Source organism: Lasioglossum baleicum, chromosome 16 (assembly GCF_051020765.1).
Source record: "Lasioglossum baleicum chromosome 16, iyLasBale1, whole genome shotgun sequence".
Taxonomy (NCBI): Eukaryota; Metazoa; Arthropoda; class Insecta; order Hymenoptera; family Halictidae; genus Lasioglossum; species Lasioglossum baleicum.
Genome location: NC_134944.1, coordinates 7,370,910 through 7,622,409, shown reverse-complemented (window position 1 = coordinate 7,622,409; position 251,500 = coordinate 7,370,910). Strand labels below are relative to the sequence as shown.

Here is a 251,500-nt window from a genome sequence, read left to right as displayed (position 1 = left end):
CGACTATCGAAGAGTGTACTCAAATTTTTTTGAGCTGAAAAAACCATTTTTCTGGATGCTGGGAACAATAATTAAATTCAGTCGGCGCGATTTAATGAAATCGTAGAAGATTTGTCAAACATTTGATTATGTTTTTAGGAAGATCCTCGATATTTCGGAGCGACTACCCCGGATCAGCGTGTAACAAATGCTCAGAGGTCTTGATTGCTCTAGGAACGGGTAAAATGGCGTACAGGGGTTAATGGGACGCTGAAGACGTCCATTATCACGGCAATAAGTCGCTGTTTATCGGTGTAACGGTGTTTTACGGGCGAAGAAGCGGCCTAACCGCGGTAACAAAGGCATCCGCGACCTAAATTGATAAGCGAGATGCCGAGGGAACTGGTCGCCTCTCTCCGGCCCGAGGAACTCCGCGGACGTGTGCTTGCGGAACGGCCGGGAACAGTAAACAATTGGCGAAAATAGAATAATTATTTATGTAAGGAGAACTAGGCCTCACGGTTTAGATCCGGACGATTCTCCTTAGGACCGAGCGGAAGTGGCGATTGTGACCGAGGAGGATTCTGCGTTTCATTCTCCAGCGAGGAAAGTTCACAGATCTCCTCCGGAGGACAGAGATTGTCGTGATCGAAGGTGATCAACGACATAACTGCAGATTTTTATACAAAATACAAATTGTCCAATTGTGAGAAGCAAAACTTAAAAATGCATTTCCTTTTTTAAAAATTTTCATACGTTGAGAATAATACGCGAACGTCGTGTGTCTCCACAGTTATGCATTTGATCAATCCATTTATGTTAGGAAGAGAACAGGATCGAATAATATTTAGTTAGTTTGTTAAAGAGCCAAGGCTTTAGACCATGTTAGGTCCATGAGCTAAGACATCATCCCTCTCCGGAGTTTTGCATTTGATCAATCCATTTATGTTAGGAAGAGAGCAGGATCGAATAATATTTAGTTAGTTAGTTTATTAAAGAACCAAGACTTTAGACCATGTTAGGCCCATGAGCTAAGACATCATCCCTCTCTGGAGTTTTACATTTGACTAATTCATTTATGTTAGGAAGAGAGCAGGATCGAATAATATTTAGTTACCTGGTTTATTCAAGAATGAAGGCTTTAGACCATGTTAGGTCCATAAGCTGACATCATCCCTCTCCAGAGTTTTGCATTTGATCAATCCATTTATGTTAGGAGGAGAGCAGGATCGAATAATATTTAGTTAGTTTATTCAAGAACCAAGACTTTAGACCATGTTAGGTCCATGAACTAAGACATCATCCCTCTCCGGAGTTTTGCATTTGATCAATTAATTTATGTTAGGAGGAAAGCAGGATCGAATAATATTTAGTTAGTTGGTTTATCCAAGAACCAAGGCTTTAGACAATGTTAGGTCCGTAAACTGATAATACATCTTTGTTAACACATTACCGACCGGTGATTATTGCATAATTTTGAGAAGTCCATGGTTCATGGCTGAACACTTTTTAATGGAACCTTCAACACTGACAGCAATTTTCATTGTAAACGCGCGCGACTAGGTCACCCTGAATAACGTCATCTAATACTTTCATTTAAAATTATAATGTAGAAGAAAATTTCTATGCTTTCTTTTTGGTACAGCACAATTATTGAAAATCCCATTAATAGGTTTCCGGTAGGTAAAGTGTTAACACGTATTATGATACAAAGAATAATGTTTGTGGCTCTCGAATATCGCGAGCGATGTACTCGATTATTTCAGTATCGCTTGGAACAGGCTCGCATAATGGTAGAAAAGGAATGAAAAGAGATGATCGGCGCGTATCTAACTGCGATTACAATGGCAGCTCGTTAGCCCGATCTATTGGCCGGGGGCAAGGCGATTAGATCACCGGCTCGTATGCATCGATCGCAAGTAAATCAGAAGTGGAAGCTGATAAATCAAACCGGCACGGCGCGGCGACCCGTGATTGTTGTTAGAATAGAATAAATGGTTGATTATTTGCTTTGCTCGCGTAACACGCGAATCGTCGAGTCGTCGTTGTCGTGACGCGGATTAACGGTTCCGCGCTTCTTCTCGAACGTGCGTGAACGTCATCGGTTGACGTCGACCGATGACACTGCAATTATCCACGCTGAATTACGTAGCCGACTAATCCCGGCTTATCTAATTACGCTCGTTAGGTCGATCCACGCCGCGTTCATAAACGAGCCGGATTAATCGCAATTCTCGACGGCGCTGCACGCCCTGGAACCTTCATCGCGTTACACCCGAATTTCTATCCTAAGTACATAAATCACCGGACACTTACTTATCTCCAACGAAATGGTAATTAAAGAGTACAAACTTCCAACTTGATTTCATTGTTTTATTCTGATTAGATGTAGCTATTATACGATTATGTTATAATGCAAAATTGAATGTGTGTGTACGTTGCACATGTACTATTTTAATAAATGTTGGAAACAAAGATGGAAACATTGTGGGGCGATTATGGAGAGTCCTAAAAGCGAAATTGAAAAACTAATAATTGGAATAATATAATAATAATTAAAACTTTGAAAATGTAGGATATTTTGGTCAGTATTGACTTACACGTTCTCTACCTTAGGGGTTTTACAGACTCGGACAGAATTCTTCCTCCATTTGTTTTGCGTTTGTATTGTGCAGCAGTGGATCGGTCACTGATCGAGGCACTGCGGTCACGGGATGATCACTGACCGAAGACATTCCTCGAAAATTAGTGAACTATGATCACTGACCGAGGAATGACCGTCTTTCAAAGAACATCGAAGTCTATCGAATCGTAACAAAGATGCACGGAGCAAATAGAAACAATAGAATACAGTCAAAATGGAAATGAGAAGGCAGCCGATCGTCCTCGAAAATTAGTGAACCGCGATCACTGACCGAGGCATGACCGTCTTTCAAAGAACATCGAGTAGAACCCCACCGAATCGTAACAAAGATGCACGGAGCAAATAGAAACATAGAATACAGTCAAAATGGAAATGAGAAGGCAGCCGATCGTCCTCGAAAATTAGTGAACCGCGATCACTGACCGAGGCATGACCGTCTTTCAAAGAACATCGAGTAGAACCCCACCGAATCGTAACAAAGATACACGGAGCAAATAAAAACATAGAATACAGTCAAAATGGAAATGAGAAGGCAACCGATCGTCCTCGAAAATTAGTAAACCGCGATCACTGACCGAGGCATGACCGTCTTTCAAAGAACATCGAGTAGAACCCCACCGAATCGTAACAAAGATGCACGGAGCAAATAGAAACATAGAATACAGTCAAAATGGAAATGAGAAGGCAGCCGATCGTCCTCGAAAATTAGTGAACTATGATCACTGACCGAGGCATGACCGTCTTTCAAAGAACATCGAGTAGAACCCCACCGAATCGTAACAAAGATGCACGGAGCAAATAGAAACAATAGAATACAGTCAAAATGGAAATGAGAAGGCAGCCGATCGTCCTCGAAAATTAGTGAACCGCGATCACTGACCGAGGCATGACCGTCTTTCAAAGAACATCGAGCAGAACCCCACCGAATCGTAACAAAGATGTACGGAGCAAATAGAAACATAGAATACAGTCAAAATGGAAATGAGAAGGCAGCCGATCGTCCTCGAAAATTAGTGAACCGCGATCACTGACCGAGGCATGACCGTCTTTCAAAGAACATCGAGCAGAACCCCACCGAATCCTAACAAAGATGCACGGAGCAAATAGAAACAATAGAATACAGTCAAAATGGAAATGATCGTCCTCGACCGATCAAGTCTCCGAAATCGCGAGTCGTAAAGCTAATGCACTTCTCCTCGGCGAGATTGTCGGGGGCGGGGGGCCTGGCAATCTATCGATCCACCTTAACAGACGTTACCTCGACTGTACAATGGAACACTTGGCCAACGTGGCGTGGCCAACGACAATTCTGTTCCACCTTGGGGAAGAGAAACGAGGTCCTTGCTAACGAGAATCCTCGGCGAGGTTATGATCGCGAGACAAGAAAAATGGGCAGACGTATATGTACGTGTGTACACGCGTGAGAAGAATTCGCGTAATCAAGGAATAGCTGGATGGAGGTTCCGAGTGATGCACGAGTATAATAAAACAATAATGGTGGTACTCGTTTCATCCACTTTTATTTTCATCAGAGAAACTTCTCGAGGCAACGAAGAGCTTGAAAAATTATTTTTTAATGGTTGTACATGCGTAAATGAAAAAGATCGATGTACTCGACATTTAGGAGACATTACTGAACGCTCATCTGTTATGAGAAAGCAGGTATGCTTGAAGGAAAATGCGAACGCACCGGTTTCGCAAAATCCTACGCAGGCGGTGGTCGCGTTTTATCGCCCACGATTCTCCACCCCCGACCCTGATACACTACCGTTCCACCGGATGTGCGATGGCTGTCGGTTCGAGCTTGAAAGCTTCTAAAGTTCAGGAGTCAAAGCCGACTGCGGCGGTATGGCTTCAAAGAGCTTTTCTACGCTCGTCGTCGTCGGCGCTGGCTCTCGGCGTGTCGCGAAACATAGCTTCCTGCTTTTAGCACGTTCCCTGCCGATAGTTACCCGCCCGTTTACTCTGCTACCCGCCCCTGAATCGCCGGAGAGCTCTCCCGAGGGATCTTACCCTCAACGACTGCGATTCAGAGAAATCCGCGGAGAGACCAGTCCCGTCTTGCTAGCCGAGAGATTACTACACACCTCTAGATCTCCTCGGAAGAAACGGTCAGAGTCGGTCAGTGACCGTGGTCTGAAAAGTCTTAACACTAACGCCTTGGTCAGTGACCGTGGACAACTAATTCCTAACAGAAGCACCGCGGTCGGTCACCATGATTCGCAAACTCCCAGCAGTCGTACGAAGTGGAACAAAGATGGTGGATTACGTGAAACGGGCGATTCGGAGGAGCGATTTACGTTTCGCCGTTTGTTAATTTGTAAGACGGTAAATGTGTCGGCCCGAAAGAGAAACGATCATCTGTAGCACGTCATTGTGCGCGCAACAACAGACAGACGCGTTTGAGTTACGAGCAAGGATTTGCTTGCCTGTCCCGTCACGGCTCGTATTTCGTAGCCGATTGTTGCACGATCGCCGGTTATTTACCGGCAGTTTCGACGAGCCGCGGAGGTCGGCACGGGGATTCGAATCGGACATAAATTACCCCGGAGTCGTCACGGCGGTCGTTGTTGCCAGGCCAAGTTTACGCACCGGTTCGTGGATTCGCGGATTCCGCAGGTGCGGATCGGGCCTCGCCGACAGTAAACTCGCGGGATTACGAGCGGAGAGCGACGTTCACGAGCCGCGAACTCGACAAGCACGGAGCTAGCGGGGCTTTCAAACCGTTTCCCGTTTCCCGTAATTAAACGGTCGCGCGCCGGAGCCTTCTCGAAACCAAAAAAGGACGACGGAATTGGCTCCTCCCTTCGCTCCACCCGGCATCCGGTGACGCGCGGTGCGGTCGCAACAACAATCGTCGGCTCGACGAGCCCCTGTTTGAAATATTCGAAAGAGGCGTGCTCGAAACGATACGGCCGAGAAACTGGTTAACGCGCCAGACGTTAAACGACTCCGGGCGCGCAGCTTCGCCGTTCTACAGTCGGAATTATTTCAAACGGATTAGAAAAAAACCGCCTGGCTGAAAGCTCGGGGATCGTTCAGGGCGCCGTTTATACCGCGGATTCGTCTGTATGGAATTGAAAGACTGCTTTCAGAACAGCGCCCCGGCAACTGGAAAACCCTTTTGATCCTTTAACCATAGTACTCTCCGGTGCGGTGGCTCGAAATCCCCGGGAAATCTCGGGGAAACGCGGTAAACGTTTAAACGTTCCCCGTGTCGCCGCTAAATACAACCCTGGCCCGTGTATCCGGGGAGGTGAATTTCCAGGAATTTTTTTTCGGACGGTCAAAATGAGAAATACGTAGTGTATATAGTATGTATTTTCACCAGTCCCCGACCGTTCGTCTAAATTATCGTTGCACGCCGATTCTTTGTGCCTCTGTGCTCTTTGTCCTCGGTCCCCGACGGATTCCGTTGCCGAGCGAGGAAACCGATTTGGCACACCCGGTACGTGGAGCGTGCTGGAGCGTGCCTCGAATATCGCGGACGGATATTGCATTCTACTTCCGCGTGCGGTCGCGGCGAACGCGATAAACCCGGATACAATTCTAAATAATGGAACGCGGTGCGGACGCGTTGCCGGAACACGTAGGACGCCTTTTTCAAACTCGGCGCTACAATTGCCCGGGCCTGGAGCGGCTCAATTTAGCGCCAGCCACGGTTGCGCGACGCTTGTCGCATCTTAGTCGAGCATTGGCTCGTTAATTAGCTCCGGATTCGCTGTTTCGTTGATCAACAGACATTTTCATCTGTTCTAAGTAGTTGTTACGACTTCCCAAAACATGACCGTGGTCACTGACCAACAAGATACAGCTGCAATATTAGTAGACAGTGGTCACTGACCAAGACGTTACACGAATTAGCAACAATCGCGGTCACTGACCACTCCCTAGCGGAAGCAACGAGAAAACTTGGAACAAATATGGATCCTGGGATTATTCGCAACTGTATGCCGTCGTTTCCTTCGATGTGTACGCTCCTTTCAGGATTTATTACGGCGGGATATATTTACGGGGAACAGCATCAACAGCCGTCCGCGGTAATTGTACGAGAGGCGGTGGTGTACCCGACCGCGTTTACCCGTTCGAATTTCCGTCGTTCCGGCATATAAAGCCGCGTGCACACGGTGATCGCGTCACACGCTCAACCGATCCACGGGATATCCCATTACACGCCGATTTGGAGTCGCAAAGGGGTTTTACTACTATTTGCACCCGATTATAGAGCACAAAGCCGCGAGCGACGGTCAAATTGAAACGCGCACAAAGCCGCACGACCGGATTCCCTCGACTTTTGCGCTTCCCTCTGCGAATCCGAGCTCGAGCGAAACCGAAATCGGCTCTGCGCGAACCTGCACAACAGCTACCTATCATCCGATGTTTCGATGATTTTCCTTAGTGCGTATGCAAACATCAGCGAAATCGTACGTTTCATTAAAAAGAAAGTCATTGTTCGGAGAATCGTTCAGAGGCCAACAGTCGGAGACGGAGATGCAACACGCGGACGAGACGATCGTCGCGAGTATCAGCGTCCCGGTCCATTCATAACCGGCCACGCTAAATTTAGAGGCTGGGGAGAGCTTGTTTGGGAATGTTGCTGTCCCCCGCACCTCCCGCCGCCACCTTCTTCACACCTCTTCAAGGCGGAACCTGCGTGAAAGGGCACTGCTCCGTTGCGTGTCGATCTTGTGACGTCCACGCGCGCGGATCTATCTTCGTCGCCTCTGATGAAAGAACGAGAGACCGACCGGTCAATTGCGACTCGCGTAACGCGTCGCGCACTCGCTCGATCGGACCCGCTAATTAACCTTTTAACTGCGGAATTCAGTTTTAAAAATCCCCCCACAGAGTGCGGAATTAAAATCGAGCAACGACGAGTATACACGTCCAACGCAGGGCAAATGGTCCTATTATAAATTTCACGCGAAAACGAGGAAGGATTACATTTTCATTTGATAAAAAATTCATTCTTGAGAAGGTTATTGTTATTAAAAACCGAAAAATTGTCAAGAAATAATGAAATTTATGAACAAGAAAAATTAAAGGAAAGAATAATTGATCATAAATTAGTCGTGAAGCATAAGGTTGCATTTAATGAAACATGTTAATAACGAAGGTGAGCAACAAGAGACGCTCGCAGCAAATTATAATTACACGTTGTCAACAGATGCGGCGCGGGTCTCCGTTGAAAAACACGATTTTTCCGTAAGATACAGGAACCAGACGAGCCGCATTGAAACCAATCGCTCTTCACTACTTCCGCGACTGCGGTCACAAAAACTCTGGACGCTTAGCGGAGACTATTAAACGCTCTCATGCAAAATTCATCGCGAATTCCGGTCTGCAGACGCCGTAAACAGTCTACGCAGTGCAGTGCGATGCGGAATAAAATCCGCGGAAGAATGCATTTTAAAGGGTTTCGGATAGGTTTATTAGTAGCCTGCGAGTCTTTATGGAAAATAAAGATTGTCTGCGTCGACTGCAAGACATAGAAACTAAATTGAATGTTATTTCTTCCCGTAATTGATGTTAATAGAGGAGAAATTTTCCAACAATTTTGAATTTCATGTATTCAATTTTACTATAAATGCATAAAGATCCGCGGTCTATTTATTATATTATGCAAAAAAGAAGTGCACCGATTTCAAAGCACCAAATAAAAATTGCTTTTATAATTTTCAGTTTTAATAAGTTTGTGGTATTATCGAATACTTTTTACTGTTTCGTTTCACTGAAATTTTTCAGAAATGCGTAAAATTTATTGTATGTAATGGAATTAACCACCATGACAAATTGACGACCACGATCTCGAACTTGAAGATAGTCAAATGAATTTTGTGCAGTGTTTCTAATTGACTGTTTAAATAATTCATAAAGGAGGTACACGGCCTCTAATAAAACGGTGCAACAAACAAGATAAACAACGCAACGAACACCGGTAGCGAACGTGTTAACATGGGAAATTTTGCAACAATTAATTACAAAAATCTTGTTTTTCACGCCCAGATTTCGGAAGATAAACGATCTCGTTCGGAATCATGATTGATTTCATCCCTAATCTGTCGAGTGTAGATTCTGCAGCAGCGAGTTTTGTCCAAGACCCGACCCCGAAACGTTACGAAAGATTTTCTCACCGCGGAACGACTTTTGGTCTCGCGCCAAACACACCTCGAATTTCCGCAGCTGTGTCCTCCCCTCTTAACGGAAAATATGCATAATTCCCGCGGCTCGTTATCTACGTAATTAGAGCGGGACCTGAACCGGCTGTAATCAACCGTCGATCACGTGACCAACGGGAGAAAGAGAGAGAGAGAGCCGGTTCGGTTAATTTTCTTTCTGTTTCGACACCTGTTACAACACGCGACAATTTTTCATGGGCGAATAACAACGGTCTGCAAAAGACCGAATGGAGGTGTTTCGAGCTTCCAAATAAGCCTGAGCTTATCATTATACGAGTTTTCCTCCGAAAATTTTTATATGAAGAAATTACTGACAGTGAGTGAAAGTAGAGGCTTCGAGCTTTGAAATAAGCCTAAGTTTATGTTCGTGAGATTTTTTTTCACGAAACTATAACGGTTCGAAGAGTGTCGATATTTTTCTAATAATTGCGAGATTACTGTACTCATTTCCCCCTGCCTGTTACAAAGTGGACAAATTTTTTATGGATAAATTACTGATAGTGAGTACAAGTACAGGCTTCGAGCTTTGGAATAAGCCTAAGTTTATGTTCGTGAGATTTTTTTTCACGAAACTGACGGTTCGAGCAGCGTCAATATTTTTCTAAAAATTGGGAATATAGAGTGCCCGCATTTTCCCACCTGTTACAAAGTGGAAACATTTTTCAGGAATAAATTAGTCATAGTGAGTGAAACTAGAAGCTTCAAACTTTAAAATAAACGCAAGTTTATGGCCCTACGATTTTTTTTCTACGAAATCACAACAGTTGTAATATCGCCAAACATTTTCCTAAAAATTGGAGATTTAGTACCTGCATTTCCCCACCTGTTATAACGTGGAAGAATTTTTTATGAAAAAATTAGTAATAGTGGGTAAAAGTAGAGGCTTCGAGCTTGAATATAAGCCCGAGTTTATGTTCACACGATTTTTTTTCACAAAATTACAACTGTTCAAACATCGTCGAACGTAAAAATTCCCGAGTCTGGGAATGTGCTTTTTCTTTCCGAATTTCTCCGGAGCGAGTCGGTTGCGGAGTTCGACGCACGAAAATTTCGCTGAATCTGTTATCGAGACACGAGACCAGCGGTGCTGGATAGCGGAATCGATTATCAGTTTCCTTCGAGCGTCGAAGTTCCGTATCTCGGGAGCTGTTCGATAACGATACTCTCTCGCGAGTGCGCGGATCTCATTATATTCCACGGGCGAGTAGAATCGTTACACCGTCCCGTGGAGCATGATCGCAATAATAATTCTTATCGGCCTAATTACCGCGCTATTATTCGAATATCGATAATATGGTGATTCGAGTGTCGGGCGCGATATTAATTGCGCCGTTACCAGCTCGATTTTCATTATCCCGTAACGCGGGGGCGACGATTGTTCGAGAACACGGCCCGATTCGAAACGGGAATTTCTCGGTCCGTGAATTGCCGTTAAATCGACGAGATCGTCCGTCGTTGGCTAATTGGAAAACGCTCACCGATCTCCTCACGCCGTCCGCAAGACCCAAGACTTCAACATATACACTTACCTAAAACAGAAAGAAAACAAAGTTAGTTAACACGCGGAATGGTTGAATAATGCGGGGAACGTTGTGTCAGTTAGCTCGCGACGCTTCCTTATCGCCTCTTGGCGGTTACGTCGCCGGTTTCCGGCAGATAAGCAACGTTGCGACCGCTTTTTCCGACCACTGATACCGAATTTCTGAGCTGCTCGACGATTTCGCACGGAACGATGATAATGGAACGTGCTCGGGGCTCCGGAGGGGTCTTGGATGTGCTTTGAAACCGTTGGGAGTTGGTAAACCACACCTACTTGGCTCAGGCCACGCCTAGTTAGATCATTCTTCGAAAAACGTGACTCTTCAGAGCTAGACTATTTGGGTACACAATGTGATCTTGTTACAAGTAGATAGTAGCTCCTGGGGCAGAATCCCGGGACCATTCCGAGCTAGAAAACCACGCCTACTTGATTCGGGCCACGCCTAGTTAGGGAATTCATTGAGAAAGAGAGACCTTAAGAGTTAGATTTTTAAAGACACACACTTTAGAATTGGTGCAAGTAAAGATTAACTCGTGGAGCATTATCCAATCTCTGTTGAAATCTAGGAAACCACGCCTACTTGACGTAGACCACGCCTATTCAGACTATTATATAAAAACTAGAACTTTTCGAAGCCAGATATCTTCGTGAGATGCAAATTCAGGATTGGCACGAGGTCAAATCGTCTCACAACCAGGCCACGCCTATTATGCGCAGACCACGCCTATTCTATGCGGATGGGTAATATGAAAATCTAGATTTCTGGGATACGGAACCCAGACAACCCGTTAATAGAAACCGTGTTCCACGAATCCATTCCAGCTCCGTAAAAATCGAGAGCAACAAGGCCACGCCTACCAAGAGCGTTTTCCGGATAATTAAAAATCAATTTACACTCTAGCGATAAAAATTCACGCTGGAACCTCGAAGTCCAAGGACTGCGACGTCGCCGAACAAGAATGTTGTTCATCGATGTAAGAGTTGACACGATCGGAGGATTGATTTTTCGTAATTGAAATTGCAATGTGCGGCCTGGAAGCAAATCCGGCTCGCCGTTTTCATCGCGGTGCTTCGTCGGGCGGCGAGCATGCATTCCAGGAAGATCGATCGCCGGTTCGCTACGGATCCCCGGGCTGATTGCGATTGCGTGAGACGGGCAAGCAAATCAGCCTGCCGCGGCCGAAGCAGCCCGCCAAAATTGCGCAATAAATTCGCGTTATAAAGCTGTTCGCGGTGAGTCGCTCCCTCCTTCTCCTCCTCCTCCTCCCTCTCTCTTTCGTTCTCTTTTTCTCCAGTCGGCTCTGTTTCGCGCGTTTTTGCTGCCGACAAACGAACCCTGCGAGCCTGCAGCCCGCGGACTCGACGGCTGACGAAACCGATACGACTCGCGACGGTTCAATACGCGATTCCACCTCGGCGAAATTATTTTTATCTCCGCCAGCTTTGTTCTGCGCCCGTTCTCTCATCGGATGCAAGTCGGTTATTCCGTGCTTGGTCTCGCAATTTACTTTAAACATCGCTCATCGGCATATTTTCTCGAAATTTCCACCCTCCTTTTGCAATATTTGTCTCCGTACATCAACACGGTGTTCTATAAGGCAATTTGAGCCGATTTTCATGGTCACGCCCACTGGGGGCGTTCTACACGACATCCGAGATCTTCGATGCTGGAAGGTTTCGAGCTAGTTTGAGTTCAAATTTCTCTGTGAGACACAGCTAGAGTCCAGTAGAAAGTGGGGGAAGCGGAACCACGCCTACTCAAGATATTGTATGGAAAGATATAGAGGTGGATTGTTGGAGGATACAGAAAGAATAAGCTTTCTAAGGGTCCAGATTGCTTTGTAACCAGTGTACAGACACATTACAAAGCGACAGCTGCGAAGCCACGCCTACTTTCCGCGTTCCACGTAAAGCCAAGGATATTCACAGTGGGACTTGTGGGGAATATAAAAAGTCTAAGCTCCATATTTTCAAAAAGTCAAGCTCTGATTTTCGAGATTGAATATTTCGAAACTGTTCACAGATTTGTTCGCGATATTTAATTCGCCTTTGGTATTCTTTGATTCTCGCTCGGCCGGAGCAGCATTGTGAGCGCGGCGTCGTCCAATAACGACGGGATCCTTTTCCCGAAATACGATTCGCCGACAGAGAGCCGGGCAAAGGACGAGTTCTCATTCGTACCTGCACCCAGGTGCACGCAAATGTCAAAAGCGCGGAATGCTCGACAAAGGCGACACGACGGTCACGGATGCACGCTCGATCGTGCATGTCCGGTGCATCGGGCGCAAGCGGAACGAAATAACGTGGAAAAAGGGCGGCCGGGAAAACGGTGGAAACTGCAAGGCACACGTTCATGATCGGACCGCAAAACCGACACCAGTGAAAAACGATGTTACCCGATATCGTCTATAGAAATTTCACGTTAACGTATAGAATACCACATACATTCTACAATTCGAGTGATCGCTTACGGGCACTGCCCGGGTCCGTTTGGGCGCACAAGCCACGCCCACTGGGGAATTGTGCTCGCAGAGCTGGGATCTTTAAAGATAATGTCTACGCTGGGCCCTTGGGAGCTAGGTTTTTAGAGGACAGGAGGTGCAGATTCAGCAAAAATTTCTCCAAGGCCACTAGCTCAGTCCGTCCAAGGCCACGAAGCCACGCCTACAAAGAGAACTGCCCACGGACAGCTGGGATCCTGGAAATGCAGTTTTCACAGAGTATAAAGTCCAGGCTAAGAGGTTAAGGGATACAAAGTCTAGACATGTCGGAGACTGTTCCGTGGGTGCCGAGAGCACCGAAGCCACGCCTACCGGAGCTTCCCAGCGCTAGGCGGAGCCGGCCAGTCATTTTCCATGATCGATATCGAACTCACCCATGATAAATCTACTTTGTCAACGTTCGGGTACGATCCGAGCCACTCCCAGATTAAAAATCGTGCGATTCACGTCGGTTGTAGGCCCGGAGAGTATCGGATACGTTCGAGACAATGCGGGAATCATGTTGTACGAGCTCCTTGGAAAAAGACATTGATCGGATTCGGAGGAATTCACGGGCAAGCCTTGGATCGATCGTCGTCACTGCATCTCCCGGTGCGAGCGCAACGTTCTACGCGACCGGTGACCGTGTGACACGAGCTTAACGCAGGCGACGACGAAGGGTGGAAAAAGCTGAAGAACAGGGAGAGGGAGGCGATACAGAGAGGGAGAGGGAGAAGCAGGGAAATGGGAGAGAAAGAGGGCGACGCGTGGCGTTTCAGTACGCTGGCGCGGACCTATCGATCTTCCTCGGCGAAGAGGAAGACACCGTTGCGGGATGAAGAACCGCTGTATCCGCGGCTTAGTCGACCATCGTGGTCCCGCCAGGACCGTATTACCAGACCGCTCTCTCTCTCCCGCCACTGATCTATGATGATCGAGCGCCCGCAGACGATCCAGGCCTGTCGAACACCGTGAGGCGGAGGGCTAGCAAGAGAGAGGGTAGGGAGAGAGCCCTTTCAGCTCACTCCCCACGGGCAACACCAATCCCTGTCCACCGGAAAATCGCCCCCGACAGGCAGCCATGGCAGCCAAGGCATCTTCGACGCCTCTGTTGTTCCATCTCCCATGTCAAAACTCGATGCGAAATACGACTGTCCCACAGTTGCCTTCCCAGCCCTGCGTTTTAGGGGATGATAGAGTCGGATGATAGTGCGAGCTGAATGTAGCTGTCTTTCTTCATGCTATCTTGCTCTTATTTCGCACAACAATTTTTTCAGGGGATGGCAGAGTCGGTTGGAGTTGAACCATCTCGGAGCGGGATTGGGACATTGTGGTAGCTGAATCTAGCTGTCTTCTTCACGTTAGTTTGCGAAGTAAGAACTTCGCGCAACAACTTTTTTACGGGGTGATAGAGACGGTTGGACTTGAACCATCTCGGAGCGGGATTGGGACATTGTGGTAGCTAAATCTAAGCTGTCTTCTTCGTGTTAGTTTGCTCTTACTTCGCACAACAATTTCTTAGGGGGTGATAGAGTCGGCTGGACATGAACTGTCTAAGAGCGTGTTTGGGACAGTGTGGTAGCTAAGTTTAGCTGTCTTCTTCATACTATTTTTGTTTTTATTTCGCAGAATTTCTTTTTCAGTGGGAGCTGAATTGTGGGAGCTGAAGCTAGCTGTCTTCTTCATGCTGTCTTGCTCTTATTTGTCTGAGAGCAGTTTAGGACATTGGAGTATCTAAACCTAGGTGTCTTCTTCATGCTATTTTGCTCTGTTATCTCGCAAAACAATTTCTTTTTAGGGGATGATAGAGTCGGCTGGGCTTGAACCATCTAAAAACGTGTTTGGAACAGTGTGGGAGCTAAATCTAGCTGTCTTCTTCATGTAAGTTTGCGCTTATCCCTCACAACAACTTTTTTTAGGGGATCATAAAGTCGGCTGTGCTTGAACTGTCTGAGAGCGGGTTTGCAACAGTGTGGGAGCTGAAGCTAAATTCTTCATGTTAGTTTGCTCTTATTTCGCACGACAATTTTTCCGAATCAATACGTAGCATGTGCCCATCTCCGCTCGATTGAAATCGATCGAATCGATTCGTCCCGATATCGAGAGTGTCCGAGTGGCTCTCGTGACCGGCTAAATAGGTCGAGAGCTTGGCACACGGAGCAAAGAGATCGCTGTTGCCAAATTCTGCGAACACCGTGCGCCGGCACGGGAACCCGAGAGACTCAGCCGTTCGGGCGACTTTTAAATAAACAGAGAGATCCATCATTCTCGAACTAATGAGTCCTATCGTCTTCCGAGAGATCGCATTATCGCCTCTCGAAAGCTGACTCATCCGTTTATTTATTCGTTCGATCAACTCGTCGCCTTGTGGAACAGAGTTGGCCTAGCGGCGGTAATTTCAAACGTATTTTCGACACAATATTTAGTAATTGATGGACAAATAAAATAAATTTTAAACATTAACGATACCTACGGATTTCATAAAGCAATTTCTAAAGGAATTAATAATTTCTCTAAGTATTATTGTTTTAAAAAAACGATTTCTGCGTTTCCGGTGCTAAGAGAAGCCCGAACTGTATTTTTCACTGTAATTTTCACGAAAGCTGAGGCTCCCTGCGATCGTTCCCGATTTTTCGCGGACCTGCCAGCAATTTCGCAGGCCCGTTCATCCAATAATCCAAGAAGCGAGCTTCCCCGTCCGGGGCGCAAACAATACCGATATCAAATTGCAATTTGATAGGATGCACGGGGGCGGCGTCCATCGATCGTCCTAATTAATTGATTGTGTCCCGACCTTCGGAATCCGATGGAAAAAGGGTTGGAACCGCTCCGGCGGAACAAAAAACCGGGGAACTGGGCCAAATTGTTCCCGCATATTTTTCGCGAAGATATACAATAGTTCGCGAACTACTCGGTCCTGCAAGTTTTGCCCCCGCGTTGTCTCGAGAACTTCGCCGAGAAACGTCATGAAAATTGAATCGCCGTCCCCGAAGACGTGACCGACGTACCGCCATTTCCGTCGTTTTCCCCGCGTCCAAGCGAATTAATGCCGCGGAAAACAAGATTCCCCGTCTCGAGGTCCCATCGGCGACGGGACGCAGTTCCGGAGGCGCGATAGGCGATTTCCGCTCCTCGATGGTTCCTTCCCCTTGAACACTGTGCGTTTCCTACCCCCTCTCCGCTCGTACCACCCACGAAACGTGACTCGATTATGAAAATTGCATGTACTTCTCACGTAAAAATATCCAAGAAAATGTCAGTTTTTAAATGTATTTTTTAAACAAATCGCATCAAAAAATACACAACTTCTTCCTCTGCGCCACCCCTCTAGCTTTAATGGTTCCCGAGATATTCGAAAAAAGGTACTTCCCACCCCAAAATTCGAATAGTTTTCATCCCTGAGAATAGCCGGTGAAAAAATAAGTGTCCAGTATTTTTGCAAGAACTACGTCCTCCCAAAGTTTCGTTAAGATCTATAGAGATCAATAAGATCATTAAGATATACATATGTACACTTCTTTCAAAATGCAAAATTCACATTTGCAAAAATGTCTTTCGAGGAAGAGTAATTTTTTTATGTATTCTTTAAAGAAATTAGAAAACTTCGTTCTTCGCGCCACCCCTCTAGCTCAAATAGTTCCCGAGATATTCGACCAAAGGTACTTCCCACCCCTAAATTCGAGGGTTGTTTTCGTCCCCTGATGATGGTCGGTGAAGAAAATAAGTGTCCAATATTTTAGCAAGAACTACATCCTCCCAAAAAGTTTCATTAAGATATAGACGTCACTTGGGGATCGCCTCCGTCAGAAAACCACCCCCACCAGGGGAGAAATTCTCCACTTTCGACGGACGACTCTCCTGTCTCGCTGCAAGTGTCCGATGCAACGTGGATGGAAGACAAGGGTCGCAGACGAAACAGCAACTCGCCGGAGAAAGTATGTTCGGGGGATTTCACGTGCTACGTGCATAACTAGTGGGTTGAAGTTCGTGCAATTTCGGGGGACCGTGCTCAACCCTGTCGGAGAGAGGCTGCGGGAGTGTCCGAACAGAGAGAGATAGAGAGAAAAATAAAGGGAGTGAGAGAGTAGAGTTGAAGAGGGTCGTCGGCGTCGCGAGGGCAGTGACACGTAACCGAGATGCAAAGACCCGGCTCCGAACGAAGAAAAATAGCTTCCAGGCGAATCCGTGGGACGGAGAGAAGCTCTCGAGGTTGTTTCTGTAGCGAGGTCTACCCTCCTAGGGTCGATCGTTCGAAAAAGAGAACCTGGATCTCTGATCCTCGGGCGAAGTCCCATACGAGACGATGCCCTCGTGACTCGTTCCATGGAAAATGGAAAACATCCTGCACCATGCTTTCAGCAATTTTATGTGATCATTTGTTACCGTTCGGGTTCTAGAGGTTACTGCAAAATTATCGATTTTGCTGTAAAAAGGGTATCAACCGCTCGAGCAAGGTGTATCCCCTAAAAATCGCGTCTTGGTATACTTCCCGTCATGTAGAACGCTCTAAGTAGGCGTGACTGGGACCAGTGGGCGTGGTTTTGTAGCTCCTACTCTGCGAGAGGTCTACACGGTGTACCACAACGCAATTTGAGCTGATTTTCGTGGTCACGCCCACTTGGGGCGTTGTACACGAAAGCTGAGATCTTCAAAGCTGAAACTGTGGGGGATACGAACGTTCCAAGCTAGTTATGAATTCAAATTTCCCTGTAAAACACAGCTGGGGTCCATTAGAAAGTGAGGGAAGCGAAACCACGCCCACAGGAACCTGTTACGCCTACTCAACATATTCTATGTAAAGACATCGACAGATAGAGGTGGATTGTTGGAGAATACAGAAAGTTCAAGCTTGCTAAGGGTCCAGATTTGCTTTATGAGCACTGTAAACCCATTACGAAGCGAGAGCTGCGAAACCACGCCTACTTACAGCATTCCCTGTAAAGGCAAACACATTCACAGTTGGATCTTTTGGGCGATACCGAAAGTCTAAGCTTGCTAAGGGTTCAGATTACTTTGTAACCACTGTGCAGACCCATTACAAGGCGAGAGCTGCGAAGCCACGCCCACTGGGCCCCAGCCACACCTACTTACAGCATCCCTCGTAAAGCTAAGGATATTCACAATTGGGTTTTGGGCAACAGAGAAAGTCTAAGCTCGCTAAAGGTCCAGATTGCTATAAAGCAATGATGAAGACGAGTTTCCGATTCTCCACGATGAAAACTCTGGGGTCGTACGAGGGTTGATTTTTCGGGGGGGCGATCCCGCAGGATTCTCCGGACCAGCGAGGCGACGCCGAGTTGCCGGGCGTCGGGGTGCTCTGTTATTATCGTCATCATCGCCATCTTTATCGATCCCGTGGCGGCTTGGCTTGGCTCGGCGTGGTGCGGCGGTGGCTCGGCGTGGTGCGGCGGTGGCTCGTTATCATCGGGACGAATCTTCGCGTGGCGCCTCGGCCCTTCCGGCGCGGATCGAATGAAAAATTTATGGCAGTCGCCACCACCCTGTTTCGCTCGAATTTCCCCGGATCGCCGACGATCCCCGAGACGTCTGATAAACGAAACATGGCGAGAGCACCCACGGGGAGTCTACGTGGTCTGTCCGGAAAGTATCCGATCTAGTGCTGTACCGGGTGGAAGCATCATTCCTGGTTGATATCGATGATATCCCCTTCAAAGTATTGTCCACTAGAAGCCACAACTTTCTTCCAGCGATCCTGCCACTGTCTTATTGCTTCTACGTCCGCAAATCTTTGTCCTTTGAGAGGTTCTTTCATTCCGGGGAACAACCAGAAGTCACAAGGAGCGAGACCAGCACTGTACGGAGGATCACACCAAAGGTTTCCGAACAAGAATGCGAAATTGCCATTTTCTGGCAAAATTTAGTGCATATCCGTTGTTCTACACGTTCGGTCATTGTAATACGCGACGCTCACTTGACGGCATACAGAGATTTGTTGCATGGGCAGGCCACTTATTACAAGGTCGCCTCTAATATAAACACGCGCTATGCGACTTAGCTCACTTAGGAACGCAGATATGTATAAGCAAAGGTCGGATACCGTGATCCAGGGGCCCGATCCCAGCCATAGGTCACTCAGCTTCTAGGTCCCCAGGACACGTCGTCTCCGACGCAAGCAACCCGTCCGATCGATACCTACGTCGCAGGAGACGACGCCGGTGTGTATTGCGTTTTATTACGCACGCCTGCAGCTCGTCGCATCGGTGTGCACTTTGCGACAAGGCCTCCCGATCCCCGAGATAAATATAACAAGCTCCTAACGATCAGAGAATGCTTGTCCTTCCCCGCTGTCGATTCCCCGACGCTCCGCGGCGTTTCCTTCAGTGGGTATATTCTGCTTCTGAACTTTTAAGAAATCGATCGTCTCCTCCGCACTCTCTTAAAGCAGACCGCTCTTGAACGCCTCTGCGAACGGGTCTGCGTGCATTTGTTAAATTAATTTAACTCCTCGCACTTATCACGCATGTTTCGTAGGCGAATCGGGTCGTTTGTGTCCAGCATTCTTTTTCTTGATTTTCGAACAATTTCGGTGCGAAGTGGGGATGAGTCAGAGTGGGGATGAGTCGGAGTGGGAACACGTAGTGGAGTGGGGAGCGCTGGCGCGCGGAGTGGGGATGTCTGAACGCGATGACGTACTACCGAGCGTCGCGCGGCGAGGTGTGACGGTTAATATAAAAATTCTTTTCTCCTAGACGCACAGTTTTTCTTTTAAATTTGTTTTTAACTATCGCATTGTCATCCAGTTCTGAGCTATTTTTAAAGTTTCGAGTCTCTAGCTCGTCGGGAAGTGGTTTAAAATTCGATTACAAGATTTGATGCATACAACAACAACTCGGCAAGCTAATATAAGCGTGGTAAAAACAACAGTCAATTAGTTTCTATTTCTTGCAATCGGTGCAGACAATTTTTATTTTGCATAAAGATCCGCAGTCTACTAATAACCTAGCTGTTGACGGGACCTTAATAAATAAATAAATAGAAGGAAGTCTCTACTTTAATACAGATGTCGATAAAAGGTACAAATTTGACGGATCAACCTCGGAAAAATTAGGCTCACCCGTTCCTTCCTCCTTTGAAGGGGTACAAAGTGAAATTTTCCTGTGCGTTGAAATGATTTCCATCGAAGAATGATTACCGCGTCTCTGTTTCAGCCGGCCATTCATTTAGAAATACGCGAGACGTGGTTGAAACGCGTAAATTTCGCTCGCCCGGCGAGATAAATACCGTGCAAATAAATTTCGCAATTAGGAGGCCGTCTCGATTACGAGTGTGTCACTGGCGAAACGGTCCCACGATGACAGCGTGTCCGCCGTGCCCGAAGAAAAATGCTCGGGCAATAAAACTGCTAATTCAGAGTCTCGCATCTGGAACGCGTCCTCGCAAGTTTGTCGCGCGGGCCGAGCCGGGCCGAAACGAGTGGCTGGCCGGCTCGTGTGCAACACGTGTTTCGCCGTGTCGTGTATAGTGTATCGCGTAATCCAGCCAATTTCGTAACTGCGGCCGAGACGGTCTCGATTTTGCGAAACGACGACCCGCATTCCGCGATTCGATCGGAGAACCGACGATAATACACGTCGCGGCGAACAAAAAACTATAAACGAACAGAATAGGTTGATGTAGAGCAACATTTTTTTACACGAAACTTCGTTTCTAAATAATTCGTGCCTGAATTACCAGGAACATTTCGAACTGGATTTTTTCGGAAACGGAGCCTCGCAGAAGGGAAATGTTTCACACATTTTCGATTGTTCTTTTCGCGCGGAAGCAGCCTGTCCACCATTTTAGATCGAATTCCAAGACATTTCAGAGTAATCGAGATGACAAGTCGGCTCCCGTCGCGAGAAAGCCGGTTGTTGCTCGAGATTTATTCGGCGGAACAATGTCCGGATAATTGGACGACGATTGTCCGCAACAATTCGGGATAATCATTATTGTTACGCGTCTGCGTTCGTCGATTCGCGATTGTGCGTTAAAAGTGGGTGCCGCGCACGAAATCCGTCGGATTCGCCGCCCCCTCGGATCCGGGTCGAGGTAATTGGATCCCCGGCGAGGCTTGGATTTTCATTAATGCTCGCGCCCTCGTGATCCTTCATTAACTCCTAAGTAGTATTTCGGTCGGTGTAGTTAGATAGTAATTAACGCGAGTTCTTCGTTATCTTTCACGCGAATCTTTCACCCGACCTGTTTCGAGTCCCTCGGAAATCGAGTTCGACGCCTTCGAGGATCGATAGCGGTCTGGTCTTTCCCTGAAAATCGGTCACCGAGGCTCGAATCTCGGTTTTCAAATCCACAATCGTATCATATTATAGTCGCTGACTCGAATTTCCTCGTGAAACAAGCTGATAGGGGTTCTTAGAAAATGGGAGCAACGAAACCACGCCCACACGAAGGGGTCCGGCCCATTCAGAGCTATGTACACAAACATACAAATGTGTGTAGTTGAGTTTCTGGGAGATGTAGAGAAAGATTAGGCTAGCTATCAGGCCAAACTGCTCTGTATAACACTGTGTAACTCCTGCAATGTGAGAGTTACGAAGCCACGCCCATTGGAGTCAGCCACGCCTACTCAAGGCGTTCTAGAGGAGTTCTTAGAGAGCAGCAGCAACAAAATCACGCCCACCGAAACCGGTCCCGCCCATCCAGAGCAATGTACATACAGTTACATGTGTGTAGTTGCTGAACCAACTGTGTCAACCTTTTAGAATATATGGGAGCTGCGAATCCACGCCTACTCCGACTGGGCCACGCCTATTTGGAGCGCTCCACAAATGTGGCGAAAGTGTGAATAATTTCAATAAGTCGGAACCGCGTCGGACGTTCTGACACCCTTTGAGTCTACAAATTTTCGCGATAAAATTCGCAGTCTGATCATTATTGTTGTTAATTGTTCGCTCGAAAGCCCGACGAGATTCCGCTGGAGTGGCCCGCTGAAAGGTCTAATTACCGCTGCCGAACGGGCCAAAAATTTCACGGGGGGGCGGTTCCGCGGCTTTAACGACGTATCCGCTTTCAAAGAGCCGTCGAAGCTGGTGCTTTGTTCTCCGAGTTCATTATTTTTCGACGCAGGCGTCGCGGCCGTCAACGGCGCCCTGGAGAAGCTGCCTTTTCGGCAGACATTTTGTCGGGAGCCCGACGAAAAACCGTTCCGGCTCTTCCGTCTCTTTTTCTATCCCGCCGGAAAGCCTATTAACAGGTTCATTAACGCCGCGTCCGAGAGAGGCTCAGCAATTTTCGTCGGAACGATGATCTCGAAAGACGTTCAGCGAAGTTTCGCGGCCCCTGGTTTCGAATTTTTCTATGAATTATTCTTGATTAATCGATTTTCGCAGCGGATGTCGCCATAAATCGTTTAACGATCGACGAGCTTCCCAGTCTCGACGAGGAAGAAGCGGCGGTTAATTAATTAATTTATTCGCTCGAGCCGACGCGTAATGAGTCGCCGTTCAGAGTAAAGGGTTTTTAACGGCGCCGCGAATTTATGCGAACGATATTTCTCCGCGTCTCGAGCCTGCCTATAGGAGCACCGCCGCGAAAAAACGGGTCGCCGAAGGATGAGGGCGTCGTTTAACAAAGAATGGTTATGACGGGCATAAAAGTAGAATCGAGGACATACAGGACGATGACGGTAATAACGATGATATCGCCCGATGGCATCGCTGTCGTTTCCCTATGTACTTCCGGTTGTGAAAATTCCTATCCCCGCTGTTTCCATAAACCACCGGCAGTTTAGCGTTGGATGAACGTTGTTTAGCCGCGGGATTGCCCCGTAGGACTGTTAAAAAGCTGGAGGAATTCGACACCGCCCATTGGAACCGGGCACGCCCATCGGGGGGCGTTCTGTGCGAAGACTATCAGAGACGTTCAGAGAGTTCAAGCTAGTTATGCGCTTAAATTTAGCATTGGATAGTGGGGACAACGAAATCACGCCCATTTGAACCGGCCACGCCTACTTGGGGCTTTCTGTATGAAGGCAAAGATCTCTAAAACGCTGGAATTGTGGGGGATGTGGACAGTTCAAGCTAGTTGTAAACTCAAAAGTCCTCGTAGGCCACGCCTACTAGCATATTCTACGTAAAGATGGATTTATTCAGCTGGATTTTTCGGAGTTCAAAAAGAAACCATCAAGAATCCAACTCGAATAGGCGTGACTAACTCCAATGGGCGTGGTTTCGGAGCCCCCACGCTTTCGTAGCTGCGGGATCCTTGGTATTTGAGATTACCGCGTTGATCGGACCGTTGATTGACAGCAAACTCTCGAGTTGGGTCCAGGAAAATTCGCGTTTCGACAACCCCGTGCAGCTCGGTCTCTAGTGGAGGGTCGGCGTGCGGTATAGTGGGTCCTCGAGTGGACACGGGGCTTTAAATGTCGAACAGAGGGTCGAACAAGCGTAAGAACCATCTGGTAATCCCCGGAGGGTCCGGGGGATGAATCTCTCTTTCAACCCCTGGTCTTTTTCAAGCCCGGGCGTAAATACAGGTTGACCGCAACGTCGGGCTCTAGAGGGTCTAGAGTTAGGGGGTGGCGGTGCGGTGACAGTGGCGGCGGCCAGGGGTTGAAAGAAAACACCGGACGGCTCGGTATGTTATGAATAAGGTATTCTATGCGTTACTACGGGGTTGGTCGTGTGTATTGATCTGGCCACGGTGTGCCCCGCCTCTCTCCTTCTCTCGCCCTCTCTGTCTCTCTTTCTCGGTCTATCCTACCCCCGTGCTACCCTTCCCGTCTTCCTCTCTCTCGACTCTATTTCTCCCGGCTACGTCCGTTCTCTGTCTCCCTCTCTCTCTCTTTCTCTTTCTCGCACTCCCTTCCTTAAACGGTTTTAATATTGAGTTACATGCGAAAAGTTTTTAACTACTTCTTTTCATTAACCTCCCCCGCTAGAATTTATTCGCTGGCAATAATGTCCGCGCGTAAAATGGAGTTTTTCTTCGTCTCGGAGGGCGAACGGCTGTGATACAGGAAATTAGGGGTTTCGTTGCTCGAACGACCGGTGGCTTGTTAACCCTTAACACTCGAATGGTGACTCTGAGGCGCCTCAGAAAATGTTGTTTACATTATTAACCCTTTCCATTCCTTTTTGAGTGTGACTCGACATCAGCGAAAGAAAGATGTAAATAAAACGGGTTTTTATATGTATTTGGTTCTTCCTTTAAGTATAAATTCCACAAATATAAATTACAACAAATTTTGAGAGCTATATTTATAATATAGTTAGTAAACAAAATTGTTTAGAATAAGTAGCAGTCAAGGAACTGTCTTTTGACATAAATTTCGAATAAAACACAACAGCAGGGAGTTGTTGGCAACAAAATTGAAAAATAATTCATGGTGAAAATCAATTATTAAACATTTAGAATTAAATTTAAAAAATCTACGGAATGGAAATATTCTAGGTCGGAAGAGATGTTTAACTAGGAAATTTTGCGTAACGTGGATGTATGTACAACGCAAACAATTTTTATTTTTCAGTCGCAGTCTAATGATGACTGGTAGACGATAGGATTGAAGATTGTCGATTGTTTTAGAAATTGTTCCTTCATTTCTCCCGACTTTCTGCTGACAAAGGAAGGCGCTTTGTGCGTCACTCATGAATTTTCTGTTATTACAGGAATGATTACTGTCAGAGAGAACTAACTTTTCAGAGGCAATCGAACGGCCAGCACCCGTTCATCCTCGACGAAGGAAGAAACGAGAGAGAAAGGTTCCAAAAGAGAAAGCTAGCTCTTCGGAGAGGAGGAAGGGACAGAAGCCGCTGAACCCCGCGGACGATCGTTCACCTGTTGATGCTTGAGCACGAAGGGCCGGTGTCCTCGAATCCTGTCCTGACCTCGAATCCTTCCAAACCCCGTGTCCTGCGAACCATCCTTTTTCAGAGTCTTTTCCGAGTAACCGAAATAAGATTCCACCATTGAATACATCAATTTTCTCTTACTGTGGCGTATAGTTGAGCGATTATGACTGATAGTCTTCCAAAAGCTCACACTTCATCTACCGAGAGCCTATTAATCGGGATTTTAACGACTGAACTGAAGTTCTATAATTTTCATGTAAATAAACATTTCAGGAAAAATTATTACACTACATAAACTCCAAATTCTTTTTTTAATTATCGATGAAATTGCTTTCGAACAATTTATTGACACGTACGCAACTGCAAAATTACTGCTGATACAACATTGATTAAAGTTTAATTTTTAGAAATGTTTTTATACATAATAATTTCAAAAGAAAATAGTTTGATGACGCTACTGATGGTGGATCGAAAGGTCTATTTAAAACATCCTCACCCATGGACCACGGACTTTAAAAAATGATAAAACCGTAAGATAAAGCATTAATTGAAATTTAATTCTTAACAATCTTTTTATATACTATAATAATTTCAAAAGAAAATAGTTTGATGACGTTACTGATGGTGGATCGAAATATTTCTATTAAAACATCTTCACCCATGGACCAGGACTTTAAAAAATTATAAAACCGGAAGTTGATGTGTTGACAGAGGATGGTAGACGATTAGGCGTTTTCAGTGCTGCGTCGCGGATCCGTTCGCCGCTGAAAATGTTAACAAACATTCGCAAAGCTGCGGCGACACACACGGCCGATTGTTCGCTCGTGTCTCAAGATAATATTCCGTTCGATTGTTTTCGTTGGTCTGGGTTCGATAATTGGCGGGCGACTGTGCGGACTGATTTGTTTGCGTTGTAATTACCAAGTACGTGGTTGTACAACGCAACCGTTGAAACACGACGATAATGTTGCTGTTGTCACGGTATGCAAACACCGTCCGTGGGAGAGAGCGCGCGTGATTATGCAACTCCGAGAAAGAATTCATCTTCTCCGAGAAAACATTATAATTCACACGCGTTCCGGCTCCTCGCGTTCTCGCTCGATCCTCCTCGATGAAATTGAACTTCGACGTTTCAATGGTTTAACGTTGGAAAAACACATGTGTTACGAGAGAATGGTAATCGCCTAGTTTTTGCACGATCGGCTGATGTCTAAATCCGTACGCGATCCCCGGTTGTAAATTATTTCATCGCCGGTGCAAAGTTCGATTAATGGATTCTCGCGTTTCGAAATGTTGCGAAGCCGAGTCGCGAATAAAACAAAACATTCGAATATGAAATTTCCTGCTTGCGAGAAATGTTGGGCGATGTTTTCGAACAGTTATAATTCGGTGAAAAAATATCGGATCATGATAAACTCAGGCTTATTTTCAAGCTCGAAGCCTCTACTTTTACAGACCATCACTAATTTGCCCATGAAAAATTTTTCCACTTTGTGACAGGTGGGGAAATGGGGACACTAAATTCGCAATTTTTATAAAATTGTTGCCGACGTTTGAACTATTGTAATTTTATAAAAAAAGTCGTATGGGCATGAACATGGGCGTATTCTCGAGCTTGAAGCTTCTACTATCAAGCATCATCACAAATTTATGCATAAAAAATGTTTCCACTTTGTTACAGGTGGGAAAATGATGACACTCTCTAAATTCCCACCTTTAGAAAAATGTCCACCCGATTTAAATCGTTACAATTTCGTTAATAAAAATAGTACGACAATTTTCAAGGTCTCGTTGCAAACAGGAGGCTTAAATCTTCGAATCTATGGTATCTTGATTCAAGGAAAAAATTTTTTAATGTTTTCACAGAGGTTTGAAATTGTAATATTTTCTTGCAAAAATAGGTCCCCGGTTCCTCTCGCCAGTTAAAACATGCAAAAATTTTTTATAGACAAATTAAATAATGTTGAGTGAAAGTAGAATCTTCAAGCTTCAAAATGAGCCTAAGTTCGTTGTTGTACGATTGTTTTTTACGAAATGACAATGGGTTGAATATCGTGAATATCTCGAGAATCAGAAGTTTTATGTTCGAATACTTCTGCGGAGGTTTTTCATGGCGACGAAGTTTCGCGCGAGGATCGATGGATCGATCGTCGATCGACGAGGCCGGATTTGACTCGATGGGAAAAATAGCAAGACGATTCGGCTCGGCGACGGTCGTTAAAACGGGGCATAAAATCGAGTTAGCACAGCGGTTCCTGATCGATCCCCGGGGGTTGTTCGAGGTTTGTCGAGCCACTCGAAACGGGATCGATACGGCGAGCGGGGTCGCGAGGACGAAATTTCGCGTAAAAGGGTGTGGAGTTGTTCGATTCCTCGGCTTCTCGGGACTTCTCCCCTGGTTTTATGGGTTAACGGGCCACGGAGCCGAAGTGCGTCGAACCAGTCAATTTGTATTCACAGTGGCCGCCGTAAACTCCACGCAGCTCCCGATACAGGAACAAAAGGATTTTTATAGTTACGCCTCGCTATTCACCGACGAACAGAATCTGCGAACGCGGCCCGTAAACTCGATTGTACCGTCGAGAACGGCAAAATTGAACGGGACCATTCTTTCGGAACATCTTCACGTTTTGGGAAAAATCAACTTTCATATTTTGAACAATTCAATTAAAGAAATTAATAAAAACGATTAAACAAATGTGAAATGTATTAAGTTACAAATCATTGAGAAGGAATTATTTTTCACCACGTTTTTATTAGCTCGCTTTCTTGTCTGTCTGTTCGGTAGAAATTTTGCAATTGATTTTTAAACTAACTTCCCGATGAGCTAGAGACTTGAAATTTTAAACATATCTCAGAACTGGACGACATTGCAATATTTAAATAAGAATTTTTTAAAAAATCCTATGCGCTTAGGAGATATAAACTATTAAATTTAACTGTTACACCTTCCCGCGCGACGCTAACGTGATCGCGTTCAGCGATCCCCACTCCGTGCGACAGCGCTCCCTACTCCACTTCGCGTTCCCACTCTGACTCATCCCCACTTAGCCGGGCTAATGGAACTTCGAAAAACCTACAGCTCAAATCGCATGGTATATCAACAAGATATGAATCTTTAATTGTTTATATCTCTAAAACTATTGAGTAACTACGCCTAATATTTTGCATACATAATTAGGGATCCATATACATACCATCATCTCACAAAAAATTATCAAAATCGAAGTCGGACACTTGGGGTTCTTCCCTTGTTAGGGTTAAGATTAAATTAACCCCGTCGTAGAAGACAAAAGAAAATGTATATATTTTTGTACGGCTACATTTATTTTAATGCTTAAATATTGATTACGAACGACCAAATTTCATTTCATTTCAAAAGAAAGGCTTAATATCCATATTTGCCAGACTTCGTTTAAAATCTTCACGACAAGTGCGACGCGTTAAAATACGTCAAGGGGTTAAGAGACGAAATCAATTTTGATTTTGCATAAAGCTCTGCATCACAGATGGAAAATACGAATGAATTTAATGAAATGAAAATTACCCTGGGAATGCAAGCCCTTTCAAGGTCGTCTCCGACATCGAGCAGGAAGCTGGCCCTGGATAAAAGCGAGTCGAACAGAGATTGAACGGGGTGCAGAGATTAAATTCGAGAAAGCTGGAGGGCGGCTCGAGTTCGGGCTGAGCTCGGGCTCGGTTCGATCAGATATATTCCGTGGGGTTCGAAAAGCGGGCCACGTAATGAATTCGTGCGCCCTTCGTCGATGACCTGGTTCCGTTGCGAGCGAAGCTATGCTAAATGAAGGTACGACCTTCCAGCACGAGGGTCGCAAGAGGTCGCTGGGAAATTAGTCGCGCCGCGCCCTCGCGAAACAGGAAAAAAACTTCGAACCGGTTCCGTGAAACCTAGCTGAACATCTTCGCCGAACTGCGTCCTTGACCGCAACAAAATATTACGCGTCCAGTGTCGTCGTGTGAGGGGAGGGAGGAGCACGAATTGAGGGGAGAAGTTACCCCCTCTTTGCCAGTGTACCGGATCAGTCACGTGACATTGTGATACACGCATGACAGAGACGGAACGGGTCACGTGACCGAGCCGCGGCGGGAGCGTGGGAAGTCGTGATTTCAAAACAACATTAAAATTAAAATATTAATAGGTCAATACCTTTTTTGTAGAGAATATGAATGTCATTTAAAATGAATATGAACCTCACTTAAAATGAATATGAACCTCACTTAAAATGAATATGAACTTCATTTAAAATGAATATGAATCCCATTTTAAAAAATACTGATGACCTTTGTATCACCTCTACGCGTCCACCTACAAAAGAAACAACACCAAAGTGTGCATCTCTCGAAATCATTCAATCTTATACACCACTGTGCAAAAGAAAGAAGCACCCAGTATATTATAAGATACATACATATGTATACAGTATTGTCACCATAAACGCATAAGCCTCGGGGGGATCTGTATGCGTTTATCTGAGACGGGTAGCTGTATTTTTTTGAGCTTCAAAGGCCGAGCCGAACGTAGAGAAGGACAGCGCTTGTAAAGAGAAGACCACGCGCGGGCCTTTCATCTGTGCCGGCGACTGCGACTCTCCGCGACTCTTTCTTTCCCATACGCTGTCCTTCATTGCGCCCGAAACGTTCATCGTCAATTAAACCACTAAATACAGTTGAAATTATATCGTATTTGGTCTTTTTTTAATCGGAAAAATGCCACGAATATATTGATGAAAGTTTCATAAAAAAATAAGTACTAATAAAAAAGATTAAATATTTGTGTTAACATTTGAACTGTGCCGACGACTGCGAATCTCCGCGTCGCATTAGTAGTGGTTCACGCCGATATACCCGAGATCAGATTACTAAAGTGGAGGGGATATTTTTGTGTAATGACAAACAATATCTTTATGTAGAAATGGTATTGTGCAATACAATGATTGATCTATTCTCTCAGAACTATCCAATTAAACAACGAAATCCTTCTTCAAAACATACTGTGTTTCTATCTGATTTTTTATGTCTTTTCTATAAAATATGGCCGGGTGCTTCTTTCTGTTGCACAGCAGCGTATAAACATTCTTCGCTACGAATAATAATAATGACGAAAATGGACGTGATCCATCCTGTATACATATGTATTTTCCCTACTTGGTGAATTCTCTGTTCGGAGCTGCTCGAAATCGTTTGAGCGAACGCGACACGACCGAGACAGGGTGGTGGAACGTCTCCCAAATAATATTTGAGGTCTCCCAGCTTCGGATAGGAGTGCGGTAGTTTTGGAGGACACCGTGCGCACGGCGAATGCTAATTAGATCGGGCCGCGTGTTTGCCATATTCACATAATCTGATAAGATCAGATAGAGCCGGGGGAACAGCAGCGATCGTGATAATAATATCCGAACGCGTTCCCCCGTAGCATCTGCGACCCAATTCCATCCGAATAAATGGCGACTCTGTTTTTCTAGCGATCCCCGGTGAACTTGAGAGAACGGGACACGCTGGCCACGTGCGCGAGAACCTTCTTCTCGGCGAATACTAATCGCGATAAACCTAATTCTTAGCACAGTAGTGCCTCGATGGATGCACTTAGTCCTCATGTTCGCCAAATAGTTTGTTCAGCGTACGTGGGTTCAGAGGGTTATTCCTTTTAGGACATTTTTTTAAGCGGTAATTTGCTTGTTCGATCGATCAAGTAGCACCTCTATTATCCGAACACGTATTCATTTTAGTGTCGCACGATATTCGTGCAAGAATGAAGGGTTGCTGAAAGGTTCATATGAAAATCATCAAAACCGATAGAATTCTGTGAATGAAATGTCAATTAAGCGTTACAATATTGTTTACATTATTAAATATGTTGGTATCCAATCGATTACTACACGCGTTTAACACTAACCGTACCACGACGATTATTTTCTAATTATTGAAATTATAAAGATGCTTCTATATCAGAAATTATTCAACAAATTTCTTTATTCGAGCAGGTATTGCAAGTCAGTCTTGTCATTTTTATAAAACAATATATAAGTTAAGTATGGTGGTAAGTATTGTACGAGGTATTATATCAATTTCATATCCACAAAATGAAAAGGATCATATACAATGGAATTATTCTAGGTCGGGAGAAATGTTTAATTTTCAAGTTAGAATAGCTCCGACAGCGAAGGGCGAACAATATACAAAGAAATTGACTATAGATTTTGCAAGATGTATTACCCCATGGGGAAAGATTGTCCAATTCCGACAATGGCGAACCGAGGGATCCGAAATCGGTGAATTGACTGATATAAGAATTTCGGGGATGGAAGAGGGTGTTGGCCCGTAGCTGAGGGATGGATTTGTATGTTGATCGGGCGCTGGTTGGGATTGAGAAAAATTTCGCCGGTCCGGCACACGAGCAGCGAGCGAACGAGCGAACAGTGGACGACGGTCGAGCCAAATGTAGTTGGCCAACCAGCCAAATGAGTTTGCATCTATTATTACACTCCACCCAGCCGTGAGCCGCGAGCCATGAGCCACGGGGCCCGGTCATGCTGTCTATACTTGCTATATTAGCCGCCGTGCCGCCATTGTACTCAGCCCACCCCCGAAGATGCACCATCCCGCAACGTTTCTCCCGATCATTCCCCAAAAAAAAGGTGTCGTACAAGACAGAATCATTCGGCACGAAAAATCAATGCAAAGAAAATGATTGTGATCGATAATGAATGGGAGTATGGTTCCTTTTTGATCATTCCCGTCGAATCCCTCGAACCGAACTCTTTCGCGCGACGAGATAGCCCTTGAGAGGCCACCGTCGACGGATCGTTTGTCCACGAAAATAGAAGCCTGACCGACGACGACACCGTCGCGTCGGGACGCCCCAACGCGCGTCGAGAGACTTTTATCGTGCGCGGCCAGGAACCGGAGACGAGATCCATAATGCCGAATGAAAATAGAATTAATTCGCTGGAATTGAACCCCCATTGTCCGGTGCGGCGTCGTTCGAACAAACACTACACCCCCTGTACCCATACTATAACCCTCTATGTGTCTCTATTATCTTGAATCCTCCGCGAATTACTCGAAACAATTCAAAATATCCACACCGGTGCAGTCCAACAGAAAAACAAGATTGCTCGACGATGAAGCTCGTCAAGCAATGCAAAATTGCTGTGTGCAACTTTGCTCTAACTGCAATGGAGACAAAGTTATGCTTCATCCAAGTTGCTAGACTTGCTCTAAGTGAAGACAATCTTCACAGCCACCGTTTAAGAGCTGCTTGCTGGAATTGAACCCCCATTGTCCGGTGCGGCGTCGTTCGAGCAAACACTATACCCCCTGAACCCATACTATAACCCTCTATGTGTCCCTATTATCTTGAATCCTCCGCGAATTACTCGAAACAATTAAAAATACCGACGATGCAGATCGTCAAGCAATGCAAAATTGCTGTGTGCAACTTTGCTCGAACTGCAACGGAGACAAAGTTATGCTCCATCCAAGTTGCTAGGCTTGCTTTAATCGAAGATAGTCTTCACGGTCAGCGTTTAAGAACAGCGTGCCGCAATTGAAGACAAGGTTCAAACTGTGCAAACGCTAGGTCTCTCCCAGATCAAGGATCTTGGTTGTTCGTTTCCTCTCATAGATCTCTAGATCGCAGCAGCAACGTGTCATTCGAACCAGACAAAAGGCGTTGTTTCGCTTGCACGAATAAATCGGGCGCAAGCAGGAAATTAAAAGGCTCGATTATCGCAACCTTGTAACCTTGTCAGCGGGTTCCTCCTCCCTTGAGAATCGATACCAGCCGTATAGAACTCGAGTCGACAGGGCTCGCGAGCAGCCAAGCCTTGCCAGATCTCGTTAGCCGCGCCGGAGAATCGACTTTCCGATTTAATCGCGTTGCGTCGGTATCTTCCATTTCACCGGGACAATTATTTCGCCATCCCACCCCTCCCCCTCGATACTACCCCCCTGTCACCGGTTTCGGGACTCCGAATTGCGAACTACCCTTCGAATCGTCTAATCACGCTTCTGCGATCGACGTCACTGGGTTAGAGATATGTGTAGATCCTTCAAGAAGCTACTTGAGGATTTTTTTACGGGAGAACTGTTAAACTTCTTGCATTAAGATTTTGCACGCGTATTTACGTACAATTCAACTACATACATGAATTTTTTTCACCAAACATAATAAAAATCACGTGAGTTATGTATTTTTTTATAGAGCATCTTTTAAGAGGGTTGGATCACGATATTGTCTGCGAGAGGCTACTTTAGAATTTTTTACGGGAGAACTATTAAACTTCTTGCATTAAGATTTTGCACGCGTATTTACGTACATTTCAACTACATACGTGAATTTTTTTAACCAAAAGTAATAAAAATCACACGAGTTATGTATTTTTTATAGAGCATCTTCTAAGAGGGTTGGATCACGATATTGTCTACAAGAGGTTACTTCGGGATTTTTTACGGGAGAACTATTAAACTTCTTGCATTAAGATTTTGCACGCGTATTTACGTACATTTCAACTACATACATGAATTTTTTCAACCAAAAATAATGTAAATTATATGAGTTATATATATTTATCTAGAGTATGTTTTAAAAGGGTTGGATACAGGAAGGCCACTCTGGCTGCAGGAATTTTTACGCGGCTAACCATTAACCTTTCAGCGTTAAGATTCTGCACACATACTTACGTACATTCGAAGTAACCAAATTAGTTTTGTCAACTAAAAATAATAAAAATTACCTCAGTTATATACATATTTTTTATAGAGCATGTTAAAGGGCTCGACTGTTGTCAAGGTAGACCTTCAGCGTCCGAAGCGCAATAACTTCGAAACCTTCATTTCCAAAATGGCAGCGTTAATTCCAGGATTGAGGAATCGAGAGTCCGGCTCAATCGAATAATCTCTGGTACGCACGTCTGCAAGTCGTACGTTCCAAGATGCTAATGGGTTAAATTGCGCGTAGCATTTTAACAATGGCCCTTGGTGGACAATGCGTGCCACAATGGCGGCAATCACGATGCCGATAATAAAAGTTTCGCGAATGGAGAAACGGTGTCTGCGTTCCTCTTCGTTGCTTCTCGACGACAAGAGCGCCGCTTTTCGCGCACAAAGGCCGGTTTTCCGGTCTCCACGGAATGCGGAGCATGTTTTCCAACTGTCCAGGAGTGCTCGGAAATTTTGCGATAGTCAATAACGTGCGCGTTTCCTAGCCAGCTATCTCGAAGCCGGTTTTTTTCCCGAGAGTGCGAGGCGCCGCTTTTCGCAGACGAAATCCCATTCTCCGGTTTCTGCGGAATGTGAAACACATTTTTGCTGCATTTTCATACATTACGGTGCTGTGAATAATTATAAACTCACACTTATCTCCTGTATATTTACGTTATTATTGCCAAGAATCCACTAAGTAAGTTCTGCTACATTTATGATGAGGTAGTACGACCTTTTCTATGTTAACAGTTTCTTGCTATCTCTTCTTCGTGCTATGTATGTAGTAGCTGAATATTTCAAAACAAGGTGATTTGACCTGTGAATATTTATAAACTGAGTCGCTGTTCATACCTCATTCAGAACGTTTCTGAAGTTTCGTCAGATCTTCTTAGGGATAGTATTGGGTTGGCAAACAAGTCCGTTCGGTTTTTGTGATTTATTCCAGCCTAAAACCCGAACGAACCTATTTGCCAACCTAATAATATTACAGCAAGTCTCTAAAAGTATTTTTTTAAGGATCTTTCAAACAATTCTACATATACCATACTCTATGCCGCGTGGCACGCAATTGAGTGACGTAGGAAAACAACGAATAATCGATTTGAAGAGCTGTGGCTCTTCGGAGAAATGGCGAGTATAATTAATAGATCCCACAGTGTAGTTAAACATTTCTTGAAACTTGCTATTTAAAATTGCGGAATATCAAGCGATTAGGACAACCTACACGATTTTCGTCAGCTGTGAAACGTGCAGTTTTAAGGGAGATATCAAAACCTGGAACTTCTTCGTCTAAAATTGTGAGTCGATTTAACTTGAACTGTGATTCCAGTCCTGTAAGAAAGTGGGTTGCACATTCCGGAAGGTTTAAATATCAGAAATGTTTGTGCGAAAACCGCCATTACAGAAGCGTCATATTTGCCGAAATATTCATTCGAAAAAAAAGTTTAATCTTGATGGGCCTGATGGGTTCAATTATTATTAACACGATTTGAGGGAGGAAGGAAAGAAAGATCATGTCGCGAAGAGCTCGGGAAGATGGATCAGTCATGGTTTGGGCTGCCTTTAAAAACAATTTTAAAAGTGAAATAGCTTTTGTAAACGGTAGAATGAATTCTGCTAGTTATCAACAGATGTTACACGACTATTTGTTGCCTTTTATAACATTAACAGAAGACGATAAAACGATTTTCCAGCAAGATAATTCTCCCATTCACACAGCATCCTCTACAAAAAAGTGGTTTCAAGAGTTCGGGATCGGGAAAACCTATGGGTTATCCTTGCGAGGAAAGTTTATGATCAGGGGAAGCCACCAAAAGAAAGTATTGTCGATCTTCAAAAAAGAATAAAATCCGCTTGGGCAGATATTCCAAATGACGTCTTAGAAGCTACTGAGTACAGGCTCTTACACATGTAATAAACAATAAAGGAAAATGTACTAAATACTAAATGAAGGATATTAAAATGAATAATGAGTCTATACTTGTTCACAGCTTAAACCACAATTTTAAGAACAAATGCATTTTTTCCCAGATTTCTGGGGAACAAAACAATTGTTTTTTGTTTTGTATTAGAATAGAAAAATGCATCAACGGTTTCGACAATTTCTGTTTCAGTACTACGAAAAACACATAAAAATATGGTTGAGTTTATAATTATTAACAGCAGTGTACATTGCACCTAGAAGAGGTCTCAAACAGGACTCAAAATGAATAAAGAGAAAAATGCTATCGATACCAACGGGACCAGTTGCTTCCTTTGAAGTAAATGTGACGAAAAATTAATTTTTCGAAAATCCAACAGCAGAATATTGATGGAGTTGTGATCTAGATCCTTTTCGAACAAGCTATTTTTCGCATTCTGGCGAAATCCGTTCCGTCGGAGTCCCAAGACTCGAGGACTCGAGAAGATCACGAGTCGAAGACAGGTTGAGGAGGGCCTCGACGAAGTTGATCATGCGGCCAACAGAAGAGATTACGATCCCCCACGTGTCACGGGATCGTGGATTATTCAGGTTTGCCGCGTGAACGTCGGGAAAAGCGATCGGCGAGTCGCTCGAGCAACGAAAATAGCCTCGGAAGCCAGGCATTATGAAGCTATGAAAATATTTATAGACCCCGCCACCGTTTGGCAAATAATGACACACACGTACACGTACGCAGACACACCAAACAAAACGAGAGAGAGAAGCAGCATAGTTCTTGGACGGTTAGATAAATAATAAGAGAGCTCTCGTTTTCTTCGTGCACCATCCTCGATCAACCCCTTGCCCTATAATGACGCCTGAGGAAGAACGTCATCGGACCTCCACGTGCCAAATTGTCACGTCCGAAAGCCAGCACTAGACCGCGGATCTTTAAGATTGTCTGCATAAATTAATTATTAATTTTATTTAGTAAATTTTAAATTATCAATCTTTTTCGAGTTAAAATAGCTCCGAGTGCAAAGGGCTAACAATTAATTTTATTTATATTAGTTGAGACTAACACATTGGTATATTTCTTTGAATTCTTAAAATTCTTTCCCTGCATAATGATGCAATTCAATTAATTACGAGTGATTACCAAAATCCACATCATAATTACGGAGCAATCAAGATCGAAGCATTCAGAGAAATCGGTGTTGAATCGTAGGGGAACGTTATACGGTGTTGTTTCACGGTTCGATGTGTTCCATTTCCAATCCCCATGGATCTTGCACATCATCCCCTCCGTTCCGAGATCGCGGGATTAGGGGCAGTTGCCACGATCAATGTCGATTGATCACTTTTTCACGGAACAAGCAATGGAATCGGTCGACCCGAAGGACAACCCCCTAACAGAGGGTGAGTATGCCAATTTCTTGGCACACTACCCTCACTGACCCAGTGCCCCACTGCTGCCACACCGCATGAAACGCGTTTCGACAATAAACGCGTATGATCGAGTAATTAGTAAACTGCGAATGTTCGTGGAAGATTTTACAAACAGGAAAACTAGTTCTAGCAGTATAAATTATTTACGTAATGTATATAAATTATTTGATACAGAAATATGTGGAATAAACCAGCTCTAAATCTTTCCGAATACCATACGACTCGCGATATTATGTTGTCAACTATTTTAAATAAATTTCGCGTTTATTTTACATATCTTCCGCATTAATTTCGAGTACATTCCGCATATTTTAGCATACGAGATTCGCATAAACGACCACAGGTTTAGCAAATGGCTGATCGTGCTAAAAATCAAGTTTCCTTATGTACTCGCATCGTCGAAATGATTTTGTTGGAACTGGAAAGTTTCGTCATTTCAATGGCGCAGAGTCGTTTCGAAAAAATGAGTATGGTCCTCCAACTTTCCCGAGCAACGTAGGGTTGCGTCGAAAGGGAAAGGATTGGCCTGAAGTTTTACTGACCTAACCCAGATATCCAGCTAGCAAAGTGGAGCGCGCACACAATGTCGATTGCCGGCCAGTTCGCGACAGAAGAATTAACACACGCTGGATCCTGGAACCCGACTAATTTCGTTCGATTCAATCTCACTTTTCCAATTTCGGATTGACCCCGGCTCCCTACGAACGCTTCGGATGCAAATGTCGCCGTATTTATGGCAATTATGATTCACCTAATCCCCAAAGGCGCGAAGAAGCCGTTTCATTTACTCAAATAAGATTACAAAGTAGCAAAATTTTTCTCGTGAACGAATCTTCCGTAGATTTCAAGATTGAAGTCTCCCCTTCATAACCACGCATAAAAAATTGATGCACGATTTTTTTTTAGTCGTTTTATTAACGTTTAAACAAAAAGTGTACAGACAACCTTGAAGTAACACAAGGTATTTCACGCCACCGAACTGGGTCCTCATTTTTCTTGTATAAAACAGTGAAAAAACATCGTACATCAATTTTTAAGGTCTCATTGTAAAGCGGAGGCATCAATCTTCAAATCCGTGGAAGAATCGTTCACGAAGTAAATTTTTTAACTTTTTTGCAGACGTTTCAATTTGTAGTATTTTTGAGTAAAAATGGGTCCCCGGTTTCTCATCTACTGAATCATGTAAAAATTGTTTACGGACAAATTAGTAATAGTGAGTGAAAGTAGAATCTTCAAGCTTTAAAATGAGCCCAAGTTTATTGCTGTACGATAGTTCCTTACGAAATTACGAAGGGGTTAAATATTGTGAAACTTGATTCCGGAAATTATTCGAATACTAAATCTCCGAAATGTATGATTATGTTTAAACTGGTGTAATCTCGTACAAAAAAATCGTGTGAACATAAATTATTTGAAAGCCTGAAGCCTCTACTATCACGCATCATGACTGATTTATCCATAAAAAATTTGTCCACTTTGTCAGAGGAGGGAAAATGAGAACACTAAATTCCCAATTTTTAGAAAAACGTTTGAACTGTTGTAACTTCGTTAAAAAAAATCGTATTAACACAAACTTAATCTTATTTTGAACCCTGAAGCCCCTTGCTTTCGAACACTAATTCGTCGATAAGGTAAGACTCCGTAAAGTGGTTAACTTAGCGAGAACGTGGTCGCCAAATAAATCAAGGGACGTTCCCCGCAGATCGACTCGACGGCCATCAAGAAAAATGAGCTTAAATAAAACGATGGCAGTCAATTTCCATAAAGAGCAATTTGTGCTCCAGCGTCTCTCAATTTATTTATAGAGCTCGGTGAAGGAGTCCGCGGGACAAGCCGAGGGGAAAAAGCGGTCGAAGATAAAAAGGGGGTGAAGAAGACGCGGTTTGAATGCGAGCCTCGAGGAACGCAATTCCTCTCGTATAGAAACGCGAACTCCGTGCGCTTCGTTATTCGATTTTCGGCAGCCGAACAATCCTCGTTCCTCCGTGGAGAAAATATTATGAACTTCGAGCCTTTATACAAGTATTTAATATAATACTTTTTTATGCAGAAGTTTCTGCTATGTCCGAGGACGAGACAAAATATTGGAGGTAACCAACTCACTTACAAAATTAAATTTCAATAAAATTTAGTGTCAATGGAACATTGTATAATATTTACCCCAATTAAAATTATTATATTGACCCACATATCCCGATAAAGAAAACAGATTACAAAACTATATGTCTCCCTTGAACCATGCAAATTTCAATAAAATTGTATAATATTTACCCCAATTAAAATTATTAAATTGACCCACATATCCTGATAAAGAAAAAATAGATTACAGAACTGTACAATGTCCCTTTGAACCACGCAAAATCCATTACGAATATCAAATTGTACAAATATTGATTTACCCCCATTAAAATTGTTAAATTAACCCACATATATCCTGATAAAAAAGAAAGAAACTGATTACAGAACTGTATGTCCCCTTTGAACCATGCAACATTTCAATAAAATTGTATAATATTTACCCCAATTAAAATTATTAAATTAACCTACATATCCTGATAAAGAAAAAATAGATTACAGAACTGTACAATGTCCCCTTTGAACCATGTAAAATTTCAATAAAATCCATTACGAATATCAAATTGTACAATATTTACCCCTATTAAAATTGTTAAATTAACCCACACATATCCTGATAAAAAAAGAAACTGATTACAGAACTGTATGTCCCCTTTGAACCATGCAACATTTCAATAAAATTGTGTAATATTTTCCCCAATTAAAATAACTAAATTGACCCACATACCCTGATAAAGGGAAGAGATTACAAAAATGTATGTCCCCCTTGAACCACGCAACATTTAAAAAGCTTTTTCACAGAACAAATAATTTAGGAGTTATTTGAAGTCGCGAGACCTGTATCACGCAGTACAAGGCGTTTCGCAATCGTACGTTTTGCGTGCGGCAGATTTCGCGTGAAAGCAGCTGTCGAAATTCGGTTTCGGCGATGAAATTGGATTCGGATTTCGAGGGAAACGATCGATGATGCTTCATTCCTCGGCAATACGTAACCCGCGAAGCATCTATAAGCTGTTTAACCGACGCGCGAACGAACCGATTATCCCGCGCTGCAATCGCGCGCTCTCATAATGTCGTTAGGCGAAAGCCTCGGCGCACTGTAAGCTCTTTGATTTCATTACAAACTGCTGGATACGCTCGCGAAACGGTCCGCAGCACACAATGCGCCCCGAAGGCACGGGCCTCCGATACTTGAAAGGCTTGAAACGCCGTCGGCCCTGTTCAAATGAAATATAATTAAGAGCGCGCGGAGTGTCCCCTCGTAAAAATGAAAAACAGAGAAAAAGACCAGCTGATCTCTCGATTCGACGACACTTTGTCTTTCTCCAGCGGTTACCGACCGGCTAAAAATAGAGATTACACAATGCCCGAGTTCGCGACACCAAGACAAAAGACATTCGGCTGAACCTGTTCTGAAGGACGCTCAAACCTTTCAGAAATCGGCGATGTTCCAGAATTTTTCTACCGAGTACGACGCATCCTACCGTAAAAATTCTTCTCCGGCCTTTTACGTCGCTCTTCCAGATACTGGAAATATTTTTCTCTTAGAATTTTTATTGGCAATGCGCCTTGCATCGGCGACTTTCAGACGCGATGGACAAGAGAGCTAGAAGAAGGTGCGCAAAAGCGATTATCAAATGATCAAATTAATTAGAAAAACATTTTTGAAGAATTTTTTTAGACAACGATGTGCATAAAACTCCGAGTAGAAGGAAATGAAACGCGGGGGCCCGAAGTTACGCCCACCGGGGCGGGCCACGCCCACCGAACAGCAGATTTCGAAGCACTACAGAATTTTTCGGACACCGAACGACGTGCTAGCATTTCAAGGAACCGGAAAACGGGGCTGTCGAACTGGTTTCCGAGAGAAACACGCCCTCCGCTAATGGCTGTCGCGACCCGTAATTGGCGGGTTAATTCAGTCATCGGACAATTATCGGGACAATCGTGGGCCGTGTGATAAATTTCTTTGCAACCGTGAACGGGGGGAAAGGCGTGCGCGGTGGTCGCGCGACCGACTGGAGACGCAATTAGACTGGAAAAATATTAGCTCGGTAATACGAGCGCCGGTGTGTAACGCGATGCCTTTTAAATTCGGTAATTGTCCAGGCGCGCGCGGTGGGGAGGGGAGAAAGTGGCGTAATCGAGCACGTCGTCAGCTTCGAAAATAATCGCTTTATGGCGACGCGGCTCGCGTTGCAATTCTCCCTGAATGAGAAACCCGCAACGGGGAAATAGAGAATCCTCGATCCGAATCCTCTGCTGCAGATGTGCACCGTGGATCCAAAATTTTACCGCCGAATGTTATTCACTTTAGGCAACACGCTGGGGAAATTCGTATTGTATCAAATGATCGCATAAGTTCGTGCTCGATTTGAAAATAAAATTCAATGGTTAAGTTTGAAAGAATACAGCTTTATTAATCAATTACATAGTCACCATTCTTTTCTACAATTAGAAGATCGAGCACGAACTTATGCAATCGTCTAATATAATTGCTCGTATCAATTTTTATTACCCACCCGCTACGGTGGGCGTGGCCCGCTCCGGTGGGCGTGACTACGTTGCCCCCGCGTGCCCCAAAAATCTAGCCGATCTCCTACAAGGCTCCGAATGATTGCAGGGCGTTCTTTCAAAGGATTAAACCCGAGAATAATAACTGCGATCCGAGAATAGCGATTTTCGCGGCACGAATGCGACGGAACAGGTTCGACTCCGACTTCCAAGATTAACGCGAGGCCAGCGGCGGTATCGAAACTCCAATTTGAGCTGACGACGTGGTTGCTTCGTTAGACACCGCGAAACGATAGTAACAACGAGCGGCATAAGCTTGTCGACAGATAAACGCGGCTGCCCGGTTGACAATCAGTAACGGGAGGAAGAAAAATGGTTAATCGCCGAGTACCGAGCTTGGAAATACTCCAAATTACCGATATTCCCGTCACGACAATGAGTTATATATTCGGCGGTATAGTTCGCGGCCGTGCATGCGTGTCCCCGCCTATTTTTATTACACTTTCGCCTACGATTCGATCGAATTCACCAGACACCCTATGCATAAAATCTGCGAGACGACGACGTGTCCGCGTGAAGCTAAATCCACACCGAATTTATAAAAATTTTTACGTCTTCTTCTTTGATAAAAAAGAAAGAAGTGGAAGTTGTTCGATGTTGCTCCAGTGTGGACGTAGCTTAACACAGTCGAGAAATTTCGAAGATCGAACACGGTGACGCGAGCCCCGCCTGTAATTCACGGACACCCGGTGTATCGCGGTGCCATGCCTCTATGATTTATTAACACAGGCGCGTCGTGCGTTAACGAAGAAATTCGTAGGCGAGCCGAGACACACAGAACTTTGTGCGGGAACACGATAAGAGAAACTTGCGTTTTAAGTATTCAACGGTAGCCCAGTTGTTTGGTTTGAAAACTGCTCGGTGTGCGTTGTCGCTGTTTTATTATTCAAGGGCTGCGAAGGGTATGTATCTCGAACGTGTCGTGGAACTTCGACGGTTGTTGATGTGTGTTCTGATTGCTTTTTTTCCTTGAAATCGCCGGCATACGTGGCCGCAATTAACTGCCCGAGTCTGACCGGAGTGTAGGCATTAATTAAAGAAAATTAAGTCACCGTTGATGACGAACTACCCCTGAACTGGGCTACTTATGTACGGGTTCGACCCTTAACGAGCCCGAACTTTTTCTTTCGCAATTCGCGAAGTTATAGAAGAACAAAAGTTATAGAAAAATTTGTAAATTTATGTAAAATCTGGAGAAGAAAGAAAAGACTGACCCAGTCTTTTCCTCGAGAAGAAGAAGTCGTGAGAAAATCGTTGAAGCCACGGAGCGACAAAGAGGATCGATCTTTTGGGGTTTCGATAGCGCCGTACCCCCTTTAAAGCTTCGGAGTGGGGGTTAGGGCTGCGAGGAGGGGGATAAAAACACGGCGGAGGGCGCCACGCAATAAGGGTCGACGACCCGAAGTGGCTGCCACCTGTACGTCCTGAACCAGTTCCCCTTTTCGGCAGCGATGTGGGTCAGCACGCCTCCTCGGCTAAAAAGGGCATGTGCCCGCTGCTCTCGTATCGGCGAACGCCAGACAATGCCTTGGACGCGTGCGCTCTCACAATATGGAAATCAAAATACACCGGTGGGGCCATTGTGCGCACGGCACGTGCACACGCTCCAAGGGAAACCGATTCCGGATCGGTCCGCACAAACACCCCTTCTATCTCGTCGTCGAAACCGCTATAATATCGATCTCGGTTCTTCCACCCTCTATTCTTGCGTCGATCCCCATATAGGGATCGTATGGTTACCATAATCGTGGCTTTCTCACCCTGCCTCGAAAAGGAGAGGGCGACTCGACTAGTATAACGCTTTTTGGGTGATCAATCATCTTATAGAGAATGCTTCCCATTAGTTTATTGTTCAATATTGCTGATCTAATCGATATCAACGATGAAAACAGTGAAAAAATTCAGTGAATTATAAATATTTTTGCATAGTTTAAGAAAAGTTTAAGAAAATTAAGAGAGATAAACGTGGATTCTAAAAATTGTAATTTTTATTCTATATAAAAATCGATACGACAGACATGGCCAGGTGAATTTCGTTCCGCACAGAGTCACCTGTGCGCAACTATGCGCCGGGATCAACGACCGGAAACGGCGCCGATGGTAAAAAAGGAGAGCTCGAGAAACTGCTGAATATCAAGTTCACCCGGTATGTGGGTCGCCAAGGTGGTTTCATTAGCGAGGAGCATCAACGAGATTCGATTTTGCTGTTTCTGACCGCATTCCTTGCGTGCCCCTGTACACACGTATACCGTGGCGCTTAATTATCAACCCCTACGATGCCCGAAATTGTACTCCGGGTTCGTCAAGTTTCGTGTTTGCTGCCCAAGTTTGTACGAGCTCTGGGGAAACGACGTCGGGTTAATTCGAAATTGTGGAAAAAATTGTAATGGGACAACCTTTCCACTCTACAGCAAGGTATAATAATGTAATTTATGACAGCATTGACTAGGTGTAATTTAAAACACTAAAAATATTCGAAGAATTAAAAAAAAAATTGTTACATTATTTTCAACGTCTATGAAACACATTAAGAAAAAAAAGGTACTTTGGGATTATCCCGTCGACCATTTTCGCCAAACACGAAATTATTATTATATTATTTATTTTGGAACTTGCTTTTCATTATGATGGCGCGAGTGGTCGACGGGATAATCCCAAGGTACCAAAAAAAATTAATATTGCTCTCAAGTTTGTTGCTATTTTCTAAATATGGATACAAGGATGTGGATATCTATAGACGACGGATTATATGCATTTACGGCAAAAAAAAATGCTTTGGCGTAATTTGAAACGGTAACAATATCAGAAGAATTTAAAAATGGTGTTACATTTCTTTCAACCTATGAAACACATTAAGAAAAAGATAAATATTTCACTAGAGTTTGTTGCAGTTCAAGCATGAAATGTTTTGCGTTGTTGTGTTTTGTCAATGTGCTATTTTCTAAATATAGATACATATAATTAGACGTCGGATTATACGCATTTATGACAAAAATGCGTAGGAGTAACTTGAAAAGGTACAAACATCAGAAGAACTTAAAAATACTGTTACATTATTTTCAACCTATTAAACACATCAAGAAAAAAAAATAAATTTCCATTCGACTGCAATTTGTTGCAATTCAGGAAGAAAATTTCGATTTTGAATAAAGAGAGATCCGCTGAATTTATAATTTATTTTCAGGAAGACTATTTGGTAGGGGTTGGAGTAAGGCAGGTTCACCCTATTACGTAGTCAACCCTTTTAATTATAGGTAGAAAATAAAAATTAAATTTCCAAGGAGAATCTGTTCCGCATGCTGAGCATTGCTCCGGATCCCGTTATAGCAGGCCCGATTTCCATTGATCGATGGCGACGTAAAGTCATTGGCAATAACGAACCACGAGGATTAACGGGCGTGAATGAATAATCAAATAAACGGCAAATAAATTCAATCCTGACTATCGATTTCCGTCCGACAATTTCGGAAAATCGAGGTAGATAGAACGAAAAAGGTGGGTGGTCGACGCCAATGGCCGGTGGCCCGGGCGTATTTACATCGGGCACGCATTAGCGCACGTATTCTGTGGGACGGGAGGGCCGGTCAGCTGTTCGAACGCCGTCGTCGTCGAGACGCGAAATCCTCATCGAGCAGCGGCGTGCCGCGTCCTCGAGACGATTCCGTTCCTCGACCTCGTGGAAACGGGGCTAACCGCGCGAGACCGTGCGGTTCCGCGGACGAGAACATGGCGGGGGAGGCGGGGTTGATTGGGCAGAACGGGAATTAGGTTAGGTTGCACTCTCTCGTTGAGCGGTGGTTGCGCGCGGGGTAGGTTGCCACGGGTAGAAACAAAATTCAAATATCAGAGAATCGAACGATTCTAATCGATTCTGTTGGGAAAACGTCGAGGTGGTCGAAAGAGTGCCAGGGAAAACCGTGACTCGGGGGATTAGGGTGGAAAAGCGTGGTTCGGAGGGTCAGTGAGAACGCTGGCAGGTCGATAGCAATGGCGCCGCGAAGCTACGGAGAAAATCAATCCCCCGGTACGACACGCGACGTGTTTTCACGTCGGCCGCCTATCTATACGTGCCGTCTAATCCGCGTTCCTATCGGGCCGTCGTTCGTTCGTTTTCTGGTTCGTGGAATATAGAATAGGAATCGCTGCGAGAGAGAATCTATCCTGTGGCCGGAGGAATAGAGACGAGATAACGGTCGTTTGTTTCACGGGGAGGAATGGAAATGCGAATTACGACGGCGGGGTGAGAGCACACTGACGTTACCGACCGAGGTGGCCGGAAAAGACGAGGCCGCAGGGCCACACGGCACATATACGCGCGAGACACGGGCGCGCGCGCGCGCGCACCAACACACATATATCGCACAACACACCGTGGAGCCCGGTTACACGCACCGGGGATCACGGGTGTATTTCGTTCTCCGCGTGAAATATATCGTAGAGAATATGTACGTGTGTATATATTCGTCGATAGTTGACGGGATTATATTTTTTCGGCTTACTTTTCACCACTCGTTCCGTCGTGGAGAGCTTCTGCGAGTTGTTTGAGGTCATGCTGTATCAGGATGGTTGACGGTTGGGCGCCGGCCTCTCGCTCTCTTTCTCTACTCTATGTCACTTGTTCCTCTTGCCCACAGGATCCTCTCTCTTTCTCGTCGTCGCACACTCTCACTCCCGCGATCCTGATCCCCGTTCTCTCTTTCCCACGCACACTCTTTCTCTCGCTCGCTCGTTCTCTTGCTCACAATCGCGTTTCACACACTATCGCTCGTTCTCTGTCTCGCGCGCGCCTCTCGGTCGGTCGGTCTGTCGGTCGGTCGGTCGGTTTGTCGGCGCGGCGTGTGTCGCGTTGCGTATATTTTTCTTTTTTTTTTCCCTCGTTTCCCCCGGTTTTCCTTCCTTTTTCCTTCTCCTTCCTCTTGTTCCACTGGGGGGGCCGTCGTAGTCACTCGCGCGAGGTAGCACCTTCCTCCTCTCGAACGGGGGGTTGGGTGGAAGGAGAGGGCGGTATTTTCACCTCGAGAGCCCGGCGCGGCACACACACATAGAGGCACACACAAAGAAAACGGGCGGGCGCGCTCGCGCTCGCCTCTCGGTGACGAGTGGAGGGGAGGGAGGAGAGAGACGACGGGGAGGGTCGGAGAGGTGACGGAAGTTATCGCACGGTGCGGCACATCGGTGGCTCCGGAGCGTTGTTCATTGGGCGTTTGCGGACCGAGAATATTATTCTGCCGTGTCCCTCTCGCTCTCCCCGGTGCTATTCGCAAAAGAGACACGCGAGCGAGCGAGCACGCATGCACACGCACGCACGTCACGCACACTGATCAACGTGCTGCTCTCTTTTCTCTCTTTCTATCTTGATATATATGTTCTACTCTCTCTCTCTCTCTCTCTCTTCTCTATCTCTCTCGGTGTGTCACTCTATGTCTCTTTCTATCTTTCGACGGTCTTGCTCGTCTTCTAGTTCCCTCGCTCCCTCTGCCCTCCCGAGCCGAAAGGTAACCACCAACGCCTTTTGCGGGGCTAGTAACTGGATCGCTGGACCACGCGAGCTGCACGGCCAGCACGACGGAGCCTCGCGCGGCACCGCCAACACCTGACAGCCGGGACACCTATGCGAGAAGACAGCCGCCGTTACCGCGGATTTATCACCGATGATCTTCCCGATGATGATAAGAATCGGTCGGAGCGCGACGACTACGCGAGAGCTGCGCGAATACCACTCGATCACTGGTAAAACAACGACGACGACGACGGCGACGATGGTCGCGACGACGACCACGGTCACGGTGGCGACGATCGCGACGGCGACGATGATTATCACGACGACCGCGACCACACCGTAATTAGCAGCACCGCGACCACGATACCGTGACACCGACACCCACGGTCGAAAACACCACCGCCGCTAAATTCTACTACAAGATGTCTGTCTGTCTGACTCTCTCTCTCCGCGGCGCGCACACTGACGGCTCACTCCGCGGCTACCAGACGGTCGCGCGCAGCCCACCATGCGCACCGATCATTCGAGACCGCTCATTGGACAAACCGCCGCCAGCTGACGCCACCCTCTCCGCAGCACACAGCGCGCGAAACCAAACGATTTTCGAACGACCGAAACTAGCCGCGCGAACCGTCCCGTTTCTCACAAGTACTCGACCGATTTCCGTTCGATTCTTATCGTTTGTACCGCTGTGTTTGACTGTTTTGTGGGTAACTTGTTTATCTGGATACTTTTAATTTCTTTTTATAAGTTCTTTTATATTCTTGTTGAGGAACTGCAGATTTTTGTGTTCCTGGTTGACCACAGATTAATGTGTATTTGAGGCATAACTATGCAACTATATACAGTGAGCCACGAAAATATTCGAACGGGGCCTTTTAAAACGGAATAACTTTTCTGTAATTGTACCAAACTACCTGATTTTTTATAATCAGGTTAGAATCATTGGTTTATGAAGTGTTTAAAAGATTCCGTCACTCGTGACTGTTGATAGTTTTTGTTACATGACCCTGCGTCTTTGTCTAACAATAAGTGTCGTCTCAGCTCCTGACTGACGAAATTGAATTGTAACGAATATATGCCGAATCGCTGCCGTTTCGCGTGCCGGTTTCAAGAGACCAGTGAGAGTCGAATCGCCGCACAGTGGGACCTTTTGTCCAAATCGGAGACAACATCAAAGAACTTTCGATAGAAATGAGGTAGAGCGATGAAATTTTTTTTTAAATTAAAGCTGAAACATTGCAGAATGCGAGAAAAATATGGAGATTATGGTACGAACGTTTTTTAACCTTGAGAATATTCGTTAAACATGTAGAATTTCAAGAAATCGATTTTACAATATCCTGAGGTCGTAGAAAAATTTTGAGACCAGATTTGAAATCAGCGTGAAAAAATCTACGGGAAATGAAGTACAGCATGTTCAAAAAAAAATTTTTCCGCGCGTAACCACAATTTTCTTGAAATTGTGCAAGTTTAACCAATTTTCTCAACGTTAAAAAACGTTCTTACCATAATCTCCCTATTTTTCCCATATTCTGCAAAGTTTCAGCTTTAATTTCAAAAAAATTCATCGCTCTACCTCATTTCTATCGAAAGTTCTTTGATTTTGTCTCCGATTTGGACGAAAGGTCGCACTGTGCGCCGTATTGAAAACTACTGTAAGAGAACTCGTCAGGCTCTTATAATAAACTCGAGGAACATCCGCACACTCGACCAGTTATTCACAAAGTTACCAAACCACAGTCCTGCGAGCCAGTCCTGATATCCTGTTGTTAACAGAAGTGATATACAAAAAAGATTCTCCAGAAATTATAATATACAAGGTTACATGCAAAAATAAATAAGGCATTTTTTAAAACTTTTTTACTTCGGCCCTTAATGGCAATTTAAGTTTTATGTTTTGTAGATCTATGTTAGTTATACACATGCATATCGTGGCTCACTGTAAGTGTAGGTGTAACATCATTGAATATCTTACAAAATTTTGGTTATTATCACAAGGGAGTGTATTAGATGGAAGATTGTACATTGATTGCGGGAAAGCAGGAGTTGATTGAAAATTAATTTCATCCTCTAATAAATATCACACATTGAAAAGTATTTTTGAATTTCTCTAATATTTTATTGTCAATTATTACATAAATGCATACAAATATAATACTAATACTAATTACAACAAAAGCGAAGTACAAAATTAAAGTAAGATACGATAAGTTCGTATCAGTGTCACTGACGAGATACTATGAAGTCTGCCAGCTCCTGTGCTATTCAGCGACATAGGTAAAGTGGGCACAGGTGGACACGGGGATAACGTGGAACTTACAGTGATCTGAAATACCACATCGCTATAAGTTCCACTACCGACGAGATGCTCTTCGGTGGTTCCATGCTTTCTACCTAAATCACCGACGAGATTCGTTGGTGATGAAAGGTATGTGTCCGAGGAAGCCGGATTTTAAAGCACTCGTCAAAGGCACGGACAATTATACCTCACAGAGGCACTTTGTCTTGGAAAGAAATATTAGATCGAGTTGAAAAATCGAAAAGCGCAATCTGCAACTTAAGGGGGCCGTCTCCTAGCAGATGACGGTCGCGCGTGAACACTCACACACCGCTAGAGTACACTCACACACCGCTAGACCACGTATACGTACGCGAGAATTGCTAGGATCAGGGAAATGCGTTCTGATTTCTCGATAATGCAAAGACGGGGGTTTTTATTAGTCAAAATCGCTAGATAAAAGATCAATCTAGTGCGCTGTTTGCTTCAAAAGTCGTTCTTTTACGTTTCCGAGCAATGATTTTGCAATATTCGGCTGCATGTTGCCCGTCGGAGAGGCTAGTACGCCGGCGTGACTGCAGCGCCATCTAACGGACAACATGCGACGGGCAACATGCAGCCGAATATTGCAAAATCATTGCTCGGAAACGTAAAAGAACGACTTTTGAAGCAAACAGCGCACTAGATTGATCTTTTATCTAGCGATTTTGACTAATAAAAACCCCCGTCTTTGCATTATCGAGAAATCAGAACGCATTTCCCTGATCCTAGCAATTCTCGCGTACGTATACGTGGTCTAGCGGTGTGTGAGTGTACTCTAGCGGTGTGTGAGTGTTCACGCGCGACCGTCATCTGCTAGGAGACGGCCCCCTTAATGCTCGTTGACCTAACCCTACTGACCGCCTACTTGTGGGCCCACCCCATGCGTAGGGGTGAATGGGCAGCGTGTATTGCTTGTATACCTGCTACCTGACCCTTCGGCACTGGGACTTTATGATGCGGTCTCTTGAACCCGGGAGGTTAAATTGAATGATTAAGTCATAAAACCTACTAAAGAAAAATGGCTAAAGTGTACCAAAGAAATGGCGACGGCCCGGTAATAAATTAATAATGGTACAATAAAAAAAAATTACTGAAAAGCTACCAGATGGTCGACCGTACCATAAAGTCATTCCTAGGGTCTTTGTCTTAACAGACAAAATTCGCGAGAATTTAAGAGGAATCTCTGGATCTTATTGTAAGATTGTTTCAACGTTTGACGACTCGAATTAAAGGTGGTACTTTATCGTAGGGGAACTTTGATTCAAAAGGAACACAAGAGCACATGGAATAAACAATAGAATCCCATTGTCAGCTCGAACAATATTGACTCGATAAAATTTTTTAACTACGAAGTAGAATCATAAGGTGTAAAAGAAAAACTTTGAAATAATGTCGACAATTGTTCTATTTTCGCAGCATTAGCTCGATGTGATTGTCGATTTTTAATATTTTATAGAGCAATTGGTGACATTTCTACGAAACAAAATATTATAAATCGAGAATCACACCGATTGCCCGGGTCTCACCACGTGGAGGTTGCTGCGAGCGAGACCCGACCACCCACTTAACACTAAACCTACCAATTCTTAAAATTTATTTCGATTTTAGATATTAGTGTCGTAAAATAAAAAATAAAAAATTCTGGAACCGGTCATTTTGACCGGTGATGGTAGGTTTAGTGTTAGTATTTCTTTAGGCCGCGCTCACAGTAGCTCCGATGTCGCACGATTCGGCCGACGTCCGACGTGTGTCTCTTTTTCGCGCGCTCGAAAAAAGAGACAGATGCGTCGGACGTCTACCAAATCGGCCGATATCGGAGCCACTGTGAGCGCGGTTTTATCGGCCCACCCGACGGAAAATTAAAAGTTTCCAAAATTACAAAATATAAAAAAAATCCCTTTTTGTGTATAGATATATACCCTTCCTAATACACATTTGACAGGGTTCTATTTTTGACCACTGTACAAACGAATATGTAGCAAGAAGGGCCTGATTACGAGCCTACCCGTCCGACCCCCTAAATCGTCTTTATTTGAATTTATTTTCTTTTTATCTAATTATTTTATTGAATTTATTTATTTTCTGATTTTCTTATTTAAGCTTTTTGCATATTTTTTATTCATTTTTTCACTTTTATTGATTTTGTCGTATATACAGGGTGGGGCAATAATTATTAGCACCTCCGATATCTTCGAAACTGTAAGTTTCACAGAAATATTTGCTGAAGTGAAATTGCACAGTACGCAGGGGGCCATCCGGTGGCGATAATAGTTTTTTTGCAGATGGAGGTACTTCGGACATTTGAAGGTCACCTTCATTTTTTTAAATGGAATGAGGTATTTTTTAATACATCAATCGATGCAGCTGAACATTCGTTATAAAAAAGTACTAACCTATGTATGTCGAAAAGTTAGTAGTTCAGGAGATATTTCAATTTAAAAAACCCTAAAATACCATTACTGTCGTACTAAGTCGTTACACAAGTAAGTAAACACTAACGTCTTAGTACGACAGTAATGTTATTTTAGGGTTTTTTAAATTGAAATATCTCCTGAACTACTAACTTTTCGACATACATAGGTTAGTACTTTTTTATAACGAATGTCCAGCTGCATCGATTGATGTATTAAAAAATACCTCATTCCATTTAAAAAAATGAAGGTGACCTTCAAATGTCCGAAGTACCTCCATCTGCAAAAAAACTATTATCGCCACCGGATGGCCTCCTGCGTACTGTGCAATTTCATTTCAGCAAATATTTCTGTGAAACTTATAGTTTTGGAAATATCTGAGGTGCTAATAGTTGTTGCCCCACCCTGTATACGTAAAAATTGTTCATTTTGTTTAATCCTTTGTTGAGTAGAAAATGCATAGGAATTTTACATAAAAAATCACAAAGTTTTTCATATTTACTTTCATTTTGGCTAACACTTTGTGATTTTTTATCAAATCCCCATGTATTTTGTAACTCAACAATATTTTATATTTTGTGTGTATGTATGTGTGTGTGTGTATAGGTGTCTACAGGGTAGCTAACCCAATTTTGCTGAAATGAAAACAGTTGATTAAATGGAATATGCAACAAAAACGACAAATGAAACCACATGCAACCCATACACAGATAATAATCTACAGAAACAATACAACATGTACGACAATCACAAACTATTACGTTGAAGACGTCTGAATCGTTGAAGTTTCCAGTGTTTCCTCTTCGCTATTTTAGTAGCAAACAAGTGACCTGGAACAAACTTAATTTTGAATTAGCACACAAAAAAAATTAAAAAAAAAAGAAACACCTTTGCCATACAATTGTCCACTCGATATATTTCAAACAACGCGCGAATGGACCATTTTTGCGCAACGCTACTCTACAAAGTGTGCAATGAACATCTGAAAACAACGCGAGCAGTGCATTCTCTACCGCGACGCTAATTTATTTGATCAAAAACGAAAAACTCCCGTGCACTTTCGTTTCTTTTTACGCAACCCTAAATGGAAACGCGAGTAGCCATTTAAATTTATAGGGAGGAGTCAAGCCGAATCATTCTTTCGCAACGCTAATCTACAAATAATAAAAAATAAATATCTTATTGAAAACGCGAACAGTGCATCATTTGTCGCAACACTATTTTATTAAATTCGGTATAAAAAATCTCCCGTGCACTTTAATTTCTTTCTACGCAAATCTAAGGGAAAAGCAATGGCTACGAGTATGTAGGGGCAGCCACACCGGCTGGGAGTAATCTGAAACAGTCATATGAGGGTGCAGTGTGGCATTTTATTTATCGCAACTCTAAAAGGCGGGATTTTCTAGTATTTGCATATTGGAAAAGTTTCACACTAAACGATTCGATCCAGTTCTGTGAACTCTGACCGTACACGCGAGACTATACTTCGCGACTTCGAGTATTATAATAGATTCGGACATTGCAGAAACCAGTTTTGCAGGGCGCGATGAAAACTAAATTCCGTCGACAAAGCTACTGCACTAAACGTAAAGATACCCCGTCTTTTACCTTGCGGGCCGACGAGGCGTTCGATACGCTTTACATACACATCGTGTATGTCTACTAACGCGATCGAACCACTACGTTGTGGGGGGTTAGTCCAAAAAATAAACATGCTGGTGAAACGCAGTGGTACGTTCCCTGCATTTAACGCTCACACACCGGCAAATGGCTAAAGGCACACGTCGCTACGTTCAGGTAAACTACAGCGTTTTCCGTCATCGTAAGTCACGACCAACACCATGGCTTGCACCGCATTAGATGCTAATACGATGCTCACCATGGCATTGTCGTGCATACCGCCACAGGTGACGTAACTTAATACGTCTTCTTTTTGCGTACGGTATTGTCGAACGACAGCGGAAACACTACAGTAAATTCTCTATAAACGCGAAAATCTTTCAACGATAAACGCGAAAAAAATATCCCCTCCAAACTAATACACTGACTCGGCTCGGTATATCGGTGTGAACCACTACAAACGCGACGCGGAGAGTCGCAGTCGTCGGCACAGTTCAAACGCGCCCGTGAGTCATCATAACGTTACACCACAGTCAAACTTCTTCATTTTCCATGATTCTGTTATGGGATTTTCACTACCTTATTTCTGGCATTTTTCTGATTAGAATGATACCAAACACGATATAATTTAAGCAGAATTTAGTGGTTTAATTGACGATGACAGTGTCGAGCGCAAGGAAGGACAGCGTATGTGAAAGAAAGAGACGCAGAGTCGCAGCGCGCCGGCACAGTTCAAACGCCCGTGAGTCATCATAACGTTACACCAACAGTCAAACTTCTTCATTTTCCATGATTCTGTTATGGGACTTTCACTACCTTATTTCTGGCATTTTTCTGATTAAAATGATACCAAACACTATATAATTTGAACAGAATTTAGTGGTTTAATTGACGGTATGTACATATGAAGTGACTTTAGAACATAAGAGTATATATAGCGAGTGAAAAAGAAAGAGAAATCGCGATCTCGACGCTAGGCAAAGATTAAAAAACGAGAAAAATTACTTTATAAAATATGCTGAACTGTTTTATATTTTTATTATTTAACGTTCGGTTTCGCAAATATAAAGACGCGATGAACTATGACCGATCATGTCGCAAAACCGAACACCGTGTCAAGTCACGCGCGTCGCTCGCTCCATTACAATTTTTTGATAAGAAACAAAATTAAATAAATCTTAAATAAATCTTACGTACATTACTTAAAACAGTTGAAAAACTACAAAAAGTGTGCCTTTTCCTGACGGATGCAAACGCTCCAATTCGATAGTTTTCCTTCGATGGTATTTAAACTGTAGAGGTTTAAGTGACGATGGACGTTTCGGGCGCAAGGAAGGATAGCGCGTGTAGAAAAGAAAGAGACGCAGAGAGTCGCAGTCGCCGGCACAGTTCAAAGGCCCGCGCGTGGTCTCGCTTTACACGCGCTGTCCTTCTCTACGTTCGGCTCGGCCTTTGAAGCTCGAAAAAAGTAGGACCACGATCGAAAAACGCGAAGAAATCCCCCCGATGCGTTCGCGTTTATAGAGAATTTACTGTAGTTCCATTGCTGGAACGGCAAACGAGACGTGTGTTATGGCACACCGCGGGGAGTTGAACGTGGCAACGTGCACCGTGATTTTGCGCTAACTGCTTACGGCAATTTGGCCTCGGAACGTACCAATACGTTTCTACTCTACGTAGTGGTCCGGTGGGCGTATGCTCCACATTTTTACGGTATCAAAAAAACTAAAGTAATATCCAAATATACATTTGGATATCCATAAAATGTCTCTGAAAAATGTTCCATGCTCCGAGCGCGACTGGGCCTGCAATGTCAGTCCTCTACTCATTACTCTAATACGAGATCGCGACTCTTGTAATTAAATCTGATTTTCTAGAGAGGTGCGTTTTCTAATATGCGTTTATTTTAATCCCGCCTTAAAACAACGCGTTGGTACTTTTCGCGACACTAAAGCAATCGCGACAACAAATTCTCGCAACGCTAATTCGCTAATTCGTCCTATTAATTCATTCGCGGCATGCATTATAAATGGCAAAGTCTACTAGTGGAGAGGACCGGTTCCTCCACTATTCCTCTTTGCCATTGTCAAAAACGGTAATTAAGCAAATCCTAGTCTAATCGAAATGAAGTAGAGGCGAGGCAAGATAGTTAGCGACTGGGTTTCCAAGCCCATAGGATCAACCCCGGATCCAAACGCAATGACACCATCCACCCGCCTGGACGTCGTAACGCCAGGACAGATGCGCCCCTTCGCTCAAAACGTTATTCCAACTGGTGAGTATACACTCCACGAGCTGGCCGCTTTGAGTATAGACCGAAGTCTAGTAACGCTGACTTTATCAGCCAGAGATGGTGCCACGCGGTCACGTGCTGCGAGGTCACCCCTACTTGAAGAGTAGGTGCGGACATCCACTAATCTCGTCCCAGACATTCTCTACTTCAATTTCGATTTCCACAAATACTACGCTAATTCAACCCGTTATTATTCTCTCGCAACTCTAATCGAAATCGCGGATGCCTACACCACACCCGGCAGCCGTTTCGACTGCGACCACTTCTTCAGTGGTCCGTTGCAGCTGGAGCATGGGCGCCTGAAATGCCGAAAGACTCAAATACAAACTCGACCCTTTTGCTGCGCAACGCTAATTCAACGAACAGAGAGAATTAAACTTTTATAAAATTGTTATATTATATCTTAAATATTTCTTCAAGCAAAAATAAAAGTGAAATGTAATTAGAATCGCGACTATTTCATTCGCAACGCTAAAATTAAAGAATCTATATTGAAATGTATGAAAATCGCGAATATTTCCGCGACACTAACTTCGATCTCTGTTCACAATAGACTAATGCAATACCCGTGTTTTTTCTCGCAACGCTATTTCAATCGCGGACGTGCCCATCTCCGCTGATCGTTGGGGCGGCGAGGCCTGCCCATGTGTACAACTAACTACTTCTACTACTACTACTACTTCTACAGACGAGTACAGTGATAAGGTAGAAATAAATGAAATGACTTCGCATCCGAAGATGCGAGGCCATTGTAGTTGCCCTCTTGAGCGACAGTTTGTCGGGGCCACTTCGGCATATAGCCTCTTCTTTTTCTTCGGCGGTCCGCCAGACAACTGAAACCCTAAACGTGCTCGCAGTGAAACGATCGACGACTTCCGAAACGGATCACAAGTTTCGAGAGAAGCCGATCGTTCCGCTGGTGCGATCGAGCAGGTGCGCAACGTTTCGAGACCCTAATCCGCGCGCGTTCGCGTCCGCGTTCGCGAAAGCTACACGAGCAAGAAGAATCGAGCACGAAGCATCAATTCGAACGTCATGCCTCGTTCGATTTAGCTTCGAGACGAAACTTCCAGCTCTTCCGGTGACTGACTACCGTGCGAATCGCGGCCTACCCGAAAGAGAAAACGGTAGCCAGCCCCGGCCCCTACCTACTTAAAACGAACAGTCACACCAAGAAGTTAAGTTACCTACCTACCTAGCCCTATATTTAAAAAATGGCAAAAGACACAAGCTCTCCAACACATTCACAACACGATCTCCACACAGACGCCAGGGTGCAACAGCCTAACACCTAGAGAGAACGTCCCGGGACGCCTCCGACACCCTAACGTTCGAATCACAAGCACACTCTAATGTACGTACCAGTTTTCCTGAAATCGACTGACAATGGCAGTAGTCATTGCGAAATAAATCAATAAATCAAAATAACAACTGAATTGACACAGAATTAAATTACGTGTAATTTTGAATGTTACACGTTGTTTTTAATGAATTGAGAAAACTACTACATATATTCCACAAAGATCCATGTTGCATGTCACAGATCAACAGGAATATGTGCTACTGAATCTAGTTTAAAAAAGCGACGCAATTCCACTGCCTATCAACACACACACACACAAGTAGAAAATGCGTCGTGCACGATACACTAACCATTGTCAGTCGCCACACATGTGATTAGAACAATATTCCATGTGCCCGTTGCTCTCACCCTCCCGAGTAGCGCCTGGGCACGCGAGAGGATTCGAGCAACGAACAGGGAATCTTAATATCCTGAAAATCCTAACTAAAAGAATTCGTTAGATTTTGTACGAGCTAATATTCTTGTATAATGGTTCTATTTTGAATTCAACATTTAATATGAAGTTACAAAACACATATTTAATTATGGAATGAATTCTTTAAATTCTTTAATAAAATTAATTCTTTAAATTCTTTAAATTCTTTAGTAAAATGAACTCTTTAAATTGTTTAATGAATTTTAATCTTTATAAAAATATTTAAAAACCCTCGGACGACCCTTTAGACGAAGCAAAATTTCGAAATAGTGGAAAAAATAGTTTACTAAATGTAAAGTACTAGTGGAAGTAATATGTATAGGTTAATTTGCTTCGTCTAAAGAATCTATCCGTCGCGATTCGTCTTTTTGTACGTGATATTAACTGTTTTCGAGCAATTTAAAGTAATTTTAAAATACAAACAATTATCTTGACGATTAAAAGTGATTAGTGAGTGTGTTCCAAATTACGGAAGATTTTCATCTTTCCGCAAATTGGAGATTCAATATATTATTGAAATTATTTATATTTATAGAAAAAAAACGCGACGTACAAAAAGACCCTACCTAGCTAAGAAACAGATCATGTACTACCCGTGGAAAACGCCTGGCGTTTTCCACGGTCACTGACTCGTCAAAATATACTACGCAAGAAAAATAGAATAATAAAAAAACTATTGTTTATTGACTCACTACTTGTTGGAGGGATGAGAAGCTGCGTTAGAGTCTTGAAATCAAAAAATAAAACCAAAGATATTAAAATCGATTCGTAAAATTCCATTGGGATATGAAAAGATTTTAATTTAAATACTATTTAAATGATTTTCGAAATAAAAAGTGTAGGTGGTACAATTTGTTATTAATGCTTTGAAAAGAAAATGTTGAATAATAAAGATTAATTATTAAGATATCTCTCAATACTTACATCTCTCCCCCTTGAAGAAAGCACGACACGTTGCCCTCGATCTCAGCTATCGATGTCGTCTTTGGTAATAATCAAGGTGCGTCGCCTCAGGCATCCAGGTTGGCAGCTTGGAAGTTTTCTGTACCCTTAGGGTTCTATAACAGAAAGAACAAATTCATTTAATTTCAATCGACCGAAAGTGAATTAATAATTCGTGATTATTAATTTTTTATTATTAATTTAAAAAGATAATGTTCAATAACAAAGTTTAATTGGTTTATAATGGTACTCACCGTCCTCTCCTGCTTGAAGAAAGAACAATTCGTTGCGTCTCGATCTCGACTATCGATACAGTCGTTGGATCGATGCATTCTTTCCCCTCACTCTCTGTGTGTAACAGAAAAAATAAATTCTATTTATTTAATAGGAATATATTAGGAAATAATATTACGAAATAAATAATTCAAGTTGAACATAGAATCCAAATTAATTTGAATGAAAATTAAATAAACGATTTCTATCGCACGAAACGAATTTAAATACAATTAATCGTCACAACGCGAAAGTAAATTATCGCGAGAAGGCAGCACGACTCGACAATAAATTTAAATTAATGAAAAATAAATAATTCGCTTGAACACGGAATTGATTTTAAGACCAATTGAGGTAAATAATCTTGATTTCTATGGAATGATGCAACACGGAAACGATACGCACCACATGTAACGGCCCCTGCTTTGCGTCGTATATTTTGTGCTTCTCATAACCACCGACGCGAAGGGCAAGGTCAGAGGGAAGCTCTGAGATAACCAAACGTACGTGCGTTCACTTTGACTTTCACGTGCATTATGAATTCGCGGACGGACCCCTGCGACCGATTGTCACCGAAAATTTACGATTTCCCCCGAATTGGGATCGGCACGGCCGAAGACGCATTACATACCGTCAATTAAACCATGAAATATAAACTCTATACCTATGTGCAATAAAAAAAAAAGGTTCAGGTACCTGAATGCTATCGAGTTTAATGAAGGGGGATCATAATAACAAACAATCAATGGACTGCAGATGTTCATGCATTTTCCTATTTTTGTCGACGCGAATTGTGAGAAAGTGGAAATTTTTATTTATTTTCTTTTTCTGGAAATGTTTATCTATTTTTTAAAAATCTCATCTATACGTTTTTAATGGGAACAGCCTTTGTAGATCCAAAACAAATGAATATTGTATAAAATTCTAACTAATTTTATATTCTAGCCTTTTTTGAATATTTTCATACGCATAAATACATAAAGATACGCAGTCTAATAATCAATACTATTTTCCATTTAAGAAAAATGTTGGGTCTCCCTTGGCCCCCCAAAAGGTTACCGCAAAAAAAATTTAATACGTACTAAAGTATTGATCTGAGAATCGTTTTTATTACGCAGAGGGGACACAACGATATCCTACTATTTTAATTTGTGGCAAAATAATTTTTAATTTTCAACGAATCCACGGGAAATGAATAATTTGAAAAGAATGTTCAATAATAAAAATTATCAATAATAAAGTTTTATTGGAAGATATGTTGGTACTTACATCCCCTCCGCATTGAAGCACGATACGTTGTCTCTCCATCTAGGCTATCGATATGATCAATGGATGGATGCTTTTCCCTTAGACTCTGTAACAGAAAAAAAATTCATTTAATTTAATTCGATCAACCGTCAAACAATAAATACGAGTTAATAGAAAATAAATCGTTCAAGTCGAATGTAAAATCAAAATTAATTTGAACTGAAATGGAATAAGCTCGACTCCTATTGCACAATAAAATTCAAATGGCAAATTCGATTTAATTCAATCGATCAATCGTCGAACAATAAATCCGAATCAATAGAAAATGGAAAATAAATCGTTCAAGTAGAATGTAAAATCAAAATTAAACAAACTTGATTTCTATTAAAGGATAAGACACAAATGACAAATTCGATTGAATTCAATCGATCAACCGTCAAACGATAAATTCGAATTAATAGAAAATAAGGTTATCGTGTACCTCCAGAAACCAGTAATTGTTATCTCTTTCTTATGTAATTCTGTAGATTTTTGCGAGAAAATGTCAAAAGTCCAAATTTCAATCCTACGAGATCAATGGTTCCAAAATGTATGCTTGTTTAAACAGTTTAAACTTGAGCGATTCGAACCGTCGTTGACAGTTGACAGGTGAATGCACCGCCATGTTGGCATGAACTCAGTTTCGCGGGTCGTCTAAAAAGCGAAGCCGGTTACACAAGCAAACTTTGAAACTTGAATTTTTAGCATTTTCGCGCCAAAATTTACAGAATCAAATAAGAGAAATTGTTCCATGTCTGGTTGCCGAACGTACAGTGCAGCCAATAAATCATTCAAGTTGAATGTAAAATCAAATTTAAATAAACTAGATTTCTATTGCACGATAAAACACAAATAATAAATTCGTTTACATTTAACCGATCATCGTGACGCAAGAGAAAATTACCGTGGGAAGGCATCGACACGATTCGAGACAAAATTTAGATCGGTAAAAAATAAATAATTCACTTAAACACAGAATTAATTATAAAAATAATTAATCATGATTCCTATCGAGAGGAGGAAACAAGAAAAAGGTACGTACCACGTAATAATCACATTATTGCGTCGAACTCTTGTACATACACCTTCTGCGTCTTGATAACAAATGACGAGGGGGACACGAACACAGAGTTACACGGTCACACTTGCAAATAATGAAATTCGCGTCTATTCACTTTCACTCTCAATAAACTAATGATATCGAACACTCGACTCCGCGAGGGTCGTAAATAAGCCGTAGTGGTGGGGGCTACCCTCGCGAATTTTTCATTGGAGGAGAGGGGCGAGAGACACGAACAGAGTCCCGAGGATCGGCGATTGTTCCCGAATTGGGACGAGCGCTGAGATATTGTGCAAGATTTCTCGCGCATGCTCGGCGATTTTAACCTTAGTAAAGTAGAATTCTCGATAAAATGGTGTACCTTGAACACCCCGTAAAATATTGGTACTTTCCCGCTAATATAAATACAACTGCCTAAGGACTCCGCTACCTCGTCATCATAATATAGATACGTTACTGTCTTGGACGTGCATGCGCGAGAAACCTTGTACAATATCTCAGCACTGATTGGGACCCGAGTGTAGGGGAGAGGAGACGATTGGCCCATTGCGTCGTCGATTCAGTGTGGTGGGGGCCCGCGCGATCGAGAACACGGGTTGTTGACAACTGCATTGCACGAAAAATGCCTTTCGGAACAACACATGACGTCACACGTTCCGAGAACACTGTCCCCACTAACCTACCAATAAACAAGGTGACTACGTGATTATTTATATGTATAGTGACGTTATGATTCGTAGTGTGAACCGCTTCTGTGTACGATTGAGAAGTGAAAGAAAACGCCAGCTTCTAGAAAATTGTGCACGATTTGAAGAGAAAGTTTCGAGCTAATTTTAGTGTGTGTTCTTATTGGAATTTTCGAACGTTTGAGGGTTCAAATTGAAGATGGAGGATCGCACTTTGTGATAGGAGCACCTGTGTTTAAAAGAAGTGTCAAGACGTCAGCTTGAACAAAAGTGACTCGAGGTAAGTGCTACTTGCTTGTCGATTTTTACACTAACCATACCGGCTACAAAATGTATCGGATATAGAGTGTTTTATAAAAATTACAAGACTGAATTGTATACAGTGGCTCACGGAAGTATTCGAACGCCCTTTAAAACAGAATAACTTTTTTATAATTGTAACAAACGACCTGATTTTTTAGAATCAATTAGAAGCACTGGTTTATGCAATGATATGCAAAAAAGATTTTCCAAAAAATTATAATTTACAAAGTTACATGCAAAAATAAAAAAGGCATTTTTTAAAACTTTTTTATTGGGACCCTTAAAGAAAATTTAAAGTATATGTTTTGTAGATCTATGTTAGTTATACACATGCTGAAAATTTCGTCAAAATCGATTGACATACACACGAGCTACAAGCGATTAAAAATGTGGAAAATCGTAGTTTTACACGATTTTTGATCAGTTTCTGCTTAAAATCCACAAAATCGTACATCTTTCGATGCGTGTCGTTTTTTCCTGCGTCAACCGATTTCGATGAAATTTTCAGCATGTGTGTAACTAACATAGATCTACAAAACATATATTTTAAATTTTCATTAAGGGCCCTAATAAAAAAGTTTAAAAAATGACTTTTTTATTTTTGCATGTAACTTTGTAAATCATAATTTTTTGGAAAATCTTTTTTGCATATCATTTCATAAACCAGTGCTTCTATTTGATTATAAAAAATCAGGTCGTTTGTTACGATTATAAGAAAGTTATTCTGTTTTAAAGGGCGTTCGAATACTTTCGTGAGCCACTGTAGATCTTTCACAATTTTTATAACAATACGTGATCGAATAAAGAAATTTATTGAAGAATTTCTGGTGTGTGTGGAAGCATCTTTATAAATTCTATAATTCAATCGGTCATTCACACTTTATTTGGGCAGACTGTAAACTCTATTACAAGAGATCTCGCGCGAAATGGCTTGGTAATCTTTTAAATGTTCTATGTCGCGATGACAGTTGCGTGATATTATACCTATATGTATACATATGTATAATGTATACCCGCTGGCGGAGTAGCGGGGAGAGGAGGGACTTTGGCCGCGCTGCGCTGTGCTGATTGTTTTGGTTAGCAGCGGACTGCAGCGGACTCGGTGACGAGAGAAGGACGAAGGACGCTGTTTTTCACCTCGTTGTTTAGCTGCTACAAATGTGACACGGAATGGGAAGGGGGCTTTAGGCTAGAGCCCCCCGAACGAGAAACAGAAAAATACATTGGGTGATTGGTTTACTGTTTACACTTGTACTTATTTATCTCGTCTGTGGTAACATCATCGAGTGTCGTAGAAAATTTTGGTTATTGTCATAAGAGAGTGTATTAGAGGATGGAAGATTGCGCATTGATTGTGGGTAAGGAGGAGTTAATTGAAAATTAATTTCCTGTAATAAAAATCCTGTAATGAATATGGTACATTGAAAACAGTGTTCTCGAATTTTTCTAATATTTTACTGTTTCATATATCCAGTCAATTATTTCATGAATGCATACAAATCCGCAGTCTAATTATTTCAAAAGTGAAGTACATTGAAAACACAGTATTCTTGGATTTTTCGTACATCATCCAGTCAGTTTCTTTATAAATACATGCAAATCCGCAGTGTAATTATAATAGAAGCGAAGTACAAAATTAAAGTAAGATAAGATAAGTTCGTATATCAGTGTTCATCAAATCTTTCTTCATAAATGCATACAAATCTGCAGATTAACTATAACAAAAGCGGTTTACAAAATTAAAGTAAGATAAGATAAGTTCATATCAGTGTTCATCAAATATGTACTTCTCTTTTCGAACGATCAACTGTTATTTCAAAATAGCATTTGTGTTCTAATTCCATGTTCGATTTTCATCGATAACGTAGGTCCCGAAGTGGTCGACGGTCGATAAAAGAAAGGATCTTAAAAAAACCGCGAAATTCCAGCGCTTTTCGTCTCGGTGTTTGTTTTATTAAAATCTTATACAAGACAAATAGAACGAATTATTATAAGAATGAACTAAAACAATAGCTTCGGTCTCTTCTCCACCCACGTTTTGATGCTTGGAATCGACAGAACCTTCTCTTTGAGCGCCTTCAAGTTAGGATGATCCACTGTGATGTCGGATTCGTACACTGTCGTCAACGAGTCCGAAATGGCGACGAAAAATAGATCCGCGTAGCTCAACTGTAATCAAATATTAACAATCACTAATTACTAGACTGTGCATTTCATTCTAACAGAATTCGGTAGGTCAACATTTTCAAAATTCAAATTTATATTCTCTATAAAGATCCACAATTTAATAATAACACTTATTAGCTTTCAGCGAGTATTGCGACAAGTACTTTCGACGATCAACGTGACAAAAAATAAGTAAATCTTGGCCAGAAGAAGTCGTTGAACTTTTGACCCGATCTTCCAATGACTCCAGAAGTACTCACCTGTCCTCCATGCAGGTAACCGCCGTTTTTCTGGACCAGAGCCTCCAGAGTATTCAGGTAGAAAGGTATCACCCTCGAGAACACGTCCGACTTCTTTTTAGCTTTCAAGGCCTGATCGGTTTCCCTGTAGTAGTTCGACACCACGACTGCGAAGAGGAACAACATGTCGGAGAGAGAAAGCAAGAGAAATCCAGGTGCTATTTACGCGACAAGCATCGCCGGAAAGAAATCCATTTGACCGGCGAACGAATCAATATTTACGTCTCCTGAAGTCGTGGAGGCCGTTCGCGATTCCGTCGATTGCCAGGTCGTCGAGAGCGGTCGTCCCACGCAGACCAAACTGTTTGGCGAGATATTGGCAGATAGGCAACGTCTGCGAGTAAACTTTCCCGTCGATTTCCAACGTGGGCACCTGGCCGAACGGGGTCGCTGGAAAATCAGCCAAAATCTTGCTGTATCCGAACGCTCTAATTGGTGCTCGGCGTTCGTTTAACCGTTTGCACTCCTTCGTCGAGTGTATCTCGACATCAGAGAAAGAAAAATGGAAATAGAACGGGTTTTTATATGTATGTACATATATGGTTCTTCCTTTATTTCATTAATTACTCATTTTTTAGTTAAAAACAGATATAAGATCCACAAATATAAATTACAACAAAGTTTGATATTTAATATAATTAGTAAAGAAAATTGTTTCAAATAAATAGCAGTGAAGGAACTATCCGTTGAAGTAAATTTCAAATGAAACACTTAAAATAGTAGGGGGTTGTTGGCAAGAAAATTGAAAACTAATTCGGAGTGCAAAGGGTTAAATCTTCGCCTTGGAAGATCTACCGACACCGGTCGAAATGACCGGTTCCAGATCTTTGATTTTGCAATTATCGAAGTTACGAAGATGCTTTCATAGGAAATAATTAGATAATTTTGAATAAGTAAATTAGAGGGGTTAAATCGTAATCACTAGACTGCGGATGTTTATGCAATTTGCAGTTTTCTGTGGTAATAGTCTTTTCAGCTCAGATGTAAATTAAAATCCTACTAAATTCCGTCGAATTTTATACCCTACCATTTTTAGAAATTTTTAGAAGCGTAGTGGTCACTATACTGCGGATCTTTGTGCATTTATGGCTCCTGAAAATGTTCAAAAACTGCCGGAGTATAAAATTCGACAGAATTTATTTATTCCAGACCTGCGAAGGCTGCTACCACTAAAACTAAGATTTTATTTGATTCCAGTTTCTCTGGAAATTCGTCTGCAAAAATGGCAAATTGCATAAATAATCGCAATCTAGTGATCACACTATGATTACTCTGCTTTATAGCGTTCCATTCAGCGGACGAGTGTTCCAATCGAACGTCCTCGAAGTCAACGCCGCCGTAGCTCAACAGGAATCTTATGGGCTCTCCTAAACCCATAACGTTGAAGTACGTCAACTTGTACTTTGCCATTTTTGCTAATCTGAAAACAACGCCGGTTCAGCCACGAAAGTCCATGCAAGGCAGAGGGTTTTTCACGGAATAAATGAATGAAAATGAACACTGCACGTGAACTCACCGTAGGACCGAGCGAAATAGTGACGAACCGCAGACTAACCGCCTCCCAAGGTTAGCCTGGAATTATATAATTCCCCTACTTTCGCCTCGCGAATTATCTTCGTCCATGTCTTATCTAACAGACCCTCTTTGTCCACAGGGGCCTCCGATTGGTGCTCCGCTTCAAACCAAGCCGCTGCTATACTTTCACCTCCGCATGGCATTCTCCGTTGAGAACCGTTGAGCGCCTGTAAACTGTAAACTTCTCCGAATATGATCGATAAATACCACTCGAGGCTTATCAAGGTCTAGATATTTCATAGAAAATATCGTACAAAATTCGAAGGGGACGACGTCGAGAAAAAACTAGGGTGGTTGCGTGGTAAAATAGAAAAAGTTGATTTACGGGCATTGCCACTGTTCATTTATATGCAAACAATAATGCAAACTTGTTAAATACCCAGATACGCATACTGCAATTAATTCGGATTTTTATGTTGAAAATCCTGGTCATTGGAAATAAAAAATCTCAAAACAAGTGGAAAAATGCAGATTTCGCGTTGGAGTTTAATATTTCGGTGGAGACCCTTGCGGTAAAAAAGATAAAAAATTATCCGTCTCGACGTCTTTCGAAATATTCTCCATCAATTGTATTCTCCTAAATAATTTTTAATTTTCAATTTAGCGCTGATGCAGTTAATTTCTTCGATTTTCGGGGATCGACTACCAATCCAGCTGAAGTGAGCCGATTCTTCCGGAGTGGCTCTCTTCGAGAGCAGATCGGCTAACCAATCTGGCCATCGCTGCCTGGTTTAATTATAAACTCTTAATCAGCTAGTAAGGCTCCGTTGAATAAAGAGTTCTTTTCTAGCCGAGCGTTGATAAGGGGCTCGTCCGAACAGGCCAGTCATTGTTTCGAAAAAGAGGATGATCGGCCGGCTGTTTATCTTAATTGCGATGATCTCGCGGCTGGTGGATCTTCAGGAGACCGGGAGTACCGGAAGACATCGCATCGAACCTGTGGACGTCGACAAACGTCTGCCAGAGGATGTCGTACCCAGCAATTACGTTATCGCGATCGCTCCAGACTTCCGGAAGGACGACTTTCACGGCTCCGTCCGCATCGACATCGAGATACTAAACGTTAGACTTCAACACCTAATCGCAAGTCCCAAATTTCCTCATTAATCTATAATTAATCGTTACAGGCTCGAAGCTACATCGTCCTGCACTCGAGCAACTTGACAGTGCTCTCGACCAAGCTGTACTCTCAACGATCCCAAGCGGAGATCACTATAAAGTCAGTGACACCCATCTATAAACGCGAGATGATAGTCATCAAAACGCTCAGTATCATTCCCTCTGGACAGTATTCCCTGAGGATGAATTTCAGTGGGAGTTTGAAAGGGAAGGTGTCCGGATTCTACTTGAGCAAGTATACTGATCCCAGTGGGTCGATCAGGTAATTCGAATTTCCAGTGGACAGAGGATCCACGATTAATACTAAACCTACAAATAAAATATCTAAAATGGGTCATTTGACCCCTCGTGGTAGGTTTAGTGTTACACTACTGTAATTTTTCGCAGAAAGTTAGCGACAACTCAGTTCGAGCCGTTCTTCGCGAGAACCGCTTTCCCGTGTTTCGACGAGCCACGATTCAAGTCCACGTTCCTGATCCGCATTCTTCACACAGAGAAGCCTCTGTATCGTGCGATGTCGAACATGCCAGTGACGGTGAGTTGCAACGTCATCTGTGCATGCGTAAAAATTAGGAAAGCACTTGTTCCAGAGAACAGAGACGATGAAAGACGACAGCTCCACAACAGTGACGTACTTCGAGCTCTCGCCGCCGATGTCCACGTACTTGGTAGCGTTCCTCGTCAGCGACTTCGAGTGTCTGGAGTCGTCGTTGACGGTGCTGAATGGCAGCAGCATACCTGTGAACGTCTGCGTGAGACCGATGTACAAGAACAAGACCAGGTTCGCGTTGGACGTGGCCGTGAAAACTATGGAATACTATCTGACCGTCTTCAACATCGACTACCCTCTACCCAAGCTAGGTAACCATTGCTGATAGTTCAACCGTAGATACTTATGCTAAATAAAAATAACAAACTTCAGACCTGGTAGGGATTCCCGACTTCAACGCAGGCGCCATGGAGAATTGGGGCCTGGTCACCTTCAGGGAGACGGAATTATTGCACACGGAGAACGACAGCTCCACCGTGAACACGAGGAGTGTTTGTCACACGGTGGCCCATGAATTGGCGCACATGTGGTTCGGGGATCTGGTCACCCTGAGCTGGTGGAACGATCTGTGGCTGAACGAAGGGTTTGCGACCTACATGGAGCACATGGCGTTGGACTTCGTGTTCCCGCAGTGGAACCAGGTCGATCAGTACTATCCCCTCATTATTATAGACTAGCATCATTTATTTTTAGCACTTAATCCTGTAGAATACCTTTTTGGCTAGCGGCTGTCTGTGTGCCAAATTTCAACTATCTATGTCTTCTGTATTTCGAGATTTTTTACCGTTACAGAGGACAGAGAAATAACTAATTTAATTTTAGCAATTAATCCTGAGGCATTTCCGGGATCATAATATGTATATTCGCGCACCTCTTTGGGCTAACGACTATCTGTGTATAAAATTTCAGCTTTCTATGTCTTCTGTGTTTCGAGATTTTTTACCGTTACAGAGGACATAGGAATTGTCATATATAAATTGATTGTACATATTCATAGATCCGATCTTTCCATTAGATAGACTCTTTTCCGTTGCATACGAAGTACATTGCCATGAGACACGACCGCAAGATCAGGGCCAGGCCGATCGTGAAACGCGTCGAGGATCCTCAGGATATACAGGAGATGTTCGATCGGATCTCCTATCAAAAAGTACGGCCAGAGATCTAACGCTTTTTGTTGAATGTATTTCGAAGAAGTGGAGTTAAAAAACTTTTTACCGAGATCCGTCCAGGTCAGAAATTGTCGAAAATTAGGAAACCTGGACAGTGGCGTCATCCCACGACGCCAAGCGTAACTCCCGCGATCCAGGAAACGTTGAAATCGTCTTGCCAGCATTTTCTCTTCTCAGAGATGATCTATGAATCGCAGGCTGCAGCAGTGATCCGGATGCTCGAGGATGCGATAGGCAACTCGAGGTTCATCTACGGGATCAGGGACTATTTGCTGACACATCGTTTTCGCAACGCAGCCTCGCGCGACCTGTTCGAGATTCTGCAGAACAGCAGCCGCACCAGTATCGATATCGTTGATTTCATGAATCGGTGGACCAGCTTCCCGGGATTTCCGGTGATCAATCTGATCTATGATCAGAAGATCTTCAGACTCTCGCAGCGGCGGTTCGTTGCGAGCAAGAAATTTCACGAGACTCTCGAGTACGTACAATCGTGTCATTCTCCCTTTAAATATTATTCAAACAATTGTAAATGGTCGTAATGTTGTAAAAAATATACTGCTACATTCGGGAGAGTGTGCAGAATATTTCCATGTAAAAATCGTTCACGTAGCTGTTGTGGTTGGGGCAGGAAAAATTCTCAAAGTTGAAAACTCGGCTGAAAATTTAATGTTTATAGAGGTGATGGGGAAGAATGATGATGATAAGATAACAATGGTGGCAAATTTCTCGTTACAGCGATGGAAGCTGGACGATCCCCGTGAAGTACATAACCAGCCGGATGGACGGCGTGAAGTTCGACTGGTTCCTGGCGAACTTCTCCTGCGGTAATGATCGCGATCGAATTGATTTAGAAAGGATCTTGGCCGCGCGCTGTCCGCCGTTTCCGCCGTGGTGCGAAATGGGTAATTGACCTGATTGCAGTGGAACTGACTCTGGAGAACAGGGTGGATTGGATTAAACTGAATCACAGATCCGTCGGGTACTACGTCGTCAATTACACGGAGGAGAGCTGGAACATCTTCGGCGACTTGCTGCGCGGAAATCATCAAGTGATCAAGCCAATTTCCACTCAAGACAGTTCCTAACTCGCGTGCCATTACTCATTTTCCATTATAAATTAAGACCTCTGTAAAAACATTAGAGTTGAAAACATTAGAATTTCTTCTATAAACTATTTCGGAAAAATGCGAGATTGGAAAACCTGATGTTTGAACAACCGCTGGAAGAGATAACTAACTGAAAACAAAATTCAATGGTTAAATTTTAATGAATTTAGCTTTCTTAATCAATTATATAGTCGCCATTCTTGTTAGAAAAAAATAAAGCTGTATTCTTTAAAGTTTAACATTGAATTTTATTTTCAAATCGGGCACGAACTTGTACAATCATCTGATATTTCAGGCGTTGAGTCCCACGGACAGAGCCGATCTGCTGCACGACGCCTTCCTGTTGGCGGACGCGTCGAGCTTGAATTATGCTACCGCGATGAACCTAACAGTCTACCTCTCGAACGAGACATCGTATCAACCCTGGGCCGTGGTTGCTGATTGGTTCAGCGAGGTGAACAGATTGCTGGGCAGAACAAAGTTGCACAACCGTTTCCAGGTAGCCTAGTCTCCATACGATTTTTTCGAAACAGTAATTCACTATGAATTTTTACAGATATACGCTAGGAGACTGGTCGACGACATCTATCATCGAGTCGGATGGCGCGTCGCCGTGGAAAGAAAGCTGCCGAATCGGTTAGTTCAATTTCATATCAGCTTCGTCGATAGATATTTTCGAGCCCGTTTAAATGGACCTTCAGGCTTATTACGCATTCGGGATTATTATACAACGACGTATAAATGCGAGTCCACCTGCATGTTGTATTGATCAATTAGCGGGGAAGGGATCAACGCGTTGACCGTGATGGCTCCTGCGATAATCAGCTTCCTACAAATTAATTAACATGAAAACAGCGCCATTAGTCGGCGCTCGTTGTATAATATAACGCGTATACACATGCACGACGAAAATGTTGCTGGGACGACTGTTGCGTCGTTATCTTCGAGATAAAAGTATTCGGCGATTGGCAAAGTTCGAGTCTTAATCGGTAGATCTGAATAATGTACGAAATGTTCTACATTCATTGTAGGAATAATATAAAAATTGATTTCATCCCTTAATGACTTGGTTACATTAAAAACAACATTGCAATATTCTTAGATTTTTCTGGTGTTTTACTAGTTTATATTTCACCCAAACCAGTAAAATGAAGGTAAAATGTACGAGAAAACAGGTGCAATTTGATGTGCACAATGTAAAACAGATTGCATAGATTAAAAGTGATATGGGTTGAAAGAAATATCTTGATTTTTTAATTAAAATTGCTTCGAGTCCAAAAAGTTAAAGGTGCTACTTCACGGAAATCGATTAAATTAATACTAGGGGTAACTAAAGGTACACTGTAACTATACCAATCGTGAATGCCGGATAATTAAGAAAGGCCGTTGGCATTTGTTTCAAGAGAACTGGGCTTGCTGATACTGCACGCAGCTTGCAGCATGGGTCACGAGCATTGTCTGAAGATAGCCGGGAAGAAGCTGAGAAGCTTCCTGGACGGTGAACCTCTGCGAGCGGACATCCGGTCGGTGGTTTACCCGTTCGGTGAGGGAGAAAATATAAATATAAATGGCCCGTCCTTATTATTTATGGCATGATGCTTATGACAGGTCTTGCCGAGAAATCCGTCGACGTGGAATCGATATTCGAGAAGATGTCGGAACTGCTCGCGGCGGAAACCGACGCGCAAGAAAGGGATCGCCTAATCGCCGGGCTGGCCGGTCTGCAAGATAAAAGTCTCCTAACACGGTCCGTCGACTTTTCCCATTCAATTACTAGCTAATTACCGGCACCTTATCTCGCTCGGGGCCTGCTTATCAATATATCCACATTGTATCGTTTATTTATGGAGCATTCGGCCGATTAAATCCTGGAAATAAATTCCAGTAAACAGAACCGGCTGAATGTTCCATGGAAAATATGTGTTTGTTCAACGATATTTTTCTATTGTTATCGACGTTATCAGCGAAACTGCTATCGGTGCATGCGGCAAATCGAATCGATAGACGATAGAGTTCGGCGAACGAAATCTGCAATGGGAACAGACAGCAATGGAAAATTGAACGGATATTTTAGAATATTAATTTTAATCGTACGCGATACTCACGGTAATGCTTGAATTTAGTCCTTTTTTCCCAAGAAAGCATCTCGACAATTTCGATAACTTCATAATATATTTTTCCATCGGACTGTGCGCGTTGTAAATATTCTGTATATTTACAACGGAAGATACGGAAGTTAAAGATAGACGTAGGGCAGCGAGGAAAGTTTCGACCTTCGATGGCGTTTATTATAACTTCTCAAAGTAACATCGTACTTCGTCCTGCGAGCCAATGAACCATGGAATGTTACGTTAAATATATAATAAGTATATTTAACGACACTGCTCTGCCGTGTAACTAACAACTGTCTTCTGGTTCAGGTATCTCGAACGAGCGACCGACGACAGCCTCGTCCGCAAACAGGACTTCGCGCAGGTGTTGATCAAGATGGCGGCCGGCCCTGTGGGGGTCAAGGTGGTCTGGGACTTCGTAAGGTACGAGCTCCTGCGGCTGAGTCACCTGAGATCATTTATAAAATCGTTCAATAACTTTTAATTACTCGCATATAGTACTTGCAATCTCCAAACTTTAGTTTTAAAGTTTCAAGCGTAGACAAAGGTGCCGACTGCACTAGAAAATATTTATTTTGCATTAGAGTAGTTAACTATTTATATTGGAATCTTATAAAGTTCCATATAACCACTTATGTAGACACTTTCTGATCAAATTAATTTCCTCGTAATAAACAAACTTTTCGTCCACCAATTATTGAAACACAAAGGACAATTTCTAGATCTCACTGGGACAGTCTCCGCGAAAAGTATGTGGCCGAGGGTTACAATCTGGGAAAAGCTGTTCTGGTGATCGTTTCGTTGTTCAAGGATCGACAAATGTTACACGAGGTTCGTTCAATTAATATCAACTTGCCAATTTTTCTAAAATCCATAGTTCAAATCCCATTATTTTTTCAGGCGAAAGAATTCTTTCGGCAACATAGCGATCTCGGCGTGACGAAAGTCGCGAAAGCGAACGCCATCGAGGAGATCGAGAACAGCATCGATTGGCTGGCCACGAACAAGGACACTATCGATCAATGGCTGGCGACCAATGGCATCTATTGAATCCCCACGTTGTCCAATCAGAAATCGGCCGACAGGAGCACGCCGGTTTTCGAGATCTGGTTTCTGATCAATAGACTGCGGATCTTTATGCAAAATCAAAATTGTCCGCGTTGATTGCAAGAAACAGAAGACATACTAAAATTTCTCTTTTTCTTGAATGTTGAAACGTTCTTAACTTCTTTTACTTCGTCCACTCATTTATGTAATATTTTAAATGCATCAAATCCGCAGTCTACTGATCAACTACTGTGTTCAACACTTCGTAGAAGCAATAAATAGTTAATTAGCTATCATATCACACGAGTTAACAATAAGAAGTGTAGCAATACATCGATTGTTTCACCGCAAAATCTTCGATCAGCCACTGTGTTCAACAGTTTCTTTAGCATTAATCAGACCACTGCGCCTCGTACTGATCGAACCACGGATTCGTTACCGGTTAATTATCTAATCTCGGTCAGCGGTGCGTCGGTATTTTGAAAAAATCCGCGGAATCAGACAATGGCGAGGCGTCGCGGCGGAGGAACGTCTCCTCGGCGTGCAACGCGGGCTTTATCGGTTTTATCGAAAACTTGTTTCATTACTCATTGCCGATACAGCCGGTTAACTCTTGTAAACAGGCCCTCGCTCGCCTCTCGACCCGATTCAGACGCGAAAGTTATGATTCCTCCGCGTTCGTCGTCGCGAGCAGCTCCTCCAGCGACGATCCAGGGTGTGGATCACATCCAGTCGATACGTTATTACGGTTTTGTGTGAATCAAGTGGACCGTCAACGATGAGCAGAACGGTGCATTACGCGTTGGTCGCGTCCTGGGAGAAGACCGGCTGCAAAATCATCGCGGATCATCCTGCGAAACAGGATCCTGCGTACAGGGCGATCGTCCTCGGCACGGTGGACGGCCTGAAATCGGTGGAGAACGACAGGATCAGTCTCGATCGGGGCAAGTAAGAGAATCCTCGAGAGAGAATTCCTTAAATTACGCGCTCAATGACGAACATCGACCAAAGGTCTTATACATTAAACGAAATGAACGCTATGAGCTACTAACCCTCCATCAGCAACTCAGGTCGTTCCATGATCGAAGCGAAATTTCACTCTCGAATTTCTTCCAATTTTTTTCATGAAATTGTTAGAACCTCTGTAAACTGTAAAAAACAACTTTAACGACGATTATGAAGGACGACCATTACTTTTTATGCAGCTTGTACATTGTGTAAGACCTTGAATTTCATTGTCCACAGGTACACGGTGCACGTGCTGATCGGCGAGCTGCACTACGCTTGCTTGACGTCGAAACTGGAGTGTCCATCATCCGCAGCGTCATTAGAGTCCCGGAGTCAACTGTTCCTGGAGAAGTTGAGGAGCGTTTACAGGGAATTGCCGATTCTGGCAGACCTGTCCAAGGACTTAACCAAATTGGCTCTCACCGACCTGTCGCAACCCTTGAAGAAGATACTGGCGAGTCTAACGATACTACGATTTAATATTTAAAAAATAGTAGGTGAAAGTGGAGAATGGCATGAAGATTAAACACGTGGAATTTCAGGAAGAGTACAATCGACAGGAGGTGGAAGCTGTTCCTCGGTTGGAGTGCGAGCTGGTGGCAATTAGGAAAACGTTGATGGATGGCGTTCAGAAATTGATCGACAGGGGCCAGAGGTTGGAAGAACTGGTACAGAAGACCCAGAGCCTGCAGATTATGGTATAATCGATTGATAGTGCCCCTACGAGCGTTTCACCAGACCGATGTCTTTCGATTTCCGAGTGAAAAGAGGATTTTTGGGGGTTTATTTCGAGCCTGTTGCACTTTTCGAAATTGTAGGGGTGTTTCAGGCCTGTCCAACTTCTTCTTCGTAGCGGGCCACACATACAGTCCGTCCACCACTACGGTGTGACCGTGTCAAATATTGGGGGAACTTCACCTCCCACATTAGAGTTGGACAGGCCTAGAACGTGTGCTATATTTTCATCAACATACTGCGGATTTTATGCACTTAAATATTAGGTTGGAGGGAAAGTTCTGTCGTATTTTAAATGAGCAGGTAATTCTGCTTGTTAATCAAAAAGACGTGTTGCTAGTGGGTGATTGGGAAACAGGAATTGACAGGTTACTTGAAAGAACAACAAACATGTTGTTACAAATAATGGAAATTACATCATTGAATAATAGTAAACAAATATTTTTCTAAATTGATTCAAATGTTGCCTTTAAAATACGACAGAACTTTCACTAAAGAGATTAGTAGCTTTTCGGAATATTACTTCCGAAAATTATTCTGCATAAGTATCCACAGTCTACAGTAATATACAGTTACATTATTTGCAACTTATCGAGACTATTAAGAGAAGAAATCAATTTTTATTTCACTTTTCTAGTTATCGACGCGGACAAATTTTCTTCTGCATAAAGATCCACAGTTCAGTAATCAGATGATGGTTCGGTTGTTAAAGTAACCGATCGGGAGAAGAAGTTTTCATTGAACAACAACTCGCCGGGCTAAATATTGCAGCTACGACCCCAGTCTCGTAAACGTCCGCGTTGTTTATTTGCCCGGGGTTGGTCGCGCGTTGGTGATTACGCTATTTTATTTAGAAACGCCGCGAAGATAGCGGGCTCGTTAATTACGAGAGTATCGGAGAACGATTAACAGCCTCGCGGACGTATTTTCGCAGAGAGTTATTCCTCTTTGTCGTGCAAACAGCGAGTTATAAACATTTCATTACACGTACCTACCTGTATTGTTAATTATCTCTTGATTCTCGCTTTGCAGTCTCGGAAGGACTTTCACATGATGAAGATAACGCAGAAGAGGAGCAACGTCGGCGCGATCGTAATCACAGCTGTCCTGATCATCATCTTCGTCTCTCTCGTCGTCCTTCTGCTCCGCGCATGTACGAAATAAATTATTTATTGTTTTCCTCGAGTTACCTCTTCCTGAAGTAATTTTTAAATACACTCAATCTATTCAATTAATAATTAACTCTTTGTACAGCGTGCATTTATATATTTCGAGTTTAATCTAATCAATATGGAATTCAATTTCGACAATTTCCTGAGACACAGTGCTTCGAATACTCGCAGATCTTCCGTCGATTATGTTAAAATCGAGAATCGATATCGGAAGTGTCCAACTTTTCTCAGCTGGCAGATTTGTTTCGATCGACGATGGTCTCGGTGCTGCGACTCACTGTCGATCCCATCGATTTCCAGGAAGAGATCAAGCGCAGAGACGATTATGCTGAATCGATCAGACGCGAGCATTTTATTGCGGCTCGAAAAATACAGGTTAACCTGAGAGCACAATGAAAACACGAACGATAACCTCTCTCACTCGAGAAAGTTATCGTTCGCTCGTTAATAACGAAGTGCCGGCCACCGTAATCGCCGTCCGAGATATCAATGTTTAAGGTCAAGACCGCGACACTCGATGATGCCGTTTCTCCGACAGCTGGCCAAATGTTTATCCGAAAAATATACTTTCGCACTTCTCGCGTGATATCGCTGCTGTAGACATAATTTCGGATTTTTGCGAAGATCATCCTTGGGGAAGACGAATTGAAAAACATCTTCCCCAACGCGAGTTTGAATTTCCCGCGCGACTCTCCTGCCCGCGCGTCGAAGTCTCCGCGAGGACGATTTTTCGGCGTGGGTCCCGCCGAAGAGAAACACTGTTTTCACGAGAAATTGTTGTCGAAATCGTTCATAAATTAGCCGAAAATTACCGCAACAATCTCCGTGGGGAAGAATCTGAGCAATAATTCGTTAAAACTGGTACCGAGTCTCTTTTCTTCACGCGCGCGATTATGGAAAATGTAAAAATCACCTCTCGAGAATTGTTACATAAATTAACTTATGCGGGCTGTATTCTCATGAGAGTTTCAGGAGATGTTGCTAAATATTTATTAACACTGAACCTACCGCGCTTTAAAAACTGCTGACATGTGTTGCCTTGTAAAAATGACATCATAGAATTTATACAGATTTTCTGTGATTTTTATTATAATATGTGCTCGGATATAAAGCATCATTGTGAAATAAAAATCCAGAAACCGGTCATTTGACCGGCGGTGGTAGGTTCAGTGTTAAGTATTCAACGGTTTGAGCAAAATATAAATTGTCCAAATATTAGTATATCTTAATTGTTCGATTTGAATTTCATTCAACCAATTGCTGCGATTTTATAGAATTTTTGGGGCCGCTGAATGGGCACCGAATGCGTTAATAAATGCCCTCGAGTCATTTTTAGAGAGTGGTAATTTAGGGCGGACGGATTGGATCGAGTTTTCCGTGTGAAACGATTCAGGGGTCACGTTTTAGGCGTGGATCCGTGGTATACTGACCCGTGAGCATTTCCGGCTGCTGCATCGGAGCGCGATCACTATTCAGCGGCACTGGCGCGGTTATTATGTCCGCATCTTCACGGATCGATACCTGGTCGAGCGTGTTCATCGGATGTGGCAGAATTATTACAATCGAATGGCGACGAAGATCCAAGCGGCGTGGCGAGGTTACTGGGTCAGGAAGACGGTCCTCAATATCTCGGCGATGCGACGATGGCTGGAAACCGTTTACAAGAAGAACGGCGAGACTGTGAAGAACATGAACAGGTGTGATCGAACTACTCCCTCGTTCTATTATCGATAGACTGGAAAATAAAAATTGTCTAATTGAATTATTAATCGCGGCAGGTTCAAGTACAACGAGATCAGAAACCGCGAGCGTTCGCTGGAGCTCGAATCGATGCAGTGGGTCCTCTTCATTCTCTTCAAGGTAGTCGGACACGACCGATTTCTGCGCATTAACTTGTCCAAAAAGTGCTTTGCCAAAGCAGCAGTCCAGAAAATCAATGTTCGACGCGTTCCAACAGCTTCATCATCTGCTGCGAACGAAGCAACGACCGGGCGTGGTCACCAGGATCGACAAGAGCAGCTTCACGTTCATCGAGGAGATGCTGAAGTGCTTCGAGTACAGGAAGTACACCGGTAAACAAATCGTCTGTTACCGTGATTGCGATATAGATCCGAAGAAATCGTCGATCTTCCGGGGCACGCACTACGAGAGGTGCGAGAAAGCGATCCGCGAGATCGAGAGGGATCTAAAGATCGGAGTGGTGTCGGTGTTCAGAAGCAAGTCTGACAAATTTTCCATTTACAACTGATAAACCAATCGACTAATTCAACGTGTCTCTTCAGGTTTCCCGTACGAGAAGCAGGAGAAGATGCAGCGCAGGAAGAACAGAGAACTCAAGGAGGCGGCGTTGCACCAGCAGTGCGAGGTCGTTTCGAGACCAACGACGCGATCAGGGAAAAGAGGAAAACTGGAAAATCGACCAAAAGAGAATGTCGAACTCGAAGACCCCTGTAGGATGAAGGAGCTGTACGACAAGATCAAGAACATGGACTGCCAACTGGACCGATTCCAGCTGAGGTGTCCTGTGCACGCTACCGTACTCGCGAGTCAGACGACTGGATGAGAGAAGCAAGAAAATTTATGTGAAAACTATACATTTTATTAATACAAAAGAAACTATACATCGAAGACGATGTTAACTACTAGGTTAGCGTAATCGCTGGGGGTTCCGTGTTCAAGCCTTGCATGCCAGGGGTACGCGGATCGGCTGCGACATGTCGATGCGTTTCTGGCTGAGATCAGGGTTGGCGCCCTTCTCGATCCTCCTCTTCAAGCTCAGCGACGCCTCGTTGATGTCCATGCAGTGGTACTGGTAGTTCTTCATCTTGGTCTCGACAGGCGAGCAGCCAGGTGCGCAGTCGACGACAGGTCGGATGGTGAAGCAGAGCTTGCCATCCATCTCCTTGACCTGGGTCCTGTGGGTGTTGCAATGTTTCCCGGTTAGCTGTTCTCCGCTTTGCTGGTAGCCGAACTTCTCGTTGTTGTGTCTTCCGGCGTCAATGTCGCTGATCACGTTGCTCTGACGGAAGAACCCGATCGGTGTGCATTGTTCGCGAGCCAGTTTCGCGTTCTGCAACGCCGGGCCCTCGCATTGGTCCTTGGTGAGCGCGTACGACGCGATGAACACCTCCGGTGTCCTCATCACGCAGTTCTCGGGGCCCCAGAAGTCGTTGTTCGCCTCGCCGTCGAAGTTACCGCAGAGACCGCGCACGGAGTTGCGGTAGTCCTCGGAAGCCTGTTGGGAAACGAGTGGCCCGTGTTAGAAAGGGAATTTGCCATCCAAAGATGGGATTAGCTTATCAGTAGAGCGCGGGTTTTATGCATTTATGATAAACATGACTACGAAGTATTCAAAGCAGTGGTCCACAACGTGACAACAACGAAAATTATCAGACAACAGAAACAGCTTCGTCCTCACCTTGATCAGAATGCGCTTTCCGTCGTAGATCACTTTCACGTCCTGCTCGTCGGCCGTCACGGCGATCGAGTTGTCGCCCAGTCTGTTGATCTCCAGCTTCACCTCACTCTCCTTCCTCTTCTGGAAGCCCTTCTCCTGCGTGATCTTCAGTGGTTGCGAGTTCAGTTGTACCTGCGGCTCGGAATCTCCAGGTATCAGCAAGATCTCCTGCTCGCCGAGCAAGATCTTCACCTCCTTGTGGCCGTCCTCGATCTCTCTGGCCAACACGCTCACGCTCATATCCTCGGGGATGTGCAGCTTCTCACCTTGCTTCTCCGGGTTCAGTTTAGAGTATGTGGTCATGATCGCGTGCCAACACTTGCCCAGACGCAGCGGGTAGCTGTTGTCGTCGAAGGTCTCGACTCTGGTTTGGTCGATCATGCAGGAATCTGGGGGAAACGAGAGCTTGGGGTTAGATCTAGATTCTAGTAACAACAACAACGATTACAACATCCATCACTTACTGTCCAAGAGGTCGTACATAGTGTCGCCCACGTTCTCGTCCTGGACCATCAAGTCCTCGAGCTCGAGGTTCAACAGGCTCACGGGTACGTTGTTCATGTACATATCCATCTCGCTGGTGAACACAGCTAAGTTAGCCGTATTGAAATCCTTCGACAACTTGAACTCGAGGTCGATGGTTTTCTTGCCGTCGTTCTTAGGGTTGCTGCTGTCGACCTGTGTGTCCACGTATTCAGTGTTGCTGATCGTCTCGAGCAACATGTCAGCCATCAGTCTGAGTGGTTCGGACTCGATGTTCAAGCTGAACTTGTACTCGTCCAGTATCTTGGCGAACGCTGCGGAGTTCTGGCAGTCCCGGAGGATCTTGTTGCCCTGCTTCATCTGTTCCTCGCACGTCTCAATCACCGGGGACTCCTTCAGAAGTTCCTTCAACTGTTCGCTTTGCAACGCCTCTCCTTTCACGTTCAACTGATCGCCTTGCTGGCAGGTAGGTCCGAAGCGGATGTCCATGTCGAATTCCTCCTTCTGGTTGGTGCGTTGCGCCATCTCGTAGCTGGGGATCGTGTTCATCGGGCTGCCTTGGTTAGCAGCGACGCAGATTTGGTACTTGGTATTATCGTCCTCCGGCATGTTCATCTTCCAGAACATCAGCGCCTTGCGTTTGTTCTCGGCGTTGCTCTCGGAATAGGCGATCGTGAGGGAGCTGTGTGTTCTAAGCTCACCGGGGATTTGCACTTCCATGTCGAGGACCGAGGACCTGGCAGCCTTGATGCCTTTGCCGACCTCCTGCAGCAGTTCGTTCCTGCGAATCAATTCGTTACCAGGATTGGACGGCGCGAACGACTTGGCCAGCTTGGACCATTGCTCGGCCTCTTCGCCAGGTTGTATGTTCAGAGAGTCCCAGGCTGCGGAAATGATGAAAGGCTCCTGATTGCCGGGCTCCGCGTTTAAGAACAGGTTCATCTTGCGGAACTCGTTGCTCTTCTGAGTCCATGGGGACCACATGTAATCCGTGATGTCGTTGTTACTCGACTTCCAGAACTGATCGTTGTTCCTGTCGCTCTCTCTTTCCAGCGTGAAGAAGTTCGCCACCTTCGTCATCGGCACAAGATCCTCCTTCCTGAGGATGTCCTCGCCTTGAATCTTGCGCGTGTTCTTGTCGGTGAGCACCGGTTGGAGATTCAGAATATCGTGTTTGGAGGTGTACGGCACAACGCTGTAGTGTAACAGTTTCGCTGTCTCCTCTCCCTTCAGCGGCAGCATCTTCAGCTTCATGGTTCCCTTGGAGGGGCTCACGTCCAGGTTCAGTCTAGCTGGCAGGTACGCTTGGAAGTTCATGTCGACGCCAGCGATGAAGTGCTGGTGCTCGAACGGTGCCAGGAAACCGATTCTACCTTGGACCTTCATCGAGTAGGTCGGACGAGCTTCGATCTTGATGTTCATGCTCTTGTCGCTCTCGAATCGCATCTGACCCTTGCCGCTGAACTTCTGCAGCACCGGTACCTTCAGCGTGTAGAGGAACGGCAGACCAGTCTCCGTCGGGAAGCTCAGGGTCACCTCGTAAGCGGACAGCTTGTTCAGGTTCACGTCGACGCCGTTCTTCAGGTCCATTCCATGAAGGGACATCACTGAAACCGCGCAACAGAATCGTTAATACAATGTCCAGAATCGTGTTGGACCTGCCGAACAAATGTACTCACGCTTGGGGATCTTGCGCAGGGTGTTCGCGTCGAAGGGCAGCTGCCTGGAGGAGAACTTGTTGTCCCACTTGATGATGCCCTCAACGTCGATAGGGTCTGACGGTGTGATCTTCAGCTCGTCGGCGAGTTTCTCGGTCGGCAATTTTCCGGTCTGTTCCTTGTTCTCCTCGAACAAGATGTTGAGGATCCTCTGCGCGTTGGAGACTATCGCGATCCATTCGGTAGGCGGGGTCTGGAAGCCGCCGTAGTTGCTGAACGTGCCCATGTACAGGGCGCTGGGCATACCGTCCTCGCTGGTGATGTAGTTGAAGATGTTCTCCTCAACGATGTCCTGTGACTTCTTGATGGTCTCGTAGATGAACCCGTGGGAGTACCGGTAGCTGTAATCGTCACTGTTCAGAAGGCTGGCAGCGGCGCGAGCCTTGCTAGCGATGTCCCCCCACTTCGTCAATTTCGTCAGACCCAGGATGCTGGATTTCACGGCGGAGTTGACGTTCTTGTTGGTGTCGTAGTTGGTGAACTCGGCCATCTTCTGCAGCATGCTTAACGGCGGGTTGGTCTTCATCAGCACGAAAACTGCCGCGCAACGAACCTCGTGGGCTTCCATCCTGTTCAGATAGATCTTGTACAGCACGGACTGCGCCAATTTCGGATTGAGATCGGCAAGTCTGCTGATGGCGACGACGATCAGGGTCCTTTGGAAGACGGTGGTCTTCTCCTTGCCCTCCAGGAACGGCTCGAACACCGCGAGGATCTTCGGGTGAGCGGTAACGCCCAACGCCACGATGTAGGTCTGTATCATGGGGCTGTTGCCTTCCTTGACCGCGTTCTTCAGCTCCTTCTCCAGGTACGGGATATACTCGTTGACCAGCGTCTGGTCGTGCTTCGAGGCCATGCGACCGAACGTGTGCACCGGGTAAACGTTGTGGATTGAGTGCTTGTCTACCATGGACTTCCGGACCAACTCGCTGAACGAGACGATCGATGCGACCCGCAGAACCTTGTCGTTCAGCGCCTCCGTGCTGGTGGCTAGCTCCTGGAACGGGAAAGTTGCGATTACGATCGGGGGAAGGTTGCTGGATCGGATCCAGGGCGTGCCTTGTAAGCGTAGGTTTTATGGGGATATCATGAGGTGGGTTGAAGGCCAGTAACGTTCGAGATCCTGGCCCCCTCCCCATTTAGTCTAGGGATGGTCACCGTGGGTTTTTTCAGCGGGTATAGCAGGCTAGACATGAAGGCTACTCACGAAGAAAGCCCTGATGTATTCGGCGGTTGGGGTGCGTGCGTTCTTCGGGATCCTGGAGACGATGTCCGCGGCATCCATGCAGTTGATGTCCTTGTTCTTGATCCATTGCTTGATGATGAGCAGAGCGGGTCCGGTGCCAGCCTGGGCCACCGCGTCTCTGAATACAGCCCACGCGTTCTGTTTCACCGCCTGCGACTTGTCGGCGCTCTTCAGCTCGCTGGCAGTGATGTGCAACGCGGTTCCAACCTCGGCCAGCTTCTTCTTGTTCATGGTGCGGAGCAGGCTGGTCAGCACGGTGAATTTCTCGAGGGTCTCTTGCTCAGGGATTTCGCTGGGCTTCTCCAGCTCGTTCGCGATCTGGAAGACGATGTCCTTGGCGGCCTGGACCGTGTCGATGTTCGCGGAATGGTGGCCGATGTGCTTGCCATTGTTGCCGACGAAGTGTGGCAGCAGAGGATTCTGGGGTGCGTCCTCCAAAGTTGGTTTCGGCTGCCAGAAATGGTTCTCCTCGCTGCTGGAGATCGAGCTGCTGGATCCACTGCTAGAGTCGGTGCCTTTAGGGTTCAGCTGGTTTGCCAGAACTTCCTCGCTGGAGCTGACCGAGCGGATGCTGTCCGACGTGCGCCAGTTGTTCTGTTTGCTCGCCAAGCTGTTTCTGCGCTGCTCGGTGTCCGAGAACGGGTTGTCGTAGACGAAGACCAGGTTGCCGGTCGATTCTGGATCAGCCGGGGACGGCAGGTGCTCGTTGATCGTCTTCATGTTAGCCAGCGACACGTTCATCCTGCTGACTACAATGCCGGCCTGGTCGTCGTAGAATCGTGGGCTCACCGACATCTTGCTCGTCGTCACGGAGGATTGGATCACGAAGCGCTTCAGGCTGCCGGAGATGACCACTCGGCTCGTGGAGAATTTCTGTAAGCGGATTTGATTTAAGGTGGCTCGTTTTTAATGCAAACCGAATAATGCAAAACCTTTGTAGCACTTACCGTGAGGAATTGACCGTTGCTGTTGGAGCCAGGTTCCCATCTGTTGCTGCCGGTGATGCCGAAGTGGTAGCCCATCCTCTGTTCGCATCTGTCGAAGTTCTTCGTCTTGCTGATGTCGATGTGTTGTCCGTCGCCCTTCAGCTTCGGCATCGGGACCAGGTCAGGCTTCATGCGGATCACGTACTCGGGCAGAGGCGTGATGTCGTAAAGAACCTCGCATTTTCCACCGACAGAATCCTCCATCACCGGGAACGAGGCGTACGGCTCGTCGTCCGTCGGCACCTGGATGTTCTTCTTGTGCGCGATCGCGTTCGCACCCAAGGTATCGACCTGCAGCTGGCTCACGACGCTCTTCACCAAGTTCACCTCCCAGGTGGGCATCTTCTTGTCCACGATCAGGTCTTCGATCACGCCACGCTTGATCTTGATCTCGAACGGCTTGCCGGTGATCGGCAGGTCGTGGAGTTCGAGACTCTGATCGGAGATCGGCGTGTCCCAACCGTACGGAAGATCCTTGTGGACGTTCGCGTACTGACCGCGCGATAGTTTCGCTCCCAAGGTGTTGGCATCCTTGACTTGGACCGTCAGCAACGCCTTCACCACGACACCCGTGTACCGGTCCGAGAGCTTGTCCAAACTGGTCAGCGTGCGACTCCGCACGATGTAGCTGTATTCGTTGCCGACCTTCCAGCCATGTTGGTAGTCGGCCTGTACTACTCCCGCTGCAAGAATCCCGTACAGTTTAATATTGGGGTTTTTATTCAAGCAATGAACTTCAATCGCCATTTATCATGGCACTTGGATCAGTTTTTTGCCGATAAGGGCCACAAAAGCTACCAGAAAGATGGCAAAAGATCATCTTAAAATACTGAAATTACTTTCCTGCCAATAGAACCGCGGAGGAACGAGGATTGCAACGCAAAAAGAACCAAGTTTCTACGTCGAGCCGTTTTCTAGAAAAACCGGTTCGAAGTTCCGGCCAATCACCACGCGCTGGGACGCTGCTGCGAGCCACGCCCCTCTCCCAGCGATTGGTCGGACTTTGAACCGCTTTTTTCTAGAGAACTGTTCGCTCTAGAGACACGGTTCTTTTTGGAATTTGATCCTGTTTTCGTGTAGATTATTCTGAGATTAAAATTTGTTTAATTCAACCAGGTAAAAATATCTTGTTCAGAAAATGTTGGTGTAGCCCGGCGAGGATCGTAGAGAATACGGTGTGCACTTACCAAGTACCAAAAGAGTCAAAGGTAGCCACATGTTGCAGGCCATCGGAAGACAGGCACTGATGGTTGAACTAGTCGGATCCCCGACATTTATAGGTAGCTAGCTTGTGCCGAATCAGCGTTAAAAATGATTATCGATCCGTCATTAACTGCATTACGATAACATTATCGATGAGCGCAGCTAAACAGCTGCAACATGATCAACAGCGACCAGAGGTCATCAATTCGTGAACTGGAGCGGCTTGGTGATTCATGCTTCAAGGTTAATTAGGTAACAGACAAATTGATGATGATAGTTTATTCCTGATCGGCAGGATCTTGTCTTGGAAAATGGAAGTATCATGGCTACACTTGTTCGCGATTCAATTGCTATGTTTTCTGGTGGACTTTGCAAAAGCTTGATCAATTGAGAGATTCTCTCGCTGTTGAATGTTACAATTGGTAAGTGGTTTGTGTAGATTTGTTATATAATTTTACAGAATTATTAAAAAGCTGGACTGATCTAGAAATTTCCTCTGGCTATGAACTAGATCTAATTTTAACAATTCTGTAAACAGTTCCTCGCGAGCAGGATCTTGTCTTGAAAAATGGAAGTATCATGTTCCTGATTTAATTGCTATGTTTCCAGGTGGACTTTGCAAAAGCTTGATCAATTGAGAGATTTTCTCGCTGTTGAATGTTACAATTGGTAAGTGGTTTGTGTAGATTTGTTATATAATTTTACAGAATTATTAAAAAGCTGGATTGATCTAGAAATTTCCTCTGGCTATAAAGTAGATCTAATTTTAACAGTTCTGTAAACAGTTCCTCGCGAGCAGGATCTTGTCTTGAAAAATGGAAGTATCATGTTCCTGATTTAATTGCTATGTTTTCAGGTGGACTTTGCAAAAGCTTGATCAATTGAGAGATTCTCTTGCTGTTGAATGTTACAATTGGTAAGTGGTTTGTGTCGATTTGTTATATAATTTTACTGCATTATTATAAAGCTGAATTGATCTAGAAATTTCCTCTGGCTATTATGAACCAGATCTAATTTTAACAGTTCTGTAAACAGTTGCGCCATTATCAGGTGTTTATTGCTATTCTGTTATTCTTCCTTATCTAGTAACTTTTTCCACACTATAAATATGCATACTTTCATTATGTAAAAATTGCCCTTTGCCTGTCGATAGCCATTTATTAAAATTTATCATGTTGACGATGATCTATTAGTTATAAAATGATCGATTAGCTAGTAAATGGTCCGTGTTTTTCCACATTGTTGTTAATTTTCCTAGCAGTAGACTGTTAAAAATCTCGATCGATATGGAAATCTTGTTTTCTCATGAAATATACTAGATCTACGAAACGTGTGTTCTAAATTTTCCATATAAGCCCACATAAAAAACTTGAAAAATACAACTTTTAGTATTTTCTCTGCAATGCCGACAACTCGCGGTTTTTTTCAAAAATTTTCTAACAGCTCAAAAAATTTCAAGTCGTATATTCCAATGTTAAAAAAGTTATGGTGTTTTTAAGAGTGCCCGAATATTAATGGGGGTCACTATACACTCTCTGTGCATATGTCATAGGGTCGTCCACGTGCGTAGGTAGCGCGTGGGGTCATGGATCGCGACGATAATAATTAAATTGTATAAACTTCCGCTAAAATCGAGAAACAATTTCCTGTTATCGTCGCGCTCCTATCTTTTTCCTGTTGAATACGCGACAACAAATTGGAAAAAATATGTAGCACGTGGGAACATGTTGTCTATATATTTTCTGCTTATATTAATTTTCTCAAATGATGCCTACAAAGCTTTTCCAACAGGAAGCTAATCTACTTTCTATTCGGATCTTGTCTCGATCATTCGAGATCGAGATCCGGGCGCAGGAGTCGCAAAGATTGCGAAATAACAGAGATCTCGTGTATAATGAAAAATAACATGTATTAAACTATATTTTACATTAGCTCGTATGCTCATGGTTTCACGAACAGTTAGTCTTAATTAATAATTACATGTCTCTTTTGTCGACCCGCTCTGTTTCTCTCTCTCTCTCTCTCTCTCTCTCTCTCTCTCTCTCGCTCGCTCTCTCGCACTCTCTGTACACACGATGTTCTTCGTTCTGATACAACATAATAATAAACACGCATACAACGGTGTCGTATAACAATGATCCTTCGCAAACAATAATACTATAAATTACGTACCACCGCGGGTTATATATAAATATGCTACATGTATGTATACGTATACATATACATATATTTTTTGTTGTTAATTTGCACGGACAAGAAGAGGTTTGCCGGCAGTGTGGTTCCCGCTGTCCGCGTCCACATCCATTTGCGAGATCGTTGCTTTTATGATCGTCACCGGCTCGTATTTCTGCAACAAGAAAACATTCGGGGTTTAATTAATTACCGCCGTTCCGATTCCAATCCATTAACGGCCTCGATATTAGTACCGCATAAAATATTCGAACTCGCAGTGCGGTGCAAAATGCAGTAAAAAGTGCCATTTTCCCCCGACTTGTGGCAAGCTTCGAATTAAATTGGCTCGGCAGATTCGCTCCAGAAAATATTCTAGACATTTTTGCAAGTCCAACAAGCTGTTCAATCTGCACAAAATGCTAAACATTACAAGATGGTGCAAAATACAGCGAAAAGTGCCATTTTTCCTCAGAAAACCTTCAAATTAAATTGTCTCGGTAGATTCGGGGTAGGACCCCTGTAAATATTCTAGACCTTGTTCCAAGTCAAACTTCTCAGGCCTGTTGTGATCATTCTAGACATATTGTTCCAAGTCGAGAAACTGCAGAAAGTATTCAAAATTGCTACCCATAGCAAAAGACATTTATAAAAAAGTGCCATTTTTCCCTGCCCGAAGGGATCTTCAAATTGCCGGGTCCATTTCAAGTCAGTTCTGAGTATTCGCAGCATTGTTGCGGACCGGAAGGGATTATTAAAATTGTATTTGCACGCAGCACGTGTCCGGGACAGATTGAATGTCGCGTGCTTATCTGTAGAACGCGTTGCTATCGTGAATCAGTTGCACCGTCAGTCAGTTTCATTCAGAAAAACAGTAACAGTACTCGATGGACTTTCACGCATCCGCCCGGCAACAATCCGTTACACAAGAATGTGAACTCACTTCCTGTCGGTGGCGCAACTTTGTTTACTCACTCGCTGAAGACGCAGTTCTACTTCGGTGTTAGTGAGATCGTTTAATCCTACTGTGATCATCGATGGAACCAGAGAGTGCAAAAATTTTCTTCCAACTTGGCAAAGTACCATTTTCTTTCCGAGTGGATTCGATCGAGCACAGAGGAAGTTTAACCGAGAAGTAAATTAATTGCGGAGAGATGTTGAGAGGGGAAGTTACCTGTTGGAATTCGATGTCGACTTCCTGGAGGACTACGTCGAGGAAGTACATCAGGTGGTTCACGTTCTCGATCGAGAAGACCATCGGCGGCTTCAGCTTGAGAATGTTGTCGTCAGGACCGTCGCTGCTGATCAGGACCTTCTTGTCTCGCATGCTGGCGACGACGTACCTAGCCTCTTCCGTAGCCGGTGTCCTCGTGATCCTGTCTCGGACCAATTCGATCCCGACGAACAATCCTGCGCCCCGCACGTCACCGATGATCGGCCATCGCTCCGCCAGCTTCCTCACCTCGGATATCAGGTAATTGCCAACTAGCAAAGCGTTCTCCTGGAGGTTCTCGCGCTCCAGCACGTTCATCACTTCGATCGCGATCGCGCAGGACACCGGGTTTCCGCCATACTAAAAAATAACAAATTAGGCTAGAAGTTGGACCGTCACTTTTTTTTAAAAAATTGCATTGTTCTTTTTTCTGAAGTGGTTGACAGATTTTCATCGAAATCTACTGTGATGCACTGCACGCGAAATTATTTTATGCATCTATAACAAAAATGAGTAGGTGTAATTTAACCCTTTTGTACTCCAAGCTATTTTAACTCGAAAATTAAACATTTCTTTCGATTTAGAATGTTTCCATTCCCTATGATTTTTGAAATCTTGTGTATTATATATGAAATTGGTACAAATACCTCGTACAATACCTAAATGTTTACTAATTGATTAGATACCGATATATTTAATAATCTGAACAATATTTTGAATAATGCTACAGCAATTTTTAGTGACGCCTCAGAGTCGCCATTGGAGTGCTAAGGGCAGTAGCGCGTTATATCTAGTTGGGACCTTACATGTCACTAGTTGGGGTCTTGGGAAAAGTAGAATTTCGGGGCCCCCAATCCCAACTAAATAACTTGACTTTAAAACGTAGAATTTGGATCTTGGATCTTGGTTTGTGTTCGGGGCCCCCTTTTGCTTGGGGCCCCGGGCTTTTGCCCAAGTTGCCTATAGGGAAATGCGCCACTGGCTAAGGGTTAAAACATTGAAAACATTAGACGAATTTAAAAATACTGTCATATTATTTTCAACCCGTTGAACATATTAAGAGAGAAAATAAATTTCTGTCGCTCCAGTTGTGGTTACAGATCAGGTAGAAAATGTTTATTTTGCATAAATATTCGCTGTCTACTGTCTAGTCATCAATTTCATGGTGTTAAATTTGTTCAGAAGATACGAGCCTCTATTCTCACACTGACGATGTGACCTTGAAAATTTCCATGACATTCGTCTGTAATTTTACAGCGCAATAAAATTTTTTCCATCGTTTCATGCTTGGCTCAGAGTTGGGCGTTAATCGATAAAAATTTTAATCAAGATTGATTGATTAATGTGTACGATTGAAAAAGGTAATCGTTGAAAAATCGACGATTGATTCAATCGATTGATGAAGATAATCGTCAATCGTTGATATCGAATTTGACATCAGCAAAACGATTACTTAAGGGGCCTATTCACGATCAATCATGTTGCGCAACACTTCCTATTGCGCAATATGATTGACCGTGAATGATAGTGATTGACTAATTAATACAATGTGGATTTACGTAACATCATGCTGCACAATAATTGTTGCGCAACATGCTTGATCGTGAATAGGCCATTTTAAATCCCCCCCCCCCCTCATATAGCATGCACTACATCACAGTTGATTTTGAGAAAAATTGCTATACCACTTCGTCTAGAAAATGATAGATCTCGCGTCGAATGACCTGGTAGGAAGATTGAAGTATTGAATTTTGAAACACTTACCGTGTTGAAGTACTCGATTCCGGTGTTCTTGAAGCTGGCAGCGATTGCGGGGGTGGTGATGACGGCTGCCACGGGGTGGCCGTTGCCCATGGGTTTTCCTACGGTGACGATATCCGGTACGACATCTTCCCCATACATCTGGAACGCCCACATGTGGCTACCGACTCTGCCAAAACCGACTTGAACCTCGTCTGCAATACAGACACCACCGTGTTCTCGAACGTGCCTGTAAAATATCATTGTTTGTTCATTATTTATTTATTATGAATACTTATTACACCAAGTGGCGGCTCAAGTCAAGTGGACGCCCCGAGCGGTAAAAATTTTGGGCCCTCAAACTCAAGTTAAAAATAGTAGTTGCAAGAAAACTCTGATAAAATTATCAACAAAAAAGAAAAGTGTATAATGATAAATTTCATACCGTTACACATTAAATAAATTTATTTGAAACTCGGGGTCTTATTCGCTTATTATCCGCCATTGTTTATTATGAAACTGATGAGAGACTGCGGATTTATATTTCTATGCGAAATAAAAATCGAAAGAGACTGAAGTTAAATGAAATTATATTTTCTTTTTTAGTGATCTTGAAAGCACGAAAATAATATCGGTAAATCTTTCTGGCGTCTTTTCAATTTCGTATTCAACGTATTCATTTTTAAATAAGCTTTGTACTGATTAGCAGTCTGGGTTTCTCAACAGCTTAAAATTGACTTTTCAATTTCGTATTGATGTTTAAATAAACAGTGTACTAATGAGCAGTCTAGGTTTCTCAACATCTTAAAATTAACTTTTCAATTTCGTATTCATTTTTAAATCCATAATCTACTGATGAGCAGTCTGGGTTTTTCAACAGCTTAAAATTGACTTTTCAATTTCGTATTAAGTTCCAAATCCATAATCTACTGATTAGCAGTCTAGGTTTCTCAACAACTTAAAGTTAACTTTTCAATTTCGTATTAATTTTTAAATAAACAGTGTACTAATGAGCAGTGTAGGTTTCTCAACATCTTAAAGTTAACTTTTCAATTTCGTATTAATTTTCAAATCCGCAGTGTCTATTTATGAGCAGTCTAGGTTAAGTCTATCATTCTAAAATTAATTAACAGTTCATTGATACCTGTAGACGTTCCTGAAGTAGTTCTGTGGGGGCAGGATCTGTCCTCCAACGGACATCAAGCTCTCAGCGATGTACGCGCAGACGCCCTTCCCTTGTGTCTTCAGGTTCTGACAGATGTCTCGGACGTCGTTCGCATACTTCACTCCGAGATCCTCTCCGGGATAGTCGGTCTCGTGATACTTTCCTCTGTAAACGTCCGGGCACGGTGCCTGCAACAGATTTATAGGTGAGTTCAGGAAAATTGTTTTAGCTTGCAAAAATAACGAGGCTCTATTTATTTAGATTTCGCGGAATTTTGATTACAATGTGTGCTTGGATAAAGGAATTTATCGAATCATTTTCCATGCAAAGTAACTTCATCATTTCAATAATTGTAAGATGAAAAATATAAAACCGGTCACATTTGACGGACAGTGGTAGGTTTAGCGTTAAGCGTCCCCCTCCAGTAGGCGCGGTTGCCATGGAGAAGAGAGGATGGTGGGGGAAGCAAGCTTCCAACCGAGTCCAGCACTGTTTTAGAGTACACGTGCACAGGTTGAGATCAGTGCTGAGATATTTGCCAAGTTTTCTCGCGGATGCGCGATGATTCCAGCATCAGTAAAGTAAAATTCTTGATAAAATAGGGTACCTTGGTCACCCTGTATAATTTTTAAAAATTTTTGTGATTTGATTGTGCAAAATGAACGTACATATAACATGTGAATTTTCGAATATTCTGTAATTCGTAGAATTTTTGTCCGGCACAGATTGTTTCCTTATTCAAGCGAAGAACTTTAATCGATAAAATATTTTCTTATGTTTATCTTTTTGGCAAAAGATCGTCGAACAAACGGGAGAATATCTTATTCATTAAAATTCGTTGCTCGAATAAAAAGATTCGGATCTATTTCACCTCAAAATGCCGAAACGACTTTTTTGCCAACCAAATAGTTACGTTACTGTTTTGTACGCGCATGCGCGAGAAATCTTGGCCAATACATCACCACAGGTTGAGACGAAAAGGCTGAAGGTCTTACCACGTGAACCCAGTCTTTCTTCCCGGGCCCGTTCGGTTTGTTGAACTTGTACGGCGAGATATCGATCATCGAGGTCAAATGGCCGTGATAAGCACTAGAACCAGAAAGAACAAGGTTGAAGCGGGCCACGCCCCTATCCCTAATCACAAACAAACGCGCGGTGCTCGCGCTTCCGTCCGTTCCCCTGAAAATCGTTATTCCTCCTCGTCGCGAGGCCATCGTTGTATTCTCGGACAGAAATCTGGACCAACAAAAACGAACTAAAGCTATCCCCCGTCTTCTGTCCCGCGAGACAACCCCCGGGCGCCGAAAATTCACGATCTCGCTCGATTAGTCCGATTAAAAAAACGGTTCGCAACACCCTCTTCGCCCGACAATCGATAACAACAATGTATCTTTGTCGCTGCCATCTTGTCGTTCGTGTTCGCACCTAAAACGACAATAGCTTTATGTTGTCTCTGTGGTTGTTCGTCGACTTTTCCCAATGGTTCCCTTGGTTCTCTCGGTTCAGCGGCTGCAAACAGGCAAAAAGAAAACCCACACGATTAGTCGGAGGCGTGTGTACTGGACGTTGCGACCAACCCTCGCCACTCTGCGCAGCAAAAATCAGTTTGACAGTGAGCGAGGGGTAGAAAGACAGAGACAGAGAGTGAGAGAGAGAGAGATCTAGAGGACTACAGCCAGCTGGCCTCGGTCCGACTGCGATTGGCAGTGTCGAGGTAACAACAGAGTTCTCTGAATTTCGCCGTGAGCCTCGTGTTCATCGGAAACTGTTGTTACTGCATTAATTGTCAACGAAACATCGTTCCGCCGCCGTTCGGGAACGCTCAGGACAAATACCCTGGCCCCCAAACAAAAGGGGGCCCCGAACACAAACCAAGTTCCAAATTCTACGTTTTTCTCATAAAGTTATGTAATCGAGGTTAGGGGCCTCGAAATTCTATCTTGCCCAAGGCCCCAACTAGTTGTAACACGCTACTGGTGATTATACAGAGAGCTTTATTGCATGTAATTTAACACTAAACCTACCACGAGAGGTTAAAGGACCCATTTTAGATTTTTTATTTGACAATTATTGGAATTGTCGAGGTGTTTTCGTGGGAGTTTATTGAATATGTTTTTTGACTCCAATATACAGGGAGTCTCAAAATTCCTTCAACGTCCGGAAATGGGAGGTTGCCGAGATCATTTGCAGCAATATTTTCCTTTGCAAAAATTGCGTGCGCGGCTTTGTTAAGGAGTTATTAACGAAAAACCGCGGACCAATCAGAGCGCGACCTAGACGCGTGTTGGCACAGTCGGCCAATCGACTGCTGGCGTCTAAGTCGCGCTCTGATTGGTCCGCGGGTTTTCGTTAATAACTCCTTACCAAAGCCGCTGACGCCATTTTTGCAAAGGAAAATGTTGCTTCGGATGATGTCAGCAACTTCCAATTTCAGGATGTTTTGAGGAATTTTGAAAGACCCTGTATACAGTAGAACTTCGATTATCCGTGCTAATTAGTGGAACATGATTGTTCGGACAACAATTACATAGTTTCAGTGCTGAACTTAATCCTTATTGAAGTGTGCAAGTAATTCTTCGTGGAAAGGATTCAGACGATACAGAATTCGAACGTCAGAGGCCCGGATAATCGAGGTTCTACTGTATCATAGTAAAAATCGCACAAAATATAAATAAATAAATTTAATCTTGTTATTTTTATAACACTAAACACATCCGTCACTTTTGATGGTCGGTAGGTTTAGTGTTAATGTGTTTGATTTATTCTGTACCTGTCTCGATGCTCGTCGCTCTCTGTACAATCAAGGCCTGATCGGAAAGTAGAAAATCGTCGGAAGAGCCAGGTAGGCGTGTCCCGCGCCGAGAGGGCGTGGCCTACTGGCCCCGACCGAGCGTTCCCCAGCGGAGGCGCGTAAATCATCGAGTTTTCTTTGGACTTACTGATCGAGACAGATGATGTCCTTGTTCCCCGTGTGCGTCTGAGCTAATCGGAGGGCCAGGTCGTTCGCCTCGCTCCCAGAGTTCACCAGGAAACAGACGGACAGCGGCTCCGGCAGCAATGAGGTCAGCTGATGAGCGCAGATCACCAAGTCGTCGTGCAGGAAACGATTGTTCGTGCTCACCAGCGCCATTTGCTCCTGTCCGGCGCGCACCACCGACGGGTGACAATGGCCGACTGTAAGTTATAATTAGTTTCAATGATTTTGCTGATGAGTAACAATTTTTCTGGTACGTTAAATTCTGGAAACATTGATTTTTGAGAGTTCTAGAGAAGATTGGAGGTCGGGGTGCCCCGTGGGGCAGTGCTCGAGCTCTCGAGGGGCCATTTCGACGCACGGAGCCCTGCGATCCACGTTTGATTAATTTTTCCAGGTTTTGCAAGCACGTGGAGCCTGGAGCATTCGTGTCAGATTTTCCACAGAATTTTAAATGTTATTTTAGTGATGAAAATTGTTTTTATTCCACGCCTTAGGAACTAAATAACAATTTAACTTGAATCTTGCATTCGGAGCTGTTCTAACTGGAAAATTAGACATTTCTTCCGACCTACATTATTTCCATTCTCTATTCTTTGTATAATACCTCTTACAATATCTAATAATGTAAACAATATTTTGAATAGTGCTACAGCAATTTTTACTGGCGCCTCGCTCTCTCAGAGTCATCGTTCGAGTGCTAAAGTTAAATTTTGATAATTTCCATACATTCATAAAATTTAGGAATTATAGCATTCGAAGAATGTTTGTGGACACTCACCGTGTGCAACATTGTTGATGCAGTCCAGATAGCGGTTCCCCCTCTCGTCGAACATGTACTGGCCCTCGGCTCGGACGATTTTCAGTGGATTCGATTTATAAAACAATTTGCACGCTTGCCTGTGAAACCATTACACCATCATTCTCACTCGCCGTCGCAGGAAACGCTACTGCGAGCGATAACGCGGCCAGTAGGAGAAGCGATTAGGTGAATATTTACCCAATGTACCGCTCCCGAAGCCTAATCGTCTCCGACTTCGGCATTTGTTCCAACGACTCTGCCATGGCCGATGATCGCGGTCTCTGAAATGTGGAGAACAACAAATGAGCAACATTTCTCTCCGTTCATCAATTTAGTAACAATCGTGGAGGTGTAAACAACTGTATTTTATGAAGTGAGTTCTCAAGAAACCTTTAATTTTCAGAGAAACATTCCTGAACAGTAAAATCCTCTGCTCCATTTTGTTTGGTAGACCAGTATTATTAATTTAGTAACAATGTTGTAGGTTTAAACGACTATATATAATTTTATGAAGCGAGTTCTCAAAAAACCTTTAATTTTCAGAGAAACATTTCTAAACAGTAAAATCCTCTGCTCCATTTTGTTTGGTAGACCAGTATTATTAATTTAGTAACAATGTTGTAGGTTTAAACGACTATATATAATTTTATGAAATTGTTTAAAGCAAGAAAAGTTTCTTGCGAGTTCGTAGAAAAATTTTAATTTGTGTAGGGAGACATTTCTAAACAGTAAAATTCTTCTCTCCATTTTGTTCTATCTATATTTTTGATACTATCTCTGGTATACCAATATTATTAATTTAGCAACAATTTTGAAGGTATAAACGACTATATATAATTTTATGAAATTGTTTAAAGCAAGAAAAGTTTCTTGTGAGTTCTTAGTTCTTCTTTACTCCATTTTGTTCTATATTTTTCAAACTATATTTTGTAGACCACTATTATTAATTCAGTAACAATCTTGAAAATACAGACGACTATATATAATTTTATAAAATTGTGTTCGTATCAAGAAAAATTTCTTGTTCACAGAGAACCTTTAATTTTCAGAGCAAGTAGGAGAATGGTTAACTATAAAATCGTTTAAAATTGTTTAAACGTTGATAAAGCTATTAAAAAATATATGGTTGTATGCGGGAGAGTGCACGGAATCGTTCTGCGTAAAAATCGTTAACGTAGCTGTAACGATCGAAACCGGAAAAATTGCCAAACTTAAAAATCTGGCATTTTCATTGAAAGTCGTGAAATAAAAATCGGTGAAAATCGTCGGTCGGTTATGGAAACGGGGAAAAATTGTTTCGGTTGGACAGTGTAATCTGTTTGGGGGGGGGGGGAAGCACGGGGTATCAGCTCCGTTGCCCATGGGACAAGTAAAATTTTCCGAGGCCCGATAAGTGCACGTGATTCGTCCGTAGTCCCCATGCCTCGAGATAAATCGCGTTTATAGGAAAGTATCGTATCTCTTCCCGGCCAGATACCGTGTGTCTCATTAGGAGCTAACTTTCGATATCTCGACCGTTCGATAGATTCGACCTTTCTACCTTCTTCCTTTTTGTCGTATCACAGAAAATATTTAACACTAAACCTGCCGCGAGGGGTCAAATAACCCATTTTACATTTTTTATTTGACAATTATTGAAATTGTGAAGGTATTTTCATGGGAATTTATTGAATATAGTTTTAGATTTCAGTATAAAGTTAGCAGCATAGCTGTTTCCACACACTTTAAATCAGAATAATTTTTTACAGTGGCGACTCAAATCAAGTGGAGGACCCGAGCGGTAAAAATTTTGGGGCCCTCAAACTCAAGTCAGAAATAGATGTTGCGAGAAAACTCTCTCAATCTTATTAACAAAAAAGAAAAGTAATGGAAATTTTCATAGCGTTACACGTTAAATAAATTTATTTAAAAATTCATAAACTTATTTAAAATTCTGGGCCCTAAGGTATCCAGGGGCCCCACGCGGCCGCTTAGTCCGCTTACCGTTAGATCCGCCACTGACTTTTTATGAATGGACCAAACGACTTCAATTTCTCTGTAAGGCTAGAACAATTAGTTTAGCAAATGACGTCTAAAAAATATGTTGAAAAAATGCATTTGGTCGGAACTGTGAAAAACAATCGTAAAAATCAATTTTTACAACTTTTTTAGTTGGGCCAATAACGAAAATTTGAAAAATATGTTTGGTCAACTCGTATAAATTATATACGTTTGGAAAATTACATTAAAATTGGTTTACGAGTTAGAAACGATCAGAAGTGGTAAAAAGAGCCTAAAATCTTGAAAAATTGCAATTTTTACCACATTCACTAAACTAATTCTTCTAGCCTTACATAGAAATTGAAGTCGTTCCATTAAAAAAAAGTTATTCCGATTAAAAAGTGTGTGTGATCGGTAGACAGCGGATTTTGTAGATTTATAACAAAAATGAGTAGGTGCAATTTAAAATAGCAAAAACATTAGACGAATTTAAAACTACTGTTATATTATTTTCAGCTTGTTAATCATATTAAAAAAGAAAATAAATGTCTATTTCACTCCAGATTATTGCAATTCAGGCAGAAAATGTTTATTTTGCATAAAGATCCGCAGTCTAGTCATCAGTTATGCTCCTAACTGTATTACAGTAAAAATCGCACAAAATATAAATAAATTTAATCTCGTTATTTTTATAATTCTATACACATCAGTCACTTTTAATGGTCGGTAGGCTAAGTGCTAGTCGCGCATAGATTCCGGCTAGAAGACCGCCGAGAGATAACGTCATCGATAAAACGATTTTGCAACGGTTGTTGTTGCTAATAGCTGGCCCCCAATCATATCTGTTTATGAAAACGATAACGACGGTTTAATTATAACCCGACCCGACTCCGAGCTTTCGACAGTATTCATCTAGCGACCGTCTCGTTACGAAATCGCGCAGCACGTGTTGCAAAACGATGACGAGAATCCGGTCGACGTTAATTTAGAAGTAAAATTATATACACACTTCCCTGGCCGGTGGGATTAGGACGTTTCAACGAAGACTACGACCAGCCATTTTGTACGCGGGACGTTTCGCAAGGAATTTAACGGCAGGAGAAATTGCAAATTTGATTTGCTCCTCGTCGAATTGAAAGATAAAATGGTAAGAAAAACAATCCATCCACACAGTTTGTCTGACAAACATCAAATAAATAAAATGAATCCCTTAAAATCCCTCCAACAAATAACACGAAATGTAATCTCGAATTGATACGCGCTCCTCGTCGAATGGAAAGAGAAGATGACAAGAAAACCAATGTATCCACACAGTTTGTCTAACAAACATTAAATAAATAAAATGAATCCCTCAAAATTCCTCCAACAAATACCACGAAATGTAATCTCGAATTGATACGCGCTCCTCGTCGAATGGAAAGAGAAGATGACAAGAAAACCAATGTATCCACACAGTTTGTCTAACAAACATTAAATAAATAAAATGAATCCCTCAAAATTCCTCCAACAAATACCACGAAATGTAATCTCGAATTGATACGCGCACCTCGTCGAATGGAAAGAGAAGATGACAAGAAAACCAATGTATCCACACAGTTTGTCTAACAAACATCAAATAAATAAAATGAATCCCTTAAAATCCCTCCAACGAATAACACGAAACGAAATCTCGAATTTATACGCGATCGAAGAAAAAGATTTTAACCATTACAATTCGAATCTATTATGTCACTAATATACATGTAAGTATTATAAGATTGAAGAAGAACATTATGCAATATATTGTGCGTTGAATAATAAATAAATAATGTTTTACCAGCTATATTGGAGACTCCTCTGGCGGTTTCGATTACGAAATAGAACGTTAAGCGAACAGTTTGGAAACACTCGACACATTCGCGAAGAAACGAAGATTCTAGTCGACTCGCGATCGGTTTAAAAATGAACAGTTTCGGACGTGTAAATATGAGAATCGAGAGAAAGATCGATTACGCAATCGCGAAGTGAGCGAGATCGACGGGATGCGTCGTCCGCGAGTCGTAAACCGGAAGTCGAAAGTCGGAAGCCGGAATCCGGAAGGAAGAGTAGAGTCAGCTCGATCGTACCTGAACTCGTGTGTAATCGTAAGTCACGGTTCCTCGACTTCTGAATGCAGCCGTCAGCTGAGTGCCACGACCTACTCCGACGTGACGTCATATATAGAGCTTGCCGATTGTCGGGAAGAAAAGCGGGGGACACTGCGCGCGCACTGTCCTCTTCGCCCTAATGAGATATTAGAATGATTTTTGTCCCACTCCAGACTGATAACAGAGCTCCATCGTACCCCCGCCCCCGACAACGTAATCGCGGCCGCGATCGATTGTTGACCGATCGAACGATTTTTCGACTCCGCCGCCGCTCGAGATCATAATTTTTTACGATTTACTGGCCGATCCACTTCGAAAATCCTAGGTAGCTCCTGCTCCTGAATTTGTAGAACCTCCGTGGATGAGTGAATGTTAATTTTCAATTTTGTTTATTGAACTACCCCCGTGATTGTTGCTATGAAAACCCCCATTTTGAAGTGTTTGAACGATTGACTTTGAAAATCTCCTTAGAACGCTCCTGCTATTTCGATAATTTCCAGGATTGCAGTGGCAAAATGAATTTTCATTTGCAATTTTATTAATCCAACCTCCCCTTCATTGTTATTATGAAATCCCCCTTTTGGAGTTTCTGTCCGAACCACTTTAAAAATCGTCCTAGGACGCTTCAGCTACTTTGAGATTGTAATTTGACAATTTTTAGGACCTCCGTGGACGTTAATTTATAATTTTGTTAATTGATTCACCCCCCCCCCCCCGATTGATGCTGTGAATGCCCCTATTTTGAATTGTTTGAAAGATTCATTTTAAAAATCTTCTTAGAACGCTCTTGCTATTTTGACCATTTCCAGGATTGCTGTGGTAAAGTGAATGCTGATTTGCAATTTTATTAATTCAACCTCCCCCCTCATTGTTGCTATGAACATTTTTTGGATTTTTTGACCGACCCACTTTAAAAATCGTCCTAGGTTGAGGTTCTCCTCCTTCTCCTACTTTGAGATTGTAATTTGACAATTTTTAGGACCTCCGTGTACGTTAATTTATAATTTTGTTAATTGAACCACCCTTTGATTGCTGCTGTGAAACCACCCTTCCACAATTTTCTGGCCGATCCCCTTTAAAAGTTCTGTTAGAATGCTCCTGCCACCTTAAACATTTTGACAATTCCCAGGATCGCTGTGACAAAGTGAATGCAAAATTACAATTTTGTTAATCGACCTACCCTCCTCATTGTTGCTTCGAACTCCCTTTTTCGATTTTTTGATCGGTCCACTTTAAAAATCGTCTAATTCTCATCTACCTTAGTTGATCACCCCTAATCACTGTCCTGGATCATATATTATTTCTCCAAAATTATTACGCTCAACAAAATCTAAAATTATTTTTTCTATAAATCTATAAATTATATTTTCCTATAAATCTGTAAATAATTTTCCACACAGAGACAACGTCGTTCCCCGATCGATTGAGAGCCGCTGTCTTAAACAATCGTTCGCGGTGCGAATACAAAAAAAATCGCAGTCCATTGATTGCTCGTTAAGCAATACCCGACGCTCGTCTCTCCGCTTGGATCAAGTGTCGGCGCGCTACCATGATCGCAAATAATGCATCGTGTGTCGCAACCGTAGTTTCGCGCGTCGTACAGAGGAAGCGGATGCAAAACAGCTGGTAAGGAAAATATTTCGCTTATCAAGATACATCAACGTTTTGTACAACGGTGGAAAACCAAAAACAAAAAGCATGTAGAGTCCGAATGATTTACAATTCACAGCGAACCAGGAACTATTTAGAAATACATAGAACGGCCCCGGTGACCGTGAACACTATGATCACTGCGTAGATGACTGCGGTGTGACGTTGAATGACTATTTTGCGCGGTGCTCGCCAAGCGACACCTCTTTCGTTCGCTTGTTTCATCCGTAATGTTGTTAACAATTGCCAATTTACTCGAAGCTTTCATCTTATTGTACAATTTCAGTGAGGTTAAAATTTAGAGGCATTCATTTTTAATTGAACAGTTTTAATTCATAAAATTATATTTGCAAAATAAACATTTTCTGCGCCATAACTGGGGTTAAAAACAGACTCGCTAGCTGAACGAAAAATTGGCAATGTAGAAAAATTAATTTTCAATTGAACAGTTTCAATTCGCAAAATTATATTTGCAAATATAAACATTTTCTGCACCGCCACAGGAATTAAAAAACAGACTCCCTACCTGAACGAAAGATTGGTGGTGCAGAAAAATTCATTTTTAATTGAACAGTTTCAATTCGCTAAATTATATTTGCAAAATAAACAGTTTCTGCGCGATCACAATGGTTAAAAAGCAGATCCCAAGCTGAACGAAAAATTGGTAATGCAGAAAAATTCATTTTGAATCGAACAGTTTCAATTAAACTTTAAAAAGCATTAGCTAAACCAAAAATTGGTAATGCAGAAAAATTAATTTTTCATTGAAAATTTTCGATTCTTGAAATCGAAATTTCTTCACCGTCGTAGTGGTCAAAAAGCAGACTCCCTAGCTGAAGAAAAATCGCTGTCGAAAAATTAATTCTTAATTCAACACCTTTGATTCGCAAAATTTCAAAATTATTTTAGATGTTTAAATTATCGCTGCAGTCGCAAATAACAAATTTGTCGAAAGTAATTTTTACTATTTCGGACTAGGTGCAATTTTCCCAAAATTTTCATTGCATTTCTGGCAACACTAGATCTACATATCTAGCTCATTAAAAAAATAGAATTACATTGATAAAAGAAGGTATTTTAATTTCAACTGCGCGCCATCTATTATGAAACTGACTGTGCATATTTTTATTGAACATTTCCCGAGCAGTTTTATTCAGTTCCCTAAACAAATTGAGAATAGTTCAGTTTAGCTAGCTATTTTTTACCTCAGCGCGCCGATCGCGAGGATCGAGACGACGCGACGAAGCGATCTCTGCGGATCGAGAAAGATTCGCCAGCAAAACAAGGATTTTTATCTTCACCGCGCGATACGATTATTTTTCGAGTGATTTACGTGGGCGTGCTGATTTCAGTGACGATCATAAATCCGATTAGCCTCGCTGGATTGACAAACAGCCGCCGCCGGCGCAATCACGCCAGCCAGCCGCATAGTTCGTACTTTTCTGGATCTTTTTCGGAAACTCGCGATAGCGGTATCGCGCGCGACCCAGAATCGCTCGACGGGAACCGGTTCTAGTTCTCTTCGATCTGCATTTTTCCTTGGATAATCTCCTTTGTGCGTCAGCGTGAAGAGATTACGCGAATTCGAGGCTTCCGGCCGTTCACACTTCGAGGGAAGTTTGAACCGTCTAGTGTCGCCAGATGAGGGAAGGAATCGAGGGAAAAAAGATACCCCTTCTCTGCCGGTACCGCACGCATGCGCGACAGAGATGGAACGCGTCACGTGACCCTACTGCGGCGGAAGTAGGGGAAATGGCGTCGTGGAGGGGGAAATCAGAGTGGGGGAATTTAATCTAGCGACTCTCTACTTTCGTCTCGAGACGAGCGTGAGCGGAACGTGACCGAGACAAACGATTATGCACGTACGCATGCACATTGCACACGCTATCATTGACAAATACTCGAGGCGTGATTGATTTCTGTGCACGCACACGCCGGCCATGATTTTATATCGTTCTGAAAAACATCCTTGAGATGATTTCAAGGAAATTGTTGAATTGATCGACGAGAGAGGATTGCTGATTCTAGCCAGTCATTGTGACGGTCGTGTGACGTTTATTTATGCCAATCGCGTCCACTAGGTTTAACAACAAGCAGATAGCACGAAATTTGCAATGCATCAATTTTTTATAAACCCTCGCCACCCGGCTAAGTCTATTCAAGTTTGATGTAGTCATTTGTTTCACTCGTTTCTTAACATGTCTCAATTTTCTCGTTGGAAATTATAATATAATTAGACAGTGGATCTTTTTATGCAAAATAAAAATAGTCTGCATCGATTGCAAGAAATAGAAACTAAATTGAATGTTACTTCTTCCCTTAATGATTTTAATAAAGGAGAAATCATATATTGATATGTACAATTTTAAAAATTTTTCAACAATTTTCAATTTCATCTTCTCAATTTTACTACAAATGCATAAAATACCCTTTTTGATTGTAATTCAAATGCAACTTTTTATAACTTTCGATTCAAATGGACGATTCAAGGATCAATAGTCAGCTGTGGTCCGAAAAACATTTGTACAATTTTTGAACCTCCTCACCATGAACAATCTCTGCGTGGAACACTCGCGAAGAAGAGAATTTTTATATTATGCAAAATAACAATTTTCCGAGTTCATTGCAGAAAGCAGAAGTTAAATGAAAATGTATATCCTCTTTCAATAACGTTAGGGAAAAATGCAGCTGCTGTGAAAGCACTCTTCTCCATGATTGTTACTGTAAAAACCCCCATTTCGGTTTTTTTTATCGATCCACTTTAAAAATTGTGTTAGAACGCTCCTGCCACCTTAAGATTGCATTTTGACAATACCGAGGATCGCTGCGATAAAGTGAATGTTAATTTAGAATCTTTTAAATTGAGCTACCCCCCTAATTGTCACCGTAAAACCCCCATTTTTGGATTTCTTGGCCGATCCATTCTACAAATTTTGATAAAAATTTTTAGATTGCATTTTGACAATTCCGAGGATCCCTGCGGCAAAATGGATGGTGAATTACAATTTTATTGAGACCGTGGGATCTACGATGTCGGCTAATTTCACAAAGAAAAAATAGAACCACAGGATCTAAGAAACAGCGCGGACCCGACGACTTTTCTTAGATCAAGTACTGCACTCGTTCCTCGCAGCTGCGAAAATATTGTTCTGGCATAAAAATCGGCAATAATTATAATCCCCATGGAACATTATCTCGCTGATATCAGATACGTTCGCGCGATTTTTGAACGTTTCGACGCGAACAATCTCTCGGCGGTCGACTGTTGTGTTGTAGGAAGCATTGTATACCTTGGGAGCCAGTGGTGGGAGCGATGGATCGTTCGTCAGCGGAAGAGGAGGATCGGAAAACGCAAATTGATCACGTTCCACCGATGATCTACGATCTACGAGAGCGAACCAATGGACAGAACAGGTTCCGCGGGTTGCTTCCGAGCTGCACTGTGTCGCTGTGAGCGTGAGAGTCACTGAAACTCGCACGTCTATTCATAGTTTCATGCAAAGGAGGGCGACCTCGTGTATAATAATCGCCTGACATTGGCATAGTGACTGACAAGCGAGTCCACCCCGACGTGAACGACGCTTTTTCCGACGTCGATACACGGCTACGCGTCTCTCTGTCATCCTCAAAATCTATTCTTCGCAAACATCGTACATTTATCACTGGACTCTGTAGATCTCCAATATCAAAAGACTAACATTTAAAAAAAAAATTTTTCTCAGTCATTTTAATGTCTTTGAACATCTTTGAACATCTTGAATATTCCAACTTCGTTTCAAGCTTCGTCTATTCAATTTATCTATTCTATGATGATGCTCCTATTCGAAGCAATCAGTGATGATTTATGACTAGACTGCGGAGCTTTATGTAGTTACGACGAAATTGGTTGAGTAAAATATAACACAGTAGTCGATGAACAAATTCAAGAATGTTGTATTGTTGCTTTTGACACCGACCGGTGATTATTGCTTAATTTTGAAAAGTCCATGGCTAAACACTTTTTAATGGAACCTTCAATAGCAACAGCAATTTTCATTGTGAACTAACAAGTCACCCTCGGTAATATCGTCTAATAGTTTCATTTAAGATTGCAATGTAAAAGAAAATTTCTATCCTTTCTTTTGGTACAGCACAATTATTGAAAATCCTATTAATAGGATTCCGGTAGGTAAAGTGTTAATATAACAAAATCGTTAAGGGATGAAATCGGTTTTTATGTTATTCCTGCTTCCCACGATCCGCAATCTATTTGCGACACTGATTCATATGATTATTTCGAACTGTTATTAGTGGACTGCGGATTTTTATGCATTTATAGGAGAATTGAGTAGATGAAATTCATGATTGTTCCAAAATTTTTAAAAATAAAGATGCCAATATACGATTCCTCCTCTATTAAAATCGTTAAGGGAGGAAATAACATTCAATTTAGTTTCTATTTCAGTCGTTACAGACAATCTTTATTTTGCATAAAGATCCGCAGTTATTATCGTTAAAATTATTCATGCTTTTACCTTATAGAGGCATTCTGAAACAAATATATAAATGCATCGGACGCCATTTTGGAGCCAGGTGAAAAGGTGTGCCTGCACGCCGGACCAAATATCAAGCATTGATAATATAATCTATAGACTGAGGATCTTTATGCATTTATAGGAGAATTGAGTAGATGAAATTCATGATTGTTCCAAAATTTTTAAAAATAAAGATGCCAATATACGATTCCTCCTCTATTAAAATCGTTAAGGGAGGAAATAACATTCAATTTAGTTACTATTTCTTGCAGTCGTTGCAGACAATTTTTATTTTGCATAGGGAAATTATTCGTGATTTTACCTTATAGAGGCATTCAAGAAACAAATATATAAATGCATCGGACGCCATTTTGGAGCCAGGTGAAGTAAGCTGTGCCTGCACGCGGAACCAAATATCAAGCATTGATAATATAATCTATAGACTGAGGATCTTTATGCATTTATAGGAAAATTGAGTAGGTAAATTTCAAAATTATTGTAAAATTAAATAAATTGAAGATGCCAATATACATATGATTTCTCTATTAAAATCATTAACCCCTCGCCGTATTTTACCGTATTTAACAAATATGAATGCTACACGTTTCTTTTTAGATAAAATAAAATTTGACTCGTCTACAATCAATATTTAAGCATTAAACTAAATGTAGCCTTACAAAAAATATAAATTTTCTCTTCTCTTCTACGACATTTTTCGGGAAAAGACGTTCTAAATCACTGTCACTGTAAAAGAAAAGGTACGGCAACAGGTTAAGGGAGGAAATTCAATTTAGTTTCTATTTCCCGCAGTCGATGCAGACAATTTTTATTTTCCATAAAGATCCGCAGTCTAATAATCTAAATTCAATAAATCGACTGACTTAAAATTAGAACACCAGAGCAGAGTCGTCAGACGAGGGGTGGGAGCATGAATCGAGGGGAAAAAGTTACAAGATACCAATTAATTAACGAGACTTAATGGATCTTGATAAATCATTTTTTCCGAAAGCGTGTTTATTCGTTCGGCGATTATAAACTGTTCAACGTTCAACGGGCACCGTCGAAAGCTGAACAACGATAAATAAACAAGGAAAATTGGAGTGTAACGTGTCGATCGCAGGATTTGCTAGCAACAAACTCCCGCGAAAATGGCGAACTCATTTCCGGCGAGGATCTCTCGTGGAAAGTTTCCTGACCTCGTTCCCGGTTATCGTCGTCATTGATAAATTATCGCGCCGTATTAGCGTAAATAATTCGAATGAATGATCGCCACGCTACTTTCTTTCCACGCTGTTCCCGAGCCAAGATGGCGTCCTCGGCAGGACGCGCACACGTGCTCGGAAAATTGAAACCTTACGTTGTGGAAAATTTACAGTTTTGTTCTTTGAAAATTGGTGCTCGGTAATCTAGTCAATTAGAACCGTTTCTATTTTGCACACGGGCCGCTCGGTAGTTTTCCATTAGTATTATTATCTGAGTTGGTTTTTGTTTAGCGGCGTTATCGCGGCGAAACGTCGTCGCCGAGCGAGCATAGTTGAAATCCGAACGAGTCTGCAACGGGAACTGCAAGAAAGTTAGAAAGTTGACTTTGCAACTCTAATTCGAAATTCTCTAATTCTAAACGAGCCACAGTAATATTCGGATAGTTTGAAAAGGGCGATCACTTTTTTAATATCGGATCATACGACTTGGATGGTTTTTTAGAAGTTGGAACAATTAGTTTGCTACATGACGTGAAAAGGAAATTTTGAGAAGATTGCAATTGGTCGGAATTAAACAGAAAATAATAAAAGTTGTTTACAACCTTTTTATGTGGGCCAATTTGGAAAATTTAAAAAATACGTTTCGTAGATCTGTGTCAATTATGCATATTCCGAAAATTTCATAAAAATTGGTAGAAGCGGAAAAAACTACAGGAATATTTCAGTTGTAGGCTGAAAATAGTGAAAAACTTCCATTTATACCATTTTTAATCGACAACGATCTACACAAAATGTATTTTTTAAATTTTCAATATAGACCCCGGTCAAAAAGTTTCTCTATAATTCCGACGAATCGTAATTCTTTCAAAATTTCATTTTCACGTCGTGTAGTAAATTAATTGTTCTAACGTCTAAAAAAAATTCAAGTCGTATGATCTGTTACTAAAAAAGTTATCGTTCTTTTAAGAGTGTCCGAGTATTACCGTGGTCCACCGTATAATGAAATCGGTACTTAAAGTAAAATTAGAATATCGCCGTATTGAATAACATGCTTTAGATTAGTTTTACGTAAAAAGGAGATAACGGGCGAACGACAGAAATAATGAACAATGTTGAAGAGGCGGAGATAACGCGATACGGTACGCCGCTAATTGTTATTGTCGGAGATATCGTTCGGTGTCGCGCGTCGCTATTTCCCCGCCACACACACAGATATAATTTTATTTTGATTTATACAATATATTTATTTATTTGTTAGATTTGTACATTCTGATACTGAGCGTTGAAAGATTTCGTTTTCTTTTTTTAGGTTATTTCTATTCGGCAAACGTTGTTGACTCGATTTTGTTTCGGCATTTTCGTTGGATAATATTCTTGAAAATTCTTATTATCCGGTCAGTCGCTATTTCCACCAGATTTAATTTGATTTTTATTGTTTTTTTGTTATTTTCAATACAGTATACTTGTACGTTCTGATACTGACAATGAGCGTTGAAAGATTTCGTTTTCTTTTTTTAGGTTATTTCTATTCGGCAAACGTTGTTGACTCGATTTTGTTTCGGCATTCGCTGAATAATATTATTGAAATTTCTTACTTCCCTGCCAGTCGATATTTCCACCAGATTTAATTTGCTTTTTACTATTTTTAATATTTTCATTACGGCAGATTTGTACGTTAGTATCGAGAGATTTCGTTTTCTTTTTTTTAGGTTATATTTCTATTCGGCAAACGTTGTTGACTCGATCTTGTTTCGGCATTTTCGTTGGATAATATTCTTGAAAATTCTTATTTTCCTGTCAGTCGCTATTTACACCAGATTTAATTTGATTTTTATTGTTTTTTTGTTATTTTCAATACAGTATACTTGTAAATACGTTCTGATACTGCGCGTCGAGAGATTTCGTTTTCTTTTTTTAGGTTAGTTCTATTCGGCAAACGTTGTTGACTCGATTTTGTTTCGGCATTCGCTGGATAATATTATTGAAATTTCTTACTTCCCCGCCAGTCGATATTTCCATCAGATTTAATTTGATGTTCATTGTTTTTGTTATTTTCAATACAGTATACTTGTACGTCCTGATACTGAGCGTCGAGAGATTTCGTTTTCTTGTTTTAGGAGGTAATTTCTATTGAGCAAACGTTGTTGACACGGATTTCTTTCGGCATTCGCTGGATAATATTGTTGAAAATTCCTGTTGAACGAGACGCGGTATATGCCGGCAAACATGTTGATCGACACGTGCCGCACGTGGACGATAGTGATACACACGTGATAGCGGCTATCGTATTGCTCGTAATCTCGATGATACGCTTCGCGACCGGCCTCCCTCGTCCATTGTGTACGCAAGATCAATTGTTTAGTTGACCGAAGGTACGACGACTTTTAACTTCTATAAACATTAGACGAGATATGTAGCTCGTTGAACAGTATTGATCTTGTAGAACAAAATTGATTTATCGTTGATCAAATATCAATTGCATGCTTCGATGCAATCGCGATTGATCCGTGCCAATTTTTCCATAAGACTCCTTGCACATTCTGGCAAGAATCATTTGCTCCGTTCAAGTGTCCGTACACCGCTATTTCATGTAGCGGTGAAACGCTCAAACTGCTGGCTGGTAACACGTAAACCTGGTAAGGTAGAAAGTAACACCACCGACGAGAAAGAAATTTAAGAAATTTTCTCGTCGGCAAAGATCCCTGTGGGAAATCTATTCTATTTGACCGACATACGGATGTTTAACCCAGATAACTTATCGACAGAGATATTGCGATGGTAACGTCACTTTCCTTTCGGTATTTCGTCGGTGTCGTCGGTGAGGAAGCAAACCGTCACAAAACCATATTTATTATGATGAATTGTTACATTCTGCACCAAATCACAGACGAATTACATCTCGTCGGTGCCAGAAAGAATATGATATTTAGAACAATAGAGAAAAATTAATCAAGTGGCTATTACCACTGTCTATTGATATTATTCAAATAATTTTTATTTTGCAGATAGATCCGCATGATTGTTCGTACCTCCCCTACCTGTACTGCAGTATTACACTAGAAGTCTGCCGGTGTGCCGAGTCTCTCCGAGCTAGTCAACATTCGTGTTGTAAATGTTTAGAATGTAATATTCATAAGTTACGTACACGTACGATATGCAAAACACTTTTTATGTATGAATTTACAATTAATACATATAGCCTTTATTTATTCAAACGAATATCTGCGTATTATATTTATTGAATCACCAATTTTTCCCGAACGTCCCACATGTAGTAGAGTTACACTACTGATTTCCGCAAAAGTGTACTAATTATCGAGTTAGTGTACTGATTTGGAATAGCAAAAATCAGCAGTCAGCGTCTGGCTTGTCGTTGAGTTGTACTACTGAATTTCGTGCCACCTCCTTCGATATCATGTGCTCCTGATACTTTCTAAATTTTCGAGGAAATTTTTCGAAAATCTCGAAAATTGAACTTTGTATTAGGAGAACATGACGTCACAGGAGGTGGCACGAAATTCAGTAGTATAAGTCAACGACAAGTCAGACGGCCGAAAATTTTTAAAAATCTCGAAAATTGGAAAAGTATCAGGAGCACATGACGTCACAGGAGGTGGCACTAAATTCAGTAGTATAAGTCAACGACAAGTCAGACGGCCGAAAATTTTTAAAAATCTCGAAAATTGGAAAAGTATCAGGAGCACATGACGTCACAGGAGGTGGCACGAAATTCAGTAGTATAAGTCAACGACAAGTCAGACGGCCGAAAATTTTTAAAAATCTCGAAAATTGGAAAAGTATCAGGAGCACATGACGTCACAGGAGGTGGCACGAAATTCAGTAGTATAAGTCAACGACAAGTCAGACGGCCGAAAATTTTTAAAAATCTCGAAAATTGGAATAGTATCAGGAGCACATGACGTCACAGGAGGTGGCACGAAATTCAGTAGTATAAGTCAACGACAAGTCAGACGGCCGAAAATTTTTAAAAATCTCGAAAATTGGAAAAGTATCAGGAGCACATTACGTCACAGGAGGTGGCACTAAATTCAGTAGTACAAGTCGACGACAAGTCAGACAGGCTTACTTTTTCGGAATTTTCACTATTCCAAATCAATAGTACAATTCGGAATAAGGAAGCGAATATAATTTTTTTTTATCGATCCCAGAGACGACTCGATGAAAAGTCAAACGAAAGAAGAGCACTCAAAGGAAACGCCCATGGAAGAGGAAGTGTTTCGGGATATTTGATTGACTTGTAGGAACGAAATAAATACAAATGAATTTCTTACACACATTTTTGTTTATTTATTTTTACTTTTATGTGTTACATGATAAACATTATATCATATAAACAATCCTATGTAAGGTAATGTATAAATAGGTTCTCGCTGTACAATATACACGAAGAATTTACCAAACGCGAACGCTTTCCGGTCTCTAAATGCTTCTCGGTTCGTTTACGCGGAACCGGAAGTGTCCGTGGAAGACTTGACCGCTTCCGTCGGGCGTGGAAACCACCAGGAATCCTCGTTCTCGGCTTTCCCGATGGAACATCTTCTCGATCGATATACTCTCCTCGACGGCAGGGGAAGAAATGACTCTGCGTTGGATATTGGCGCCGGCTGATATCGTTGAACAGTCTCGAAGGTGCACAAAGGTTGTTCGTTGCGTGGCAGTTTGCCAGGTGACCTATAATCCCTTCTGCCACCGAACACCGGCATCCACTGGTCAGGAGAACAGTATCCTCCGGCAGAGATCGCGGGCTGCAAGCAAATCCGTCGTGGTTAACGTCTACGTTACTCGATTCCGTGATCAATACTTAAACGTGTGTGAAAATTTAAATAGAAAAAGTTCTTCTAATTTACAAACGAACCAAGTACTCGAAGACTTCCTCGTGAAGAAGAAAATCATAGTGCCAGGGGTTAACATTAAATCTACCGGGCATTAAAACTGGCTACTAACCGTCGCCATATGTACAAATGACGGAATCGAATTTATTTGGATTTTTTGCGATCTTCATTATAATGTGTGCTTAAATATATGTGCGGATCTTTACGCAAAATAAAAATCTTCTATCTAAATCGCAACCAAACTAGACTGACAATGAGATAGAAATTTATGTTCTTTCTTAATATGTTTTTTTTCAGTGGGTTGGAGATAATACAACAATATTCTTAAATTCTTCCAATGCGTATTGGGTTGGCAAATAAGTTCGTTCGGTTTTTTAGAGTGGAATAAATCACAAAAACCGAACGAACTTATTTGCCAACCCAATACATATACTATTTGAAATCACACCTACTGATTTTTGTCATAAACGCACAAAATCCGCTGTCTAATAATCATTTTCAATGGAAGCATCTTTACGCATTCAGCGATTGTAGAATACAAAATGTGGAAACGGTGATTTGACCGGTAACGGTAGATTTAGCGTTAAAGAAGAAGAATGTTTATGCAAAATAAAAATCGTCTGCGTCGATTGCAAGAAATAGAAACCAAACAGAATGCAATTTCCACCCTTAACACATTACCGACCGGTGATTATTGCATAATTTAACAAAATCTATGGTACATGGCTAAACACATTTTAATGGAACCTTCAATAGCAACAGCAATTTTCATTGTTAACTAACAAGTCACCCTCAGTAATATCGTCTAATAGTTTCATTGAAGTTTGCAATGTAAAAGAAACTTTCTATGCTTTCTTTTGGTGCAGCAAAATTATTGAAAATCCTATTGACAGGCTTCCGGTAGGTAAAGTGTTAATAACTTGAATAGATAAGAAATCATATATTGACATCATCAATTTTCCTTCAATTTTCAATTTCATCTACTAAATTTTCGTATAAACGCATAAAGATCCGCAGTCTAGTTATCGTGAATTGAACTTTGACATTAACACGAGCCGGAACGCGTTAACAACACGTGTAGCCGGCTCACCGTGAAATGCGACCGAGGACATCGACGTTATCCCACGACCAGTGGAGCCGAGATTGTGGGCAGTGGATGGGGACTGTCTCGATCAACGCCACGCCATAGATCTCCCGATCGATCCCCGTCGCCGTAGAGACAGCCCGAGGCCGCGGCGTCAACGTAAACACTGTCGCGTCGATTCGCATCGACGACGATACTCGTCTAGAAATCGACCTTCGACGCTCTGCTTCTTCAGCCAGAAGAAAGGGAAAACCTCTGCGGACAAGCTCGGGAGCTCTCGGACCGGCTGCATCACCTCGCAAAGGTAAGACTGGCTTCTGAATCCGATAACCTGCGAAAAACAAACAGAAATTAGAAGCTTTCCTGGCTTAGTCATACTCGTATTCGCTGTCGGAAGTTTTCTCCTTCATGAAGTAGTCGAACAATTTAGCAGAATTGTGTCACGGATTCTCTGGATACTACGCTGTGTGCCGTATAGACTGCGGATTTTATGCATTTATGACAAAAATGGACATGTGCAGTTTAAAACATTTAAGGACATCAGTTTATTCATTTTGAGCTTAATAAGACAATTAAAAGAAGAAAGAAATTTTTGTTTGGCTCCCCTGTGTCTTGCAAACAATGGAAACATTTTTTTATATTGCATGAAGATCCGCAGTCTATAGTTTGGCTATGTTTAAGTAAAATGCGAGATGGGATTTCTGGCTTGGTATTATACATTTTCGTTGCTCGTATTCATTGTTGGAATTTTTCTCTGTATTCAAACAATTTAGCAGGATCGAGTCAGGGATTCTCTGGATACTACGCTGTGTGATATGACTGTAAACAATAAAGTGTACGAAATTAGTTTGAATATGTTTAAGCGAACTGTGCGATGGCAGACGTCACAAGTGCCGGTGGAGCTTTCCTGGCTTGGAATTATACTGTTTCGTTGCTCGCATTCAGTGTTGGAATATTTCTCCTTCACGAAGTAGTCGAACAATTTAGCATAATTGAGTCGGGGATTCTCTGGTTACTACGCTGTGTGCCATGACCGTAAACAACAAAGTGTACGAAATTAGTTTGGTTATGTTTAAGTGAACTGCCAGGTGGCAGACGTTAAAAATGACAGTGGAGCTTTCCTGGCTTGGTGATTATACATCTTCGTTGCTCATATTCATTGTTGGAATTTTTCTCAGTGTTCAAACAATTTAGCAGAATTGATTCAGGGATTTTCTGGATACTACGCTGTGTGATATGACCATAAACAACAAAGTGGATGTAATTAGCGAGATGGCAGACGTGACATGTGACGGTGGAGCTTTCCTGGCTTGGAATAATACATTTTCGTTGCTTATATTCATTGTTGGAATTTGTCTCAGTATTCAAACAATTTAGCAGAATTTAGTCAGGGATTCTCTGGATACTACGATGTGTGCCATGACCGTAAACAACAAAATGTACGAAATTAGTTTGAATATGTGCGATGGCAGACGTTACATGTGACAGTGGTAGCAAACGTGACAAGAAGTGTTGTTTGAGAATTATTTTTGCTGTGTTTCGCAAGTAGGCTACCAGTGAAGTAGGGTTGCCAGATCTTCTATATTTTATATGAGTCTTCTATATTTAAACTTGATCTCCTATATCATATTTGAATTTTTAAAAATCTTTGTTTGAATAAAAAAGTTTAAAATGTGTTAAAAAAATGTGTAAAATGTGTAAAAAGTTTTAAATATATACACAATTGCAGTTTTCACTACATCTTCTAAATATATTTGGATAGAACATTTCTGGCAACCCTACAGTGAAGCTGTCATGTTGGGCCCACCATGGAAGCTATCATGATGTGGCTAACAGTGAAGCTATCGCTTGTGAAACGAGGATTCCAAAATGGACACTCTATGTATAGTGGGGAACAAATAATTCGTTGTTCGGAAGACTAAGTATATTCCTGAGATCATTTGTAATAACTTTTTACTTTACGAAAATGTTCTTTGCGAATTCGTTCAGGGGTTACTAACGAAAAACGAAGACCAATTGGAGTGCGGCTACTGCGAACAGATTCTGGCTCGGCCAATGCCCACTCTCAGCGGGACTTGTCACCTGCTGCTGTAGCCACGCTCTGATTGGTCCGCGCGTTTCGTGAATAACTCGTTAACGAAGCCATGGAGAAAATTTTCGTAAAGGGAAAAGTTGTTTCAAATGACCTTGGGAATCTCACCAAATTAAGAAGTGCAATTGCACGTAGCAGGTGCATCGGTGGTGCCAGTTTTCCTCTATCATTTTGTTCTAAAGTTCTTTGTTAAAAAAGAACAGTAACTTGTCCCAGTCCCTGTATAATTCATACTTACACTGTACTTTGTGATTTAATTGAATAAGAGACCAGAATTACAATGTAATTTATAATTTAACTAAATGAGAGACCAGAATTGCAATGCAATTTGTAATTTAATTGAATACGAGACCAGAATTACAATGTAACTTGTAATTTAATTGAATACGAGACTAGAATCACAAATTGCATCGTAATCTAATCGAACAAGATCACAGAATTACAAATTACACCGTAATTTAATTGAACAAGAGACCTCAATTACAAATACCTCGTGATTTAATTGAATAAGAGACCTCAATTACAAATACCTCGTGATTTAATTGAATAAGAGACCAGAATTACAATGTAATTTGTAATTTAATTGAACAAGAGGCCAGAATTACAATGTAATTCGTCATTCAATTGACTAAGAGACCAGAATTACAATGTAATTCGTCATTTAATTGACTAAGAGACCAGAATTACAATGTAATTCGTCATTTAATTGAATACGAGACCAGAATTACAATGTAACTTGTAATTTAATTGAATACGAGACCAGAATCACAAATTGCATCGTAATCTAATCGAACAAGAGACCTCAATTACAAATACATTGTAATTTAATTGAATAACAGACCAGAGAATGACAAATAACATCGTTATCTAAACTGAACAAGACACCAGAATTACAACTTACATTGCAATTCAATTGAACGAAGCGACTGAACTTCGAATCACGAAATAATCGAATACAATATAACTGAATTACTTTGTAACGATAATTCGTGAAGTAATTCAACTATAATTCACCACAACTCTGCCGGAGGAGTATTTTAGACGTTCATTTCGCACGGTGGTTTCGGAAAAGAGTAATGGTTTTTTGGTTTTGGTTGTAGGCGACGCAGCGTGCGGCGGCCGTGTATCGACCGTGAATGGAGGCGAGGGTGGCGGACGAGGACGAGGGCGAGGGCGACGGTGAGGGCAAGGTGGAGGATGAGGTTGAAGTGGAAGAGGATGAGGGCGGGGGCGCAGCCGCTGTTCCGCCGCGGCAAACCAGGCCAACGCTGCGCGACATTGCCCGGCTCTGTGTCAACACGCTCAGAGCGTTCTATGTCGGGGACCTAGTCGTTGCAGTTGCGCCATCCGAGCCGAAGTTCACCGTCCGTCGAGGGACAGAGGTCCCGGTTGCTCGAAACATGGGCAACCTGCAGAGCGAGGCCAAAAAGAAGACCAAGAAAGGTAAGATCGCGGAAGGGACGACTAGCGTCCATGGCTCTGTCGACGGACTTGGTGACACCACCGACACGGGGGACGATGGCGAGACTGGGGACACGGAAGACACGCCAGCCAGGAAACCAACACCCACTGCCAGATACGAAGAGAGGATAGACAGGCTAGAGAAGTTCGACAAGCCTAGGCCAACCTACCATGGCAAGCGACAGGCTCCCAAGCCTCCCGGATCCGCCGTGAGAAAGGTCAGGGCTGCTGCCAAGGAGTTACCCTTAACTCATCGACGATTATTTCAACGACAATCGTTTCATCGACATTTAAATTCATTGACAATATTAACCCTTAGCACTCCAATGGCGATTCTGAGAGGCGCCACTAAAAATTGCTGTAGCATTATTCAAAATATTGTTCAGATTATTAAATATTAGGTTGGGGAAAAAGAAATCCATCATTTCTTCGCTTGAGATAACGTAAAAATAATGGATTTCTTTTTCCCCAACCTAATATATCGGTATCTAGTCCATTACTAAACATTTAGGTATTGTACGAGATATTTATACCAATTTCATAAAAAAAAGCATAGGGAATGGAAATATTCTAAATCGAATGAAATGTTTAATTTTCGAATTAAAATAGCTTGGACTGCAAAGGGTTAACTCACCGACATTTTGAGATCATTTCATCAACAAACGTTTCAACAACAATTTATAATTGTTAATGTAGATTGTTATTTTCATTCAGCTGGTGATAATGTGTTTACATGCGTGTAGTTATCGGTACACAACAATGTATCACGACATGTATATTTATTTCCCTGCACAGAAAAATAGCAATGCTACTGACATAGTTGTTGTTAAGTATTATCTATTCTTATTGATGTTAATAAAGCGAAAGTGTTAATAGTTAACAACAACTACTGATGTATCAGTAGCATTGCCATTTTTTCTGTGCAAGAAAATAAATATAGATACATTGTTGTGCGTCGATAACTACACGCATGCAAACACATTATCACTAGCTGAATGAAAAACAATTATAAATTGTTGTTGAAACTATCGTCAATGAAAACGTCCGTCGAGGAAATGACTGTCGATGATCTCAAAAAAAAAAAAAATGTCAGTGAGTTAATATTGTCAACGAAGTTCGATATCGATGAAGTCGTGAAAGTAATTGTCGGTGAGTTAAGGGAAATGGTAATCCCTGCGGAAGGGATGGCGCGATTCGCTTCTTGATTCTTCAGATCTCCGTCCAAGTTCGAGTCTACGCCCCTTTTCCATTCTCCCTTCGTGTGATCTCTATCGGACATCGCTGCGGTTTCTTTGAAAACTGTCTCGCCAGAAATCCACTTTCTGTATCGAAAAGAAATGGTCACGAGTGAGACGCAATTGGCGGAATCGAATTGTAGAACGAGAATATAGACGGGAGCAACGGGAGGACATTTCGTGGCACTACTTCCGAGGGGCGTATGGGGGTTAATAGGTCGCCGGAGGGGGTTGAAGATTAAAGGCGACGATCGAGAGTAATTGGGACGAAGCAATAATTTATATACTTCCGATTGCTTTTAGAACCGAGTGACGCTATCGTCGAACAATTATCAGCGATGTCTACAACGAACATGCTACGTACGAAATTGAAATTAGAATTCAAATTGGAATTCAAATTGAAACTGGAATTGAAATGGGAATTGGACTTGAAATTGGAATTGAAATGGGAATTGGAATTGAAATTGGTGTTCAAATTAGAATTCAAATTGAAACTGGAATTGAAATTGGAATTGAAATATTGGAATTGGAATTGAAATGGGAATAGGAATTGAAACTGGAAGTGAAATGGGAATTGGAATTGAAATTGAGTGTTCAAATTAGAATTCAAAGTGAAACTGGAATTGAAATTAGAATTAAAATATTGGAATTGGAATTGAAACTGGAATTGAAATGGGAATTGGAATTGAAGTTGGAATTCAAATTGATATATAAAAACCACACTGTTTATGGTGTTAAAAACGTCTCTTTAGGACGTAAGACTTTCAGACCTAAACTACACGTAAAATTTCATCTAAAATGAAACGCGTAACATTCATATTTGTTAGACTTTGTTGAAGACCTCCATCACGAGTCTGGCTCGTCAAAATACGGCAAGGGCGTTAAACCCAACAAAGATATTCAGGTGTTCTGTTTCTTGCGATTCACGCTGTATACTATCGCGTTGCCTTACAGAAATAATTCCCATCCAGAATTTCCCGGTCGCCTTACGCACGCCCAAAAACGTGTCGTATCTCTTCTCGATCACGTGCGTGTCGTATCTCCTCTACGCGAACAATAATGTGAACCAACGACACGCGCAAAATTTAATATGTTTTACCGAACTATGAAATATTACTCGAACAGATTCCGGATTCCGAGGCACAGGAGAAACCGATTGAGATTCGAAGGGAGCAGACCGACGGGGAAGATGGACACCGACGATCGTTGGACAAGATGGAAACGACGGAATTCGATTCATCGAACACTTTGCTGGTACCGGTGACTTGTCCTAGTCAGAGGCCGGGGCCGATAGTTCTGGTGACCGATTCCTGGCGGTTGGCAAACAAGGGCGTGATCGTGTCGGAGATCTCGGCTCCACCGAGCCAGGAGTCATCCAGCGACAGTGTGTTCACCGATCCTGACGAGCAGGAAGTCAAGAGGGAACTGAACGATGTAGCTAGGTCGCCCACGATCGAGGAAGAGTCTTTCACGATCGAGGAAGAGGCGTTCCCGATCCTGAGGAACCAAAAAAGTGAACCGAGCCCGAAGAAACAGAGGATCGAACCGAGCCCGCTGCCCCCGGGAGCCGGTGAGTCCTTCAGCTATCTTCCAATTATTATTAGACTGCGGATTTTATGCATTTATGACAAAAATCGGTACGTACAATTTAAAAGAGTGGAGGTATTAAAAAGATTTAAGGCCACCACTGTATTAGTTTCACCTTAACATGATAATCAAAAGCAGAATGAAATTTTTATTTGGCTCCTGTGTCTTGCAATCAATGGAAACATTTTTTTATTTTGCATAAAGAACCGCAGTCTAATTGTCATCATGTATTGCTTGTCTACCCCACTTTAAATGCTTCATAATTAGACAGCGGATTTGATGCGTTTATAACAAAAATGAGCAAGTGTAATTCGACACAGTGGAAACATTCGAACGATTTAAAGCCACTGTAATATTATCTTCGACCTATTAACCCTTAGCACCACTAAAAATTGCTGTACCATTATTCAAAATATTGTTTACATTATTAAAAATGCTGGTGTCTAATATATTACTAAACAGTTACGTATTGCATGAGGTATTCAATTTCATATTCATCAGAAAAAAACATCAAATACAATAATTTTGTTCTAGGTTGGAAGATATGTTTAATTTTCGAGTTGAAATAGCTGCGAGTGCAAAAGGTTAACACTAAACCAACCATCATTCCAGATTTTTTTATTTTACGGTTATTGATATAATAAAAATGATTTCATAAGAAATGATTGTATAGATATCTTTTGTGGAGCATATATTACAATAGGAGCTGCACAAAGTCTAAATAAAATCATTCTTGTCATTTTTCTAAGGGAACATGTACCAGTTACTTTTCAGGCTCGGTGGGTTTAGTGTTAAACGTATTAAGGGGGTAAACTCATTTCCAGGATTGCAAGGGTGCGGGATGCGTCTTCTCATTTCTCGATAATGCAAAGATGGGGTTTTTTCCAGTGATCGCCGCTAGATAAAAGATCAATCGATTTCTAAAGAATCTTATTTTTACGTACAGTGAGGAGTATAACTGATTCCACACACTTTAAATCAGAACAACTTTTTTATGAATAGACCAAGCGACTTCAATTTCTCTGTAAGGCTAGAAGAATTAGTTTAGTAAATGATAAACGACCAAATGCATTTTTTCAATTTGTTTATTAGACGTCATTTACTAAACTAATTCTTCTAGCCTTACAGAGAAATTGAAGTTGTTTGGTCCATTCACATGAAAGTTATTTTGATTTAAAGTGTGTGGAATCAGTTATACTTCTTACTGTAATTTGCTCGTGGAAAATTTATTATTGTGGAAACTTGTGATGACAATACTTCCAATTACACCAAAACTCTTTAATTGAATGGATAAAGGAAATTTAAATATTCCTCGAGATTCGCCATTTAGTATATTTTAAAAATTTTAACGTAAATAAGAAGAAATAAGAAGGCAGATCCCGCACCCTTGCGATCCTTGAAACGACACAACCCCTCAAGAAAGAAAAACAATATCTATTTCACCTCAATTGGTTGCAAATCAGGTATAAAATGTTTACTTTGCATAAAGATCCGCTGTCTATTGATAACACAAGGGGAGCTTCTATGAATTAGCATCCTTTCCATTAAACCAATTATTCGGAAGCTACCCTTGTTAGCAGGAGTGGAGTAGACGTCCATTGTGATCTTCGACGCGCCTCGAGAGGAATGGAAAACAATAGAACTTTACGACAAATGAGCCAACGTCGATTCCTCGAATGATAGTACATAATTGCTGTTCGAAAGAAGGCGTTGCTCGATGCGCCTCGGGAATCTACCGTCGCGGTGTGAAAGTAAACTAGCGGTGATAAACGCACGATTAATGGGTCGTCGATAAGAGGAGCGATAAGAGGAGGCGTGACCCACCACGTGTCGCATTCGTGAATCTTCCGTCGCGATCGCGATCCTCCGTTTCGAGAAAGCTGCATGCAAACTGGACCACTCGCTCGGATCCGACGTGACGTCGGAGACAATCGGGTTATCGATCTTCGACGAGGCGATGATCCATCGTCCGAGCGCGACAGTGTCACCGGTCGACGATTCGCAATTATTTTTGCGTCGTCGGAGGTTAGCGCGTCGATGTGCGCGTCGATATGCTCACCGATTCCGAGACCGGCGAATTCGTGTAGTAATTGCGTTCCATTGTGATCGTCGAGATGCAACGCTCGCGACGGACGTCGAGGAATATTTTTAATAATGATTCTCCGGTCGAAATGAGTGCAAGAGATCGTCAGCCAAGTTCCATGGGGCCTCCTGGTCGAGGGACACGGAGCCTGGATGATTTTGTAGCAGGTAGGCCGACAGAGGTGCGGAGGACCCGACAGTTATCCGGAGCTCAACTGTTCGTGTTTGCTGAAAACTTTCATTGGAAGATCAACAGTGTGTAGATTACTGTAGACAGCAGTTTTATTGAGCGGAACACTTTATCTACCGGAAGCCTATTAATTGGATTTTCGATATCGTGCTGCACCGGAAGGAAGCTTGTCATTATCGAAAGTAAAACTATTCATTTATGTCACCGGGGGTGTGTTGTAGCTCAGTGGCGCATCCAGGAGGGGGGAAAAAATGTTTAGCTTCCAAAATTAAAATCGTGGAATAGGTCTGGGTACCGTAGACAGATGTTTTGGCTAAAAAAAAAAGGTCATCAAGCAAAACCTAGGGCTGGGTTCAACTCGGTCCACCCCCAAGATTAAATCCTGGTGCGCCATTGTTGTAGCTTGAATCACGATTGAAATTTCTATAAAAAAATCCTTATCCAAAATTAGAAAATAACCGCCGGTAGATAATGCGTTAAAAGCCTGAACGGTGCAGCTCCGGACGACTATGCGCTGCTGTTGGGAAAGAATGCGTCGGTCGTTGAATATTACATAGGTTCGCCGGTGCCGTCGATGTTCAAAGCGAGTGGTCGCGGTATAGAGAAAGGGGTGGACGGTGTGAAAGAGGGTTCCATCTTTCAGAGAGGCGGATAGTGGAGTCGCTGATCTCCGTGTTGCCGGAGCAGCTCAAGTCTAGACTGACGGATGAGGAGATCGAGCAGTTCGCGACCAGGCTGTGCTCTAGACTGCACGCGGACGGGCTCCTCGGATCGATTACCTTCGAGAAGGAAGCACCCAGCAAGGAAACCACCACAGTGAGTTCTGAAAAATCCTTGACCAGTCTCTCTTAACGATGGACCACGATGCGAAGCGAAGAATATCTACCGGGGATGATTTTCAGGAGGACATCGAATCGAGCGACCGCAGCGACTCGGAGAAGGAGAACTTGAGACGCGAGATCGAGCGGCTCCGGGAGCTAACTAGAAACGCCGGCGGGACAACGGTGCAGGGCCAGTCGACGCAGACGTCTCCTCTGACCGTGCTGCCGGAGCAAAGGGGCGGAGACAGGCCGAGAATCACCGAGGACGTTGCATCGGACAGGTCCAGCGTTCAGGAGTCGATCCCCGAAGAATTCGCGATTGGTAATGGCTTGGACAACTGCGCGAAAGGTGCGAAGAACGAAGCGACGACGAGGACCACTCGTGCGTCGCCGATGTCGGCTTCGCCACTGCCACCTTCTCCTCCCGCCCATTCGAGCGTAGCTCCACCTCCTCCTCCCCCACCACCACCGCCTCCGTCGCCCTTTTTGGATCGTCCAGTCAGCATGCCTGCGCCGCATCCCGCTGTCCCAACGTTTTCCATACCGCCCCCACCACCGTTGCCACCGTGTCCTTTGGCGGCACAGTCGATTCCGTCGCAAAGTCTAACCTCGTTAACCGGGATTCCTCCGCCTCCTCCTCCACCCCCTCCTTTACCGCCGCCCTTGCAGCCTTTGAGCAGGGAAACACAAGTTTCGCCACCTATTCCACCGCCTCCGCCCCCACCACCGTCCCCCGCTCCCACAAGCAGTCTTATTTCTTCCGGTCCGCCTCCTCCACCGCCCCCTCCAACCCCGATGAACAGCTCCATACCTCCTCCGCCTCCTCCTCCTTTGCCATCCCTTGCCGCGTCTCTTGTAGGTGGATTTAGCGATTCCTCGATTCCTCCACCACCGCCTCCCCCGCCGCCACCTCCAGCCCCGTCGTTGTCCGGCATGGAAGCAGGGATACCGCCTCCTCCACCACCCCCTTGCACCCCACTGATCGGAGGAATACCTCCACCACCACCCATGGGAGGCATTCTCGGCGGACCTTCACCGCCACCACCTCCACCACCACCCGGCAGTGGAATGCTCGGAGGACCACCGCCTCCTCCACCTCCTCCAGGTATGGGACCACCGGGAGGACCTCCCAGACCGCCTCCTCCTCCGGGAGCTTTCTCATCGGCCCAAGGACCCTGCCCTCTACCCGCCCCTCCGGTAGGCGGGTGGAACCCGGCGGCAAGAGCGTGTGAGTATCAGGACGCAGGGTGTCTCGTGACGCGTGAAAGGGAGATATCGCGATGATCAGTGCGCTCCTACTCGTTTAGGCATGAGAAAAGAACCCATGTGTCCAGAAGTGCCCATGAAGCCGCTCTACTGGACGAGGATTCTGGTCCCGGTTGCTCCGACCGAACGTGGTTCCGTCGAAGTTTCGGATGCCCCCGCTCAAGTAAGTCCCAATTATAAATTCGGAAAGAATGCGGCAGCAAGCCCGTCCGATTAGGTTCCCGTTAGGATCCAATTCAGAGATCGGAATTATTTACTCGCGATGGCTGATTGTCGACGGCCACGCCCCCTAGATCCGGTCGCGCGTCTCACTTCCCGTGGCGGTTTTAGTCCTCCTAAGCGCCACGAATAGCGCCCATGGTACGCACCTGCACTGTCTGGAGAACTAGGACCGCCACGGGAAGCGAGACGTCTCCCGGGCCGAAGGGGCGTAGCCTTCGAAAACCGACCGTCTCGAGTAAATATATAATTCCGAGCCCTGGATTAGGTTATTGGCTGAAGTATGTGACGTCAAGTCCCTGTGCCGTCTCAAGAAACGACTTGGGAGGCACAGAGAGAGTAGACTATGTTCCGAAAGTAAGGGCGTGGCTAATGTCTCCGAGGGCGGAGCCGATCACGCCCAGAGTCGAGCGTATGGGCGTGGTCTGAACGATGGGAGGAGCCTGCAGGACGAGAGCAAGGATTAATACTGTTTCCTCCGTAGATACCGTTGTGGGTGGAGCTAGAGGAAGAGAAAAACCTGGACATGAAAGAGTTCGCCGGTCTGTTTTCGCGTCAGGTGACCGAGCGAAAGCCTGTGAAAAAGGTGGACGATTCCACGAAGCCTTCTAAGGTGCAGCCAGCGAAGATCCTCGACTCGAAGCGCTCGAAAACCGTGGGTATCCTCGAGAAGAGCTTGCACGTGGACTTTTACGAGGTGGAGAACGCGGTCTACAACTTGGATACGAGCGTGGTTAGCCTAGAGGCGCTGCAACAGATATACGAGATCGTGAGTACCGTTTGACACCCGCGATTCTTTCAGAGTACGAAGAATTTAACGGGGTTTCTGCTTCAGAGACCGACCGCGAAGGAATTGGAGGACATAAAAGCGTTCGAGGAGACGAATCCTGACGTACCACTGGACCAGCCAGAGGTGTTCCTGAAGAAACTGTCCAGTATAAACTGCTTCACGGAGAGGATAGCCTGCCTGATGTTCCAGACCGAGTTCCAAGACGCGATCTCCTCGGTGTCCAACAAACTGACCAACTTGAGGACCACCTGCGACTTTCTTTGCAACTCTGTCTCTCTGAAAAAGGTGATCGCGTTGATCCTCACGCTGGGGAACTACATGAACGGCGGGAACAGGACTCGGGGGCAGGCAGATGGATTCGGCCTCGAGATCCTGAGCAAGCTGAAGGACGTCAAGTCGAACGTGCCCGGTATTACTTTGCTTCATTACGTGGTGAGAGCGAGGCTGGCTCAGGAGAAGGACTACGACTTCGAGTCGCCTTTTCCGCTGCCTGTACCCGAGCCCGCGGACATCGAGGCTGCCTCCAACATCAACTTCGACTACATAACGAACGAGCTGGAGAGGTTGCGCAAGGAATTGCAAGGTAAGAGACCTCTATGTGCTCGTCTTAGAAGATTTCGAGAGGTACGCCCCCTTTTCCGGCTGTGCGTCTCGCTCTCCGTGACGGCCCTAGTTCTCAAGCCACTTCAGGCCCGCGCCGTATGAACTGTGCATTAGGGCGACACTTGGAGCACTAAGGTCGCCACGGAGAGCGAGAGGCGGGGCCAGATCAAGAGGGCGTAGCCCAAGAAAATCGACCACCGAGAGCTATTAATTCCGTGGCCTGCTCTACTGCGAATCTGGATCGTTCCCTCGTGCGCAGCTTGTATCAAGAAGTGCGGCATTGTGGTGGAGTCCGACCCCGAAGCCTCGGGCCCGTTCAAGTCGAAGATGGACAGTTTCGTGCACGAGGCTACCACGGAGCTGGCGAACGAGGAGGAGGCGTTTCAGGAGGCGAGGAGCAAGTTCAAGGCAGTGATGCGGTTCTACCAGTACACGCCGAAGGGTTCGAATCTGGACCAGGCCGACCCCAGCGCGTTCTTCGTCCTCTGGCTGGGATTCTGTCAGGACTTCAAGGTACTAGCGTGCGAGGTTCGCGCGCGGTTTCACGGTGAAGTAAGTGTTAGTGTTCTCTGAGATCTTCTACTGGTAATTCGGTGATCGCGCGCAGGACATCTGGAAGAAGGAGCAACAACGAATCATGAAGGAGCGAATGGAGGAGATGCGGAAGAAGTACGAGAGCAAGAACAAAGTGGCTAAAACCAAGAAGAGCGCGACGGGCCTGAAGGCGCGACTTCTCAGGCTGCAGCACAAGTAACGGCTCGCGAGTCGGTACATCTTTTTCATGGTGCAGGCCCAGAGGTGGGGCCTCTCAAACTCCTGGTACCCCCACCAATCTCCTTTCTTGTTTGCGACAAACTATGGGGACGGTCTTGCCTCGATCGAGAGAAAAATGCCCACCCCTGGAGCAGGCCATCCATCCGACGAAGAATCGCCTAATCGTCTTCGAGCGAGGACAGTCTGGCTGTCCCGACGCGACAGCACGCGCGGATCCATCGATCGTGTGAAATGGATCCACGCAACACGGCACTAACTTCCGACGCACACCACGACATTCTATCGCGTAGGATACTGTTCGTACGAATCTGTTATTGTAAATAGACTCGTTAAGTTTGCACAGGATTATTTGTAAATACGATGTTTTTCGCGATATAACGAGTTTTCAATTATTCAAGAAAATAAACGATACGTTTTTTACATTATCACCGCTCTTTGATTGGTCGCCCTACTCCCATCCACTTCCGGGGACAAAGGAAAGGAGGGTCTCAAGACTTCGTCGTAGACCGTTCGGTTTGGTGTCAAATGCGTGTGCGTTTTGCGTATATTTTTTGTTTCTTTCCACTGCAATTAGTAGCGACGATACAAAACCTTCAAGTAAAAGCGAAAACAGAGATTAACATTTAAGGGGATAGATTAATAGATTAATCACCGTATCATCATTATTCATCTCATCACCATCATAAACCATCATCATTAATCATCATCGGTACGAGTCCGTGCTGTTCGCGTGAACGCGACTCTTAGAGTACAAAAGAAAACGAAGAAAAAGATAGAAAGACGAACGGAACAGAAGAAAATCGAGAACGGAAGATTAACAAAACGCCGTTTTCTTTTCTCGCGAACCAGACAGATCTCGTTCCACCGTCGCGTGGGCCCTTATATCGCGTTTCCCGAACCGTCAGCGTCATTACATCTAACAACAATTCGTCTACTATGTTGCTATATCAATAATATACATATATAGTATGCGTGTACGTAAAACGATACGTACGAATTACCGGGAAGTATAAAGTTCTTTTTTGCTTTTTGACACATTTTTCTACTTAAATGTAATCAACGAACACTGAGGACAGAAGACCGCGTTACTTTCCATTGTGTACCCATTTATTGAGTCCCACGATTTAGCCAGGATGCGTCGCTACGGTTTACTACTTCCGGTGGTCGGCTCGCCTCGGCAGGCAGGTACGATTCGCGCAGAAAGCGGCACGGCGATAGACTTTTAAGGCAATCCGGTCGCGGGTAGCGTTGACTCGTGTCTTTTCTAGGAAACTGTCTTATTCGCGGAGTGGTTCCCGGTCGCGACACCGAGCCGGAGAGCAATCGAGCAATGCATATGTACAACGTGTGTGTGTGGTCTACCCTCTCGTCGAACGTGAACACTCATTTCTTTTCCCTCATTCTCCACGTCGGTTCTCAAACTTTTCGATTTTTCTCCGACGTTTGCTCCCGCCGCGACGATCCCGGGCTTCGACGGAACGAGCGTCTCGCGAGACGAAACACGATCGTACGGCACAAACGTGAAACGATACCGAGTCAGCGGAGAACACGCAAAATCTCTTTCTTTTTCTCTCTCTCTCTCTCTCTCTCTCTATCTTTCTCTCTCCCTCTCATTCATTGTTACGGCTGAACACCTAGTAGTTCTATTGGATAGCGCAGCGTTACAATTACATTAATAATAAATCGTTATTCGGCTATGTGTTTCTCTGTGTCACGGGTAAAGAAACTTTACGAAAAAATCTGTTAAACCGACACGCGCATCGTGTCCCTGGTACGATAGCGTCGCGACGACACATTCTTCCACGCACAATGTGTGAAACGTGTCCTGTTTCCTCTCGCGACGATTGATTCTCCTTTCTTTGGATCGCGATCGCGCATAATTCGCTCGCGTCCACTGCTACAATCTCTTCTTCTCCCGTTGTTCATCTCGCGCGATTTTACGCGTTTTTACAAAATAGTTCGGTAATAATGTTAAGCTCTTTCACACTCGGTCAGTGGGGGACGCGCCCGGCGAGAGCGCAGTGTCGATGCGCGGATTAGGTAGCGAAAACGGTAGCTAATTGTTTTTAATTTTTTGTCGATTAGGCTGCTCCCGGGTCGCGTCCGCGCGCGCGCTGCTTCGAATCGTTATTACATATATTTATATTTTTATATATATACATAGATATTGATTTATGTATATATATATTTATAGATTTTGTATATATTAGATTAGATTATCCTAAGCGTTGCGTCGACGGTGATCCCCGTTACGCGGGTCGCTGATCCCCCCGCCGACGTTTGGCCTTTTCGTTCGCGTGACTATACGAATATGTCCCGGCGACTATAATCGGAATGGTGCTCGTTGGTCGATCGGCGTTGGTTTTCCCTTCCGTTGGGTGGTCGGCGTCGAGACGGACGTGTCCGAGGCGCCCGACGGCTTCCTCGTCAGCTTCAGAGACGGTGGTAGCGGTGTGCTCGATCCGCTGGACGGTGTTCTCGTTCTGCGAACCCATCAAAACATGTTTCAGGTTATGTTCGACACGGAACAGGTCCAACCCGAACACCGCAATCTCTGTACGATTAATTAAATGCTGCACGGACACTGTGACTGTTACAGCAGCCCTTGTAGTAGCACAGCAATCATTTCTCAATCGAATATCTTCAGAACGAACAATCAGAATCGTTCTAACCCTTGTGCAGTCAAGTGGGTACCCAGGTACTCATTTACTGTATTTCTTCCAACAAGTTGTCAATGTTCCTCTAAAAGATATTACAAAATTTCTCTGAACGTGCATTCTTTACTCGCTAATGTATTAATTGTATTAATCTGTGTTTTATTTAAACTTAAAGTTGTTATGTCCTTATTGAAAAACCTTTTAGTTTCATTTAAGATTGCAGTGTAAAAGAAAATGTCTATGCTTTCTTTTGGTGCAGCAAAATTATTGAAAATCCTATTAATAGGTTTCCGGTAGGTAAAGTGTCAATAATCTGTACATTTTGGTTGACTACACAAGGGCTAATACAGTAATTGGTGTTAGGGTTGGATACAATGTCCCTGACTTCGATCTGGAACGATGATCGACGACGACACGCAGCCTGGTCGGTACGGCGCGTGTCTAATGTTCGCGGTTCGCGCGAACCACCCCTCCCGGAACAAGCAAAAGACAACCCCCAGTACAAAAACAAAACCACAACATCAGAAACCGAGAGACGATGGATTACCTATCTGGCTTGACGGCCGACGAGGTGTTAGTCGCTGAATTCGTACACATCGAGCTGCTCCTGATGTTAGAGAACAGACACGACATAGGATTAGTCAAGCGTCCCAAGCGGTGCTCGGTTTGTTAGTGGTCGTGTAGAGACAGATATGAGAAAGGAACAGTGAGAAGGGAACGCTTCGACGAATATTTCAATAATATTGTAAGAATGTCTAAAAAGTTATGCGATTTTTAAGGGTGTCCACTTATTATTGCCGCTGACTGTAAATGACTTTTTTGATTTTATACATATGGAAATTGACCTTATTCACTCATTTAACACTCGACTTAAGCAATGTATTGATTAGAAACAAATGTAGCGAAGTAAATTGGCTTGATAATATTTATTGAGGCCTCAAAGTCGCCATTCGAGTGTTAATTTTGACACTACTGTAGAATTCGCCAAAGTTATAACAGATAAAAGTGTACCACGATAAATTTTCAATTCTATATCAACATCTATATAAATTTTTGGCCAATGTATACAAGTATTTTTATTGCTGACAATAAATGGAACATCGTGGAGTACGTATTCCGGTTCGTCGAAGCGTCTCGTGTCAAAGAAGCAAACGAAAACAGCAAACCGGACGGGAGAACGTTTGCAGCAACGTTTCACGGGAAAAAAATGTGGTTAGACGTGCGAGATGCGTGTGCACACAGTGCGTGAAAGAGAGAAAGACAGAAGAGAAAGCTAGCCTGTGTTAAGAGCAGAGGAAACAGTTCGGCCATACCCGGTAGAATCGGTAGAAACCGTCGAGTCGTTGCTTCGCATGGAATGGGTGGATATATTGCTGGTCGTCGATTGCGGGGATTTTATATCCGTGCCCACGTACACGGGGATCCTCGAGTGGCTAAACCATCACCAATCATCAATACAAATAGTCGTTACATCAACGACGCACGAGCGGGGGGACCGCGGAACCAAAAAGCACCAACATAAACGGAACCAAAGCCAGAACGAAAAAGCCATAAACGCAACGTTAACGGATGGAAATGAGAATGAGACAACGAAAAAGAAAAGAACGAACCACCTCCACCAGTTCTCGCGAGCTACGAACGTAGGCGGCTGCGCAAAAATCCTGCATCGTGAATTCTGTTCAACTTCAACGAATTAAAATTGTCTACATAAATTGCACAATCAAGTACAAATTTCTTTCCCTCTTTAGTAACTTCAAGAAGTAGAAAATAATTTATACTCTGTTCTTTTAACCATTGTTTTCTTTCCAAATTTCCAAATAAAGATCTTCAGTTTAGCTACGTGTTACTAAAAACTGGTCTTGCTATTCTCTTTTCATTTTATGCAGTAGAAACCACGATACTTTTCGATGATCTGTGACCGATTCACAGATCAAAGGGCTCGGGAATTTCTGTGGAAGCCACGATACAAGATTGTCTGCGGCCATTCTAGTTTGAGGATCAATTTGGAGACTAGCTTCGAGACACCGTGTGGTTAGAACCCGCTGCCACAGTAGTACAAAGATACGTGTCAAAAGCGCAAGCGAGTATACCCGATCCTCGACTCCGATAATCGTTAATTTAGGTTTACCTGATCGGTGTGCCGACACCAGTCAGGGTTGGAATGCTCGAAGCTCTATGGATCGTGCCGTACCTAAAAACATGTTATTAACCAGACTTATGTTAATCGTCGTTAAACCGACACGCTTGGACCTAGTGCGTTAATATGCGTTGGAGAACCGGGCTCTAAAAACAATCTATATAGCGATCTATACGTTATACCGTGTCGTCTCTAAGAACAGCTCTTGAACGCGCCTGTTCTGCTTTCACGCGCGAGTGGAATTCGTGATTCTCGAATAATTAGAAACGAAAGGTAATACGAAATCAAAAAAAAAGAAAAGAAAAGAAACCAAGTAAAGGTGGGGTATAAAATGCCGGGGGACTGAAAATACATATAAATCATCGTGCACGATCCGGACTGGATGCGAATACGTCACGATGCACCTAAACGTAGAGATTAGGGTACGATTTGATGGTGAACTCTGCGAGACTATTGCATTGTAGTTTGTCCAACGAGACGAGGCTTGTTAATAATCTGAGAAGAGCCTCGTCTCGTTGGGCAGACTATAGTCCTTGGTATTGGGTTGAAACGATAGTCCCTAGCGTTTGTAAACTAAAATTGAAAGCTAAAATTCAGATATTTATTCATAGATTTATTCAATAACATATTTCCCATTCTGTTCTATTACTTTTTGCCATTTTCGTGAAAACTTCTCGTGTTATTGAATAAACACCTTAATTTTATCTTCGATTCTAAATTTGAAAACGCTACGAACGTTCTTTCCAACCCAATAGATCAGTTTAATCGAGCTTTCAATTGCCCCACGGGGTTCGCCATCGAAAGGTACCGTTAATCTTCCAACATATTATCCTCGTTAATCTCTACCACGTAGTAGGATGCGAGAAACTCATCAATATCTATCTTCAAGATGCAAGTTAGTCCTCAAGTATTGGTCATTTCGATAGTTCTCTTTTCTGTGGGAAGTCTGTGGACTACGAACCTCGCTGACACGCCACTGGCTGGACTAACTAGCCCGGTGGGCGTCCTCGGTCGTGAACTGGAGCCGTTCACAGGCGTTCCAAGCCTTTTTCCTGACACGCTGTTGTGTCTGCTCGAGGTTGGCGTGTTCCCCGTTGTAGTGCCGACCGGTGTTCTCCGCGGTATGCGACTTAGGTTCGTCGAATCGTCTGGGAATAATTAGCATGTTATCAGTAGACGTTCTGGGACAGTCTAGTGGATGATGAAGTGATAGGGTACCTGTGCTGTCGAGAGACTGCGTGGAGCCGTATCTGCTTGGTGGTTTGCTACCCTGTCTCGAGGCAGGTCTGCTGCCTGGTCTGCTGGTAGGCCTGGACGCTGGCCTGGATGCTGGTCTTGACGCTGGCCTGCTCGATGGGCGACTACCTCCTGAAATGGGACGTGTATCAGACTCGGAAATTATGCACTTATAACTTATTCGAAAAATGATAGTCGAGATAATATGTTGTTTTGATTGCTACGTGTTGTTTAGACACAAATAATTTTGATTATATTTTTTATGAAGGTGCAACTGCACTTTATTCTTTAATGCAATCCAATTTTTTTGTTCAACCAATCGATCACTTTTGTTATCCTAAGTACAGGGTGGTTCATTAATCTTGAGACAGTCAATTATTACGGAAACCAGCAGGAATATGAAAAAATGTTTTACATAAAATATTCTTCATATGAAGGGGCACATTTAATGGCGCTATGCACATTTTTCCATAATGGCCTTTTAAGGGTCAGATGAAGGGCAACTTCATTTAATCTTTTTTATTATTACTTATTTTTTTATGAAACTTTCGCCAATATAATTGTGACATTTTTCTGATTAAAATAAGACCAAACACGATATAATTTCAACTGTATTTAGTGGTTTAATTGACGACGAACGTTTCGGGCGCAGGGAAGGACAGCGTATGGGAAAGAAAGAGACGCGAAGAGTCGCGGTCTCCCTTTACACGCGCTGTCCTTCTCTACGTTCGGCTCGGTCTTTGAAGCTCAAAAAAATAGTGTCCCGTCCACGACAAATGCAAACGAATCTCCCCGAGGCTTTTGCGTTCATAGACGATTTACTGTACACCGAATTCGGTGGTTTATTTTCAGGGGCGAGTGGGGATGGAAGAGTGCTTACCAGGGGTGATGGTGCTCCTGTAAGGCGTGCTGGTCTTCCTGGCGGAGCCAATTCTGAAGGAGCTCTCGTTGTCGCTGAGGCTGTCCGGGGTCCCGGCGCTCAAAGACGAGCGGGACGCCCTGGACTGTCCCATAGGAACGCTTCGAGCGCTTCGTTCCCTCACCTACGCGACAGAAACGTTAGTTGAAGCCGCGGGCACAACAATGATCCATAGAAATGCGTAGAGTAGAGACAGACAGAGAGAGAGAGAGAGAGAGAGAGAGAGAGAGAAGTAGGCAGAGAAACAGGCAAACAGCGAGAGTCGTTTATCGGCTGTTGGGTGCGCCGCGTCGACTAGCGAGGCAAGATCTTCCCCGAAAGAAATTCAATCGAGATCCTAAAATTTATTTTCCCCGAGAGAAGATCTGCCTCGCGTCGACAACGTCGCCGAAGAGTCTTATGGTATACTGCTCGGTCGTTTGCAACCTTGAAACGCCAGCCGCTGCGCGAGCCAGAGACCGATCGAGGGGATCGATCGATCGCGGCGCGGCTCGACACGAACAGTGATGACCGTGTACAGGTCGAAGAGAGCGTGTTTTACTTTTTATTAGAACCAGTGTGAGAGAAAACAAAATCAAATGAAGAAACAAAGAAGAAGATCCATGCAAACTTACCAGAGGAAGTTGGGAGAGATAGAGTAGCTTATGGTGATTCGAAGTATCTCCGATCAACGCCACTATGCACGCACCAATACAGCAATACAGGAGATCGTTATGCACATATCGATACAGCAGTACACCGTATCCGCGGACCGTGTCTACTCGCGAGAACCGTTCGGAAACGCGAATCTTTCTTCAGATAAGGAACGATCGACATCCTCGTGTCTAATGCTCGAACCATCTCTTCGGCGCGAGCCGATCTTTCCTACGGTTCTCTCCACTGCGGAGGATGACGATCGTCCTTTCGATCGGGCTACAAAGAATCCCGGTTCGTTCTACGGGGAATGGGGGATCGTTCAGAGGCATCCAATCATCAATGGCAACCAAAGTATAACCCGTCTACTGTCGCGCGCCGGAAATCATCGGAAAAATCGGAACACGAGATATCGAACAGGGGCAGGGGGCCACTATAGCGAAACTTCATGCGGTGTTCAGCGTCGTGTGTTTCTCGTCCGCGAGAAGATGGCACAGAAAAGATATTGCATATCTTATAATAGATATCTTATTAGATATTATATTATGATATTGTATAAGAAGAAGATGGATTGCAGTTCGAACATCTGATGTAACTTGATTTATATTGTGAGAAATAATTTTTCTCATTAAAATTACGTTTGCACAATATTTCCGAGTTTGAGGTCATTGCAAGGTCATAGTGTAATACACTGTTAAATTCGTCTCGACGTCGGAAACAATCCCATGATGTCCAAAGCATGTGGTGCCATTTTAAAAAGTCAAGGTGACCTTTACTTTTTTACCTAAAATGCAGGTTTTGAATTTTTTCAAATTTAAGAATATGCGAGCATGTAGCTCACCAAGTACCGAGAAACTTTTGTCTAAAACATTTTTTAATTACACTACCGCAAACGCCTAAAAAATGGTGACATAACTTAACGGACACACCCTGTATATTATTAAATATACAGGGTGTCTCAGCTGAAGGTGGCCACCTAAATATCTCCTTTATTTTTAATGACACATAGAATATTTATGGCATAATTTAAATGGTATCGAGGAAGGAATAAGAAAGATTATCAAAATCGAAGTCGAACACTTGGGGTCCTTCCCTTGTCAGTGTCAGTGATGCCAGAAATGCGCAACATTTCACGCGCATGCGCGGCGATTAGCCTCAGTATAGTAAGATTCTCGATGAAATGGGGTACCTTGAGCACCCCGCAGAATTTTAAAAAATTTATATGATTTGATTCTGAAAAATGAATGTATAACAAGTGTATTTGTGTATATTTTGTAACTCGTACGACACGTCCTGGAGTCTTTTTGTCCGGTACAGATTTGTTTCGGTACATTCCAGTCAATATAACTGCCTCAGGGCTCTGCTACCTCATCACAGATACGTTACTGTTTTCGCGCATTTTTGGCATCACTGGTCAGTGTCGCCAGATCGAGAAAATCGAGGGGAATACAATTTACCCCCTCTCTGATGACCAGAATAATATGTGACACGTTGCGCGTGCGCGAAGGGCATTGAGTGGGGCGAATGGGAGACACGTTGCGCGTGCGGCACGTCACGTGACCAGTCTGCGGTCTTAGTGGGGGGCGTTGGAGTGTGCTGATGGTGGAATGGGGATGGAATAGTGGAAGGGGAAAAGGAGGAGAGGTAAAACCGACCAGTTTTGGTCGTTTCCGGCGACACTGGGCCCCACTGTCCCTACCGCGCTATTTAAAAGTGGTACCTCGTTAAATTTATGCCATCTTCTCGCGGAGAATAGATGCATCTGATTTCTTTCGATCGTTCCTTGGTGAATGCACTGTGCGACAACGAGAAGCCAGGTTCTCGCGTGTGCTGAGCGAAACAGTCCTATTCTCGCGCGTTCGTCATAAAAAATCTCTCGAGCACGAGTCTAACGAAATCGTTCTTTCGGTTGAATTTTTGCCGATCTCCAAAGAGATTTTTCCAGAGACATTCTGGTCTGGTTAACGAGGTGCTGCTGCGAGTGCATCCAGTGCATTCCACAGGTGGGGGTGTCAACATCCACGGGTGCAATGCTCCCGGCGTCGACGGCCGTGGACGCACTTCCGCGTCGACGCGATGATTCGAATGAGGTTATGTACGATCGGATTCGAGAGAATGCACCTAAGCGAGACTGATAAACACGAGTTTGATCGTGCAGCAGGTACGCACGGCTGATCTAATCTACCAGTTCTACCGCATGCACGATCCTCGATCCAAGCTACGGAATCGTGTCGAGATCCGACTGTCCGGTATACCCGGGAAATCAAAGAGAGAATCGGATCGGAGTATGATCGATCTCGTGACTGATAAAAGAAAGAAACGAGGCAACAACGCGCGTTCCATCGGTCGTCGCACGATAACGCGGAACGAAAAGCGCACTCGAGACAATAAAACGGAACAGAAAACTGTCGGAGGTGAGAGAGAGAAAATAAAACAACAAATAAATTAGAGAAACTCAAGACCAAACAACTCGGAGAAACAGTGAGTTTTGCGTAAACAGAGAGCGAGAGACACAGAGAGAGAGAAAAACGAAAAAAAAAAAATAATAAAAAACGATGACAAGAACGCAGCAGAAGATACACAGAAAAAGTAGACGTAACAAATAAATATATATATATATATATGTTTGTATGTACGTATATGTATATCAAAGTATTAAATGATTAATTATTATAGATATATACTGGGGTATACACCGTGTGTCACACCAACGACAGCAGAATTCAGAGAATAGAGTTTTCTTATTTACCCAATGATAAGAGGGGGCGTGCATGTGGAGGGGATACGAGCACGGGAGGTCCTCCTTTTGCCTCAAACTCTCAAATATCGGCGTCAGCTGGCTCATAAACTCCTCCGCTACACCACAAACGAAAAGTTTAAGGAACAATGCGCCAACGATCCCGCGCGCGCCGAACCGTTTCGCACTCGGTCCTTGGACGGTACACAACGGGCAAAGAACCTTCCGAGCAATCCTGATCGCGATCCGCCGATCCGATCGATTGATCGCGAAGATCCTGCTCGAAAGATCCTCTCTCGCCGAGGACGCGGCGATCCTCGAGATCCTCGGGATCTCTCCACGGACGTCCGTGATCATCACGGAATCGGAAAGAGACCAGAGCCGGGCAAATCACCGCACTGCAAAAAATCCCGCGAACCTCGACACGTTCTCGTGGATCGATCTCGAAATTGCAAAATTAATTGGCTCGAGGGCGAGTCATTCTGTAATCGACTGTAACGGATAGAGAATGACTGGCAACCTCCGCGAATTTAAAATGTGTATCACAGAGGATTGAACTCCACTTTATGGGACCAAAAATTTTCGACTTTTTTATATATATATGATCTTGTAGTTGATGAGACAATGTCAAAAATCCAAGTTTCAATGTTAGGAATTCACTGGTTCCGAAGTTATGGCTGTTTAAAGTTGGAGAGGTAAAGGCGCCAGCATTGTACAACTTTAAACGGCCATAACTTCCGAACCAGTGAATCCCTAACGTTGAAACTCGGATTTCTAACATCTTCTCGTCGAGATCTGCAAGATTATATTAGGTTGGGGAAAAAGAAATCCATTATTTTTACGTTATCTCAAACGGAGAAATGTGACGGATTTCTTTTTCCCCAACCTAATATTTAAAAAAGATCAAAAATTTGTGGTTAAGTTCAACCACGGATAAGAACATTTTGGTCATTTCATTTCCGAGTCTAAAATAAATCCAGTCTCCCACGAGCTGAATTGAGGGAAAGGTGTTCAGCGAAAATTTGGTCGATTTTACTTGACATTCATTTTTGCATCGCTATGGTTTAAATTTTTAAAACATTGGCGTTTCGTGATCGTCCAGAGGAAGGTGGGTCCGCGTGAGATTTCGCGGTAGAATGGCGACGTTCGATCGACTTTGCCCGACCCTGGGAGACAGTAGATACACAGAGAGACAGTCTCGTGAAATCGCATCTCCTGAGGTGACTATAGGCCCCCAAGATGGCGGCGGGGGCCGACTCACGGCACGAAAATCTAACATCCCGATCCGAAGACGCAAATCTGCGTGGCTGTGGGGTGTGTGCGGGGGGCTGAAAACTGATAGGGATATCGTGGGGTGTGGAGGGTGGAGAACAGGGGTGAAACGAGGTGAGAAATGGGGTGAGACGGAGAACCGGGGAGCACGAGGGGTTTTTTCGGTGACTTTGAAGCGACTACCTAGAGGTGCTGAGAGGGTAGCTCTAGGTGCGACGATATTGCTACCGGTCTTCTAAGCTGACATGCTCGCATGCGAATTTGAAAAATCGAGGCCTTCCGCGGTTTTGTACTTACCCCCATCGTGGCCGCGAGAGAGATCTTCGACTAGGCAAGACCATGGAGAGACAGTGAGAGAGAGAGAGAGAGAGAGAGAGAGAGAGAGAGAGGGAAAGATAGATAGAAAGAGAGAAAGAGGTCGAGAAGAATCGAGATCATTTATATTCGACTTTGCTCTCTTCTGGCTGGTGAGATCGTCTGTAACCTTGCGAGATGTTATAGAGGATGCATCAATTTCGAAAAATTCGTTGAACTCCGAGAATGATTTTTTCAGAGACAGAGATGATTTCAATAATCAACACTTGTCTTGTTTTAGTACTTCGCGAATCGGATTGATCTGGAATGAATAAAAAGAAATCTTCCCCTGGCGAACCCTAACCCTTCCGGTCCTCTCGATCCAGACTCGACATTTTTGCTTATTTCATTTATATTAGATTCGTCACTAATACCAGGATTTTATGGTATACAGGGTGAACCACGAATCATGATCAGTAGTACTCTGTTATTAGCAGTCCGATCGAAAATTTTTTTATACATATGTAGATTATAGCAAACCTCCAATTTTAGTCACCTTCAATTTTTTGCGAATACACCTATAAATTTTTTACGCCTATCTGTCAGAGGATTCCAAGATGCATTCAGGAAGTATCATAACATAAAAAAGATTGCCAAAAATTTAAAAAACTGCTTGTTTTTATTTTTTTTTTTTACAAAAAGTTTGCTGTAATCGCGTGAAAGCTCTTTTTAAACCATGCTATATGTGACAGAAACATTTTCGATCGGACTGCGAATAACTAGACTGCGGATTTTATGCATTTGTTCTGCGATTTTGTTGTAAATGAAATATATCGTAGTCCATGTGTGTGAAATTAAGGGGGGTTTAAGTCATAATTTTGCCGGTCCCAAATTTTTTTAGAAATGGCAGGCTCCCGAAAATTTCAATTTTTGCGAAACCGGGCCTCGGGGAAACTTCAAGGAATATAACCATATTTTTTTCTAAATTTAAATCACTAAGCCCCCCATCGAAAAAAACGTAGAAAGAGAATTTGTTTAAATTTTTCGACATTATAAAGTTAATTGTCGAGGTTGAAGAAATTAAATTCTTAAAATTAAAACTCTTTACTTTACCGGACCCAAAATTTGTGCCTTTCTCCTATAAATTATGATGTATTTGGTATGCAATCCAGTAGATTTGTACCCGGTGCGACTGCAGATCGAAGTTTCGATCCTGTAGGATCAATGGTTCAGGAGTTATGCTTGCTTAAAGTTGTGCATTTTTCAGTATTTTTGACAGATAAGGGCGCCGCCATATTGACGCTAGGTGGTAGTTGATTGGTGATTAGGTCGGGGGATGGGCAAGGTAAGCGGCTCGCGGTCGTCACTACAAACCAATATGGCGGCGCCCTTACCTGTCAAAAACACTGAGAAATGTACAACTTTAAGCAAGCATAACTCCTGAACTATTGATCCTACAGGATCGAAACTTTGATCTGCAGCCGCCCCGGGTATAAATCTACTAGATTACATACAAAATACATCATAATTTATAGGAGAAAGGCACAAATTTCGAGTCCTGTGAAGTAAAGTTAACCCAAAAAAAATGTAGCACAATCGGACAAACAGTTCCAGAGATAAAAATTCGTAAATGAGGCCCGTTTCCGCCAAAATGGGCAAAAATTGAAATTTTCGAGAGCCTGCCATTCCTAAAAAAATTCGAAACCGGCAAAATGATGATGTAAACCCCCCCTAATTTGACATGGACTACAACATACCTCATCTAGATCAAAAATCGACGATGGTGCCTGCAAAAACTGATCGATTTGGCATGGAATGACCCTTTTTATGACAAAAATGGGTACGTACAATTTAAAAAACAGTGGAGGTATTAAAAATATTTAATACCACCAGTGTATTAGAAAGAAGAATGAAATTTTCATTTGGCTCCTGTGTCATCAATGCAAACATTTGTTATTTTGCATAAAGATCCGCAGTCTACTGACAACAGAGTAATCTCTACCGGTCGCAATTCATGATTCTCACCTTGTACAACAACAATTGTAATTTGCTCCCGCAGCTTCGTACGGGAGCATAATTAAATTCCATGAGCGAGATCTGAGAGACCCTTCGGACCACAAAGGGTTAAGAAATGATTCTTCGAAATGTTTTCCCTAGAGAGATCGTACCGAATGGATCAACGAACGATCAGAGGCCTCTTCGATCAGAGTAGCCGATCGCGAGGATTGAAAGAGATAGATATAGAAAGAGAGTGAGAGAGTGAGAGATAACGAGACAGTCCCTCGGATAGATCGTGATCGGTGGCGTGGATGTGGTCCGAGGATAATCTACGCCCTCGATCAGGATCCATAAGAGGGAGCTGAGTGATTGGTGGCGTTACCTTGGTGATTGGTCCGGCATTTGCGGATGACATTTGCGTGCGCTGCAACGTGGAGGTCGGGCTCGGCTTCGACTTGAACGCAGTCATTGTCTGGCTGACCCCGTCCGCCAGTATGAATTGCTCTCGCAGCTCGATATTCGTTCTTCCCTTGGCTACAGTGGTGTGTTGCGTGCACGCAAGTTAGAAGGAAGCCGTTACAGGACATGTATGCGCGGGATTTTTGTTTTTAGAAACGGGGCGGGGGGCGGGCGATAGGGGGGCGAAGTGACAGAGAATAATGTATTTTTTTTTATAATACACAGAGACAGAGAAAGACAGATAGAGAGATAGAGAAGAAGAAGAAGATAGAGCATACAGCGACAGGGGAGAAGACAGATACACCATGTACAGAGAACAGATAATTAACGGGCAACCGAGAGATTTTGTTTTTATAGCAAGAGTTAGTTGGCGTAAAAATACAAATCAGAGCGATCAAAGGGTTGTTAGTGAAGCGGGAAATAATTTACAGATTGACAGAGAGAGCGTTCATGCGCGGTTATCGACCAAAGAAAGAAAGAGCGTCGATACGAGATTTTTTTTTTCAGCACGGAGATAAAAGTTGGAGATAGTTGTATAGAGATACGGGGGGGGGGGATGGTAGCGCAGATAAAAATAGCGGCGATAGTACAGCGAGTAGAGTTTGTTAGAGCGTTGCCAGCGGCGTACACGGTATGTTTGTGTGCGAGTGTACGGTGGTAGACAAAAAAAGAGACAAAAAAATACAGTGTATTATAGAACGATTGTATCGGTCGAAAGAGTTCGGCTGGGTGGGGGGGTGTAAAACAACGGGTGTCGGAGTCGTAAATAATAAATCATACGTGGGAGTCGTGTGTCCATGTGAAAACCGCTTTGATTTGCATTGGTCGATTTCTCGATGATACATGACTACGATGAGAAGAGATAATGATCTTTGTCGGTGCTGATTTCCCGTTAATTATTACGCAACGCGACCAATCAGTCGAGCGACTGGGGAGGGTGGCATGCGAATGCGACGCTGACGTTCCGAGCCTTTTTGTCAATCATTTCTCGTTGACTACCAGTACTTTAAATTCATAGATTTATAAATTATCATCAGTGTACAGCGATCTCAAAATAATGAGATCAAATATTTGTGAGATCTCAAGGTTACTCACAGAATGCTCAAGGTACTTCCAGAATACTGAGCTCTCAAGATAAGGTCTCGAAATGAGCTTTCAAGTCACTGCACTCTCGAAATACTGAGGTCTCAATAATACTGAACTGTCACAGTATTGCACTCTCAAAATGCAAAGATCTCAAAATACTACACTCTCGAAGACTGAGCTATTAAAATACTGAGTTGTGTCAAGGTACTGCACTCTCAAAATACAAAGATCTGCAAATACTACGCTCTCAGAAGACTGAGATCTCAATACACTGACCTCTAAACGTACCTAGTTCCCAAACTACTGAATTCTCAGTCTACTGAGCAGAATAGTGATTTCTAAACATCGGATCTTTATTCATTTTCCCATTCTCATAGATCGTTTACTAAAAATCGAAACGCGCGAAAACTATCCCTCGTTAGAAGCCTCTTTACAGGAAGATTCAAGTAAAAATGCTGCTCTTTACTCTACTAGACTCAAAATTAGTGCATTTCTCGTACGAATTATGATGTATTTGGTATGTACTCCAGTAGATATGTACCCAGCGCGGATGCAGACGAAGTTTCGATCCTCTAGGATCAATAGTTGAGGAGCTATAGTCGCTTAAAGTTAAGCATATTTCAATTTTCTGACAGGTAAGGGCGCCGCCATGTTAATTTGTACGCCATGTTGTGTGACGGTCGAGGGGGGCGGCAACACTACAAACCAATATGGCGGCGCCCTTGCCTGTCAGAAAACTGAAAATATGCCCAACTTTAAGCGACTATAGCTCCTCAACTGTTGATCCTAGAGAATCGAAACTTCCTCTGCATCCGCCCCGGGTACAAATCTACTGGATTACATACCAAATACACCATAATTCGCACGAGAGAGGCACTAATTTTGAGTCTGTTAAAGAGTAAAGTTTACCCAGTAAAAATGTTATTGCTTCAAACTATAAATTGAATATAAACTTGTACACGTTACAAATGCATAAAGATCCGCAGTCTCTAGCGAGAATACAAAAAGAGCACTTCACATTCGGAGCACAAACGTTTGAGATTTGTCAGCTTGGAACGTCAGCGTCGGCGGGGCGAAATCCGATCAAAGGTATCAAACAGGTTTCTACCGACAATACAAGGAAACGAACGTAATCGAACCGACAAGTGATGAAGTGGACAGTGATCAAGGAAAATAATGACGTGTGAGAGATAGAGAGAGAGAGATAGTGAACAACGCGACCGCGATTCCAACATCGTCAAAGGGTTTCGCGCGCGAAGTTAGAACAACAACGTAATCATGCTATTGAACGCGGACGCGAGCGAGCACACGCACAAACACACGCAACACAAGCGCACGCTTACACGCACAAAATTTCTGCACACACTCGAGACGAACTACGATCACACGCACGCGTACAGCGACACGAATTCGTTGCGAGGAAGCAAACGTATGAACACGAACACATGCAGGATATACGAAAACGACGATTTCGTGGCCAGTACGGTAATCATGATTCGTCTACCATTCAGGTAGACCGATCAAGGACTGAACTGTTATGAGAGTGGTAGGTTAGGTTTATTGTTTGTAAACGCACGGGCCACGAAGAGGACAATTATTCCCATATAAAAAGATTCTCACCGAGCGGACACCAACCCTCATGTTGTTCCGGTTTGTTAGGGTCCGGTATCGGCATTAGAAAAACTTAACGGGTTAATCACGATTTGAGGAGTTTAGCGATTGGTCCGTTCAATTATTCGTTTCTTTTTCTTTTTTTAATGATATGTTTTCTTTATTAAGTTCGAACGAAGGCATGCAATAAAGTCAATGAATGAAAAAACTCGAATGCGTATCCAAGTACACGTGAGACAGAGAGATATATATCGGAGTATTAAGGGGGGGGGTTGAACGTCGGCGGAGTGGTGCGTGAATGACAAACGAGATGTATCGATTTCTGGGACGGGAGGAACGGAGAACAATGGTGACCTTGCGGGAGGATCGTGGAACAGAGGATCAACCAGTCAACGTTATTAGTAGGCTAAATGACAAGCGATACGAGTCTCCTAATATACCAAAATACCTCTAATGGCTCAACGGTCGAGCGGACCGCCCCCCAAACGAGCTTCCATCGTAAAACCATAAAACCATAGATCTTAAGAAATCCTACCGAGCCCTCAGGCACCTTCATTGAACTACCTGGACGCTCGATGAAAACGTACGGTACTATACAACGATAGAAAAAAATCAATTACAGTAACTTGTTTATAAAATTAAGAACTCGACAATTCAGGAATGCTGTGACCAGAGTTGGGCAAAAATTTTATTTTATTTTGTAGTTTAAAACCCACTTGGAAAAAGCCCACTTTATTTTTATTCAAATAAAATTTTTAACCGACTCTAACTGCAATTAAAAGATATAGAGTTTTATTTAAAAATTAAAATGAGATCTTTATATGACGCACATCCTATTATAGCGAATGTTTATGCATTTTTCAATTTTTGTAGACAGGTTCTTAGAAAGTGGAATGAAATAAAATCGTATTTTTAATGGGAACAGCATTTGTCGATCCAAAACAAATAAAAACTGTACAAAATTATAGTGGACTTTTTTTTAAATTTTCATAAGCCATAAATGCATAAAGATCCGTGGTCTATTCATCACGATTGTTCCCCGCGATACTATACACCTTCCTATTGAAACGTTTTCTTTATATCTGCGATACTAATACAAATGCTCACGTGTAGGACATTTAAAACGGACAAACTGTATAAATTTTTCAATGTAAAAATGCCGACCCTCCGGAGATTAAACAGAACACAGAGAAGCTCGTGGAGAGCGGCGGCCCGCTCGCGAATTAGTATGTAAGAAAGCCCAAAACACGGAACCTAGCGATTACAGGTGAGATCCACGCCTCGGCGAAGGTCCGCCTACGCGCGCGCGCGTGTGTTAGCAACGGTCCAGGGGTCGGTTAATGAGGATTAATCTTGATTAGTCACGCTCACAAAATCGTACCTCAGGAGCTGAGATCGTACACGCACGTGAGAGAATGCACCAACGGGAGAGAATGTGAATGAAGAGAGAGATGAATGGTCGCGCGCGTGCGTTTCGACGCGGATGAACACGAGTAGTATCGCGCGGATGAATAGGTGTTACCGAGGCAGCGGTCGATGCGATGGAATGAACGCGAATCTGGGTGAAGGGTACGTAGACGGGAACAGAAAAAGAACACTCGAGAGAGGGTGAACCTGAGGAGAAGCTGCTTACTCTCTGATCATGAAAATCACCGATACAGTTTCGACAGACAATAACTTTGGTCGACAACGACTTTAACCGTCGACGTATTTAACCGACAACGATTTTAATCGATTACAGTATTATCCGATAGTAACTTCGTTTCTAAAGATGGTGCTGACATTTCTTTCTTTAACTATTCTGCACTGACACTCTTACTTTTGTATAAAAATATGAATATAACACTATAAGAAGAATTAATATCGAATAATACTGTCGTCAACTAAAGTCGTTGTCGGCCACAGTTATTGTCGGTGATTTTCATGGGACCAATTTCTTGAAAACTTTGAACCAACACACCTGTTCCCTTGTTATCTAGGTTGTGGACGCGAGGGAACGATTCTAAAGTGTTTGAACGATCGTCGAAGAAGCAGCTTCCCCGCAAGTTGATCCTCGGAAGCGACAAACCACGCGACGCAACGGAGAAACAAAGCAAAACGGGTCGAAAAGAAATCCCACACGCGTCGCTAATCGGCGAAACAAACATGTAAACGCGTTTAGCTGCCTCTTTCAAAGGGGAAGAAATGGGAACGGGATGGTGAGACACCGTTGCGAGTCGAGTTAGACGGTCGATCTAGGGACTCGTCGGAGGGAGATCTGTGGGCCGCGGGTGTCGGGGACCGATCCCGGGGACTGGTTTTTCATTTTGCTCGGTGTAGCACGTTCGGACACGGATTCATATCGCGTTTCATAGTCAGCGATTCGAGTATTCGACGGTAACGGAGTAGAGAAGAGACAGAGTGACCAGACGGGTGAAATACTCACCGCGGCAAGGATCATTCTTTAATAAAAATTCGTCCAGTGCTACCCAGCCTCCGCCAACTCGCACCATCACGGTGGATCGCAGGATTCGGACCAGACGCAGCTTCTGACTGTCACCGAACTGCGAATAAAACATTGTCATAATGATGCTCGACACTATGACGTCTTATCTCAACGGCTTTACCCCCGGCTGCAAGTTTGCTAGGCGGTCAATAGGCTTGTCAGTTGATAACGTTAACCCTTTGCACTCGGAGGTATTTTAACTCGAAAATTAAACATTTCTTTCAACCTAGAATAATTCCATGCTACAATACATTAATTGTTTTCATTGTACGAACATGAACATGAAATGGCTCTTTGAGTCACCACTCGAGTGCTAAGGGTTAATACTGCTTCGATTTGTCTAGTTTCATTTGAACAGGGGATAAAGCGTTGATTAGAGGCTCGTTTTAGAGATTCTCCAGTACCCTGTATTTCCCTTCGCCAACTTGGAACACGCGGAACTTCTGGCGACATGTGCACAGCATCACCAGCCGTTTCACCTCGTCGTGGATCTTGTCCGTGTCGTTGTACGTCCTGCGTTCTTCCCAGTCCGGTCTCAGGGCAGCGATGAACTCCTTCCAGTCGATCAATCCCTCGCCGTGACGGTCGAACAAGTCCGCAACTGCTCCCATCTCTAATCTAGACGTTTCGAACTCTGCAAGAAAGCGTCTCGTCAGAACGGGTATTATAGGGAAGACAATCATTTCAATAATTGGTAGAGAACGGGGAGAAAAACAGAGCACTGACTGGTGTTCATGATTCCTTGGATGAAGTCCTCGCGAGGAATCAGACCGTCGTTGTTCTTGTCCATCTTCCTGAATAGGTCCGTCAGCCTGGACTTCTTGTGGTTCATGAACTTCAGGAACTGCAAGGGATAATGGTTGATAACAAGATCCAGGACACTTAATAGAGATTGCTGTGTGAAATGTTAGGTTGTGGGAAAGTTCTGTCGCATTTTATAAATTGATTCAAATGTTTTCTTTAAAATACGACAGAACTTCCCCTCGAACCCAACAGATGCTGGATGCACTCACCCTCTTCCTCCAATCCTCCCAGCTGAAGTTCGCGACACGGTCCAATTCCTGGATGTAATTGTACTTATCTTGGAGCCGGCGTTGACGCTCCCACGCCAGCATCCAGACGTGCCTCCACCTGTCCCAGAGCAGCTTGACCCTCGGGCTGCGGAACTCCGGTTCGGCGCCTTTGCTGTAGAGACCACGACGAGCCACGTTAACACTGTTATAATATCAAGTACATCGACGGACTTGGTTAAAAACGAAGCACGATAAGCAAAGAAAGCGGATGAACGTTGGACTCTATACCGGCGGACTTTGAAAACGAACATCAACATCTCGAAGGAAAGAAAGACACTGTACGGTTAGAAAACTAGAGTAACCAAAGAGTAACACAACGAAGGAGAAAAGTAGAAGAATGATACGTGTGAGTCAACGCAAACCCGATAGAACTGCAAAAGAAAGACGAGAGAACAAGTACAAGAACGTGTCGGTGTGTTAGAAAAAGCGAGTAGCAATAATGGACTATAAGAGTTCGAATTTGTTAAAGGCTGGGTTTGACGAACCTTCCTTTGGGTGGGAAGCGTGGGCCGATGTGTGGCAACGAATCCGGCGTTCTCTCACGGCCCGGGCTGGCTCGGCTAAACAGGAACATGCGTCACATCACTCGACACTTCTACCAGACACCGATCACCGTGTCCCAAGTCGGCAATCGAGCCTTGGCTGTCTTACGGGACGAGCGAACGGGGGAGAACGTACAGAGAACAGGCTTTCGAACGTGTAACATCGTCGCGATGGATCGACAGAGTTACACGGCAGCTTTGTACAGCAGTCATGTGTAGACAGCGGATTTTATGCATTTGTGACAAAGCTGAGTAGGTGTAATTTAAAACAGCAAAAACATTAGACGAATTTTAAAAGGCTATTATATTATTTTCAATCTATTGAACATAATAAGAAAGAAAATCAATTTCTATTTCACCCCAGTTTGTTGCAATTCAGGTAGCAAATTTTTATTTTGCATACAGATCCGCTGTCTAGTGACCTGTCTATGAGCAGACCTGTTTTCTGTATTTGTTGCAGGATGCTTCACCGCGGGGCTGTTGCTTTTCCGAAGCTTCGACTCATCGAAGATTCGGAAAGCTATTCAAGTATGAAGTTATACTGACATAAACATTATCATAAAATATTGGGGTACTCGTTTAGAATGCCCAACTTCAATCTTTCAGCTGTGGTGGCGTACTTTTCTCGAAATGTGGGAGTGTCCAATCGCTTTTTACACTTCTGTAATTGTATCAAATATAACTTAGCAGCGAAATTTCCAAGTTTAAAGCTCCCAAATCCTCGTTTAATCTTCTAATAATTGAATACGGAGGCTCGAAATTCGAAGGAAAGTAGCAGCCCCATTTTAAACGTAGTTGTCACTATAATCCAAAAATAGATCAGCATAGACAGTCCAATCTCCTGGCAACGAGAGCCAGGTGAAGCATCCTGCTCGGTACACGCCTCGGACGCGCTCCAAGTGTCCTTTATCCACCTCGTATCCAAAAAGAGTAACTCTCTACCATGCTGCCTACGGTGCACAATCGTTCGCCGACGGATACTCTACTCGAGAGATGAAACAGATATCAACAACTCTCGTTTTAACGAAGCTGAAAAATTTCGAACTGAGACAGACCAGGCGAGGAGAGACAGAGAGTTGTCTCGCGCGGCAACACGCACCTTTCTCTGTCGTTCCAGTTGTGTCCCCCCCATGGACGTCCAGAAAGATCTCGAGCATTAATATTTCTTTTACGAAGGAGATCGACGTGTATCTCTCTCTCACGCAGCAAAGTAAAGAGAAATGGAAACAAGGTACAAAGAAACTCAAACGCAACATGCACACACGCCAAGGGTTCCAAGAACTCCAAAGCTGAAAACGGCAATCGTACGGAGAACCAAAATGGAACGAATAAAACGACTCGAGCGACTGAAATCGTAGAACACACGCTCGAGAAGCAAGATACAATGTAACATAAGGTGTCTGTTGCTCGCTCTAGCGATTATCCGTCTACCTCGGAGGAACGATGAGAGACTCTTGCGACGAGCGCGATCCTCGGCTCGACAAATCTTTGCTAAAAGAAACGGGACCGGGTGTGTAACGAAGGGGCGAGGAGTGTGAACGTACGTCGGTGCTGGTGACTTAGCCTTCGTTATCTTCTTCGTGTCTTTCACAGACTTGATCTGCCGGGCCTTGCAGACGCGGTCGACCTCGGTCTGTCTGCGGCTGGTGTTCTCCATGAATTCTCTGTGATCGGCGATCAACATCTCCAACGTTGCCTTGTCGTCCGGCAGCGGTTCTGCTTCGAGAGCGTTCAGCGTGTTCTCCAGGCCTTCCAACCACGAGAGCAACTCTTCCAGGAGGTTGTCGAGGTCCTACAAGATTCAGCGAGCGTTATTTAACATATGCATGTACGAATTACAGTGAATGACGCTTCCGACGAGCCAAGGTGCCTACCTGAAGACCTTTCATATGGTTCTCCAGCCTCTGGTTCCTCTGCAGGGCCCAGGTGGCTACCTCGTCCCACCTGGATTGTATGATGGTGATCCAATGCTTGATAACCAGCACGCCATCGGGATGGGCTTTGCCTAGAATGGCTCGAGCGAGTTCCAAGGTCTGGTCCTTCTCGAGCTCCTTGGTGCGCAGCTCCCTCAAGAACTTCTCGTGCTCCATCAGTTGGTTCCTGCTCTCTTGTTCGTCCTCTGGAAGTTGACCGGCGAACCTGAGCTTCATCTCGGCGTCGCTGAGCCATTCTAGAAGCACGTGGACCGCCTTGTGCAGCCGCTCGGCCTCCTTCAGAGCCTCTTCGAGGCGATCGGTCTTCTCCGATGACAGTTTGGTCACGGTGCTCCATAGATCGTTCAATTCGGCCAACTGGGAATCGATGGCGGCCGCATCCTCCGCCGCCGCCTTGCCGAGGAGCTCGCGGCCAGTTCTCATCACCGAGTCCATCTGGGAAACTCGAGACTCCAGATCGTTCTCGAAGGTCTTGTGCTGCTCCACCAGGTTCATCACGGTGTCCAAATCACCGTGAAGAGGTCCGGTGTTGGCCAGCTGCTTCTCGGACTTGATCAGCCACTCGAACAGAGCCTGGATCGCGTCCTTGTACTGTCCAGAGAACAGCAGAGCCTCCTCGAACTTCCTCTGCCTGTCGACGCACTTGCCGCAGACGGTGGTCCACTTGTTCTTCAGCTCGTTCAGCAGCTCCTTCAACGCGAACTCGTCGGTCTTCGGCGCCTTGTCCTTCAGCGTCTTGCCGTTCTTCATGGTGGTATCGTAGGTGCCCTGTTTCGCGCTGAGTGCCTTCTGCAGTTCACGGTGTTTGTTCAGTCGAGCCTTTATCCTCTCGGGATCGTTGCCGCCGAGGCCACCGTCGGCAGCGACCTCGTCCAACGTCCTCTCGGTCTCGTCGAGCCAGTTCATCAGGTTCGACCAGGCATCGTGGAACTCTCTAGCCTCCTTGTATCCGTGGTCCAAAGCTCTGGTCCTCTCGGCAGACTTCGACACCACTCTTTCCCATCTGTGCTGCACGCTGATCAGCAGGTTCTTGATCAGGATCACGTCCTGCTTCTGCGAGAAGTACTTCAGATGCGTGCCCTTCTTGTCCAGGTTCAACATGGTCTCGCGATGAACGCCGACGTCCTTCTGGAAGGTCTTGTGCTCCTCTATCTGGCCGAGAATCGTCTCCATTACCCTGGAGACGGGTTTCAGGTTGGTCAGGATCTTCTCGGCGTTGGTGAGCCAGTCGACGAATGCCTGAAGAGCGTCGTGGAACTCTGTGGCCTCTTTCAAGGCAATCTCCAGCTTGATCTTCTTGTCGCTGGCTCGAGCGGTCACGTTGTCCCAGCGTTGCTTCAGAGTCTTCAGATTATGGTTGAGTCCACCGGCGCTGGACGAGTCTGCGCGCTTCAGGTACTCCTGTCCCTGTTGCAGAACCGTCTCCACCTTGGGTCTGGTCTGTTCAAGCTCGTTGTAGACCTCCATGAAGCGCTCGAGCTGCTCGGAAGCCGTCTCCGGAAGCCCGCCGACGGGTTTCGAGGCTACGATGGTGTTGTCCACGTCGCCGAGCCAGGACAACAGGTCCTGGATCTCCGCTGTGAATGACTGTGCCTCTCTGAGAGCGTCTTCGAGCTCTCGTTGCCGGTCTGCAGCTCGTTGTAGCAGGTCTCGCCAGCGTCTATTCAACGTGCCTAATTTCTCGGCTGTGGTCGATGCCTCGGCTGTTCCCTTGCCGTCTTCGATCAGCTGTCTTCCAGCATCGTTCAGAGTATCGACGCTGGTCTGGTGAGCCTGAATGTCGTTCACCAAGACCTTCAGCTTGGCCAGCTCCACCTCTATCACCTGTGGATCCCCGGCCACCGCTTTCAAGTTGTCCAAGGTGTCGTCCGTCTTCTCGATCCAGACCAGAAGCTCGTCGAGGGCGTGCTGGAACTGTCCTAATCGCAGCAGAGCGTTCTCCAGGAGCCGCTGTCGCTCGACCACGCCTCTCAGCAAGCCGTCCCATCTCTTGTTCACTGCTCCCAAAGGCTCCTTGATCGCAGCCGCCTGCTCCGATGATGTTCTCTCCGTCAGCTCGGCAGCTTGCCTGCAAAATATGTCACGTGAGATGTCAACGTTTATCGACCGATGTTCCTTCGAGGGGAACCTATAGCTGAAATTAGCTGGACAAGACCTTCTTTATGACTACTAATACAAAGTGTGCAGATATTGGAAATATTAACCCGTACAGACTTTTCTGCTTCTTCACATGACGTATCTATACACGATTTCTCCAAAACATATTTCTACAATACACTAAGACGATTGTCTTTCCGAAAATTCCTCCAAACTTCCAAACATTCAGATCGTGAAGTAGCGATCACTGCTACTAAATATATAAATATTGTTCTCCGATAGATTTCCGCATTTTCAAATTTTTACATGAAAAGAAAGTCTCGAGTCTGCTCTAATGCTGCCAACAAAAATTTTTCCGTTTATCAATTGAATATGAGAGCTTTTATGGACATCCTTAGGAAATGCTTACACAGTTCTGTCGACAAAAAAGACGTTTTACTATCAGTCTAGAAATGACTTCATATGACTAGCATCTGCTTTTTACGAGTTTTGTCCAGCTAATTAGCATTGATCGCAACACTGTGCGATGTGAGAAAGCGTACACCCCGAGGAATGCTTGTGAATCAATGATACAGTCTCGTCCAGCCAGTCTCGAATACGATTAACAACACGTTTGTTTAGTCGGAACGAACACAGACAGGGTCGACGACTCTACGGGAGAGGAGAGACACAGAACAACCCCATAAGACGGCAGAAAATCCTGGCTGATCTCGCTGTTGATCCTTCTGTGATTTTGTTCCAAAGTAAATGGGTATCGAGCCGATAGAGGATCACGGGGCTACCGACCATTATTTTCTGCCTCGAATTATACAATCCCATTGTGAGAGGGATCCATTCTCGAGAGTCAAACCACGATTGGAAACCTACGATGTGGTAGTGTCAGTGGAACAGGCACGCCACGAGCCAGGCAGACAGGCAGGCAAATACAACGACAACTTCGACGACAAGGCAACAATGTTTTAGAACTCCAACCAACAGGGAGCGGTTAGGGGTTCCGATTATTCCATCGCAACTCAGGTGTTACGACTGTTACGGACGTCGACGCCAAGCCTACGGGAAGATTTTAAATCTTTCCAAGATTTCCAATCACTCGCACTCTACTTTCTACATAACTCTAATATAAATCAATTCTTATTAATGCAAAATAAATATTTGCTAGTGACACCTTTGTTTATACTTGCAACATTAAATTTAAGGTTTTAAGATTGTAAATACTATATGCGAGTAATTAAAAGTTAACTGGTGCACAGCGGTTCGGATGCCACACAATTATCTGGACGAAATTGATTTTCAAATTAAGAAAAATTGACAATTCATCAACTCATTTCTACAAACAATTGCTTCCTAAATGTCTAATTAATAAATATTATAGTTGTAATAAACCTTGAAGGTTGGACATTCTAAGAAGAACATTTTTCACAACAGAAATTGCTTCGCTATTTAATATTTTCTCTTGCATTTTTTATAAATTGAAAAGCAGACTTTTGTGATAAAAAATCATATCTTTTATCATCAATTAATGTAAATACTGTATTTAAAAATTGCAACAAACTGGACTGAAGTAGAAATGTATTTTCTTTGTTAATATGTTTAGCGGGTCGAAGATAATATAAAAGTATTCTCAAATTCTTCTAATGTGTCTGCTATTTTAAATTACACCTCCTCATTTTTGCCACAAATGCATAAAATCCGCTGTCTAGTCCTAACAAAATGTACGGACCGCTGTGCGGCGGCTTCGTAGGCAAGGCGTGAACGAGATTAAAACACGGATCACAGTTGGGGGTTGGGGAGGATGGTATTACGTACTCCGGACGATCGAAGAATAAATGTAAGCCATGCTCTAACTACAGCAACAACAGAGAGAGAGGGTTGACTTGCCTGGTCAGACTCCTATGCGTTCAGCAACCGGCGCGGAAACAACAAAAGTTCGGATTAGAATCTCGCTGGTGTCTTGGGCATTGTTATCGGTACAAACGAAGATCGCGCAAACGAAGATCGCATTTGTAGGGAAACAGAGATGCCAAGGGATTTCCGTGGAGGTCCGGCTGTACGGACAAGTTTCGCATAGAGGAATAGATGTTCCCCTTGAAGAACATCTACGATCATCCTCCGAGACGTCAACCTTGTCCTTACAGCCGGCGTTTCCGGTCCACGGGCACGGCATCGCTGGCGGAAGACAAGTACAAGAATAGGGCACGCGAGTGAAACACGTTTTCAGTTAGCGCAACGATTCAGTCAGGGCGGATCGAACAGACGCAACAAGACTCGGATTTCTACAGCTGTGGAACCGTGGTTGGTTACCTGTTCAGCGCTTCGACCTTGACCATGTGCGGGTCTACTTCAGCCTTGAAATTGGCCAACTGTTTGATCTGTTTCTTAACTTCGTCGATGTCGCTGCCCAACGGTCCCATACTGGCGAACTTCTCCTCAGCCTCCTCGAGGAATTCGAGGAGATTCTGCAGAGTTTCGTGGAACTCCATCGCCTTCTCCATAGCGTCAATTAGGTTCTCCTCTCGCCTGGCGTACAGAGCAGTGACGTTGTCCCAGGCCTGGTCCAGGTCCTCGATGTGTTTCCTGACTTCCGGTTTGTCCGGTTCGCCGCAGAGACCCATCAACTCGTGTCCCGAAGCGCGGACCTGCTCCACGTCTGGTTTCGTCTGATCAATCTCGTGTCTGATCTCCTGCAGAGCAACCTGTTGCTGTTGGATCGCTCCTGGCTGAGCTGCAGGCGGTGCCTGGCCGGAGAGAGCATCTTGCAGCTCCCTCAGGGTAGACATCACGCCGTTCAACTCTGCCCAGAACTTCTCCGCGATCGCCAGAGCATCGTCCAAGGTAAGACCTCGATCGGTGGTTGCTCTCTGCACGTCGCTCCATAGTTTGTTAAGCTTCTCCAGCTTCCTCTTGATGTCCTTCACGGCTGGATCGGCTCTGTTGCCCGCCTTGCTGATCACATCATCGGCGGCTCTTCTGACAGCAGCGTAGGCTTCCGATCTCTGAGCGAGCTCGTCGACCAGGGCAGTGTTCTCCTCCATCTGATCGCGTAGGCGACCAGGATGGGCGCTGATCGGTTCAGCTCCGTTGACCTGATCAGCTGTAGACGACAATGCTCGTAACATTCCTTCAAGTTTGTCTGAGAACTGAGAGGACTCCTGCAACGCCTGCTCCAGGGTCTGTTGTCTGCTGCGAAGCTCGGCTCTCAGGGCCGCGTACCTCGCAGTATCCGCCTCCAAGATGTCCTGTATCTTAATACCCTCCTCCTCGTTGCAGAGCTTGATCAGAGCCTCGCCGGTCTTGATTAGCTTCTCGACGAGCGGTTTGTGCTCGTTGATGCTCTGCATCAACATCTCGTTCTTGTCCTGCTGCGCTGCTATTAGGTCGGGCCTCAACGCTGGCATAGGCAGCATGGTTACCTGATGTTCTGCCTCCTCCAGCCAGCTGACCAGACCGATGTGGGTGTCGCGTAGATGTTCTGCTAACGGCAAAGCTTGCTCGAGAGCTCCTAGTCTGTCCGCGGACAGACCCGACACGATCTCCATGGTCTCTCTGAGGTCCTCCATCTTCTCCCTGATGATCGAAGTGTCCTCGTGCTGGCCGTTCTCACGGATCACCTTCTTCGCCGTGGAGATCACGTCTCTGACGCGGCCCTTCTGGCTGGAGATGTCATCGTTCAGGGCTTTGTGTTCCTTCAGCTGTACTCGGATGATCTCGGGCTCGCTGCTTGGCGGCTCAGCCTCCCTCAGCTGGTTGTCCACCTCGCGGAACCATTCCAAGAGATCGTCGATGTCTCCGATCACTTCCAACGACCTCTGCTTGCTCAGCTGGATCCTCTCCGCCTTTCGTTGGATCTGTTCCGCGATAGCGTCGAACCTCCTGTTGTCTCTCGTGACCAGACCTTCTATGGTGGCTGCTCCCTCACCAGGCGACAGCTGCGACAATTGCGGTCCGACCGCGTTGATCTTGTCCAGGACCGGTCTGTACTCGGAGATCTCCATCTCCAGTCGGACGATCTCGTCCTCGCGAGGTTCCGCAGATTGCAGAGCGGACTCCGCAGCCTGCATCCAGTCCATCAGACGATTGTGGTTGTCGTGGAACTGTTGGACCAGTGGTAGCGACTCTTGGGCGTGCTTGAGGAGGTCGGAGCCTCGGCTGACGAGGTCGTTGAATCGTCGTTGTAGAGAGTCCAGCTTGTCCTTCAACTGCAGAGCCTCATCGCTGGAGATGTGCTTCATCAACTCCAATCCAGCGTCCGTGGTACTGTCCACCTCGGTTTGCCGCGTGGAAACCTCTTCGGTGAGGTCGGCCAAGTCCTCCATTTGCTGAAGAAGCTTTTCGGTGTGCACCGCCAGGACACGGTACTTCGATAGTCTGATCTCCATGCCCTCCATCCACGCCTGGAGCTCTTGGTAGCTGAGCACCAGGTGTCTCAGACCCTGTCTCGACCTCTGCAACAACGCTCCAAGCGCCTCTGATCGTTCTACGAGCGCGGCGTACCTGTCGGCAGCGTCCTGCAGTTTGTCGGCTAGAGCGGCGGCTTCGTCCTCGCCCACGAGAGCCATCAGCTGGCTGGCGATCTCCGTGAGCTCGCTGAAGTCCGGTTTTCTCGACAGAATGTCTTCGTGGAGGGCGTCGTGCTCCGCGACACGTTGTTGAATCTTCTCCTCGTCCGTTGGAACCAACTCCATGTCTCTGACGCGTTTCTCGGTCTTGTCCAGCCAGATAGCCAGAGGCACAAGCTTGTCCTGGAACTGTTTCGCCACTCCCATCGCCTGTTCCAGGGCGTCCATCCTTTCGGCAGCACTCTCGGTCAAGTTGTCGAACCTTCCTACAAGCTCGTTCAATTGTTTCTCGATCATCTTCCTCTCCTTCGGATCGGCACCGGCGGCAACTTCTTGACCCATGTTGTACAGAGACGACATCGAGTTTTGTCGGTCCATCAGCATCTTCTTCAGGAACTTCTGCTCCTGCAGCTGCGCCTTCACCACCTTGTAGTCCGACGACGGCGACTTCTGGTTCGATACCATCTCTTCGGTATCCGTCAGCCATTTCTCCAGACCGTCCAACGCCTCCTGGAACTTTCCGGACTGGAGTAGACCCACGTCCAATCTCCTGTCCCGTTCGTTCATCCTGTCCTTCAGATCGTTCCATCTCTCGTTCATCTTGTCGACGTCCTTCTCAATGTTGCTGGTGTTCACGTCTCGTCCGGCGGTCTGGATCAACGCCTGGCCGAGGGCGTTGCAGTCCTCGACAGCGCGGGCCAGCGGTTCTATCTTGTTTATCTTGAGCAACCTGAAGTCCTCCTGCTGCGCCTTGATCGACTCCACCTCAGATCCTACGGGCTTGAACCTTCTGAAGTGATCGTTCGCCTCGTCGATCTCGGTGATCACGTTCGAATGCGACTGATAGAATTCCTGCAGCTTGTCCAATGTCGCGGTCAGCTCGTCGTGACGATCTCGGGAACGATCGTCCAGCTTTCCGACCTGTCTCTTCAACCCAGCGACCTGTTCCCTCGTTGCCACGGCGTCTGCAGCGAATCCATAGTCCACCAAACGTTCTCCAAGGTTCTCCAGATCGCTGACCTCTTCGTACAGCCTGTTCACCCTGGTGATCACCTTGCTCGTCTCTTCTATCTGGATCCTCACGATCTTGATCTCTCTTCCAGGCGCCTTCATCGAGTCCAACTCCTTCTCCAGGCTAGAGACTTGATTGCTGATTGACTTGACGTGGTCATTGAACTGCGCGACAGCCGTCGCGGCGCTCTGCAGCTCGTTGCACCTGTCGTCTAGCTTCGACTGCAGATCGTTTATCCTGTCCGTCAGATTGTCCACCTCGTCCAGCAAATGCGACGCGTCGACGCCCTGCTCTCCAGCCTTGTTCGCCAAGTCGTTCGCCTGCTGCTTCACGCATTGCAGCGGTTTCTTCAGATTCGTCGTCTCTTCTCGTAAACTCTGAAGCGGAAACGGAGTCGTTCAAATATCGAAACTATTCACTGCTGACAAGAGGAAGACAGTCTCGCTTACCTTTATCCTATCGAGAAGCTTCGGGTCCTTGGCCGCACCTCCAAGAGCGTCGTGAGACGCCAGCTTGTCCTCGCAGCGCTGCAAACCGTGTCGCAGGTCCCGCAGATTTTCGTTGAAGTCCATCAAGTGTCGCGCGGTGTCCTCCAGAGACTGCGTCCTCGTCAGTAGATCTGAAGACATTGATCATTCAGTAGTAGAAGTCACTAAAAGTGCTGCAAGATCATTCAAACTCGCGGAGATGAAGCTTACCGTTGTTCAACTTGTCCCATCTGGTCTTCATGGCACCGAGCTCGTTCTTGACATTCTGTTTGTCGATGTCGCAAGCTCCGAGGAACGTCTCCCCGAGCGTCTTGTTGTTCTCGAACTCGCCGGAGTGTTTCCAGACCTCGTTCCTGAACGACGAGAGCTCCTTCAGCTGCTTCTCGATGTCTTTACGCTTGAAGGACGCTGGCTTCAAGCACTCCAATCGATCCTCCGCCTGTCTGAGCCAGGGCAGGAACGCGTCTTGCGCTTTGTAGTACTTCTTGCAGTGTTCCGCGCAGGTCTGCAGCTTCGTGTGCCTGTCGACGATGTCCTTCTTCAGGCGGTCCCACTGCGACTGCATCTTGTCCAAGTCGCGCTGCAGAGAGCGATTCTCGACCTTCTGAGATCGAGTCACCATGTCACGGCCCTTGTTCAACAGCATGATCACTTCGTGCTCCTTGCCCATCACGTTCCTGTATATAGGCTGAAAAAAGAAAACGCGGAACATTAAGCTCACTGTGTAACGTAGACAAAGCATAACTATTTTGAATTCACTTACCTCGTGGTGGTCAAGTTGTTGCTGCAAGATATCCCTATCAGCGGATACCAACAGCTTCTCGGACATGTTTCCAAGTTCATCGGCGAGCCAGCCCAATGTCTTCGTGCAAGAGGCCTCGAACTGTCTTCCGTCTCTGAGGTTGCCCTCGATCTCGGCCTTCTTGTGGTCCAGCTTCTTCTGCAGGTTGTTATACATTTTACCAACGGCGGCCAGTTTTCCATGGATCTCGGATTTCGACGCTGGATCGCTGAGCACCTCGCACAGCTGTTCTCCAGCCGCTTCGGCGTCAGCCAAGAGCGGCCTCTGTCCTTCCAGTTGTCTTTCCAAGTTCTCGATCTTCCTCAGCTGATCTTCAGGGTCTTTCTCCAGCGTTAGATCATCCAGGTTATCGGAGATGCCTTGCAGGGCGTCGCGCAAGCGATTCAGGCTAGCATCGAACTCCCTGCTGGTGTCCACAGCATCTCCCAAGCTCTGAGCCCTCTCGTCCAGTCTGTGCAACTGATCGGACCACTTGTCAAGGATCGACTTCAATTTTGCGCTGATTCTCTGGCCGTCAGCCGATTCCGCGCCGAGTACAGCGAGGATGTTCTCGAAGACCTGCACCAGATGGTCCAACTGAGGCTGCTGGGTGCGGAATTCCTCTCGCAGGACTTGCACCTGCTGAACTTGACTGGCGACCATTCTAGGATCGGCGGAGATGGGTCCAAGCGCGCCTAACATTCTCTCCTTCGACCCTAGCCAGGAAACCAGGCCCTCCGACGTGTCGTAGAAGTCCTTCACGTCGTCCAGGAACTTGATCCTGTCCTTGCAACGCTCGCTGAACGATCTCCATCTACTGGTCACGTCCTCCATCTCGTCGTTCAACCTATCCACACCGTCCGCGCCTTTCTTGCGCCTCACCAGGTCGCGAACCTGAGTTCTCGTGGTGTCCAGCAGCGATTGCTTCTCGTACATCTCCTCGATCACGATCTTGATCTGCTTGGCCGTCTTGTCCGCCTCTTCTTTGGTGCTTGGCATACTCTCTTTCGGTATTTGACGCTTGATCTGAATGGAAACACGTCGTTATGGTCACGAGATACCTTTAAAGCGAAGGATATGATGCTCACCTTCTCCAAGAACTGAGACAGGGTCTTCAGATTGTCCACGTGCCTTCGTAGCTCCTCCTTCACGTTGTCCAGCTCAGTTTGCCGGTCGGATAAACGAACTCCCAGCAGTCCGTACCTGTTGTTGATCTCGGAGAGCTGTTGCTGGACTGGCGACAGGTCCTCCAGATGGAAACCATCTTGGCTGGAGCGGCGGCTACTGAACCCGCTGCTACCACCTGGGGAGACCGGACTTTGAGCAGCATACAATTTAGCGGGAGATGGTGAGCGACCGTCTTGTGACATTCGGCGTACTACAAAAAAAAATATGGTGTATGTGTGTTGACCGAACGATGACAGTGATATGCTAGAAATGACCGTGAGGATGCTGCATGGTGTATGGGAAGGTTAACAACTTTGAGCCCGGATTTACGCGGAGGATAAATCAAAGAGAAGTGAACAGGTGCGCAAAATCATGATGGTCGAGTGAAAGCGTGCCGATACGATGCGCCAGGCTCAAAATGTTAAGACTACCAAGCGATGAGGGTACGCAAGATGATGGGTACACGGTTCCAGGGCCCACAGAAGCGACCGAAACGTACCTGGCCTCTTTGTAGGGCTGGTGCTACCGCGTCTGCGAGTAGGGCTCTCGGTTCGCTCTTTTAGCAAACCGTCGTAGGCGATGCCGAGGTCGTTGACCTTGTCGACGGTGTTGCCGTAATCGCGGTACTCCTTCTGAATCGGTTTTAGCTCGTCGACCTGTCTCTTCAGCTTGTCCAAGTCGACGGCCACAGGTTCCAGTACCTGGACCTTGTTCTCGGTTCTAGTCAGCCAATCGATCACCTGATCTCTTAGCTTCTCGTAGGCGGACAACTGCTCGGCTCTGGACTTGCTGAGACGTTGTTTCTCGTCGATCAAGTTGTTCACCTCCTTCCACTGCGTCTCCAGTGCCTTGATCTTGTCTCTGATCGGCGCGACGTCTGTCACGTCCTTCTTCGAGATCAGAGTCTTCCCGTTGCGGATCAGGTCCTCGAAACTAGCTCGCTGGTCTTCCCGTTTGTCCATCAAATTCGCCATCTTGGTCTCGTATTCGGCGACGTCCAGCTTGCTCAGATCCCTCGACTCGAGGGCTTCGATCATGTGCGCGTACCAACTGTCGAACTTCGTCGTCTCCACGAGGAAGTCGCCGAGGGCTTGCGCGATCTCGTCGAGGAACTCTCCTCTGCGCAACGATTTGTCCATCAGCTTCTCGAATCTACCTTGCACGTCCTTCAGCTTGCCCTCGATGTGTTTCGCGATCTTCGCGTTGCTGGAGTTCGTTAGGAGATCTCTCGCGCTCGTTGCCACAGCTTCCACGCTCAGACGATGACTGTCCAGGTCGGCTTGAAGCAGTCGCTGGTCCCTCTGCTGCTCCTCGAGCCGCTCTTTCTGCAAGCTCGCTGGTCGCTGGATGTTCCTGCAAAGAATAACCATTAGTTCATTGATCCTCTGTGTTACATTAATTAACCGCGCTTCGAGATACTTGCTTGAATTGGCTCTCGATGCTGTTCAACCACTGCACGAGACTGTCCAACGCATCCTGCACGCCCTGGCTGCGCACCAGAGCCGCGTCGAGCTCCTGACACTTCTCAGCGATCGCGTTGGTCAACTGTCTGTACTTGTCCTCCAGAGCTCTGGCAGGTTCCTCCAGCTCGTCAACTTCTTTAGGCGTCAGCTGCCCGTCCAGTGACCTCAGTAAAGCGTCCACGGTAACCTTGACGTTCTCCACCAACCGTTCGTTAGCCAGCATCTCGTTGTTCAACGCCTTGGCTTTGCTCAGCTGTTCTTCGACTTGTTTCGGCTCGGCGGCGATAGCCTCGGAAATCACTCTGTGTACCTTGGGTTCGACTTCTTTCAGCCACCTTCTGGCTTTCTCCAAGGACTCGCGGTAGTCCCTCTGTCTTCCACCGACTCCGGAGAGCCTGTCCGACAGTAGGTTCGCTCTGGACAATAGATCTTTGTATTGGGCAGTGACGATCGACACCTCGCCGCGCACGGGAGAGTCCTGGCTGGAGAACGGCTCTTTGTGAGGCAGCCTCTGAGGCAAACTGGTGCGGAATTCGTTGAGTACGTGCAAGAACTCTTTGCTCTCGTCGACGAACTTCTGCGCGGCCATCGTGATGAATCGAAGATCGGCTTGGTGGGCGATCACGTCGCTGATGAAGTCTCTCGTGGCGTCGGTGCTGCTGCTCAGTCTGTTCAAGTCGGACAAGGAGTGTTCCTTCTCCTCCAGGACTCGCCTGGCGTTGTCCAGCCAGTGCGAGAACGTCGACAGCTCGTTCCTGGAAGAATCGGTGTTAGAAGCATGTCTGGCTTCAATTTAAAATAGTAATAAGTAGACTGCGGGTCTTTATGTATTTATGAAGAAATTGGTTGGGTGAAATATGAAACAGTAAAAGAATGAAACCTATTCAACAATGTCGTATTGTTGCTTCTAATATAACGAAGTCGTTGAGGTCTGAAATCAATTCTTATGTTGTTCCTGCTTCCCACAATCAATGCAAAACATTTTTATTTTGCATAAAGATCCGCAGTCTAATAATAAGGACGACGCTCACTTGAATTTGACCAGCTCGTCCCTGGCAGCCATCAGACGCCTGACCATCCTCTCGGTGCGGTCTGTAGCTCTGTCGAATCTGGTCTTCAGCGACCGACCGTTCTTCTCCAAAGTGGACACCTCTTCGCTGGACAACACGTTGCCACCGGTCAGCACCACCTGGCGAATCTGGTCCAAGCAGGAAGAAACTGGTCTGGCGTGGGCCTCCAGGTCATCCTTGATCTCCTGAAAAATCGTGATCGTTGTCAAATTACCCGGTGATCAAAAGAACATCCTCCAACTTTCAACTTTAAGAGGGTAGACTCTCCTTTCTCATTTCAATGGTGTTTTAGAATTATTTAAATTGAAATCTCCTGAACTACTAACTTTTCGACATACATAGGGTAGTACTTTTTTATAACGAACGTCCAGCTGCATCGATTGATGTATTAAGAAAATGAAGGTGACCTTCACATCTCCAAAAAAAAAACAATATAAAAACAAAAATTTTTTGGTTTCGTATGAGCCCCATTTTATCATTCAACTTTTACCTTGAGACATTTGACGTACAGTGACTCCCACAAATATTCGGACACCCTTAAAAAGCCGATAACTTTTTTACAATTGTACTGTACGATTCGAACTTTTTTGGGAAGCTAGAGCAATTAATTTACTACAGGATGTGAAAAGAAATATTTTTGAAAATTGCAATTGGTCGGAATTGTATACAATGTACTAAAAGTTGTGTTTCGCAACTTTTTAATGTGGGCCTATATTGAAAATTTAAAAAAATACGTTTTGTAGATCTGTGTCAACTGTATGCACTGTGAAAGATGTAAGAATCTGCAGTTATAGGCCGAGAATCGTGAAAATCTGCAATTTTTACCATCTTTAAACGTTTGTAGCTCATTGGAACGTCGACCGATTTCAACGTAATTGTCAGAATATGTTTAATTCACAAAGATCTACGAAACGTATGTTGTAAATTTTCAATATATAACCGCATTAAAAAAGTTGTAAAATGCAACTTTTAGTATTTTTTTTTCTACAATTCCGATCAATTGCAATTTTTGGAAAAATTTTTTTCACATCTTGTAGTATAAACTAATTGCTCCTAGCTTTCCCAAAAAAGTTCAAATCGTATAGTACAATATTAAAAAAATTATCGGCCTTTTTAAGAGTGTCCGAATATTTGTGGGAGTCACTGTATCTTTAAAAATAACAAAGATATTCAAGGTGGTCAAGTTAGGTGAAATACCCTGTATAAAAACGACAGAACCGAATTTATTTGGATTTTGTGCAATTTTAATCATAATGTGTGCTTAACCCGAATTGCAACAAACTGGACTCAGATAAAAATTTGTTTTCTTTCTTAACATGTTTAGGGGGTTGACGAGGGTTGTCTATCACAAACAGAGTGTTCTCGCAAACCTTCATCGCGTTGATCTGCGCTCGCAGTTGGTCAACGTCCTCCTTGACGTTGTCCTGGTTGGCCAGCTTGTCCTCGACCTCGGCTATCCATTGTAACAGCTTCGAGGAAGTCTCGTCGCACAGCTTGTACTTCTCCTCGACCGCTTGCTATCATTTGCAACAGAGAACAGTTGATTGATACCGGTTATCGCTTCCACCAAAGGAACGCGCGATGATCGAACGATATATATATATCAGGACTTAATATCTAACGTGCTCTCCTAGAACATAGTCGAAATGGAAGAAATGGACACCGACCCCTTACCGACGGGTCGGCTGATCTGCAAATTACGATTATTAACAAAATACAAGAGTCGCATAAATGTAAGGGGCGGGGGGCAACAATGGTAAGCTTATAAATGTATCTCACGCATGCAAAACACATACACACACTTTTGGAACGTGTAGAACGCAACAGTACGGCACTTGTGTGCGTATCTAGCGGTGCGATATACCGGGTGGTCGCGTTGTTACTCTAGCCGGCGTTTTTCATGCGAATAATTCATTGTATAATTTGAAAAGTAGCATTCCGTGCATCTTCATTTATGAAGGGAACAAAAACGAATTCTTTTCTAGTATTTATTATTCGCGAGAGAAACGCTGACTGGTAATAGCGTGAGCACCCTGTGTATACAAAATTCCTTCAACAGCCGGAAATGGGAGGTTCCTGACGTCATTCGAAGCGACATTTTCCTTTGCAGAAATGTTATCCGCGGCTTTGTTTTGGAGTTATTAAGGAAAAACACGACTGTGCCGATACGCGTCTAGGTCGCGCTGTGATTGGTCCGTGTTTTTCGTTAATACAGTAAATTCTCTATAGATGCGAACGCATCGGGGGGATTTCTTTGCATCTTTCGATCGTGGTCCTATTTTTTCGAGCTTCAACGCTTCAAAGGCCGAGCCGAATCTAGAGAAGGACAGCGCGTGTAAAGCGAGACCACGCGCGGACCTTTGAACTGTGCCGGCTACTGCGACTCTCCGCGTCTCTTTCTTTCCTATACGCTGTCCTTCCTTGCGCCCGTAACTTTCATCGTCAATCAAACCACTAAATTCTGTTTAAATTATATCGTGTTTGGTATCATTTTAATCAGAAAAATACCAGAAATAAGGTGGTGAAAGTCCCATAACAGAATCATGGAAAATAACTCACGGGCGTTTGAACTGTGCCGACGACTGCGACTCTCCGCGTCGCGTTAGTAGTGGTTCACACCGATATACCGAGCCGAGATCAGTGTATTCAGTTGGAGGGGATATTTTTCTCGCATCTATCGTGAAAAGATTTTCGCGTCTATCGAAAATTTACTGTAACTGCTAAACAAAGCCGCGGATAACATTTCTGCAAAGGAAAATGTTGCTTCAAATGATCTCAGGAACCTCTTATTTTCAATGTTGAAGGAATTTTGGGACAATTTTGTATATTGCTAGACTGCGGATTTTATGTGTTTATCGTTCAATGCACATTTTCATTATCGGAGAATTTTGATTTTGCACGAGGATCCGCAGTCAGCATTCGCACGCGCGTATACGCGGACAAATGCGCGTGTAATCAGTTAAAATAAAAATAAAAAACAAGAACAACAAAACACAGTTTTAGAAGAGCCCAAAATAGGTCTGATTGATATCTGGCAGCGAGTAATCGGACTGCATACTCGTCCCGTACGTGGTTTTGTTCGTATATGCAGTCGGCAAGCGAACGATGGAACAGAACGGAAGCCGCGTTCTCGTCAATTTAGACGCGTTTTGTTTCTGCAAGCATAGGTATACAATTACTGAAAAGAAAAACCAAGAGATACGCGCGGGCTCTCTCTTTCTCGACGATAATAAACGACACAGCTTTGATGGAGCGAGACTGTGATCGAACAAACGGTGAACCGGGGTATGACGAGATTGCACACGGGGTTTGTTGAGTAACAACGGGATGTATCAAGAATGTGTGGACGAGAGGGATGTTGGTATTGTGGAACACGCGTTTTGCGGGGGGATGCTCCGAGATTTCCTAGAAAACTCTGGCGCTAGAACGAACGAAACGAGGATCTAGAGGGGAATAATACCTGCAAAAAAATGAGAAAACTTTCAGTGACAAAAACAAACATGGCGAAATGCATCTCGTGAGGTTCGAATGGCTCGAGAGATGTGTGACGAGCAAATTGTTCGAACTGTTACAGTGATTCCGATCCGAACAATTCCGAGGAGTCTTTACTTTAAGCAATCGACAGGAAAAACTGAAATTTTAAATGGAGTAGAGATTGAAACTTGTGTACTAAATTCAAAACGTCGCGTTTCCACGATGATTTCGTATAATAATCTATGCTGAAAGCATTGTTCGATTGTTCGTAGCGATTGTTTAGAGTGGAGGATGCTCGGAAGCGTTTCGAGAGGCGAATGAATACTGTAACAGTGCGACGACCTGATGGCGATGTACGGGGAGTGAGTTTTCGTGTGACTGGTCGATGGTGTCGAATTATGGCAGCCCGGAAGCGTAAACACGTGGCCACGACTAGTCGCTGTCGATTCGATGGAAATCGTTACACCCGTGGTACACAGACCATCGCGAATAGACTGCGATCGCGCTAAAAATCAATTCAAGATCGGCCAAGGTCAATCAAAGAGCGTCTGAACGACGAAACGCAGTCGACTCGCGATACGCGTTAATACATTATCTCCTTCTTCCGTGCTCCGCTTTCGAAAGACTCGAAACTCTTCGTCAACAAAATACAATGAACGAAAGGAGAGCACGGAACTCTCGTCGAGGCAACGTGCAGATTACAACAAACGTTATTAACACTATATGATCGAGAGTTAGCATTGCCGATGCGATCAGGCGACAAACGTGGTTTAAACGGTTTATTTGTTTTATTTTTGTTTAGTGAACCGTAGTAGTCAGCGAGTTGTCAGCGAGTTGTCAGCGAGCGAACGGTCGGTCACGGGTTTCTCCTCTCGGTCGGTGACCCGGTGATTAGTGACAGTCGTTAATGAGAAGTATTAGCCCCCTGTTACGCAGCCAGGCGAGAACGTGTGAATAAGGCGCGAATGAGAAGTGAGAGCGATCGGGAGAAAAGTTGAGAGATGTGTTTACAGAGTTGCCCACGTGATTGATCACAGACACTTAAAATCAGAATAACTTTTTTGTGGATGGACTGTGAGCTGGTCTGCGAGGCTAGAAGAATTAGTTTAGTAAATGACGTCTAGTAAATCTGTGCCTTTCTCCTATAAATTATGATGTATTTGGTGTGTGATCCAGTAGATTTGTACCCGGGGCGACTGCAAATCGAAGTTTCGATCCGAAAGGATCAATGGTTCACGAGTTATGCTTGCTTAAAGTTGAGCAATCTGCAGTGTTTTTGACAGGTAAAGGCGCCGCCCGCCATATTGGGTTGTAGTGATGATCGCGAGCCGCTTACCGAGCAATAATCACCAACCAACTACCAGCTAGTGGATCTGCTCGGTCAGCGGCGCGCGACACTATCCTTACCTGTCAAAAACACCGAAAAATGCTCAACTTTAATCAAGCACAACTTCTGAACCATTGGTCCTACAGGATCGAAACTTCGATCTGCAGCCGCCCCGGAAATACATCATAATTTGTAGGAGAAAGGCAAAAATGTTCAGTCCGGTAAAGTAAAGAGCAGCCAAAAAATGCGTTTGGTCAGAATTATGGAAAACGATAGTGAAAATTGATTTTTAGCTGGGTGAATAACGAAAATTTCAAAGACGTGTTCGTAAACTCGTCTAAATTGTATACGTCCGAAAATATCATTGAAATTGGTTAATTGGTCTACGAATTACGAACAATCAAAAGTGGTAGAAATCACAGCTTTTCATGATTTTCAATTAATCAGTTTCAATGAAATTTTCAGAATGCATATAATTTATACGAGTTTACAAAACACACATCTTTTAAATTGTCGTTATTGGTGCAGCAAAAAACAGTTTTCCAACATATTTAATGGACGTCATTTACTAAACTGATCCTTCTAGCCGTACAGAGAAATTGAAGTCGTTTGGTCCATTCATAAAAAGTTATTCCGATTCAAAGTGTGTGTGATGAATTATGTGCGTAACTGTAGAGTGAAGAGAGTGGTCCGGAGGGATCGAGAGAGATCCCTCTGGATCCTGCCGGATCTTTGTGACCCCAGCATTTCGATTCTACAAACGCGACGTTAGAGAGGTATGTAGAACGCGTCCACGGTGTGTCCCCATGCATATATCCCGAGACGCTGACGATGATGATGACGATGACACATTGTTGACGTGTATTTTTGTTTTGGCAACGATCTGTAGCGCCGGCTGACAGGCTACCGGCAAGCTTGGCTCGGTAGTGACAGAGACAGTCGCGGAGGACACTATTTTCGTCGGCTATCGTCGCACACGTAGAGCGATAGGCGACAAGATGCATCGGTAAGCGTACAATACGTAACGATCCATAACCTTTGGCAAGCGGTTAACATTAGAAGAGAAAAAATGAAGGATTAGAGAATCAGTCGGTGAGAATAAAGAGGAAATGAAACGTGTCGGTAGAACGTAGAGATAAATCGAGGGAGACGGCTTATGGGGTTGGTGCTCACGAAATGGGGACGTCGTGCACGATTTCTTTTTCTTTTTTTACTTCTACGCGATCTCGAAGAGCGTATACGATCGATTTTCAATGCACGTGCTACTTCAATGATGGAGAATCTAAACTACTGGTCTAGAAAAAATAATGTTAATTGTTGATCGCTCTTTTCTACAGGTCAGTCCAACAAGCTGTTCCAAAAATAAAATCAAAAACGTGGAGAGTCACGGGGTACTACTCCCTTCGCGCTCTGCGCCCCTCTGTTTTAACCGAATATTTATTTGCAATACTGTTCGGCTAGTAAAAAATGATATTTAAGGTTATATCTACAGTTTTTAGGTAGGTGTTCAAGTTTAATTTTGACTTCTTTCGTTGCTAATCAATGCGATTGTTATGTATACCTTTTTACACTAGTGGCGTTGTAAAACATAACCTCAAAAATGTGAAATTCAATTTCCAGCGTAATACAATCAAGAAACTTGTAAGTCCTTCCGAATTAATCCTCAACAATTGTATTTTATAGAACTGCATAAAATATACATATATGTAGATGTACAAAATAAAAATTTTCTTAATTTGTTGTAAGATAAAAATGTTTCGCTTGATCATTTCAGTACGTCGAAAGTAACGACACCATAACTGCGGACCTTGATGCAAAATAAAAATGTTCTGCATTGATCGTCGGAAGCAGAAGTAAAACAAAAATTGATTTTACAATGTTCCGAAATTTTTCTAATCTCTTACTGTTTTATAGTTCACCCAACCGAATGTTTTTATAAATGCATAAAAATCCGCAGTCTAGTAATCATGCTACCATTAATTAACTTTACTAACCAAAAACTGATTTTACCCCCTAATGACTTGATTACATTAAAAACAATATTGCAATGTTCTGAAATTTTTCAAATCTCATACTGTTTCATATTTCACCCAACCAATTTTTTTATAAATACATAAAGGTTCGCAGTCTAGTAATCATGCTACCATCAATTGATTTTTCTAACCAAAATTTGATTTAACCCCCAAATGACTTGGTTACATTAAAACCAACATAACACTGTTCTTAAATTTTTCTAATCTCTTACTGTTTTATACGTAAGAGTATGTTTTATATTTCACTCAACCAAAATGTTTTCATAAATGAATAAAGATCCGCAGTCTAGTAATCATGCTACCACAACTAATTTCCTATCAGCGTACAGAGGGGTCGCCGAGCGGCAAAAACTCAAAAAAGGGAAACATTTCATGTGCACCAATCTAGTAAGCGTCGTACAGAACGACGGAGTGCAAGAGACAGAGACAGAGAGAATAGGAAAGAAGAAGAAGAAGAAGAAGAAGAAGAGAAAGAAGAAGAGGCAAGAAAGAGTGCCACTTACCCTAGCTTCTGCGGTGAGAATATAACCCTGGTCCAGGGCTTTCGCGAAGTCAAGCCTCTTTCCCGATGGGTCTCCGCAAAGCCTGCCCTCTACGGGGTCTACTATGCCGGTGCTAATTGCCTCTAACAAGCTAACGACTCTACCGGTCCCGGGTTCTTTGATCACGGTGCTGGACGGATCGATCGATCCGGCTTCGATCGCTTCTCGCAGCACGGCTGGTTTACGATCAAGGGCGGACGCGACGCGGAACGGGTCTTCGAAGGTACCGGACAACGGGTCGTACAATCCGAATTGCAGGGTCTCGATGAAGGAGAGTCCTCGTTTCGGGGTGATCAATAGCTCTTCATCTAGAGCTCTGGCCAATGGGTATAGTCTCGAGCTCATGGTTTCCAGTACGTTGCCTTTCTCGGCGTCCATCAGTCCTTTTCTGATAGCCTCTGCCAGCTTCACCAGCTTCTTCTTCTTCGTATCTTTGATCAAGGCCGAGTCGGAGTCAACAATCCCGAGGCTGACGGCCTCCTTGAGCGTGACTGGCTCGTTGGTCTTCGGATCGGTCATTTTCCCAGTCTCCACGGACAGAGAACCGTTCTCCAGAGCTTCCTCGAAGGTCATAGGTCTTGCCAAGAACACGTCGACGTCGCCGAACCGGACGAATCGCGGGGCAAGCTTCCCGTCAGCAGTTTTAAGCGAGCCTGACTCGATGATTCCTTTGCTGTTAGGGTCTAGGACGCCGTCTGCCAACGCGTTGTTCACGGTAGCGAATCGACCGGTCTTCGGGTCCCTTGTTACAGCTACTTCGGGGTCGACAAGACGGTTCTCGATGGCCTCGTGCAACGTGTACTCGCGCTTAGGCTCGTCCTTGCGAGTCAAGCTTCGTCTCGGCTGATGCGTCAGTGGTTTCTCCAGGGTGACTAGAAGCCCTCGTTCGAGGGCCACGTCTATTGGGTACGCTCTTCTTGTTTTCGAGTCTAAAACGCGTCCACGAGGCACGTCTATGGCACCTGTCTCTATGCCTACGGAGATCGGCGTGATCTGCCCGGTGGTGGCGTCTTTGAGAGCGGTGGTATCAGGATCTAGAAGCGCGGTGTCGAAGGCGGAGACTAGATCGATCGCCTCGTTGCTGCGAGGATCTACGAAAAGCCCTGTTTGGCTACGATAGAGGTCGCTGACCACGGCCTCCTCTATGCTCAGCGGCAGCTTCGAAGGCACGATGTGTCCCTTCTTCAGGGCCTCCTTCAGATCGATGGGTCTCTCGGGCACCGCGTTGTAGGTCCCTCGAGTGTCGTCGATCACTCCCGACGAGATCGCGTCGGCGAGCGACATGTACTTCTCTGTCCTGACGTCTCTGACGATTGACGCAACAGGATCGATCAACTCCGACCTGCAGGCCTCCGTCAGCGTCAGCTTCCTGTTGGTCGAAGGGTGCATGAATTTTCCAGTGGACGGCTCGTAGATGTTCATCGTGATGGCTTGGTGCAGACTGAACTCCGTGGTCTCGATGTCGACTATCAGACCCAGCTGCAGAGCCAGGCTAAGGCTCACGGACCGATTAGCTCCGGGCTCTTTAAACATCCCGGATCTTCTGTCTATAACGCCAGCTCTGCAGGTCTCCGCTAGCGAGAGCAATCTATCCGCTCTTTTGTCCCAGTAACAGGGCAACGTGGGGCTGACTAGACAGTTCCTCATGGCCTCGTGCAGGGTGACCGATCTTCCGGTGCTGGGATCCGTGATCTTTCCAGTCTGATCGTCGTAGAGTCCCTGGTGGATCGCTCTCTGCAGGGACACGGCTGCTCGGTGGTCTACTATCAAGCCAGCCTGATAGGCTTCCTGCAAAGACATGTCCGAATCAGCGGTGACGTTCACCTTGCCGGTTTGCCCATCGACGTAACCGGTCCTGATGGCTTCCATCAGCGAGATCCTCTCCCGGAAGCCGCTCCTGCCGTCCTTCACGGTGACCGAGGCCGCGTCGATCAGGTTCCTCTGGATCGCCTCCAGCAGGCTCAGGTAAACGCCCGACTGAGGATCCAGGAACGTGTTCGTCCGTTCGTCGAGGAGTCCCTTGGAGATGGCCTCGCTGAAGGTCATCGGTCTTCTGGCCTCCAGAAGCAGCCCGTGCTCCAGAGCCTCCCTGAAATCGAGTCGCCGGCCCTTCTCGTTGGTCACGGTGCCGGTCTTCGGGTCTACGATCAGCTCCTTGATGGCCTTGTCGAAGGTGATGGCCTTGCCGTCCGCCTGGCGGACTACTACGGCGGTGCTGGGATCTATCACGCCGGCCTTGATCGCGCGATCGGTCGGCAGCTTCTCCCTGGTCTCTGGAACGATGAAGCGACCCGTGGTAGGCTCGTAGAGACCCTTGAACACCGCTTCGGGAAGCGAGATCTTCCGTTTCGCTGGCACGATCAGTCCCCTGTCCAGAGCATCCGTGAGAGACAAAGGAGTGCTGGTTGATGGATCAACGGCTGTGCCTGTCTTCGGGTCTATCAGACCCTGCTTGATCGCTTCGCCGAGAGAGATGATCTCGCTGTTCTTCGGGTCCTTCACAGAGGGACTGTCTCTGGCGATCAGGCCCAGCTCGAGCGCCTTCTCCAGCGTGTAACTTTCCCCGTCTATCTCGAACGTGCCTTTCTCGGGATCGTAAGCCTGGTGAGCTAGGGCTTCCTGCAGGGACCACGGTTTCACCGTACTAAGAATGAATCCTTTCTCGTAGGCGACGTCCAGCGTCATCGGGTGCGGTGAGATCAGGATTCCCTTCTCCAAGTCGATCAAGCGATTCTCCTCCGCCTCCTGCAGGGTCAGCACTTTGTCGTTGCGGTCATCTCTGACCACTGTCGTATCTCCGTCGACGTAACCGGTTTCTAGTGCCTCCTTCAACGTAGTCTCCTCCCCTGTGGTTGGATTGGCGACCAGGCCAGTCGTCGGACAATAGTACTCCTGAACGATGGCGTCGATCAACGAAGGAACGAATCCCGTGGTAGCTATGATGCCTCGCTTCAACGCCACGGTCAGTGACAGCGATTCTCCGGTCTTGGTGTCACGTAGCCGACCGGTGCTTGAATCCAGCAGCTTCGACTCGCCCAGAGCTTCTTCCAAGGACAGGAACGTCCCAGCTTTCGTATCTTCGCACTCGCTGATGAACGCGTCGATCAGTCCTCTGCGGACGCTCTCCTCGACGTCTATCGCCTGGCTCGTCAACGTGTCCAGGATCTTACCACTGGTCTCGTCGTACAAACCCTTCCTGATGGCAGCTTCCAGCGAGATAGGCTTGCGAGACTTCGGAGCTATCAATCCCTTGGCGAACGCGTCCTCCACGTCCACCTTTCCGCCAGACTCCAGCACTTCCTGAAGAGTCTGCACCTCGTCACTCACCGGATCTCTAACGCAGATAGAACCGCAGTCTATCAACCCAGCCTCTATCGCCTCGTTCAGCTTCAACACCGTGTTCGAAGCAGGATCTCGAACTTCACAGGTCTCCGGATCGAGGAAACCTTCCTCCACTGCCTCGCGAAGGCTCAGAATCTCTTGGCCGTTCGATGAGACAGCCTCCGGAGGTACTGTCTGCTTTATAAGACCTAGTTTCACCGCCTCGAAGAACGGAATCTTTTTGCCTGTCTTCGGGTCCACCATGTAGCCCAGGTTCCTGTTTACCAGAGGCTTCGAAATTGCCTCGCGTAGAGAGACGAACCTGTCTCCGGATAGATCTTTGACTACCACGCGGTCTGGGTCCAGCATGCCTAGATACATCACGAAGTCGTTGAACGAGACGATGTCTCCCGTCTCAGGGTCCACGAATTTCTCTTTCTCCAGGTCGTAGGCTCCTCGAGCGACTAGATCTTTGGCTGTCAAATCGGGCGTCACTTCGATCACGAATCTTCTTCCTCTGACAGGATCCTCTTGGAACTGGTCCTGGTCCTCTTCCGACTGTGCTTCTACTCCTTCTCTGTTCAGGTCTTGTATCTTCACAACTTCCTCAGGCATTTCTTCTTCGTCCTGGACCTCCATCTTTGTGACTTTCTCGGAAATTTCTTTCTTTTCATTGTCCTCTGTCTTTGGCACGGTCTCCAGCTTCTCATCTTGAACAGCCACAGTCTTTTCCAAACCTGTGTCCTTCAACTGTACCGTCGAATCTACTTCGGATACTTCCTGACTCTTCTGCTGAGTTTGTAGCTCCTCTATTTTCTGTGGCTGCGTCTCCAGTTCGGTTTCCTCTTTCACAGGACTCTTCGAAGTCTCTTCCACCTTCGACTCTTGAATTTCTGGCGCCGAGGGTGCTTCAGGCTCCCTCGACTCGACCTGTTTCTTTGAATCCTCTGTGTTCACTGCTTGTTCGTCTACCTGTTTCTTTTCTACTTCCTTCTTACCTTGGATCAAGAGTTTCGCAGGTTTCTCTGGCAGGGATCCAGCCGCAGGTTTCTTCTCCAATCCAATGCTTGCTCTCTGCTCCGACATCGGACGCGATGAAGTTTCAATCTGCTCCGCAGGTCTGCTAGGCCGTCTGCCTTCATCTTTGCTAGCAGCAGCATCTTTGACCGCGTCGTACACCGCTTTCCCAGCGAGAACAGGCGCAGCTACCACCGCTAGCAGCCCGAATTTCGCTGCCTTCGCCAAGCTGAGACCTCCACGGCCTTCCGAGCTCTTCATCTTCCCAGTGACAGGGTCTATGATTCCTCTATCGACTGCCTCCTTGGCTGTCACAGGCTCCGCGGACTTGGTGTCGTAAACCACGGTGTTAGGATCCACCAGTCCAGTTTCCATCGCTTCTGCGAGCGTGTAAGCTTTCTTGGTCTCTGGATCCACAAACCTGCCAGCTTTCTCGTCGTAAATATTATCGATCTTCTCGATGGCAGCAGTGGTCTCCGGATTATTGGTAGGAACTTCCAGAAGACCGTTCTCGATAGCGTCCTGAATTGGCATAGCGACTCCCGTCGATGGATCGGTGTAAGTGCCAGTCGCGACGTCCAGAAGCCCGTTCTTCAGCGCGTCGTCGAACGTCATCTTGATGTCCTTGGTGGTGAACTGTTCCCGCCGCTCGGACTCGTCCCTGACGATGCCTCTGCTCCTCGCTTCCTCTATACTGATCTTCTCTCCGGTCTCGATGTTCCTTATTTCGGATGCGTTCACCAGCTCGTAGCCGGACAGAATTCCCAAGGTCTTCGTGGTCACTGTGTGGTAAGAGGTGATGGTTTCGGTAACGCCGCTGGCGGTGGTGGTGATGACAGTGGTCGGTGGTTTGACCACCAATAAACCTGACTCGATGGCCTCGATTATTGGTAACGGAGTGCCAGTCGACGGGTGAACGAACACTCCCTTCTCCCTGTCGATCAGGCCAGCCTCCAGAGCCTTGGTGACCTCCATGCTATCGGAGGCAATGGGGCCAGGCAGGGACATGATGAAGTTGCCCTTGATGGCCTCCTCCAGAGTCAGGCGTTCGTTTGTAATCGGGTGTTTGATCTGAGTGCCACTCGCATCGATCAGTCCTCTTTCCAGAGCCACGGCGAACGTCATTCCAGCGGGTGGGATCTGCTGCTCGCCTTTCTCAGAGTCCATGAAGACGACGTTGCTCTCCACGGCCTTCATTAAACTGACGCTGCCTCCACTGCTGGTCCTGATCAACGATCTCTCAGGGTCGACCAGATTGCTGTCTATAGCGTTTCGCAAGGTATCGGTGCGACCGTCCGAGCAGGTCAGCTGCGACAGAGGGTCCACGATCTCGCAGAGGATCGCTTCCTTCAAAGTGAGTCGCGCGCCTGTCTCTGGGTGAACCACCTTGCCCTCTTCGGGATCCAGAAGACCCTGCTTGTACAATCCAGGGATGGAGAGGCTCTGTGCTAGAGGCACGAGGACGTTAGCGCTCTCCGGGTCCAAGATTCCACGTTCGACCGCCTCTCCGATGTTCAGGACGTCTCCTCTTTGAGGATCGACGATCTTACCGGAAGAGGCGTCGATCTTCTTGCTCTTGATCGCTGCGGACAGAGTCACAGGTGCGCCGTCTGCCACCACCATACTCTCCGAGAAGATCTCCGCTGTTTCCGCGTCGATCAAGCCAGTCTCCAGCGCCTCTTTAGCCTTCACCACTCTCTTCCTCATCTTCTGAAGTATTATAGGCTTCGCTGGTCCGTCCGAGTCTGTCGCTTTGCCAACGGTCACTCGGAATTGCTGTTCGAAACTGGACCTCTTCACCTTCGTGTCCTCCTCGGCGTCTCCCTCTGTCCTCGACACCGAGTGCTCCTCGCTGGTCGCAGCCGTAGGCGAAGAATCGATTACGGAATCCATCATCGACCCGGTTCCTATCGCCGAGTCCAGCTCGGAAACGGAAGTGGAAGTGGTCGGCTTACCTCCTGTTATCTCTTCGACGTACGACGCTTCTTCTCCGGTGGTTCTCTCGGCTTCGATCATCTTTAACCCTGCGGTTTCTGTTGTTGGAGACGAGGTCGTCACTGGGACCAATGGCGAGCCAAGCACGGAAACCACGCCGAACTTGGCCGCGTCCAACAGAGACATCTTCCTGTTCTCGTCGACCTTGTACTCGGCCGTCTCCGCGTTCACTATACCTCGCTCAATAGCCTCCGCTATGCCCACATCTTTCCCCGAGACAGGGTCTTTGACAACCACCACCTCGGACGGCAGAATGCCTTCCGACAACGCGGACAACAGCTCGGTAGATCTTCCAGTTTCGGTAGAAATGACTAGAGCGGTGCTCGGATCGTAGATCAGCGCCTTGGAGACTCTCACAGGGTCCGGTATCGCGTGGCTGGCTTCGTTGATCTTGATCTCCATCGGTCTCGATGGGTCGTCCTGACCGGACAGCTCCAATTTATCCGGCTCACCGGAGAGCTTGGTGATCCTCAACAGTCTCTGCGTGTTGTCACTCTCGGGATGCTTGTCCTCGAAGATGATCAAGCCTTTCTCGATCGCCTCCTTCATGGAAATCTTCTCGGGATAAGAGTAGTGTCCGGTGGAGTCTAAGATGTTCTTCTCCAGGCTTCTCAGCAGCGACACCTTCCTGCCGTTGTTCGGGTCGATCACGAAACTCGAATTAGGGTCTATTATTCGTAGTTTGACGCACTCCTCGAACGAGACGAGTCTGTCTGTTCCGGGGATGATGAAGAGACCCGAAGTTGGGTCGAACAGCTTCCTTTCGATCGCTTCGGACAGAGACCATCCGTCTGTTGGTAGCTCAAACACCCTCCTCTCCGCCGAGGAACGTTCTTCTTTGACCGATGTATCCACCGAAGAATCGAAGCTCGAGTTCTGATCCGATTCGGTGTCCTTCCTTGACCTGGACCAGGACGGTTTCAGCACGTTCTCCTCCGTGTCCGATGATACACTATCTATCGAATTATCTCTGATGTTGATCACCGTCGTCCCCTTCACCTGCGAGGTAGAGATCACTCGATCCTTCGCGATGATAGTCGTGGTCGTGCCGATAGCTTTAGGGACGTTGCTCTTCGCAGCTGTCTCGAAGGTATCCGGAGCGTCGTCCATCGTCGTTTCATCCGCGAAAAGACTGCCCTCCTTTCGCTCTGTTGTCTCCCCGTCTTCAGGATAAACCTCCCTCACCTTTGTCATCGTTTGCGTGGTGACCGTGACGTTCAACAATCCTGTAAGCAGCGCTGCTCCATCGGATGAGATCAGACCTCGTTTCATCGAGTTCTCCAGGGACACGGGCTTCTTGGTCCTGGGGTCTAGTAACAGACCAGTTTTGGGATCCAACAGCTCCGAGAAGACAGCTTCTAGAAGCGTGATCTCTTTACCCTCTTCGATAATTCCTATCCCTCTGTTCAACATCTCCGACACTTCTGGCCTCACGTAGCCCCGCTGTTCAGCGTCCGCCAACGAGACAGTCTCTCCACTGTTAGGATCAACGATATAGCTGCCGCCAGCCTTTGAGCTGATCAAACCCTTCAGCAGAGCAGCGTTCAGACTGACGTACTCCCCTGTCAGAGGGTCCCTGAACCCGTCCACGTCGAATATCGTCTTCTGCGCGAGCGAGGTGACGAGTCCCTTCTCGACAGCCTCTGCCAGAGCGAACTCGCCCTCCTCATTCTTGTACGTAGCCTTCTGCGGATCTATCAACCCTCGGCTCAGTGCCTCGGACAAGGTAACAGCCTCCCCTGTCCTCGCGTCTACTATCGAATTCAATTTATCACCGTCCAACACGCCTCTCTCGATGGCTTCCGTGACGGTCAACTTGGTTCTGTGCGCGGGACTGGTGATTCTGCCGGTCTCGTCGATCATCTCCGAGTCCCTGCAGTCTTTCAGTGTCATCGGCTTCGCGATCAGCTTCCTCCTGCGCGCCTCCTTCAGCGACAGTTTCTCCATGGTCAAGCTGTGCATGTACTTGCCAGTTTTCGGATTAATAATCCCCGAACGAATTGCCTCGGGTAGGGTGACTTTCGTGTCGTTTCTAGCGTCGACGATCTCCCTCGCGGTAGGGTCCAGGATGCCTTTCTCGACGGCCTGGTCGATCGTGTAGCTCTCGCCGGTGACGCGGTCGAGAACACGGCCGAGGGTGTCGTCGACCAGGCCCTGGGATATCGCGTCGGAAAGGGGCAACGCGTTCCTCTTGACGGTCACGGTGACGTCGAGCTTGGCCAGGTAACCTCTGGCGTGCGCCTCCTCGACCGACAACCTCTCGCCGTCCTCGGTGACCAGGTGACCGGTTCGCGGGTCCAGCCTCGAAGCGGAGGACCCGCCTCGCGGACCCGTTTGTGTGACAATCGCATCGGCTACGCTAACCGTATCAACGTGGTCGTTCGCCTCGCTCGACGACGGCCCCTGCCCGAAGTATGTTACCTTCGCTCTGTCCCCGGTCCCGTCCGGTTTCTCCGCGTCGTACAGCTCCCGCTGGATCGCCTCGAGCAGAGACACCGGCCGTCCCTCCTCGTCGAAGCCGCACGGACCCAGAAGACGATCCGCGAGCCGCGAGTCTATCATCTTCTCGCGAGCTGCCTCCTCGATCGTGACGGTCCGACGGCCGTCCCGAGAACAAGCTATCCTACCCCTTCTAACGTCCAACACCCGGAGACTGATCGCCTCGCCCACCGTCAACACGTTACCCGTCCTCGGATCTACGATACCCCTAGCCTCGATCACGTTCTCGGTACCTACACCCTCCTCCGTACGATCTACTCGCTTCACGCTCCTAATCTCGCTAAAATGCACGCTGCTACTCCCAACGCCGCTCGCGCTGCTAGCAGCACGCGACCACACCGAGTCCTCGCGATCCTCCCGCTTATCCTCATTCTGCTCCTCCTGGCGTCTCATCATCGTCGTCGTCTTCTCCTTCTCATGCTCGTGTTGCTGATCCGTCTGCAACGTCGACGCACCATCGTGCACCGAACGAGAGCCCTCCTGCGAGCCAGAGCGGCGCAACGTGTCAGAGACGATCGTCTCTGTCCTCTCCGTGCGCTCCGTTCTCTCATGCCGCTCTAGGCTGTACCTACAAACCGATTCGATTTAGAATTTTGTTGGATTCACACGGGACATTGAATTGTCCTGAAGGTTTACAGAGTCTACTCACTGCGATTGCGTGTAGTGCGTCGTCGTCGACGTGTACCGCTCCTCGCAACTGCTGCTCTCGTAGATGTTGAACTCCGTGCGGAACGTCCGGAGCGGCCTTTGCTCCTGCAGAGCCCGCTGCAACGTTTCAAACGTGTTTTCATTAGAAACTGTAGTGTCCTATCTTTCATGTTATTGTGGGCACGCTAATGGGAATAATTATAGGAGACTAGTATAGTCAGCTTGGAAAAATCCACGCAGGAAATGTTTACGTCACAATATGCCCCTCTCTATACCGTGTAGGTTTTGTATACAGGGTAGGACAACAACTATGTCCACCTTGAATATATCCGTTATTTGTAACAATGTGGAAAAATGTTATGAACAAAATTTGCACGGTACAGAGGGGGTCATATTGTAACGTAAACATTTCCTGCGTAGGTGGAGGCATAGAGAAGATTTCAAGGTCACCTTGATTTTTTTAATAGACACACCTACTTTCTGTAACATGAATCGATAGACTATCGAATTCTGAGTAAAAATGTATCGACCTCCGTATGTCCTAAATCTGATAGTTAACCAGATATTATCGAAACAATTCTCTTTTTTCTTTGGATCATATCTCGTGAACTATTAGGTTTAGGACATATGAAGGTCAACACTTTTATACTCGGAACTAGATACTCTATCGATCTATCGTATGAAAAATAGGACATTCCATTTAAAAAAATGAAGGTGACCTTGAAATCTCTAAAAAAAATTACATAAAAACAAAAATTTTTTTGGTATCGTATGAGCCCCATTTTACCATTCAACTTTGTCCTTCAGACATTTGACGTATCTTTAAAAACAACAAAGATATTTGAGGTGGCAACGTTAGGTGCCTCACCCTGTATACTAGAATTAAAAAAGGATTCAATCAACTCCCATGAAAATACCTTTATAATTTCAATAATTATGAGATAAATAATCTGAAACCGGTATTTGACCGTCGAGCAGCTCGTAAACGATGAGGTAAACCTCGAAGATTAGAGAATGAGAAATCTGCAGTAAAATTAATCGAACGCCCACGAGAAACGACAAGGACTCGACGCGATCAACAATTTTACCGGCAGTCCCTCTACTTCCACCGTTTATAAAACCCACATCAAAGTACACGGGACAGGAATAATTATGCAAAATAGCATAGAAACCAGGTTGCACAACAAGCTGCATCATTTCTGTTTACAAAACCAGCGACAGATACTTCTGGACGGGGGTGTACTCGGAGTGACGATTTCGTCATCGACGCGTTCATTATGCTGAAAGACCTCTTCCCCGATAACGAAACGACTCGAGACGGCAATTATCGCGAGTCCGCATTTAGAGAGATCGAGCACGCCGGCTAACACGGTCACCGAGGAATTGGGAAAGAGCCCAAACTTGGTAAGTGGCTTTACCAGAGCACACCTTTTGGCGTGCGGTTCTGACCTTACCCCTAAAAAGCGTAATCAAACTTCCCCGCTAATTGGAACCGCGAAATAGAACCGCGCGAAACGGCCGCTAATCACCGGTGTGTTTCGAGCTTCAGACTTTAGATAATCGTCCCACATCCCGATACCTTCCAGTCACGCGAACGATGCGTCTGATCGAGGGAAGAATCAACCCCTCTGCCATCGAGCTGGGGAGAAAAGTGAAATATTCCAAGTGTAACATTGAAAAAGTATCTTTGTAGTTTTCAAAACTGCCCAGTGTTTCTTGAGATTTGAGGGAGAAATCATTAGTTTCTTCCATACCCGATAAACCGACAAGAAAATTGTTCGAACAAAAATATCAAACCGACTTCGAAAAAACGCACTAAAAAAGTGCACTAAGAAGTATGAAATAAAAATAACAAAAATGCACCAAAAAGTACGAAATAATTTCCATTTAATCTATATGAATACGCACCAGCTGGTAATACAAAACAAAAAAATGCACTAATAAGTATGAAATAATTTCCTTTTGATTTGCATGAATACACACCGACTGTTAATAAAAAATTGAGTAAAATAAAATGTTAAATACAATACAATCTTTTCGGAGGCGGCGCAAAATTGAAAGGAAATTATGGAAATCCTTAAATTCCCTTCCCGCCTACTGATTTCAAAGTCCATCATATTCCAATGAAATCATAATTAGCAACATCTGTCATTTGTCAAATTATCCATTTCGCGCCGACTCCGAAAAGATTGTATTGTATTTAATATGGTATTTAATATCTTATTTTAATCAATTTTATTAACAGTTGGTGTGTACTCATACAAATCAAGAGGAAATTATTTCATACTTATTAGTGCATTTTTTTATTTTGCATTACCAGTTGGTGTGTATTCATATAAATTCAATGGAAATTGTTTCATACTTTTTGGTGCACTTTTTTTAGTGCATTAACCTCCTCCTTTTTCGAAATCGGTTAAAAAGAAGTTACTTTGTAAACACGTGGCAACGAATTGCGATAAAGAAATTGATAAACAACTATTTATTTGATAAAAAGTTAAGATTATTCGAGCTTCTGAAATGAAATTGTGTTTTTCTCTTCGATCAATTGATAAAGCTTCGTGGTGATCTATAAAAAAAAGTATTAAGGGTCAAAGATCGAAGATGAATCAGTTGAGGAGTGATTAATTTCGACCCGAAATCCCCTACGGCGAGGCCGAGGAACACTGCGAACTGGCTCGCGTAAACTTTATCGCAGAGTTTAGAATGAACCATCGATCTATTACCGAACAATACCGTCCATCTTCGTTATCTAGAATGAATGCAACGGCGTAAGTGTTCGTAGATGGATCTTTTCGGAATGTCTTTCGGCAAGATTGCAAAGTGGGATGAGTCATCGTCGAAGAAAAACAAGCTGCACCCGAAGAATTACCACGTTGAAGAGCCTCTCGTCGACGGTCATGATTAGTCCACCGGCCGGCGGCGATTACGGCAATAACAGATTAGAAGAACGTTCTCCCGATAGTATCCCACTACTACTCTCGCGAGCATGATCGGTCGCGCGAGCAGACCACGACCATTCGCGTTCGATCGGTCCGAGATGCAGCGTGTCGACTGACTAGCCTCGAGTTGGCAAGAAGCCTCGTAAACTCGTAAACGAGAAGCGACCAAGTCAGATTCTTTTTTTAGCTACGCCGCGGACTCGTTACCGGCGAGCCAGCGTTCTCTACGCTCGCTTTCACGAAACTACAAACTGCCGACTATTACGCGCACGATCGTAAACACCACGAGTCTATCGAGATGACCATATGCTTCGTAGAACCGGCGCTTCGCCGACCAAACGCGACAGAAATTTATGCTATCCCGAGTGGGATCTTTAACGTATCGATCCCTCGCCCACGCGCCGGACACCCTTTCCACTCAGAGGACTTTCCCGCAACAATTTTCTCCGACTCGACACTCCAATTGTTCGATTTTTTATATGAAAATTGGCCAGGGGCCACTGTTTCAAACTCTGCAGTCTACTTGTATATATATATTCATAAGGAAATATAGACTTGCAGATAAGACCTGCGACAGCTCGAAGAAGAGAAAGTTACGTAGACGCTTGGGAGGATGTCATAAATTAGCCTCGTTGAATATTGCGTCAAAGATCAGGAGACGTGTGACCACGTCGCAGGAAACCGTCATTGCCATTTGTAACGTTCAATGCTATTTAATATTTCCATAATTTCCGACGGGAGCGATTCCGATCTTCGGGGCCTATCGAAAGAGACAGGAAATGACAACCGAAGTGTTTTTTTGTTCGCGATGACGCCAGCCAGTGCAACAAAGAGCGATTACGTCGGATCCCGCCGAGAATGATGCGGTAAAATGTGTCACACGTTCCAGAAACAACAGAAAGCTGATAAACCGATGTTTAAAAATGTTTGCTGCCTTGAAGGCTGAGCACGTCAACAGGATCAAAGTCTGCTCGAAGACGCGACATTACGGGCTGTTTGTATTCAGTAAATTCCGCTCGTGAAAGCCATGATCGCGTCGATCTGGTCCGATGTCTAGCCGGCGTGGAACATTCCGGCGACCTCGCCAGTGTAAAATTAAGGCCAACGTAATCGATGACTAAGGCAGCGCACGTGCTCCCACCGGTCTCGTACACGTGACGATCGGGAGAGTCCTCCGAGATCCCCACCCGTCTGGAAACACTGGAGAACGTCGGAGACCGACACGCTAGTTTCTTAGACAGAGGTAATCCTCGCACCTTCCGCACGATCCTGATCTCGGTCATGGCGGGCCCAGTCCGAGAGGACTCGAGGCCTTGGTCCTTGCGCATCTCGCCCGGAATAACAACTCGGAATCTCAGGAATCGCGGCCGGCAACAGACCCGGCTTTCAGAGTCCAAGCACCACGGAGACGGCGAGCCTAACCCGGACGAGTGCCAACTGCAACGATTCACGCTCTGCGCCGTCGCCTAATCTTCTCCTCTCCTCGCCCAACCGCCCCTACCCTCGCGGACAATCCTCGATTCCTCTGCGCGAGTACGCGGATCGATCCCGACGCGGGAACAACGAACCACCACAGCTGTTAGTCGCCCGGCAAATAAACTATCCTATTCCCTCAATGAACCCTGACACATGCTCTAGTTTTACGGCTTCCATAAATATTAGAGAAGGTAGCGCTTATTGCAGGGGTGGAGCAACCCTTCAGGTCGAAACCTGTCTCCTATAGTCCTGTAACTATTGGAGAATCTAATTGCGTCCGAGATAGTTCACAAGTTCAATATCGGATCAGCAATTCTAGGTTTCTGGAATTTTTTAAAAATCAAGTTTGCGACCAAAAATTCTTAAATAATTCACTGTCATGTGTGCTATTAAGCAGAATGGTCATGAATTTTTTCGTAATTTTCCATCGAGCAGAACTAAAGAAATAATTCGTTAAAACCATAAGCACCGTATACCTTCTGGTACGGGCATAAAGGTACTATGTCCTTTTCACAGAATTTTAAATCCCGATGTACGACTTCAAAAATTCTGAAATAATTCACTGTCACGTGTGCTACTAGGTAGAATGTTAATGAATTTTTTCGTAATTTTTTGTCGAACGGAACAGAAGAAATAATTCGTTAAAACCGTGCGCGCCGTATAACTACCATTCAGGTACGGGCATAGAGGGGCTATGTCCTTTTACAGGTTTTTAAAACTCAATGTATGACTTCAAAAATTCTGAAATAATTCACTGTCACGTGTGCTACCAGGTAGAATGTTCATGAATTTTTTCGTAATTTTTTGTCGAGCAGTTACATTGTTGAATAAAGGTAAGAATCGACTCACCTGCAGAGACGCGTCCTCGGGGTGCGCGGCCGCCATCTGCCTGACCCGGTCCTGCAGGATATTGACGAGGTTGGTGTACTTCCTGTTGAGGTTGTCCAGATCCCTGGCGACATCCTCGACCGCGGAGGTGAACTCTCTCCTTGGTTTCTTGACCGAGGCATCCATCGACGGGCAGAGCTCTTCCAGCTGTTCCTTGAACGCTCGAAGCCTCTGTCCATAGATCTAGGGGTTTCGGTTAGGCCCGTTACGGTTAGAGGATAAAACAATTAGATCTCGCCTGTGCGTCGCTACCCTTCTACACCGTCAGCGAACCCCTGACCGACATATCTTCGGGGACATCTCAGCGATTCTAAAGCAGCCGCTTGCCTTCCCGGTTAAGTGGCTATACCCGGAACATACCGGACAAGCTACAAGCCCGAACCTTGTCAGCCTACAAGCGTCTCGTGTGTTACGTGTACCGCGAGAGGATCGGGAAGACACAAGCTGGACCGGTACAAAGCCCGTCTTTTTCGCCTGGGACTCTACAAGCTTGAGGAAAGATATCCTGGACATTATCCGACGTAGGTGCATCTCGAAGGCCACCCGGTATACCGTGCGTGTCAACATGTTCGCTACCACCATTTGTTTCGCTGCTTATATCGTTAAAATGTTTGCGGACTCCTTTAATACAATGTTATGTTTTATGTTTTTAAATAACAGCCTGTGTACAATTAATTCGATTAGTTTCATGTGAACGACAAGATCGTGGACGATGGTAGCGAACGTGTTAAAAGCGAAGTATGCGAAGGAACGGTTAGAAGTGTATCGGAAAAGCGAGTTCGTGTACGGTGGTTGTGTGTCGAAGCCGGGAGAAGTGGATTGGAGGCGGACCGATCGTTCGATCGTCGATCCTAGGCGGTCCAAGGTGTAGATCCTCCTCGTTGGGAGCTCTGTGGTTGGCACAGTTCATCATTGGCTGCTTAGAAAGTCGCGCCACATTGGCCACCGAGTGACAAAGGAACCCAAGGACACCCAAGGACCTTTCAAGGTAGGACGATTTAGTATTAGGACCTCCTTCCTCGTGTTTAGCGCCAACTTCCAAGCTCCCAACGAGATGTATTAGCGTGTGTTCTCGCTGCGATGGGTCAGCGACTACGTTATCAAGCGGTCCAAGCGTTGACAGTGCCGCTGGAAAGCGGAGAGGAACGAGCGTAGAGCGTCCTTGGTCCCTGGAAAGAACAATGAGGACTCGCCGACAGAGTCGAGGCACGTGGAAGATCATACGATGCGTTGAATCCTGAAAACCAGCCCCTTGAGGAAAGACCCAAAGGTAGACGACTCCGGTTTGCCAGTAGAACGTCCAACGTGGCGATAGAGAGCGGCGACAGTGACAATTGTAGATAGCAGCGTTTTTTCGAATCGCAGCAGGCTCCACGGAGGGCGCCATTGGCCATCACCGACGCTGATCAGCATCCTCGCAGGATCTAGCAGTCTCGGGGCGGACTTGACGGAACAATGGGACGCGACAGATAAAGGGGGAACGCGATTCGGGGAACCACGATCAAATACGGAACACCGCGCGCGAACGGTTCTCCGCGGTGTTCTCAAACTACTAGTCTAGTCGACGTGGACACACGCAACATCCCATTCACGCAAGCGTTCATACACAGTAAGCTAAGAGGCTACCTAAGGCTACCTAGATAGGCCAGCTAAGCCTGCCTAAGAGGCTCGCGAGCACCCAGTCCGCGAACAAGTCGCGTCTCATCTCACCTTTCCCTCGCGGATCAAACGGCCGCCCGTCATGTTCACCGCCTCGATCGCTGGCGCACGCTCCACCACCTTGCTCAACAGATTCTGTGGATCAATCGTATGAAAATGTAGATATCGAAACCTTCTACGAGTATGGATCAGGGTGGCCCTTAGCTATAAGGATGAGATAAAAAAAATCGGACATGGGAAGTTAAGGGCCACCCTAAGTGTGGGTAGATAATTAAGAATCGATACCTTCGCGTTCTCCACCTCTAGTTTACCGTACGACTCGTCAACGAAGTCGACCTCGTTGCGATACGCGTGTTCCAGCTGCTGAGCCAAGCTGTAGGCAGCCTCGGCGCTGCGTACTCTGTCGACCAGCTGTCCGCAGACGTTGGTCCATCTAGCATTCAATCGGTTCACCTCAGCGTCCAATCTGTCCATATCGGTGTGGGGACCACGATGACTTGGTCTAGACTTTTCGACGAGGCGTCTGGTGTTGTGCGCGTCCTCGTTTAACTGATCCATCGCGGTCTGCTGATGCGAGATGGCGGTCTGCAGTACCCGCAGGTCCTCCAGCACGTTCTGCAGGTTCTTGATGTCGGAGGGCAACTCGTCGAACGACGCCAGCTTCACCTCGAACTCCGAAATCACGTTGGTGTTCTCCTCGAGGCTGGACAGTAAGATCTCGATGCACTTGAGGCGTTCGACGTACAGGTTGCTGACGTTCCAGATGTGATTCCACTTGGTGGTGACTGCGTCCAGTTTGTTTCTCATCGCAGGAGTCTTCAGCGTGATGCCACGGAAGGTCTGTTGGACCCTGTCGAGATCGGGTGCCAGGCGACGAAGGCTCTGCTCGTAGTCCTTGTGCTGCAAGACCAGGTGTTCAAGGCTGTCCAGATCTCTAGGTAGCGCGGCCGCTATGCGGGTGTTCAGGATCCTCTCCGCTTCGTCGAGCGCCTGCTGCAGGGCCGACACCTGCTCGTTGAAAATACGACCCGCGTTCTTCGACTCCTCTTCTGCTCTAGCGCGCTTCTCCAGTTCGTCGAACAGCTTGTTCACGTCAGCCATTTCACGCTTGAGCCGCCTCAGTTGCGGATCCGCCGGGTCCCCTTCTGATAGAAGCTTCTCCGCGTCCTCGTTCAACGCTTTCCTGATGGCCGTGCGCTGGTCCTGACCCATGGCCAAGAACTGTGGCAGATCCCAGCCCTTGACTACCTTGATGGTCGCGAATATCATGTTCTGTCTCAGCCGCAGCTGCTTGCGCTGCCACAACGCGACGCTACGGTCGTACTGGCGTCGCAATCTCTCAGCAGCGTCCAGAGCGTCTTTGTCCGGAGGTTGAAGAGCGAAACAGACGCCTGGGACAGGCGACTCGACGCCCTCCTGGTTCTTCACTCGCCACTTTATGCGGCCGGAGTTGTCGTACAAGGTGCACTGTTCTCCCTTCTCGATCGACATCTGAAACAAGCATTCTTTCGTTGGACAACGCTCGGAAAAAATAGAATCTCATCATCTATCTCTTTAAGTGCTTCGGAATTAAAACAAGTGCTCAAAGAAGCAAATCATCCTTCACAATAGACAGTTTACTACGCGCTGTTAGTGCCAGCGCCTGTCACACTTCACTGGCCACGGTGACAAAGCGTGCGTTCAACTCACGTTCACTTGTTTGTAACTGCAGACGCAGGTGACCTGCATGGGCCTGGTCACGGGCTGGCGACGCTGCTTCATGGGCACGACGTCCTTCGCTTGTTCGACCAGCTTCTGCACCTGGTCGCCGTACGCGTTCAACTCCTCCCGCAGCTCTTGCATGCCCTTCAGAAGACGCTCGCCCTCGTCCAAGAAGAAATCGGACTGCGAGTAGATGGTGTTCAGCGTCTCGTCTCGCTTCGATATCCACTGTTCCGCTTGCTGGACCTCGCGGAAGAACTGCTGGCTCTGTGCCGCGTGCTTCAGGTGTACCTCCAAACACAGAGTCAACTGCAACAGCCAGGCCCATTGGCTCTGCATCGCGGACATGTACGCTTCTATAGTCTTCGCTGCTGGATGATGCTGGAGAACCAAAGCCTCGCCGCGATCTTGCACCGCGGAGAACTGGATCTCCCGTTTCTCCAGGTCGCTCATCAGGGACTGAAAGCGTTTCTTGATTAGCAGTCGAAAACATTCCGTAGCATTATCATTGAAAAGGTTATTAATAGTAGTAGTAGTAGTAGTAGTAGTAGTAAAAGTAGTACTAGTAAAAGTAGCTAAAATGTCTTTTCGTTACCTCTAAGCCAGATCCATATGTACGCTTGGAAAAGAATAGAAGCATTAAGGAACGAGTCTCTCTTCGCTCAGAAAAAATTCACTAAACGGTGAATGTCATACGTTAAGTGTACAAAGAAATTCGTAGCCTTCACGAATTACTTATAAACACATGTACACTGCTCTCTAAAATGATCTTCGCAAGTTCATATTACTTTTACTCCGCCTTGTACAAGTAATTAATAGATTCCCAATAGAGTGATCAATCGCGAAGGCCACGAATTAATTTGCGCAGCTAATAGATTGACAGGTACCTCGTAGTACTGCTCGATGGTCTGTACGTTCAGGTTCTTGTCGCTCCAGTCTCGAGTGACCTCGATCTCCTCTTTGGCGCTCAACCAGACCAGCTCGCCGGTTGCCGATTGGATGAAATCGTGCAACGTGTCCAGATCAGAGAGCCTCTTGTTCGAGGAGGACAGTAATTCGGAATAAAGTTTCTGTAGAACGGCTAGGTGCTGGCTGTACAGGGTCAGCTCCTCTCCGTGGAAATGGTTCTTGGATTGCACGCATCTGTCGACCTTTGGATGGAACTGTTCGATGTTCTTGTGTTCTCTCTGATGGGCTTCCAGCTCGTTCTGCACGCTGGGCAAATCGGAACCGTAGTCTGCGTCTTGAAGCTGTTTGATCTTGGCTCTGCACCAGTCGATGCAATCGTGCAGAGCTCGGAAATGGGGGTTGGTATCCACTAGGCGAGTCTCGTGGACGGTTGTACGGTGTTTAGTCACAACACGCTCCTCTACCGGGAACGACACGGTTGCCAGGGGCTGCACCAAGCGTTTGTGCAGCAGGGATCGCAGAGCGACCCATCGTTGGTGCAGCTTCTGCACCCTGAAACGGAAAATTGGTTGATCAGTAAATTGAAGGGCTAGTTCCCCAGATGTCGAAGAGCAGCGCGCGTTGTCTCGTACCTCTTATGGAGCTCGGCCGCTTGGCTGTATCTGCCCTCGGTGAGGGTGTGCACGTCGGTGAAGATATTCTGTATCTGAATCTCAGTGTTTCGAATGTCTTGCTCGAGAAGGTCTCCGGCGTGTTTCGCCTCTAGAGGATGCAGACGGTCCAGGCGTCTGGCCTCGTCCTCCACGCGTCTCTCCAGCTCCTCCAGCCGGTTGTCGGTCGTCTTCATCTCTCTGTGGACCTTCTCGGCCAGTCGTTGTAGTCGTTCGAGTCTGTACAGGGAACAAACGCAATCGTTACAGAGTTACTTTCTTGAGAAAGTGAATCTAAGAGATTTACCAAGAGACGTTTCTCACCGTTTAATTTCGTCGATGATCGCCTGCTCCCTCTCCTGATGCAGCATCATCAATCGGTTCCAGTTCTTCTCGATCACGTCGATGTGCAGTTCCGGCTCCATGTCCACCTCGCCGACCGCTTCGAAGTACTTCTGCAGGTCGCGGAAAATGTGCGAGAGTCTCTGCTTGTCTCTGTAGCGAGGCGGCACTTCCTCGTTCTTGAACTTGGCGCTGTCCGCCGCCAGCTTCTTCATCTCGATCAGGGTCGGCGGGAACGCGCGCTCCTGCATCAGGCTCATCTTCTCGCGGATCCATTGGTGCAGGGAGCTGGTCAGCTCGCGGTACTCAGCGGAGCGACGTTGAGCATCCGCGTCGTACAGGGGGTGGATCGCGGGCGGCTCCGGGAACACGTCGTAGAGCGAAGAGATGTACGTTATCAAGGACTTCTCGTCCGGCTCAGGAGTATCCACGTCTGTACAGGATCAAACGGAATCGTTAGAATTAGCGCTTACACGGTTGCTTTGCAGTGAAAGCGAACTCTCTCGCCGGTATGGGGAACATTTGAAAATCGGGGCCACGCGATAGCTCTGAAAATACGTGGTCTGTCCGGAAAGTATCCGACATGGCGCTGTAGCGGGTGGAAGTATCATTCCTGGTTGATATCAATGGTGTCCCCTTCAAAGCGATCCTCCCACTGTTTTATTGCTCCTACGGACACTTTCCGGACAGACATGCATGCGAAGCTGAGGAGGGTAACTTCAACTCGTTGGACAGACTATGGGCATCGAATCAGAAGTGAGATCTTCGTCCTAATGAAGCACAAGGGTCAGTTGAGAACTCGAAGGAATTTGGGACAGCTCTGGGACAAGTCGGTCTCGAGAATCGGATCGGAAGAGCAGACCTCCTTCAATCCTCCTTCGCATCTCTGCTCTCCAAAGAAGAAAATGGAACAGGCTCGGCGTTATCATGGCAAAGAGAGCAACCATAACGTCACGGTTTCCGAGCGACGAGCGGAAGCGACCAGAAACTTACGGCGACAGGAGAGAAACTTGAACGCGAACGGGAGGGGAAAGAAAAAGAGCAACGTCTTATCGATCGATGTAGCGTTACCTTCGGGATCGAGAAGCCTCGTAACGCCATACTCGCGCTCCGCGACGTGGAAGACCCGGTCGAGCCGCTCTCTTGGTTGACTGGTACGAGCGCCTCTCCAATCGACCAGGTCTGGCCTGTTTCGGTGTATCAGCGCGCTGAACGCCAGACCGTCCCTCCAGGATCCGGTGAAGTCGGTCACGCGCACGCCAGGATAACGCGCCGTTGATCTTCGGGCCCATCGCAGCAAGGCCTCGCGGGCAGTGACGTTCGGTTCCTGGCCCACTACTATGTCCGATATCTGTGAAAACAAACAAGTCGAATCAGCTGTCGATATCATCAGGCGATCATCATCCTGTCTACGAAATGTCCTGGCTGTGCTAGGTCAATTCTCCACGCTTTCTCCACTTGGTTCGCCCTTCGGGGACACTGTCAAGGTCAGAGTACCATCCCTTTTCCAACCCCCCCCCCCCCATCGTCCAGGATAAAAGAAAGGTTAGAAGTATTAGGGGACATCAATACGTGATTTACAACTCCACAAGATTATTAAAAGGAGAAGCTTCTGTGGCTTGCATCCTGAATTTCTCCGTTCCCCAAACTTCTAGGACCAAGTCTAGTGTTGCACTTAGGTGAGGACTCCTTTTCGACATGGTTCGCTCTTCGAGGACCTTCTCGAGATCCTACCAGAATACTTAGATTCCTTCTCCACCCCATAATCGTCCAGGATAATACGTGGACTGTGGATTTTGTGCATTTTTCAGAAAAAATGGGTAGGAGTAATTTGAAACAGCGGAAAGATTAGAAGAATTAGGGGACACCAATACGTGTGATTTTCAGCTCCACAGGATTATTAAATAAGAATATCTCCAGCTCCTATAGCTAACATTTAATGGAGACAATTTTTATTTTGCATGAAGATTCGCAGTATAATAATATAAATTGAAACTGTTATTTAACGATCCTGAGATCCTTAGGTCAGGACTCTTCTTGCATATGGTTCGCCATTCGGGGACCTTCTCGAGATGCTACCGGAATACTTAGATTCCTTCTGCACCCCCTAATCGTTCAGGATAATACGTAGACTGCGGATTTTGTGCATTTTTCAGAAAAATGGGTAGAAGATATTTGAAACAGTGGAAAGATTAGAAGAATTAGGGGACACCATATGTGTGATTTTCAGCTCCACAAGATTATTAAAAAAGGTCTTCAGCTCCTATGACACAAATTGGAACCGTTATCTAACGATCCTGAGATCCTTAGGTCATATTTTTGCATATGGTTCGCCCTTCGAGGACCTTCTGAAGATCCAGAACCATTCAATCCTTCTCCCCTAATCGCTCACAACGAAGCAGAATAAATGTTGCCGTCGCTGTTGTTCCGCATTTTCTCGTGACGTCGCTTACCCTGACGGTTTTCGGTTTCGGCGAAGCCTGACGGCTCAAAGAGACGGTAGACGAGGAGGCAGCGGTCTCCTGCAGGTAACCGGAAGTCGCTCGTTTCGTCAGATCCTCGGCCACGCATCTCTCCTCGCCGCGAGTCAGCGTGGTCGTTTTGCGAACGATCCGTGTCACGATACGTTTCGTGCCATTCTCACCGCGTCTCGAGGTCTTCGTCGACTCGATCGACGATCCTAAATCGACGATCACACACAGTACTCTTTAGGTAGATCGTTCGGATCTTCCAGGAAAGGTCTCGTTCACCCTGTTTTCCAGGCCCGACACCGAGGAGGAAAGGACGAGACGTTGCCGCGCGAGATCGATGCTCGATCGGGAATCGCGTCACGATCTAGACTCGGCTCCAACGCGGTGCCATCCGTGACGATCGTGACGCGAATCCCTCCGTCCATTAACGCTTCGGGTCGCTGGCATCGAGTACAGTCAACGAGGATTGAAATGCCGGACTGCAATATCCCGGGTTGATAACAACGATTACGGAAATCGCGGCTCGCGACACCCGAATCGTTTCGATTGTCATCGATGTGTAATCTGATTACGTTTCGTCCGAGCGCTGATAAGATAAGCGAAACCATTCGGGAATTCGTAAGCCGTGCATGCCATTGCGAAACGGTGTTGTCTGTACGTTTGCTTTACAATATTTATATAAGTTGCAGTCGATCGCCGACTTTCTCAACGATCTTTCTGCAGAGAATGTTCACGAAATAGTTACACCGGCAAGAACAGGCTTGGACAAGTTGAAAGTCTGACAATCGCGGTGTTCACCGGCAAGTGGAAGCGGCGGGTCGTAGTCAGACATGCTTCCCACCCGATTGCGAGTGGAATCAGTGCCGCGAAAAATTTGGTTTACAATTTTTATATAAGGCAGCGTCTCCTGGACGTGTCAGAATTATTTTCGAATTTTTTTACCGGTTCTACGAATTAGAACAATGAAGGGACATTGTTCACCCCTCGTTCCAACGTTTTACTACACGTTCTACTAATTTTTCCACACTGAAGCTGCCGGTTTCCTATTGCAACACCGTTTCGCAAGTCGCCCGCCACTTTCCTGCGATTTTCCCACCGGAATCGTCGTGCTCCTCGCCACGGGACGTCCCAAGAAAATTCACAGGTTTCTTCAAAAGTTTTGCAACAGAAATTGATACTGATTTAGTCTTTATTTTTTACTACGCGGTAACCCTTCGGGGACGTCGACAATACTGGCTCTGAGAAATATTAAAGAACTACTAGGATTTTATATTAGATTTATGAGAAAAATTTTACAATAGCGATGTATATAACTTAATTAGACAAAAAGCATGTTTTCTATTTCTATTATAGTTAGAAATCGTAATATTTTTTCCTTCGAAATTGCGGCTAATATTAATTTGATTAAGTTATTCGTTTTTGAAGCGTGGACGAATGATTCATCCTATCTACAAATTACCTGCTATATTAATCCTTCTAACATCTCAAGAAAAATACTGAAGCTGTTCGAACCAATTTTATAAAAGTTATTTGTTTTTGAAGCGTGGACGAATTTTATCTACTTTTATCTACTATTATTCTATCTACAAATTGCCTGCTATATTAATCCTTCTAACATCTCAAGAAAAATACTGAAACTCTGTTCGAACCAATTCGATAAAAGTTATTCGTTCTTAAAGGGTGGACGAATAATTCATTCGATCTACAAATTGCCTGCTATATTAATCCTTCTAACATCTCAAGAAAAATACTGAAGCTGTTCGAACCAATTTTATAAAAGTTATTCGTTTTTGAAGGGTGGACGAATGATTATTCTATCTACAAATTGCCTGCTATATTAATTCTTCTAACATCTCAAAGAAAAACTCAAACCTTCTGAACCAATTTTATAAAAGCTTTCAAAGGGTGGCCGAATACTTTTGCGACTGACAGTAGTCATGAAAAATATCGAGAAGTCTAAATCCCTAACAAAATACAATAACATCTCCCACATCATCGCGACGTCCCCCAAATGGAAGTAAAGAGACGATCGGCCGTCGTCCTCAAAGGGTTAAATTAGTAGGGGTGTGTGAATACTCGATATATTCGAGTCGAGTCACTCGGTCTGTCAAGTCGAATCAAGCCTTTGAATTCCTCGAGCTGCTTAAAATCGAGGAACTGTTCGAAAAAAATGCGAGCAACTTGAAAAAATCAAACAGCTAGAATATTCAAGCACTCGTAAAACTTCGATCAACTTTAAAATAAATTACCTCGAAATCTTTCGAATTACTCGAGTACAGTAAAGTCGCGATTCTTGTCAAACAGCCTGCGTTCTGCACACGGTCAACTACGTGTGTTACGCACGGTAACTCGAAAGCTAAAGATCTGTTCGAGCTGAAAATTCAGTCTCGAATGAATCAAAGTTTTACGAGGTCTCGAATATTCGAGCCGTTTGATTTTTTTCAAGTACCTCCCATTTTTTCGAACAATTCGACTCGATTTCAAGTAGCTCGTAGAAATAAAACGCTCGACCCGACTCGAGCAATCGAATCGAGTTTATCTCGTAAATAACGGATACTCGCACACCCCAATTAATCAGCAATGGCGGGATGTTTTGTTTGGGCAAATGCCGGCAATTCCTCGGACGTTCCTCGTGAAATCTGGAAGCCTCGGTGTCGGTGGTTCCGGGTGTCGGGGGGTGTTGTTACCTAGAACCTCGGTGGATAGTCTGCGTTTAGTATAAACTGCTGTGAGGTCTTCGTTGGCAGGCGTGGCGGTCGGAGTGACAACATTTTCGCGGGGGTCGTCTTCTCTGGTGGCCTGGACGAACAGGCGGCCACCTTTGCTGAACCGATAGATCGACATGTCGACAGGATCCGAGAGATCTCGCGTGTTCAGCAAGGAATCTCGAAACTCTCATCGAACGTGTGAGAGTTTGTTGGCCGGTGTACACACAGAAGCAGGCCTTATCCGGCGCCAGGCCGCGTTCGCCGCGTGAAAGCCGATTATCGAGAATCGACCGTGGAGCTCTCGGCCCCGTTCGACTCTCGTCCCAGAGAGGACTGGATCGCGAGCGAAGACGCTGTAGATTCTCCTCGATTTGCCGCACCGTCGGGTTTTTAGCACTCTTCGGGTGTATAGAACGGAGAGAACACGTAGCGCGCGCGTTCACGGAACCACCGTGTTTACCGAAGCAATGTCGGGCTGAACGACGACAGGTAGCTGTGCCGCGGGTAAACAGAGGCGGTGGGGATCGACGACGATCGACAACGATCGACAACGATCAGCCGTTGGAGGCACGCGCGAGTTCAGGGGCCACACGATCCCTCGTCGTTTCTGCGCACAGTTCGCTCGCTCGCTCTCTTTCTCCTCTGCGTCGATCGGATCACACACCGTTCTTCGCGAGACACAAACTTCGCACGATTCTTCGGGAGACTTGCACACTAACAGCCACGTGTCTCTCGCCGGTTCGAAGCGGCCGGCACTCCGCGAAGACCAGCAAGAGCCGCTAAAAGGGATTAACGCTTCGCGAACGAAACACGACCGACGCGAACCGACAGCAAGCCGCGTTGTATCCGGCTGCCGTCGCGAGAGTAGGCCAACGAAATGCGCACAGGTGAGAGACGCCTCCGACTGCGACCCCCGTCTCGTGTTTCCCCACCTCTCTCACTCACTCTCTCTCCCTCTCTTTCTCTCTCGCTCGCTCGCGCGCGAACGAGCTCAGTCGCTCCTGCCTTTGTCTCCTCTCTTTCCCTCACTTTTTACAGAGTTCCCCCCCTGCAGGTTCGTGGCTGTCATACCGTGCTGCCTGCTCCATCCTGCCCACCCCTGCACTCTCGACGTCACCTCTATCTTCCTTCGCTTCCGCGACGCACGACTCTTTCCTCTCCCTGCTCCTCTCCTCGCCACTCTTCGAAGAACAGCCGTCCTATTCCTCTTGGGATTCTCTTCGTCCTCGGGGACGTCCTCGCCAACACGATTCTCTCCCTCTCTCTCTCCATCTTTCTCGTCGCGCGCGATCCTCCGACGATTTTACGCGGTTGTCCGCGAACCACCAGCCGGGAACTGTAGCGCGACGCCTCCGGAATTCGTATGCGATTTTTATTGACGCTGATGCAGAACGATCTCCGATTCAGTGGAATATATTCTTTGAAATTAACGACCAGGATGGAAGAAAACAGCTCGCAGAATCGGCGGAGTTTTCTTCGATTTTTGGCACGGTTAAATCAGTTTCTGGACCGGGGATTTTTTCAGGAAACTACAACGATTTTGTAATTTTTTTTATGGAAGCAATGACCACTTTTATTACCAGAGCAGTGGGTGATTGTTGAAAGCATCATTTGTGTGATTATTGCAAGATAAAAGAAATCTTCTATCTTATGGTAGTCTTGTCATACTTGATGATTTGTGACGCTTAGGTATGATTACTAGATCGCAGATCTTTATGCAAATTACAGACGTTCGTGCGTCGATCGCAATTAGAAATCAACAGGTCTGTGAGATCCACAATATTTATGTTTGTGTAGCAGTGCGAATTCCACGTGAAATTCCTTTTTCCACGTTTCATTTAAAATGGCTGTCCCACATTGCTGCCCCCCACCCTCTATAACAAAATCTATTAACACGTTCGCTACCAGCATTTGTTTCGTTGCTTACCTTCCTCGTCCGAAAGTTTTATTAAATGCAACGTAGCCAATTTTGAATTATTGAAACAGTTTAGCAGAAGAAAGTCACAGATTCTCTACGACTTTAAACAACGAAGAGAGTGTATAAAATTAATTTGACTGTTTTTAAGTGACCTATCAGATAATGGAAGAATTTTTATTGTGGTAGATTAAATTTTCCAGTTCTGTATCCCTTAAAAATTCGATTCTTACGATTTCGTAGATTTTTAGGACCACGATCCAGTAGGGAACGTGTTCGCCACGTACGCTCCGCCTTTTCTAATGGTTGAATTAAACAGCGATCTCCTCATTAGCAAGGGAGAAAAAGCGAAGTGGAATCCGCATAAACGAGATAATCGTTCTCGGCATCACCGGGAATAGCAACGGCGATATGCAACGTTCGAAAAAAGAATGGAATTCCAGACTCGTTACCGTTCGGAGGATCGGTGGGATCTACAGGCGGTTGAAAATCCAGCGATCCTAGATCGCGCATGCGCCCGTTATCGGGCCGAGTCATCGGAGAGTTCTTCGCGTTTCCCGGCGGTGTTGATCGTCGTCGTCCTTCCTCCTTTTCCTTTTGCAGATCCGATTCACCGTATTCGCGGCATAACGTGTGTCGTCGGGCCCGCGAGTTCCCACTCACCTAATTCGAGAGCGTTCGCGTGGATAATTAATACGCGTCGGCTCGCGTTCGAGGCCGTGAACATGCACGGGGGCAGGCGGACACGAACAGCCAGGCCGAACAAACAGGCTGGGATGATTGTTTGCGCCGCAAAAACCCGCCGGAGAACGAAAACAATGCCTAAATAAGCGAGCTCGCGCCGAGCGAAAATAGGACGCGTCGCGACGCCTCGATACGCCTGACAAGGGAAGGACCTCCAACTCTGCCTCCGCTGACTGCCATTCCAACATGCCATTACGCAATCACAGTACACCGGTCCCTTACGTCGAATGGAAAATGTCGATCGTAGGTACTCGATTGTTGCAGAGATACAATCAATGTTGTATACGCATCTCAGAACTTCGTTCTGGATCATGTGCTTTTAGGGGAAAAATTAGTAAATGGGATTTGAAAGTGTTCGATTGCTTCAGAGATACAATCAATGCTTTATACGTATCTCAGAACTTCATTGAGGATTATATTGTTATATGAGAAAAATTGGTAAGTGGAATTTGAAACAGTGTGAAGCTCAAAAGAATTCCTGTCAATTTTCAGATTGTTCATTTCAGGAAGAATTAAATTGTTCGAAGAAGAATTCGAAAGTGTTCGATTGTTTCAGAGATACAATCAATGTTATATATGTATCACAGAACTTCATTGAGGATTATATTGTTTTATGAGAAAAATTGGTACATGGAAGTTGAAACAGTGTGAAGCTCAAAAGAATTCCAGTCGATTTTCAAATTGTTCATTTCAGAACGAATTAAATTGTTCCAAGAAGAAGAAAGTGTTTGATTGTTTCAGAGACGCTCAGAACTTCATTGCGGATTATATTCTTTTATGAGAAAAATTGGTAGATGGAATTTGAAACAGTGTGAAGCTCAAAAGAATTCCTGTTGATTTTCAAATGGTTCATTTCAGGAAGAATTAAATTGTTCGAAGAAGAAGAAGACGGTGTTTGATTGTTTCTTCTATGAAAAAAAATTGGTAAATGGAATATGAGACTGTGTGAAGCTCAAAAGAATTCCTGTCAATTTCGAAATTGTACATTTCAGTAAGAATTAAATTGTTCGAAGAAGAGTTCGCCTTCGCACGAAGCAGTCTAACACTAGAACCACCGAGTCGTCGAATCTTTTCTGTCACAATTCGTGAGACTACACAAATATTTTTCAGAGAAATTCTTCACTTTTCCATTACACATTACGATAGAAATCCTATAAAATCTGAATAAAGTCAAGGCTGTTGTTATTGTAAAGGAACACGTTGACCAGCTAACATTTTGACAGCTATTTTCTTTAACTTGAAAATAAATATCCACTCTAATCTATCAAGTGAGTCAACTTTGTAGTGTAACTTTGTCTCTTCTATTCTTGAATTATTGAATAAGTGATTTTGATTTTGTGTGGCTTTTCTGGTCATTGGTGTACGATTCGGTGTAGTATTTGGTATTCCCCGTGAGTCGTTTATCCCGACGAGTATACTCGACGAAAGGGCGAAGGGCGGAGTGCGGAGGGAGACGACATCCACAACGTCGGCGAAGCGGGACGAAGGGCTTGCAGGCTGGCTGCGCACGAGACGAAACAAAACCGACAAAACACGTGAAGCACTCGCGGGAACTCGAAAAGCAAACAAACGAGTGCTTTTATGGCGGGTGTCCATTTCCGTGAGGGTGCAACGCCGTAAATATCGGAGAGAGGACGCCGTTAGTTCATTTCCTCTCTACTAAAATAGCCCTACAAAGAAACGCGTGAACGAGTCTCGCACTCCAGGTGCAAAGGAAATTCGAAGTTTAGGGGATGACGAAGGGAGTATCGTTGACGAAGTGTCCTAGATGGTCACGGACGATCTCTCGATTCACGCTTCTGGACAAGCACCGGAAGCGGCGTGTGTGCGCTCGCTCTCGGTCTCTTGGTGGCTCGCTGACGTCACGTCCGGTCCCGGTTCGCGGCTCTCTCTCGTTTTCCGTTCCTCTTTTTCTTCCTTTCGCCTTGCATTTCTCTCTTTCCGCGGCGGACTCGCGCGAGGAGAACCACAATTGTTCCATTTTGACTTCGACCACTTTTATTATTCTCGTTACACGAACATTTTACTCGGACTGGCCCCTTGCGGGGTATTCGGTTGTCGCAAATCTCCGATTTCAGAATGCAAACGCACTTGACATTTTTCTTTAAAAATTGCGTGAAATATTTTTCTCTAAAAATACACACATTTTATAATAAATACGATTTTCCAGGACATTAAAATTCTCTTCTTTGCCACACTTTCTCAACCCCAGTTGGGCAATAATTTTAATCAAATAAAAATTTTGAATAAAGTGGATTTCAAATCCACTTGAAAAAAAACCCACTTTATTCGAAATTTTTATTTAGATAAAATTTTTGACCAACTCTGCTTAAAACGTCCGAGCAATCAACTTGAGCGTTCAGCGATTTTCCAGGTCGTTGCAAATCTGCGATTTGAGAATGCAAATGCTTTCGACATTTTTCTATAAAAATACACACAGATTCTTTAAGAAAAATGATTTTCCAGGTTGTTGCAAATCTGCGATTTGAAAATGCAAATGCTTTCGACATTTTTCTATAAAAATACACACAGATTCTACAAGAAAAATTATCTTCCAGGTTGTTGCAAATCTGCGATTTGAGAATGCCAATGCTTTCGACATTTTTCTATAAAAATACACACAGATTCTATAAGAAAAATGATTTTCCAGGTTGTTGCAAATCTGCGATTTGAGAATGCAAATGCTTTCGACATTTTTCTATAAAAATACACACAGATTCTACAAGAAAACTGATTTTCCAGGATGTTGCAAATCCTCTTTTCTCCAAATGCTCTTGGTACTTTCCTGTAAAATTGTATGAACAATATTTCTCTATAAAAATACACACATTCGATAAGAAAAATGATTTTCCACGCTTCCTGCAGCGTACATCCACACTTATCCCTGAAAAGGTCTGAACGATCAACTCGTGCGTCGTTCAGCGATTGTCCTACCGCCCCCGAGGGTTTATCCTGTAACAAAGTGGATGACGAAACGAAAAGAGAGATTGCCTAAAGGCTCGTTTCGGGTTCTCCGGAAGGTGCTCGAAGCGGGTCGGTTACCGGCGACCTTGTCCGGTGGCGTCATCCTTGTTTCTGTATTCGAGGCTCGATCTGCCAATGCCGATTATCATAATTGCAAGGTGGGCGACACGCCGGAGCAGCTCTCAACGTCACGAGACCGAACCGATACGGCTCTGGTTGTCTCTCGGTTCTCCTCCCACGCAAATGAATACCACCGCGGTGTCTCGTCCCGTCTCGCAACGACGTTTCGACTCGACTGTCAGCCTTCCGCCTTGCTGGGCGACAAGCACCACGAAATACCATAAACGGTAACGTCTGCCGGAGAGCTCGCGGGAAGGACAGTCGTCACCGGCGGCGACCAATCGGTTTTTTACCCGGCGACCACGGATAAAAGAACCATTCGCGAGCGGGAACGACTCGCGCGTCCACACTCCGCCAACTTCTTCGCATCATGCAATTTCGATTTGGTAACTATGGTGCTCGTCGTCGTTGTTGCTAAACGCTTCTAACCATTTCCAGTCGTTGGAAAACTATAATACTACTTGTAGGGATCTCCCGAATGCTGGACTGCATCTTTAACAATTGAAAGTTGTAGATTTAAAGTGCACAGCTATGGAGATCGTACAAGTTGTAGATTTAAAGTGCACAGCTGAGGAGATCGTACAAGTTGTAGATTTAAAGTGCACAGCTGAGGAGATCGTACGAATTGTAAACTATCGTATAGACTAATTTTTATAACGATATTTGGTGTTCTCGGGGTTTTAATTCCGTTCGCCATTTCTCCCCTTCTTCCACTCTCACTATCGCCTAATTTCAGCCTAATTTTCAGCGGGACCTACTGTCTATTGCGTTGGGTTCCGAACCAGAGTGGCGCTAATTCAATTACGCAATTTAATTACATTGTATTTCAATTATATAGTAATTCACTTACGTCGTAAACTGAATTACATAATTCATACCCTTCAATTAATTCAATTACTAAGTATTTTAATCAGATGTGTAAATGAAATACAATGTACTTGAAATACAATGTAATTGAGATACAATATAATTGAAATACAGCTCTCCAAATTATCGCCCAGAACTTCGAGGAAGTGCGATATATTTTTCTGTTCTTCTTTCATATACTTGTTTGCTATCTGTGCGGCGTAGTTTCTATTCCTCGTCCTCGTTCATAATACGTAACGCTAGTTCATGTTTATGGTTGAAATTTAAAAAATTATAACGCAGAAGTTATTTCTGTTCAGGTATTATGAATTTATGAATAATATTGGGTTGGCAAATAAGTTCGTTCGGTTTTTTACAGTGGAATAAATCACAAAAACCGAACGAACTTATTTGCCAATCCAATAAATTCCTTCTGTTTGAAACCTTCGCATGGATTTTTCAACCTCTTCTTACCAATTACTTCATTATTCATTAATTTTTAATTTTAATTTAATCACATCGTAATTCGTGATTAATTTAATTTAATTACAAAGTATTTTATAATTGTACCCCCCAATTGCAATTACGAATTACATTGTAATTTAATTACAATATATTTTGCAATTGTACCCCAATTGCAATTACAAATTACATTGTAATTTAATTGAATGAAGATCTGGATTATCTCAATTACAATGTAATTCAATAACTTTGTAATTATTATATAATTGCTGGAGTGATTCAATTGTAATTCTGCACAACTCTGTTCCGAACCACATTTACACTAATTTTTGTATTATTTTACAATTTTGTATATACAAAAGAAATTTCCTTGAAGAGCTACGTGAAACTACTAATAATTATTTTATCAAAATCTGCTGACCCGCAGCACCTTTTTCTACCATTTATTATTTTAGCTTATAGATTAAATACACTCAAACAATATGAATAGCAAAGAAAAATCTAAAAACTCTTCCAACTTCTAGGATGCTAGAACCGAAACAGACCAGAGAACAATCGGCGCGGTTTGTTTGAAAAATTTAGTATTCATTGTTCTACGACAATTTGCAGTATGTATTTGTTCCGATGCGTTATCGTGCCAGATAAAGGAATGACATCATTGTCATTCGGTGCGATTCACACGTGAGGTAACAGTCTAAACTTTGCATTAATTACCTCATAATCTGGCGAATTTCTTCGTTACTCATTTTAACGAGCGTTCATAAATTCTTCTAATCTTCCCACTGTGTTTGAACTCTGCACTTTGAGGCAATTGTCACTTAAATTATGTATTTATCGAGTATTTACGGAAATGAGTAAGTACTATAATTGTCAGTCGAGTGCTTCACGTTCATTGAAGCTTGCGGAAGAATTGTGTTTTTTTTTAGAGGGAAGGGTTATATTGTATTGTTAGAGTTGTAATCCTTTGATAGCCTGAATATAATTGCAGTGTTTCAGTCAGGATAGAACGTCTAATGATTAAGATTCGTTTTGTAATCGACACGACCCACGGGCAGACGAGCGGACCGATGGATCGCGATCTACCATCGAGCGCCATCTACCATGCCCGATCGGTTCCCGCGGTCGATAAAGAGATCTACGCGGCCTCATTCTTCTCGATCATGAGTTCCCTTCGTTTCACCGTCTGTGAAACGTTTTTGGGAATCACTACGTAAAAATGGAGGGAACTTACCTTGCGTCGCCAGCTCTGCGGCGCGAAACAAAACAAAAAATACATCATTAGACAGATGCATCGTGATCGATATGGGTAACAGGATCATATATCAATTTCTCCAGAAAGAAATTTCGACCACGCGATCTTTCGAATAAATGAATCCCTTGCACTAGAAACAACCGTCGATCACTAAACGTTTATGTTATTAACCCTCCGTCTGCAACCTGAGTCGTTTTTCTTTACAATATCTAGTTTTGTCCATTAAAGCTTGGAACATCCGTTCCAACAATTAAAATAGGGACTTCAGTAAAAGCCTAGAACAGTAAACGAATTAATCGTAAACAGAAACAAGCTGGTATGCAGAAGGCGTCGATAAAAATAAGGTTTCAGACGGAGAGTGAATTTTTGTTGTCGTCGATATGTACAGGGTGTCCCACATAACACTTTTCACGATTTTTCAAGTACCTGCGATAATCTGATAAAAGAATATTTCAAACGAAAGTTGATCAGTTTTCGATTGCAATAAAAAGAAGTTTTCTTTTTTAGTATTATCGAGGCCACCTTCATTTTTTAAAATGGCACTTGGTATTTTTGACTTGACAGTGACCATGACCTTCGGAAGACCTTGAAGTACCATTTTAAAAAGATGAAGGTGGCCTTGGCAATAATTAAAAAGAAAATTTTCGAACTCTTTTCATTGCAATGTATAGCCAATCGAAGACTGATCGACTTTTGTTTAAAATATTTTTTGTCAGATTATCGCACTTAATTGAAAAATCGTGAAAAGTGTTACGTGGGACACACTGTATACATATACAGGGTGTCCTAAAAGTGAAAGAGGTGATTCCTCAGGTAATTTGAAGTAACTTTTTCCTTTGCGAAAATGCTATCCATGGCTTCCTTCAGGAGTTATTAACGAAAAACAATCAGAGCGCGGTTACGACACGCCCCTCCGAGCGTATTGGGCGAGCTGGACCCCGCCCCTTGTAACCGCGCCCCAATTGGTCCGTGTTTTTCATTAATAACTGCTCAACTAAGCCGCGGAGGACATTTTCGCAAAGGAAAAAGTTACTTGCAATGACTTCGGGAATCAGCTCGTTCAAGAAAATACAACATTTTTGGAAGTTCAATATTAATTATTGTAAAATAAAGCGCAAGGGATTAGCCGGTATATCGCGCTTGTTCCGTTTCGCCGAGAGCATAGAGAACGCTTTTGTCGATGAGAGAGACAGAGAGTAGGTGAGAGAGAGCGTGGGAGAGCATGGAAAGCTCGATGCGTTATCGTCGCTTATCGTCCGATAATTAATTATCGCGATTCGAAAGGCGAACCAAGTCTGTGTGCGTCGAGAGACAAGTGCATCGCACACGCCAGGAGAATTGCATTCTCGAGCGAGCTTAAGCTCCGTGGAGAACGACTAGATTTTATTCCTATTGTCAATTCGTGGAGGATACTCACCTGGAAGTGCAGTATTATGGTCCATATCAAGCCGAGGGTCAGCTTCGGATTACCGTCGACGATATCCTCCGCGCGGATATTCACCAGCTTGATCTTCTTGTATCGAAGAAAGTCAAGGGCCATTTGCACGTTCTGCAGCATGTGGAAACGCATCCGACCTCTTTCCCGCGGCTAAAAACAAGACACAGTTAATCTCGGTAAAACGTTAAACATTTAGACTGTTCAATTATCTTCGAAACCCTCCGATATACGTTTTCATTTTTTTAGTAATTGTTCGATTGCGGATTTTATGCCATATTGGTCAAATACAGAACTGTGAAAAGATACTAGACAAATTTTCCTAGTAATATTATGTAACACGTATTTTTATATAATTTTAGTTTTTCAGAATTGACTGGAGAAATTTTTATTTTGCATGAAGATTTGTAGGAATAATTGTTAATGTAGGATTACACGCAAAATATTAGACACATTGATATAGTTTCCGGATTAATTGTATTTAAGATTTGTCCCCCCACTCTCTACCTTCCCCTTCCATGGTGTACGTGCTCCCTCCCCTCATCTGGCGACGCGTACAACCCTCGCTTCACGAAAAGAATCCAGTGAACGCGAGTGGCAAGCTGAAATGTTATCTCCCCTTCGTTTTCAAGATAAATTATTTTCGTCATTAAATAGTGTTCGATTACACCCGTGATTCTACTTGGTCCGATTTCCTCGAATGAAATCCGAGCTATCCGCGATTAACACTACACCTACCGAGCTTTCCAAGTAGCCGGGGTACACGTTGCTTCGTAAAAATAATCAAGTAAGATCAAATTTAATTGAACTTCGTGCGGTTCATATTATTCGGTTGGCAAAAAAATAATTTCGGTATCTTATGGTGAAATAAAACCGAATTTTTTTATTCAAACGATGAACTTTAATCAATAGAATATTTTCTCATTTATTCTTTTCCGAAAAAGATCATCGAACAAAAGGGAAAATATCTTATTCATTAACAATGTTCGTTCATTAACAAAAAAACAGTCAAATTAATGTTATACACTTCGTTGTTTAAAGTCATAGTAGAATGTATAATTTTCAGAGAATCTGTGACTTTCTTCGGCTAAACTGTTTTAATAATTCAAAATTGGGTACGTTGCATTTAATAAAACTTTCGAACAAGGAAGGTAAGCAATATTAAGGCTGTATTTCATCTTAGAATACCGAAATTGCTTTCTTGCCGACCCAATGTAATATTGCTCTACTAAATACAGTTATTTAATCGTTTACCACGAAAGCATCTTTACAATTTCAATAATTATGCGTGATAGGTTTAGAGTTAATCACTCCCTAACTCGATGATAAGGAGATTGCGAAGGGCGCGAGAGCTTCTAGTAAATGCCGGCAGGTACCGGGAGTAATAACGAATCCATCGACGAGTTTTTAATCGAGGTCAAGTGGGCCCCACCCCCTCGGTTACATAACGAGCAGCCTCCCCCAAGCAGTGAGGGTTCAGCGAAAGCATTGCCAAGTCTCCGGGCATGACCGGAATACAGTATATCACCGAGTATAGTGCACGGCAATACGGTACGCTGTGTATGCAACGTGAATGCAAGGTTGCGGAACACTTACGAGATGCTCGCCCGAGAGAACCTCCAGCAGGGAAATGAGGTTGTGCCCGTCCCGCAGGTCTTCGAACAAATCTCCGACATGTCTGCTGGCCTGTAACAACGATTTCACGGGTCAGAGAGCTGGCTAATTCAATTCCGACTCGTTCGATCGAAAGGAACAATCTCTTTACCAAAAATGTACACGTTTTGTCTCTCTGCGACAATTCGGGAATTACATCTACAACGTAAAAGTTACATGTACACACTACACACACACACACAGAGACACTGAGACAGGAGGATAGTGAGAAGCCGAAGAGCTCTTCAGAATTTTTAAGGGAACTCGTATTGAACGCAGAACTGGATTTATTCGGAGAGCTTGCAACCCTTTCAAGGGGCTGTTTTCACCCTCTGCGAAAAAATATACACTACTGTGCAGAAGGAAGAAGCACCCGGCCATTTTTAATAGAAAAGCGTAGAAAATCAATTAAGAACACAGTAATTTAATATGGATTGATACTTTAAATCAAATGCAATAAATCAATCATTGTACAATACAAATTTCTCAGGGACCAGAAATAACAGTTATTCTAAAATTTTCTACGATAAAGATCGTTGATACAAAGTTGATTATTATTGAAATTGAAGATAATCTACACAAAATATAAAGAAAAAAATTAAAAGACAGAATGATTAAAAAATATCGATTTTTATACTTTTTGGTTATATAATGTAACAGTTATTCAAAAAATTGGTTCCTCCTCGATAACTGTTATCGATGGGAGAAGTTCATTTCGACCGTTCATAAAAGTTATCGATGATCGAATATTTCTTTTCACTTGCTCCTAATAATTTATTGATGAGAAAATTAATTTTGGTTGCTCATTTAATTATGGAGTTGTCTATACTTCTTCAGATGAAGCAAGCCTGTGAAATTCATTGAGAAGGTTTCGTACAACAAGACGAATCAACAGACCACAAGAACAACACAAAATCTGTTTTTGATTGTCACCTTAAATCTTGATTGTAGCAATTACTTTTGCGAATAAAAATTTTATGAAATAACTGATTGTCTACCATTTGAAAGTTGTACTATTTAATAATAACTATTACACAAATTTCCTTCATTAATAACTGTTATGAGCGATCGAAAGAAACTTCTCCCATCGAATAACTGTTATCAGCGATCGAAATAAATTTATCTCAACAACATTTACCACAAAGAGAACAAATGTTCAGTTACTTACAATCCTTATTTGTAACCATTACGATTTTAGTCGATGAAATACTTGTTATTCTATGACTGTTTTTCTTTTTGGTTGTAACAGTTATGGTCCCTGTAATTTCTACATGAAGATATTGTTTGTCATTATGTCTTACAATTATACTGGATGCTTCTTTCTTTCGCACAGTAGTGTATACATGTTGAAACGTTCTTTCATGGTCTGTACCGTGCGCGAGTTCCATTAAAATTGGAGGCATTCGGCTCTTCCCAGCGAACTAACGGAGGATGCAGGTGAGAGCAGGCAAACTCGTGAAACGTGCAGAGAGAGAGAGAGAGGAGAGACTACAGGATACAGGGAGAGCTGTGGCCAGGTATGCGAGAGTATTTCGGAGCTGGCGATATCGCGTGCTACGCGGAAATAAACGTGTTCTTCGGCGCGTCACGTGCGAACGCCGCGGAATCCACGAGCGTCAAACCGCCCGTTAAACTTTAAATGCGTTCCCAACGAGATAAGCCGGAATCGTGAGGTGACCGGGTAATTCGCCCCGAGCAATTACCGATTTAAGCTGCGGTCGTGCTGGAAGCTATTTTTCTGTGACGCGGCTTTCGACGCGTCTCGAGGTCGATGCTAAAAACTTCTTAATCTTAAAAAATTCTTCTTTCGACCACTGAACAATTAGTTGACTACATAAAGTAGGCATAATTTTTTTGAAGAAGTCGGAATTACAGAATAAAATACTAAAAGTTGTGTTCGCAATTTTCCTGTGTGGTCCTGTATTGAAAATTGTAAAAAGTACGTTCTGTGGACCCGTGTCAATTTATTCTGCTTTCAATGCGTTTCGAACTCGGTGCTTAAAATTAATCAATCTTAAAAAGATCGTCGTCCTTCTAAAAGTGAGGGACTGTATAAGGAAAATTGCAATGTCGAGAATGCGATAGTTCGAAGAAGACGGAGAGATCGCGATTGGATTCCTTTCGCGTTCAAGGATCCGCTCGCGGACAAAGGATGGAGGATCGGGAAGGAATTACTTGTGACTCGGTCGGCAAACTAGGACACACACGGTGGTCTCGGTGCATGCGTAAAATTCCTGGTAATATCGGCAAAACGGGTCGACAGCGACACCTGCCGTGGACTTACAGTGGGGGAACAGCATGGCTGGTTGTTCACAAGGACGCACACGTGCAGACACGTGTAAGTCTGAAAAAAACGTCGATTGAGAAATCGATATACATATTTATATCGACCAGCGGATGTATCGGTTCGTTTTCCGCGTGCCTCCGTTTTTCGGTCCGCGACCGAGAGTAGTGGCTCGCCCAAATCCTATAACCGCCATGCTAACTACAGTAAATCCTCTATAAACGCAAAAGCCTCGGGGAGGTACCTTTGCAAAATTCGTAGACGGACACTATCTTTTTGAGCTTCAAAGGCCGAGCCGAGCGTAGAGAAGGAAGCGACTGCGACTCTCCGCGTCTCTTTCTTTCCCATACGCTGTCCTTCCTTGCGCCCGAAACGTTTATCGTCAATTACACCACTAAATACAGTTGAAATTATATCGTGTTTGGTATCATTTTGCATCAGAAAAATGCCAGGAATATGTTGCTGAAAGTTCCATAAAAAAATAATGAAAAATAAAGGAGATTAAATATTGGTGTTACATATACGCGAGCCGAGGTCAGATTACCACAGTGGAGGGGATATATTTTTGCGGTTATCGTGTACAGCCTTTTTGCGTTTATAGAGGATTTACTGTAGACAGGTACTACGGCTAGCAGAGAGTCGCGATTCGACTGCACTCTCTGCCAGGAGGTTCCGTGATCCACTACCGTCGGTCGTGTGGACGAGTGGTCCTTGAACCATGCAATTCTAAGAGACGCTTTCGTCGTCATCGGTCGCTTCAGCCCTCTCAGGAAGATTATCATAGTCTAAAGCGGGCCCATACAGGGCTAAATATTAGTAGCTTCATAAAAATAAGGCTACTCCTCTGCTAAATTTATTTAATTGTGAAATAAAAAATCTAGAACCGGTCATTTGATCGGTGGTGGTAAATTTAGTGTTAAATTCGAGCACTGTTCTAGCCCCGTCAAAATCCGGGGCAAGGAAACGTCTACACAGGCAGGAGCTAGATTTTTGGGGAATATGGCATTTAGGCTAGAGGGAAATTGCCCTATGGGGCACTGACCTAGCTCCGTTAAAATCCAGGTCTGGGCAACTTGCGGCTCGCTAGCCACGGATGACTCTTCTCCACCACACAGTAACGCGAGCTACTAAAATAATTAACCTTTACCTAACCGAATAGTTAACCCTTTGCACTCCAGCCTAGTTACTCATATAGTACTCCAACAACTCCAGCACTATATTAGTTACAAGTGTATATATATTTAAAAAATACGGTTGCTGCAATAAAACGAAATATTTATTCCTCAGCTACATTATATAAAACAAGTTCAAGTTTATAAATCCTCAACAAAATGAGAATTTTATGTTTTAAGTTCATATTTCGAATGTCGTATTATCGGCGACAACGGAGTGCAAAGGGTTAATAGTGGGGGAACCGGTACACTGGTGGTGGGGGTAGTGAAACGACAGTAGGAAAGATGTTGCCCCAGGCCTGGTCTAAACAATGACTTGTTTTCTATATTATACAATCGGGCACAGAATTAAGTGAACACTCTTTGACACTAAACCTAGCGTATCAACCCATTTTTCATCCAGGACATCATTTTCGAAAACTGAAGAGGTTAGGCCCAATTTGTAAAGGGTGTTCACTTCATTTTGTAGTCAATATGGGGCTCGAAATTCGGCAGAAGCGTCCGATGACCTAAACGGGACTAGTCTTTCGAGAAAGAATCAGGCTACGATCTAATTCGCGGACCACTCGTCCTAATTAATGCAGGAACCGGATGCGAACACTGCTGGATCCATACCTTGACGTACTTCCAGTGCTGCGGCAAGCGTGCGGGGACAAAAACAGAACATGTACAGAACAACCACGACTCGGTCGGGGTCTTCATCTCGTAATGTATCTTATGTAATCAGAGAATTCCTCGGAGAGGAACAATCGGCGCGTTGTCGCGAGCCGGGGCCGAGAGCCGGGATGCTACTATTCCTCTTTCAATCGGTCTCTCTCTCTCTCTCTCTCCGGGCGTTGCGGCGTCGGACGAGCAAAAGAGAGTAAAAGCGAAACGAAAGTAAAAACGGCCGAGTAGAAACAGAGATCGAATACACGGCGTCACGGTATGTTTTTGCCCGGCTCGGGACAACGACCGATGATCGTCGGCTCGAAATCTCGCGTAGCCGCCATGATCGATCGAGCGCAGAAATGGCTGTCTCGCGCGCCGCTTGTGAATGGCGGTCGAAAAAGTGAATGGTTTCGAACGGTTTCCTATGATCAATCGGTTTTGCAGCGCCCCGCCTGTCGGTGTTGAGCAATCGGGCTCTCTCTCGACGGCTAATTTTGGTGCGCAGTCATTGGCTACCCGGAATACCTGATTACTCACCCAGAGTACCCAGGTAATTAGCCCCGTGCACACGTCGGCGACGAGTCCGACTCGTCACGGATCCCAGAGCATACAATGACGTAACTCGCTTTAAGGATTTTATGCATTTATGGTGATCGTAAACTTCTCGCGGACCTCGTTAGATTCTTCGCGAGCCTAATGAGCTGCGACCGGCTGCGGATTGCCCTACGGTGCACTGATCTGGCTCCGTTGGCATTAGAGGCAGAGGAACGCGTATAATAGGAGGAGCTGGATTTTTAGAGGGTGTGGAATCTTAACGGGGCAGAGAATGCCCTATGGAGCACTGGCTTGGCCCCGTCAAAATCCAAGGCAGGGAAACGCTTACACAGGGAGGAGCTAAATTTTGGAGGGATATAGAATCTAATCGGGAGAAAGATGCCCTACGCGGCTTGACTCCGTCAAAATCCAGAGCAGGGGAACGCCTACACAGGGAGGAGCTAGATTTTTACGGAATACAGCATTTAAGCTACAGGAAAATTGCCCTACAGAGCACTGTTCTGGCAACGTCAAAGTCCAGAGCAGATTTGTGCAGGATGTAGAATTTAAGCAGAGATCATCCAACATTGGCCTTGGCTCCGATGGAGGGCCACAAAGCCACGCCCCCTCGGGGCACTCAATAGAGAGGGAGCAGGATATACGGAGGATGCCAGTGTTCTCGATGCCCAACGTGTTCATAGCGCAAGGCCCTGGCCAGGAAACGGCAACAAGAAGCTCTCTAAATTCTCGGGAGGCCGTCCACGCGTGTGTCTGTTTTCGGTGTGGCTCATAGATCACCGCCTCGAGCCGTGTACCCGCGATCCATCAACGGTCGAAAATCGTCGGTTGGTCGGTTGGGCGGCGGGACGTCTTTATTCAACAGAATGGAATCCACGGACGTCTCTATGTTACTTCAGCGGACCATTTCCTGGCACGGACGTTACGCAATGGCGGCGATGCGTCATGCCCAACCATGCACTCACTCTCGAGCGATCGCTGTCAGTTTTTCCCCACCCTGCTATGCAACATCTCCAGAGACCGGCTGGTTAACTGACTGACTGACTGACTGACTGACTGGCTGACTGGTTGGCTAGCTGTCGCACGCCTAACTGCCTACCTGGCCACCTACTTACCGGGCAAGAGGTGGTAAATCGGGAACGTCGTCCGCAGGAGAACGTTTCCGAATAAGGTCAGAGTTACGAGAGGAAAGGTGGGCGCGCGTGAGCGCGGAATCGAACAGGTAGGCAGCCAGCCAGCCGCGCAGAACCAGTACCGGGCGACAAGCAAGCACGCAGTACCGTTCGCCGTATTTCCCCTGGAATCCATTACCGGAGAGGACCGAGTCCGAGCTCGCAGTCGCGTCGCGTGTGCAACACCAACGCCGAAAGAGAAAACGAAAACGAGCTTGCCGACGCACGAATTGCCCCGTTGGGCGTTGCTCCGGCCCCAGGGAAATCGAGGCCGACGGGGAACACGCCCACTTGAGACTGGGCACGCCTGTTCTGCATAGAAAGCGAGAACACAAGGATTGTAGAAGAATAGGAGATGCGGAATTTTGGCAGGGCGTGGACGAAAAGTTCACCGAGTTGAAGGAATCTGAGAGCCATCGGGCCACGCCCATTACGCAGAGAGAGATTGGTTTTATGAAAATTGCCCTGAATTTGACGAAATTGGAAGTCAGGGAGCCACGCCCAGTCGGGCGCCACACCTATTATGCGGAGAGAGAATAGCAAGAGTCTCTGGAGCTAAATTTATAGAGAATATTGAATCCAAGATAGTTATGACGACACGCCCACTGAGAGAAAGACCACGCCTACTGAAGAGGAAGAGTAGACGTTCATCATCGAAGCTAGATTTTGACTATAAAAGTCCAGAGTAGGAATATGCAGAGATCGCCCGATTTAGCACAGAAATAGGTTCTTGGGAGCTGCGAATCCACGCCCACTTACGACAGAACACGCCCACCCTACAAACAAAGGGCAAAAGTGCTCCGGAGGGCCGAGAGGCGTTGAAAGCAGAAATTTCTTCGGGAAAAGCTTGTGCACTGGGTCAGAGAACGCGGAAGAACGTTTCGAAGAGCGAAAGAGGGTAGATAGCGGAGGCGGCGAGCGTGAGTAAGGGGTGAGTAATGCGGTCTCGATAGGCGCCGCTCGAAACGGCGCGCGACGACTAACACAGGAAGAAAATGAGCCTCGATAACCCTCGAAATGCCATTCGAGTTATGCTCGCGCCGCTTACGAACCGCTTCAGCCTCGCCTCTCTCTCTTTCTCTCCTTTCCTCTCTCACTCTCGTTCCGTCTTTCCTTTCTCCCCGGTTACTCCTCTGCATACGGCATACTGGTTGTCGAGTAACGAGAAAGCCTCGCGGAGAATTTATCCCGGGCTCTGATCGACGAGCACCGGTGCGCGCGCTCTTCTATTTCTCGTTACTCCCGGTGTCGCGAGATGATCCATCGATCGTGTCGCTAGCCTGGCTTGATATTCCGATTCCGAAAACGGAAGCAGGAGCCGCGTCATCGGCGCAAACCGACGAACAGTTTCGTTGGAGTTCGTTGAAGGATCAAGGCTAACGCGTCTCGAGTTGCGAGAATTGTTCGCGGTCGCGCGCCGTGTCGTCGACGTCCGTTCTCTTCGTCATCGTAGATTGTAGATAGATAAAGAGAACAGAGAGCAAAGAGGACGCGACGAGTTTCGTCGGCGTCCAAATCGTCACTGGCATCAACGCTGTCGTTTTTTCCGTCTTGCGTATGCTCGACGGCCGACCCCAACGCAGAACAGTGGCGACGGTTGTTCGGTAGCGATACTCGGAATCTTGTTAATCGATCTCACAACCTACCAACGGGGAACTAAAGGGGAATCAACGCCGTCGCTCCCGAAAACCCACACTCGTCACGTTGTGCGTCGGCGTCGTTCGAAACGCGGGGCGATGACTTACGTTAGGACGATCCAGATAACGGAATCACAGAAATTCTACGGGAGAAACTGCTGCACCGAGTCGATGAATACAGCCCACCGTCTTGACCCTTCGCGGTCTAACCTGTTTCCTCTCTATTTTAGGTCAGAATTTGCTACTAAATTGATTGTACAATGTATTTCTTAAACATTGTAGAGCCTCTGGGAAAAATTGCAGGTCGCCAAAAAAACTTGTAGGACCTCCAAGAAAAATCAGGACCTCCGAGATAAATTGCAGACTTCATAAAAAAATGCAGAGCCTCCAAGAAAAATTGTAGGACCTTGAACGAAAATTGTAGGACCTCGAAGGAAAATTGTAGGACCTCGAAGGAAAATCACAGGACCTCGAAGAAAAATCACAGGACCTCGAAGGAAATCGTAGGACCTCGAAGCAAAATCGTAGGACCTTAAAAGAAAACCGTAGGACCTCGAAGGAAAACCGTAGGACCTCGAAGGAAAACCGTAGGACCTCGAAGGAAAATCGTAGGACCTCGAAGGAAAATCACAGGACCTCGAAGAAAAATCATAGGACCTCGAAGGAAATCGTAGGACCTCGAAGCAAAATCGTAGGACCTCAAAAGAAAATCGTAGGACCTCAAAAGAAAACCGTAGGACCTCGAAGGAAAATCGTAGGACCTCGAAGAGAAACTATAGAACCTCGATGGAAAATCATAGGACCTCGAAGGGAAAGCACAGGACCTCGAAGGAAATTCATAAAACCTCCGAGAAAAATTGCAATCCCTAAAAAAATGAGAGATCCATCAAGAAAAATTGTAGGATCTCAGAGGAAAATTGTAGCATCGCCGAGAAAAATTGCAATCTCCAAAAAAAATTGTAGGAACCCCGAGAAAAATTATAGAGCCTCCAAGAAAAATTGTAGGATCACCGAGGAAAATTGTAGGACCGCCGAGAAAAATTGGAGAGCCTCCAAAGAAAAATTGTAGGGCCTCGAAGAAAAATCGTAGGCCCCCGAAAAAAATTGTGGGACCTCCCAGCAAAATGGCAGTACCTCTAGGAAAAATAGCAAATCCTCCAAGACCGATTGTAGAACGTCATAACGGATTGCGGAGGCGCAAGAAGCACCCTTTTACTCAGCAGTTCCAGCAGTTTGCTAGGTGTGCGTGAACGTTCGCGGACCCAAAGTGCGTAACCACTTGGCTCGGCCGCGCCACTTATCCAGAACAAGCGTTGGAACAGGTTGCGGATGTGTTTGGGCTCGATCTCGTCGATTTCCTCGATTCTCACCCACTCGGTTTCCTCGTCGCGTTGCCTTCTATAGCCGCGCGTGAAATACCCTCACCTGGAAGGGAGCTGGACACACTCTGCCCACGCGGTCGTCCTACATGCACACGTCTGCACATGTTCACGCCCACCCACGCGTGTATACCTGTAGAACAGGGTTGATGGAAGGTGTTCGTTGTATCGTATCGAAGTGCGGAGAGTTGGATACACAGCAGCACGGTTACGAAACAGCTGGTTGTCCCGGGCGTTGCGCACCGTTGCGCTCGCACCTATCAGGTGTTTCGATACTCTCTCGCCTCGCCTCGTTGCGATTCGATTCGACTTACCGTGGCCTCCTGGCCGTCCGTCTAAGGTCGGTCTAAAATTAGTCTCGCTCGATATTTCGAAGGAAGGGCCGCCGCTAACGCGGACTTCGCGGAACAACGCCGTAACTCGCTCAACCCGATTCGCCCCTAGCGGATATCATACTTCAACGATGGATTACGACCGAGTAAACGCTGATCCGTGTTAAACGGACGGAGCTCGACGTCGTAACTCGCTGCACCCCCGACCGTCGGACCACACACCGTTCGAAACCACTGGAGTCTCAGGGAAATACCACGCTGATCTACAGCTGGCGACTCTTTGACTGCCGATTCGTAATAAAAGCTCGTGGCTCATCTGTAACCCTCGTTTCTTAACACTTTATCTGCCGGTAGCCTATTAATAAGCTTTTCAATAATTGTGCTGCACCAAATGACAGCTTGAAAATCTTCTTTTACACAACAATCCCGAAGGAAACTACTGGATTTTGTTATTGAGGAACATGAAGGATTCTTTTAAAAAATCCTCGGTCATGAACCGCGACTTTCAACAATTATGGAATAATCATCGGTAGGTAAATGTGTTAAGGTATGAGTACATTGGACCTGCGACAGAAAATGAGAGATTGATACGTATAAATTCTATAATTATATAAATACTTATAGTGGAAGCGTTCACGATAATGATTGTCTTATCCTCTCTTATCTTCTAACAAGGGAATGACCCCAAGCGTCCGACTGCGATTTTGATAATTTTTTGTGAGATGATGCTATGTATATGGATCCCTAATTATGCATGCAAAATATTAGGTGTAGTTACTCGATAGTTTTAAAGATATAAACAATTGAACTTAACCTGCTTACACGGTTAATGGAACTTCGAAAACTACAGCTCAACAAGCTTTAACTTTAATTGTTTATATCTTTAAAACGGTTGAGTAACTACGCCTAATATTTTGCATACATAATTAGGGATCCATGTACCATTATCTCACAAAAAATTATCAAAGTCGAAGTCGGACACTTGGGGTCCTTCCCTTGTGTGGGTCACCGATACACGATAGAATCGAGAATAATCGAACGCCTGAAGTGTTCGCGCGCTCTCGATCCAGCGTTTCGAGCCGTTCCGAGGCATTCTCACCGCGGCGACCGTACAGTGGAGCTTACCTTTTTCAGATGTTTGTTCACCCATTTGGTAAATGTTTTCTTCTGGATCGCGTCTCGCTCGTCTGCAATCAGAAAACGGTGGCGGTCGGTTAGTGGACGCGTTCGGATATGCCAGTGGAAGTCAACAAACACCCCAACCCGATCGAGAAAAATATCGAACTCTCGATTTCCACGGTTCTCAACGTCGCGAGAGATAGAGATAGAGAAAGAGAGTGAGAGGGTTTGATAGTTCGCGACGATGGGAAAACGACAATCGCCTACGTAGGCCCTAGAACTGGCGTCGGACGTCAGGCGTCAGGCATCAGGCAAGCAGGCAGTCAAGCAGCCGGATAGACGGACAGGCAGACGGACAGGTAGGTGGTCGGATTGGTAGGTAAGTAGGTAGATGGGTAGGCAGCCCGGTAGGCAGATAGGTGGTGTGTTGATACGTAGGCTGCACGGACAGGGAAAGGAGCAGTCGAACAAGCAAACGTGCGCGCTCAAACTTTGACGAATCAGACCTGTTAATTGCCAATGCACACCGACTATGTATACCCGTCGATCTACCAGTCGGCCCCCAAATTTTCTGCAACCTTCGCACGAGCCTCCGAACTACGCTACAAACGCCATTCTTCGCTATCGGATTAGTAGTAGGGCTGTTACATTTCCGAAGCTTCGACTCTTCGAAAATTCGAAGGATTCAAAGGATTCGAAGATTCAAAGGATTCGAGGATTCGTAGGATTCGAGGATTCGTAGAATTCGAGGATTCGTAGATGCGTAGGATTCGAGGATTCGTAGGATTCGAGGATTCGTAGGATTCGAGGATTCGTAGGATTCGACGATTCGTAGGATTCGAAGATTCGTAGGATTCGAAGATTCGTAGGATTCGAGGATTCGTAGGATTCGAAGATTCGTAGGATTCGAGGATTCGACGATTCGTAGGATTCGTAGGATTCGTAGGATTCGAGGATTCGACGATTCGTAGGATTCGAAGATTCGTAGGATTCGTAGGATTCGAAGATTCGACGATTCGTAGGATTCGAAGCAACGAAGAGAACTTCGAAGATTCGAAGCAACGAAGAGAACTTCGAAGATTCGAAGCAACGAAGAGAACTTCGAAGATTCGAAGCAACGAAGAGAACTTCGAAGATTCGAAGCAACGAAGGGAACTTCGAAGATTCGAAGCAACGAAGTCTTCGATGTTTTCGAAGGCTTGCACACCCTCAATCCGGCCGCGTGTATCGCTACCCGTGGCGGTCCTAGCGATGCGAAATTGTGAATAGCTACGTCCAAACTTTCGCATCGCCGACGCTTACATTGTAAATTGTAACGCATTTTAGAAAATAAGCGTGTTCATTCGCAAAGATTCAACTTTTTTCGCCTCTTATCCGTTAACTGGAAACGAATTGAACGAATCGAAGCTTTGTTTCCCATCAACTGCGATTCTCATCACCTTCGAAGTTTCTGAAATCGAAGCTTCAAAGCTTCGAAATCTTCGATCTTCGAAGGATAGTAACAGCCCCAGTTAGTAGGGATTGGCGGGTACCCAGAAAATCGGGTTCAAGTCGAGTACTTTCCCAAGGTTCGGATAGGGGACCTAAAAATTCGTGATTCATGGGTACCCGAAATTTCCACGTATTTATTTCGAGGTTAATTATAATAACCATTTCATAGATTTTCGGGTTCCAACCTGACCCGAGTCATCAAAACCCGCCCATTGTCATAATTGCAAGAAATCCGCCGTCTAGTCATTATTCACGACGAATAATCAGGTAAATCTGAACACTGAACCTATGACAATAGAATAATATATCAACATTTTCTTATTTTACATTTGTGATGAATAGACTGCGGATCGTTATGCAAAATAAAAATGTTTTGCATTGATTATGGGACGCAGAAGCAACGTAAAAATTGATTTCATCCCTTAACGATTTGGTTCCATTAAAAACAACATTCTTGAATTTTTTCAATCTTTTCCTATTTTATATTTCATCCAACCAATTTCTTCATAAATGCATGGAGATCCGCAGTCAAGTAAATGAATGCATCAAATCCAGTCTAATTAGAATGAACAATTATAATTAGACTGCGGATCTTAGTGCAAAATAAGAATTGTTTGCATCGATTGCAAGAACTAGAAACTAAATTGAATGTTATTTCTCCCCTTACTGATTTTAATAGAGAAGAAATCATATATTGACATCATGAATAAAAAAATAGAATATATTGACATCATGAATAAAAAAAATAGAATATATTGACATCTTCAATTTTGAAAATTTGTCAACAATTTTGAATTTCATCTTCTCAATTTTGCTATAAATGCATAAAGAGCCGCAGTCTAATTATAATGAATTACAATGAACTTTTACTGGTCGGTAGGTTCAGTGAACTTACAAGCACATAGCATGATCGTCGGTCTCTTGATGTTCCAAAGGGAGTTGCTGAAAAGATTAACGGCGTCTCCCTAGAGGAAACAGCCGAGTGCAAAGGGTTGATAGGTGCATCTAATATAATCTAGGCTCTAGAACAGCGGGAAGCGAGAAAATCCGCTTTCCAGTCGGATTGCTTAGGCTCGCGATCGCTCGCGATCGTCCCAGCGAAGGATTACACGCTCCCGGACGTCGATGGAAGCCCGAGATACGGCCGAGATATTAGGTTCGACGACGCGATCGAAATTAATCGAGTAGGAGGCGCTCGTTCTCCGAAACGGCAATTAATTACAACCGATTAACCGATTCCATCTAGGCTACCGGCCAACAAACGCTACGGTATATACCGTTGCCTGTGACTTGCTTTTCGAAAGGAGACACTTTCGCCTGTTTGCGATACTCGTTCATCCCACTGCTGTTACACAATCCCACGACTTTAAAATCCTGACAACATGTTTAAACAATTTTTAAATGCCAAAAGACAAAATTCAATTATACATTATTTATTTAGACTGCGGATTTTATGCGTCTGTGAAATTAAAGCATTTGAAAATCGTGTTATAGGGCGGTCCGAAAATGTACTTCCTTGAAAGAGGCTATTACCGAGATGATTTGAAATAACCTTTTCCTTTACGAAAATACTGTATGCGGCTTTGTTAAGGAGTTATTAACGAAAAACCACGGGCCAATCGGAGCGCGGTGGGCGGGTTCCGGCTCGGCCAATGCCAACGCCCAGCTGCGCTCTGATTGGTCCGTGTTTTTCGCGAAGGAAAAGATTACTTTAAATTGTCTCGGGAATTACATCTTTGGGACAGCCATAAAATTACTAAGAAAAGAAATAAATGTCTATGTAGCTATCTGGCAACGAATACAATTTTTCTTTTGCATAAAAACCCGTCTATTCACGACTGAATTGAGTAGATGAATGAAATGTGCAATTTGAAAGATAAATTGCCACTTGTAAATAAATTTCTATCCAGTGGCATCAATTTTATGATAATTATTTCTAATTCCACAGCGACGATCGTTGTCCACCATGACGTGTTAAAGGAGTCACTCTGTGCATCGTATGCTTGGACAGCTGTTGCTGTTCGGACAGCTTGCAGGCTGTTATCAGCGCGAACGAGCAGCTGGGCTCGCAATCGGAATCTGCCGATTCAGTTTGCACTCCAAACGTACCATTTCGCAGATCATATTCACCCTCTTGCAGACCAAATTGACTAACAGTAAACTGTATAATTCAACCCGTATACTGTATACACCATTTCATCTATAATGGTACATTCTATCACGACTTGATTTAAGGTCGAGTGGGGCAAGTCCGTTAATTGGTTATTTTTATTATAATATGAACGAAATTTCTCTAGCTTGTATTTATTAATGTAGTATAAATTAGTATAAACTATTCTACATAGATGCCCCCAAAGAATTAAGGTGTTTTCCTCGCTTAAATCAACCAATGCCAAAGAGTCACGTGCGAGGTACACGTACAACTTTGAGGTTAACCTGATCGTGCAATAGTTTGCAAGTTATTAATATATTCTGTGTTGTTATTTTAGGTAAGTACAACAAACATTCATGTAGGTGTACCTTAAATTAACCGTTTTTATTGTATTTTTTTTAATTTATTGAGAAAAACACTGAGATGATCTTGCCCCGTAAATATTACTACACGGGGCAAGTCCGTACTATCACGGTGGGGTAAGTCCGTACTGTATGGGTAACTATAAAACTAAACAATATATTTAATGCAATAAAAAGCATTTTGTAGCAGGCTTGATAATCATTCTCTAATCAGAAAGAAGGTTCGAAAGCATTTTTAAACTTGGTTGAATATCACTGTATCCCATTTCATATTTCAGCATAAAAGTACTTGTCTGTTTAAAAATGGATAACTATAAAACTAAACAATATATTTAATGCAATAAGAAACATTTTAAAGCAGGCTTGATAATCATTCTTTTCTTGCCCCGCAGCACTTGAAACAGGGTTCGAAAGCATTTTTAACTCTCAGAGACGGACTTGCCCCATCTTCGGGGCAAGTGCGTCCTAGTTGACACTATCCTATCGAAATGATAATTTTCAAGCAAAATTAGAATCCTACATAATATGTACTAATTCATCAGTAATACAACTAGACTGCGGATTTTATGATTTTGTGACAAAAATGGGCACGTACAATTTCAAACAGTGGAGATATTAAAAAGACTTAAGGCCACCAGTGTATTAGTTTCACCTTAATAAGATAATTAAAGGAAGAATGAAATTTTTATTCAGCCTCTGTGTCTTACAATCAATGCAAACATTTTAAATTTTTATATAGTTCCGCAGTCTAGTAATAACTGTTATTCATCAGTACATAATAACTGTGGCAAAAGAGTTCGATACCAAGAGCGTTAAGTTTTTACATACCAGACAGAAAATACATTAGTTTAAAGTCGAACTTAGCAAAAACTAGGACGGAATTACCCCGCTCCACCTTATTCTGAGAAAGGGTGAATTAAATCGGTAAAAATTTGTTCCTTCTTCTGCAGTACACTGTATGTACTACGGAGTTCTGCGAGGGTTAATTTTCGGGTGCGAAACCTGTGCGATCGACCATCCGATTTCACGCTTGTTATTTGCGTTTCGGACCTCCGTTGAATGAATATTTGAGCAACGTCGCCGGAGTATTTCGGTGGTCGACGGAGGGGTTAAGTGGATTAAAGATCGACGCGACGAGAAATCGAGAGTCGACGGAGGTCCGTCTCTCGTAGACGCGATCGTGGCCGACGATTCGGAAGAGTGGCATACCGAAACATAATGGAGATAAATTGGGACAACGAGGACACACTCGGGCGCTTGGAATTTCGGAGGGAACGGGCGTCGAACGGAAACGTTTCGTTCGTCGAGATAGATGGATCGCGCGACGCGTTCTTCGTGATCGCGAGCCGACAACACCGGCTCGCGTACGTGCGCGTAGCTCGTTAAACGTTTCCGTGATCCGAATCGGATCGAATAATCGAGTCGCATATACGCGACAACGCGTGCAAACAATCCTCACCATAAAGGCAGCTAACTCGCACCGCTTTCGAACCACGCGACACAAAACCTAGTGGTTGCGCGATTACTGTGATAGACCACAACCACCGAATCAATATTTTCTATTCCCAGCGACAACGCAGACCCACGTGGCCGTTGTCGTGTAGATCGAAAACAATCCGTGCGAGTTAGTTCAGCGAAAGCGACTCCGATGAGGACGATCTAGATGCGTGAATGATCTACGGAGGCGGGAAGCCTGGCGATCTACGGTCCCGATCGGTATTAGGCACACAACACTTCAAAACGTTAGTGGGTGTTACGGTGGGTTACTCGATCGACGAAATCGTGTGAAAACCAAAGGGTCACTGTGAAGGTCAACGTGAAGGCTTGGTAGCCGATTCGGTCCTCTTTTAATAGTCTAATTAGTCTCAAAGTTTTCCGACCGATTTATAGTTTTATAACGTAATACAGAGTTGCAAATCGTAGTGTAGCCGAGTTGGGGGTGATTCTATGTAAAAAAATCAGAAGAATATTTGGCATAACATTTTTTCGTCCGGAGGCCCGTTTTCGAGAAAATCGAGCTTGGAATTGCAGCGTCTGATCGTGGCGAACCGAATCTACTTCCTGCATATTCACTTTAAATCAGAATAACTTTTTTATGAATGGACCGAACTACTTCAATTTGTCTGTAAGGCTAGATGAATTAGTTTAGTAAATGACGTCTAAAAAATTCGTAAAAATTGATTTTTACAACTTTTTTAGCTGAGCCAATAACGGAAATTTAAGAGATGTGTTTGGTCAACTCGTATAAATTATATAGGTTCTGAAAATTTCATTGAAATCGGTTAATTGGTTTACGAGTTATAAACGATCAGAAGTGGTAAGGCCGAAAATCTTGAAAAATTGCCGTTTTTACCACTTTTGGTCGTTTATAACTCGTAAACGAATTAACCAATTTCAATGAAATTTTCGGAGCGAATTTTTACTATTAAATTTTTACTATTGTTTCTCACAATTCCGATGAAATGCATTTTTCCCAATATATTTTTTAGACGTCATTTACTAAACAAATTCATCTCGCCATACAGAGAAACTGAAGTCGTTTGGTCCATCCATAAAAAAGTTATTCCGATTTAAAGTGTGCGTGATCAGTTTTGCTCTTAACTGTACTACATTTAAATATAATATCGTAATATTAAATATTAGATGATTGCACAAGTTTGTGCCCGATTTGAAAATAAAATTCAATGGTTAAATTTGAAAGGATACAACTTTACTAATTCGTTCTTTTCTAATTATAGAAAATATAACCATTTTTTAATTTTAACCTAACCAATCTCTATAATTTAACCATTGAATTTTATTTGAAAATCGGGCACGAACTTATGCAATCATCTGATATAATAATGTATTCTAACAAATGCAACGTTCCTCCGACAAAAAATATTGAAACAGTTCAGTCCACTGGGGCCTCAAGTGGCTAAATTAATTCGACTACCTCCGAGTAAAAAATGTTATTCCCCATTTTCAATGAATTTTTACATGTAGAATCACTCCCTGTCCGGTGGTTCTGCGATTTGCCACCGAGAAGATGAACAGATCGAGTGTATTAATCACGAAAAAGCGACGTACACAATAATATCCACGAGCTTCGCAAGACAACAAAAGAATCGACAGACTTTCGACCTCGCGGGAGTGTAAGATTCGACCGATATCGAGCGACAGCGACGCGAGATCACGCCGAGGGATGAAGCTGAAGCGTGTGCCCGATTGCGTGATAGAAAAGAAGAACCAGTAAAAAGAGAACTAAAACGCCATCGGGATAATCGACGGGAAAACTGTCTCCGGGAGAAGATGGGGATAGGGTCAGGGGCAAAAAGGTGTAGTTGGACAGGGTCCAGAGCATCGGCATGCCAACTCTCCACCTACCGTGCGCCTCGATGAACATCGCCCAGCAACCCCAGAAACCCTGCGAGCTGCCGGGCCGATGTTCTGCGGGCCGGTTCGCGGCGCGCCAGTTATCCTGGCGTTCCGTGGTCGTGCTCCACCAGGTAAATCCGTGTGAAAACCCGTCGCTCTGACCTTTGAACTTGGACAGCGACTCCTCGTAGCCGCGCTGCAAGCCTTGTTCCCGGTGCAGCTCCGCGACGGCGTCCACCGGGTCGAAGCCGAGCCTGTCCCTGTAATATGCCTGCGTCGACATCTTCGCCTAACTTTTGCTTGGTCTCTTCTTCAGGCTTCGACGAAACGACACGGTTCCACGTGGTACATCGGGGACCGCCCTTTCTCGCACAATTCACCAACAACCGGCACTCTCTGTCCCTTATTATTCCCTTTCGTTTCCAGTCGATTCCTGCACGATCACTCTGTCCGCACTTCCACGACGATTTAGTGAACTTTCGAGGTACGTGGGTCGCGTACTATGGCACATAGAGTCGGAAGACGATCGTCCCGACTCCTCGCAACCCTCATATTTCAGCGGGATCGTCGGGGGTTGCAACGAGAGCCCCGTTTCGATCAGTCGGTACGCCGCTCCTTCGTTTCGATCGGACACACGTTGGACACACTGGTCGCGCGCGCACTGCTAAGCAAACGAGAAACAAACCGCGTGAGCACGATCGATCGATTACTTGGATTCGTTCGATAGACGGGATAGCCACGGAGCTAGTGACACCGGCGGGACACTGCCGGACAATGCACGGAGACAAGCAAGAAGGGACCGAGCACAGAAGAGAGGAGAGAAGAGAAAGGCTAATTTCGTTCCACGGTGTTTGTCCGACGGTTCGTTCGTTCGTTCAGCACGTTTGCCCAGGCTCCAGACGAACGAACGAACCTTAACGAATCAACGACCGAATTTATCACGGCACGTCGCAGACGTAACCACTCAGCGTTTCTACGGCTGAAAGAGAGCCACGAGGTTGTTCAACAACGCGCCCGAGAGACCGATCGCTCCTCCTCGCTGACGGGCTAGTTCTGCGGGCCAACTATATACGAATAGACTCGGGAAACCAGTAAACCAACCGCACCGGCTGCTTAGGCGATTCTCCGTAGGGTATCACCCCTCCCGAAGCTGCCCGAGAGGACCGGTCGACATCATCGTCGTACAATTATCCAATTTCTAGCGATTCAATCAAATGAATAAGCCGGCTAATGCGAACACAAGCAGCACCTTCCAAGATGTACAGATATCGCTAAGCAAATGTTAAACGTCGGAGATTGTTACAAACATGCCTCTGGGTTCCAAGTACGGGGTACCGAAATATTTTTATCCGAGACTCAATTACTTGTGCTCCGCACCCGATCTCTTATTTTGAAAGCATTTGATTCTCTTACCGATCGGTCGTTGCAATAATAAATCGAATTGCGATGAGCAGACTGCGTATTTTATGCATTTGTGACCAAAATTGGTATACACAATTTCAAGCAGTAGACATATTTCGAAAATTTAAGAACATCCACGTATTAATTCCAGTTGAATAAAATAATTAGAAGAAGAGAGAAATGTTTATTTAGCTTCTGTGTCTTGGCAATCGATGCAGACATTTTTTATTTTGCACAAACATCCGCAGTCTGGTGATGAATTATTGCGACAAATGAGAGGTGCGAAAATGAAATACTCTGGAATTGAAAGATCAGTTTCAAGAATTGGACAAACTTCCGGGATCTCGCCCGACCCGTTGTGTCGGTAATTACGAGAGCGAAGTAACTTGTGTTTTCTTTTTAGTATCTGTTTAAACTTCGGGTCTGATTGATGAAAAATATCGTACGAAAATATTTTTGGTAACGAGCAAAAATTTGATGAAATTTAGACTTGCACCACGTCTATAATCACAATTTCCTGGGGGAGAAGGAACGTTGCCAGTGTCCCTGCATTGTCACTAAATGTTCACTGTCGAAGCGGACAAATTTCGAGGACGATTCCGCACCTGTCCGAGTACGATCGAAGAAGTCAGGTGCGTCGAGGCAAGATCGAAAATCGATTTATCTAAATGGCCAGTAGACGAAACGAATTTCCCAGGAAAGCGGCGAAGTCAGAAGCGCGGCGGGAAAGAAGCTGCCGGAGCAAGAGCGATCGAGCACGCGAGCGAGTCGGCGATCGTACTAACGAGTGAACGAACCAGCGACCGTCGATCCGAGCGAACAGCAAACAGAGAACAGCGAACCAGCAGCGAGCACCGATCTACCAAACTGACGGTCCACGAGACGCCCGGTGACTGAGAGACACGGCCCTGCCACACGGGAAACCCAAGACCATCGGGATCTCCGCATATGGTAATGGAAGCAATGGCATGTGGGTGTCGTCTTCTGGATCGGAGCGAAAACCAGCAACAGGAATTGCAACACACCTTATGGCTACACAACACAGTGCTCTCGGTAATGGAGCTTCTGTGGCAATTCGGTTCACTTCGACTTCCACGCGGTTCTACCCTTATCCAACCCTTCAGTCCCGAGTTTTCAGCTACGTACTATAGCGAGCAGAGAATGGGAACATCAGACAGGGTGGTGATCAAGGTTTCGACTGGTGCTCTTAACACTTTACCAACCGGAAGCCTATTAATAGGATTTTCAATAATTTTGCTGCACCAAAAGAAAGCATAGACATTTTCTTTTACACTGCAATCTTAAATGAAACTATTAGATAACGCTATTGAGGGTGACTTGTTAGTTCACAATGAAAATTGCTGTTGCTATTGAAGATTCCATTAAAAAGTGTTTAGCCATGTATCATAGATTTTTCAAAATTATGCAATAATCACCGGTCGGTAATGTGTTAACCCCTTGCACTATTTATTTCGTAGTTCAAGAGATTAGAAATTCATCGTTCAGAATTTCGTAGGAAAGAGAAGAAAGTCTTCTCCAAAAGAACTTTTATAAACTGGTTCGTACAGCTTCAGTCTTTTTTAGAAGTTACTAGGATTAATATGCTAGGTAATTTATAAGAGGAATTGATTAAAAACATTTAACCCCTTGCGCTATTTATTTCGTATATACATAGTTCAAGAGATTAGAAATGATTAATCTTTCAGAATATCATAGCAAAAAAGAAAAATCTTTCTTCGAGGAAATTAATACACAGTCAGCCACGAAAGTATTCCACCCTTCGAGAACGAATAATTTCTTAAAATATGCTAGGTAATTTATAAGAAGAATTGATTAAAAACATTGGTCGAAATAAAAATTTAAAATAGCCATTTGTAGATCTAAATTCAACCCAAGTCTGACGATCACACTGCGGATCTTGATGCAAAATAAAAATCGTATGCATTCATTGCAAGGCATAGGAACCAAACAGGAATTAATTTCTCTCTTTAATGGTTTTATTAATTGTAAGTTGTAAGAAATGTATCGATACTCTTATATATTCTTGTAATCTCTTTATAGTTTGAAATTACACCCACCCATTCTAGTCATAAATGCATAAAATCCGCAGTCCACCGATGATAATCGCGGGACGCCGTAGCTGAAAGGTTAACGGCGCTCCGAAAATCCGAGGGAAGTTAATTGGATGAACGAGGGCGGCGAGAGGGTCGAAGAGGGTGCAAAAGAGAGAAGTGACGATCAGAGACGGTGGTTACGGGGCATCGTAGAGAGTTATAGAGAAAAGATGGTCGGGTTTTGGAGTCGGCGACCCGTCTCGGCCCGCCACGGCCCGATTCCTCTCGCTTTCCGTCTGGTCCGACGGAATTAGATGCGAATAGAAAATAGAGTAACGCGCGTGTCACGCGCCACGCGGTGTTAGGCGGCCTCCGCTTCTGACCAACGTGTCCGTCCCGTTGCTTAGACGACGACGGTGTAGAAAGTTCGAGAGAAAGCGTGCGCCTGCTACACACCGGCGCAGCTCGCACGTAACACGCGCCAACGAAGTCACACATCGGCGATTGCTGATCGGAAAACGAGAACGCGAAAATCAAGCAACAGAAGCTCAGCTTGCAGCCGCCCTTGGCTGCACTGGCTGCTCGCCCACCCTCCTCAACCCTCTGCTCGAACTTTTCTGAACTCTCCTGTCAAACTTTTAATACGGCTCTAGATTTGTTCATTCGTGCACTATGAATTCGTGCCATCCCTGCCGAAATTAAGTGTAATATCAATTTTTCGGTATGTTCTCCGTCGAGAGCTGTGATTAATGGTTTGTGGTCAGAAGTGCTCTCTTTTATTTCACAACCTGCTTGCTACGAACTTGCTAACCTATTTAGAACGGTTGAGAAATGCTACTTGTACTTGTTCTCGCAAGTTATGTCGTTGCCGACGAGTGTGACGTCGACCAGCGAAATAATAGATATATTTTACAACGATTACTCAGGGAACGGAATCGAGGAGAACGCCGAAAATTCCTTTTATTGCCGTACGGTCAACGTTTGAAATAGAAGAGCTATTAAACCCAGGATCCCCCGCGCTTTGAAGCGTCAGCGCCGAGCCTAATGGGGCTCAGGGTATCTCGCCGTGGCAACGACTCAGAGGATGCAACGGGTGGTGAGTTAATCTCGCCTTAAGAAGAAAACGATTCATAAGAGACGAATGAAGTCGGGTGACATCACGACAATCCGCGTTCCCTTCTCCCACCTGGCCAAGCACCTCCTACGATCTTTTCGTTGACCGGCTCTCGGCACGCGGCCTTCTACAGCGAGATCGTGGAAAGGTAGCTATCGGTCTCGACGACTGCCACCGAACCGATATCACTGCATACGAAATGTCCTTATTCCGGCGATCGGAGCTTTCGCTTTCCTTTAACGCTGTCTCTCGTTCTCTCTCACTCTATCTCTCTTTCTGTTTCTCTCTCTCCCTCGATCTATCCATTAGCGAGCAACGCTCGAAATGACTCACTCGTTTCGCACCCACGCGTTTCGAACCCTAAAGTAACACCTGGCATTCAGCAAACAAGCCTCGGTTGCCAACCCTTGGTCTGAACCAAGAGCAAACACATAGCAACATCTTCAAGGTAGAAGGCCGACTGTACAGGATCAGTTAATATCCTCTAATTCTGCCAGTCTTTTCACTGTTTCAAATTTCACATAAACGCGTACAGCCTCTACCACCTTCCCCAAAGCCTCAAGATTTTTCCGAAAGCTCTACGACTGCTGCGAAAACTCTACAATTCTTTTCACTCTTTGAGGAAGCTCTACGATTTTCCTCAAAGCTCTACGATTATCCTCAAAGCTCTACGATTTTCCAGAAAGCTCTACGATTTTCCAGAAAGTTCTACGATTTTCCTGAAAGCTCTACGACCGCTACAAAAGCACTACAATTTTTCTACACACTCTTTGATCTGTGAGGAAGCTCTATGATTTTCCTGAACGCTCTATGACCGTCGAAAAGGCTCTACAATTTTTCTAGATGCTTCACAATCTTTGAGGAAGCCCTACGATTTTCCTGAAGGCTCTATGACCGTCGCAAAAGCTCTACAATTTTTCTATACGCTCATTGAGGAAGCTCTACGATATTCCTGAACGCTCTATGACCATCGCGAAAGCTGTACAATTTTTCTACACGCTCCATAATCTTTGAGGAAGTCCCACGATTTTTCTAAATACTCCATAATCTTCGAGGAAGTCCCACGATTTTTCTAAATGCTCTACAATCATTGTAGAAACCACACGATTTTCCTTCAACCTCCGTGGCCTTTGAGACCTCACAACTCTGAAATTTGTGTATCTACCCACAACACTGCAATGATGCACACAGTATTCTTCGTTGTAAACATAATACGACGAACCAACATAGACACTGGTCCCCAGGCTACGCTTCTCTGAATTTCCCAACTTCCTGAGCAACGCGTACGATCGACTCAAGTGAACGGAGATGGACCAATTGCGAGACGCGGAGGAGGAGTAGGCTCGTGATAGTCCTCCAGCTGGAGCAATCGTTACGAGATGTTAAGATAGGTGGGGTTTCCGTTGGAGAATCGGTGGCGAACGCTTGTGAAAACGCGAAACGAGGGATGTGCGTGGGGTCGAGGAGAACGAGGGGGCGAGGGAGAAGAAGAAGTCGCCACTCGTTATAGCGCTTCGACCGCGTGCTGCTCAAGGTTGACCGAACTATACGCGCCGGAGAGAGTCTTCTCGGCTTCCAAGAGCTCTCCAGAGTCCTCCGAGAGAGGCCGGGTACATGCCGGGTACACGGACCCGTTATACTGCTGCGCCTCGCCTCGACAGTGCCGCAAGAATGCCGCCGAGCCGGCCCCTCCACGCCCGTCCAACTTATACCGATCCGATCCGATCCGAGTTCCGAGATCCCCCAATCTTCCGATTCCTCGATCCCTCGTGCACGCGCTTCCTCCTTCCCTGTTACAGTGTCGATCGAAACCGCGAAATCTTCCTCCCCTCGCGAGCCACCACTTTTCAACCCTCCTCGTGCACTATCGGCATTCATTGAACCCGAACTGGAATGCATTTATCACGAAGATGAGTAGCTGTCGTTTAAAACGAAGATGTTAGAGCAATTTAAAAATATTGGTGCATTATGTATTTTCAGCCTATAGAAACATAGCCTATACAAAACATATAATATATTTAAAATTTTCCATTAAGGGCCCAAATAAAAAAAGTTTTAGAAAACGCCTTTTTTATTTTTGCATGTAACCTTGTAAATTATCATTTTTGGAAAATGTCCTTTCGCACATCATTTAGTAAACCAATGCTTCTAATTGCTCACAAATCATCAGATCGTTTGGTACAATTATAAAAAGAAGTTATTGCTTTAAAGGGCGTACGAACAGTTTTGTGGGCCACAGTATTAAAAGAGAAAACAACTTTGTGCTTCGCTACACTTTGTTGCAATTCATGTAGAGCTTATCTTTTTTCTTTGTTAAAGGGGGAGGCTAGAACCGAGGGCGAATCCCGTGAACACCCACCCCCGGGACGTTCAATGGACCGCCCCTCTACTATGCAGTTGGTGCCCGAGCCTATGAAGAACTAAGGGCCTCCACTTTTCGCATCGCCCTTAGTTCTTCGTCCTTCGAGGCCCACCACCACGTCTGTTCTCGTCTTTCTCTGGAGGGTGACCTGACCCGAAGCTCTACCCCGGTCGTAACAGACTTTCGTCTAGCAATTGTCGAGAGAGAATCGGCGCAGAGTACAAGTAACACCCCAAATTCGTCCAATAAGAGAAATGCGCGAGCGTAGCTTTCCTGCACGAAGGCCGTCCCTAATACATATTGAGAGATGATATCGCAGCCCGTGCCAATTTCAGTGCTGCAACCATAAGCACAGATATCGTATAACTGACAGCGTCGGAATATCGTGTTGCTGTCGTCAGAGTTTCCGAGAAGACAGGAAATCATCGCGCGAGACTTTTCCGTGTTCGACCGACCTTCGACGTGTGTCAGAAGCGTCCCGCTTGACTCCTCTTTCGGCGTACCGTGCTATAGTAACACTAGAGGGTGGAATATCGATTACGGATCGCGACCTTTAACAGCGAGAGAACGGGAGAGCATCCAGCCGCGTCCTCACTCAGCCTCGAACTTGATACAGCGAGAGCGGAGAGATCGTCTCGAAAGAACGAACTCTCCGCCTCCGATTCACGAGGATGCCTTGTCCTTGAGGATGGCCTCCGCGGATGGAATTCGCGAGAGGGCCCCGTAAATCCCCGGACGACCTTTCCCGCGGCGCTAGCCAGCCAGCCGAGCGGATCCGCTCTTTCTTTTCGGCGATAGAACGGCGTTATTCAATTTTTATTCGAATTGCCATGGAAATTTGAACCCTTTGCATTCGCAGCTATTTTAACTCGACAATTAAACACTTCTTCCGTGAATAATTCCATTGTATACGGTTTTGTTCATTTTACATGAGTTTGAATATGAAAATTTATGGATATATGAACTTGATGTAATACCTCATACCAACATATTTAATCAGAGACCAAACATGACAGTTATGTAAAATTTTCTACGATAAAAATCATTAATAAGAAGTTGATTATTATTGAAGTTTAAGATAACGTATGCAAAATATGAAGAAACAAATTCGAAGAACAAAGTGATTAAGAAATATCGATTCTTATACTTTTTGGTTACAAATAACTGTTTTTAGTGTTCAAAAATCCTCCTAGATAACTGTTATCAATGAAGAAAAACTGTTTCGATTGCTCATAACTAGACTGCGGATCTTTATGCAAAATAAAAAACGTTTGCATTGAATAACTGTCCTGAGCGATCGAAATAAATTTATCTCATCGAATAACTGTTATGGACGATCGAAATAAATTTCACTCAACGACAACATTTACCAAAAAGAGAAAAATTTTCGGTTACTTACAATTCTTATTTGTAACCAATACGATTTTAGTCGATGAAATACTTGTTATTCTATGAGGTTTTTCTTTTTGGTTATAACAGTTATGGTCCCTGTATTTAATAATGTAAACAATACTGTGGTTAATGGTACAGCAATAATCATTATTCACTAAAGTAGCCAACCAAAATGTATAGATTATTTAACCCTGTGTAATCGAAGCAATTTTAATTCGAAAATCGAGACATTTCTTTCAACCCAGATCATTTTTATTCTATGTAATCTCTTTTACATTATGCACATGAAATTTAACCAGTTTTCTCATGTAAGAATTGAGCTTTTCACAATTTATAGAAAACAGACGAATTTAATAATATTAAAACTGTTTCGAATAATGGTGTGGCAATTTTTACTGGCACCTCAGAGTCGCCATTAAAGTGCAAAGGGTTAAAACCTTGTACGTTGAACACATTTGCACAAATTCTCATTTTAAGACTACAAATTAATACATTAGCGAGCGAAGAATGTGCATCCAAGAAATTTTGTAATATTTTTAGAGGAACATTAACAAGCAGTTGAAAGAAACGCAGTAAATGAGTACCCTGTTGGCAACGCGAAATGTAGGACCCTGACGATTTCTTATTCATTTTCCATAATTTATAAATATTACTGTTGCCCACCTCCGGCGACGAGCTGCGTCGTTTCGGTCTAGCGTCGTTCGCGACGCAACTCAAACTGGTTTCCGAGGCTGCCGCCAGACTCGTGAATTAAGAAAAACATTTGTTCGATTCTTTCTCCAGCTGACCAATTAACCCCTTGCCCTGTAAATTCGAGTCTCGCGGCGACGTCTCCGATACAGGATTCACGGGACAAGCTCGTGTCTCCCGATTTGAATTTGAAATGGAATTCTAGTTGTTGCGCAATTTTAGAAGGCGTACATTTCGAAAGCGTCCGAGGACAGTAACGATACGCAAGGCCACGGAATCTTGGAATCTTTGACGAAACGATTCCTTCGGGTCGATGCATGCGAAAATCGTCGTTTGTTGCGCCGTGACTCTCGAAGCTCACTTGCACTTTCGCGGGTCTGTTAACTCGACAACCAAATACGGCTTTCGGCTTGAACGCGACGGAGGTCGCGGATACCGAGGTGGGGACCGAGCGAGCAGAAGGAGAGCAAGATTGGGCCGAGGCTGCGACAGGGGCATCATTGTCGGAAACGGGGAAAATTCGAAATAGCCTGTAGGAATTCGATAATCAACGGAAATATATAGCAGAGAACAATCTATTTTAATTTTAAGATTTCATCCCTAAAATATGAAATGAAAAATGATTTCATAAGAAATAATTGTTTGCAAGTGGAGCAAAACTGGTCACACACACTTTAAATCAGAATAACTTTTCTATGAATGGATCAAAGTTCAATTTCTCTGTAAGGCTAGAAGAATTAGTTTAGTAAATGACGTCTAAAAAATTTGTAAAAATTGATTTTTACAACTTTTTTAGCTGGGCCAATAAATTTAATTTTATTAGAAATTTAAAAGATACGTTCGGTCAACTCGTATAAATTATACACGACAATTTCATTGAAATCGGTTAATTGGTTTACGAGTTATAAACGATCAGAAGTGTTAAGGCCGAAAATCTTGAAAAATTGCCATTTTTATCACTTTTGATTGTTCATAACTCGTAAACATAATAATTATACAAATATAATTTATACAAGTTAACGGAATGAAAGTCGTAAAAACCAATTTTGCTATTGTTCTTCGCAATTCCGATCAAATGCATTTTTCCAACATATTTTCTAGACGTTATTTACTGAACTAATTTACTACAATAGGAGCTGCACAAAGTCTCAATAAAATCAATCTTGTCATTTTTATAAGTAAACATGTACCAGTTACTTTTAAGCCTCGGTAGGTTTAGCGTTAAAAATTGCTACATTATCCTAAATATATTCCATTAGATATCTTTGCATTTAATAGATTCCTAAACAGTGTTCTACGAGTCGCATCAGTGCCATATGCATAAACTGAAGAATATAGGAGGAAAATGGCGTCTCTAAGGCGCTATTAAAAATTGCTACGTTATCCAAAAAATTATCCATTAAATTTCTTCTTGTCATATAGATTACTAACAGTGTTCTACGAGTCGCATCTCAGTCCCATATGCACAAACCGATAGAAATATTCCAAGTCGGATGGTCAACAAATCAACATGAATATACGCAACCCAGTACGAAGGGAAGAGCTTTGGCTCCCACGCGTATCTGTCGACCCGATATCTCAGAAAAAACAAGGTGTGTCGTTTGCTGGTTGTTCACGGGTCGGCGATCAAACTTTCCAGCGCGAAAACAGCCTCGGATCCGACTGAAATCGGTGATTCATGCGGCGAACGATAAGTATATCGCGGGCCGCGATTAATCTGCATTCCGGTCGGAGCAGGAGGGGACCTTGGTTCCCTCGTCGAGTCGCGATCAATCGGCCCCGGTAGCCGGAATTTCAGGACAATGTCGTTCCACTTTCGAGACGGTTTTCCAAATTTCGTCGGGCCCGCGAAACGATCGTTCTGTTCGGTTTCGTTGGCTCGAGACGGCGAGAGAAGAGTGCAGAGGCTACGACCGATTCGGGCCAGAGAATAGGTCGATCGGACCAAATTAAGAAATTCCAGGTACACACCGCGAGCAGAGAGAGAGACGACGAGGGCTGAGAGACGCGGAGAGTACGCTCTGAGAAGTACGTGATCGCCGTGTCTCGCGGAGCCGGTTTGTCATAGAGCTCTCCGGCCGAGTCGCGTCTTGTCCTGTCGCGTCGCGTCGGCCTGCAATTATTACGCAATACCCGTATTCGATGAAAACGACTTTCTTCTTATTCACCTCGCCGCGAGAACACCGCCTTCTAGCAGACCCGACGGTAGCACGTACAGCTGAGCAAACGGTTCCTCGGGCGAGATGCAACGCGTCGCATCCGAGGAATTTCGTGTCTCCCACCACGCCGAACGGTTCTCTAGACACTTTCTCAATGTTTCTCCTGGATCTATAGTCTTTTTTGAAGGCGCCCTCGTTTGTTCGAGAATCCACGATCTCCCACCAAGGCCACAAAACGATTCGCGAGACCAACTGTCGATTTTTCTGTAGACTCTACAGTATAAGCGTCCTTCGTGAAAGCCCTACAATTTTTCTATAAGCTGTACGTCCTTCGTGAAAGCCCTACTATTTTTCTAGAAGCTGTACGTCCTTCGTGAAAGCTCTACAATTTTTCTAGAAGCTGTACGATCTCCGCGAAAGCCCTACTGTTTTTCTGTAGACTCTACGATATCAGTGAGAGCCCTACTATTTTTTGTATAAGCTGTACGTCCTTCGTGAAAGCCCTACAATTTTTCTAGAAGCTGTACGATCTCCGCGAAAGCCCTACTATTTTTCTGTAGACGCTACGACATCTATGAGAGAGCCCTACATTGTTCTTATCAGCTGTACGACCTTCGTAAAAGCCCTACAATTTTTCTATAAGCTGTAGTACCTCCGTGAAAGCCCTATTACTTTTCTGTGAGAGCCCTACATTATTCTTATGAGCTGTAGGACCTCCGTGAAAGCCCTACTATTTTTCTATAGACTCTACGATATCTGTGAGAGCCCTACATTGTTCTTATCGCTCTTATCAGCTCTTACGACCTACGTAAAAGCCCTACAATTTTTCTATAGGCTGTACGACCTCCGTGAAAGCCCTACTATTTTTCTGTAATCTCCACGATATCTGTGAGAGCCCTACAATTTTTCCATAAGCTGTACGACTTCTGTGAAAGCCCTACTATTTTTTGTAGAAGCTGTATGTCCTTCGTGAAAGCCCTACGATTTTTCTACAACCTCTCTGGCGTTCTAGTCGATGACTTCGCAAACCGTTTTACAATACTAAAATACTCTAGTGGCTTTGAGAAAGCGCCAGGATTTTTCTGCAGGTTCTAGAACCTTTCTGGGAGCGCTGCCATTTTTCTGCAAGCTCTAGAACCATCTCGGAAACTCTGCGATTTTTCTGCAGGTTCCAGGACCCAGATTTCTCTCGGACGCCCGAATACCTTTTCGCGAGGGATAACGGGGCAGAAGTCGATCGGGGGATCGAGAACCGCGCGTCATCGTTCGATCTCTCGTGCATCTCGACCGCTTCTCCCCATCTTTTCACGACTCGTTTCGCCTCGATCCCGGTCGAGACCGAATTCCTGGAGGCCACGAATCGTCGGCTCGAAGACGAGTCAAACGGGACGAAACGGGTACGAAACGGTCCCACGAACTCAGCCGGCTCCGAATGGGAATTCTACGAACTGAACCGAACTTTGAACGTCCCCTAACTTACTGTGGCTAGACAGGTTGAGGGGAAAGGGACAAGGCGTTGCTGAAGCGATCGTAATCTTGAATGAACACGAAATCGTTACACGTATTTCTTATTTGGTGAATCGCCGTGACACGCCTCACCGTTTCGACTCGATGCCGTTTCGTGATTACCAACAAACGCGACGCGCTAATGGCAAGAACGAGTCATTCCAGTTAAAGAGCGAAAGAGACGGTTGTAGTGTGTAGCTCGGTTTGTTTGTGTCCGACGAAGATAGGAAACACTGTAGCAATGGGTACTTGACGCTCTCGCTCTTCGCAGAACGCTTCTCTTTTTCTTATATAAGAAGTGTAATCAACTCTACCGAGTCCTAAACGTGTATATCCATTTCTAATAATAATAGGATCGAATTCTTTGATTTCTCAAACGCAGATACTCAAGTGCAGGAGTGCACACTAATTTCTCAAGAAGATATTTCTACCTCACAAATTGCAGGAAAACATTTCCATAATTTCACGAATTTTTCACGGGGAAATTTCTACAACTTCACGAAAATACTAAGAGACAAAAATTTCTACAACTTCATAAATAGAGAGAAAAAAAATTCTACAACTGCATAAATTGCGAGAAAAAAGAATTCTATAACTTCACGAACTATAAAAGAAAATATACATATTTCTATAACTTCAAATTCAGTAAATTCAATTTCACTAAAAATTCAAGAACAATAAGAGAAAAGAATTTCGATAACTTCACGAATGTTAAGAAAAATGATTTCTACAACTTCACGATTTGTATGAGAACAAAATTTCTCGAACCATTTCTACAACTTCACGAATCCTAAAAGAAAGAATTTCTACAATCTCGTATAAATTGAGAGAAAAAAGAATTCTAATATTTCTATAACTTTTCAAATTCACTAAATTCAATTTCACTGAGAATTCAAGTACAATGAGAGAAAATAATTTCGATAACTTCGCGAATTGTAGGAGAAAAGAATTTCTCAAATCTGTGTACTAATCGTAACACAAAAGATCGTTTCATCGGGCTCGGCAGTTGCAACGTAGAACGTAAAATATTCGATATAAACACCAGAGTCGAGGTCACAAGTTCGCAGTGCAAGGGGTGCCCACAACAAAGCCGAAACTTGGCGACGTACGGTAATTGCGCAACATTGGTATGTCACCGGGACAATGCGGGAACGTTCTCACGCGATTTCGGGTCGCCCCTCCCCCATAAAATCACCCCTAAAATACCTTAACGTACACTCTCGGAGGTCTGTGTGTATCCGAAGCGATTCCAACCGATCGTAAGCTCCATTATTCCTCAAACGAAGAACGAAAGCGAGAGAGAGAGAAAGAGAGAACATAAAGAAAGAAAGAAAGAAGCAGAATGGTGGCACACACGGTGGAACGGAGCGTGACTCACGAACGCCTCGTGTTTTGCTGTCGGGCCACGGGGGTTCGAAAGAATTTCGGCGAATGCCTACCGGAGTCTGATCAAATTATTCCGATCACACCTTTCGCTGGTATACTGTCCGCAGTTGTTTCAGAAAACTCTTGAAGGATGCGCCGCAGACAAAGACAGCGCCTCTAGATCTTACTAGACAGATCTTTACACTCCAGTGGCTGTACTAAGCCACCGATCCGTTTTATCAGACGTTTCTGGGACCTGCTAGGATCTTCAGAGGGTGTCAGCGAATGGTCGAAGGAGGTCCAAGCAGTCCGCGGGTGCGTCGATGAAAGGAGCGAGACAGAGAAGTATGAAAATTTCGCACGTCCGTAGCCCGCACCAGAGGTGGAAACGACGACGGGGAGCGGCGCGCAACGCACGTGTCAACGCGCGACAAGAACACCCGCGAGGAATCCGAACCGCTTCTCGTTCAGCGTCGTTTCGTTGTCCGACGGTCGTCGCCGAGACGAGGACTCGTTATCACCTGTGTGTTTGCACGGTGGTTTCCGTCACTCGATATATAGTCGGCCGCGCGATTAACCTGGGGATCGGTCCGCGAAAAGGACGGGGACAGGTAGGCGATACGAAGCGAACGAGGAGAAGGAGAGCGAAGTAGTAGGAGGAATTGAACGTACGCGACAACACCGAGGACACGGAGTAGAGGGAGAGAGAGAGAGAAAGAACGAATTGACTGACTGACAGACTGACAACGTACAGAGACACACACACACACGAACAAGACCGACCGACCGTGCCTCAAGACGTGGCACTGGAATTCCGTGGCGGAGCGACACACACCGCGCGCGCACCGACGACACAACGTTGACGAAGTCGACGCGACTCGCGTATCCGGAACCCTGCCGTAACACGGCCAGGTAGCAGTATAAGCTCTCGGCTCGGCTCGGCTCCGCTCGAGAGGAGGACAGAGTCCCACCCGGCTGTCGAAGAGAGACGGAGAGAGAAATTCCGTGCCGTGGAAAAAGACGGAAAGGTGGACCCGAGAAGGATGAATGGGCCGAGGAAAGAGGAGCAACGAGTTAGAGGATAAGCCAGGAGAGAGGACCCGGAGTGGGGAACCAGAAGGGAGAGAGCACAACGTCGGAGGCTAAGAGGAGAAGGATGAAACGTAAGAGAATGGCGACGGTCGCGAGCGCAAGGAGAACGAAACGGAGGAGGCTCGCAGGAGAAGAATGAAGATGAGAGAGGAGAAACAGAGGGGGAGGAGAGAGAAAGAGGAAGGGAGGGAAAGAGCGAGCGAGCGGCTTGCGAGTTGGAGAAGACGCGATTTGCCGCTCCGTCGTGTAGAGCACGTCGCCTCGACACAGACTGCGCCGGCCTGGACAACTGCCGCCCACCCAGGCTACCTCTACCAAACAGCCAAAGAGGTTCCAGAACCCCTCTCGCTCTCCTCTCCTCTCCTCCACGGCCACTCCTTCTCTCTGCGCCTCTCACCTCGCCGGGCCACGGCGTGCCCCGCCATTGCGGCTCCGTTCATCCTTCACTTTCTCCACCAGCCAGACAGAGAGAATAATAACCGAGCCGATAGGGGACTCAAGGGGTGAGAAACCGGCACAACGGTGACCCTCGTGGAGGGGATTCGTGATACGGGGCTAGAGAGAGCACCTAGGGACACCGCAGGTTGATCTCGCCGTGGTAGGGACATGCAAGAGACAGCTGGGTCGCTTTTGACAGCGACCTGGCCCGCAGAATCGCTGCCGTTACGAACAGGTTCGTAGGGCAGGTCGCGAACCATCAGACAGGCCTCCAACAATCCCTTCGCGACCCACCGGATCATCGCTGCAGTGGCATCGCACTTGAAAAACCGACGGGAACTCCCGTATTTTTTTCTCAGATATCGATAAGCTGGCCAAATCGATTAACGTAAGCGTTCCGCTAAAATAGAAAAATATATATTATATAGAAAAACTTTTTAGAAACCACGCTTATATTAAAATGCACTGAAAAGGAGAAAATAATTTTTTTAGACAGTGACTACATATAAATAAAAGCCTGGAGCGCTAAACTATACTGACGTAATCTTCGTGGGCGCTTCACGCTTTTATTTATAGTCACTAATGTCTGAAAAAATTATTTCCTCCTTTTTAGTGCATTTTAATATAAGCGTGGTTTTTAAAAAGTCTTTTCTATATATATTTTTATTTTCTACTTTTTAGTCTTTTTTAGATGAAACGCAAGATACAGTAATACTGGAAATAGTAAGATATAGAAACACAAGAGATATGGAATTACGCGAGGTAGAATGAGGGGATGACTCCGAGAGACAACGTCCGAAATTGTCCGAAATGGAACTGAATGAACGAAACACCACACTGACCTCAGTCAGTGGAGTGGGGATGAGTGGGAGTGGGAACGCGCAGTGGAGTAGGGCGCGCTGTAGCGCGGAGTGGGGATCGCTGAACGCGATCACGTACTACCGCGCATCGCGCGGAAAGGTGGAACGGTTAAATTTAATAATTTACATCTCCTAAACTCATAGGCTTTCTTAAAAAAAATTTTAAATATTGCATTGTCATCCAGTTCTGAGCTATGTTTAAAATGTCAAGTCTACAGCTCATCGGGAAGTTAGATGAAAATCAATTGCAAAATTTGTACCGATCAGACAGACAAACAAACAGACAAGAAAGCGAGCTAATAAAAACGTGGTAAAAAATGCATAAAAAATGCGCAGTCCAATAATCGACTGTTCAGTATCCAACTCGGCACACTTGTACATGTGTAGGAGCGACGGAAATGACGAATGGTAGCTGTTCACGAGCAGCAATCACTAGGAATTATCGCGGACCTGAAGCATTTAACAACCAATTTTTTCCAGCAGTAAACCTGGAAGTTCCTACGTTATTCGCTGCGCCATAAAACCAGTAATGATCAAATTGCTCAAGCATTATCGCCAGCAAATAAATCGTCGAAGTTAAATCCTTCCGCCGAATCACCAGAGATTTACAAGAGCGTATAGTAACACAGAATGGCAACGTCTAATTCAACGTATACTCTGGTAACGAGGTTCTATAACCAATTAGCTAGATCTAACGCTCGACCGTGTTCTCACCTATCCCCTCCCTTTCCCGAACGAGATTGTAGCAGGAAAAAAGATCGAGACCCACTCGGCAACCTCGTGATAAGCTCACACACCAAGAAAATATTCATGAATCTAGATCACGGTTATCGCGGGTACTTAGAGAAACGGACAATCGATTCTAAAATAAAACGATTCCTGAAATAATTGAATCGGCCGCGAACTTCCCTGATTTCGTATCTAGAACGCAGCTATACATACAGTCTGATATTGCCACAATCGCTCGGTATATATCGTACTGTTCCGTGTGTGTCGTTTCGTTATCGCCTCGAACGGGGCGCCTATCTTGTTTGGAATTTGAAATCGGATCACGAATTCGACCAGCAATTTCTCGAAATTAATTAAGAAGCGAACTATGAACTGTCGTGGGTAGAGTCATCGGAGAAGCACTTGTACACGCTTCGACCCTAAGTCCGTCGACGGACGCTCGGTTGTTCTTTTGTCGTCGCTTATGAGATCGCGGTCGATTTGACGTTGGAACGTCAAGAAGTTCTACGCGGGCGTTTCTAAAAGACTGAATTGTAGAAATGTGAAGATATAGAAATACAGAAATTAGAGAAATACAGACATATAAATTGTAGAAGCACAGACATTATAGGAATTATAGAAATACAGACATTATGAAAATGATAGAAATACAGACATAAATGTCTATAAAAACATTATAGAAATACAGACATTATAGATATTATAGAAATACAGACATTATAGAAATTATAGAAATACAGACATAAATGTCTATAAAAACATTATAGAAATACAGACATTATAGAAATTATAGAAATACAGACATTATAGAAATTATAGAAATACAGACATTATAGAAATACAGACATTATAGAAATATAGAAATTATGAAAATTATACGAATATAGAAATTGTAGCAATATAGAAATTGTAAAAATATGGAAATTGTAGAAATATAGAAATTGTAGAAATATAAAAATTATAAAAATTGTAGATATATAGAAATTACGAAAATTGTAGAAATTATGGAAAAATAGAAATGTAAAAATAGAGAAATTATAGAAAATTATTGAAAATGATAGAAATATAGCAATTATAGCAAAATTATAAAAATATAGAAATTATAGAAATAGAAAAATTATACGAATATAGAAAAATTATACGAATATAGAAATAATAGAAATAGAAAAATTATACGAATATAGAAATTATAGAAATACTGACATAGAAATATAGAAATTATGAAAATTATACGAATATAGAAAATTAATATAGAAATATAGAAATTGTAGAAATATAAAAATTATAAAAATTATAGAACTTATAGAAATATAGAGAAAAAAATTATAGCAAAATTAAATTCTAATTAACCTCAAAGTTTCGACTACATCCAGAGAAGCACCCCCAGAAGGGTAGTTTCGTAGCTCAGAAAACGGAATAATGCTCAGATTCCACAAATTTCGAAACCCTTCAGACCTTCTCCAACACTTCGCAATGGAGACCTCAAACTTAATTGTGTCCTAACGGGGACCTCTTCGGGTATTACACGTGTTCGATCAGATAATGCAGCAGGATGTTTTCTAAGTTCGTCGACTAAATAGACGAAGGTGTTACGTACGCGGCAAACTAGCGGCGCTGTTCTAGCGGGATGACCCTAAGCAGAAGAAGGCGCAGAAGAAGGTGCGGAGAGCGGCGCAAGACGGTCGGTCCGCGAGGCGTGAGAATTCCTGGGGACCTGGCGCGCGGCCAAATGCACCTAATTTTTTCGTCGTTGATCGTTCCTAACGTCGCCGATATATATATAATCCGGCGTCTCTTGTTTATGCTAACCAACGAGGACCCGCGAAGGGGACCCGTGTAACAGATGTGCGCGTTTAATATGTGGCTGTAACGTCCGCCGCCTCTAGGCCCGATCCGCCCAATGTTTATCTTATCCGGATAAACGATAACGCTGCACGTCGTATAAAGTCGCGGAACTTATCTGCGGCTTGGCGCTTCAAGAGGAAGCTAAGAATCTTCGGCCAAGGATCGGGACACCGGAGAGGCCGGGTGTTTGTCAGAAACTGTCTCCGTTTTGGTCCAAAGCGGCGTTAAACCTCTGAGGAACCCAGGCTTTAGGCAGAACGGCATCTAATCGGCCGTGTCAACAGCGTCCACACTTAACTCGACGCTTAACGACCACTCCAGACTCCCGGGACACCTAACGAAACCAACAACGAAACCACTGAACGCTGTTCACAGTGAACACGCGTTCCCGTGTGGGAAAAGCGGGCCCATTAGGTACACCGGCTCCTAGCCAGATACTAGCTACACCCGGTGCACGTGGGTCCCGTTAGAGTCCCCTGGCTCATTTTTAGGAATTTTGACGCCGAGTGGTTTACGACGACGACGATGGAAACCCGCTAGCTTCGGAGAGTGATCCGGCAACATTTACAGGTTTTTCGGTGCGAGTCGGGGCAATCTGTCTAACTCTGCGATTGATACAATCTTTATAGTCAATGTTGACGGTCATTAAGATCAGCTATCTACTCGTAGATCAAAGTTAAGTGGCATAATATTGGGTTGGCAAATAAGTTCGTTCGGTTTTTTACGTTGGAATAAATCGCAAAAACCGAACGAACTTATTTGCCAACCCAATATATTTGTAATGGAAAATATATGTATATTTCCATTTAAGAGTGAATGACCTTCACATTGATTATACTCTTGATACCCCCCCCCCATCTTCCACTACGAATAATAATAGTCGTGTAAATCGAAGTGGTGATATGTAGTGACCCACCCCAGCCTGTACATCCAGAGAAATAAATTTGTCGAATAATTCCTCACTGATGCATCCTTGCCAGTGTTTTGGGCAATATTTAAATAAATAATTATTTCAATAAAAATTTAAATAAGTTATTTGTTACATGGATATTCAAATAAAAAGCAAAAATAGTTATTTATTATTTGAGCAAGCCTAAATGAATTACTTAGAATAATAAAGTAATTGTTATTTAGAAATACAATTTCAATTATTATTCGTATTGACAAATAATAAATTAAATTGTATTTTTTTTTATAGGCAGCTGGGCCCTCCGGACAGGCCCAACCACTGGCGGTATACCTGAGAAGGTTGCTATAGCAGACAAAAAACGCGCACGTGTTCATTGTATACAATACAAGAAATAAGAGAAGACCATAAACTATTTATTTCATTTCCACCTCAATCCAAATAATAAATAATCTTCTAAATAGAGATCACTTTCGGAATTATTTAAATTATCATTATTTAAATAAAAAGTTGTTATTATCTGCAATTAAAATCACACGTTTATTTATTATTTAAAATGGAAATTTGCCCAACACTGCCCCCTTACAATCTCCAGATTCGTAAAATGAAAATATTAGAACAATATTTCATACACACTGCTGTGCAAAAGAGAGAACCACCCGGCAATATTTAATAGAAAAGAGTAAAAAATCAAATAAGAAGACAGTAAGCTTTGAAAAAGGATTCCGCTGTTTCATTGAATAGTTCTGAGAATATATGTGTTATTTTGAATGCAATAAATCAATCACTGTACAATACAATACAATTGTTTTATGTATTATACTGGGTGCTTCTTTCTTTTTGCATAGAGTGTAGGTCATCATTAGACCGCGGATCTCTATGCAAAATAAAAAATGTTTGCATTGATTGCAAGACACAGAGGCTGAATAAAAATTTCTTTCTCCTTTTAATTATCTCATTAACGTGAAACTTATACGCTGGTGGCCTTAAATCTTTTTCATGGATCCACTATTTTAAATTGTACATACCCATTTCTGTCATAAATGCATCAAATCCGCAGTCTACTCATCATGGACCTGTATTGTGCGAAAAATGCTCGTTTTGCCAGCGTTGATATTCGACGGACGATGGCGTCGAGCGTCAGGGGTGCTAAATTCCCACTGTCTAACGTTATTTAGCGTATGTCTATTACATATTCGATGAGCTCGTGTAGCTCGTCGTTCGCCGTGTCTCGTTGACCCGGATCCCCAACCCGGCAACATTTTTTCTCTGGTTCGATTTTTTTTTCCCTCCCGGACCTCTCCTCTCCTTCTTTTCCCCCGTTGGCAAGTTCACGCATTCCTAACTGTACCTCGATCGAACCGAAGATTACTGCACGAAATATATATTAAAACGAGGATTCCCCAAGATATTTAGTGTGACCGTGAACGCCGGAACTTTGACTTCTCGGACGAACCTACCTGGTGATCTAACCTCCAGCCATGATCGCTTCGAAGTTACGCCGACGGCGAGGGGGATACTCGGCTGTGGTTTCGCAAACAGGTGAGTCACGGGGCAACGAAGCACTCTGACTAATTAGCCGGGGGAGATTAAGGGCACGTTTGTCCAGTCTCGGGTGACAATGACGCGGGTACTCGAAGCCTAGCGTTCGGAAAACATGCTGTACCTCGAACAGCTACCTACCTTCCGATTTCGACGTAAACGGAGGATTTAGTGCGTTTATAACAAAAGTGAACAGGCGTAATTTAAAACAGTAAAAACATTCGAAGAGTTCGATATTATTTTCGACCTATCAGCCATATCTATTTCACTCCAGTTTCACTCCCCCAGTTATAAATCTCAACATTATCGGAAAAAGTTGTCGAGAATATAGATTTCTGCAGCATGTCTAAAAATTGTCACAGTTGGCGAGTATCTATGCAAAATAAAAATGTTCCACTTGAATTACAAGAAACTGGAGCGAAATAGAAATCGATTTAACATGTTTATCAGGTTGAAGATGATGTAACAGCATGTTTACTAATGTTTTCACTGTTCTGAATTACACATACCTGTTTTCCTACGAAGTTTCCTTATGAAATGCATCGAATCAGCAGTCTATTAACATTTTACAGTGGAAGCGTCAACGCGTAAAGCTGGCTTCAGAAAAGAAACCGCTTCGACAATGTAATTCCCAAACCCTCTCCATTTCCGCTATAAATCACCGAATGCACCCGAGGACTCGGGTACCTCAGGTGTCTCCGGACATCTAGCGAGCGGCTAGCGAAGCCTCGTTCCGAGAAACGCGTCGCAATAAACGCGGCGAGCATGAGGGAACACGTGTTAGCTCATAACGAATTATCCCTTTAACGAACAAAAGGGACCCTCGCCACGATTCTTCTAAAAGAAGACCTCGAAGAGAACGAGAGAGATCAAGCAACTCTTCGTTCGACTGGCAGTCGTCGTTCAGTGTTAAAAGGTTGCAACGATACTTGACACTGAACTTCGCGACGCACGCCATGACCGCGCGAGCGATTTATTCTCGAGCGCGTACCAAATCTTAAATAGCAGCTCGTTAAGAATAGGAGTCAACAACATTGGCAGCAGTGGCGCAGGGGTGACTCGAAATGAATTTCAAGTTCAAAGGAGAACCGAATAATCGCCGAGCTATCGACGATTATCGCGGAGATAACGATCTTGCTAATATTTAAACGAGACATCGCAAACACGCCCTCGCTGACACACCTGTTGCGTGAAATACGATACTCTACGCCCTCGTAGTAACAATTTGTGAATGGATACGACTGTCGATATTCTGCGATGTCTGTTCGTCCGATGCTGCAGCCCAAAATCGACTAAATATTATTATTAAATTTATATTGACCTTCAATTCCTCGAACTCCACTTTCTACATAACTGGATAATTAAATTTTTATTCAATGAAATGATTACTTTAATGCAAAATAAAGGTTTGCTAGTGTGGTCGACACCTTTGTTTATGCTTGAAACACTAAATTTAACGTTTTGAGATTGTTACCACTACGGTGAGCCACGAAAGTATTCGAACGCCCTTTAAAACAGAATAACTTTTTTATAATTGTGTCGAACGACCTGATTTTTTATAATCAATTAGAAGCATTGGTTTGTGAAATGATGTGCTAAGATTTTCCAAAAAGTATAATTTACAAGGTTACATATAAAAATAGAAAAGGCATTTTTTAAAAAACTATTTTATTTGGCCGCCTAATGAAAATTTAAAATATATGTTTTGTAGATCTATGTTAGTTGTACACATGCTGACAATTTCATCGAAATCGGTTGACGCAGGAAAAAACGACACGCATCGAAAGATTTACGATTCTGAGGATTTTAAGCAGAAACTGATCAAAAGTCGTGAAAACTACGATTTTCACCATTTTTAACCGCTTGTAGCTCGTGTGTATGTTAATCGATTTCAATGAAATGTTCAGCATGCGTGTAACTAACATAGATCTACAAAACACATATTTTAAATTTTCATTAAGGACCCAAGTAAAAAAAGTTTTGGAAAATGCCTTTTTTATTTTTGCATTTAACCTTGTAAATTAGGTATAATTTTTGGAAAATCTTTTTCGCACATATCATTTCGTAAATCGATGCTTCTAATTGATTATAAAAAATCAGGTCGTTCGGTACAGTAATAAAAAAGTTATTAGTTTTTGAAAAGTGCACGAATATTTTGTACACCCACTGTATCGGCGTTCTTAACTTCTCTTGATCTGACTACGGTTTTAAAATGCATCAGTGAAAGAATGACGCTTACTTCGAACAATAGGCAATATTTACAAAACATTGTTTGTCGAACATTGAACAGAAGCATTGAAATCGGCGTGCAGAATAAGCTTGCCATAGGTAGCAATTTTCAAGCAACAAGAGGCGACGCAAGAGTGGAAAGATTCTGCACGGCGGAAGCTAAATTAACGCGAGCAGTATATCGCGGAGGAGACTAGCGGGAATGGGGCATCAGACGGCGGAGAGTATCGTTTCGCGACGCGCGCGACTTCCTCGCGCTAAATTTATGGTTTTCCGCGAACGCGGGGGATCCTGGAGACGAGAGTGTGAACGCGTGCGGGAGCGTGCACCCAGTGCACGCGCGCGCGTTTAAGCTTGTCCCGATGAATGAAGACGGTCGCGTCGCCTTGGCGGTCTCGATCAGAGAGGCGGACAGCCGAGTAACGAGTAACGAGCGAAACGGCGATTCAACCGTGTCGCCACCGCGTCGATGAACTCGCACGGCCGAGCTGAAAACTTCTCGACCGCGGTCACGGTCCATGGGATCTTTAACGGAGAGGTTACATCGGTTCGCTATGCCTACGCTGGTTATGTCGACGGTGTCGGCGACGGTAATGCTCGAGTTGGGAGCGGAGGCGGCAGGGTAGGTCGGCTCTCGCATTAATCTAGGAGTGTGGAGGCGGCAACAGGTGCTCGGGTCACGGTTCGATGCCCCAGCCTCGAGAACATCTTCCTATCCTCCTCTTCACTCCGATCCACCTTTTTTTTTTCTTCCGCTTCCTATCATTACGCGCGGAATCGCCTGACGCATCGCATGATTTCCTAAATATACACATTACTCATTTAGTACGAATCGTTCAATCAAATTTTTATCATGTCGGTATAACGTGTAACGTGATGAAAACATTATTTGGCGATTAATTATTTTTATACTGTTGAACTAATCGTTTCTCGACATACCTGGGTGAACACCTTTTTGTGTGTACAGAGAATAAATTTAGCCTTCGTACATCGATCCGTCCATCTGCAAAAGGGGTTACGACGACGAAAGAAACCTTCGTCGACACTATGTTTTTATCTACACGGTCAAATCGTCGACAAATGTCTCCATCGACACGGTTCGACCGACACCAACACGGTCAAATCGTCGATGAAAGCTGTGTCGGCGAAATGAGTTGTCGACCAACCGAGGATAAGCCCTGCAAAAGAACTGGCAACACTAGTGATGTGTATATTTTGGAACCCCGTCAAAACACATTTTTGTGAATAATAACAATAACTCTGTATTTACTGCCACTTGAATGTACACAGTCTTCTTACCGTGTTGTACGGGGACCTGCTGTGTCAACCAGGATTGCCATATTTTGCGGGAACAGGGAACCAGTCCCCTTACCGCTGCGCCCCTCGCCCAGCTGCGCGGCGGAGCCCGTCTTTGCACTCTTCCCACTCTGACGCGTCACCATTAGTGGGCGAGGGGCGCAGCGGTAAGGGGTCTGGTTCCCTGTTCCCGCAAAATATGGCAACCCTGGTGTCAACATTGACAATTTCGCGGAGACAATCGACTCGTTACGGCGCGGTTCGAATCGTCTTAATTGCCGATAGTTCGATAAGGTATCTCTGTGTTCCTTGAAAGTACGATGTTCCGGTGGACAAATCGGCGGGAGTGTCGGTTACTAGAGCATTCGCGATACCGGAGCCGATAGCTCGCTATAATTAGGAGCAATTAATGCTCGCGTGCCCGGGATACGTTGCATCTTCTATCGACGTTGAGTCGAGTTCGTTGCGAGACCGCGGTTACGTCGATCGAGCAACGACCACTTTAACGATACACGGCGAGCGAAAATGGTGCGGAACCGAGCGTACGCCCCTTTTGTGAGCGCGAATCAGAGCCTGTAACTCCGTGGAATCGGACGTGCCCCACATGCACGGCTCTTTTGCATAACAGACGCGTGTCCAGGCACGAGAAATTGTAACGCCGCCGGTTGCTTTTAAAAGCTACTCGTTTCGCCTGTACAGCAATCGAAGATTGAGACTCGCGCGCGCACGCGTACGACAAAAATTCTCACGGTAAGACGAGATCGCAGAATGCAATCCGATATGCACTCGGTTTCGAGTGTCTATTCCTGGTCAGCACCCCTCGACCAAGGTCGCGATCGAACCGCGAACGGTCGAAGATCCTCTCTCATCGATTCGCAGTATATTATCGATCGGCAGATCCATTTATTCCCTTCTAACGCGGTCGCAGATTGCAAATCATCATCGGAGGAAAATCCAAGAATTAATCCTTAATTTTCTCACAAATCCATCAGACCATATTAACCCTTTGCACTCGAATGGCGAGTCTGAGGCGCCACTAAAAATTGCCTTAACATTATTCGAAACAGTTTTAACATTATTAAATTTGTCTATATTCTATAAATTGTAAAAAGCTCAACTGTTATATATACGAAAACAGGTTCAATTTGATGTGCACAATGTAAAAAAGATTATATAGCACAAGAATGATGTGGGTTGAAACACAAATATCTTGATTTTGGAATTCAGATTGTTCGAGTGCAAAGGGTGAAAAATAAACAGCGAATCTTTAGGCAAAATGAAATGTTCTACCTGAATTGCAAGAAACTGGAACGAAGCAAAAATTTATTTTGTCTTTCTATAATATAAATAGACTACGAATCTTTTTGCAAAATTGTCCAAGTCAATTAAAATGTATTTTCAACTTTAATCGTCTCAAAAATTCGAAATTAACATAATCATGTTTCGCATTCGATTTATTTATTTTTGTCATAAATGCATAAAATTCGCAGTCTATTAATAATCAATCAATAAATCTTCAGATCCTTGCTAAACGTTACTCGTCAATTGCATTAAACGTTGTCCACCGCTGTAATAAATAAATAATTCAAGTTGCAAGGTTATGGTCATCGACGGCCGGCGTCACGTGAGCATGACTTCAGAACGATCGCCGGTTTCACGGCGAGATACGTATGAATGTAAATGACTAATTACCCTATTAATTGTCCTATTAGTCCACGCTCCCACAACTTCAGTATCGAATCAAGATCGTTACACAACTTGTTTCTTCTAATACTCGACTCAACAAGGTTAATCTTATCCGCGTTGATTGCCAAGATTTATATATGTTCGAGATATTAATTAAAAATAAAACCGATAAACGCAGGGGCGACGGAGATATAGTAGCAGGGTCCTGTGCGAATAAAATGGACGGATAAAACACGAAGAAAACTTACAAAATTCCTAAGCTTCCCTGCGAGGTGTTCGTACTGACAGGTTTCCAAGATGGCGTCGATTTTTTCGCGCGCGTTTCGAAACCGGCGGCGAACTTCACGCTCCCCCGCGTCGGTTTTATTAAATTCTAACAAATACCCAGAGTCCACAGATAAGACAGAACTGCGAAGAAAAATTGTTCTGGTGACCCTTATTAATCCTTACGTAGTCAACCAAAATGATTATTTAAAACAGATTATTTATTTATTAAAAATAGATTATTTAAAACCTTTCTATATTTAACATGTTTGCACATATTCTCATAAGACTATAAATTAATATATTAGCGAGTAAAGAATGGACATTCATAGAAATTTTGTAATATTTTTAGCGGGACATTATCAAATAGTTAAAAGAAATACAGTAAATGGGTACCCGGTTGACTGCACAAGGGTTAAATGCGTATTTTTATTAATTGGAATTTCTGTGAATTCGCAGTAATAGTTATTACGGTAAGATTACACGCAATATATTAGACATATTAATACCCCCACTCTATCTTCCCCATTGTCACAACGTCACGTGACTAGCTCAACAACACTGGCAGAGAGGAGATAACTTTTCCCCCTCGATTCGAGTCGATTCCCCTGATCCGACAACTCTGCAAATATGTACCCCCCGTGAATCGATACGAATTCGAGAGTCAAAAAATTTCCCAAATTCAGCGTGTCCTTATCGATTGAACGGCGCTGGACAGCCGTCGACTAATTGACTTCCGAGACACACGGAACGGGGTGGAGGATTGATGGTCGCCGGCCGCTATTACCATTCATTTACAACTCATTACCCGCTCACATTCTCGTCGATTACGTACACCCTGTCAATTACCACGAGACACGGGTTCACGAATAGTGCGCGTACGTGCGCGAGACGACACTTGTCCTCGTCGAATGTCACTTATAGTATAATGGCGAGTACATAGATGGCGAACCCATGGTTGCAATTCGAAATTTCGAAGGCGGGAACTTCCGCTTCAAAACATTCAAACATCTCGCGTAATACTGTGAATCTTTCGTAGACAAAATGATCCACAGTGTACAAATCACTGTTTCGCAGATAGGCGAATTCCACACCCTTGCGATCCTGGAAACGAGAGTTAACCCGCTTACCAGGAACTTGAGAAATAAAAACCAGAAGAACGAGCGCTGTACAAATGGCGTTAAATCGCGTTTTACAAGGGGAGATACGTCCTGAAAATCCCATCGCGAATACGTTGAAGAAAATTGACATGTACTTACCGGCGATCCGTAATACGGCTCTGTCGGCAGGGTCCAGCTGCAGGATACTCAGTGGCTTGTCCTTTACCCATTCCTTCAGGCTTCCGTCCAGCTCGAACTCCATTATCTGAAAGGTGGTTGTCAGCTGCTCCCTTGTCTTCTCTACACCATATTTGGAACAGTTTTCACCAACCACTGAAGCGATTTCACAAGCACGGCGACACAGAGATCCGCACAGGGGTCACGCGTCGTGTTTGCGTATAGTGTCTCTCTCGTCTTCTCGCGGACGATGCGCGCCGAGTAACAAAGTGGCCGGGTCTTGGTTACCGACAGCGGACGGCTGGCGAGTTTGCACGTGTCGTTGCGAACGTCATCCTTGCCATCCCCGTGTC

General features: G+C 44.5%; 9 protein-coding genes and 2 long non-coding RNA genes across 48 annotated transcripts; 4 read left to right on the top strand and 7 right to left on the bottom strand.

Annotated features, from left to right (window-relative positions):
- Window positions 1–54,753: 54,753 nt before the first annotated feature.
- LOC143216899 (uncharacterized) lies at window positions 54,754–61,220 on the bottom strand. Its single transcript, XR_013010669.1, has 5 exons — window positions 60,828–61,220; window positions 59,768–59,852; window positions 58,480–58,573; window positions 58,208–58,341; window positions 54,754–58,009 (listed from the first exon to the last, which is right to left on the bottom strand). It is a non-coding gene; the product is annotated as an uncharacterized LOC143216899 (long non-coding RNA).
- A 2,545-nt stretch (window positions 61,221–63,765) lies between these two features.
- Window positions 63,766–65,709, bottom strand: Gsts4 (glutathione S-transferase S4). Its single transcript, XM_076440467.1, has 4 exons — window positions 65,571–65,709; window positions 64,522–64,689; window positions 64,261–64,406; window positions 63,766–64,003 (listed from the first exon to the last, which is right to left on the bottom strand). Exons 1-4 carry the CDS (start codon window positions 65,707–65,709, stop codon window positions 63,836–63,838), a joined length of 621 nt encoding a protein of 206 aa, XP_076296582.1. The 3' UTR covers window positions 63,766–63,835.
- Window positions 65,710–66,049: 340 nt separating this feature from the next.
- Window positions 66,050–73,000, top strand: LOC143216892 (glutamyl aminopeptidase). Of its 2 annotated transcripts, XM_076440459.1 has the most exons (18): window positions 66,050–66,175; window positions 66,258–66,386; window positions 66,479–66,936; window positions 67,002–67,255; window positions 67,381–67,528; window positions 67,584–67,854; window positions 67,916–68,184; window positions 68,559–68,693; window positions 68,913–69,196; window positions 69,454–69,542; window positions 69,640–69,767; window positions 70,120–70,323; window positions 70,381–70,460; window positions 71,228–71,367; window positions 71,433–71,571; window positions 72,245–72,358; window positions 72,658–72,766; window positions 72,836–73,000. In XM_076440459.1, exons 3-18 carry the CDS (start codon window positions 66,721–66,723, stop codon window positions 72,983–72,985), a joined length of 2,730 nt encoding a protein of 909 aa, XP_076296574.1. In that variant the 5' UTR covers window positions 66,050–66,175; window positions 66,258–66,386; window positions 66,479–66,720; the 3' UTR covers window positions 72,986–73,000. The 2 variants fall into 2 exon arrangements, with proteins under 2 accessions (XP_076296574.1, XP_076296575.1); XM_076440460.1 differs by lacking the exon at window positions 68,559–68,693 and having other exon boundaries at window positions 72,658–73,000.
- A 25-nt stretch (window positions 73,001–73,025) lies between these two features.
- LOC143216895 (uncharacterized) lies at window positions 73,026–75,910 on the top strand. 2 transcript variants are annotated; one of them, XM_076440465.1, is made up of 4 exons: window positions 73,026–73,930; window positions 74,228–74,444; window positions 74,533–74,688; window positions 75,758–75,910. In XM_076440465.1, exons 1-4 carry the CDS (start codon window positions 73,761–73,763, stop codon window positions 75,887–75,889), a joined length of 675 nt encoding a protein of 224 aa, XP_076296580.1. In that variant the 5' UTR covers window positions 73,026–73,760; the 3' UTR covers window positions 75,890–75,910. The 2 variants fall into 2 exon arrangements, with proteins under 2 accessions (XP_076296580.1, XP_076296579.1); XM_076440464.1 differs by having other exon boundaries at window positions 73,500–73,930; window positions 74,228–74,448; window positions 74,537–74,688.
- Window positions 75,911–75,912: 2 nt separating this feature from the next.
- LOC143216896 (uncharacterized) lies at window positions 75,913–78,909 on the top strand. Its single transcript, XM_076440466.1, has 4 exons — window positions 75,913–77,594; window positions 77,676–77,757; window positions 77,855–77,969; window positions 78,180–78,909. Exons 1-4 carry the CDS (start codon window positions 77,440–77,442, stop codon window positions 78,458–78,460), a joined length of 633 nt encoding a protein of 210 aa, XP_076296581.1. The 5' UTR covers window positions 75,913–77,439; the 3' UTR covers window positions 78,461–78,909.
- Vgn (vitellogenin) lies at window positions 78,475–85,134 on the bottom strand. The gene is made up of 7 exons (XM_076440450.1): window positions 84,975–85,134; window positions 83,749–84,470; window positions 82,763–83,674; window positions 81,517–82,552; window positions 79,819–81,444; window positions 79,316–79,743; window positions 78,475–79,132 (listed from the first exon to the last, which is right to left on the bottom strand). The coding sequence occupies exons 1-7, from the start codon at window positions 85,015–85,017 to the stop codon at window positions 78,572–78,574; spliced, it is 5,328 nt and encodes a 1,775-aa protein (XP_076296565.1). The 5' UTR covers window positions 85,018–85,134; the 3' UTR covers window positions 78,475–78,571.
- Window positions 85,135–86,880: 1,746 nt separating this feature from the next.
- On the bottom strand, window positions 86,881–104,234 carry LOC143216893 (alanine--glyoxylate aminotransferase 2-like). Of its 3 annotated transcripts, none has more exons than XM_076440463.1 (9): window positions 104,100–104,234; window positions 95,252–95,334; window positions 95,033–95,151; window positions 94,217–94,451; window positions 92,273–92,366; window positions 91,257–91,465; window positions 90,137–90,362; window positions 88,334–88,732; window positions 86,881–87,337 (listed from the first exon to the last, which is right to left on the bottom strand). In XM_076440463.1, the coding sequence occupies exons 2-9, from the start codon at window positions 95,314–95,316 to the stop codon at window positions 87,230–87,232; spliced, it is 1,455 nt and encodes a 484-aa protein (XP_076296578.1). In that variant the 5' UTR covers window positions 95,317–95,334; window positions 104,100–104,234; the 3' UTR covers window positions 86,881–87,229. The 3 variants fall into 3 exon arrangements, with proteins under 3 accessions (XP_076296578.1, XP_076296576.1, XP_076296577.1); XM_076440461.1 differs by lacking the exon at window positions 104,100–104,234 and adding an exon at window positions 99,139–99,277; XM_076440462.1 differs by lacking the exon at window positions 104,100–104,234 and adding an exon at window positions 98,850–99,126.
- A 5,857-nt stretch (window positions 104,235–110,091) lies between these two features.
- LOC143217242 (uncharacterized) lies at window positions 110,092–113,337 on the bottom strand. Its single transcript, XM_076441265.1, has 3 exons — window positions 113,181–113,337; window positions 112,469–112,793; window positions 110,092–111,291 (listed from the first exon to the last, which is right to left on the bottom strand). Exons 2-3 carry the CDS (start codon window positions 112,645–112,647, stop codon window positions 110,886–110,888), a joined length of 585 nt encoding a protein of 194 aa, XP_076297380.1. The 5' UTR covers window positions 112,648–112,793; window positions 113,181–113,337; the 3' UTR covers window positions 110,092–110,885.
- LOC143217218 (uncharacterized) lies at window positions 112,356–126,007 on the top strand. The gene is made up of 10 exons (XM_076441222.1): window positions 112,356–112,766; window positions 115,655–116,233; window positions 118,376–118,820; window positions 121,753–121,925; window positions 122,012–123,158; window positions 123,238–123,359; window positions 123,900–124,184; window positions 124,251–124,788; window positions 125,068–125,321; window positions 125,416–126,007. The coding sequence occupies exons 2-10, from the start codon at window positions 115,691–115,693 to the stop codon at window positions 125,560–125,562; spliced, it is 3,654 nt and encodes a 1,217-aa protein (XP_076297337.1). The 5' UTR covers window positions 112,356–112,766; window positions 115,655–115,690; the 3' UTR covers window positions 125,563–126,007.
- Window positions 126,008–126,096: 89 nt separating this feature from the next.
- Shot (dystonin-like protein short stop) lies at window positions 126,097–223,565 on the bottom strand. Of its 34 annotated transcripts, none has more exons than XM_076441183.1 (44): window positions 222,949–223,565; window positions 215,584–215,645; window positions 209,351–209,368; window positions 207,564–207,623; window positions 205,223–205,312; window positions 203,609–203,779; window positions 202,171–202,185; window positions 189,781–190,060; window positions 188,692–189,142; window positions 188,350–188,607; window positions 187,696–188,269; window positions 187,404–187,427; window positions 186,797–187,267; window positions 185,393–186,598; window positions 185,159–185,242; window positions 183,410–183,631; window positions 178,147–178,262; window positions 168,627–178,065; window positions 162,660–162,806; window positions 161,251–161,474; window positions 160,180–160,974; window positions 159,256–160,109; window positions 158,678–158,892; window positions 157,572–158,615; window positions 157,019–157,496; window positions 156,770–156,939; window positions 153,054–156,697; window positions 152,631–152,642; window positions 148,596–150,723; window positions 148,266–148,513; window positions 146,665–146,739; window positions 146,120–146,291; window positions 145,833–145,950; window positions 145,511–145,740; window positions 145,047–145,164; window positions 142,631–142,693; window positions 139,848–139,999; window positions 132,493–132,655; window positions 131,595–131,744; window positions 131,338–131,524; window positions 130,368–130,430; window positions 129,553–129,672; window positions 128,787–128,846; window positions 126,097–128,065 (listed from the first exon to the last, which is right to left on the bottom strand). In XM_076441183.1, the coding sequence occupies exons 1-44, from the start codon at window positions 223,220–223,222 to the stop codon at window positions 127,906–127,908; spliced, it is 25,605 nt and encodes an 8,534-aa protein (XP_076297298.1). In that variant the 5' UTR covers window positions 223,223–223,565; the 3' UTR covers window positions 126,097–127,905. The 34 variants fall into 34 exon arrangements, with proteins under 34 accessions (XP_076297298.1, XP_076297303.1, XP_076297322.1 ...); XM_076441188.1 differs by having other exon boundaries at window positions 158,678–158,967; window positions 223,102–223,565; XM_076441207.1 differs by having other exon boundaries at window positions 158,678–158,967; window positions 177,420–178,065; window positions 222,949–223,544.
- Window positions 223,463–251,266, bottom strand: LOC143217243 (uncharacterized). Its single transcript, XR_013010755.1, has 2 exons — window positions 251,130–251,266; window positions 223,463–223,603 (listed from the first exon to the last, which is right to left on the bottom strand). It is a non-coding gene; the product is annotated as an uncharacterized LOC143217243 (long non-coding RNA).
- Window positions 251,267–251,500: the final 234 nt, after the last annotated feature.

Bases quoted from the DNA above. Each gene is read 5' to 3' on its own strand.
- Gsts4 (XM_076440467.1), bottom strand. From the start codon at position 65,709: ATGGCAAAGTACAAGTTGACGTACTTCAACGTTATGGGTTTAGGAGAG. The intron at 64,690-65,570 runs GTAATCATAGTG...CTGATTTTCCAG, and splicing joins ATGGAACGCTATAAAGCAGA to CGACCCCGTTCGGCCAGGTG. The intron at 64,407-64,521 runs GTAAATATTGAT...TCCTCTTCGCAG, and splicing joins CCTCCACGACTTCAGGAGAC to TCGTGGTGTCGAACTACTAC.
- LOC143216892 (XM_076440459.1), top strand. From the start codon at position 66,721: ATGATCGGCCGGCTGTTTATCTTAATTGCGATGATCTCGCGGCTGGTG. The intron at 67,256-67,380 runs GTAATTCGAATT...AATTTTTCGCAG, and splicing joins GATCCCAGTGGGTCGATCAG to AAAGTTAGCGACAACTCAGT. The intron at 71,572-72,244 runs GTCCGTCGACTT...CTTCTGGTTCAG, and splicing joins GATAAAAGTCTCCTAACACG to GTATCTCGAACGAGCGACCG.
- LOC143216895 (XM_076440465.1), top strand. From the start codon at position 73,761: ATGAGCAGAACGGTGCATTACGCGTTGGTCGCGTCCTGGGAGAAGACC. The intron at 73,931-74,227 runs GTAAGAGAATCC...CATTGTCCACAG, and splicing joins ATCAGTCTCGATCGGGGCAA to GTACACGGTGCACGTGCTGA. The intron at 74,445-74,532 runs GCGAGTCTAACG...GTGGAATTTCAG, and splicing joins AACCCTTGAAGAAGATACTG to GAAGAGTACAATCGACAGGA.
- LOC143216896 (XM_076440466.1), top strand. From the start codon at position 77,440: ATGTGGCAGAATTATTACAATCGAATGGCGACGAAGATCCAAGCGGCG. The intron at 77,758-77,854 runs GTAGTCGGACAC...GCGTTCCAACAG, and splicing joins TCCTCTTCATTCTCTTCAAG to CTTCATCATCTGCTGCGAAC. The intron at 77,970-78,179 runs GTAAACAAATCG...GTGTCTCTTCAG, and splicing joins CGAGTACAGGAAGTACACCG to GTTTCCCGTACGAGAAGCAG.
- Vgn (XM_076440450.1), bottom strand. From the start codon at position 85,017: ATGGCCTGCAACATGTGGCTACCTTTGACTCTTTTGGTACTTG. The intron at 83,675-83,748 runs GTAAGTGCTACA...ATCCGCTTACAG, and splicing joins GCAACGGTCAATTCCTCACG to AAATTCTCCACGAGCCGAGT. The intron at 79,133-79,315 runs GTGAGGACGAAG...GTTTCCCAACAG, and splicing joins GAAAGCGCATTCTGATCAAG to GCTTCCGAGGACTACCGCAA.
- LOC143216893 (XM_076440463.1), bottom strand. From the start codon at position 95,316: ATGGCAGAGTCGTTGGAACAAATGCCGAAGTCGGAGACGATTAGGCTT. The intron at 92,367-94,216 runs GTAAGTCCAAAG...TTCTGGTTCTAG, and splicing joins GACATCATCTGTCTCGATCA to TGCTTATCACGGCCATTTGA. The intron at 91,466-92,272 runs GTAAGACCTTCA...AATCTGTTGCAG, and splicing joins AGAAAGACTGGGTTCACGTG to GCACCGTGCCCGGACGTTTA.
- LOC143217242 (XM_076441265.1), bottom strand. From the start codon at position 112,647: ATGCGAATCGACGCGACAGTGTTTACGTTGACGCCGCGGCCTCGGGCT. The intron at 111,292-112,468 runs GTGAGCCGGCTA...ATTTGCTTGCAG, and splicing joins GTCCTCGGTCGCATTTCACG to CCCGCGATCTCTGCCGGAGG.
- LOC143217218 (XM_076441222.1), top strand. From the start codon at position 115,691: ATGGAGGCGAGGGTGGCGGACGAGGACGAGGGCGAGGGCGACGGTGAG. The intron at 123,360-123,899 runs GTAAGTCCCAAT...TTTCCTCCGTAG, and splicing joins TTTCGGATGCCCCCGCTCAA to ATACCGTTGTGGGTGGAGCT. The intron at 124,789-125,067 runs GTAAGAGACCTC...CCTCGTGCGCAG, and splicing joins GTTGCGCAAGGAATTGCAAG to CTTGTATCAAGAAGTGCGGC.
- Shot (XM_076441177.1), bottom strand. From the start codon at position 223,222: ATGTCGACGCAGGCATATTACAGGGACAGGCTCGGCTTCGACCCGGTG. The intron at 187,428-187,695 runs GTACCTGTCAAT...TTCTTTTCCAAG, and splicing joins CCATCGAGCAGTACTACGAG to CGTACATATGGATCTGGCTT. The intron at 128,066-128,786 runs GTAATCCATCGT...ATGGGTTCGCAG, and splicing joins TCGGCCGTCAAGCCAGATAG to AACGAGAACACCGTCCAGCG.